At 35.9% G+C, this 278,786-nt stretch overlaps 37 protein-coding genes and 2 non-coding genes across 61 annotated transcripts in view; 24 read left to right on the top strand and 15 right to left on the bottom strand.

The window, feature by feature from the left end:
- The window catches only part of LOC109006328 (O-fucosyltransferase 9), an 8,662-nt gene extending 2,442 nt beyond the window's left edge, over positions 1–6,220 (top strand). For 2 of the 5 annotated variants that reach the window (XM_035695354.1, XM_018985572.2), the window contains exons 3-10: positions 296–363; positions 1,129–1,217; positions 2,195–2,392; positions 3,223–3,427; positions 3,532–3,699; positions 4,039–4,206; positions 4,334–4,524; positions 4,907–5,282. In XM_035695354.1, the coding sequence (XP_035551247.1) occupies positions 296–363; positions 1,129–1,217; positions 2,195–2,392; positions 3,223–3,427; positions 3,532–3,699; positions 4,039–4,206; positions 4,334–4,524; positions 4,907–5,084 (1,265 nt within the window). In that variant the 3' untranslated portion in view covers positions 5,085–5,282. Of the gene's footprint in view, positions 1–295; positions 364–1,128; positions 1,218–2,194; positions 2,393–3,222; positions 3,428–3,531; positions 3,700–4,038; positions 4,207–4,333; positions 4,525–4,906; positions 5,283–6,132 lie in introns of those variants that run through there. The other 3 variants (XR_004802744.1, XM_035695382.1, XM_035695427.1) reach the window with 3 other exon arrangements.
- Positions 6,221–6,600: 380 nt separating this feature from the next.
- LOC109006329 (transcription repressor MYB6-like) lies at positions 6,601–8,527 on the top strand. The gene is made up of 3 exons (XM_018985576.2): positions 6,601–7,196; positions 7,276–7,405; positions 7,710–8,527. Exons 1-3 carry the CDS (start codon positions 6,713–6,715, stop codon positions 8,353–8,355), a joined length of 1,260 nt encoding a protein of 419 aa, XP_018841121.2. The 5' UTR covers positions 6,601–6,712; the 3' UTR covers positions 8,356–8,527.
- A 10,081-nt stretch (positions 8,528–18,608) lies between these two features.
- LOC109006330 lies at positions 18,609–22,773 on the top strand. 2 transcript variants are annotated; one of them, XR_001998644.2, is made up of 6 exons: positions 18,611–19,448; positions 19,972–20,439; positions 20,844–21,221; positions 21,303–21,370; positions 22,040–22,298; positions 22,565–22,773. XR_001998644.2 is itself a non-coding variant. In XM_018985578.2 (5 exons), the coding sequence occupies exons 1-5, from the start codon at positions 18,804–18,806 to the stop codon at positions 22,242–22,244; spliced, it is 1,764 nt and encodes a 587-aa protein (XP_018841123.1). In that variant the 5' UTR covers positions 18,609–18,803; the 3' UTR covers positions 22,245–22,773. The 2 variants fall into 2 exon arrangements, 1 of the variants encoding a protein (XP_018841123.1); XM_018985578.2 differs by having other exon boundaries at positions 18,609–19,448; positions 22,040–22,773.
- A 785-nt stretch (positions 22,774–23,558) lies between these two features.
- Positions 23,559–35,622, bottom strand: LOC109006331 (DEAD-box ATP-dependent RNA helicase FANCM). 2 transcript variants are annotated; one of them, XM_018985579.2, is made up of 23 exons: positions 35,505–35,622; positions 35,129–35,426; positions 34,442–34,585; positions 33,444–33,526; positions 33,206–33,320; positions 32,948–33,039; positions 32,768–32,822; positions 32,568–32,689; positions 32,359–32,472; positions 30,852–31,045; positions 30,201–30,331; positions 29,217–29,277; positions 29,047–29,117; positions 28,589–28,638; positions 28,358–28,523; positions 28,037–28,164; positions 27,537–27,872; positions 27,377–27,443; positions 25,760–26,422; positions 25,169–25,657; positions 24,921–24,972; positions 24,606–24,752; positions 23,559–24,403 (listed from the first exon to the last, which is right to left on the bottom strand). In XM_018985579.2, the coding sequence occupies exons 1-23, from the start codon at positions 35,547–35,549 to the stop codon at positions 23,857–23,859; spliced, it is 4,170 nt and encodes a 1,389-aa protein (XP_018841124.2). In that variant the 5' UTR covers positions 35,550–35,622; the 3' UTR covers positions 23,559–23,856. The 2 variants fall into 2 exon arrangements, with proteins under 2 accessions (XP_018841124.2, XP_018841125.2); XM_018985580.2 differs by lacking the exons at positions 34,442–34,585; positions 35,129–35,426; positions 35,505–35,622 and having other exon boundaries at positions 33,206–33,345; positions 33,444–33,515.
- A 601-nt stretch (positions 35,623–36,223) lies between these two features.
- LOC109006333 (pentatricopeptide repeat-containing protein At4g13650-like) lies at positions 36,224–38,371 on the top strand. The gene has a single exon (XM_035684334.1). It carries the CDS (start codon positions 36,224–36,226, stop codon positions 38,369–38,371), a length of 2,148 nt encoding a protein of 715 aa, XP_035540227.1.
- A 4,043-nt stretch (positions 38,372–42,414) lies between these two features.
- LOC109006334 (putative methylesterase 14, chloroplastic) lies at positions 42,415–46,352 on the top strand. The gene is made up of 5 exons (XM_018985585.2): positions 42,415–42,936; positions 43,789–44,028; positions 44,127–44,270; positions 44,613–44,747; positions 45,823–46,352. Exons 1-5 carry the CDS (start codon positions 42,688–42,690, stop codon positions 46,093–46,095), a joined length of 1,041 nt encoding a protein of 346 aa, XP_018841130.1. The 5' UTR covers positions 42,415–42,687; the 3' UTR covers positions 46,096–46,352.
- A 729-nt stretch (positions 46,353–47,081) lies between these two features.
- LOC109006217 (regulator of nonsense transcripts UPF3-like) lies at positions 47,082–59,026 on the bottom strand. Of its 2 annotated transcripts, none has more exons than XM_035694595.1 (14): positions 58,825–59,026; positions 57,993–58,099; positions 57,542–57,637; positions 57,327–57,425; positions 56,879–56,958; positions 55,922–56,017; positions 49,477–49,600; positions 49,255–49,307; positions 48,616–49,099; positions 48,395–48,466; positions 48,134–48,255; positions 47,980–48,032; positions 47,585–47,720; positions 47,082–47,494 (listed from the first exon to the last, which is right to left on the bottom strand). In XM_035694595.1, the coding sequence occupies exons 1-12, from the start codon at positions 58,962–58,964 to the stop codon at positions 47,994–47,996; spliced, it is 1,512 nt and encodes a 503-aa protein (XP_035550488.1). In that variant the 5' UTR covers positions 58,965–59,026; the 3' UTR covers positions 47,082–47,494; positions 47,585–47,720; positions 47,980–47,993. The 2 variants fall into 2 exon arrangements, with proteins under 2 accessions (XP_035550488.1, XP_035550490.1); XM_035694597.1 differs by having other exon boundaries at positions 49,264–49,307.
- An 828-nt stretch (positions 59,027–59,854) lies between these two features.
- LOC109006335 (immune-associated nucleotide-binding protein 9-like) lies at positions 59,855–64,501 on the top strand. The gene is made up of 6 exons (XM_018985586.2): positions 59,855–60,110; positions 61,310–61,558; positions 61,675–61,952; positions 62,501–62,665; positions 62,746–62,880; positions 64,108–64,501. Exons 2-6 carry the CDS (start codon positions 61,327–61,329, stop codon positions 64,306–64,308), a joined length of 1,011 nt encoding a protein of 336 aa, XP_018841131.1. The 5' UTR covers positions 59,855–60,110; positions 61,310–61,326; the 3' UTR covers positions 64,309–64,501.
- Positions 64,502–65,013: 512 nt separating this feature from the next.
- On the bottom strand, positions 65,014–74,296 carry LOC109006336 (agamous-like MADS-box protein AGL11). Of its 5 annotated transcripts, XM_035692005.1 has the most exons (11): positions 74,088–74,171; positions 73,789–73,883; positions 73,292–73,347; positions 72,981–73,184; positions 68,335–68,416; positions 67,977–68,038; positions 66,904–67,003; positions 66,328–66,369; positions 66,129–66,170; positions 65,705–65,859; positions 65,014–65,312 (listed from the first exon to the last, which is right to left on the bottom strand). In XM_035692005.1, exons 2-11 carry the CDS (start codon positions 73,810–73,812, stop codon positions 65,309–65,311), a joined length of 771 nt encoding a protein of 256 aa, XP_035547898.1. In that variant the 5' UTR covers positions 73,813–73,883; positions 74,088–74,171; the 3' UTR covers positions 65,014–65,308. The 5 variants fall into 5 exon arrangements, with proteins under 5 accessions (XP_035547898.1, XP_018841134.1, XP_035547900.1 ...); XM_018985589.2 differs by lacking the exon at positions 73,789–73,883 and having other exon boundaries at positions 74,088–74,179; XM_035692007.1 differs by lacking the exon at positions 73,292–73,347 and having other exon boundaries at positions 74,088–74,172.
- Positions 74,297–82,217: 7,921 nt separating this feature from the next.
- LOC109006337 lies at positions 82,218–86,146 on the bottom strand. 2 transcript variants are annotated; one of them, XR_004800849.1, is made up of 3 exons: positions 85,983–86,146; positions 84,801–85,081; positions 82,218–82,527 (listed from the first exon to the last, which is right to left on the bottom strand). XR_004800849.1 is itself a non-coding variant. In XM_018985592.2 (2 exons), exons 1-2 carry the CDS (start codon positions 86,062–86,064, stop codon positions 84,840–84,842), a joined length of 324 nt encoding a protein of 107 aa, XP_018841137.1. In that variant the 5' UTR covers positions 86,065–86,145; the 3' UTR covers positions 84,633–84,839. The 2 variants fall into 2 exon arrangements, 1 of the variants encoding a protein (XP_018841137.1); XM_018985592.2 differs by lacking the exon at positions 82,218–82,527 and having other exon boundaries at positions 84,633–85,081; positions 85,983–86,145.
- Positions 86,147–96,393: 10,247 nt separating this feature from the next.
- On the top strand, positions 96,394–106,794 carry LOC109006338. Its single transcript, XM_035684317.1, has 10 exons — positions 96,394–96,884; positions 97,100–98,195; positions 98,296–98,574; positions 98,661–100,151; positions 100,265–100,770; positions 100,831–100,969; positions 102,856–103,391; positions 103,752–104,658; positions 104,787–105,278; positions 105,405–106,794. The coding sequence occupies exons 1-10, from the start codon at positions 96,394–96,396 to the stop codon at positions 106,623–106,625; spliced, it is 7,158 nt and encodes a 2,385-aa protein (XP_035540210.1). The 3' UTR covers positions 106,626–106,794.
- Positions 106,795–112,364: 5,570 nt separating this feature from the next.
- On the top strand, positions 112,365–116,861 carry LOC109006345 (12-oxophytodienoate reductase 2-like). Its single transcript, XM_018985603.2, has 5 exons — positions 112,365–112,514; positions 114,210–114,350; positions 114,461–114,591; positions 115,559–115,735; positions 116,127–116,861. Exons 1-5 carry the CDS (start codon positions 112,444–112,446, stop codon positions 116,717–116,719), a joined length of 1,113 nt encoding a protein of 370 aa, XP_018841148.2. The 5' UTR covers positions 112,365–112,443; the 3' UTR covers positions 116,720–116,861.
- Positions 116,862–120,140: 3,279 nt separating this feature from the next.
- Positions 120,141–124,313, top strand: LOC109006343 (putative 12-oxophytodienoate reductase 11). The gene is made up of 5 exons (XM_018985600.2): positions 120,141–120,334; positions 122,323–122,463; positions 122,594–122,724; positions 123,026–123,205; positions 123,394–124,313. Exons 1-5 carry the CDS (start codon positions 120,267–120,269, stop codon positions 123,987–123,989), a joined length of 1,116 nt encoding a protein of 371 aa, XP_018841145.2. The 5' UTR covers positions 120,141–120,266; the 3' UTR covers positions 123,990–124,313.
- A 670-nt stretch (positions 124,314–124,983) lies between these two features.
- On the top strand, positions 124,984–127,776 carry LOC109006344 (12-oxophytodienoate reductase 2-like). Its single transcript, XM_018985601.2, has 5 exons — positions 124,984–125,153; positions 125,508–125,648; positions 125,759–125,889; positions 126,122–126,298; positions 126,983–127,776. The coding sequence occupies exons 1-5, from the start codon at positions 125,083–125,085 to the stop codon at positions 127,573–127,575; spliced, it is 1,113 nt and encodes a 370-aa protein (XP_018841146.1). The 5' UTR covers positions 124,984–125,082; the 3' UTR covers positions 127,576–127,776.
- A 710-nt stretch (positions 127,777–128,486) lies between these two features.
- LOC109006342 lies at positions 128,487–132,273 on the bottom strand. Its single transcript, XM_035688967.1, has 4 exons — positions 131,811–132,273; positions 130,639–131,255; positions 129,721–130,236; positions 128,487–128,793 (listed from the first exon to the last, which is right to left on the bottom strand). Exons 1-4 carry the CDS (start codon positions 132,052–132,054, stop codon positions 128,629–128,631), a joined length of 1,542 nt encoding a protein of 513 aa, XP_035544860.1. The 5' UTR covers positions 132,055–132,273; the 3' UTR covers positions 128,487–128,628.
- Positions 132,274–145,044: 12,771 nt separating this feature from the next.
- On the top strand, positions 145,045–148,203 carry LOC109006228 (agamous-like MADS-box protein AGL12). Its single transcript, XM_018985437.2, has 7 exons — positions 145,045–145,352; positions 145,828–145,912; positions 146,917–146,978; positions 147,118–147,217; positions 147,388–147,429; positions 147,597–147,638; positions 147,814–148,203. Exons 1-7 carry the CDS (start codon positions 145,171–145,173, stop codon positions 147,925–147,927), a joined length of 627 nt encoding a protein of 208 aa, XP_018840982.1. The 5' UTR covers positions 145,045–145,170; the 3' UTR covers positions 147,928–148,203.
- Positions 148,204–150,103: 1,900 nt separating this feature from the next.
- Positions 150,104–166,318, top strand: LOC109012357 (suppressor of mec-8 and unc-52 protein homolog 1). Its single transcript, XM_035688961.1, has 16 exons — positions 150,104–150,227; positions 150,560–150,770; positions 152,990–153,142; positions 154,879–154,927; positions 155,258–155,341; positions 155,553–155,656; positions 155,802–155,888; positions 155,967–156,020; positions 162,159–162,254; positions 163,091–163,218; positions 164,129–164,255; positions 164,360–164,419; positions 164,494–164,601; positions 165,021–165,121; positions 165,361–165,412; positions 165,871–166,318. The coding sequence occupies exons 1-16, from the start codon at positions 150,199–150,201 to the stop codon at positions 165,967–165,969; spliced, it is 1,542 nt and encodes a 513-aa protein (XP_035544854.1). The 5' UTR covers positions 150,104–150,198; the 3' UTR covers positions 165,970–166,318.
- Positions 166,319–169,254: 2,936 nt separating this feature from the next.
- Positions 169,255–171,787, top strand: LOC109012356 (GDSL esterase/lipase At1g71691-like). The gene is made up of 5 exons (XM_035688954.1): positions 169,255–169,599; positions 170,174–170,295; positions 170,555–170,794; positions 171,039–171,288; positions 171,406–171,787. The coding sequence occupies exons 1-5, from the start codon at positions 169,353–169,355 to the stop codon at positions 171,639–171,641; spliced, it is 1,095 nt and encodes a 364-aa protein (XP_035544847.1). The 5' UTR covers positions 169,255–169,352; the 3' UTR covers positions 171,642–171,787.
- Positions 171,788–172,052: 265 nt separating this feature from the next.
- LOC109012351 (GDSL esterase/lipase At1g33811) lies at positions 172,053–174,352 on the bottom strand. The gene is made up of 5 exons (XM_018993936.2): positions 174,074–174,352; positions 173,676–173,800; positions 172,983–173,231; positions 172,603–172,861; positions 172,053–172,482 (listed from the first exon to the last, which is right to left on the bottom strand). The coding sequence occupies exons 1-5, from the start codon at positions 174,345–174,347 to the stop codon at positions 172,259–172,261; spliced, it is 1,131 nt and encodes a 376-aa protein (XP_018849481.2). The 5' UTR covers positions 174,348–174,352; the 3' UTR covers positions 172,053–172,258.
- A 1,211-nt stretch (positions 174,353–175,563) lies between these two features.
- TRNAI-UAU lies at positions 175,564–175,637 on the top strand. The gene has a single exon. It is a non-coding gene; the product is annotated as a tRNA-Ile (tRNA).
- An 86-nt stretch (positions 175,638–175,723) lies between these two features.
- LOC109012352 lies at positions 175,724–179,680 on the top strand. The gene is made up of 6 exons (XM_018993937.2): positions 175,724–175,889; positions 176,027–176,103; positions 176,712–176,856; positions 177,828–177,956; positions 178,106–178,330; positions 178,999–179,680. The coding sequence occupies exons 1-6, from the start codon at positions 175,764–175,766 to the stop codon at positions 179,137–179,139; spliced, it is 843 nt and encodes a 280-aa protein (XP_018849482.1). The 5' UTR covers positions 175,724–175,763; the 3' UTR covers positions 179,140–179,680.
- On the bottom strand, positions 179,372–181,737 carry LOC109012353. Its single transcript, XM_018993939.2, has 3 exons — positions 181,355–181,737; positions 180,331–180,445; positions 179,372–179,679 (listed from the first exon to the last, which is right to left on the bottom strand). The coding sequence occupies exons 1-3, from the start codon at positions 181,586–181,588 to the stop codon at positions 179,606–179,608; spliced, it is 423 nt and encodes a 140-aa protein (XP_018849484.1). The 5' UTR covers positions 181,589–181,737; the 3' UTR covers positions 179,372–179,605.
- A 617-nt stretch (positions 181,738–182,354) lies between these two features.
- On the bottom strand, positions 182,355–184,138 carry LOC109012350 (glucuronoxylan 4-O-methyltransferase 1-like). Its single transcript, XM_018993934.2, has one exon. The coding sequence runs from the start codon at positions 183,753–183,755 to the stop codon at positions 182,871–182,873; it is 885 nt and encodes a 294-aa protein (XP_018849479.1). The 5' UTR covers positions 183,756–184,138; the 3' UTR covers positions 182,355–182,870.
- A 705-nt stretch (positions 184,139–184,843) lies between these two features.
- On the top strand, positions 184,844–188,778 carry LOC109012349 (queuine tRNA-ribosyltransferase accessory subunit 2-like). The gene is made up of 10 exons (XM_018993933.2): positions 184,844–185,124; positions 185,516–185,690; positions 185,782–185,940; positions 186,367–186,460; positions 186,916–186,986; positions 187,308–187,359; positions 187,866–187,914; positions 188,005–188,142; positions 188,244–188,363; positions 188,449–188,778. The coding sequence occupies exons 1-10, from the start codon at positions 184,925–184,927 to the stop codon at positions 188,582–188,584; spliced, it is 1,194 nt and encodes a 397-aa protein (XP_018849478.1). The 5' UTR covers positions 184,844–184,924; the 3' UTR covers positions 188,585–188,778.
- A 784-nt stretch (positions 188,779–189,562) lies between these two features.
- On the top strand, positions 189,563–193,602 carry LOC109012348 (UPF0301 protein MAB_4928c-like). Its single transcript, XM_018993932.2, has 3 exons — positions 189,563–189,991; positions 192,050–192,195; positions 192,766–193,602. The coding sequence occupies exons 1-3, from the start codon at positions 189,766–189,768 to the stop codon at positions 193,441–193,443; spliced, it is 1,050 nt and encodes a 349-aa protein (XP_018849477.1). The 5' UTR covers positions 189,563–189,765; the 3' UTR covers positions 193,444–193,602.
- A 109-nt stretch (positions 193,603–193,711) lies between these two features.
- LOC109012347 (probable serine/threonine-protein kinase At1g09600) lies at positions 193,712–199,326 on the bottom strand. The gene is made up of 8 exons (XM_018993931.2): positions 198,217–199,326; positions 197,454–197,738; positions 196,785–197,102; positions 196,329–196,556; positions 196,104–196,204; positions 195,248–195,344; positions 194,871–195,152; positions 193,712–194,440 (listed from the first exon to the last, which is right to left on the bottom strand). The coding sequence occupies exons 1-8, from the start codon at positions 198,658–198,660 to the stop codon at positions 194,294–194,296; spliced, it is 1,902 nt and encodes a 633-aa protein (XP_018849476.1). The 5' UTR covers positions 198,661–199,326; the 3' UTR covers positions 193,712–194,293.
- A 3,167-nt stretch (positions 199,327–202,493) lies between these two features.
- On the top strand, positions 202,494–204,999 carry LOC109012346 (YLP motif-containing protein 1). Of its 4 annotated transcripts, XM_018993928.2 has the most exons (11): positions 202,494–202,693; positions 202,870–202,950; positions 203,512–203,584; positions 203,668–203,733; positions 203,812–203,904; positions 203,984–204,076; positions 204,157–204,246; positions 204,326–204,418; positions 204,501–204,590; positions 204,664–204,832; positions 204,943–204,999. In XM_018993928.2, coding segments are annotated over exons 3-11 (756 nt in total). In that variant the 5' UTR covers positions 202,494–202,693; positions 202,870–202,950; positions 203,512–203,524; the 3' UTR covers positions 204,945–204,999. The 4 variants fall into 4 exon arrangements, with proteins under 4 accessions (XP_018849473.2, XP_018849471.2, XP_018849470.2 ...); XM_018993926.2 differs by lacking the exon at positions 204,943–204,999 and having other exon boundaries at positions 202,494–202,628; positions 204,664–204,855; XM_018993925.2 differs by lacking the exon at positions 204,943–204,999 and having other exon boundaries at positions 204,664–204,855.
- A 19-nt stretch (positions 205,000–205,018) lies between these two features.
- On the top strand, positions 205,019–207,572 carry LOC109012345 (protein FAR-RED IMPAIRED RESPONSE 1-like). Its single transcript, XM_018993924.2, has 2 exons — positions 205,019–207,050; positions 207,142–207,572. The coding sequence occupies exons 1-2, from the start codon at positions 205,038–205,040 to the stop codon at positions 207,316–207,318; spliced, it is 2,190 nt and encodes a 729-aa protein (XP_018849469.2). The 5' UTR covers positions 205,019–205,037; the 3' UTR covers positions 207,319–207,572.
- Positions 207,573–207,788: 216 nt separating this feature from the next.
- Positions 207,789–211,553, bottom strand: LOC109012354 (ethylene-responsive transcription factor ERF020). Its single transcript, XM_018993940.2, has 3 exons — positions 211,011–211,553; positions 209,025–209,125; positions 207,789–208,092 (listed from the first exon to the last, which is right to left on the bottom strand). The coding sequence occupies exons 1-2, from the start codon at positions 211,471–211,473 to the stop codon at positions 209,088–209,090; spliced, it is 501 nt and encodes a 166-aa protein (XP_018849485.2). The 5' UTR covers positions 211,474–211,553; the 3' UTR covers positions 207,789–208,092; positions 209,025–209,087.
- A 2,983-nt stretch (positions 211,554–214,536) lies between these two features.
- LOC109012344 lies at positions 214,537–217,771 on the bottom strand. The gene is made up of 3 exons (XM_018993923.2): positions 217,200–217,771; positions 215,210–215,470; positions 214,537–215,078 (listed from the first exon to the last, which is right to left on the bottom strand). Exons 1-3 carry the CDS (start codon positions 217,632–217,634, stop codon positions 214,890–214,892), a joined length of 885 nt encoding a protein of 294 aa, XP_018849468.1. The 5' UTR covers positions 217,635–217,771; the 3' UTR covers positions 214,537–214,889.
- Positions 217,772–219,920: 2,149 nt separating this feature from the next.
- On the bottom strand, positions 219,921–228,276 carry LOC109012341 (protein ABHD11). The gene is made up of 13 exons (XM_035688911.1): positions 227,858–228,276; positions 227,320–227,454; positions 227,086–227,112; positions 226,788–226,878; positions 226,477–226,520; positions 226,039–226,137; positions 225,469–225,526; positions 225,303–225,355; positions 223,901–224,002; positions 222,928–222,993; positions 221,947–222,068; positions 221,413–221,584; positions 219,921–220,194 (listed from the first exon to the last, which is right to left on the bottom strand). The coding sequence occupies exons 1-13, from the start codon at positions 227,990–227,992 to the stop codon at positions 220,126–220,128; spliced, it is 1,173 nt and encodes a 390-aa protein (XP_035544804.1). The 5' UTR covers positions 227,993–228,276; the 3' UTR covers positions 219,921–220,125.
- Positions 228,277–229,989: 1,713 nt separating this feature from the next.
- On the top strand, positions 229,990–230,061 carry TRNAP-UGG. The gene has a single exon. It is a non-coding gene; the product is annotated as a tRNA-Pro (tRNA).
- Positions 230,062–230,160: 99 nt separating this feature from the next.
- LOC109012342 lies at positions 230,161–233,656 on the bottom strand. The gene is made up of 5 exons (XM_018993922.2): positions 233,194–233,656; positions 232,283–232,397; positions 231,719–231,800; positions 230,885–230,936; positions 230,161–230,443 (listed from the first exon to the last, which is right to left on the bottom strand). Exons 1-5 carry the CDS (start codon positions 233,569–233,571, stop codon positions 230,381–230,383), a joined length of 690 nt encoding a protein of 229 aa, XP_018849467.1. The 5' UTR covers positions 233,572–233,656; the 3' UTR covers positions 230,161–230,380.
- Positions 233,657–242,825: 9,169 nt separating this feature from the next.
- On the top strand, positions 242,826–243,413 carry LOC109012360 (ethylene-responsive transcription factor ERF021-like). Its single transcript, XM_018993947.2, has one exon. The coding sequence runs from the start codon at positions 242,865–242,867 to the stop codon at positions 243,411–243,413; it is 549 nt and encodes a 182-aa protein (XP_018849492.1). The 5' UTR covers positions 242,826–242,864.
- A 10,516-nt stretch (positions 243,414–253,929) lies between these two features.
- LOC109012359 (ethylene-responsive transcription factor ERF022-like) lies at positions 253,930–254,620 on the top strand. Its single transcript, XM_018993946.2, has one exon. It carries the CDS (start codon positions 254,030–254,032, stop codon positions 254,573–254,575), a length of 546 nt encoding a protein of 181 aa, XP_018849491.1. The 5' UTR covers positions 253,930–254,029; the 3' UTR covers positions 254,576–254,620.
- A 4,054-nt stretch (positions 254,621–258,674) lies between these two features.
- Positions 258,675–262,155, top strand: LOC109001414 (protein WVD2-like 7). 4 transcript variants are annotated; one of them, XM_035688900.1, is made up of 8 exons: positions 258,675–258,773; positions 259,239–259,862; positions 260,269–260,783; positions 260,894–260,989; positions 261,098–261,188; positions 261,422–261,523; positions 261,744–261,793; positions 262,035–262,155. In XM_035688900.1, the coding sequence occupies exons 1-8, from the start codon at positions 258,750–258,752 to the stop codon at positions 262,057–262,059; spliced, it is 1,527 nt and encodes a 508-aa protein (XP_035544793.1). In that variant the 5' UTR covers positions 258,675–258,749; the 3' UTR covers positions 262,060–262,155. The 4 variants fall into 4 exon arrangements, with proteins under 4 accessions (XP_035544793.1, XP_035544791.1, XP_035544795.1 ...); XM_035688898.1 differs by having other exon boundaries at positions 261,744–262,155; XM_035688902.1 differs by lacking the exon at positions 262,035–262,155 and having other exon boundaries at positions 260,269–260,628; positions 260,722–260,783; positions 261,422–261,831.
- Positions 260,475–264,336, bottom strand: LOC109001416 (pentatricopeptide repeat-containing protein At2g18940, chloroplastic-like). 2 transcript variants are annotated; one of them, XM_018978689.2, is made up of 3 exons: positions 262,574–264,336; positions 262,155–262,210; positions 260,475–260,490 (listed from the first exon to the last, which is right to left on the bottom strand). In XM_018978689.2, the coding sequence occupies exon 1, from the start codon at positions 264,230–264,232 to the stop codon at positions 262,640–262,642; it is 1,593 nt and encodes a 530-aa protein (XP_018834234.1). In that variant the 5' UTR covers positions 264,233–264,336; the 3' UTR covers positions 260,475–260,490; positions 262,155–262,210; positions 262,574–262,639. The 2 variants fall into 2 exon arrangements, with proteins under 2 accessions (XP_018834234.1, XP_018834233.1); XM_018978688.2 differs by lacking the exon at positions 260,475–260,490 and having other exon boundaries at positions 262,155–262,238.
- Positions 264,337–264,613: 277 nt separating this feature from the next.
- LOC109001418 (cytochrome c) lies at positions 264,614–267,299 on the top strand. The gene is made up of 3 exons (XM_018978693.2): positions 264,614–264,835; positions 265,933–266,066; positions 266,942–267,299. Exons 1-3 carry the CDS (start codon positions 264,724–264,726, stop codon positions 267,035–267,037), a joined length of 342 nt encoding a protein of 113 aa, XP_018834238.1. The 5' UTR covers positions 264,614–264,723; the 3' UTR covers positions 267,038–267,299.
- Positions 267,300–267,504: 205 nt separating this feature from the next.
- LOC109001417 (protein phosphatase methylesterase 1) lies at positions 267,505–274,421 on the bottom strand. 4 transcript variants are annotated; one of them, XM_018978691.2, is made up of 14 exons: positions 274,378–274,421; positions 273,760–273,947; positions 273,575–273,659; positions 273,391–273,461; positions 271,661–271,775; positions 271,412–271,491; positions 271,028–271,112; positions 270,846–270,926; positions 270,389–270,483; positions 270,153–270,203; positions 269,792–269,872; positions 268,697–268,769; positions 268,525–268,602; positions 267,505–267,922 (listed from the first exon to the last, which is right to left on the bottom strand). In XM_018978691.2, exons 2-14 carry the CDS (start codon positions 273,864–273,866, stop codon positions 267,884–267,886), a joined length of 1,041 nt encoding a protein of 346 aa, XP_018834236.1. In that variant the 5' UTR covers positions 273,867–273,947; positions 274,378–274,421; the 3' UTR covers positions 267,505–267,883. The 4 variants fall into 4 exon arrangements, 3 of the variants coding, with proteins under 3 accessions (XP_018834236.1, XP_035544776.1, XP_018834237.1); XM_035688883.1 differs by having other exon boundaries at positions 273,760–274,057; positions 274,378–274,415; XM_018978692.2 differs by having other exon boundaries at positions 273,760–273,901; positions 274,378–274,409.
- Positions 274,422–278,786: the final 4,365 nt, after the last annotated feature.

Raw genomic sequence — 278,786 nt, 5'->3', positions numbered from 1 at the left:
CAATAATTTGTATGACCACAAGCTTATACGTCCCAGAGACATGTTATAACCATAATGTTTTTTTTTTTTTTGAGATTAGGAATGCTATATGTGGTTATTTGGCTCTAGCTTAACTTATGAGTAAAACGTTGATAAAAATTTCTACTATTCCTACCTATAAAAAAAGGAAAATAAACTAATCCTAATTGTATTTCTCTTTGTATATTCAGGTATTTATGGTTTGTTTTATTTCTCTTTCATTTAGCTTTTTAAGGCGTCATATATGGCTGACTACCTTTTTTTTTTTTTTTCTCAGAATTGCCAAAGTCAAGCGGTTTTCTAATAATTGAAGCTAATGGTGGGTTGAATCAACAACGTTTATCGGTATGTTTTATTGAGTTGTGGTTTCTCATTTGTTATAAATTTGCATCCATAAGTTTATAATCTATGATGAATTAATAATGATATATAATTTGTTACCCAGGTATGTGTAAATTGACAGCCCAATTTCCGGTTCCTAGAATGTAGTAGGTGTTTTCTTTTGTATACTCCCTATACACATGGGCAATGCCTATTTCATTCCCATTGATAACGTTATTTTTATCTATAAAAAAAATTGACAGCCCAATGGACAAGAAACAACTAATTTGTCTCTGATGTCTGCATATTTGTTGAGAATTTCCCTTTGGTAAAATTGCAGCCATGAACATTAGTTAGATATAAAGATTGCTTAATGATGAAGGATTGATGCCGCCAACGTGAAGTAGTTTGGTGTTATGGCTTGGTGAATTGAGTAATCTGGAACAGGACAACAAAAAACTGAAGTCCACTGTTTCCATGTGCTTCAACTTTCTGTATTGTTCACTAGATTGTTGTATGGAATGCCATCTTTATTATTTTTCTTGGCAGATAAAATATTTTAGATGGAAATGAATTTTGTGGGTTAGTCCAGATGATTTGACAACTTTGGAGTCTTTAGTTGTTTAATTGATTGTAAGGATTTTCTGATTTTTTTGTTAAATGTGCTGACGTATTTCTGATCAGTGAGATATGTAATTCGAATTCAATGAATGCAATAGATGTGTCTACTAGGTCTTTATATTCCATATCAAAACTGATCTGATAATTTTTTTTATCCTTTCAATGCAGATATGTGATGCAGTTGCGGTTGCTGGATTGCTAAATGCAACACTCTTCATTCCAATTTTCCATTTAAACAGTGTCTGGAGAGATTCCAGGTATTTGTTATTGTCAGTATTTTCTATCATCATACATTTTGTGGGCTGGAGTGGCTTTTATGGGTAGAATTGTCCCCCAGCTTGTTATCCTGTTGTGGCTGGGTTTCCCAACCAACCATGGGCAATCCTTTGACTACTGCCAAATCCATTTTTAATGATCTTATTGTTGACTGCCACATCCTTCTTCTAAGCTTCTGCAACTATGGTGGAAAAGTCCTCTCGCCTGCCACCTTTACTATTAGGTGTAAATCAATCCAATGATCCCTTATGCCAATTGCGTACCTTGATACGCTGTTCATTTCACCAATCTACTTTATATAGGCCCACAAATTCGGTGGTTTTTTTTAAATTTTATTTTCGTGTAGAGTTCTCACTTTTCAAAACACCATCCCTATAGTTTAATGTCCAAACTATTTTTGGGGTTTTTACCAACTTTATCTAGTTGTGGATATCTATATTATAAGGTTCTTTGGGATGTGTTTGTATGCTTTTATGTCTGTCTAAGAATGTGAAGTAACATGAGCATATTGGGTTGGTGCTAGTGTGTAATGGGGATGATGGGAAGGATTTGCAGGACATACTTTTTTGGGAGTTTAACAGTAGCTCTCCCTTATTAAAACTTCCTCCTTGAGTTTTCAATTCTAAGGCAAGTCGGGTTGAGGGACTATCTATGTGTAGAAAATGATTTTTTGATCAAAGATCTAACCTTTATGAACATCTGACTGGTATCAGAGATGGAAACTGTTACCTATTTTAACATTAAAATCAATTGGCATGCTTCTGTAATGGGTACCAAACTTTGGAACTTGGCAGATTAAAATGCATTTGCTGATTAACGAAGGTTGCAAAGTAATACTTTTAATATATGTGTTTGCCTAATAAATTCTCTCAATCTCTTTTAGATTTGAATTAGCCACTCTCGAATTGACAATCGTATGATTTTCTAATGTTTTATATCTTTTTTGCTGAGATCACAGCAAGTTTGGTGATATATTTGATGAAGATTTCTTCATAAACGCACTCAAAAGTCGTGTTGATGTGGTGAAAGAGCTCCCAGAAGAAATACGTCAGCGGTTTGACAATAATATAAGTAACATTGTCAATTTGAGAGTAAAAGCTTGGTCAAGTCCAACTCACTATCTCCAGAAGGTCCTTCCTAAGCTGGTGCAGATGGGGTGTGTGCTTTTTGTCCTTTCTAAATTCTCTCAATTCTTCAAGTACATGGACAAATTCTAATTGTTTTCGTTCTAAATTGTTCTTAATATGTATTTTCCCCTAGTGACTTTTGCATGCTATCATGATATTCTACTTGTTTCTTTCACGTGAGGGACAGGGCAATGCTTTGTGGTTTCTTTTACAGAAATGGGGAGGAGAGATGACAAACTGTGTTTGAAATATGTATGTGGAAGAGATTTCTGTATTAACCGGAAAGATGATGTATCATAGCATTCGTAAAAATTTGCTGCTTGTTCTATTTACGAATGCAATATGCATGTATTTAGTTTATTGACAATTGTGGGGTCTGGCACTATCATTCAGCTATAATTGTCTAAGACACACCAGTCTGTAGAAGCTCGTTTTATGCAGTATTCTCTTGTCTTGTGATATTTACCACTTGTGAACCTTTTTTTCTTTTGCTTTTGTTCTTATATCATACTAGATTTGGCCCATGGTAGTTAATAGGACTTGGTTCATGCGAATTATGGGAAACCTTGGCCTGATTAGATTCAGTGATGATGCATACTTTGGTGTTACTTGGATGATGTAGGCACATACATGCCACGCACATGTATGGAAGCATGCCTGTAGGTTTGTATGTTGTTGTCATTCATGTATGCATGGATCATGTATTGCTAGAAAAGCAATCTCAATCATTACCATTTCTTTTGGTTGCTCTGTAGAGCTGTGTTATCTGCAGTTACATATCCTACCTTTTGAACTATTGTCTATCTGTCATGAGCTTATTTGATAAATTATATATGATCTTCTTCATTCCTTGGTCCAGGGTTGCACGCATTGCACCCTTCTCCAACAGATTGGCTCAGGCAGTTCCTGCAAACGTGCAAAGCCTTAGATGCTTAGCTAATTATGAAGCACTAAGGTTTTCCGAACCTATAAGAATGCTTGCAGAGAACATGGTTGATCGGATGGTTAAAAATAGCTCCCAGAGTGGGGGTAAATACGTTTCAGTGCATCTACGTTTTGAAGAGGTGTTATTCTTCTCTCTGCATCTTTTAGGATGTATGATTCCTGAACCCTCTTTCTGTAGCCATTTTTTATATAATTTCTAAGTGCAAATGTTCCTCTATCAAAGGATATGGTTGCATTTTCATGCTGTGAATATGATGGTGGGGAGGAGGAGAAACGAGAAATGGACATTGCACGAGAAAGAAGTTGGAGAGGAAAATTCAGAAGAAGGGGTCGAGTAATAAGGCCCGGTGCAAATCGGGTGGATGGAAAATGCCCTTTAACTCCATTGGAGGTATATAAATTCATTTACTCATTCACCCTTTGGTGAATTCAATTTTTTTATTGTCTACTATAATCTTTTATCATTTTTAATAAATATTACTGCAATATTTTTAAAATATCAGCTGCCTGGGTGCCTTCGAGTCTTTACAGTATATCAGAGTTCCCATTTCTATTATTAAAGGCTCTAATTCCTGAAAATAAACAAGTCTTAAAAATATAACTAATGCCAGTCTCTTGTCAATTATTACTTGTGGAAACCTAAAAGCGTTATTGTTTCTACTTTTACTCTTTCATATCCTTGGATTCTACTTCATGTCTGCCGATCTAATCACTCTTTTTGGTCCTTCAGGTCGGAATGATGCTCAGGGGCATGGGTTTTGATAATACCACCTCAGTCTTTGTTGCTGCAGGAAAAATTTATAGAGCAGAAAAATATATGGCTCCGCTTAAGCAGATGTTTCCACGTTTAGAAACGAAAGACACTTTAGCTACGCCTGAAGAACTTGCTCCATTTAAGGTATCGTACAAGTTATGGTGTATGCACTCTTCAACAAGGAACCAGACACTCGTCTGGCACAAAAGAATACGATAAAGCTGAGAAAAAAAAAAATTCAATCTTTGTAATACGGAAGTTTCTGATGTAGGGCCATTCATCTAGGTTGGCTGCTCTGGATTACACAGTGTGTCTTCACAGTGAAGTATTTGTCACAACTCAGGGTGGAAATTTTCCCCACTTCTTGATGGGTCACAGGCGATATTTATATGGAGGACATGCAAAAACAATCAAACCCGATAAGAGAAAATTAGCACTATTATTTGATAGTCCCAACATCAGGTAAGATGATGTTAAACTCTCTTTTACTTTTCATTTGTTTTCCATAATTACTCCTCTATAAGTGATACTTCTCAAAACCTGCAATCAAAGGTTTATGGTACTGAAGAAAAATATTGTATACATTGATGCATCCCATTATCATCTCACTGAATTATGTAGCAACTTTTTTATTTACCATTTGGCTAATAGAATTCCTTGTCAGCAATTACTGACAGTCCTTAGAGACATTTTTTTTCCGGCTTATTTCATCAATTCTGGGCTTCTTCATGCGAAAAAAACGAAAGCTAAAAGCACTGAAAAGCCAATTTGAAAACAGATTATAGCCATCATCAGCAAAGAATATTTTTTTTCCCTATCATCTTATTATTTTCTTTGTTGTAAGTTCTTTTAGATGGGAAGACTTCAGGATGCAGATGCAAGACATGCTTCGCCACAGTGATCATAAGGGAGTGGAAATGAAGAAGCCCAGCGGGTCACTCTACACCTTTCCCATGCCAGATTGCATGTGTAAACAAGCAGAACCAAGAAATGAAAACAGTAACACGACTGGACTTGTTTGAAACTCTGATTATACAAATACCTAGGCTTTACAAATGTAATTTTTTTTATACCTGTATTTTATATTTGTATAATTCAATTTAATTCTTCAATTATTCTTTCATTTAAGCTGACAGGAGAGTCTCCGAGGTTTTGATTCTTTGATCACCTCTGCAGAATTGGTAATTTGCCTCTCAAAATCAAATGTACATGGTACTGCAATAGTTTATACTGATCAGCTAATCTCTCCATTTGAAATACACTTGTAGTTCTTTTCCTTGGTTTTTATCATATATTTTCACACACATCATTTGTATTTATGTTTTTCATTAACTTCGTCGTCCTATTTTGGATGGATTCCTTGTTCCTGCGACTTGCTTTCTTAATCAAAGTCATGGGCATCTAAGGAAAGGAGGCGCCCACTCCCCCAATCCCCGGTATGAATTTGTGGTTATAATGAAGATCCCACCCCGAAATCTGTTGCTAGTGCGATTTGACAGTCTAACCAGAGGGGTCCAGATCCAGTGATCTCAGTTTGTTGTAGACAACTGAAATGTGAAAAATGAGTACGAGAGAGAACTTAACAAACAAGAATATACTTCAAAGTAACCATATATATATATATATATATATAAATGTATATGCATTTGGATTCACTCTGTTTGCTGGAAACAAAAGTCTCCCACTGATTACTTGGACGCACAAAAGTTGTCTCAAGTTGCTCCAGTTGTTTTCCCTCATATTAAACTAAACTATTGCTTGTTCAATATGAAGATCGAAACATCATAGTTAAAAGTAAGATGATGTTCCTTATCTGAACAAAACATGTCACTGTTGCTGTATTTAATTACGTACCTCTTGTGGGATTTGCATTTTGCTTACCTTATTTGATTAGAAAATATATATGTTCTTTATACGTTCACCATGAATGCCAAATTTTACGTTCCTCGAGTGTACAAGAAACTGTGAGATGCATTGTAATGTGAAAGGGATGATGAGAAATATATATACATAATACATATATATAATCACCAAGCTAGGGAGGTAATGTATGCAATACTCTTATTGCAGAGTTGAATCAACAAGAATGGGCAGCCGAGGGAACCCAAGGCCCACAACGAAGAAATGAGTCACTCACTCCTATTTGCCAGAGTCCAGGTTTGTTTTTCTTTGTTATATATAAATATATATATATATATATATATATATACACTGTTTACTTCCTATTTAAGGAAACTAGAAACTCTACAGAAGCATTGTGCACAGAGTTGAACCAACTCGTTCATATCGTCTCTGTTCCTAGCTATATTATTTCGTTCTTCAAAATCTGTTACTATTGCATGCTAAAAATTTGTTATATTTCAAAATAAAAATAATCTGTAAGATTAAAACCTGCCGCTTCATAGGTCCGCCCCTGGTTGCATTGTCTGGTTTTTGAATTTATGACGCTATTATATGAAAGAAAAAGAAATTCATCTTCAGTTTTTTTTTTTTTGCCCAAATAAGTAACAAAAACCATAATAATCATCAGAGAGAAAGAGAGCCCACAAAATGACGTAAAAGTAGAGCTACCTACCAAATCCAGCCCTATCTGTAACCACTAACCACTTGTCCCTCTCACCAACTTGGTCAAATCCCCTACCTCTCCCACATGCACTTCCCCATCCCACCTCCCAACCCCACGTCCACTTTAAAGAAACCCCCCGACTCTCATTTCTCTCCCCTCCTTCTTTTTCCTTTCCCTCCCCACTTCCCTACCTACATATATATCCTTTCTACTCTCTCCCGCACTCCTTCAAAACCAATCTCTCTCTCTCTCTCTCTCTCTCTCGGTTTTCTATTCTTATCCTTTTTTTTTTTTCCAACTGGTACAGACAAACGAGGTGGTAAGAAACTTGAAACACATAAAACATACAGTACTTATCCATTTATTATTGAGTTTTTGCCACTTTCCATATCTATCCAAACCCAACGCCTCTCCTCGCACAAACATCGGGCAAACATGGGGCGGTCACCTTGCTGTGAAAAAGCGCACACCAACAAAGGCGCCTGGACCAAAGAGGAAGACCAGCGCCTCATCGACTACATCCGTGTTCACGGCGAAGGCTGCTGGCGCTCCCTCCCCAAAGCCGCCGGTACTTATCAATTAATTCCTTCATCTAATTCCCTAAATTTTGTTTCTTGATTTGATAATTATTTTTGCTATATGTGTAGGGCTGCTTAGGTGCGGCAAGAGTTGCAGATTGAGGTGGATAAACTATCTCCGCCCGGACCTCAAGCGTGGTAATTTCACTGAAGAAGAAGATGAACTCATCATCAAGCTTCATAGTTTGCTCGGAAACAAGTAAACCCCCAATTCTTTTTTCCTTATCCAGTGTAAAACATGTAGTATGAATGATTAGAACTTTTTTCCTTTTAATTTCTTGGGTTTAGAGACCATGGTTCGTGGTAGGAGCTACTGTCTTCGACTCCTGTCTCATCTTTTAGTTTTCCAATGCCCAAAAAGGTTTAATCTTGGTAGTTTTGTTTCCGGCCTATAAATAGGCTTTTGTTTGATTGAATGGGTAAACGAAGAGAACGCACGAAAACCAAGCTGTATATCAAATTCCAATTTTGTTTGTATTAACGATTCATAGAAATTGTTGCAGATGGTCTTTGATTGCGGGAAGATTACCGGGAAGAACTGACAACGAGATCAAGAACTACTGGAACACTCACATCAAGCGCAAGCTCATCGGCCGGGGCATCGACCCTCAAACTCACCGCCCCATCAACGAAATCGCCGCCGCTACCTCCACAGCTTCCCACTTAGATTTCAGGAAATCTTCTCCGCCATCAATACCGGTAGCCGAAATCAGCCTTATAAATCAGAGAAACAACAACTACACCTGCAATGATTTCAGCACCGCCACGTTGAACCCGAAGACGGAGTCGGTTGAAGATGTGAACTGCACCAGCAGCGGCACAACAACCGAGGAAGGATCACCACGGCTACAACAACGACAAAAACCAATACATGAACAGCAAGATCAGCTGTTCGAGAGCGAGCTCAATTTGGAGCTTTCTGTAGGTCTTGGGCCGTTTCAGGCCGAGTCGACTAGGGTCTCATCTGCGAACACGGCCGAGTCGAAGCTACAGAAAGTTCCTTACGAGTTGTTTGGGACGGTGCAGTCTGCCATGGTTGCACAGGCGGTGTGTCTGTGTTGCCATTTAGGGTATGAGAGGAAAGAGCTGTGTAGGAATTGCCAGAACTCTAACGGGTTCTACAGATATTACACTACTTCTGATTCATAATATTTGTTTTGTTTTTTTTAATTTTTGGGTTTCACTTGCTGAATGCTTTTACATGCCAATGTAATCATATCCACTTTTTAGATATATGTTCAGCATATGACATGTAGAGGAACATGACACATATCATATTGTATATTGGTCCTTCCATTGCTGAAAAAATATGTTTCAATTACTTACAATTCATAGGTTACTTTTTTATTCTCTCTCTCATATATATATATCTTTGTTGCAATATTCATTCCTATCTCAGAAGGAGCGTATAATTTATTGCAAAAAGAGAAAAAAAAAATAAATTATATTTGTTTTTTTTAAGAGTATATCTAATATTATTCAATTCTATACAATATTAAATTTTCATGCATTTAAAAAAGAAAACTACTTTATTCCGAAAGTTCGAAAACTTCTAAAGCTAGCTAGCTAGCTTTGGCTTAATTATTTATCACATGGTCCCATGATTAATGATTCTCTTGTCATACCATGTGCACAAGACAAGTACTGCACCATGTGCATGCATTGAAGAAACTCGATCGTGGCCGTGGGACATGACACAGACCATTTCTTTTATTATTAAAATTAAAAAAATAAAGGAATTTCGTTTCTTAACCATGCGGCAATATTATCTACAAAATCAATACTGTATATATTACAATCAAATATTAAATGATATTGAGGCCAAACGCATCTTATTGGCATAATTTCTAAACTTTAAAATTCTCTCTCTGATAAAAAATATATATATATATATATATATAAAAATATCGACAACCCTCTAATTTTGGTGAAAATAATAATGATCAAGTATTTATATATATATATATATATGATGATTGATGTGAGTTTTTCTTTAACATAATATTATTCTTCAGCCTATCCGGCCGGCCAGTACAAAAGGTCGTCGGATAAATCATGATACCCTTAGACCAATATTATACCTAACTTAAATTCGCGTATCAATTTTAATCGTGGGCGACTGGCGTGAAAACCGAAATAGTGCATCTTTTGATAAGAGATTTATTCTACTGATCAGCAACTTAACTACACACTTATTAATTAAAGGAAAAAAATAAAAAATAAAGAGTAGTAGTACTACGTATATTTATAATTTTATTTATAATATTATTTCTGTTAATTTTATTTTAAAATTTAATATCATAATTTTTAATATATCAATAATTAATATATAGATAAGTAATTTTTTTAAAGTTATTCTTCAATATATTTAATATTTTTTAAAAATAAAAGCAGGTGTATGGTGCTCTATATATATAGGGCTCTGCATGAATAGATCAATTTTTATGTGATGAAAAAAAAATAGTGCATCTTAAGTACTACTTGCCCAACTGGTTAACCTGTTCCCAGCTGTACGTGTTTTTTTTTTATCTTCAACGAGCTGTGATTGCATGTAAAACGTACAGGGCAATTAATGGGGTTTGGCACATGCAGTAGTTAGGCCAGAGATCGATCATGCATGAGTCTACCAGCTTGTGCTTAGTGACTAATAATGCACTGGCCGGCCTGTAATTTTACATCAATTCATAAAATTAGGTGCCTGTTTTCTTCAGCTAGCTAGGTACGTACCAATATTTGCATGATGCACTCGTGGAAAGACAAATTGGGGGTAGTGGTAATTCCCAGCCCGAAACAAGTACTTCTCCTGTCTTCCAATGGATATGGACTCGCATGCATGCATTAATATATATATATATATATATATATATATATATGCTTAGCTAGATAGGCATATATGCCATTCAAGCAATTCAATCCCCCCGACCCTGCAGATTTAGATTTCAACCAAATCCATTCAAGATGTACGCGCGTACCCATTAGCCAGTTTTAATTTCTTTGTAGATTTGATTGAATTAAGTACAAGCCAATTGGTCAAGATGTAGCCATTAATATAGACAGCACTTGTAGAAGTAGTATTTGAACCTACTTCCATTCGGCCCCTTCATCAGATTATTATCGAGGATCGATCGAGAATGTTACATGCATGTCACATGCGCATATTGTTAAAGTAGTAGTTGATGCTATATATATTTCCTTTTTCGGCCTGTTGATCATTAAAGAGTAATATTTACATGATCTGGCTGGCAGGCATGCATACAGATAAGGTTGAACTTAATTTTAAGTGCATGTAGTCTTTTGTGCCTAAACTTTTCAAAAGGAAATTAGATGGTTGGGATTAATGGATCGAAAGGATTTGAATATTCTTGGTGTTGGTGCCTGATCAAAACTATGGTTTGGTTCATTTAATCTAATAAAATACCATGTCATGCATTATTATCTTCGTCTTGAACAACGTACACACACACACACAGATATATATATATATATATATATATTTGTTTTCCTTAACCTTAACCAAAGGAGATTATATAGGTTTTTTTAGCTCATTCATGGGAATGGGTTCACCTACCGAACATTATCAGGCGATCATTAATATATAGTAATCTAATATGACAAACCACGTACTTGCATGCAGTATATATATATATATATATATATATATATATATATGCAGGAATCTTATAGTACGAATATTAATAATTAATGGCCAAACTTGCTCTACCTAGAATACCAACTTATAATTAAAAATTAAAATATTTTACATGGTTCGATCGATTGTGTGAAACTGAAGCTGCGCGCACGTAGCTAGCTAGCTAGCTAGCTTGGGATGATTATCAAGTACTCATGCGTGCTGATCATTTGGGCATAAGCTATCTTATCGAAGAGGAATTCCCACTCAACCCTAAAAAATAATAATTTTGTGACAGTATTATATTATTATATATATATATAGCTTGTATATAATAATATAATATATATGCACGTCATGCAAAACAAAAATCCTCTATATCTTGGAAAAAACTAGAAATTGAGCAGTAAGCAGAGATCAGGTACTGCACAACAGATCATGCCAAAAACTGGGTATATTTATAAAACCATGCATTATAATAGGTTAGTTTTTTTTTCCTTAAAAAGTAGCAGCTAGCTAGCTAGCGTAGCTCTATTAATTAATGTATATATATATAGTTTAATTAATTACTTATAAAAAAATATATAGTTTAATTAATGAGACCAGTGGAAAAGGAATATATATATATATATATAGCATCTAGATGATCTCTAATTGATGGAGATGGAGCTAGCAGAGAGAGAGAGAGAGAGAAATGAAAAGAGTAGTGAACAGGAAGAGATGATGAGAGAGATCGAGCATGTGACATGTTTGGGAGGTAGGTAACCGAATCTTCAATTAGAATAATAGAAAAGCTGGAAACAGTTTGGTCAGTTAAAAGGTGCAAGCCCAAGCAGGGAGAGAGTCGGAGGTGGTGGGCCGTAGGAGGGAGGGAGGGAGGGTCGTTAAAACTCAAAAGGGAAAAAGGCGGATCATCATGTCATGTGCATATATAGTGAAGTATGGGATTCCCATGCAGCTTCCATCATTAATGGGAATGGGATCTCTATCTATCTATGATTCTATATAGCTTAAAGCCAACCAATTCCAGCCCTCCCATGCCCGCATCAAGAAATTTCCAACTGTCTATGTAATTACTACCATCACCCACATCTATTACTTGTTGCTGGCTAAGCTAATTAATTAATTAACCACCTCAAAGAAAATTACCCGTTTATAAAAAATAAATTTATAAATTGATATAATTTAATATAGTATATTAGATTATAAAATATTTTTATTATTATTCATTTTATAATTTTACTTTTATAATATTTTTGCATAAATCTAAAATCTCTTTTAATTAATATATAAATAAATAGATAGATAGATAGATATATAGATGCATGTAATTCAACGTTTCTTAAAATAGAAACACGTGTCAAGCTGTACAGAATAAGAATAGACTAGTGCATGTGCATGTGCATGTTACATGTACGTAGATCCCTTTATAATTTTACACGAAGTATATATAGATCGATGTTGTAGGCCAAACGATTCAGTGAAGAGACCCATATTTGCTACAACCTCTACCTAATCATATTCCACCTTGCATGCATGCATGGCCGACTGAATAATATATATTTTTGTTTTCATAATTTACTTTTTTAATGAATTTCGAATAATTTTCAATTTAGTAGCAGTGTTAAGATTTTAAAATGAATCTGAACTATTTAATTTCGTGGATCCTAGTCTTTATATATTAGACACATGCACCTGCTGCATGCATCACATGAGTACTCTGCATGCATGGGTTTCATGTGATCAGTACTTGACATCGAACTAATTTCCATGAGATATATTAATTCAGAAACTAGATATATATATATATAGCAATTAGTGTGGATTAATATTATATAATACCATGCAAGAAGAAAGAAACATTCATTAAGCTAGGATATATATATATATAGATCATATATAATCTCGACCTTGTTTTTATTTTTCCCACATTTTCTTCACTTATCGAATTAATTAGCTAGCTAGCTAGCTAGCTGCAAGAATCTCTCTCTCTCTCTCTCTCTGATCTCTTTTTCAATCAAGTTGAACTTAGTATCGATCTCCAAACATTTAATTGGCTATTATTTAGGGACGGTATCTTTGACAATAGCTAATTCCCAGGATGTTACCCTGATCATCTCCTTATTAATTATGGTCAGAAAGTCGAAATTATAGTTATAGATTGCAGGCTTTTTTGATTCCCACCTACGAATTAGAAATCCTAGCTCTACGTAAATAATTGATCATGACGAAGCCGGCCCGATCTTCAAACAGATAATATATATCGATCATTGAATCCAACTCGATCGATGATCGCGCGGTTAATAATTAAAAGTACTAGTACTGATACGCATTTAATAAATAAATAAACCTTTTTCGTTGAAATGTGCATCGATCGATCGATCTTGCATGCTGCTTTTTGGTAAACAGTAGTGGTAGAAACAGCTTGCTTGCTTGTGCTTGCTTGCTAGCTAATTAATAATTCGAGTACTTAAGATATATTTTCAGAATTTAGGTCCAGTTCCAGTACTACTACTGGACCTAAATTAATCTTCCCGTTCAAACTTGGGTCTGAACCTCTATTATTAATTCAATTAGTTTATAAATTAATTGGTTAATTTGTTAAGTGCACGAATCTAATACCAAAGCTAGCTATAACTTATAGAGATCATGAAAAAAATATAAATAATATTTATAACCAACGATATATATATATATATATATATATATATGTTTTTCAAATAGACAAATTAACAATTAGGCTTTGATCTATACGCCAAGTTCGAGTTACTCATATATATATATATATATATATTGGCATTTAAAAACGTAAAGTAGCTTTCAAGAGTACTCGATGATCAAGCGTAAATATTATACATTAAAAACATGATCATTTAAATATATGATTTCATCCACAAAACGTGTACGGTGCACCAATGAATAGAACAGAACATGGCATATATGCTGGAGAAAATTTTTTCCAACACATCATGTAACTGGTCAGTATGAATTTTAAAAGCAGGAGTCATATGTCATCTCGAGTTTTTAAATTATTATCACGATGTTCGATCGATCTGGGTGAATTCAATTCAACCCATTAATCCAATCAATCATGCATATATACATACGATAATTTTGTAATCCTACCCCGCGGTGAGATCATCAATATTCATGCCAGACATACATATATATATATATATATAATATGTATAGCGGTGAATTAACAAGGCAAACCAGCTCACTTCTGACCATGTACTGATGATGATCAACGATAGTATGAATTTTTCATCAAACGGGTTTAAATGTGCAACATGTCATGTACCGGGAGCCAATCACGAAGCTTGTTTCTTTTCCTTCTTGTCCATTATTAATTAATACCTTTCATCATGACCTAAGTACGCACATAAAATATTGATCTCTAAGTTTCGTGGTCACTGAAGCAATTCTCATCTCAGTCCCATCAGCTAGCAGACCAATAATAATCTCTCTCTCTCTCTCTCTCTCTCTCTCTCTCTCTATATATATATATATATATATATGTGGGGTCGGGGCAGATGATGAAGATCCAATGAGACCGGAACCTAAAAAACAAAAGTGGAGAAACACTACCAACTTGGAACTATGGAAGAGACACGGCATATGATCAGAAAACGGATCAATGGTTGGTGAAGGTTGGTAGATAGGGTGACCTTTAAAACTGCAACTACCTCTGTCCTTTCTAATCAATTTCTGCTGGGCTCTACTTGATCTCGATGATCTTTTTCGCTTTTTAGTTATTGCTTCTATCTACCTACCTACCTATTTTATTCATCTAACTTTTAAAAATTTAATTTAGAGTTGAAAATATAAATATAAATATTCATGGGCCAATAAGTAGTTATATATGCAGGTGGGATCGATATCTACTAACTTGTTCCTGACACCCAATCAAGACGATTCACGTTACCTCTACCTAATTAATTCGGCTAGCTAGCTAGCTCCATCGATCATGTTCACTTTGTTTTTGCAGATAGAAGAATGTGACACCCTTTAATTTGATTGTCAACCCTTGAAAATGCAGACGGCCGGCCACTAATATTTATATATTAACGAGCTGGGAAGTTCGATCATCGATATGTGACATTCAAAACGTGTCATGCATTGTTTTATAGGTCAAAACTAGAACAACATGCGCTAGCTAGCTAGCTAGCTGCAACTGATTGCAATATGGTAATTATTAAACACGTTTCGTCTTAGTCAGGCTATGATCATCATGTAGTTCTCATGACCCAATTAGGCAAGTTGCATGCAGGAGCGTGGAAATATATATGTTGTTTTCAGAGTTATATATAATATTTAATAGTAGAAATTAATTAAATTACATGGTCGAAAAATAGAAGCTGGTTAATTTCTTGAACTAACACGGGTCATGATCAGACCTTAGATCGATCTTTTTCATCATGAGGTACTACGTACTTAATTCTTTTGGATCGAGCTAGCTAGCATGCCACGGCACATTAATAATAAGCTGGGTCAACATGCAATAGTAGTACTACTGAAATAATATCGCACACGGACAGCCACGGCACATTAATTAAATACATCCATTGTCAATGTATCGTAATTAATTAGTTATTTTCAACAGTGATTATTAAACACCAGCTCATTCCCTCCTATTATTTTTAACGGACGGACTTTCATGCATGCTCACACGAGAACGTGGCTGACTCCGCAACATGCATGCTCGATCAATGTACGTGTCTGTGTGTCACCCTGACGATGAATATTATCTCTCCTTTTTAATCTTCTATATTGGCAAAGTAATTACAGACTCCCCCAAGATATATATAATAATAAGCTGATCTAAAGTCTAAACCCTATCCTAGCTAGCTAGGAACAGGCCAGCCAGCCGTCCAATACCCATTTTTATATATAATCGAAAGTACTGTTGACACTGAGTCTCCGATAGTACTCTACCTTAAAGGGGAAATAATTTATAAAGATATAATAAAATAACTGCAAAAAGAAAATACCATAAAATATATGATATTGCATATAATATATACGACATGCCCAAACTATATATATTCTCCCCACTGTATAAAATCAAAGATCAGGAGGGCTAGCTAGCTTCAAAAATAAATAAATTTTGGGGAATAACGATCTCTAAAAACTAAGTCCTTGCCTCAACTTGGTCTAGCTGATCAGTTTATCGTTTCAAAGCTACTTCTTAATCGTATATCATATAGAGCAATATTAGATACAGTCTCCATTTGAGGACTGTAATGCTAGCTTAAGTAATTTTATTTTTAATTATTTTTTTTAAATTATAAAAATATCCCTCTTAAAATGATACTTTTTCTCATTTAATAAAAGATTTGCACATATAATCTCCACTTAAAGAATGTAAATAAAATTTCTCTATCATGTATGATACACTAAAGGATACGTTTTTTTTTTAAATTTCCAACTCGACGAACGTAACTCCCGTCCAGCTCTTGGGCTTGTCATATATATTATGCTATGCATGGGTTGGTTGAGTACGATGCGGCCCATGCAATTAGCAGCTTCGAGTCCAAATGTTCAGCTCAACATTTTGGGATCTAAAATAGGACCTAATCCAACATTTTGAGACCAATATATCAATGCCCAAGTACAAGGTTATTCCCCAGGCCAGGCCCAGCTTAATTATGCTATCACAACTTAAGCCCAACCCAATAAGTTTTGTCAGTTATTCCATTCAACAGTCCTCACCGTACACTTGTTGAGAGAAAAAACATTTAAGAGGTACAAAATAAAAATAACTGTGTAGTGTAAGACTGTCGAGTAAAATTTGTATTTTCTCAAAGATAAGTAGATCAATCCTCCTTGGGGCCCATGCCATTAATAGTGCTGATCAGAATTTGACACAGGATGATCGGAGATTAAGGAGTCGTTTGGATTCGCAAGTCATCTCAGCTCATCTCAACTCATCTCAACTCATCTCACTACTATTCATTACTATTCAGCAACTTTAACTCACAAATCTCACTATTATTCACAACTCATCTCATTACTATTCACAATCCATCTCAACCCATCTCAACTCATCTCAAGTCATCTTCGAATCCAAACGTCTCCTAAGTTATGATTTCTGAGGAAAAAATGAAAATCCCAAGAAAGTCCATATATACATTACAGAAGCAGAAGAATGATGAACAAAAAGGCCGGAGAATAAAGCCCAAAGTTACCTATACGAATGGGCTTGAGTTGGTAACAACCGAAATCCATTCTGTGAGGTAAACCTTGAAAACGTTTTGGGCTTTACACTGAAGCAGTTCACCACGAACCCAATTAGACTCTGAAATCAGTAATTTGGCAAATGGGCTGTGAGATATACTTAGGGCATTTGGCAAATGGTTAACATATGAGGTACAGTAAATTAGGCTCCCTAATCATTTTTAATTAGACATTATTCACTTATTAAAATAATATTTTAATCATTTTCAACAAATATTATATTATTTGATTATTTTAAAGTCTATATTATTATTTTCAATTTTGATAAAATTGTCCGTTATTTTTTACTTTATTCTATTTCCTTAATAATAGTTAAATTATAAAATTAAAATTAAAATTAAAATATTAATTAATATATAAAATGTGTTTTTAAATATTAAAAAAAGAATTTTTTTGTAAAATATTATTAAAATAATACTATAATCAAAACTTAAAATTTTAACCAAAATTTAGACTTTACAATGAAATAGCCATTCCGAATGCTCTTACTTCTTAATGATGTCTGTCTCGAGGCTGCTGTCTGTCCTTCCGAAAGAAAAGTTGTACCGCATTGTCTCTCCCAAACACACCTCCCCAAATCCGTGACACACGCCTACACTCCACCCATTCAAAATATATTAAATAAAATTAATTAATAAACAAATAATAAAAGGTAAACATTAGAATAAGAACGCTTACATTGTAGCTATTTCATGGAGTCGCTCCCCTCCCTCATCTAAAATTGTATTCTAATTCTTTTTTATTATATTCTAAGTCTCTTGACATGTAATTATCTGAAATTGTCATATACTTAATATCGAATGGTCTTTTTTTCTTTTTAGAAAGGTTAATTTATAAACAACTAAACAAAAGAAATTATACCAACAATTATCTACTGTTTAAGTGGTAAAAATTTTGGGTTTGGGATACTTCCTCTAAACCTAGGGATCAAATCTCTAGAAATTTGTGCGATCTGAATAGTGAATTGATATGAGATGAAAGTTTAATAAAATATTATTTTTTAATATTATTACTATTTTAAGATTTGAAAAAATTAAATTATTTATTATATTTTATGTGAAAATTTAAAAAAATTATAATAATAAAATGAGATAAAACACTTGTGAGAAATTCCTTATCCAGTATCTTTGCACTCTCGAAATTATTCGAAAATATTGTTCCAGACACTTGTGCCCGAAAAGAATAAAGAAAAAAGAATATGTCAATTTTGGATTGCTTAAAATATGAAGTTTTGTTACTCATCATATTTATACATAATATAATATATAATTTTTTAATTTTTAAAGTTATTGAATTATTTTATTAATTATTCATATACTATATATTTAATAAGAGAAAAAAAATAGTACATAATGTGTAAGAATGATAAATATAATTTTTTAAAAATATGTCAGTATTTATCAGTGCGGGCAAAATGCCCAATTATAATATGAGCGCACGTAAACTATTATGATACCGCTCTCGCAATATCCTGCCCAGAACAACAGCATAATTTCAAACAAATAATAATCTAATCAAAACCCTAAAATCCACCAACTCTGTCTGTCTATCTTCCTCAGTGTCAAAAAGTAGAGTCAAGACTCAGTACACCCCTCTCCTCCCTCCCAAAAAACTCTCGCGTACTCGCGGCCATTTTCAAACCATTTCTTCTCTCTCTCTGTGTCTATATTTGTGCGTTCTGAAGAACTACTGCAGAGTTAAACAACAACGAAAAAGGTTGTGTGGGAAATGCATGGTAGAAGGTATGCAGAAGTTCTCATTGCCCTTCAAAAACCCTAGCAATAACTTGTTCTATCTCCCTTTCAAAAACCCCACCATCAAAACCCTGCGCTTCAGAACTACTACCCCAGTAAGAACCCCTCTTCTCCCAATGCCAACCCCACCAACCACGCACACTTTACCCAACCCCAACCCCACTTCTTTCACGGCCGTCGCTGCTTCTCTCTCTACCAAGTCTTTCGCCACCAGCAACCTCTCTTCTCGGTTCTTCGCCGCCGCCAAGCCCAGTAATTTCTGTCTTATATGTCGCTGTGCAATGGATAACAGGCCGCCCTTCCGGGCCTGGGTCGTGTTCAAGGACGGACGAAGCGGGTATCGGGGGGCGTGGACGCACGCGGGTTCTGATGGGTCGGGTTTGGTGGGTTCCGAGAAGGCTTCGGAGTGTACTGATGAAGGGGAGCCCGAGAAAGCGTTGGAGGAGAAGCCAATTAGGTTGGGTGGTGGTGGTGGTGGTCGGAGGCAGAGGGGTTCGGCGGCGTTGCTTGTAGGGAATCCCGACTTGTTGGCGATTCCCGGTGTGGGGCCAAGGAATTTGAGGAAGCTGGTGGATAAGGGGATTGGCGGAGTTGCCGAGCTTAAGCAACTGTACAGGGATAAGGTATTATTTGCTTGAAAAGTTCAGTTATTTGTAGAAAAATGTTCTCTTGGGCTGGAATGCTCTGGGCTTTTGGTGCTAGATGGTAGAGGTGGTATACCAGTGGTAGTTGGTACTTTGAGTTTCCTGAATTTAGAATGGAATGGGCGTATCCCAAATGCGTTTTGTTGGTTATATCTTCATTATGTATGATAGAGTTGAGTGCCTCGGTTGAAGTCCAATTCTCCTTATATTACCTTCTTACAGCTTAACTTTATCATACTTAAATTGCTCGATGTCTTGAGATTATAATTCGAAGATTTATGGTTCAAAGATTTTGCCGAGTGATTTTGTCATGATAGCCAACTATCTTCCCGGACGTTCACATTATTCAGCATTTTGATACTTATGGCGGCAATTGCCCAAGGCTATCATTTTCTAACAAATTGTAGAATTTATGTCAAAACCTGACTCTGTGCTATTTAGCTGTACTAGTTTTTTTTTTTGAACTTTTTTCATGATAAGGATTTTTGTGCTTCCATTGCAGTTCTTTGGCGAATCTAGTCAGAAGATGGTTGAGTTCTTACAGAGTTCCGTAGGAATCATACACAGAAACCATGCGGAGAGTATTACTACATACATCAAAGAGAGTGTTGATGAAGAGTTGAAGGAGGACAGTTCAAACTCAGATGTGAAGCCGGTGCAGAAGAAAAGACTTACTTTCTGTGTTGAGGGAAATATCAGTGTTGGAAAGACAACTTTCCTTCAGAGAATAGCTAACGAAACGCTAGAGCTACGCGATCTTGTTGAGATTGTTCCAGAACCCATTGACAAGTGGCAGGATGTTGGACCTGACCACTTCAATATATTGGATGCTTTCTATGCTGAGCCACAAAGATATGCCTATACCTTCCAGAATTATGTTTTTGTTACGAGGGTTATGCAAGAGAGAGAGTCATCGGGTGGTATCAAGCCCCTCAGATTGATGGAAAGGAGTGTTTTCAGTGACAGAATGGTAAGCATCTCTCTCTCTCTCTCTCTCTCTCAATCAACTCAATTTTTGTTTTCCTTTTCTTTTAAGTTTCTTTGATGTACCCACGTGGTAAGGGCACACTTGTGTGCATGTGCCCGGGGATTTAGGTTCCATGGGTGAGTCCTATAAGGGCTCTGTCTTCCCCGTCATATAAATAAATTAAAAAAAAAATCTTTAATGTAATCTAATAGAGAGAGCTTATTCTGCCGAACATATCGTGCAAAATGTAATTCCCACTACTCATCGATCTCAAGTCAATCTAAGGGGGATTTGAAAAAATATTCTTCTCGTCTTCTTCTGTTTGTAGATCCCATTCAAGAGGAAGAAAAAGCCTTATTTAAGTGTATCAACGCTGATTCATTTTATCTTGTTCATATTAAATAAAGGTCTTTGTACGAGCTGTTCATGAAGCAAATTGGATGAATGAGATGGAGATCAGTATTTATGACTCATGGTTTGATCCAGTGGTATCATGCTTGCCTGGGCTTATTCCCGATGGTTTCATATATCTTAGAGCGAGTCCTGATACATGCCACAAGCGCATGCAGCTTAGAAAAAGAACAGAGGAGGGTGGGGTCTCCCTAGAGTATCTCAGTGACTTACATGAAAAGCATGAGAGCTGGCTTTTCCCATTCCAAAGTGGAAATCATGGTGTGTTATCTGTGAGTAAGCTACCCTTACATATGGACAGCACTTTACATCCTGATATAAGGGACCGCGTGTTTTATTTGGAAGGTGATCACATGCATTCAAGTATCCAGAAGGTATATTTGCTACTTTTAAACGAACTCTCGTAACTTATATATTCACAAAATCTAACTAACATTTATTTTGGTCTCAAGCAGGTTCCTGCTTTGGTTCTTGACTGTGAACCAAACATTGATTTCAGCAAAGACATTGAGGCAAAGAGGCAGTAAGATAACAACCTCTTATTTTGATATTCAACAAGTATGCATAAAAACATTGTTGGGTCTGCCTCTTGCCCCGAGTGTTCGTTGGGGTTGCTGAGTCTTACATTTTTGCAAGTTATACTTGGTTTGATTCTAGTCTCTATCTCTCGTTTGACATTTTGGGCATGTCAAATCACATTATTTTTTGTTGTTAGTTGTGGTTTTGGATGGTTTAAAAACACTTCCTGTATTTGCTCTGTCAAAGATATGTTGGGTGCTTGCTTTCTGTTTGTTATTCCACGATGCTTTTGTATATTGAATTTTTGTGATAATGTCTGCTTCATCCACCTTTAAGGCTGCATTTGGATGTTGAGTTGTGAATAGTATTATTTTATGGGTCCTAATGAGATGGGTTTAACTTTTTTAGGGTGAAATGGATTTAATTTTTTAGGTTGAAATGTATGAAATAGGTTGAGATAAGTTTTAACTTTTTTTTATGTGAAATTTAAAAAGTAGTAAGTCCCATTAATGTTGGTTTGTGATGAGATGAGATGAATTGAGTTGGGTTTATCTTCCATGACAAAATTGATTGTGATCGTCTGCAAGATCTATGCTGGACTAATCTTGGGTATTAACTGCAGCCATATGCATTTTTCATTTATCTTCCTGCAATTTGTCTTTTTTGCTTGAAGGTATGCACGCCAGGTTGCGGAGTTTTTTGAGTTCGTGAAGAAGAAGAAAGAAGTTCCATCTATGGAAGCTGGTGAAGGTGCTAGCCAACCACAGGTGCTGCTGCCTCATAAGGGTGGGCTATGGGTACCTGATGGGAAGCATTTCCCTGAGTCAGCACTAAAATCTTTGGATTTCAGACGAGCCATGTCATTCATGTCGGGCTAGCAATACTCTGCACTGGTTTTTTTTTTCCGGGTTAAAACCAGAAGAATGTCAGAGGTATATGTTTTTATCTGATGATCTCTGGGTGATGTGTTTAGGTCCTTTGTCAATGTAAAAAATGGATTTAGCCCTTAACCCCTTAACTTAAGATGTAGAGAAAGTATTGTGGTTGTGGAATGCTTTAAGTAGTCTGCTGTTAGTTTGTTGAAGCTTTATTCGAAAGAAGAAAGCGTTGCTTTGTTATTTATATATGTAGTATTCGTCTTCCTGAGCAGATTGTGATTTGTTTGAATTTAGTTTTAACCTTTCTGTATCTTCCACAGCTTTACGAAAGAAGGAAAATTTAAGAGAGGTTTTGTGTATCAGTCAAAGTCGGATGGTTCACTTGGTATGCTTCACTGATGTAAGAATTTAAGGTTTACCCTTAAATGGATTGTTATATGATTGCTGGCTGAGAATTATCTTTGCTGACATGAATTGAATTAATAGATTTAATGTAAGGTGCTGCTAAGAATTGGGTCGCATCGCACAACTCGTATACACTCAATTGTCAATTAATTGGAGAAAAGGTTTTTGCGCTACTATTGTACAGCATGCGAGACAAGCAATTGAAGAAGTCCTTCACTTTGACCATGGTGGAACCATGTTTAAAATTGCCTCAAAACAATTTCTCAGCATTTCAGTCTCGTTTGGGGAGATGAATTGAGTAATAAAATTGTTTGTGAATAATGGTGAAATAGTTTAAGTTAAATAGTTTTATTGGGTTTTGAAAAATGAGAAAAAAAAAAAATTGAATAAAAATATTATAAAATTAAAATATTATTTTATTTTGAAATTTGAAAAAATTTAAATTATTTTGTGTTTTGTTTAAAAATTAAAAAAAAATTATAATGATTAGATAATTATTAAATATAAAAATTAAATATTTAAAATTAAAAAGTATTTATTTTTTAGTAATGTTTAGGATATTCCCTTGCGGGACCTAGTTAATCCCACCCATCGCGGGACCTAGTTAATCCCACCCATCCAGGTCCACTAGTTTCGATAGAAAGTTGAAACAAAAAAGTTGCCCGAGGTAAGATATCGGTAGACATTTATATTGACAACTTTCATGCGACTTAAAAAGCTTCTTCAAAAATCTTAAAGAGAAGTGCTTTTCAGAATTTTAGAAAAATAAATTTAAAAAAGGATGTAGTATCTCAAATTTCTTTTACAATAAAAAAAATTTTAAAATCCAATATACTAAATCAGATTACATTAATTTATAAATTTATTTCTTTGAAATCATTTTGTGAATAAAATATTTCTCTTTTTCGAAACATTCTGAACACTAGATGTATATCTTTTAAGTATACCTGATTATCCCCCTCCTTGCATGGGCTTTACACAACTTCATACAATAAATTACATTTGTATTAACTAGAACCTCCCCTTGCTCCCGGCTCCTCCCTAAACTCTGTACCTTCCCTTTTTCTAACATTGAGAAACGAAAAAAAGAAATCTCTGATCTCAAAAGTTAAGAGTTCCCCAACTAGTCATGGCTAACACACTCGATTCTATTGAGTGAATTTGAACAGGCTTTTTATACAATTTTTTTTTTCTTAACTCTTGATAATCATATCCCAAGATCAAATGATGGAGAACTGGGTATCGGGTTTTTTGGGTGAGGAAGCTCAGATTTCTGTTTGAGAAGCAAGGTAGCCTGTGCCTCCACCGCATCAAGGTCAAGATCTTCATAAAATTGATCATCATAAAAAGCATCCTTACTTGCATCTTCATTAGTGTCACAATGCTGTAATGATTCCCTGCCTGCAGCCTCTGATTGAAGCAAGAATTCTGTCTCTAAGTTAATTGTAGGAGTCGATTCTGATTGATATAAACTTAATTTTCTCTTTCTAGTTTCCATCTCCTGATTTCCCTTTATGGTAACACTGGTTGTACATGGCACTTGTGAAGAGCTCCTGCCCGTTTGAAAGGATTCTGAATTTCTTCCTGTTAACTGATTTCCAGAGTCAGTTTGTGGCATTCGGAGAGAGTATAGGGTCTTGCCCGAAGAACTTCCATTTTCACCTATCCTGCTCATCGGAGCCACAGAGATGGGACTAAAGGTGGCAAAGTGGTTATGCTGCCTCTCCATTGGTGATTGGCTGAGCAAAGAACGCCTGTTGAAGGAGATTGATGTGTTATGGAAAATTGTGGCCTCACACCACAAAAAAGTTGGCCAAACGACTAAAATTGCAGTATTCTCTGTCATACTAGAAAACTATCAAAAGGATTTATGTTCTAATGAGTTATATACCTTTATGCTCCTAAGGATAAACTAGATTTTCAACACACTGATGCAGAGAGAGATAGATCAAAAACCTGTAAATTGCCATCATGTCAATTCTACAACTTTCAGCTGGAGTACTTGAGGCAGTTGGACTCATCCTGTCATCTATGAAACTATCGTATGAATTGTAGTCCTGCTCATCTTCCTCGTCTTCAGATGCATCAACGTCAGAAGATACCCTGAGTAACCATAACAGAGATGTCACAAAGGAGATTCTTCCAAAACTAAACAGAAAGAATAGCAATCTGTCTACTCTTTGCATGTGGGTGGGTGGGGAATATGCTTTTAAATTGCACACTGGTAAAATGAAACAAGCGATATTAATTGACTATCTGCAACGAGCTTACTCGGCTTCCTCCTCAACAAAGGTCCTGACATCTTTGACTAGATTCTTTCTACCTGAATGCAACAAAAAGTTTACAGGATTTATGTTAAACACGCTGAGTCTGTAACCACTCCAATCAAGCTTAGTCAACCAAAAAGTAGGCTAAAACTACTCAGTTGAAGGGGGAAAAATCAGATTAGAAACTTCATAAGATTCCAACAATGGAAAGTAGAGAACAGTAGATGCATCGCACTCGGGATTCAAAGATACCTCTGGCATTCTTATTTTGGATTAGACTGGTGCTAGAAAATGATCTTGCAAGGTTTGCTATTGGAACAAGAAGATTTTCTTTCATGATCTTTAGATTTCTACTTTTCCCATAATCTCCAATTTTGCGCAATCTTTTAAGCTTACTTCTCTGTTCAACACTTTCTGACTTGTCTCCAGAACTCAAATGCCAATCTTTGTTAGAGCTATTGTTTGTCAAGTTTACAAAGGGAGTTTGGGCTTCCTCAACAACTGGAGAAGTGGAGGTGCATCCTCTTATACTGACATTATTGTTCAACTTAAAAACAGGAGTTTGAATTTCATCATTGACAGGAGAAACAGAACCATTTCTTCCATTGTTGATAACGTCCATAATGACCCGTTCATCTTTTCCTGAACTTGAAGACTTCACTCCCAATTCAGCATCCAATTGGACAGGTGAAACAAGGTCAGAAATCAGCAACTCATCTTTCTTTTCATCATTTGGTGGTCCTGCAACATAGAACTTTCAATCCTGTTGTACATTTAAAAAAAAACAAATTCACATCCGAACTTAAGATATGATGATATTAGTATCTGGAGAAGAACACAGACCTTTATCATGAATAGGAGACTCTGGAACAACACCACATTTAATCAAATTAGTCAGCCGTGGACTGAGCTCAATATCTCTGAAAGTGTTTCTGCATTCATCAGCAAGAAGAAGTGGTCCATTTATAATCTCAACATCAGGGGTCCCACCATCACTATCTCCTTCACCAAAAAAATTTCCATTTAAACTAGGTGTTTCGGGAATATTGTCAACTCCATCCAATGTCGTCTCTTGCTTGACATCAGAGTCAAATAATCCAGATGTTGGCAAAGTCTCATCCTTTATGCATCTATTCACAGGAGTTATTTCTCCAACATATGTAGCTTGCATAGTTAGTTCCTTCTTGTCTTCAGCTGAAGTCTGCAAATGGCAGAAATCTTGCTTTGAAGAATTCAAAGACACTGTACTGCTTGCAGTTGTATACTTAGAATGTGGCCCTTCTTTCAAAGGAAGTAAAGGGACATCTAAAATTAAGACTTTTCCAAAAGCATCAACAGATACGTAATCTGACCCAAAGAGGTACGAGTGTGCAGAAGGATTTTGGCCACAGAAATCAAGCACACTATGCTTCTCCTCAGTTCTTAAAACCTCCCTAGGCGATACTTCAGAGCCCAATACTTCTCTCTGTGATTTTATGCGTAGAGAATCATTGTGAACTAGCAAACCTGCGGACATTCAAAGACTCAAGTCAAATACTAATAACACTCGAAGATTTTTTTTTTTTTTTTTTATGTCGGGGAACCTCTCCAAGGCAGGGCCCTTCGGACCCACCCCTGCAGAGTAAACCCCGGTCCCATGCACAGCACCCTCGGAAGTTTCTCTACACAAAACTGGTTAAATTGCTAGCTTTTCACCAGGGGTTGTGGCCCCTAGAGATTGTTTGCACTCAAGGGGATTTAAACCTTGGACCTGGGGAGAGCATACCCCCAAGCCCAAGGCCTTTACCACTTGAGCCAACCACTAGGGGTTAACACTCAAGATTTTTAATAGCATACAACTCCTAGAATTAGATATTTCAACCAAAACAAAAAACAAAAAATGGCATAAACATGACAACATCTTATAACTCTGGCAGAGCTAAGCAAATATTTAGCATGATGTTTGTAAGTTACAACATTGAGAATGGAAAGGCAGGAGGGACAATGATAAAATCCTACGTTTGAACAACACATTCGACAACATGATGTATAAGCTAAAGGTTCAAGATTTAAAAACTACACTCAGAATTTATTTCTAATCACATAAATTGTGGAATAACTTGTGAGTTGGGGAATGAAGAAGGGGGGGAAGACCTACACACATATCCAATAATATATGCAGTTTACTTTTGGTCCTTTAGAACATTTGGAGAAATACATAATTATAAATGATAAATGCTCATTTCTAACTACAGAATAAGAAAATACACTTCGGCTTGAATGTTATTAGCAATGGGACCTGAAACAAAGAAGTAAACGTTCCTATATCTCTATCTGAATTCAAGCAATATGTCAGTACAAATATTTCTATCCTGTTAGTACTTCAATGCATATAATCTCAACTAACAAACAACAGGATGCTTACTGAATATCCAAAATTCTGCCATGCAAGCCTTTCAAAACTATTAAAGATGATATTACCTTCTGTTCCAGTGCCGTGCTGTTTAGCAACATTGACCACCAAACTCTTTCCTAGAAGGACTTCATCCTAAAAAATCAAACGATTGAATAAGAAAGAATAAGAAATAATAGCATAGCTCAACAAGAGAAAAATGGAAGAACAAGAAAAATTGAATAGAACCTCAACAGCAGTGGTTTTATTGTCTGCGGAAAAGGATAGTCCTTGCAAATGTTGCATCATATCAATCAGCATCCCGGTTCTACATCCATGCATTACCTTATGCACTCTAGATGGAAATGTCTGGAAGTGAGGAAAGGCAATAAGAGATGGTGTCCACGTGTTCTCATCTGTATGGTGGAAATACTTGGCAAGTAAACTAGTCTCGGCAACAGTCAGTTTGTCTTCAAACACAGATGTTTGAATAGCATGATTATCTTTCACTTTCTTTCCCCGTGGAACGAATTGTGCAATTGACAGTGCAACAAGTTGGGCTTCTGGTTTGTAAATATGGGGAATCTAACCAGAAAAGGAGGGGAAATTTTACAGGTTTAAAGGCAAACAGAAGTATAATGAAGAATATAATGAAAAAAAAAAATTTAATAGGATAAGAAAACAAAATAATAAAATTGAAATAACAAAAATAAAAAGAAAAAAAGTAACAATTTTCTAAAAGATCTAACCATCCTTGGACTAGAATGAAAGTTAAAACTATTCATTCCCCCATTTCGCATGTGTTTTCTAACAGCCTTGCTGCTTGCCTGTTTTCGCATGTAACCCTTCAGTTCTGAACCTTCACAAGCTAAAACTAGTAATATTTGTCAAGGAATTACTTGGCATTTTACAGGATTGAAACCCAGAATAAGTGAACCCAAAAATTAAAAAAAAAAAAGGAATGCACATAATAGTCTCACAGATAATCTACTGAATGAAATGAATATCCTTTCGTTTTACTTATATAAAAAAAAAGAATGAAATGAATATCCAAACTACAAAAAGGATATCAACTCGTCCATCATGCTTTCTTCCAGTTCTTCCCATGCGCTGAATCATCCTCAATGGCGACACATTAGCATCAAAACATATTACAAGATCAACTTCCATGATATCCAGGCCTTCTTCACCAATTGATGTGGCAACAATAACATTGTAACCACCAGCCCGAAATTTCTGTGGGGGAGCAGAGTAAGCCAATGTAAGGAGCTGACAACATCGATAAAGAATATTGTAATTACCTCCAAAACATCCTGTTGAACTTTTTGTGACTGGCCTTTCAATGCTTTTCCTGTAAGAAACCACAAATAATTAAAGTTGAGTAAGGAATAATATGCCAAGTATATTTCCTTCTTACTTTTAAAAAATAAAATAAAATAAACCCTTCATTAAACTATGAGGGCAGTTGCAACGTCAAAGTAAACCAATACATGGATGCCGGAGATCCCAGTGGCATGGTAGAAGGTTTCGCTAAATTCAATAACATAGGAGATCCCCAACTTTGCAATACAAATTATCATTTCCAAAAACTAAGAGCTCTTAAGATGTATGATGAAACAGACAGCAGGCGTTATTTTTCACATGAAGTAAATAGCATCTCATGTCACCCAAAATAACCAAAAAAAAAAAAAAATTCAAGTTTATCAAATAAAAATTATTCACAAAAGGGAAAAACAAAGTAGAGAAGAGAACAGCATACCTGTGCTTTGGCCAATAAACTGGGTAGCTCTAACTAAATCCCCGATATTCCCTAGTGCTTCCATTATATCCCTGAATGTTGGTATCATTATATCCAATAATAAATTTAAGGAATACATAATACACCGGACGCATCATTACTGAGTTGAACTATAAAAAAATCTTTTTCACCTGACACTTCCCCTAAAATTTGAGAAAATAATAACCCTTGAGTTTTGTGGATCCTTTGTTTCTGCAAGCACATTTATAGATTTCAAATTATACAACAGAGAGCAAAACCTTAAAACGCTCAAATTGGAATTCAGGTTTGCCAGTGAATATAACCCAAAATGAGAAACTTCTGTTTGTAGATTTTTCTCGATAATTAAGTGGTAATTTCTATTGATAATAACATTAGACATAGTCCAAGTACACACGTTGTATACAGGAGAAACACAGTTAGCATTTGAAACCGAAAAATTCTAGGTGTAACTTATTAGTGACATTCAATAGTTGCCATATAGAAAAGAGATCATCTCAACCAAGTGAAGTTACCTACTGCCAATAATGAAACCGTCTCCAAACCTAATAAATTAAATTTTAGAAAGTAGTGATTTGGATTACAACCAAAGAATCAATAGAATCGTTTAAATATAAAACAAGTGTGCAGAATCAGATGTAGCCCTAACTTACTGAAATTTCTCATGTTATATGGCAGGTTGGTTCGCAAGTTGGTTCGCAGAGCTATAAAGTTTAGACATGGCTATTACTGGTGCAAACCCCAATTTGGATACAATATCTCTGCCATATAGAACACAGCTGATTGTCTATTATTCAAAATTTCCTGAGGATAGTAAGTCTATGAGTAATCCTAATTATAAGGCATATTAAACTATGGTTCTACACTTCTTCAACAAAAGAAGACATATTACATAAAAAATTTAATGCAAAAAATGAAAAATACAATTAATTCTTGGCTTCAAAGGAAATTCATACTAACTACAAGGTCTTTATAAAACTTGAATCCCTTATTCAAGGAATGCTAGAACAAGAGGAGTCCAATCTGTTAGGACTCAACCCAATGTGATGCATAAATTAATAATAGTACAAAGAGGCAGAAAGAGGACAAAAAAGTTCAACATTTTGCGGATGTTAATAACATAACATGCCACCTACTGAAATGATCAAGCAGTACTTCTAACATTTTGGACAATTTCGGACTCGGTGCACCATGCGACAAGCTTTGCTGCATTAAGAGTTTTGCTTTCCATATATCTTCATTTTTACTCATAAATCTTGCAAAAAACCTGCAATGATTAAAGTTAAATTTAAACTGATGTAAAAAGCTTTGAACTCCATGACATCAACATGTAACAAAGTGTGCGGAATACTAGACATGTTTATACAAGAAACTTTTGTCATTAGAACTCCAATTAGCAAAATTCTTTTGATCAACTCAAACACAAAGATTTGTATCAATTGTCCATACAAACACTCTAATAAAAAAATTAAGGATATCTGTCCATACAAACACTAATAAAAAAATTGAGGATATCTGTCTCCACCTTGAACGAAAATTAAAAATCAAAATTTTGAAAGGAACTCATTTTTTTGCATAATGCTCCTATTAATCGGGACTCTAACCCTCAAACAGAAAGTTCTAGTACTTGAATGACGCGATTGAAACCATGCTTTTTAGCAATAAAAATATTTAACAAAAAATTCATTGTAAAGGATTGTGGAATAGATTGACAAGTACATAATATGCATGTAATAAGCAGGCATGATTTCTGATAATTGTGTTAGCTTATCAAAACGGTACCATACCCTTGTTGCAACTTCTCTTCAAGCATTTCATATGATGGCCTTATCCCATGGCTCGAGAGTAGCTTACGAATATGATAAAGAGTAATAAGAACTCCAAAATATCCTTCCACTTCATTATACTTAATGTGGGCAAGGTCTGGTGGGGGTGCTTGACGAAATTTATCCCTAAAGTTAAGTAACTCACATGGGCTCAACTGTCAACCAATAGAGAGAAGGGAGAGTTAAAGCAATCAGCAACCAGTGTGATGGTCTTGTAGAGAATTAACAAGAAAGAGATCAACTCGCAGTAGAATATAAAAATCTTACGGATAAAATTTCCATTGCTAAACTACAACTGGGAAATTTTTCAAACACCGTCTCTGAACCCAGTAAAGTTAATTTGAACAATAACACAACATATAGCACCAGAATTTGTTGACTTGCCTAAAATACAATAGTTGAAGGAATCGAACATTCATAAAACATAAATCTATATTGTCTTTTATAAAAGCATCTATAACAGAAATCCATGATCATATATGTGATTATTGATTATTTAAAAATAAAGGACCCGTCATGGTGTGGAGTTATTTCCAAGTTTCTTAAGCACCCTTCAAAAATTCCATCACCATTTCCGAGACATTTGCCACTTTTACCTATGACCAACTCTTGGTGAAGGACTCTTTATATAATGTTAATCATTATTGAATATCATTTCCATCAAAAGCTATGTAATTTAGCATGAGGCCCTTATATTCTAAGGGAACATCAAACAGCCTCATCAATTTGCCAGAGCAACTTCTTGACCAGCGAATATCTTCCATGAGTTAAACAAAATTAAAGATAGTTTTGTTTTCTTCCAAATCTGGAGAATTGCATCTGAACCCTCAATCAAATTTGTCAGCTTACCTACTTAACTTGCCTATGTCTTTACAGATCAATGAAAACATTGGCATCTTGGGTATGCAGGGATGAAGACCAGAAGCTTAGGATGCAATACAATGAATCAATGAACTCTGTTCAAAATCTTAGAAACCATTAGACTTTACCAACAGTTGATAAGAGCCTTCCCAAAAATGAAGATTAGTGTGGATTTAACAGTTAATTTCAACACAGGCTTTTTAAGCCCTTAAAGCATTTCTGACAGGGCTTCAATTGAGTTTTTCCCAAGGTACTGTATGTTAGTAAAATCGCCTCCTAAAATTTGTTCCTTCGATCCCAAGGTATAATTTTATAGCATTCAGAAAAAAGTTTCAAGGCTTCGATTATCAAGTGACAAATCATGACAGGTCTACTGGTGTGATTGAGCCAATGAATTTCCAAGAAGCTGCTACAATAAAAAATAAAGAAAAAGAAAAGAAAAGGTTTGATATCCAAATTCTGAAACTGCCACTACCTGAAAACTTCTTATCACGAGGTTTAATGGCAGACTAAATTGAAAAAGAAATGCAAAACAAACAAATTATTCTTGCAGAATGAAGTTTCTAAAAAGTCAATAACAAAATCTATAAAATATATGGAACCATACGGTTTGATAGTCTCTATTCTGGAGAACTCCAACAGCACAAAGCCTGGCTACAATTGGACGTATTACTTCTGAGAGCTTATTATTTATTTCTACCGCATCTTGCCCCATTGCAACCTAGTAAGATTGCAACCAAGAAGTTATATCTGTAGACAAACACAGACAGATAGTTATGGGAAGAAAAGGCTCCAAGAAGAACAAATTATACATACCTGGATCAACTCTATTTTCCTGTTGTGCACATACGGGCTAACATCATCATCACTTTCATTGCGATATTCAAGTGTTGATATATTCAAGTTATCAATAATATGCTGGATGGTCTGCTGCTTTGCTGAATAATTGAAATTAGCATAAAGATCAAAATATTTTTAGAAAATTTATAGAACCCAAGTAGAAGTCAGTAACTTACATCCTGGTGTTGCGGTCAAAGCTAGCATTCTCAGTTGCACTGGTATAGCCATTAGCTAAGAATTTGGAGTACTGTTAGTTCCTCAAACCAGGAACTATATCCAAAAACACATATAGAACCAAACCCTGTATGCTGGATGATTACAGAAACATGGAAAATTATAAAAATGGAGCAACAAACCTCACGGACTGCAACACAATAAGAATAATTTCCCAATGCTCGATGAGCTTCATCAATCACCAAACACACCAAGTATTTCACCAAGCATGTGCCTATGAAAAATTACTTCATATTAGCAAATTATGAATGGAAGATACAACAAAAAGATATCACATGAAAAATTTTCAGAGAGCTTAAAGTGTCATGCCCCACATAAAAAGGGTTGGAATAGGAAAAAAATTACTTTATATTAGCAAATTAAGAATGGAAGACATTCACCAGACTGAATATCTTTTTCCAGCACTTGTGGAGTGACAAAGAAAACTCGTTTAGTTTTCCAAAAGCATGCTCTCTTTGCAGGACTTATCTGACCCGTCATATCAATTGTCCATTCCTGTAATAATTTTGATTCATATATTCTAAAAACAAGTAAATGATTCTGGTAAATAAATTTGTTAAGAAAAAGAGCAAAAAATTGAACATATCACTACATTGATAAGTGATGAGAGCATCTTACTTGAGGAATTCCTACAATGTTATGACATGCTTCTATCTGTTGCATGACAAGTGGTCGAGAAGGAGCAGCAAAGACTATTTTTCCTGTCATTGAAGGATCAATCAGGAAAGCATTAATGTCAAACAAGGGGTTGGAGCATATGTGCAACACATAAACCAATTCAACTTTTTATTTCCATATGCTTCACGAAATAAATGAAAGAGTTAATTGAACAAAAAAAAAAAACGAAAACTTCTTAAATATATAATATTATTACTTATCAAAAAAAAAAATTGAACAAAAAGTATGAAGTTCGGATCAAATATGTGAACTTGAGATTTCACCATTGTACAACTGGAAGCTAGCCAGCCCAAGTTAGGAAGTTGATGGCTCATTGAACTTTCTATTATCCAACAAAGCTTTGCCAGCCCAATGGTTGTTAAGATATGGAACAAGGCTAAGAAACTAGTAGAAAATGGAGTAGGCGCATATCCTCAAAAAGAGATTCTAAATATAATTATATAAACCCTGCCAGCCTAGAGCTCCTACAAAAGCATACTTCAGAAAGGAGAAAAGATGACTGCCTTCCCACATTTACATTGAGACACTACAAACTTGCCAACCTAAAAGGTGGGGGTAGGGGAAATAAAAAGGTCAAAATGTTTTCATACGGGATAAACTTCTGAAAAGTAGTTCTAGGATTCAAAACTCCCACTCCAAGGCAATCTTCTAAACATTGAGGAGAAGAAAAAAACTAGTTCTAAGATATATTTGACCATCTGTGCAAACAGAGGTCTTAAAACACAAGTTATTTTTCTTCAAAGAAAAAAAAAACACAGAATAAATATGCTGTTGTAATATCTGAGGGGGAGGTAGAACAAACTAGAATATGGCCTTCAAAGTAATATTGACTATTAATTGTAGAAAATATGCTTACCTAGTGTAGGAACCAGACAAGTATCTAAAAATTAGTTTCACCAGAAAATACATTGATTAAATAGTGGTGAGGAACAGTTTACCATCAGGAAACCATCTGAAGTAGTTGTACATTACAACTGCAGCAATAAGTGTCTTCCCAAGCCCAGTCGGCAATGCCACCAGTGTATTAGAAAATAACGCCTTCTTGGTAATAGCAAATTGATAGTCACGAAGAGGAACATTAACTGCGTGATTAACAAAAGGAACATTGATTTAAAAGGGAGGATAAAGAAAAGGATACACTTATTCACAAAGTGGGATGAAAGTGAGATAGGAGTATAGTACATGACATTACTCCCCGTCGTTAGCTCATAAATTCAGGTTCGTAGTTTATTTGAGTTTAAAAGCGTAATAATCAATTTAATAAAAAATTCGTATAACCCATTCATACTGGAACCACAATTAACGCAATAATTACCAATATTTCATAATTTGCTTCGTCACTATTCTCGATTTTATATACAGGAGTGTAACCCACTACAGGAATGACAGAAAGATAAGGATTTTGAAGATGAATTGACAAAAAGGCAATCCTGCGGCAATATACTATAATGTAACTTCACTGAGAACCTTAAAGAAAAACCCAGAATCTCCACTACCAAAAGAATAGGAGCCACAATGTGAATCACTCTTCATGACCCGTTCCTTGATATCCCAAAAATAACAACTTACCCCTTTTTCCCAATCATAAAATAAACTTCAAACAAAGAAGAAAACAAGCATAGAACCTGGGTATATCCAAGTTTTGGCTGCGTCCGCATCAATGTCAATGTATCCGACCCCTTCATCACCCTTAGCACGATCTTGATCCGGTTCCTCCGAACGAGGCCTCGGTGGGCCCGCCTTGGCGACAAATTTATCTAGCGTAGATTGCCGAGAAGGCACTGCCCTTTTCTTATTCTTAGAACAAAGAAAATTTGAAATGGTAGGGGCAAAATGGGAAAATTGGTCCGGTCGTGGAGTGCAGGGCTTCGCGGTTTGGCAAGCCACATCGATTTCTCTAACGGCTGCTTCCCAATCAAAACCCTAAAGAGTAGAGAGAGAGAAAAAGAGTGAGAAACGAAACGGCTAGTTGAGAGAGAGAGAGAGGGAGAGAGAAGATACGTCGTCGTCTTCGTCGATTATTTGGTTAGTAATGGCTGAGGTCATCGGTCTCCGTCTGGACTCTGGAAGTGAGAGACAGAGCTAGCAGTAAAGCGAACCCGAGAGAGAGAGAGTGAGATGTGGCGGCAAAACGAGAAGCCTATTTTTCGTTTTTTTTTTCTCTTTTCTTTTCAAATTTTATTTTTCTTTTTTTTTTTTATAGCATTTCAAATTTTATTTTCCAACCTTTTCTTTTGACACAAGAAAGAGTGCCGGGGCAAGCAACTGAGTGGGCTGGACCCAACCCAATTGATCTGTCCAATTAAATCTTGGTAGGTTAATGGACCCGAAGAAGCCTTGAATTCGAACGTTTTCCAAGGTGCACGGAATGGCCTGTAAGAAACTTCGGGCCAGGCCTGGCCCGGCCCATGCAAGAGTATCGGCTCTGTTCCAATACAAGGAGTGTAGGAATGTTTCGACTTTCACGTACCCAAAAAAGTGAAGGTATGCTTCAAATGATTAGATTTAAAAGTCTCAAAATCCATTACGCGGATATTGAATTCAGATACAAAAGCATAAAAGATTTCCATCATAAAACTGTTCATGTCGAGAAAATATATACCAATCATTTAAAAGTATGCGCCGAATCAAAGGCAATTGCAGTAGGACAAGCTCTCCATTCCCGCATTATAAAACTCTTAGCGGAGCCTCAGACTACTCTCGTCAACAGTTTGGCTAACATGTACTTCAAATGTGGGTGCATCTCATTCGCTGAACAGGTGTTTGATGAAATGCCCCGGCGAGATGTTGTGTCATGGAACACCATGATAAATGGCTATCTTTCAGCTTGGTATGCTTGGGATGCCTTCGTATGCTTTAAAATGATGTTAGGTTTTGGTGTTGTGCCTGACCAGTTTAGTCTAAATGGTGTGCTCAAAGGTTGTGTTATGAATGGTGATCTTGGTGGAGGGGTACAAGTTCATGGACTCATTGTAAAGCTTGGTGTATGTGACAATGCCTTCGTTACTAATGGGCTTGTTGAACTATATGGAGAGTTTGATTGCTATGACGAGTCAGTGAATGTGTTTGATGCACTGGTCTGTAAGGACGTTGTAGTGGTTAACTCCATGATAAAGATATATGGGAAAATGGGGAAAATAAAGGAAGCTTTCTTGAATTTGCGGTTGCTACTGTCTGGTTTGAGTAGACCCACGAGAGCTACTTTTGTTAACCTGTTGAGTGCAATAAGTGGATATGAGAGTCTGAAAGAAGGATTGCTGGTTCATGGGTTGATAACTAAGCTTGGGTTGGAAGGTCATGGTGTCGTGGAGAACTCACTTGTTGGGATGTATTGTAGTTGTGGTGCCATGGATGAAGCTTTTGATATGCTTCTTTATAAGGGTTGCGAGAATGTAATGTCATGGACCACTTTAATATCCCAGTTCAGCATGCATGGATGCTTTCAAGAAGCCATGGACGTTTTTCAGTGGCTGCACCATGATAAAGTTGTAGCATTAGATGAAGTCACGCTAGTATGCGTTCTTAGTGCTTCGGCTGCATCTAAATGCTTATGCTTCGGTACTCAGATGCATTCCATAATTGTCAAAACTGGAATTCGGCTACATAAAGGTGTTGGGGTTGCTTTAATGGACATGTATGCAAAGTGTTTGTGCTTAGAAGATATGCAAAAGATCTTTCAACAGGTTGGTCAGAATTGTGATTTATTAGTCTGGACAACGTTTATTTCAGGTAATGTTCAGAATGGGTTACCCATGGAAGCTTTAAAGTATTTTTCCCAAATGCTAAATGAAGGCATGAGACCAGATGCAGTTGCCTGCATCAGCGTTCTTACAGGATGCATTGGCCTGCAGGCTACTGAACATGGTGAAATGATACATACTTATGTTATCAAGTCTGGAAATGGATCTAAAAGTTATGTTCAGACCGCTTTGACATCCTTCTATGCCAACTGTGGGTGCTTTGACAGTGTCAAAAAGCTTCTTGCTAGGAGAGTGGAATATGATGTTGTTTCATTAACTGCACTGATATCTGGATATGCAAAATTTGGATGCAGTACAGAAGCTTTCTTTTGGTTTAGAAAAATGCTAAGCGAAGGCATTTCACCTAACAACTTCACTCTTGCAAGTACACTGAATGCTTCTGCCAAATCAACAGCTATTTCAAGTGGAAAGTCACTACACAGCCTAATTATAAAATTAGGCCTGGAAGATGATAACTTTGTTGCTAGCAGTTTAATTGACATGTACTCTAAGTGTGGGGCCATAGAAGATGCTGTTTATTATTTCAGAAGCACACAAAATCAAGATATTGTGGTATGGAATAGTCTGCTTTCAGGTCATGCCCATCATGGGAATGTTGAAGAAGTTTTGAAGACCTTTGATGAGATGCAAATTTGTGGGATAAAGCCTGACAGGATCACATTCCTTTCAATCCTTTCAGGCTGTAGCCATGGAGCTCTTACAGACCAGGTGATGGAATTTTTCTACATGATGCGTAATGTTTATGGAATCAGTCCCATGGTGGAGCATTATGTCTGTGTTATAGATTCTCTTGGGCGTGCTGGATTGTTTAGGAAGGCAGTCAAGTTTATAGAGGCATTGAATTGTAATCCCTGCATGCTAATGTTAAGGTCATTGCTCAGTTCCTGCATCATTTACAGATGCAGTCGACTTGGCTTGGCTGTTGTAGCAAAAATGATAGTGCTGGGTGGAGATGAAGTTGCAACTTATGCATTGTTTTCAAAGCTATGTGCTACTGATGAGAGATGGGGTGATACAATAAAGGTGAGGGAGATAATGAAGAAGAAAGTAGGGCAACCAAAGAAGGTTGGCACCAGTTGGATTGAGAGCACAAGTTTGCCATCTTAACTCAATGGCCGCACTCCTGAAATGAAAAATGATATCTTCAAAAGGAGGCTTTGAGACATGATTTATTTCCCTGGCATCAGAGATTTTTTGATATATAGCATCTGCGTAATAGGAGATGGATTAATGGGGTAGCCTGCCTATTGCCTACTATTTGGCCTTGTAAGATTCTATTTCCAGTAATTTGCTGGATAACGTTCATAAAGGTGATCTATGAATGTCTGACCGTCTTGTTCTGCTAAAGTATAGGGTTGAGTGCTCGATTGACTTATTTTTCATACCTAATTTATGGCCCTTACATTCACTATTTGAAATTCAAGCATATAAATGTGAAGGATCTACACCTCTAACAATCATATGAAAGTGTGGGGCTTTATTTAGTGAGCCTCTTCCATGCCTTTTGCAACTGTATTTAGAGATGATCATTTGGTGGAAGCCATTAATTGTTTCTCGCAGTTCTTAATGATATTTGTGTGGGAATAGTTGTGATGCTCCTATCCTGACCAGAACTTTATCTTGGTTTTAATCAGTTATATGCAGAAATGATTACTATTTTTTTAGTTTATCCATCTCTGTTCCCGCAAGAGGTGTAATTTTGTGTTCTATTATTCTGTCACAGGTTACCATCTTTCTTATGAGATTCCAGAGAACCATGTTATGAGGGCTGTCACTGCCTCAACAACATGATCACTAGAGTTCCCTTGCTGATTGAAATATCCTGATTTTGACCCTCCCACTGGTCGATCTTGAGCCGGAGCCCTTTGCATCAAGACTTGGTTGGCATGCAACAAGGTAACTTTTCCCGCCCATGTCCCAAAAATTGCAAAATGTTTCCCATGTACACCACCCATCACATATAGGAGAGCTAGCTGGTTGTCAGTCTAGACGGCCAATTAAGGTCAGTTGCCCAAGATGACAACATTCATTACCTCTGGGAAGCACCCCGTGCACATGTCGCATGAGTGCAAGATTTATGAACCCCTCATGTATATTTCATCAAACCATTGGCAGCTGCCCATCAGTCACTCTGTGGATGATGGATGATATCACCCATTGAAATCTTTCCCCGTAAGTAGTTGCAGAGTATAGAAATTTACGAAGACTAGGAGATTTGAAAACACACTGTTTTTCCTTTTTATTTGAACGTATACATGGTTACGTATATATAAGCTGCTGGTATAACAGAAGTCCTAGACTATTGCTTCTGTTGTAGTTATCGTTGAGTATTTAAAATTCAAACTACTTGATTACAAACACTAACTTAAATTTATAATTCAAAAATAGGATCACCATATCCTACTCCTACGTTGTAGGAACTACTTCAGCAGCAGGTGTTGAGTCTGTTGAGAGTTGCTCGTCAATACAGAAAGATGTGTATTAGAACCATTCCTTCATAAGTCATCCATTTTAACCTTTCCTCAGCTTAAACCTCTTTTGAATATTGTCAGTCTATATCTGCTATTTCGGTGGGTGTGCTTAGCTATTGAATGGTGGCACGCTTGTGATGAACAAAGGTTCACCGTCATTAAGATAGTAAGACTTGAGAGGAACTTCCACACATATCTAAAAGTTGTTGAAACAATAATTTCTTGGTTTTGTGGTCAGTGGTCACATGGATAGGTGGGTGTCCTTGCATGGCAAATTGTGGAAAATTGGATGAAGAAAGAATGGTGATGTGGGTTTTTTGGGCACGATCTTGGACAAGGCTTGAATGCTGAAGATCTTCTCATATTATCCTTCGCCTGTTGGATAATGATATGCTGCAGCATTAATTCCGGAAAGAATCTTCTTATTCCCGGTTTCGCCATTTGTTATACAGATATTATACAGTCATTGATGACCCATAATTTCTTTCACTAACTAAGCAGTCTTAATTAATCTTTCCGTTGACTGAGACAATCCTGATAGCTTCATTGGCTTATTTTCCTGCAAATGTGCAAACATTTTCAAAAGATCTATAAATCTTCATATATTTCTCTGCATGCATAGTTTGAGGAAGAAAAAAAGAATAGAAAAATGGTTAAATGGTCGATTATAATTGGATGAACTGTCATATTTTGTCATATGATCTGGAATTACGTACGTACGTCAATCAATTAATTAGTTAGGTCGAGCACCCTTGAATTCAGGTTGGTTGCATTATTGAGACGTGGGCTTAATACGGACAACTTTCAACGTATGCATGATACAAAAACCTTGACCAGTATGGGTGCGTGGTATCGTTAAAGGCCAAACATTGACCACTTTTTGTACATAATTTAATTTGAATAGGCTCAGGAAAAAAAGGGTATTGAAGTCCCCGTTTGGAATTTGGACTAAACTAAGTTGAAGTTCAGTCTAATTTAAAGTTTAGTCTAATATCTAAACATCTAAATTTAAAATTATTAAATTCGTCTCAATTCAAAATTTTTTTACACGTAAGACTCACAGTTCTTTTTAATTTTCTATAAATATATCTAAATTCATCTTAACATACAAATACATCTAAATTCATCTTAGGTGGACTTCATAAAACTCACTTCATCATCTCAATTCACTAATATTTATAAAAAATTCAATTCATCTCAACTCAACTTAACATCCAAACAGACCTTGCATTGAATTCCTCCTTTAGTAGGTTGGAATTGAGTTCCTTTTCTTAAGATGGTGAACGGCCATCCTATATTTTGTATCCATCAATAAGATGGTGAGTCGGTGACCATGACATGCATCCTCGGTTGACAGTTGTGATGAAGTCTGGTAGTTGGAACTTTCTCCATGGAAAATCCTTCGCACGTTAGCAATGGAAAAGAAACAAGTGGCCGTGATTGGGATTTCATGAGCCTTCACAGTCACACATATCCAATATATTACTCAAATCGCATGGCAAAAGCAGCACCAAGAAACAACGAGGATATTTGCTAGAGCTGTAGCCATCGATATATTCTTGAGATTTTTCTTTTGAAGTTCTTTTTTTTTTTTTTGAAAAGATAGTGTCCATAAAAAGCTGATTTCAGGCCAATCGACTGAGTTATTACGTGTTTTTTTTCACAAGTAAAAGTACATGCATGGTTTTTTAAAAGACCACAATCTCAAAGGAAAACTTTATGGGAATTTTATTTGAATAAAGGGTCGATTTAACTCTCTTTATTTTATTTTCTTATCTTTTTCGTCGCAACGTACATAGAATTCCCTTGTGCAAGTCACCACCTTTCTTAAAGAAATCATGGGAAGTCGCACGAGGACAAAATACTAACTTGAATCTTTCTTCAAGAAATCATGTGTTGTCATATGAAGACAAAAGATCAAGAGTTTTAGCTGACCTGTTTGTGCTTGATTTCAACGAGGTAAAGATTTCTTAGTCAAGGTTTACAAACATAAACTTAAAGTGCGCTTGGCCTCTCAATCTACATTAAAAACACCATCATGTGAATATAAAGTGTCCAGAAAAAAAAAAAAAAATCCATGAAATAATGTCATTTAATTTATTTTTATTAAAGGCATATCCATTAAGACCATCTTATATATGGTTGGTTGAGTTATTTTTACTATGAAAACACTGTTGGGAATGTCTTCGATACGCCATTCTCAATTCGACTTTCTGTTATAGCTATTTTATTTTAATTCACTCACCGATTAGGAAAAAGAAAGTTACCTTCGTGTCTTTTAAATGCTATCTATCAGTCAATAGATTTTGCATGTCGATACTAGTCGCCTTAATATTCGACAAGCCTGTCTTAAGCAAAACTTTTATTTTTACGGCAAGTAAGGTCCCCTCGAGAACTTCAGAATATCGTCGCTACAAGGAATAAACGAACGACGGTAGTTCCCCTGTGAAGAAGTTCATTTATCCCCCAACAGTGCTCCAATTTCCCCCACCAAACTAGTATTCACGCCGTTTTAACTTCCAAGTCCACTGTAGTCATCCTCAACTCAGCAGTTAAAAACATCATAGTTATTAGTTACAGAGGTAAGATCGAGGGAGATCGAGCATTGGAAGTCTTCTACCGTAGAAGCTTGAAAGACGAGAAAAACATTAAATATGTCTCTCAAAATCAGTTGGCAATTTGTTGGCATATTCACAATTAGTTGGAATTTAGCATCACACTGTTATTTTTCTTTTGCATTTAAAACCAGCAACATATTTGTTTCTCACTCTCTCACCCAATTCCAGTCTTCTCTCTCTCTCTCTCTCTCTCTCTCTCAACAAATCTCATCGTGAGTATACAATGTTCAAAGATGCGTCTTTTTTCGCTGGAAATGTCATAGTTTCCTGATACTTTACCGATTAAAGTTGACCGAAAGATCTAAGGGTATTGTCTGGAACGAGTCTTGCTGTAATGGGTAATCGGTTTATTTGCATGACAAAGAAGGAGGTCAAAGAAAATGGCTCCAGGAGCAAGAGAATGGGACGGTCTCAAAGGAAACTGCTGGCTGAGGAGGAGTTCTTGCACAAGCAGGCTTTATCTATGGCTCTCCATCAGCACCAGTTGTCTCAGAGGTTCGAAGGATCCATGTCGCGGCGAATCGGGTCGACGAGCTCTAGGAGACGCAATCTCCCTGACGACCCAATCTCTAATGAAAAGCAGGTATGATTGAATTTGAACGAAACCCCGAAAAATGCTTTTGCTCTTCTGCCTTTTCTTCTTCTTCTTCTTCTTCTTTTTTGCATGTGTATTTTATTCGCAATCATTGTGTTAATTACAGTTTTTGGATTAGCGTATATATAAAGATAGAGAAACGGGTTTTCATGATTGAGATCTGTAAGCTACGGATTAAATTGAAAAAGGGCTTAATTATGTATTGGAACAGTAGTAGTCAATGGTCTAGTAGGAAATATAGGTATATATTTTAAAAAGTAAAGGAAAAAGTCTGAATCTCTAATTCTTTAGAAAACTTTAAAATGGATCTGGAAAAGTATGATTTGCAATTTTGTAGTACGTCTTCATCTTTAATTTACTTATTTTTAACCCATAAGAAGAAATGATGTTAGAAGAATGGCTTTTTCTTATGATCCATGCATGCTTTATTTAAGCTCGAGTTCTCGTACAGACTGAGTTGCAGTATTTTAATTGGATTATCGAATGCAGTTAGGATAGGGTTAGTGGTCCATGATACTTGGTAAAGTGCTTAGCCATTCACCTTTATGCAATTTAAAAATTATCAATGGCTGAAGGAATGAGAAGTGTGCCCAAGCCATGAAGTAAAGATAGTAATTGAGATTTTCTAAACCATAATGTTGGAAAAGTATGTAGAGATCTTCGAGGGACAAGTACTGCCCTTCCCAACCCCCCATTCACCTCTTAGAATGCTAATATGCTGCTATTTCTAGTTGACAGACTGAAATTGGCAAGCATGTTACAGTAACAATATATAGTCTATTCATCGTGATGCATTGAACAAAAAGATTATTAACTTATTGCATTTCATATATTTTACAGGCACCGGATTTTCTGGAAAGGATGATAACAAAAAAATTTATTCTAATACATGGGGAAGGCTTTGGAGCATGGTGTTGGTACAAAACCATTGCTCTGCTAGAGGAGTCGGGATTGCTTACCACTGCCCTTGATCTTACGGGATCCGGTATTGATCTGACGGATACAAATAGCATCGCTACACTGGCGGAGTATTCAAAGCCATTGATTGATTATCTACAGGGCCTTCCCGAGGATGAAAAGGTAAGAAGATAGATATTATTTGGCCCTAATTTTATAATCTCGAAACACTTGAATGGCTTGTATTTGCCAAATTCTTTATTGATGTAGTTATTTTGCAGGTCATTCTGGTTGGTCACAGCAATGGAGGTGCATGCATATCTTATGCATTGGAACATTTTCCACTGAAGATATCAAAAGCAATTTTCCTTTGTGCCACAATGGTATCTAATGGCCAGAGGCCTTTTGATGTGTTTGCTGAAGAGGTACGTAATCAATGTAATTAATGCAAGTTTTTGAAAAACAATTAAGTCTTAAGAGTTAGTGATCCAATAAGGAAACTACGAAGACTCAAACATTACGCCACCACTTTTAATCCCATATAATACTTATGTAACCTGGAGCTCTGTATCACAGTAGTGCTAGCATGGGATCGAGAATGAGTGGTTCAGTCAGGGAATGGGTCTATACTTTTAACCGCAGTAAATAGAAGACCTAAAATATTTATCTGGCTTCCTTTTTCTTCCCCAGCAAAGGCAGTTTATGTTTCTGGAAGATGTTCTTTCAGGCAGGTATCATTGTTCTAACATGATATATTTGTGCTACAGCTTGGTTCTGCAGAACGCTTTATGCAAGAATCAAAATTTTTGATTCATGGGAATGGAGAAGACAAACCTCCTACAGGATTCATGTTTGAGAAAGAGCAAATGAAAGGACTATATTTCAATCAGTCCCCGACGAAGGTATGGCGCGATTTAAACATTTAATTTCATCCTAGACATTCAGGGCTTCCATATGTTTAAAAAATAGTGTTTTCACTGCAGAAAGCGATTGCATCATTTTCTAAGGACTTCATAAAATACCATATGCCAAGGCATTCTATTGCTGTTATATGATTTGCAAGAAATTATGCATCCTTGTTCAATTAATTCAAAACACCTAAACAGAGATAAATAATATAGAATGTAGAGTGAGCTACGCTAAACGGTGCGGTACTTGTTTGTATACTATATATACTGTCTAGAATGCCTCCAAAGCTCCTTTCCCCTGGTTAGGCCTAAGTTTGTTAAGGGTGTATGGATATTTGTCTCTGCCCTACTCCTGACTCTGTGGAGGTGCAGGTTGGACAAAGAGAACCCCAAAGTCCTAATCCAACATCGGGAGCAGGTGCACCCACAGCAGGTGTATTTTGTACCAAATGGAAAAGGGTCATGTGTGTTGTAAAAAAACAATATCTAGTGCTTAACACAATATTCTTGTTAACTTACAGTGATGTGGTAATAGCTTTTCCCAATGGATTGGCTCGGCAACGATGAATTCTGGTCACTTCTAATTAGTTTTGGTTGGTTAGTTGGTGCCAAAGGTCGTAGAACATTAGAAGCACATTTCTATTTTTGCAACCTACTGAACTATCTAAATGAATCTTCCTCAATATGTTCCTCCTCAGGGAATTATTCTGAAATTTATATATTTAGCTTCTGTCACGTTCCATGTTTTGGTCCCATTTGTTATAACCTACGAAGCTTATAAAATCTAGCAATTGTCCATTCTTGTAGTTTTGCTCACAAGTATGTGTCATTGACTGCCTCATTTTAATCGAGTCGATTCTATGTCGTTCAAAGCCAATATTTAAGTTGTACACCCCACCCAAAAATAAATAATCTTCTCACAAGCTGTTCCTGTAGGCACTTGTTCTTTATTCTATGATGTTGAATGTTTTTTTTTTTTAACCAAGTAAAAAGTATTTCTTACTTGGTTTTGAAGAAAAATGTGATGCATTACATTATCTCCGTGTCTGGTTTGGTTTGTTCACTCCAGGATGTTGCTTTGGCCATGGTATCCATGAGACCCATCCCGCTAGGTCCAATCATGGAGAAAGTATCATTAACACCGGAAAAGTATGGAACTGGCCGGCGATTCTACATTCAGACATTGGATGATCGAGCACTTTCACCTGATGTCCAAGAGAAGCTAGTGAGGGATAACCCACCCGAAGGAGTTTTCAAGATCAAAGGCAGTGACCACTCACCCTTCTTCTCAAAGCCACAATCGCTGCACAAAATTTTGGTTGAAATCGCTCAAATTCCATAGCGCATCAGGAAATGCGCTCTTACTTCTTTTATTTTTTTCGTTCCTTTTCCTCAAGTTACTTTTCCTGTTCTTACAAATGCAAGTGGTAGTTGACCGATTACAAGGCTATACAGATGGTAAGCCATTGTTGTATGTAGAAGTACAATGAGGCCCTGTTGGCTGATATATTCTTTGCCATTTCAAAAAAAATCGTGAAGGAACAAAATGTATTTACTTATTTGGATTAGTCCAAGCACTCGCCCGACCGTTTCATCCAAGTTTGACTTGATTGATTTTATATAAATATTATAATATAAAACATATATATAAAAAATAAAAATAAAAACTAATCATAAGTCTAAAATTACAATTCAAACAATAAAAATATCGACATTAAAATCTCAACAGTACCAAATACGATAAACATACATTGTAAAATATTAATATTACAAATATTACTAGTTGAAAGGGGGGCAGCGTAAGACTCGGTCACTTGAATAAAAAAAAAATAGTTAAGAAGTTGAGATTTGAAAAAATCGAGGGACTCGAGGGCCATAGGGTTATTAGGTTAGGATTTTTTTAATTTTAGATTTAAGGTATAAATGTAAATTTAACTTTTTTAACGAATCATAACGGATTGGCCTTTTAGTGACCCGTTAAACAATCCTGTCTTAACAGCCCATTAAAGCCAAACCCAAACCCGCATTTATCATATTGTATTCGTATTAGGTGATCGTGTCGGATTAACGGATTATGTCATATGTTATCATCCCTACTCACAAGTCTGTGAGCCTCAAGATCTCCTGTTTCAGACCCTTTTTATTTCTATTTTTAATGGGCGCGTGTAGCTCTAAATCTTTTGATCACCGATGCCTACCCCAACCCAACGGTATGCGACATAACCCAAGACTCTGGCTCAGGGAGGCCATTTCACCCTTGGCATGATGTTGTTTGGAGCTACAATTAATCAAGCCGCGTGCATAACTTAATTCGAGCAATGCCTAACAGACGATAAATCATCCCATACATTACACGAGAACATACACGGTTTTTTCCGGACATAAAATGAGTCGATACAACACCATTTTGCACAATCACTCCAAATTCTTTGGGTACCAAATCATCATACGTTACATGAAGGTGAAACAGATCTGACAGGCCATCCGGGTCAAAATGACCATGCATTTTCTGCCTTCATCGAAACAAAACCACTTTCCTCTCAAGATATGATTCAGAACAATGAAAATTACAAATGGCCTAACCTGAAAAGTGACGTAATGAAGAAAGCAAATCCTCTCTCCAACTTGGGTATCTTGTCATCAGATATGTTAGGTCGCCATTCATCAGAATAAGCAAGCTGCATCTCCTTGTTGGGTGCAAATCAGATCACTGTACCACAACTTCCACAGGCATAGTTGGTCTACAATTAAAGAAATCCTAGCCGTCAAAATGCATGCCATGAAAAAACCTTTTCAACTCAATATCTCAACAAATGTACATACACACGTACCCTACAATTGGTACAATCATAAAATCATCATTCTGGGCTTGTCCTGACCGCACGATGTCTTCAATAGAGGCCTCAGCCTGTAGCAACATATAATCCTTGGACAATGATGAATTAGTGCACTTACTGAATGCCATAACTGTTTCACAAATTGCAAGACTATCAGATTCTAATCCAACCATACAACCATAACTGTTTACATGACATTAATAAACAGCTTTAAACATCTAAATTTGTCATGTTGTAACCATTCTTCTTCAGATCATGTTCATAATTTTTGTTTGAGATGCTCAGAAGAAGAAGAAGAAGAAGAAGAATCTTTGGTGTGGAAGAGTGTTTTTTATTTATTTATTTTTGTGTGGGGGGGGTATGGCATGCCAATAAAAAGAACGACTCACCAAAATTTGATAATCTAAGGACCTGAAGATGACTTCTGGACCCACACTTGCTTCTGTACACACGAGGGGAAAAACGAAAAAGATTGGCTACTTAAAAACAAAATGAACTAACAGGAAATAATGTTGTAGTTCATTTAGCACAAACTATACAGACCTCAAGAGCACCATGGCCACTAACACTTCCTCTCCTGGAAGATTTCCCCTCACTCGAATTTAGAGAGCCATCATCCTTCATTACATGGACAGCTCCACGGCGATCAACACGCCTATGAGAACCTGAGAAATTCCAAAAACTGAGTTGCAAAGTAGTACCATTGGAATAGTGTTGTTAAAAAAATGAAAAAGAAAACAAGGAAAGGGAGGGGCCTGCAAATGCTAGGCCTTAAAAACTAATCATCCACAACAGAAGTATTACGTCCACTTGTGGGGGCTGTAACCTCTGCAGTCTTGCTTCCATAGGGCACATCTTTCATTTCTCCATAAGAAGCTGAAAACCAAAGGTAATGGTGAGGTGAGTTTATCCTATTCCCCGCATGAGAAGTCTTAAACAAGGAGATTGATGAGTTGAAACTACAGATGGTTCCCCAATCTAGAATTTACATCTACTCATAGGTCCATGAAGAGTAATAGCAGTACCTTCAACTGAATCAGCCAGTGATTGAGTGGGCTGTGAAACAGGGGATGACAAGTGATCATCACTAGCATGTGATACATCAGATCGATGGAGAGGAGTCCAAACACCACGATCAGGTCTATCCCTGTTTCTTGTGCGTTTTTCTTGCTTCTCACTGACAGTACCCAAACCTTGCATGATCTTTTTTGTAAATTTATCTTCTCGAGTCCGTTTTGTATCCCCTTCAGAACCAAATGAGTTCGGTTCACCTTGAGAGACAAGACCATTAGATCCCAAGCGTGCACCGATGGCTCGTGGTGGTCGCTTGCCACTTCCTGAGCTCAAGATCTGAAATTTCTGCTGAGGCTGGACTGCTGTTGAAGATTGACTTTGACGAGATTCATTATTTAAAAGTATGCTTTTGATCATCCTCTCACCACCCTCACGATGCTGATTCTCTTTTGGAGCAGTTGAAGCAGAAGAATTTCCAGCAACTGATGTCACACCCTGTTGTTCACGAAGGAACCCGGGAAATGTTATAAAATGCAAACCAAGCTTCGTACAATGTAAAACGCGATTGGCAAATTGTGGAAGAAATTTACAATGGGGCAGATGATGGAGATGAATGGTGAAGAAGAAAAAACATATACAAAAAACCTTAATCGACTTACTCCTCGTTCTTTTCCTTTTAGAAGCAGAATCTTCTTTCCAGAATCTGCAATCACGATACCAGAAACATAATCTTCAATTCCATGGACAGATACCCAGGAAAGATGCAGAATACAGCAGAAACAAATAAAACACATGCTCCAGAAATATCCATGCTTACATTACACATGCTCCAATGCACACACAAACAAACACAAATGGAAGGAAAAAGCTACCTGTTACATTTTCAGACATTTTCTTCCCACTAGAAGTAAGCGGTTGATCCTCTCGCCTGGCTACTACAGTGAAAGTTGACTTGTCTTTTTTAGGAGTAATTTTTGCACCTTCCTTCAGTATATACTGTCAAAGAGAAAACATGAATGAGTAACCTCGTCTTTCACTACAAGAGCAAAAAATAGCAGAGTTACATGAATGTGTCGGCAAACATAACAACAGCAACCACAAAGAATCAAATCATTGGCACAACCACTAGGACTGTACAATATCCAAAAACACATTGCTAAACAAGCAATTCCAACCCCAATTTTTTCAAGCTAACTTGCTTAAACCAGCAAAGGTATAACCCACTCAAAAGTACGCAGAGAAAAGAAGCAAACTTTATCATTAAATAACAATACAAATTAGCACGAAGAAGAGGTAATGACCCAACCGGAGCATTTTCTTCTAATGAGATACAATGACTAAAAATTATCTTTCCTTTCTACCACATTCATACCAATCTCTTAACAACTCAATTCCTAACCAAAGCAAAGTGTTAGCTCTCCATAATTTTAAGTTAAAAGATCACAGTTACAATACTTTATTAAAAAAAAATCGTTTAAACAGCACAGTTCACTACTCTATGAAGCTTTCCAGCATTGTTTTCAGATCTGACCTGGATGAATTCCAGTACAAGAGATTAGGAAAATGAAACATTTTCTTTTTTTGATAAGTAATAAATTATTTCATTGATAAATAAAGTAGGCATAGCCCAGGTACACTAGAAGTATACATGTGAATACACCTATTTAAGAACTAGAAACAGTTATAAGGAAATCATGGAAGCTGAGGCCATTCAAATCTAGAGCAATGGCCCACAAAAATAAAGTCTTCCAAAAAAAATTCCAAAACTCTTCCATGGAGCGCTCATTATCCTCAAAAAGCCTCTCGTTTCTTTCACACCAAATACACCAAAACATACAAATGGGAGTCATCTTCCACACAGCCTTGATCTGTGGTGTTCCAGTGATCCCTCTCCAACTTGCTAACAGTTCCACCACCCTACCCGGCATTACCCAAGCTATTCCCATTTTGCTGAAGAAATAACTCCATATATCTCGAGTAAAATCACAATGTAAGAGTAGATGGTCCGTCGTTTCACCACTATTCCTGCACAAACAGCACCAGTCCGTGATGATAAGGCCACAACGTCTAAGATTATCTATGGTCATAATCTTTCCTAGAGCTGCTGTCCAAACAAAGAATACTGCCTTGGTTGGTGCATTACTCCTCCATATGGTCTTCCATGGAAAATTATGCCTTTGTTGCATAGTAATAGAATCATAGAAAGAGCGTACCGAAAACTTCCCTTTCCTAGAAGGTCTCTATTCCAACAAATCCTCAGCTGTGGCCGCAATAGGAGTGCTGTACAGCAAGTTCAGAAACTCCACCAAACAAGTCACTTCCCAATCATTAGCATCCCGAGTAAGGCTAATATTCCACTCTTGTGAACCTTGATTAATTACCCGCAAATCAGCCACCATAGCTTCCTTCTCCCTTGCAATACTGAAAATTATGGGATAAGCCTCCTTCAAGGCCGTATCTCCCACCCACACATCTTTCCAAAAGCTAATCCTACTCCCATCCCCCAAACACAACCGAGTATGACTAGTAAAGGAGCACCAACCTTTCCGTATATACTTCCATAGCCCCACTCCATAAGACCCCCTACCTTCTTTAGAAACCCAACCCCCTCGTTCACAACCATACTTCATGTCAATCACCCCTTTCCATAAGGCTCCCCTCTCATTGTTATAACGCCACAACCATTTACCTAACAAAGCCTTATTAAAATCTCTCACATTCCTAACCCCCAAGCCACCATCCCTCAAAGGGGAACATACCTTTTCCCACCCCACCAAGTGGAATTTAAATTCATCTCCTATTCCACTCCATAAAAAGTCCCTTTGAATTTTCTCCATTCTAGTTGCAATACTTACAGGTAGAGGAAATAAAGATAGGAAGTATGTGGGGAGGTTGGATAAAGTACTTTTGATAAGCGTGATACGCCCCCCTTTAGATAAATACAATCTTTTCCACCCAGCCAGCCTCCGCTCAAATTTTTCCAGCACCACCTCCCAAATTGTCTTAGCTTTGAAGGAAGCCCCTAACGGAAGTCCAAGGTACTTCATTGGCAACGAAGAAACCACACAACCCAATATGTCAGCCAACCCTCTGATATTGTTTACATCACCAACCGCAACCATCTCCGTCTTAGTAAGATTAATCTTCAACCCGGATACCGCTTCGAAACAAAGTAGGATGGCCTTCAAAGATTGAATATACCCTACATTTGCCTCACAAAATAGCAAGGTGTCATCTGCAAACAAAAGGTGAGAAATAATGGTAGAGCCGTGGATATCTCCTACTGAGAAGCCAGAGAAAAAACCTCCCTCTACTGCAGCCGACACCATTCTACTTAGCGCCTCCATAACTAGAACAAACAAGAGGGGTGACAATGGATCACCTTGACGTAGTCCTCGCGAACTATTGAAGAACCCCACGGGGTCCCCATTTACCAAGACTGAGAAGCGAGCCGTTGACACATAATACCTTATCCATTTCGTCCATCTTTCCCCAAAACCACATCTCCCCAACATATAAATCAGAAAATCCCAATTAACGTGATCATAGGCCTTTTCCATATCTAATTTGCATATAATACCTGGAACTCCCGACTTGATCTTGCTATCCAAACATTCATTAGCTATAAGGACCGGGTCCAAAATTTGTCTCCCTTTCACAAAGGCATTTTGTGACTTAGAAATGATCTTCGTCATGACCGAACTCATCCTATTAGCAAGGACTTTTGAAAGTATCTTATAGACACTACCCACAAGACTAATCGGCCTATAATCTTGTACCTCTATTGCACCAGCCTTTTTAGGAATTAGAGCAATAAAAGTAGCATTTAAGCTTTTCTCAAATTTGCCATAAGTGAAGAATTCCTGAAAAACCAACATTACATCCTCCCTCACCACTTCCCAATAAGATTGGAAAAAAGCCATATTGAAACCATCTGGACCTGGAGCTTTATCTTTATTCATTTTCCTGATTACTTGTTGTACCTCTTCCTCTTCAAATGGTCTTTCCAACCAGGCCGAACTATTTTGATCAATGGCCTCAAAGGCTAGACCATCTACAGTAGGCCTCCAGGTCTGAGATTCCGACAATAGATGTTTGAAATGGGCAGCCACATACTCCTTTATCACAACCTGATCTGAGGATGCACCATCATCTATATTCAAGGACTCAATGGAATTGAACCTCCTATGTGCATTAGCAACTCGGTGAAAAAACTTTGTGCATTTATCCCCCTCCCGAAGCCACAATGCCCTTGACTTTTGCCTCCATGAGATCTCCTCCATTAGAGTCAGACGTTCAAGTTCAGAAACTACTTGATCTTTTCGGTTGTTCACATCTTCTAAACCCTCTAAGCTTTGTAATTCTTGAAATAAGCTCTTCTTCTGTATAGTTACATCCCCAAATACATGTTCATTCCATTTCTTCAAATCCTTCTTCAAAGCTTTCAACTTTCCAGCCAATACATTGCTCGGATTACCCTCAAAGTCATATGAATTCCACCATTGTCTAATCAAGTCCACAAACCCCTCCGTTTTTAACCACATATTCTCAAACTTGAACGGCCTTCTACCCCCTTGAATGCCACCACAATCTAACAAGACAGGGAAATAATCTGAACATATCCTTGAGAGCCTTTTCTGGCTTAAGTCTGGATATTGTAGCTCCCACGAGGGAGAAATGAGGAATCTGTCTAGTCTTGACCAAGCTTGATAATTAGACCAAGTATAATCACCTCCCATTAGAGGTATATCCATCAAATCTAACTCAAAAATGAAATCCGAGAAATCCACCATAGCTTGATTTTGTCTTCCCCCCCTGATCTTTCACTGGTAAATCTTGTCACATTAAAATCCCCTCCAATACACCAAGGAGCCTCCCACCAAGAGCATAAGCCAGCTAGCTCATCCCAAAGCAACCTCCTCTCACTGTCTAAGTTAGGGCCATATACCCCAGCAAAAGCCCATACGAAGCCATCCTCAATATTTTTATACAAGCACCCCACCGAATATTCTCCCACAAACTCATCAATACTCTCCACTACCCTCTTATCCCACATCACCAACACTCCACCCGAGGCCCATTTCGAAGGTAAGTATGCCCAATCTACAAATTGACAACTCCAAATACTTCGAATAATTCTTCTATTAATAAGCTTCAACTTTGTTTCCTGCAAGCAAATGATGTCCAACTTCCATTGCCTTAATAATGCTCTTATTCGAAGGCGTTTATTAATTTCATTCAGTCCCCTAACATTCCAACTCAGAATTTTTGGCTTCATTTATCAACTGTTCCAGCCCTCCCCTTGTTTCTACTACGCCTTGCACTTCCCTCCTTTCCATCGTAATTAATGGACCATGTCAATCTCTTCAACTCCATCTCCCTTTTTGACCCTGCACCTTGATGTCCTGCCTCCATGGCTATAATCAATGCCTTAAACTGCTCTTCATAGCCCTCACACGAGATTCCCATACAACTTTTCAATTCTTCTACCTTTTTCAACACCCAATTAGAAGATACACTAGGAGGGATCATACGTATAGGGGTAGGATCCTCTCCTACTGACTCCTCCCCCTCTTTAGAGTTTACACAATGATCATAAAGCATCAACTGCTGCCCTTCATCTAACTTCCCCTTATCTGACGTACCCCCACACACCATAGTCTCACCGTGGATCGAAACTGCCCCCCCACACTCCTGGGCAGCAAAAAGATCTCCTCGGGCTCCCTCCAGAGGCTCACCGTGAACCATCTCTGACTCCCACCACCTTAGTTGTACTTGACCCAAGTGTGACAGGTCCAGAAGGCTCGCTGGAATAGTCTGAGACAACCCACTCAGCGACGGCCCTCCCTGAGCACCCCTCGAACTTTCCACTTCCACAATACGTAGATCCTCTGCGTCGATTTCCCCCTGCTCTTCTGGCGGCCGTAAGACCACCGACGGACCACCACCTGAGTCGCAGGAGGTGGTCGGCCCTTTCTGTGTCAGACCTGACTCATAACTCGGGCCCGAAACATGCGTATCGGGTACCACTGGTTCACCCGATACACTGCCCGAAATCGGGCCTCTCAGCTTCCAGACCTTACGTGGGCTTCTACTTGGGCCCAGCCCAGTAGCTATCTTCTTCCCCTTCCAGTCTTCTTCATGGCCCACGACAGTCTTCTTTCCAAACTGATCCCAACACAATTCTTCTTCCCGTATGCTACCTTCCTCCTCTGCTGGAACAACTTTCCTCTTATCATTACTTGAACCACAGCCCACAACCAGTCCCAAGCCCATTCGTCTTTTCTCCTCTACACACTGTAACAACCCATTGATATTCCGTTGCAACAAATCAATCTGACATTTCATCTCCTGTAGTGCACGCAACTCCTTTTTCTCAAACAAACCGACAGCCACTCTATCACCTTTCTCTCGAGTCTGCACCCCCTCATAAGTGGCGGCCCTCCTTTGCAAACCTGCTCCACCTCTTGAGCTTGTCAAGATGTCAGAACTATGGCCTCCCCTTGTACTGTCCTTGTATAGCAGTGCCTCCCGATATGACCGAAATGGTGGTTGTTGTGGTGGCTGAAACACAGGACCACCTGTCCATGCAACCTCCCTCATAGTCTCCCCCATCTTCCTCCACCCCCTTCCCTCCCTATCTTCTGGTATGAATAAGAAGTTTCGATACCCACCTCCACCATATTCCATCAATGCCATGAAGGAACCTCTTGAGTTGTGACGCCTTTGTGCAACATAGCCCCTATCTCCTTCCCTATGGGCAGAATAAAAGTCCTTCCTCACAGTCTTCAAGCAATCCTCCAACGCTTTGATGAACCACCATGCCGTGCCTATCCCCAGTCTAATCTCTTTCACCACCTTCCATCCTTTCTCAATCAAATAAACAAACCTCCCATCCCTTACTATCTCGAAAACTTTAGATTCAATGAGAATCTGCTTCACAGTACCCATAACTCACTACAATCAAACACTAACTACCACTACATACACCAGAAAATCACCAGAAGAAAAAACTAGGATTTTTCTCCATTAGTGGTTTTGGTAGTACGGAGAGAAAAAATAAAATAAAACCCATTTCATCTCTGACTCCGAAATTTATTTATGAGAGATGATGTGTGTACAGAAGGCTTCAATGGTTGATAGATTAGAGTTCTTTGGTCGATCCTCTAAATGAAATGTTAGCTTTATTAGAGCAGCTCATAAATGAAACATTTTCATGAACAAAACAAAAAATCTGAATATACAAAAGGATTTCAAGTTTTCTCACACAGATAAACTGTAATATGAGATAAATGGTTACACAATTGAAGGGCATACCTTCTTTTCAGAGCCTCGTTTGGTAGTAGATGAGACAGGTTTGCCTGAGGTTGCAACCCTAGATCTTCTCCTAATCTTCCCAACAACTGATGAACCCTACATTCAACCACAAGATTCAAAATAAGACATGCTTATATGTTCAAAATCAAAAAATATATAGGCAAACAAGGAGGCCTCCCATTCATACCCCCCCGAAAAAAGCAAAGTACAAACATATCTATATTTCACTCCCACATGCAATTTTTTTTTTTTTTTTTTGATAGGTAATAAGAGATTTTATTCCACATACAAGCCAACTACATGATGAGCCAAACAAACAGTACGCTCATGAAAAATCTATTATAATTAAAACTGAACAAACTACAACTTTTTGGTAAAAGTTTCAGAAGAATACATTCTAACAGTGTCAGCAACCTTTTGATAAGGAGAAGCATACTCAATGGATCCAAAAAAGCACATGCTTGGTTAATATACCAAAGTTTCAAGGTCTTCAATGGTAGTAATGTTCCTTTCTTTCCAGGGCACCACATTAAACGCAAGGACACATTAGTGGAATCTCTCAAGTTTATTTGTTCTTTCTATAACCACATTCCCAAGCCATATGCATCACAACAACGTTACTCCAAGGTTATTTTTTATAGGTAATCAATAAGTTTTATTCATAACGTTACTCCAAGGTTATTATTGTGCTGTAATTGTTCCATTCTTTCATTCTTTTCCCCCCTCCTTTTTTAATAAGCCAATGATTTATATGAACATTATATAGCATAAATTAAAAATGATTCAATCTAGTTCGACTTATTTTTTCTTGTTTCAGAAACAATTATGGCTAAGAAAATAAAGATAATAGTCTAATTACATCACAAACACAGCAATAAACCATTCTGTCAAACTATACAGCAAGTAAACAACATTTTCTTTGAAGATAGATGGTCAAAGATGACATAAAATCATTACCTGGGCTCCACTCTCGGCAGCTCGTTTCTGACGAACATATTCCATAAGTGGGGTAACAACGGGAGTTTCCTTTGCAGAGCCTGGAAAGAAGTAGGGAGAAACTAATACATCTAAAGGGAACAAACTTCAACAATATATCTCTTAAGCAAATAGTTACTTGTGCCTAAAGTCTGCTATGACAAAATTTATAGTCAGAAAGTTACTCCTCAAGATTTTGGACACAACCTTATTTGGCAACATGACAGCCTTTAAAAAAGAATAAGGGAGGGAACTCACATCATTACATGCCATAGGCACCATGGTGGCCTTTAGAAAAGAACCAAAAGTGGGGACTTGCATCATTATATGCAACCAGTTGTCGCCATTAAGGTTGGGGAGCAAAAATTATACAAGTCTATATATCTACGAGAACACAAGTGGGCATGTAAAGACATCAAAAACGACAAACCAGCTTGTTCTGCTTCTCTTCTTTCCAACTGTATTTCTGCACTAGGAAGATGCTCAGCTGGCTTTGCAATGGCTTTGAGGAACTCTAAGTAATCAGGATCTACTTTCATCAAAGAAAAGGTAGCTATTAATACAAGTAAACAAGCAACATAATTCGTTCAATTCTAGAACAGCAGTTTAATGTAATCAAATAGAAATTGAAAATTGAACTAATACCTTTATATATGGTTCCTTCACGACTGTCCTTCTTACTAGATGGTTTTGAAACACGCTGTGAAGGAGCATATTCAACTACAATCTTATACTGAGCACCTAGGATCAATGAAAAGATTTAAACTCGTAAAAACACCAAGTAAAATTAGTATTGCAGTTACTTATAAAAAAAAAAAAAATAGTATGGCAGTCTACAGAGAAGTCTCACACATTATAGTTTCTACAATTACTGATCTCTCCAAAATCAGAAAAACATGACCTCACTATGGAAAAATATGGTTGAGAACATCAATAGCCAGACAAACCAAAGCTTATTCAACATTTAATCAATTCATTTAACCATTCTTTTCACGTACGAACGAGATTTGTTAAAGCAATCCATTGGAATTACATAAAACTGCAGCTACTTGTAAACTTGGCAAAGTAGAGAAAAGGTTACGTCATGATTTGTTACCCTTCTCATTAACAAACACGTGTCCATCAAAATACTCGGCAAACTCGAAAACATCTCCAGGCTTCTTGAAATCTATGTAGGCTCGAGAATATCTCTGATGCTTTTGGCTGCAAATTAGTTTAAGAAAAATCTCAAGTTAAAAAAACTCATTAGTCAATGTTTTGTTGCATTGAAAACAGAAGAAAAAAAACTATGTCCTATTTGATGTTTAAGAAATTAAAAGCCTTGCCTCGATTAAGCTATTTAATTACACAGGTGAGAAAAGCGGTTAGTTTATTTTCCCAAGTCACGGATTTTTTTTTCTTTTAATATTCGACAATCAGGCTCCGTTTTTGTTCTTGATGTTCTATCGGCAAGCAGGCAGAGAGAGAACACAACTTTCCTAGTATGCATGCACACGTTCTTCAATGCAAAACAATTATATCTGCACTAGGAAGATACTCAGCGGGATTTTCAGTTGAACATATAAAAAGGTTAGTGGCAATAGGGGGTTAGTATGAGGATAAAGACATAAGTATGATTTACCCCCCAAAAGGACTTTAACTACGTATAATTTTGAGCTTGTCTGATTGGTCAACATTATAGAAGTGCCTTTCTTGCTCTGAAAGCGAGAAACTAATGCAATTTACGATTATAGAATTCAGAAAAAAACGTTTCAAAATCCCTATCCAGAAGATACCGAATACATACATTCACTAATTAAGATTCAACTCGAAAGTACATCAGAAAATTTTCCTTAAATCTACCAAAAGCTTCTCTGTAACACATAAATAGCAAGAATTATAGTAATTGAATAAAACGCAAGTAAAAAGGAAACGGGCCCAAACTTTACCTGTTTTTGCCGGGACGGAAAGAAAACCAGTTGTATCGGCCGGAGAATTTCTCGTCAATCGGAATGAAAAGATCGGGCTGAGTGAGAGACGGTGGCAGGTGCCGAATCACCACCTTGTTCCTTACGGAGGGGTCTTTCATCGATTTGGGTGCAAAATCTCTCTGTTTTTCTCGTTCTCTCTCTTCCACCTTGTTCTGCAAGTTTTGATCTCTTTCTCTAGAAAATTCAATGTTGGTAGAGAACTAATGGCGAAAGGCCCTTGCGTGAACCGGGCTTGGGCTCATTCACCTGCAAAAGCGTAACAGCTGCAAAGGCCCATCCGAATAATAATGTTCTCTCTCTTGTTTTCATCTTATTATCTTATATTGATATTGCTAACTAATTTTTTAATTTATTGTTAATATTGTTTATAAAATTAATTTAATAAATAGAAAAAATAGTATTTAATTAATTTTTATCAATATTTTTTATAAAATTAATAAATACACAAAATAATATTTAATTTTTCAAATATTTCTTTTATATAAATCATGAATATACGATCAATAAATATAATATTCTGATTAAATTATTCTATTTTCAATTAAGTGTGTAAAACATAACCTCAACATCATTTAAATAATAAAATTTTATTTGTAATATTTAAATTCTAAAACTTAACTTTCAAATCAAAACTATGCAATATAAATATATTATTACTAGATTTGTTCTATATACTGATTTGAGAATATAATTGTTCATTTTAATTATTTATAAATTAGGATCCTAAATTATACATTTTACCTTATTTTAATTAATTACTAAAAAATAGATATAATTTTCGGAGTACAAATTTCTTATAATTTACTTAAAAAAAAAAAGGGAAACCCACCGTTTAAAATGTAAATTTTTTCATACCAGTCATCAAGTGCAAAATATTTGCGTATTCTAAGAATATATAAATAGTTAGCCAGTGGTACATACAATTGCATAAGTATATAAAATTTAACAGCTGCTTACTATATATATATATATATATATATAATTTAACAGCTATGGATCCCATAAATATCGACGGTCCATATTGAGTCCAGAACGTCGAAGTCACCGCAGCGAACTCATCCAAATAAAAGTCCGTTTCCCTCTCTGCTGTGACTCTGTCCTATCCAAGAAGTTTCTTCTCCTTTGGATGTCTACTCCTCTACTTCGTACCCCACAACAATAGTTGTTCGTTCTATACGACCTCTTTTTAACTCCCTCTCTCTTTCTCTTGTTAGCTTCAGAGTCCTTTGGCTTTCCATTCTCAAGTAAGTAATTTTGTGCTCAAGATTTTATTTTTAATATTTTTTTTTATAGGTATAGTAGAATAAAAGTTATTTTATTTTTAATATTTATAATAAAGATCATAATTCTGGTTCTGGAGATCAAATCAGGAAGAACGAAGAATCGAAGTTTCGAATCTCAGATTTTTGGTTTATTCCCTTTTTTTATATTGTTATTTTCTTCTTTGTTTTCTCGGCAACCAAACATAGGGCTACGGACTTTTGCATGCAGGAGATTTTGGTTGTGTGGGTTGATCTGATTGAAGATTCCTATATTTTTGGTTTATTTAGCTGACCACTGAAAAATAATGTTCCTTATTCTAATTATGGTGTCTGTAAATGTTGAATGCTAACTATTAATACGAATCTAGCTATATTTGTTAGTCTTTTGAAGTTCAATTGGGTTTATGCTGTTGAAGGATTTATTCTCCTAATTCTTAATGTTGTGACTTTTGGAAATTGTTCCTGAGACCATTTATGTATTTGTTTGCTTATTTATATTTGATGTTGGTTCTTAAATTTTACTTTCATTATATTCACGTGTCTTCTCATTGAAATCTTGATGCGTTGCTTTCAAGGTTACATGCTGAACATGGGTCTGATTGATATTGCATCATTAAGATCTACTTGTTTACTTTAATACGTTGCCACTTTCTATGGTGGTATCTATCAACGGCAATCACAATTTATTTTGACTTTTTCAGAAATCAGTATGGTTGAAGATGCTAGAAAATTGAGACTTAAGCATAGAAGGCATTAACTCATTGGGTTTAAAAGTAAATAATTCGTTGTATTTCAATGAAGATATAATCTATGATTGAGTCAAATTATTGAGTGGCTTCTGCATTGCAAACCTCATTACTTGAACAAATAGATAATGCATTACAAAGGCAATGTCTATGGTATCCGTCAACAGTAATCAAAATTCATTGACTTCTTGTGGAAATCGATATGGGTTGAAGATGCTAGATAGCTTAAACAAACCTCAATAGTTGAACTAGTAGATAATGAATTACAGATTTTAGACTGCAAGTATATTTCTCATGTTGGACTTTATAGATGTTGATGCAACTACTTATATAAAAAATGATATTGATGCAACTGATTCCTTTTATGATATGCTTGTGTTTCTCATATTAGAGAAATTACTGACAGGAATTCTATAAATATTTGTTCAAATGCAGGTACTCTGATTTTTATAATGGGTGGAAGTATGATAGATGATGACTGGGAGCTTACTTCTCCATCCAATGGGGTCCGTACGGTGGTTTTAGTTGGACGTACTGGGAATGGAAAAAGTGCAACTGGGAACAGCATTGTTGGAAGAAAGGCCTTCAAGTCGAAGGCGAGCTCTGCTGGTGTTACAAGCACTTGTGAAATGCAGAGAACTGTACTGAGGGATGGGCAGATTATAAATGTCATTGACACTCCTGGTAGAGTCATACCAGTTTTATGGTCTAGCTGTATTTAAGAAATTACCCAAGCTATTGCTATCCATGCGTTTTGGTATATTTTGGGTACACAAGGACTAACTTATAGGTCATTGCAGGTTTATTTGATTTTTCTGCTGGATCTGAATTTGTTGGCAGAGAAATTGTGAAATGCATTGACTTGGCGAAGGATGGGATCCATGCAGTTCTTATAGTTTTTTCAGTTAGGACCCGCTTTTCACAAGAAGAGGAAGCTGCAATTCGTAGCTTGCAGACATTGTTTGGCAGCAGAATTGTTGACTACATGATTGTAGTCTTCACTGGGGGGGATGAGCTTGAAGATAATGAAGAGACTTTGGACGATTATTTGGGTCGCGAGTGCCCAGAGCCTTTGAAGGTTACTTTTCTTTTTCTTTTGTAAGGCCTTTAATGGTTACTTGTAAAGCTGCAGATAATATGCACCACTTCTTAAGCATTGGTTTCACTGCTTATGATCTGATGACATTGTTAATACTCTTGGCTTGTTTGCTTGGGGAATTTTGATTCTTGAGAATTGCAGGCTCTTGAGGGTCCAAGCTTATTAAAAGTGGATTTTTTTTATGAATTAAGAGTATTGGCATTTATTTCTGGGTTGAATGCAAAGAGTTTTAGAAATATATTTTCGTTTTGTAAAGAGCAGAGTAGACTCTAGACATGCATGTTTGTGCTTGACAGAGGCTCTCTCGAGAGGAAGAGAACATGCGGAGAGAAAAGTTAAAAATTAGTGAGGTTGGCATGGGTTTTTGAGAAAAAATGAAGTTTATACTATGTTAATAACAAACTTACATATTTTACATTAGTAAGTTCTTGTCATCAGAAGGTTGGCATGGTCTTTTCTGCTTGATCATTTACAACATTGAATGAGAAGGCCGGCAATTTTTCTAATTGATTTTAACTTTGATGTAGGAATTCATTGTCTTGTGTAAAAATCGGCTTGTGCTTTTTGACAACAAGACTAAGGATGAAAGCAAGAGGGTTGAACAGGTTCAGCAGCTTCTCTCCCATGTAAACCTGGTCATAGCACGGAATGGTGGTCAGCCATACACGGATGAGTTATTTGCTGAACTGAAGGTGATTTTTTTTCTTTTTTCTTGAACTTTCATCAATATTTCTATGAAAACGTGATAAGGAATTATTTTTTTATTTGACAGGAGGGTGCAATCAAACTCCGCAGTCAACAAGAGCATGTTGATTCCCTGAAAGGTTACACTAAACGAGAAATATCCGCGTTCAAAGATCAGATAGAGTTTTCATATGAGCAGCAGCTCAAGCGAATTACTGAGATGGTATCTTTAACAGTTCTTATACATCTTTTTGCCAACTGCTTCTATGTTTGCACCTCCCTGTATATATGACACAACAATCAATGTTTCATAACTGTGGAATGAATCTGGGAAGGTGTGCTGCTTCACTCTTTATCCATGATTGTTGAAGTAGACCACTCCCAGTTAAAGCAAGGTTTTATATCCCCCATCTTACCTTCGGCAAAACATATACTAGAACTCCTTGGCTCAGATATGCAGATATGCATGTCATTCTTTTATCTGCGCATCAGACACTAGTTTGAAGCCGCTCAAGTTAACATAATTTTCTCTCTTCCAATTTTTACTTGTGTAAAAAGAAAAAAATTTCTCCTTTTTTACCTTATTTACTCTGTAAATTAATATGAGGCCTCTCATAGAGGTAACAACGTATTTGTGACTTTTGGTTGGATTCTTCTTCATGATTTATATGCATGCATGAGGTGTACAACAAAGCAATAGGTAAACTCATCACTGACTTACCTTGGACTTATCTCGATCCTTTCACAAAAAACATGTGATTTTGTTCAGGCCCACCCCTTGCTTTATGTTTGTACCTTGCCTCTACTAGGTGACCTTTGTGCATATGTGCGTCTTGAGAAACTGGGCACCTCCTTATCAGTGACTGAAAGTTTTGTCGTCCTTTTACAGATTGTGGCGATACACCTTTTAGACTAGGGTTTATCTGCTGAAACAGGACATTGATTGAAACCATCTGTCTAACCCTATCCCTAGAATCTCTTAGGGGACAGTTTGTAAACCAATATAACAAGGTTACCCCAGTGTTGATGTCAAATAAGTGTACGACTTGGGCTTTTACCATCTCTATGATTTTTGGTGAGAGATGATAATCTTTAGGATGAATGCTTTGAACTTATGGCATTCTCTTTGCACTCAAGCAGCACTTTGGAACTGAAAGCTCTCGTTATTTGGTCATGACGTTATGACATTTATCTTTAAGAGATTACTAGTGCATCAGTTGAAAGGTTTGGAAGTGTTGTAGAGAAGCCTTATGTCCTTTTCTTTCTCCAATTTAGCAAATGCTGTGCACAGCTTATGCTGCGGGTCCTTGTTTTAGGAAGTATAAATTTAGGGTGGCGTGGTAGGTGTGTTGTTTTCAGGTCTGAATCTTTTTCTCTGCCAAAAACAAAACAAAACAAACCTTGGACTTCAAGTATGGTTATTTATGCTGTCATGTATTTTGTTCTGTAGGTTGAGTTGAAGCTGAGGGAGACAACTACTAGGCTCGAACAACAATTGGCAGAAGAGCAAGCTGCACGACTGAGAGCTGAAGAGCTAGCACATTTAGCTCAGATGAAATCTAATGATGAAATTCGTATGCTCAGAGAGCATTTAGAAAAAGCAGAGGAGGAGCTTCGTAAGCGCAGTGAAAATCGGTGTGCCATTCTATGAGGTAAAGGTTATGAAGCCAAATCTGCTGTGCAGTAACAGATTATTTATCCTTTTCCCTTTTGTGTGGAGTTTCTGCAGAAACTGCTTGCGAGATTGCTTGCCAAAACATTGAATACCTATGTAAAGGCTTATAATTCCTGCTTAGAGTACAACTACTATATAAATATATACACACGTTCTATTGACTTTTCAACCTAGCTAACTAGTTGAACGTCTGGCCTTAGTGTCCGGTATAAATAGCTAGCCTTCGCAAATAAATGTGAGGACAAATCAATATATTTTAAGCATATCCACCGATTAGACCTTGTTGGAGGCCTGCGCCATGAGAAACTCCTGATTTTCAATGAAAATTTTGCTGCTTGAGTATGAATACCTATACCATTCTTTAACTTTGAGCTGAAAATGCAACCATGGAAGGCTTCCTCGAACATTTTGAGCTTCAATAGCTCCATCCAGGATGATAATTCACTGGTTCTTCTGATATCCAAAACAGAAAAAGAAAATGACTGCATCCATCGTCGGTTGAATATGAGCAGCTTTATAAGTTTGGTAATCAGTCGTTTTCAGTTGAGTTGGGAGACTGGGTCTTTTTAGTGGCCCAGAAGTTTCTTGCTGTTTGAATCGAACCGTTATCTCCATCACCATTTATATTTGGGCGTCTACCCGATTCATATTAATTATAAATTATTAAATATTGCCTTTGCCTTAACATGTAATTGACAAGCATTACGCAAAAGTACTTAATACATAATCGATATGGTTTTCAAGTACAGTAGATGCGATATTGGCATTCTACCAACTCTTATGCAGGTACCCATTAACAATATTGCAAGCTAGAGAAAAGTGCCACTTCAAGATCATGGCCTTGCAGCCCAATATATATATAATTACGTAGTACAAATTAAAACAGTACCATTAATCGGATAGCTGACTATGATATCTTTATTTAGGCATTATATTAAGATCATCGATCCCAATTGCAGATTTGCCGTCCAGCAGTTTACCTGGATAAACACATGAACGTACGAGAACGTCAAACTAAAACCATAAGCGTGCGCGCGCACATATAATATATACATATATCCTTGCCTTTTCTATTATATAGAACTGATCATTTGGTTACCATGCAACAAGAATTTATGGTTAAAATTGGGTAGATAACTTAATTTGTTCCATACATGGATGCATGTTAAAGGGAATATGATCATTTATATTTCAAACGGGGAGCTAGGATTTATTTAGAAGCAGTAGTACTAATTTATAAGCTAGCTAGGGATAAACATATATATATATATATATATATATATAAAAGATGGCGGAAATAAAAGGAAGCAGATGAAGTAGTTATATATAATATTATATATATATATATATATATATATGCGTGCGTGCGTACCCAAGACGGAGTATCTTCTGGTCGGGCTGCGCGTAGGTGCTGCTACCCTCGACAATAATGGGGCTAAAGAAATTGCGAGATAATGCCTGGATTGCATTGAGTTCCGATCCAGAAATGTTCATGTTTGCTTGCTGAAGCCTTTCAACTTCTGCTATCTGCATGCAGTCATGTGGAAACAAAAGTACTTTATATGAGTCAATGTTTTTGCATGCATGAACGTGGATCTGAGACATATATAATTGAAATCCAATAATATTGTGTAGGTACTAAAAACTAGCATTTCATACAATAATGATAGGCCTGGAGGTGATCGTGATCATCAGGTGGGGTACGGGGCCGGCGATAATGGGTTACTAACAGAAGACAATGCATATTCATCTAGTCTATAATTTTTTATTTTTTTTAACGTACGTAATGTACGTACCTTTGTTCGAAGACAAATATTTTCATTTTCCAGCTCAATCTCCTGCAGGAAATTTTATAATGCCATCAATAAGTCCCAAAGGAAGTACTAATCAATTATAATTTACAGTTTGATAAAAATATATAAGTAGCATATATATATATATATATATAGAAATTGACGAAAAAGAGATCATCAGCTAGAGAGGAATTAGGCGCACCTTCTTCTGCAAATACTCGATATCAGTCAGCAACATTTCGTGCTATACATATATGAAAGTGAAGAAATAATAGAATTATCAGACAATTTAATATACCGCGTATATGATAACAAGCTGATCAGAGGTAAATCAATATGAGATTATATATATATAAGCCAAGTAAGTTGCTATATAGACAGCCCATCCACACAAATATGTTCAGAAAAATGCAAGCATTCTCATGTAAATTATAATAATTAAATAGAGAATATATATTTGCGATAAGGTCAAATATTATACATGAGTAATCTAATATATATAATGAACTTGCATTAATATACATGTAATCTTAATACATGCAAGCGTAGGAATGTTAAGATCAGAAAAATACATGCAGGTTAAAAGACTACTACTGCATGGACAGAGAGTTAAGCTTTGGTCAATACTATTTGAAGTTACGTATGAAAGTACGTAATATATCGTGATATGTGAATTAATGCGAGTGAACCTGCATCATGCATGGTCTTCCTGCTGTAGTACTGTGTTACCATGCATTTTTCTTTACTTTTGCTTTGGATGTCATGATCATTATCTTACCTTCTTGGACCTGATTCTGGTGATTCCTCGTTCAAGCCTGTTCTCCAATTGCTTTAGCTCCTTGACACTCAGAGAACTCAAGGCATCACCCATTAAGTGCCTACAACCAGAAAAAACTTGTAATTATAATCAGTTCCTAGTACTGAATCCTGACGTCTAAGGGGCCGGGCCTCCAAAAACTCCCTCAATCACTTAACAAATTATCAATATATGTATGATATTCTTGAGTATTTCTACTTACAAGAACGTTGATTAATATATGGTATCACTGCAAATAAGACTTTTCATATTGTACCTCAACCCTTTTGTGAAATTGTACAGAATTGTACAGAAAAGTAAAAGGAAAGCAGATCAATGAAGAGATGTATTCTAGATTGAAAAAATTCTCATTCATTTCAAATTATTATCTCTGTACAAAATGACTCTATTTATACACTTGAAATTGATCAATAATACTAATCAACTATTGACATCTGGCATAACTAATTTAACTGTCAAGCCTTCTGTTTGGCTACTTGAGATCGATTTTAACTCTAATTCATCTATTTGATTCTGGATATCCCAACACCTTTCATAGAAAGCAACGTGACTAATACACACGTACATGAGAATGCAGCATGCTTAATTATAAGGAGAAGATTTTCATTGATCTCAGCAATTTGAGCTGTAATATATATATATATTATATCGATGTGTTTATAGTGTTTAGATCGAGAGGGAGAGTGGAGATCTGAGAGGGTGGCCTGGAATGTGTGATTGGACTGCTTAACTCAACTCAATATTTTATCATCTCAACTCAACTCAACTCAACTCACTTCAACATCCAAACACAACCTAAATAATCACTTTCATAACAGAGATGCATCAGTTCTAAAGCAAAATAATGTAAAATGTTTTCATTAGTTTTGCACAAATTATATACCCTCCCCGCCCGGCCTGGGCCAGCTCCGCCTCGCCCAATAAATAAATAAATAAAATTGGAAATATATATATATATATATATTTTAATGATTCTTGTGTGCCATTTGAATATTTAGAAACAAGCTGCTGGGAACATGAGTACTGGAGATCACCTGTTAGAATTCTGTAGCATTTGTATTTGTTGCCGCAGCTTTGCTGATTCTTGCTGATAATACTTCATCCATTTAATAACTCAAATTAGATATATAGGATTCGTTTCAATGCATAATTGTGAGCTTCATGTCATGTACATGTGTGTGTGGATATTGCATGCATATATGCGTATGTTTGCCTTATGTCTCATTATATATATATTCTGAGATTGATGCGCGCGAGAGATCATATATATAAAGTAATATTTAACGAAGTAATTAATATAGAAATGCATGCATGGGTGGCTTCATATATAAGAATGACTGGAAATTCAAGAAAAAACAATTATAATTAAGAGAAATATTGTTAGCTAATTACCTGAGCATTTACTTCGGCCATAGAGCTCGTGCCTGAGCCGTCCGAGCATGCCTTCTTGTACTTCTCTATAGTAGATTTTATGCTGTACGTACATGTGCCAAAAGCAAATCAAGCCCCCTAGCTAATGTTAATTAATTAATTACTCAAACACGTACAGCAACTAATTAATTATTATCAGTTGCACCGGCTAATATTACACGTTGCATGTCATGAATTGAGATATAAATCTCAAGTTCATATATCTATAAAGTATAGAAGCCAACATTATGCATGCATGTCATTTACGTATGAAATTAGTCAATTAATCCATTTTACTGTCTCGCAAAGGCAAAAGTGTCAGACCCACATACTCAATTAATATTGTTGACATGATATAATTTTTCTTGGAGGATCGAATATTTACTTTTCATCCATAAACCACCACATATTTCTTCAATTTACATTCTAAACTATATATCAAAATTTTTAAGTACTTACACTTTTTCTCAAAATAAATAAATAACTTACACCATATATATATATATATATATATATATATACACACACACACACACCTATTTTAATTAGTTGGAACACTAACGAGGGATCAGGAATATCATGAGTCAATGGAGGTGAGTTAATGGAGGTGACAGCAGTACTATATATATGGAAGGTTATATATTCCCTACGATTTGATCTAAGAATATGAAGATCCACGCAATTAATGCCCTTAAAATCCAATTTATTATCAAAGAGTACTCTAACCGGCCGGCACCTTTGAAGATCAACTTATAAGTCATGCCTCAGTTACTTATAAGAAAGAGCCAGGAATGTTATCCCTACGCGTTCACCCAGTACGTACGTACCAAGTACCATATATATGAACTTGAAGGGCCCGGGATTCACCACTTTTTCTACTTCCTATCACTAAAACGGGCAAGCCCGTAAAGGAAGTAGTATTTACTTTTTTTGTTTCATTCATTACTTGCATAGATATATAGAAACTGAAAGGACGAAACAGCCAGTTTGAAAGTTCCAATCCTTGAGAAGAGTGAACGAAACCGGTAAGAAAGATAGGTTTCTAGATTGTCTTTAATAAATTAAAACGATCCAAAGAATAGGCAGCCTCCAAAGATATATAAATTAATAAGAAAAAAAAAAGGACCAGCAGCGCAGAATACGGAGATTCTACTTGCTAACATTGAAAAGGGGAGCTGGGCTCCATCTTTTACCGTCTTTTACAAACTTGACTCGTGTATGCTACGATGAAAATACTAAATTGGTGAATGCAGGAAGCCTTTAAGGCCGGCTGAACGCATAAGAGCTGGATTCCATCTTTTCCTAATATCTCAAAAGAAAAGACATTCAGAGGCTGAATCAAATTTGACTGGAAACAGAAGACACCAGAATGTACTTTCAGACCTGACACCCTGTAGATATGCACGCGAACACTGTTCGATCGATGAGTTAGAAATAAAGCACTCTTTATTTGATATTGAGCTTTCCATGGAATATAGCAGCTTGCATGGTAGTTCTCTCTGTAGAGACAACAGTTCAATTTTGAAAAGCGTCCAAATATTATATGGACTGGTGACCCTTGTGGATTTTACTATGGTCGGGTGCCCCAAAGATCTGGATTCCAAATGGTGCTAAGTTTTTAGTACGTAGGCTAGCTGTTTTGTGGACTTTCCTGTGTCAGTTATAAAGAGGTGAGACATCAAACCCAGGGAAACAAACATCAAACGAGGAATCAAGAAATGGGTGCTATATACTGTGATACAGGCATCCATGTGTAACTTCAGTGATGTGACCTGAAGATTGATAAAATGAAAAGAAGAGCTTAGTGGGTCTCAAGTTGATTTACGTTCTGATGAAATCCAGTTAAGGAGTGATAGATCATGCACTTCAATAATGTCTAGTACGTACTTCAATAAATTTAATTCTTTTTTCAAGTTTTTTTTATTGTAAACTATAAAAGTGTAGAGACTGAAATGAAGAAAAATAATCCACCCCTCTTAATTTGGAGTCGTATTAATAAAAATAATAATGTTAGATACAATTCCCTGCATACAAGTTTATTTTTGTTAATAAGTGGGTTTAATTAATAAATAATAATTTTTTTAAAATGAAGTCTACTTTTTTATATAGACTTACATAAAATATGTACAAATAATTTTTCTAATAAAAATAAAATTAAAAAAAAAAACAAAGATAAAAATCATTCCTCTTTCTTTTTCTCTTTTTCTGCTGTAAAAAAAAAATGAAAGTCAACATGGACGTCGGTGGTACTACAAATCCAACCAACAATAATTACCCAAGGAAAGTCCGCCGGGCAAAAGTTCCAGGCCGACAATAGCATACACTAGCATCAGAGAGCTAGGGTTTTTAAAAACTTTGTCGTCTTATTATTTTTAATTATTTTTGTTTTTCTTTTCTCGATTCAATACAGATCAGTTGAGAGTACCAAATACTCTTTCGAAGTCTCGAGCCATTCATGGATAAAGCAAAGCAAATGAAAGATATGCGTTGCATTCTTGAACCTTTCATGGACAAAGCAAAACAAATAAAGATGTGTTGGCATTCTTTTCACCCAAAGAATCATACAAAAACGGGGGAGCTAGGCTCTTAGAACTAGAGTAAGCAGCAGATTTACCAGAGAAACTCGACTCCTGAAAGGATCAGAATGAGCTTTTTCAGTATTCTGTGCTGATAGACTAAAGATTTTAATTATAGATACTAACACCAAAAGGGAAGGTAAAAGACGGAGAAGGACCGCAGGCAGCAAGGACTGGTTCACAGGCGCGCAACTACTACAGTGTGCATGCCACATATGGTGTAAGAGATCTTTATTTATCTGACTCTCTTTGATTTGTTTCTTTTCTTCCAACTTGCTCAGTCATAGCTATCAACGCACTGGGAGTGGGAGTCATTTTTCACATTCTTTATTATATATATAGTCGTAGAGTATAAATTATATTTAAATAATCATCAGTTCTTTAAAAATAAAGACAGTACAAGAGATTATCATGAACTGCCAAATTAATCTGATCATGTTGTTTTTATTGCTGTCCTTATTTGTCGGGACTTGCCAAAAAAAAAGTCGTGGTTCATTGGGAAATGAAAAATTCTTCTTATTTATCATTTTTTACCGCTCCACACCTTATACTATATATGAAAACGTTATCATATCTTATAAAAAATATTTCATCTTTTAAAAAAATTATTTATATGAAATATGAGAATAAATAGTAACTGATCTATAATAAATTTTATTAAAAAATAAGTTGAGACCTATTATTATATGTAATATATATCTTGGTTGTAAGGGATTGTATATATCAAACATGACACTTTTATAGCTTAGCCTTAATTTGTTTTATGGCAAAATATGGGAGAGCTAGCCCTCATGTAATAGCTTTTTGTCGAGTGAGAATGAATGAGAGCCATGCCAGATACATGAATATATGATCGATCATTATATAGTTGAAGCAAAAAGAATGATCAAGTAATTTGATGGGTAAGGCATGCCCAGAAAGAATTAAGTGATTTGAATATCGATGTCCAAAAACAAGTCATGATTTGACGTGCAGAAATGGGGATCGAACTAACTGGACTTGTGTGATGTGCAAAACATCAGAAGGTCAAACTAATTAAAGAGAAGAGAAAAAACTTCAAAAGCCATTATGGCGGGAGGCAAAACTGCGTTAGCTTATTTGTTATAGTCAAAGAGAAAGTGAGAGGCATATATACCATGGCACGCTCGTGCTTTAGGCGCCAACCAGCCATAGTAGATGTTGTACGTTTGAGTTGTGTATATATATATATATATATATATATATATATATATGCATGTGCTGGGCATGGTCCTAAATGATGTGGACTAGTAGTGCTAATTTCTTGCTTCTACATGATATTATTACATTTAACCTAGAAAAAAAGAAAAAGAAAAAAACATCTAGACCTTGCATAGTGAAAAATACCAAACCAAAATTAGATGCATTCACGGTAATGGCTGTCATTCAAAATACAGAGAAAAGAAAGGAAGATTTGAAAGCTTTTAGTGGAAGTACTAGAAAATCCCATAAAAAATGAGATCCAACAGACAAAATTATCACTATTGCGGCAATTTTTTTTCATAAAAAGTCTAACTTCACCCCCTACGAAACTGCATGCCATTTACGACGATTTGATTTAGCAGCGAAAAAAGGAAGACATTTGAGAGGAGAAATAGCGACCAACTTTATCTGCAGATAACTCAATTAAATTATGTATGGGAATATGATCTACTTATAACACTGTAATGTACTAGAATTCATAGATCATAACACTGATCATTGATCAATAAATTAGTTAAGATCAAGTGTGCGTTAAAACACCATTTCCCGATATGAAATCATGAATCATCAGAGAAGACAATAATGAGTAAACGCATACAGGTATATTTCAAAGATATATGAGCATAAAATACACACATATTTCCACATACATATTATATATATATATATATCTAGCTAGATACGTACGACATCCTACGGCACAAAAAGTACTAAGCATTTATGTTTTAATATTTTGTTTGGTTATTTTATAATCTTCATCCGATCGACGAGCATATCATCAGTAATATGTTGAGCAATCAAAAATGAAAAATAAAGAGGAAATTAATTTACTTGTTGTTTGAGTACTCATAGAGGCGTCCACGACTGGAAAAGACGATGAGTGCTACTTCTGCATCACATAAGACTGATAATTCATAAGCTTTCTTCAAGAGTCCATTTCTCCGCTTGCAGAAGGTGACTTGACGATTGGTGGTGTTCTCGATCCTCTTGATCTCAATCTTTCCTCTACCCATCTTGCAGCACTTCTTAACACAACTGCACAATCCGATCAAAGTGACTTCATTTTCTTTGGCAAAATAAATTATTTTAGATCACGTCAAACGTATTACTTATGGCATAATATTATATTAGAAGATCTAAACCTCTCTAGGGTGCAGCAAGGAGTTTTCCGAATCCCACGGACCCTCAAAGCCAGAGTCTGTGAGTAATAAGATGGGAAAGATGTTTTATCCATGCATATAGCTAGCAAACTATGTCAGCTCCATAATAAAAACAGAGCCTAAAAATTAAACGACCAAGATTTTATTCTTGTTTAAATGTTTTAGTACTTTAAGATGCGCATGACCGACTCTAGTCTCCTCTCTCTGATCTGTTCGTGTTTGTGCGTGTTGGGAGGGGAAGAGGGAAGGTGTCACGAATCAAACCCATGACATATCCATGAGCAGCTCAAGACTAGATCAATATGTAAAATCAACTCAGATTAGCTAAGGAAAACTTAATCAGACCCAAGAGATCATATATATGTAGTTTCTAATAAAGCTTTTTGAAAGAAAAAAAAATACATTTCCATATCAAAACACAATATTGGAAAAGCTATAAAATAAGCTTGAAAAACAGTACTGAAACATGAAGTACGTACCGGAATGAACTCACACAAAACCATGACTTCTGGAAACCAAAGATATGCGTATTAAAGAAAAAATCGGTGACTTCAAGCAAATTTGGAAATGGGTACTGAAAAAGAACATAGTGTAAATGGGAAGGCAATCTTCAAGCAAGGAAAAAAATTATAAGATTCTATGGTCTGGCAACAGATCTAACAGATGGATGAACCATGCTTAAAGCTGAAAACTCATGCACCCAGTTTGTACTCTTATAAAACACCATTTTAGAAGAGATCTATGAACAAATATTTTCTTTAAGAAATGAACCGCAGACCTGGCTTTGGCACAGTACTCCGGCTACTTCAGCTTTCGGAAAGTTTTCTAATCCCAAAGAAACCAAAGTTCACACCCTACTTCCACTTCTCTTCCCTATTTATAGCTCTTTCTTTCTTTGTCTAGAGGGAGAGAGAGGCCGGGTCATAGAGGAAAAGGACTTGGAATGGTTTTTTCCCGAGTGCCCATACAAGACGTACAGCCTCGCCTAAATGAAAGCAGCTTTGCAGGAGCAAATTCGCACCAAATATGGCAATCTTTTTTCATGTCATGTTATTGATAATTTTATGTCCAAAGTGACTAATATGCCCTTCAATTAGTCTGATCTCTTTCATCCTAAATTTCCTGGCATCTGATCATGGCGTGTCATGTGAGAGACTCATGATCTGACAACGTGAATGAAACAGAAATATTTTGGGATAACAGTTGGACAGATTAGGGTTTTGTGCTGTCCACGTATGTGTGCACTAGGAAGTCAAAGAGAAAAATAAAAATAAAAAAGATAAAGAAACATACGGCAAGAGAATTTAATGACTTAATTTGATGCCCCTATACGTGACCTAGCTAGGGCATGCACTGTTCTTTGGTTTGTGTTACAAAATAAAGATCTAATATGGCATGATTTTCAGGGCGATCGAAACATTAAAAACATAATAAACTTGGCCGCCGTAGATGTTACATGATGCATGCCAAATTGAATGTTACATGAAGCTTATAATAGGAAAAGCTGAAGAATGTTACTAATTTTAAATTAAGGCTCTAACCCTATATATGTTATATATATAATAAATTGAGTATTTTTTTTCCTTTTTGCAAAAAAAGAAAGTACTATATATGTATTATAGGATACACATAATGATGCAAGGGATCAGTTCAAATGGTATGGTTTCGTTTAGAGCCTCGAACCTGATCGATCCACTATTACATGCTTTGTCTAAATGAAAGAAAACGTATGATTTACGGCTTCAAGCTTGATTACATTACATGCTTTTTCTAAACGAAAGAAAACGTATGATTTACGGCTTTAAACTTGATTACATTACATGCTAAAGTAGATGCATGCATGAAATTTGCTTAGCTATGATGGAAAAAGGCTCATGTTAAAGAAACAAGGGATCGAAGCTAACTTTTGTACCACGTGCATCAATTACTTGACCAGGCCATGCAAGTATTAATTCCTAGTCTATTGCAAATATATTGTGGGGTTTGATTAACATAGCAATTGGCAACATGATGTATATATATATGAGCGGGCATGCAAGATCATGTCATCTTAACTGATCTTTGTCATGCGTCATGCATGTATATGCAAGTACGTACGACGTACGTACACATTCTAGCACTCTTTTTTTTTTGTTATTGAAGTGCATTCTCCAAACTTAAAAGCTAAAGAGGCTGCCTAGCTAATTATATGTGACCGGAAACCGATTCTATAGAATTAAAGAACCCTTGTTAATTCTCTAATTTTGTTTTCAGTACTGCCGCTCTAAGGATCCAACAAACAGTACATGCATGCAACTAGAAGGCTGCTAGTCTTAATTATTAGAGAAATTCACTTTACAGAGCGCAGCATGATCGTTAATTTGTCGCTTTATATAATAAATATATCTTTGTAAATTTAGTTAGCTGGATATATATTTTTTAAGTGTGCAGAGTTTATCAAAATCAGCCAGCTCGAGGCCTTATACTTAATTAACACGAAGATATATGTACGTGCATGCATGCATCAGTACTAAGCAATTAATTTGTTCTTTAGTACTTTGCATTAAGGAGATCACACCAGACGAGGAGCAAGAACAAAAAGCGACAAATTATGTCCAATTTTCCGTTTGATTGATCAATACATTCCGGCCTCCTGGTCTGCTCATTAATCCAAAGAGCAAGAACAAAAAGGGAAAAGCAAATTAATTAAAGGACTTGGGTTCGTGTCTAGATAACAGAACGATCGAGCTAGCTAGCTAGGGAAGATATATCGATCTTTAGTGAATATATGGAACATACGTACGTACGTACACTATGCATGTACTCAAGTCACATTAATATATATGCAATCTAATTTCAATATCTCTTGATCTGGCGGTGTACGCGGTGTCAGCGCGCATTCATCAGCCCATGATATTGACGATCAACATGATCATAACGCTTGTTATGCTACCAATATCCTCATCGCCATTCAATTACGGGGATTTGGGGCTTGGAATATTGAAATTGGTCATAAAGGAGTATTAAAGTGATTCGCGCGCGCGCAGTACCATAGGCCTGGCTTCACCTTAGGTCAGGCTGGGTAGGACTTCATAGCTGCAGCCTCGGTATCATCAGGATTCGGGACAACGACAGTATGTACTGGCCGAGAATGTACGTACGTATATACTCAAATACATAGCATTTTTTTGTACATATTATGATATATATATATATATATATCACCCTAATACTTAAAAGCGTGTATAAAACATGAACAGTAGTGAATAGTAGCAGCCTTTTTCTCAGTTGCTTTTTCTCAGTTCCGATTTTAATCTTGTTTTTCTTCTTCGTTCGGTTCCGATTTCCAGCTCCGATTTCCACACTCAAAATATCTGATCGTTACATACAGATAAACGTAAAATAAATATCTAATCTTTACATATAAGAGATGAGATATCTGATCTACACACTTTCATCTCAAATTTACAGAACACTTCAAATTTACAGAACAATTCTCGCATATTTTTTTCTTCTTTCTCCGTGTGGGTTTCGGTGAGGGACACGGAGGCTGCGCGTGGGGGATTCCGAAGGTGGGTGCCATGGTCGGCGCCTTGAAGGGGACTCGTCGGTGGTGGTCGTGAGGTTCGGTGGCCACGTACGGCGGCGTAATGTGAAACAAATGGGTGAAACCCATTTCCGTTCGGTCTCCGTGGGGAAGACGGAGGGCTGCGCGTGGCCCACTTCGAAGGCGGCTGGGATGGTCGCCGCCTTGAGGGAGACTCCTCCGTCGTGGTCGTGACCGTCGGTGTCGACGTACGGCGGCGGAAACTCAAAAAAATCAAAGAGACCCATTTCGGTTCTCCTTCCACAGAGGAGACCATGGCTGCGCGTGGGGAAGATTGAAACTGTCAGGGATGCTCGCCGGCGTGAGGAGAACACGCCGACGTTGGCCGTGACGATAGCCGGGACTCGGCGGCGTCGGGCAGCGCTGGAGGAGAACCACCGTGCTGCGGAATCGCCTACGAGAGAGAGAGAGTTTAAGAAAAAATAATTGTGTTAAATACATTTATTAAGTATTTATATGTCCTACAATTTAATGTTCAATAATAATATTTTTTTTTTCTTTCCTTTACAAATATACTTTTGTTTTTACTGTAATATTATATTGTTGAATTTTCTACATAGGTTGAACTCCGTGAAGTTGAAAGTGCAAACAAGATATCCCAACAACAAGCTGCTCATAAAAGTATCAAAAGTATGGATTCTTTAACTTCTTAATTTCATACTGTAAATTAATAACTGAAATAATTTATTTTGCTTCATTGATTTTAGAATTTTTTAAGTCAATTATTTAATGTCATTTATTCAATATTTATTCTGCATGAACTTTGAACTGTTTCAAATTATAATTTCGAATTAGTTTAAAAATTATTTGAAGGTTTTTACATTATATATTATTTATATGACATAATTTAATTTAAAAATAAATTTTTAAAATTTAAATCTTATGTATTCAAGAAAATATAACTAGCAGCAAAAATAATATTAAAAATTGTAACACAGTCAATTACATTAATAAAATGTACAAATAAAACATAAAAGTGGCTACATATAGAATTTTTATATAGGAAAACTTTATCAACAAATCTATTTCTATATGTAAATACTTATATCAATATTTATAGTTTTACTTATATAATTATACAGAATCAATTATTGAAATATTAAAAATTTTAAAAATTGAAATTTAAATTAAAGATTTTGATAAAATAAAGTACGTACTTATTAAAAATAATATTGTATATAAACTTATACTCTAAAAGATGCTTGAAAAATAAAATAAAATAATAATTTTGTAAATATTCAATGATAAATTATCTCGGCTATATACAACAATAATCAACAGTACCACAATAATAAATGAATTTTACTACACAACTTCTATCAAATTTTACATTTTATATTTTTTTGAATTTTTTAAATTTTTAATATTTTTTTTAAAATTTTTTTGTGAGTTTATTCTTTTTTACATTATATATTATTTATATGACATAATTTAATTTAAAAAATAAATTTTTAAAATTTAAATCTTATGTGTTCAAGATAATATAACTAACAGCAAAAATTATATTAAAAATTGTAACACAGTCAATTACATTAATAAAATGTACAAATAAAACATAAAAGTGGCTACATATAGAATTTTTATATAGGAAAACTTTATCAACAAATCTATTTCTATATTTAAATACTTATATCAATATTTATAGTTTTACCTATATAATTATATAGAATCAATTATTGAAATTTTAAAAATTTCAAAAATTGAAATTTAAATTAAAGATTTTGATAAAATAGAGTACGTACTTATTAAAAATAATATTGTATATAAACTTATACTCTAAAAGATGCTTGAAAAATAAAATAAAATAATAATTTTGTGAATATTCAATGATAAATTATCTCGGCTATATACAACAATAATAAACAGTACCACAATAATAAATGAATTTTACTACACAACTTCTATCACATTTTACATTTTATATTTTTTTGAATTTCTTAAATTTTTAATATTTTTTTTAAAATTTTTTTGTGAGTTTATTCTTTTTAAATTATTTCAAATTTTCTATTTATTATACATATAATAAATATTTGATAAAAAAATAATAAAAATTAAAAATAATATGGAGTGTAGAGTGTTAGAAGGCAGTGAAGATTTTTTTATAATAAATACTACTAACCAGTATAAATAGTAATTAACAGTGCTATAGTATGTGATACAATAATAAACAGTACTGAACATTACTCGTGAACAATAATAAACAATTACAGTAATAAACAGTTCTAAACAGTAAAATAAATGAAAGAATTTTATTAAATATTTTAAAAAATTAAAATCATGTAAATAATTAGAGTTTTTAATATAATTTAAATCTCATAATATTTTTAATTAACTAAAATCATTTCAGTAGCAAAAGAAACAATTATGTAATATTTAGTCGTTTTAGACTCTACTTTCAGTAACCAAAAAAATAATTATGTAATATTCACTTTCCTGACTTGCTTAAACATATAGTCTGTCTAAATCTATTATCAGAGACTTTAAACAATTATAGTTTACTTAAACAATTAATTATATTATCTTCATAGACCTTATCATTAAATTCTCTTATTCTATACTAGATGTTTATATTTTAGAATAACCTAATACAGGGTAAACGTGCATCGCACGTACATACACTGCTAGTATATATATATATATATAGCCAGATCTGATCTAGCACAATGATCATCATCTAATTTTAATCTAAGGGATTGCAATTTGCAAAAGTTTAAAAAAGCTTTTTCTTTAGCCATCCTAGCTAGCTAGCTAGTTGTACTACGTACGATATTAAATTACAACATTAAAGAGTAATAAATTAAATAACTTTGGGAATGTTGAAGTTGCGACTTAATTGCAAGCCACGTGAATATCTGATTACAGACCAGCTTCTTTTAACGAATATAATGGAGGTAGCAATCGTCTTTCCCATTTTGTCTTGCACTTTGCTTAGGCTGTCGAATTTTGTGCCTCTCCATTCTTGTTACTCTTTCTCTTTCTCCGAGTGAAAGGGACAGACATTGATCAATGGCCTGACAACTCCCATGCACCTCAAATATTATTAGCTGGATTTTCTTCATACTTTAATTATTATTCTAAGGCTTTTAATTAGGAACTAATATTTAAGCGCAAATTAATGATATATAAATATTGGATAGGCTAACCATCAGATAGTGCATGAGATAACATGTACTTTATCCAGCTTCCTTTGCAGATAACTGTTCATGACTCGCGCTATGTTCATGTATCCGCGCTATTATTCAACGGCGACTTCGAATCTGACAGAAAAAATAACTTATTGCATCGTTTTTTTTTTTTAACAAATGTAAAAACGCTAAGAAATGTCTCTTTTGTTGTAGTTTGGTAAGGTAATTTACATATGTTGCATTATTTTTTAGATTAAAAATTAAGAATGCTACATATAATATAATAAATATCATGTACGTACGTAGCAAAGTCATGGGCTGCTTTATATATATAGAAGATCCATCAATAACTTAGATTCTGATCACAACGTAGATCGATAAAGAGACCAACCGACCAATTAGCATGTTTGATTTGTCTCAAATCGCTCGGCAATAGTTTAACAACGCAAATTATAAGCCAAAAAGATATTGATTCAATGGATATATACATTCTTGCTATATATATATATATATATATATATTATAGTCAAGTAATGTTAAATACAGTCATAAATTATACAAGTGTCACGCATGCATTTTTTTGAGTGTAAAGTCTACTATTAAAAAATTAATTTTTTTTATCATGTATGTCTCATATTTATTTATATTTTTAAAAAATTACATATTATATAAATGCAAATATTATTTTTTGAGTCACCCTTTTTTGTTTGCGTGTAAGTTAACCAGTGCTTGGCTCCTGCACTTTTTCTTAGTTGTGGTTTCCCCGTCATTGTGATGCTAACAACTAATTAACTAATTAATTATTACAACGTCGACACGCACTTTTTTGACATCCTCGTGAAGACCGGGCCGTTCATATTTTTCTACAACAATCCAAGTTAGTTTCAGGTGTTTGTAGTTTTGCTGGAAATGGTGTAAATTCCCATATCAAGACGATGTTGTTAACGTACGCGTTAACTTCTATAAACAGAGAGCAGTACTGGTCTCAGGGTGGTCCTGAAGCAGCGATTCTCATTAGGACCCAGTTTAGTAATTCGCACTGTAAGCTAGTGCTGGCTTGATCGTTGTGGAGATCAAATATGTTTGGCTAAGAACTAGATCATCAGATCCATCTGATCTCATGCTTACACGATACTTAATTGCAATCATGTTTTGGGAGTCAGCTAGCCCAAGAGCAAGCTTTGTAAATCTGTAACAGAAAATTAAGTTTCTGATCAAGCCCCTGATTAATTAATTAATAGGGAGCCAAACTAATTACCAACCCATATTCACATTGGCTTTATATATAACCAGCCATTAATTCACTAATCTGACCCACAAATATATATAAGGTGAAATTTATGTGTACGTGATCTCTGTGTTTCTTCATAAAATGACCAGCATTAATATGAAGATCCACATCTATTTAATTAAGATAACTGCTACATACACAAAGAGATTATACAAAAGTAAACCCACAAATTGATGTGGTTTCATAGGATTCGTTAAATCTATTTTACAATAAAAATAACTTTACAATCTGACGTACTACATCAAATTACATTAGTTTGTAAATTTACCTTTGCGCAATCCCTTTATGTCAAAAGTATTTCCCAGTAGTAGCGATACAGAGTCAAATATTCTCTTCGGTTTCAGACAAAACATGCATGCATGGCTCATAGATTAGGACGTGCACAAGAGCGGGGAACTCATTTGATGGCTTATTTGACACCACTTTGTGTCTTGTTGTTTTACGAATTAATTAATTAACACAAGGAAAATTCATGTTTCCCTTCGAACCTAATAAAATGTTTGCATCCTTTAACGTTGTCACCTCATGAATACCGAAGGATCATTCATGTCTCTGTTGAATAGGCCAATCAATCTGATCTGATCCTCAAATGTTGGGTAGTTTTGATATATGAAATGAGTGAAGGATTTTATATATCATGTGTCCGACATGGCTTAATTTTAGAGTGGAATTTATCATGCATGTTATTGCTTCTGAATCATCATGAGTACTACAAATTCCTTTGTGAGGCGTAGGGCCGGGGTAGAAAAAACGGAGAGAGAGAGAGAGAGAGAGAGACTGAACAGCTGAGGTTATGATGAAATCGATCGACAATATGCTAATTCACAACTAACATACCACGTTTTATGCAAACAACAGGATGTCCATGTCCAACGTGGCGTCCCACAAAGATTAATGCCCTTTTCCTTTCCAAAAGACATGCGCTGCTTGTCTGCCGTTCATACAACATTCAGAGTCCATGTCCAACGTCGACTCGAGGTCTTTCTCAGAAATGACATGCGATTCTGAGAAAATTATAACAAAATTATAATTATATAAGTCTTCTCAACAAAATTATAATCAGGAGCATTGTATTGTATGGTACAGAATTTTAGTAAGTCTAGGATGGAAACTGGCTGGAAGCTGGAACAAGTCATGTATAAAGTCATTCCAATTCCCAGAACGTGCAAGAACTATAGAATGCACTTCATGAGGCACATTGCCCACTTAAGAGAACCTGAAAAGTGAAATCCAACAACAATAAAATTAATGGCCAGCTCATACGAACTAATATCTTGATAAGCAGTGCTGCTGCTGGAAACAAATCCACGCGCGAGATCAATAGCAAGGACATGCAGAGAATCTAGCATTCAAGAAAGAAAGCATGATGATAGAAAGAAAGCATGATGATATTATAAATTGCCTCAGAAATCACAGAAACAACATTAATCTAGCATATATAGCCCATGCAACATCAATTCAACTACCGGGATCGAATGGCTTACCTAGCTCTCAAGCACTAATCACTGGTTACTCAGCCTTAAATTTCAATATTGTTGATTTTTACACAATCTGTGCATGGGAGGAGCCAGTACTTCCGTGGCTTAAATTTATGCAGTATCGAGCTAGATAGAGATCTCGATAGAAGGATTCAGTCCTATTTACATTCAACGACAGCATTCTTATTTATTAGTCAGTCAATTAATTGCACAAGCTGTAACATTGCAGATCTGAATTAATAATAATGCAGACTTCTAATAATACGGGTCGAGGCTGTTTACATCTTGATCGAGTGTTCATGTAAGTGATATTGCTAGCAATCATTTAAAAGGCCTTCCAACTAGATCACGTACGTGTGCTCAATTCTCCAAAAAGATGTATGCTATTGAATTAATAACCTTATACGTACGGGGTAAATTATACATGAGTTGCCTTTCCTGCAGAATCATCCAAATAAATGAAAACAAAAGGACGAACCATATTGCTCTTAATTGTAGTCCAAACTTCCAAAATGAAAAAAAGGCAAACTGTCCATATCAACCCACTCATTAAACCAACACAAGAAATTTAACCTACAAAATTATATGCTTTTCATTTTATACTAACTTCCCCATCAAAATTCTTTACTGTGATACTACACCTCAGAATTAACTACTACCATCATTTAATCATAGACTATCATGTTTCTTGCCACCACTTTGGTCCACATTCTATTTGGCCTTGCTTTTGTTTCAAGTTGAAGCACATCATCCAATTTCTTCAAAACTCCAGCCAAACTATCTTAGACAACTTCCGATCATCTTGTGCTCAAATATGTTACCTCCAGATCATATGACAAATGCACTAATTTCATATCCTCGCTAATCTCCAATGGCAACTCATCCACCTAAAATCTCTTTTCAACTATGGTCAGTACACAAAAGACTGTTTCTATCTGTAACATCAAGCAAGTTGGAAAATTTCCCCAACCTTGATGGTTTAACACAATCACACACAGAGGTGCCTATTTACGTCATCCACCATACCCCGATTCTGCAGTAAGAACCTCTTTAATCTCCCATTTCCTTAAACAAACACTATGAGATAGCAAAAAAAAAAGATTTTGACTTTTCTGTGCCATTAGGTGTTGATATGATAGGTTTCAGATGACTGCCAAGGGAAAAGCAATAACAATTTCCTTGTGCCATTCCTTCAGTTTTACTCTGTCCAGTAGATGCTTTCATAGACAGTCAGACTTATGCATGCTTCAAAAGGCAATGTTCATAGACATGATTGAAAGAATCATCCAGCTTTCCGAAAAGCAAGATCAATATAAACTCAAGGCCGTCCAAGATAATTATCAAAACCTTAGCGATCTTAAATACACTCATTAACAGACGGAATATACTGTTTCCTTCTCACGTGCAAGTTGACAATTAAATTTCTCGCAAATCGTCACTATGCAAATTACTCCAAAAACGTGCCTACCTTAGAATAACTGAAAATTTCATTTTTTATCTTGAAGTGGATTATATGTTGAAGAAAGGGATATGATCATGACCTACTTTGGGAAGGACAATTGGAAGGGATTCGTATTTCTCTAATATTTTGAAAACTGATTTTTCCCTGCTTGTCTATGGTACATGGTTTATTCTCTTACAAGCACAATAGAGATGGTGCTTTTTTTCCTAACATTGTAGGCTAATTGGTAGAAGTGGAAAATGCTCTAGCGGAAGCTGCCAGCAGGAAATGTTGAGAGAGAGAGAGAGAGAGAGAGTTTGTGAACACATTAACTCGCTGGGGAGGAGCGAGGAGAACCATAAAGGCAAAGCCATAAGATAGTCTAAGTGTGAGACATACTCATTTTTTGGGAAACAAACAATCCCTTGAATTAGATCACCTATAAGCACAATCAACTGGAAGATCTACGAGCCATAGTATAATAAAGATTCATAGCAGAAAAACTGTAACTATAAAATGACCTATACTAACAGAGCAGTGAAACTATATTATAGAAGCCATGAGGCGCACCTCATTTAATTACAGTCAATACACGAATGAGAATGGAACTCAATCCCGAATACCAAGTTCAACGTCAAGTTCATCATCATCTTCAAAAAGCTTTAGCAGACGGGCATGCTGCTCTTCTCTCTTCTTCTTTTTCCATATCTTGAATACAAGCACGGCAAAACCAACAAACACCACCAAACCAAGGCAAACAATGACTACCTTGAGTCCTACAGAGCCACTCGAAGCACCATGACTTGCAGCTTTATTTTCATTTTTGGTACTTGATGGGTCATTCGCCAATCCTTAGGATACAAACAAAACCAAAAACAAAGAAAACAACCTTGAGTTTCAATTTGATTTTTTTTCATGTAATTTTCGTTTCCAGAGTAGAACATCACCTGAACCAGGCCCAACTAATTGCAGAGAAGCAGAATAAAACAATGAAAGTGGCATTGTTATATGGATTCTATCCGAAATAGCAGTTATATATTTGGTTGCAATGATAGCAGAGAAGAAAAAACCAAAGAAGCTAAAATTTTGAATCTTTACCCATTATTTGGTTCAAACATTGGAAATACTTTTATTGCTTTTCAAAGCAGAATTCACCTGTACCTTTCCCAGAAAAGCAAAGGATATAAATTCAACAAGCTAATTGCATCGTTTTTTTTTTTTTAACGTATTTGTGCATAGAATTGAGAACATATAAAACTAAAAATCCGTATTTTGCTTAATTATTTCAGCATTATAACAAAATTTCCAAATCTAACCCAACTTTTCTATTGATGGCTAACAAGAGAACCAATGATATTTTCAACAATTCCATATACTAATTAAATTTAATCCCAAAAACTATGAAGAAAATTATGGAATTATGTTAAATCCAGCACTTTACTGGAAACTCACCATCTTATTTTCGATTATATTTAGTAATTCAACTGAAGCTACCAAGTACTCTTCGGCAAAGTTTGATCCGAGAGATCGCACTCGGAATACCCAAAAACACCGGGCCCTTGAGTTTCTTACTTTCTAATCCTTTTTCATTGTTCTAATTACAAAAAAAAAAAAATTAAAAAATCGGGTACATTGTTTTACCAGAAAAGACAGAAGAATATTATGTACAATTCGAGAATTTGGAAATTGACAAACAATGCAATAATAATCATACACATCCAAACAAGGACACCGATATGAATAGAGAGAGACCTGGAATGAAATGCAGATGGATCAAGCTCAAGAATAAGAGCAAAGGGAATTGCAGAGATCTAGGGATCGAGGTTCTACTCATGTCTTGTTCTTCTCTCCCGGCCTGTGTCTCAGACTCTCAGCCTCGCCTCCTTCCCCTGGAAAATTAAAATAAGATAGAAAAACAAATAGCGGGGAATTTACGCGTCCTCAGCTAATGACCATCTCCCACGTCAAACTATGCGATTTCCACGTCACCATGTTGGCTGACGGGTCAGCTTTTCCTTCTACAGTTGGCCGCCTCGTGGCTATTCGTTTAAGAGAAGTTTTACGTAATTTTATAAAATTATAGTAATATTAAGTACAAATTTTAAATAGATAACGTATATGTAAATTCTTTGTAAAAAAATAATTTTTATTAATAAAAAATAATTTTTAATATATTTTTTTTAATGTAGAATTCACTTTTTTTATAAGGATTTATATAAAGTTTATCTATTTAAAATTTGTATAAATTATTTCTCATAAATTAATATGCTATCCTATATATGTTATATTTATTTTATAATTAAAATCATTTTGTCATCTAATATAACACATAAAACTATGGTAATTTATGAATTTCTCTTTTCTTATACTTTATTGGATGAATAAGCTCATAAATATATATATATATATATATATATATATATATACAACTTAATAACATACCCACATTACCATTGAAATTTTTTCCAGAAAAAATTATTAGACGGTTTATTGGAATGTTTGAGTTTTAAGTTCAGAAAAATTATTTTTGTCTAATGTTTTTTTAAAATTTAAAAGAGTAATGTTAGATATAATTATGGATTATATAATTGTTGTGCATTTTTTTTTTTTAAATAGAGTTTATCAATAAAAGATTAATTTTTTTTATATAAATTCTATATTTATTTATTTTTAAAAAAAATGTGTGGTACGACTTATCATTTCTTAAAAAATATCATCCTACACTTGAATTAGACACAGTCAAGGAGAAAGCAAAAACAGGCATTAATTGTAAAAACAACTTTGTTATTTGATTGTCCCACAAAAAATTGAGCTGGATTCATTCAGGTAATCCTCTTTGATACCAAACCATCACAATTCACAAATTACACAAATAAATATGCTATGTCTGGTCTCAAGTGACGTAATTAAAACTCAAGAGAATCATAAACCACTGCGATGTCAGGAGAGGATATAAATAATTTAATAATAAGCAATTGTCTACGAAGAAAAGCTCCAGTAGTTTATAATAATTCCATAGTACATCAACAGTAGCCTTAACTAGTTATTTGAAATATAAGCTCATACGTATCTTAATCTTTTATCCCATAGTTACAAATGACATCTAATTCAATTACAAATCCTAAATTAAAAATAGAAAGATTGCGTTTGGATATTGAACTGAGTTGAGTTCTCTAAGAATAGTAATGAGTTAAGATGGTAGAGTGAATTTTATGATATCCATCTAAAATGAGTTTAGATGTGTTTATATGTTAAGATGAATTTATATATACTTATAATAAGTTGAAAAAGATTGTAGGTTCCACGTATAAAAATATTTTGAATTGATATGAGTTAAGTGTTTTGAGAGTGGGGTATTTGAATATTAAAATAAGTTTAAATCTGAACCAAATTCAACTGAGCTGACGATTGTCAAAAAACCAAATGAATCCTAAGAGAGTGAATAAAATCTAACATTACCTAATGAGAAATTCTTATAGTTTATAATAATTCCAAACCCAAACTATAACCTTAACTAGTCATTTGAGCTCAGCCCATATGCGATTGACATTTATTCAATTGTTGCAAATGACATTAGGGATGTAAGGTAGAGAGATTTTAGGATTCCACTTGAAAGAGAGAAGTTTTTTATTTTATATTTTTTTAAAGATGTCGTGCACATGCTTTACCACTTTGGTCTGGTTCAGGTTCCCTACAACTTTCACTTCTATTGGTGCACCTGATGCCGAACTGCAAGCAGAAACTCACGTAACAGACATATGCACCTGATGCCGAACTGCATGCTGCACCTGACGCCGAAGTACAAGAGAAAATCACATGCTGAACTGCAAGCAGAAACTCACGTAACAGACATATGCACCTGATGCCGAACTGCATGCTGCACCTGACACCGAAGTACAAGAGAAAATCACGCACAAGAGAATCAGATGCTGATGCCGAACTGCATGCTGCACCTGACGCCGAAGTACAAGAGAAAATCACGCACAAGAATCGGATGCTGAAAATCTGGGATTTAGTTTTTTTGTATTTCAAAATTTGAATGTTTACGATGACCCTCCAATTGTATTATATATAGCAACATTTGTGTGCATATCTGATATATGAAAAACAGAGCATTTTCTCATCCATTGTTCTTCAAGTTTTACATGGTATAAGAGCCATTAGACCAACGTCTTCTCTCTGAAATTCCCACCCTCCCGTCTCTTCATCATGCCTCCTACTCAACTTCCCCTCTTCAATCCCACCTCCTCTCTCAATATTACCAAACTCAGCCGTGCCAACTACCCCACCTGGAAGGCCACCATGCTTCCATATCTGAAAGGCCAAAAAGTTTTTTGCTATCTCGATGGGTCTCTCCAGCCACCATCAAAGGAAATTGTTGCCGACAATGGCAACACGACTCCAAATCCGCTTTTTGACATTTGGGACACTCAAGACAATTTAATTCTTAGTTGTCTCAATGCTTCTCTCACTGATGAAGTTCTTGCGCAGGTTGCTCACTGCACAACTTCTCGTGACGTCTGGCTTGCTCTCACGTCCTCTTTTGCTTCTCAGTCCAGGGCTCAACTCATTCAACTACGAACTCAACTCTCAACAGCTCGCAAAAACAATCAGACGGCAACTGAATATTTCATGCATATTAAACGTCTTACGGACAACCTTGCAATTGCTGGACAACCATTGAATACTGATGGCACCATTACTTATCTGCTTGCTGGTTTGGGACCAGAATATGACTCCCTTGTCACTACTATCTCTGCTCGCACTGAGCCATTGACAATGGAGGAGCTATACTCTATGCTGCTTGTTTGTGAAGCCCGCATTTCACACCATTCCCAGTCCACTCCAATTATGAATATGACAGCCAATGTCGCTGCACGCCAGCAGAATTTTTCTGGCTATCGTGGCCGTGGCAGCTCCAATAGAGGGCGTGGCTTTGGAAGCTCTAATCGTGGCACTGGTAGAGGTACTTTCTCACCCCGTAATTCTGATTTGTGGTGTCAATTATGTGAAAAATCAGGTCATACTGCCTCTCGGTGCTATAAGCGCTATGATCCTCACTTTCTACCCCCACCACCACGTCGAACTGGACAAGCCAACCTCTCCACCAACCAAACTCAGCAGCCGTCTGACCAAGAGTGGCATGTTGACTCTGGAGCAACGCACCATCTGACCAACAATTTCAATAATCTCAATGTACGTGGAGAAAACTATGTTGGCACTGATCAAATCCAAGTCGGTGATGGTTCAGGTTTGTCTATAACACACACTGGCACCACGTCCTTATCCACACCTTCGAGATCTTTTGTTCTTGATACCATTCTTGTTGTTCCCCAAATCACAAAAAATCTAATTTCTGTCCAAAAATTTACTCGTGATAACAATGTTTATTTTGAGTTTCACCATGATTTTTTTCTCTCCACCACTTCAACGCGTTGCCTCTTCTGCCTTTGTCGGTGTTCGTATTTCCATCTCTAATTGGCATCGTCGACTAGGACATGCTAATTTTCGCACTATCAATCATGTGTTAAATTCCAATAATATTTCTGTTGAAGTTAATAAGAGGCTATCTATTTGCCCTGATTGTGAGATGGCCAAGAGTCACAATTTACCTTTTTCAAACTCAGTCAATCATGCAAGTCAACCTTTAGAATTAATTTTTTCTGATGTATGGGGACCAAGTGCTGTTACCTCGAGCTATAACTCTCGTTATTATGTTTGTTTCTTGGATGATTGTACAAAATTCATTTGGTTTTTCCCTCTCAAAAATAAATCTGAAGTTGAAAATATTTTCTTTCAATTTCAAACATATGTTGAACGTCACTTTGATACAAAAATTAAAGCGGTTCAAACCGATTGGGGTGGTGAATTTCGCCGCCTCAATACTTATTTCAAAAATTGTGGCATTGAACATCGTATTGCTTGTCCTTATACTCATGAACAAATGGGTTCCGTTGAAAGACGCCATCGTCAAATTGTTGAAATGAGACTTGCTTTATTAGCTCATTCAAAACTTCCTCAATCCTATTGGGAAGATGCTTTTCAAACGGCTACTTATATTATTAATCGTTTGCCAACTAAAATTTTGAATAACCTCTCTCCGTTTGAAAAAGCTTATCACAAAAAGCCAAATTACGATTTTATGCGTGTCTTTGGTTGTGCGTGTTGGCCCAACCTACGACCCTATAATCGTCACAAAATTGATTTTCGCTCCAAAACTTGTATTTTTGTAGGCTATAGTCTCTCACATCAGGGGTACAAATGCCTAGACTTATCAACAGGAAAAATTTATGTATCTCGACACGTGGTCTTTGATGAATCTTTATTTCCATATCAAAAATCAGATTCTCCCTCTCTCGGTCAATCTCAGTCAGACACGGCATCCCTTCCTTTTGATTTACATTCCACACGTCCGCACATGCTAACTCCACATACAGGTTCTCAATTATCTCCACCTAATCCCATGCCACTTGAATTTGATCTAATGCCACATACCACTCCAACGGTATTGCACCAGTCAGATGATGCCAACGCTTTGGACCCGCATGCTGCTACTAGCTCGACAACTGCTGCACTTCCACATCCCAATACCTTGCCACGCCAAGTGTCCACAACTGCTACCACCCAGCGCATGGTCACCCGGTCCCAAACTAATCACCTCAAGCCAAAATTGCCGTACGTAGGATATATCAAATATCCTCTTCCAAGAGCTCTTCTTGCTGAGGTAAATACTTCTTACGTTGAGCCAAGTTGTTTCACCGAAGCAAAATCTACCTCTTTCCATCAGCTTAAGCTTTTGGGACAAGTGGTGATTTCACATGGTATCAGAGCCAGGTTCTGAGTTCGAACCCTGACTCTACACTCTATCCCATTTAATTAAATATTCCACTTGTTGGGCTTACTCATTGAGAGAAAGTCTGGCCCACAAGTGAGGGGGAGTGTTAAGATATAAAAATAATAAAATCTACCTCTTTCCATCAGCTTAAGCTTTTGGGACAAGTGGTGATTTCACAACTTCCAATTCCAATAAATACAAATAGAAAATCTGCATTGAATAGTGCATTCTATGATTGAAGATGACTCATTTCATTAACCAGCATTTTTAGCAATAGAAGGACAGGATGGGATGGTACAGCGGACAACCAGAGAAGTCCTTGCAAACCTAATCTTCCAGGAAATAAAGATTGACATTGAACTGAACCTGAAATTCTACTTTATGCAACCATTTTGTATTTCGACATATGTAGATGGGCAGTAGGGGTGGGGCTGGGGCACCCCTTCCCCGCAACCCACCCCGCATGGGGCGGGAGATGGGGTTTTCACCCTTGTTCCCTACCCCCGGGATGCGGGGGCGGGGTACCCCGCCCCGATGGGCTGTGTCCTTCTACTTAAAAAAATATTTTATTTTATTTGATTTAAAAATTATTTCGAAGTGTAAAAGTAATTAAAAATATATTTTTAGACCCAAATTATAAATTTAAATTTTGTAAATATGACTATAATTTAAAAACTATATAATTTTTAAATTTGTTAATGCATATTTTATGTAAATTATAGTGTATTAGTTTTTAAACTATGTAGTTTTTAAATTTGTCAATACATATTTTATGAACAAGTCTAACAAATTGTAATTATATTTATATATATATAATTTGTAAAATATAAATATATATTTATGTTTATATATATGTATATAATATATATATATATAAATGTAAGCAGGGACTGGGTGGGGCGGGGCAACGGCGCCCGCTACCCTGGCCCTGCTACCCACCCCTAGTACTGATCAGAACAACTTCAGCACCATTCGGCTTTACAACAACAGTACTACGAACGAAGTCAAAGTTAACATAGGGCCACTTGGTAATTAAGAAGAACAAAAACTAGAGTAATCCCGAGACTTGAATTATGGGCCTGAATCGAACATCACCCAAGATAGTCTCTTACCAAAGCCATGGCTCAACGGATGAGACTCTAGAGAGATGTTTAGGACAGTCCTTTAACAATAATGCATACATGATACATGTCCAAGCAGTAATGCATACCTGTCCAAGATAAGTAATATAGTAAATATTTTTTTTATTGAATAATCGCTTATCCTATGTTCTGATTGTCATATTATATATATTTTTCCAGTCCGGTTTGGGACACCAACCGCGTACCAAATGCTGAGGTGGATTGAGTGTCAGATGTTATTTTTACATTATATTTAAAAAAGATGAAGAGAAAAGAAAGAAGAAGAAAGAGTTTAATCAGACTTTTCCCTCACCTAAAGGCCCCTCAAGCGTTGGAATGTGCCCGTGATTTCGAGACGAGGTAGAAGAAAAAAGACAAAGAAGGACTGTGAGATCTCAATTTTTATTAGTTATAGTGTTATTTTATTTGTGTTATTATGTTGTTTATACTCTTGGTATTTTATTATTTAGGTGTGTTATTATTTATTTTGGTATGTTAGGTTTTTATTATTATTATTTTTATATGTGTTATTTTAAATTATTGTATTTTAATTATTTATTGTTTTGGTCTGTTTTAAATTGAGTTTTTATTTCCTTGCTATTTTTATTTATTTTATTGATGTTATTTTTGTAGTATTTTATTTGTAGTGGATTTTATTTATTTGTGGGCTTTTTATTTTAATTAGTAGTGTTTTAGATTGTTGGGCCGTGTGTGTTGTGTGTGTTTGCTGAAGCCCAGCCGAAGACCGGCCCAGCCCGCGAGAACCCAGCCCCCACTAACTCAAACGGCGCCGTTTTGGATGGAGCTAGGGCTCCATCTTTTTCTCCTCTGCGCCGCATGCTGCTGCTGCTTCTTCTTTCTCCTTCTTCTTCATTTCTTCTTTATTTCTTCTTCTTCCATCCGAGTTCCACGCAGCTGCTGTCGAAGTGGATCCCAGCCGTGAGCCACCTCCACCTTCTCTCTCTCTCTCTCTCTCTCTCTCTCTCTCTCTCTCTCTCTCTCTCTCTCTCTCTCTCTCTCTCTCTCTCTCTCGTGTCGTTCGGCATGCACACCAGGGCTCGCTGTCAACCCGTGGCTTCGCACGGTCACCACTTCCTTCCGCAAGCTTCTCGGTGGCGTTGGGCATGTCTTCCGTGTGTGCCGCCGTGCCACGCGTCCGCGCGAGACCTTCTCCACTACCACGCACGGCTTGAGCTTTCATTACTCTTCTGCGCCCGATCGACACGGGTGCCTTGCAAACCGCCACTTTGGTCTATTTATAGGCCTCGGCATCTCCATTGTTGGGGGATCCGAGAACAACTTCCTCTTTAGCTCTATCATTTTTGGGTTGATTATTTCTTTGTGATTTTGTTAGGAATCCAAAAGCTTGAGGCTGCTTTTGGCCGTGCTTGGTGTTTGTTCTAAATTGAGGAATTTTGTTGGTTGTTTCCGTGAATCAAAACTGTGAGTGTGAGGGCTGTCGGGCACTGTGTTGCCTTGTACCATTGTTGCGCTGCCGCTTGTACAATTGTCCATTTCGTCATGTATGTAATTTTTCATCTAAGTGATATTAATTAGCTTTATAACTGTTGTTTAATTATAAATTGTTGGTTTATTGGAAATATATTGTATTTGTTGAAGTGTTGGGCTTTAAACGATGTTGTGGAAAATTGGGCCTTGGGCCGGATTGGAGGATGAGATTATGCTTGTGGTTGTGAAACTGTATTTCGACATTTATTGAGAATTTGTAAATGAAGTATTTAGATGCGTATTCTAATAAACTGTTGAAAAGCATATTTATCGTTTTATTAAATTGTGCGGTGATGTTACGAAGTCTGTTGGATATTGATACTGTTGCGTGGATGCGTGTGTTTCACGATCCCAAGCCGAGATGGGGTATTATCTCGGTGGAGCTCCTCTGGTCACTCGGGAACGTAACATACTGATGTGACATTCCCTGAGTTGTTGCAGGGCGACGACGGGAACGGACGAGACGGTAACGCTCTCGTACCGATTTCGTGACCTTTGGCTGGCAAGGTTAGAGGATGCTTGGCCATGTACGCGCTGAGCGCGGAACTGAGCATCGCTCGTTACGAAGTCTCATGCACGGACGTTACCCATGATGTGACGAAGAGAGCCAGGTTGTGTGAACGGTCCATAGGGGAGACTGTGGCACATGCTTAATAAAATAGTGGTTATGATTGGACCAAAATGAGATTTTGGCGTGAGTGGTTAAAAAGGGTATTTTGGGAAAAATAACATGTACTGTTATTTTATGTGGATTATGTCCGTATAGGGACGCGCGATTTTATATATCTCTTGGATGTTATTTCGGTTAATTACTTGCTGAGATGTCATAATCTCATTGTGACGTTTTACCCTATGGTTCCGTTTTATGGTGTCGTAGAGTCTGACGCAGAGCCCGAGTTTGAACCTGAAGGGCCGACTTTGCCAGATGTATAAGTTGCTGATTTGTTGTTCAGCGTTTTGAGATTTGTTTTCCTTCTGATACTTCATGTCTTTAATTTATCTGTCGGATGACTGTATAATTCTTGTAAAGTTATTTTTACTGTTTTTGAACAAATTCTGGTACTGAATAAAGAAAGACTTTTTATTTCTCCACTGTGTATATTTTTGTACACTTATTGCATGTTGTACACACTCGAAGCACTGGTCGATGGAGTGCGTGATCCGTGTGATCATCATCTCGGTGTCACGAACTCCACTTAAATAACACGTGGGAGTCGAGGGCGCCACAAGGACGAAGTCGAGGAGTATTGCCGCAAAGCATTTTCCTTTGTGATCTAGATCAGATCCTCAGTCGCCATGGATGTTCAATTAATGTAACTGATTTGGTTTCCTGGCTTTGAATGGAGTTGCATGAATTGGGTTTTGGTGTGTATGTAATTTTTACCGTGACTCCGTGAGTATTCACCGTTTATGGGTCGGAAATGATTACTTGAATTAATGAATTTGGTTTGATGTTTGAAATTTATTTTCTTGGAATAGCAGTAGTGACCAATCAATCCTAAAAATAAATAATTTCCAAAATAAATGCAGAAACGGTGGTTTGAAGCGAATTTAAGCTGTGAAAAAATATAGATAAAAAAATACATATAAGAGGGGCAAATTGCAGCGCATTGTGAATTTGTATCGCAACCGAGGAACAATGGTTCAAGAGAGAGATGTCGGTGTTCAGGTTCTCACCCTTCTACGTAAATATTCAAATTCATAGGATTTCTGAATCAGTGGTACAGAAGGGTTTGGGAGAGAGAAACAAAAATCAATCGATACACTCTTTGAATAATTTGGGAGAGAGGAATACAAATATTTTAAACCGTTTTAATTCGGGGCACCCTCATTCGCCCGCCCCCGCATCTAGTCCCCTATTGGGGCGGGGGCCCAATCCTGCCCCGGCCCCGCTTATATGTTTATATGTATATATATTATATATAAATATAAATATATATTTATATTTTATAAATTTTTTATATATAAATATATATTACAATTTGTTAGACTTGTTCATAATGTATGCACTAATAAATTTAAAAATTATATAGTTTAAAAATTAATACACTACAATTTATATAAAATATGTATTAATAAATTTAAAAATTATATAATTTTTAAATTATAGTCATATTTATAAAATTTAAATTTATAATTTGAATCTAAAAATATATTTTTAATCACTTTTAAACTTATAAATAATTTTTAAATTTAATAAAAAAATATAATCTATTTTTTAAAGATTTCCAATCCACCGCCACATCCCGCCCATGCGGGGTGGGGGCTATCTCGCACCGTAAATTGCGGGTAGCAATCCTAATTTTACTCCAGGTGGAGGTCGGTGCACGATTGGTCCCTCAAATTAGCTGCATTAAGACTTTTCCATATTTTTCAAATTAAAAATCCAAGCAATTATCTTACATAATCTTTGGGTTAACCAAAATTGTTGACTTTCGGTTCGATTATTCATTTTTTATTTTTCTCTTTTGCATTTTTAAAGAGCGGCGAAGCCGCGAAAGTGAGATAAAGTGAGACATATGTTATCTTCTTTTGATTATCCAAGGGAATCTGTCGGATGCCATGGATAATCATTTATTTGAATACATCGAACATAATCGTGGCGAACGAGATTAATTAATTAATTAAAGTCTAATTAAGTCTATCGTTTACCTATTATTTCGGGTGTGCAACACAGCAACCAGTAATTTTTCAGTTAATGGCTTCCACAAGCACCGAGACAGACTCTTCATCACGTCACTGGAAATATGATGTTTTCCTTAGTTTCCATGGCAAGGACACCCGTCGGGGTTTTACAAGCCATCTATACGATGCTTTGAAACAGGAAGGCATTATAGCCTTTAGGGACGACGAAAAACTGAAGAGAGGAGAGTTCATAAATTCAGGGCTCTTGAAAGCAATAGAAGAATCCAAGTATGCGGTCGTTGTTCTCTCACAAAACTACGCTTCTTCGAGGTGGTGCTTGATTGAACTTGCCAAGATCGTTCAATGCAGTAATGATATGGATCTGGTAATTTTGCCCGTTTTCTATCATGTGGATCCTTCTCAGGTGAGGAAACAGGCTGGTACTTTTGCAATACCCTTTTTCAAACATACAATAGATCCCAGGATTGCCATCAAAGACGTGCGAAGTTGGAAAGCTGCTTTCCGACAAGTGGGTGAGATCGCCGGATGGCATTTACATGATGGGTGAGCCTTACCAGCAGTTTCTTTCTTGCTTTTTTGTTTTATATTCTTACGTTCTGGGGGGCTCGCGTTGTTTTCGCAAGCAGTAACCCGAAATGATTGAATTGGTATATATTCCTTTACTATAGTGAAGCTAATCATTCTACATCATAAAACATTTTGGCTTTTTCTGATTAATTTCCACAATCTCATCAATTATTTTCCTACCCTCTTTATAGGCATGAATCAACGGTTGTCAAAAATATTATTGAAAGGATACATGGGGAACGGAATATTCAACTCCAAAGTGATCCCTATGGCCTTGTTGGAATAGAGTCCCGAGTGATGGACATGGTGAACTTACTTGACATAGGATTGGATGATGTTCGTTTCATAGGGATTTCTGGGATGGGCGGAATTGGTAAGACGACTTTGGCACAAATTATCTACAATAGATTTTCTTATCAATTTGAAGCTAGCAGCTTTATTTCGTGTGTCAGGGAAGAAACTGAACGTCATGGTCTAGTTTATTTACAAAGAAAACTTCTATCTGACATCCTCATGGAGAGAGAGATTATAAACACCTGGGATGATGGTAGGGTAATCAAAGAGATGGAGAGTAGACTGTGTAAACGAAGGGTGTTTCTTATTCTTGATGATGTAAATGAAAACAAGCAACTAGAAGCATTGGCAGGGAGGTGTGAATGGTTTGGAAGAGGGAGTAGAGTTGTTGTAACAAGTAGAGAGAAACAAGTGTTGAATAGTCATGGAGTTTGTAATATATATCCAGTAAGACAACTATACCATGATGAAGCACTGCAACTCTTTAGTTGGAAAGCCTTCAAGAAACCCCATCCTGAAGAGAATTTTTTGGGTCTATCTGAAGATTTTGTAAATTATGCTAATGGTCTTCCTTTAGCTCTCAAGGTTTTGGGTTCCTCGTTGTTTAATAAAAAAAAAGGCATATGGAAAAGTGCGAGGGATCAACTAAAAGAAAATCTTAATGGTGATATTTTGAAAACACTTAAAACAGGTTTTGATGCACTCAAGCCTGCAGAGAGGAACTTATTTTTGGATGTAGCATGTTTTTTCAGGGGATGGGACAAAGATCGTGTTAAGACTATTCTAAAAAGTTGTGGTTATTGCTCAGATATCAATATAGATGTACTTGTGGACAAATCTCTGATGAGTTTCTCAGGGAATGACTTATGGATGCATGATTTGTTACAAGAAATGGGTCAAGAAATTGTTTGTGATGAATCTCGGGAAGAGCCTGGCCGACGTAGTAGGTTGTGGGTTTGGAAGGATGTGCTTCATGTATTGAACAACAATACTGTAAGTAGATTATTTACTATATACATGCAAATGAAAAATGTAAATAAATATTTTTTTCCCAACTATATCTCCTTATGGATTTCATTGCTGTTGGTACTAGGGAACAGAACAAGTTAAAGGCATAGTCCTTGACTTTCCTCCACAGAGAGATCAGGAACACTTGAACGCTGATGCCTTCTCAAAGATGAAAAATTTGAGATTTCTTAAGATCAGTAATGTGCACTTTCCTCAAGGCATAGATTATCTTTCGAATGAGTTACGTCTTATCATATGGGATGGTTACCCTCTAAAATCCTTACCAACTAGTTTCCAATCAGAAGATCTCATTCAACTCAGTATGCATTGCAGCCATATTGAACAATTATGGAAGGGAATTAGGGTAAGTTTTACATTAATTATGGGAGTGTGTATTTTCTCGTTTAATTTAAAATTAATTTTGTTTTTTGCTGAGTCTTTTATGATCAGGTTTTCATTTTGTCACAGAATTTTGAAAATTTAAGGGTTATTGACCTGCGTGACTCCCCAAATTTGATCGAAACACCAGACTTCCATGGAGTCCCCAATCTCGAGACTCTGTTTCTTCGAGGTTGTGCAAGCTTGTTAAAGGTGCACCCATCCCTTGGAGCTCTCAAACTACTTGTTACGTTAAATCTAGAAGGTTGTAAATGTCTTGAAAGCCTTCCAGAGAAGATTTCAATGGTATCTCTTAAATTTTGTATTCTTTCTGGCTGTTCCAAACTTGAGAAGTTTCCTGAAATAGTGGGAAGTATGACATCTTTGTTGAAGCTTAATTTGAGCGGTACTGCCATAGAAGAACTACCACCTTCATTTGAGAGTTTATCTGGCCTTCAGATTTTGATTTTAGAAGGTTGTAAAAGCATTTCAATTCTTCCGAGGGTTATCTTTAGTTTGTCATCCCTTGGATCTCTCATCTTATCTGGTTGTTCAGAACTTGACAAAATGCCAGAGGATTTGAGGAGCATGGAATGCTTGGAGGAGCTTGATACAAATGTAACTGGTTTTAGACAAGGCCCATCCTCCATTTTACATGTGAAGAGCCTTAAAAGACTGTACTTAAACGGATGCAAGGGTCTGGGACCTAAATCATTGGATTTGCTCTTCTGTTGTTGCATCTGTCATCTAAGCTCTTTATTATTGCTGGATCTAGGAGACTGCAATCTATCTGATGGAGCAATGCCCCGTGACCTTAGAGGCCTATCCTCACTAGAGACTCTAAATCTCAGAGGGAACAAGTTTAGGAGCATACCATATAGCATCTGTCACCTAAGTTCTTTGCTATTTCTGGATCTAAGTGAGTGCGATCTATCGGATGGAGCAATCCCCAGTGACCTCAGAGCTTTATCCTCACTACGAACTCTAAAACTCAGAGGGAACAAGTTTACGTGCATACCAAATAGCATCTGTCACCTAAGTTCTTTGCAATTTCTGGATCTAAGCAACTGCAATCTATCGGATGGAGCAATCCCCAGTGACCTTAGAGGTCTATCCTCAATAGGGCGTCTAGATCTCAGTGGTAACAAGTTTAGGAGCATACCAGATAGCATCAGTCGCCTCAGCTCTTTAACAATGCTTGATCTAAGCAACTGCAATCTATCGAATGAAGCAATCCCCAGTGATCTTAGTGGCCTATCCTCACTACTGTCTCTCGATCTCAGTGGCAACAATTTTTCGAGCATAGCAGATCGTATCTGGCAACTTTCGCACCTCGAAGAACTTTTATTAAGAAATTGTAGTATGCTTCAATCGTTGCCAACACTTCCATCAAGTCTATCGTATGTATGGACTCACGGCTGTACTTCGTTGGAGAGGTGTTTTGATGAAACTTCAGATGCAGCAGGCGCTATTGTTGATTACTCTGCACCAGCTGAGCATGAAGCTAAAAGATATTGCTCTTTTCAAAAGTTGACAGAAGCACAATTTGGAAGAGCCCTTGAGGTCTTCTCTCTCTCTCTCTCTCTCTCTCTCTCTCTCATACATAGACATGCGTAACCCGCATACATTTTATCATATTCTTGTTTTCTTTTTTTTCATTTCTCAATTCTTTACAGGCAGAAATGTACAAAGGGATGGGCAGTGTATTTGTCTCTGAATATTCTTTGCTTATTCCTGAAATACCAGAGTGGTTCGCCGTTCAGCGTGCTGAATCCTCAGCAAGAATCCTGCTGCATCTCGAATCAGATGATAATAGTAAGTGGTCAGTGTATGCCATGTTTATTGTATATGAAGTCCGCGAGCACGAAAATTCAAATTCTAGGACTTCCGAGGGTCACCAGCTTTTTTGTCATTTCGTGACTGATGAAGGTCGTCTGCAAAGCTTGGAACTTCCGGAACGACTGCACCTCTATAATGTAGTTGTTGTTAAGCTAATTGGAATTTTAGTATATGTACCACGTGCGTGGTTTTCAAAAGTTGCAAATAACGTTGATAAATGGAGCTTCATTGAAGCTTCAGTTACAACCGGATGCCCGGGCGGGAACGTGAAAAAGTTTGGGGTGCGTCTACTAAATGAGCAAGAAGCTTTGAAGCTCGTTGAAGAAGCACGAGCAAAGTCTGGGTAATGTACTTTGGCAGCCATTTAAGCTATTAGGTACGAACTTGTTGAGCTTGCTACAAGTGTTGCCGAGGCAAATCATACTCATCGAAGGATTCTAATTCCAATGGCATCCTTTGTTAATGCGGAAAAAGTTTCTAGAGTTGACTTGATCATTCTGCTCAAATCAGACCTTCAGGAATTGCTTTCAAAACGCTTTGCGGTTAAGAACGCTATGTAACTATGTCCAAAACAAAATTTACAAATTTAGTTTTCCTCAAAGCGCATCAGGAATATTGCCATGGTCCAGACTCCATTACTCATAGTTTTGAGGATGATGCAAGCATCTATATGCATGCCTCCGTTATCTGTATGATGAGAAGTCTTTGATTAATGAATTCTCTTTATATGCTTCTTGTGCTTTCTGGAGCATCCGACTCTTTCTGGTACGAATCCTCACTAAAAAAAAAAAAAAATTCGCAACTTCTAGCGTCTACTGTCTTGAACACTACACAGGAATTATAAAAACCCTCGTTAATAAATAAATTTATAAATTGATGAATTTAATTTCAGTAAAGTAACTTTATGGTCGGAGACTTCTCGTCTAAAAATCACGAGACATTTCAAAAAGGTCCCGTGTCGTGTTCTTTGTGTTGGGATTGAACAGAGGCTCATCACTCATTTTTCCCAGCGTTGATCGGTTGACTAAAGGGAAGCCTATCATTCACCTATCGTGTAAAATAATTACGAATCCCATTTCATATTACATTATTTCTTCTCTCTTCAACGCAGACATCTTTGAATGCAATAGAGATTCATGTCTTCAATGTATTGTTTGAATTAAATAATCCAATTTGGAGGAAGAATAATTGAAAAATTATACACTATCCAGGAAATTTCGAAGGATGAGGTCTATCTTTATTTTGATTGAACCGTCCAATATGATTAAAGAATGAATAATGTTAGATTCCAACTATTTATTTATTTATTTTTTAATCAATTTATAGCGAGTTTTGAAATTTTCTTTTTAAAATTTTTTAAAATAATAATAATATATTTTTTAAAATAATATATTTTTTTCTATTTAATGAATAATTTGGACATGTAATCTTCAAATAAAATTTCTCTTAATTAATACTGTTAATAGAGTTGGACTTTGATGCCATAGCCTTCCAACTTGTTGACAACCAGTTTATAACTTATGGTGTAGCTGTAAGTGGACCAAAGGGAACCACGTTTGTACCCACCCCCAGCTTGCAACTACACATTTTGTTTTTTCGGTTTTTTATTTTTAAAGGATTTTTATTTTTTATTTTTTATTTTTAAACATAAGATGTTTCAGTGACTTCACAGAGCAGACTGCCAGAGTTTCTTTATATGTATTTTTTTTTTAAGGAGTGCTACCGTAATAAAAAAATTATATAAAATAATTTTACACATTATAATTTTATGTGATCTGTTAAATTTATTTTATAATAAAAATAATTTTATAATTTGACGAATCATATTTAGTTATATCAATTTTTATAATTACTTTTATATAATTTTTTTGGAGCTGAAGGCATTTTCTATTTTTTTTTTATGAGTTATTCTATGTAGTAGTTAAATACTTTACACTGCTTTTATTTATTTATTTATTTTTCGATAAATGTATGGTGTAGAGTTTTCTTTCTTGTATAAATACGTGATATTGATTTTTTTTTTATACTTAAATCTTATAAAATAAATTATTATGCTAGTAATTAAATTAAATGACACGCTTTTCCATTGTCAAAGGGATGCAGCCAGCTGTGTGCTCATAATTGGAACAGAGGACTAGGAAGACTGGTCGCTACTGGTTAAAAAAATGTGTTCAAAAAAATACATATAAAAAACAATAAATAAATAAATAAAAACTCAGAATCACTAGCAGAGCCCAGCGGCCAGCGGTGGGAGTAGCACCGCTCTTATGTTCTCTGGTTTTGTACAGTTGTTAGAAAGAAGTGCCTGTGAAAGTATGGAAAGAAGGGGACAAGAATTAGAACTAACTTAGGCCATGCTGCCTATGGATCTGATACGGAAATCTCTTCTTAGAGGGTGTGCAGAAATGCTCTGTTCCTATTAAGCTAGATAGGAAACTTCCCACCGGCTCCCATGAACACGCAACGAGTTTCTTCATCTTCATCTTCCTCTTCTCCTCCAGAACGTCGACGGAAATACGAAGTTTTCCTCAGTTTCCATGGCAAGGACACCCGCCTGGGTTTTACGGGGCATCTATATGATGCTTTGAAACAGAAAGGCATTATCGTCTTTAGGGACGACGAAAAACTCGAGCGAGGAGAGTTTATAAGTTCAGGGCTTTTGAAAGCAATAGAAGAATCCGAGTATGCAGTTGTCGTTCTCTCACCAAATTTCGCTTCTTCGAGGTGGTGCTTGATTGAACTTGCCAAGATCGTTCGATGTCGTAAAGATATGGGGCTGGTAGTTATGCCCGTTTTCTATCATGTGGATCCCTCTCACGTACGGCACCAGTCTGATACATTCGCAGAAGCCCTTGCTAAACATGAACAAAATTCCAAGATCATCAAAGAGGATGTGCAAACGTGGAGAGCTGCTTTGCGAGAAGTGGGTGAAACTAGCGGATGGCATATACAATTACAGGAAGGGTAAATCCTTTTTTTTTTTCTTTTCCAATTCGAACGAAGAGAATTCACAGATCTGTAAAAAGTATTCAAACTAAACTATACTCTCGACCTTTTGGCTTACACGGTATATTATTATTGTTGCATTGAAATTAAACATTGCCAAACGAATTTATTCCCAAAAAAAAAACATTCGCATTATTGATTTTACTTTCATTTTGAGTACTGTCCTTGAAATTAGATGTTTTTATTGTTTAATTTTATTTGAGATCGAACTTAAATTTTTTTAAATATGTATATATATATATATTTAGATTCATGTTTAGTTTAGCTCTCAATGGTTACCATTATCTCATCAAACCTATTTTCCTACCTTCTTTACAGGCATGAATCAATGTTTGTCAAAAAAATTGTTGCAAGTATATATAGCAAACGGAATATTCAACGCCAAAGTATTGTTTCCCATGACATTGTTGGAATAGAGTTCCGAGAAATGGAAATGATGAACTTACTAGACATTAAATTGGATGATGTTCGCTTTATAGGGTTTTATGGAATAGATGGAGTGGGTAAGACCACTTTGGCTGGGTTTATTTATGATAAAATTGCTCATCAATTTGAAGCTAGCAGTTTTATTTACGGTGTCAGTGAAGAAACTCAAAGTCATGGTGTAGTTCATTTACAAAGAAAAATCCTTTCTGAAATTCTCATGGAAAGAGAAATTATAAATGGGTGGGATGATCGTACGGTATACAATGAGATAAGGGATAGATTGCGTAGGCTAAGGGTGCTTATTATTCTTGATGATGTGAATGAAAACAAGCAACTGGAAGCCTTAGCAGGTAGTCATGAATGGTTTGGAAGAGGGAGTAGAGTTATTGTAACGAGTAAAGAGAAACAAGTGTTGAATAGCCATGGAGTGCGTATTATATATACAGTTAAGGAGCTTGGTGATGATGAAGCTCTGCAACTCTTTTGTCAGAACGCCTTCAAGAAACCCCATCCTGAAGATAATTATGCGGATCTATCCAAAGATTTTGTGAATTATGCTAAAGGTCTTCCTAGAACTCTTAAAGTTTTGGGTACCTTCTTGTTTGGTAAAACAATAGATGAATGGAAACGTGTCTGGGATCAACTAAAAGAAAATCCTGATAGAGGTGTTTTGGAGATGCATGACTTGCTACGAAAATTGGATCAAGAAAGGGTTCTTCGTGAATCTAATGAAGAGCTTGACCAATATAGCAGGTTGTGGGTTTTTAAGGATGTGCTTCTTGTACTGAAGAATAATACTGTAAGGAGGTTATTTATTACAGATATAGAATTATTGGATCACATATATATATATATATGCATATATCATTATTGTAATTGTTTTTTTCCAACTTCCACTATGCTGATTTCATTATTCTTGGGTACCAGGGAGCAGAAGAAGTTAGACACATAGTCCTTGACATACCTCCACAACAAGAGGAGCACTTGCGTTTTGTTTGGATAGGCATTATTAAGGAGAATGTTTTCTTTGCCCCTGTTTTAGAAACACCAGACTTGAGGGTCATTGTACAAAAAATATCTAATCACAAGGGTGATCTTGATCAGGTGCCTGAGTTTCAGAGTGACGAATATGCAATCAAACAGCTGAAGCAATTGCTGCGTCAAAGGGGAGGTCCTATATCGTTGATACTGGATGACGATGTCTTCTTGTCTGGATCAGAATCCCTTCTTCTTGAGAAGTTTGAGCTCCGTATGCCAAATTGCAATATTCTGGTTACTTCAGGAAGTAAATCTCCAAGATATAGCTTTACCTATAATTTAAAATCATTAAATGATGAAGGTGCCATGACTCTTTGTTGTCACTCAGCAACTCCACAAGATGGGAGCTCTTCATCTCCGGATGAGATGATTGTCAAAAAGGTACCTTGTCAATCTTTGGTATATAGTAGGAAATACAAAAATTGTTTATGTTAATCATAATTTTACCTTTTGGTAAATTCAAGAATCATACTATCGAATTTAAGAAATTATTGCAATGATATGTAGGTATGGCCTGCTTGGCAGTGCGAGAGTATACACCTAAAGAAACTGAGCATCAACAATTGTCATAAGCTGTCTGCACTGCCTAAAGAGATTGGAAATCTGAATAATTTGGAAGAGCTTAGGCTAATGTCCTGTACCGTTTTGTCCAAATTACCAGATACAATAGGAATGCTCCATCGGTTACATATTCTTGACATATCTCACTGCCCTGCTTTGTTGAATTTACCGAACACAATCGGAAGGCTTCATGGGCTACACACTCTTCGTATATCTCATTGCGCCATTTTTTCGGGTTTACCAGATACAGTAGGAATGCTTTCTGGGTTACGTTTTCTTGAAATATCACACTGTACCAGTTTGTCTAATTTGCCAGTGACGATCGGAGAGCTTCGTGAGTTGCAAATCCTTCATATATCTCATTGCTCCGCTTTGACAACTTTGCCGGACACAATAGGAATGCTCCTTGGGTTAAGGATTCTTTGCATATCTTGCTGCTCCGTTCTCTCAAATTTGCCAGAGACAATCGGAAGGCTTCATAGGTTACAGATTCTAGGCATATCGGGCTGCACCGCTTTGTCAGATTTGCCAGAGACAATCGGAGGGCTTCGGGGGTTACGGATCCTTGGCATATCGGGCTGCCCCTCTATGTCGGATTTACCAGATACAATTGGAATGCTTCAGGGGTTATCGATTCTTGGCGTATCTCACTGCTCCACTTTGTTGAATTTGCCAAATACAATCGGATTGCTCGAAGGATTACGGATACTTGGCATATCTCACTGTCGTGCTTTGTCGGATTTGCCAGAGACAATCGGAAGGCTCCATGGTTTATCTATTATCGGCGTATCTCACTGCTCCGCCTTGTTGAATTTACCAAAGACAATCGGAAATCTCCACGGGTTACGGATCCTTGGCATATCTCACTGCCCCGTTTTTTCAAACTTGCCAGATGAAATCGGACATCTCAGTGGGTTGCGGATCCTTGGCATATCTCACTGTCCTGCTTTGTCGGATTTACCAGAGACAATCGGAATGCTCATTGGGTTGCGGATTCTTGGCATATCTCACTGCCCTGCGTTTTCAAATTTTCCAGGGACAATTCGAAGGCTCCAGGGTTTACAGATTCTTGACATATCTAATTGCCCAGTTTTGTCAAATTTGCCAGAAACAATAGGAATGCTCCACGAGTTTCGAATTTCGGACATCCCACTGATGGAGCATTAGCAACTAGCAAGTTGCCATTACACATTGGTAAGCCGTGAAGTGTTTTCCTTTTTCTTTTTTTTTTAAAATTTACACTAAAAGTTGGCACAGAGAGTGTGACCGGTTGCGGCCCTCAATTATTGAACTTTCAACATTTGTTCTAATTTATCTGATTCGTTCATTTGGATTTCGGGAGGCGAATGTTACGTACGTAATTGTACTAAATAATTAAGTAAAGAAAATATAGCTAGGGCATGAACTCCAAACACTTGACAATATTTTGATGAAATATAATGATTTTAATTTATAGTCGTTACAGTTAGGGGTGAAACCACTGTTTTAATTTTACGGTCGAAATTTTTTGTTTCGGCTGTCCGGCCGGTACAGGTACTATATCTGTTCCGTACCGGCTAAAATACCGGCCGTACCGGACTAAATTTAGGCCTATATCGGTCCCGGCCTATATTTCGGCGATCCGAGCGTTTTTTTTTTTTTTTTTTTCGTTTTTTCAAACTACAAACTTATTTTTTAACCCCTAATTCAGACTAAACTATTTATAATTTTTATATATAATTTATTTATATATCGATTATCCCGAAACGATATCCCGAAACGTTATCCCGAAACAGTACCGGTACCGAAATATTTCGTTCCAGTGCCTTGACCGGTACGATGTCCGGTACGGTATTCAAAACATTGGGTGAAACTGGTTCGGTTCGGTCTGATTTTGGAGAAATTTTAGAACATTTTAAAAATTTAAGAACCGATATGAACTCATTCATTATCGAAATCGGAACTTTCGATTTTTTCAGTTTCGGTTCGATCAGGTTCGATCCAGTATTTCAGTTTACCATTTACACGTGTAATATTATATATGTTTAATATTATAAGTTTTTTAATACTAAACTTAATTTTGAGAATTTAATATTTATTATTAACAATTACTAATTTTTAATGTTCAATTATAATAGAATAATATAAGTAATGCCTGACTTATTAGTGATATTAATAAACTTGAATAATAGGATTAAAATAGTATAATTAGTGTCTAAGTATACTAGTATATTAATTTTATGTTATAGGATTAGTAGACTTAAATAATAAGATTAGAATTTCATGTTATATTAATTAGAAATGTAGTATATAATATATAATAAAAATATAAAAATGATATATAATATAAAAAATTAAAAATATATATGTACTGATCTGGTTCGGTTTAAATCGGTTTTCAAAATATGAAAAATGGTACCGGATCGGTTTAGGATTGGTTTTCATTTTTAAGAACATTTATCGCACCGGACCAGAGGTTCAATCGATTTTTCAATTTTTTCCTACACCCCTAGTTACAATACTTATAGACATTGAAAATAGATTGAGAGCCCATTTGGAATACAGAGACGATCTCATCATTACAATTTTATCAAATTTTCACATAAAATATAATAAACAATTCAACATTTTCAAATTTCAAAATAAAAATAATATTCTAATAATATTTTATTAAACTCATCTAATCTAATCTAATCTCATCTCATTTTATCTCACTATCCAAATGCTGGGCTTAACAAATTAACCAACTTTAATAAAATAACTAACCCATAGCACATAAGCCGACATTTCTAATCCTAACCCATCACCAAGTCCTACTTGATAAACACTTAAAATAAAAAATTATATGCATAGCCCTTAACTAAATACTATTGCCCCTTTCTATGTATCCCTTAGACATAAGCTCGATTCCTAATATATCTAAAATCATAACACACTCTCTCTCTTCAAAAGACATTGCCCACAAGGTTAAAAAATTTTCCGCCAAAGCTCATTCAAAATCTTCCCAAGTTGCATTACAATCAATGTCCTCATGAGATGCATCATCTTTAATTCCTTTCAGTAAATAATTTATTGGCATATTGTATCGATGTCTAAGTTGAAATTTTTCATCATAATAATAGCGAAAGCCTTGATCACTTCTCTCCTGCATTTTGAGCTGGGAAAATGCATTTAACAGGTAAGGTGGACCCTTTGTTTTGGTCGTTGGTGGTAAGATTTGGTTGATTTTTTGGTTTTGGGCGTGGTGGATGGGCATGAAGGTTGGGCAAGTTGGGTTGTGGTGGTGGTCTAGGTAGGGAGCAGTGTGGAGTTCTCTATAGGACTTAATCTTCTTGCAAACCAGCTCACCCAAAGGCTGTCGAAAGAATTGTAGGCTTGAACATGGTGATGACAATTCTCAAATCATCATCGTAAGTCACTAAGAAAGGTGTTGATACAGAACTCTTCGGTGAGTCTACTAATTCGATTAAATAACAGCTCAAATCGGGTTTGATATTCTTCTACACTAAAAATTGACAGAGCTTAGTAAAAGCTCTTACTGGATCTTCGTAAGCCAATGGACCAAAGCAAATTTTGAGGGCTGAAACAAACTCCTCCCAAGTGTAGATTGGACTCGAGTCCATGAGTAAGCAATACCAAGAAAGAGCTTTTCCTTCCATATGGAATGATGCAATTTTGAGCCAGTAATCATCAGAGATATTACAATAGGTAAAAAATTGTTGGGCCTTGAGGACCCACTAGTTGGGCTCAGTTTTATCAAATCTGGAAAAATCCAACAGTATGGTACATGTCTAAATTCCTCTATGTCTTTTAAATAGAGGGTTGCCATTTACCTTCACATTACTAACTCTATCACAAGAAGAACCTTTTCTGGAGTTAGCATTTCTCACCGTAAGAGCTAATTGATCATAACTAGCCGCGAGGTTGTTGAGTTGCTGCAATACATTTTCCAGCCATTGTCGTTGTCGAATTTGTTCATCCTTTAGATGGTTAGTCTCCCATTTTATGATTGTTAATCTGAGTTTCAACCGAAGAACCTGGATATACCCGGACCGGAATTCAGGTTTCAAATCCGGGCTAGAACCCTGACTAGGTTAGCCCGAGTCAGACACAGGCCAGAACCCGAATTTACAACCCGGTACCATTTTTTTGAGATTGAGTGTTTATTATAGGACACATATAGAGTGCATGATTTGTTGGATGTGAGTGATGAAAGCGATGAAGAATTTGAGGATGCTGGGGTTTCCAAGCGGACATTTATCAAAGCAGTGCTATTGTTGTTTTTGGGAATTCTCATTGTTATTGCATTTGCTAACCCCTTGGTAGATGCTATTGATAACTTTGCTGATGCCACCAGTATTCCTTCTTTCTTCGTCTATTTCATCGCGCTACTTATGTTATCCAAAATGAAATATTTTGCCAAACCTCACAATTATAATAATAATAATAATAATAATAATAATAATAATAATAATAATAATAAAATCAACATTCAAACGAAAAATAAAAAATAAAAAAATAAATTTGCCTGATCGGGCTAAAAAAAAAACTCGATCCAGATGAACAGTCCTATACCCTTTAAGATTAGCCACATTTTCTAGAGTTATGCATTGCGAGTCCCTTTAGCCATGTCGCAGGAGCATGGCTTTGAGACAATTTGTTATGTGTGTAATTGTAATATGTAATTAAGTAAATATAGTTAGGCACTTCGAGGGACCTAACCTCCAAACACTTAACAATATTTTGGATGAAACCTGATGATTTTCCTTTATAACCATAACAATACTTATATACATTGAAAATAGACTAATTAAACCCATGACTATTGGACTTAACAAATTAATCGACCTTAATCAAATAACTCACCTACTCTCAAATAACTAACCCACTAACACAATAATCGTAGCCCACCACAAAGTCCTATTTGATAAGGTCCCGTTTAGGTTGAGAATTTCAATCCATCTCATCTCATTATTATAATTTTTTTAAATTTTTATATAAAATATAATAAGTAATTTCACTTTTTAAAATTCTAAAATAATAATAATATTAAAAAATAATATTCTAATAATATTTTATTCAACTCATTTAAAACTATCTCATCTCATCTCTCAATCCAAACGAGATCAATTACATGCATAACTCTAAATTTAATACAATTGCCCCTTTCTACGTATCCCTCATACATAAGTTCCATTACTAATGCTTCTAAAATCACAACACTGTAGGTTTCGACTAATTGAAACACAGAATCTATCGTTTTTGTTTCAAAAGATAAAAAATATCAAATATCATATTTAAACACTTACTACTATTTGAAATATTTTAATCATAAAAAATTAGATACAATTAAATTTATATATACATTTAAATTTATAAATTTATGTGTATTAAATGGTAAATTCAAGTCATATCAACTCATTTCAAACTAATAATTAATAAGACTTATTTTTTTAAAATTTTTTATAAAAAAATTAAATTCATCTCAATCTATTTTATATTTTTAATATAAAAATTTAAATTTAACTTAATTTAAAAAATAAAATTCTATCTCAATTTAATTTATAAAATATTATTATTTATACTTTAATGTAACTCATCTGATGGCATTATATTCGCACGTTGGAGGCGGCCCTTCTTTATTTTGGCTGTCTGGGTTTGTTGGTCAAAAAGCTTTCGAAATTATTATCAGTCTCCATCTGAATAATGCATGCTTACGTCAAAACTTCGTAAGCAGCAACTGTTTGTGATTATTAATTTAGATTTTCACTAGAGAAAGTCTTCTTCACACTCTACTGTGTAAAGAAGCCGGCACACTTAACGTGCTGGGTTGAAAAAAAAAAAAATATTATGTGAGGTGTGTGGAAAGTATAGAGTGTGATATAGCATTCCTCTTTTCATTATAAGTGGATTCCTTTATTTATTAAATTAATTTGTGTCTCCCAAAATAATAAATAATAACCATCTCTTACGCCACATATCTTTTCCATTTTTTTTAAATAATTTTAATAAAACGTGTAAATATCACATAATCAATTTAAAAAAAGTAAAATTTATAATTAAAAAATTAATTTTTTTTTATATAAATCTATATTTTTTTTATTTTTCAAAACGATTATATAAAAATTACATAATTCACGATAATAAATATATATATTTTATTCAAAATAATAGCAGACATGCTGAGTTGGTCCAAGACAGCTGACGAATACGATTTGAGAAATCAGTTAGTATGAAAACAAAATAAATAAATAATTAATTGAGTTGTATTAATTATTTTATTTCCACCCTCTGAAAAAAATTGTTTGATCGTGAAATTACGAGATATATGTAAGTTGATAAATAAACTAACTACTCTCAATTCTCTAAATTCTTATAGAAATTCAATAATTTCTTTTGTCTCAAAGATTAATGAAAACTTTTTTTTTTTTTGAGAAAAAAGATTATTGAAAACTTGAAAATGCCTTTTTAGAGTTATCTTTTTTAGAATTTTTTTTTATAAATTTAAACTCTTTTAAATATCCAAACGATCAAATATGAAACAGAAGTAACGAATGAAACAAGTAGAAGCCAGAATATCTCCGTTAGGCATGGCATATATTACAACAGGTCAACGATCAATTCTGGTGCCCAGAAAAACAATGATCAATTATGGCGGGAGTTGCTGGGGGTGGGGGGTCCATAAAATGGCCCATTTGCACCCACATACTCTGAAATTTGAATCGTCAAGGCTGTCTTCGTCACAGACATCATCGGTGGCTAAAAAAAGGTGATCACGAATATGATTTTGTTTTAGAGCACAACTTTATTGTCGAGCTGGATGCATCCTGCCTGCTTATTGCAGGAGCGAGAGTGACCCGTCACCCTTCTTGATACCTTTTTCTTTCTTCCCATTTCTTTTTGTTTGTATAAATACCCTTTCTTTTCTCTCTGAAAGTAGAAACAGGATTGGAAAGCAACGTAGAAGCGCACGAGCCGAGGAAGATTACGAATATAATCATTAAAAATGGCCGCTGAAACTCCCACCATTCCTCTTCTTACTCCTTACAAACTGGGCAAGTTTGATCTGTCTCATAGGTACACACACCTTGCAAAGTCTTCTTTTTTATTTTTTTTTCTTTTATTTTTTCCGGTTACTATGATGTGAATTATCTATATATGTGATGGGTTTTGAGTTTTCTTAGTTGAAATCATGTTGGTGGAGTTGCTTTGTTCACACTGAGTTTGCAAGACACATTGGTCCGCTTATACTCTTGTTCAGTTATTATATTGATTCTATTCTTGGCAAGTGCATGTATGGTTTTGTTATAACATGAAGATTAATAAAATCTGGTGTAATTTCAATATTTCGTTGCGTGAGAAAAGTTGTTTATGAAAATTTTCCTCTTTTTTCGTTTTTGGTAATTTGGTTCTTTGTTAGAAAGATCTCGTGCACACGACGGGTTTGGTGCGAAGGTTACAAAAGAACTACTTGTGATGTATTACTATTGAAAGGAGAAGGAGAAGAGTTGTTTGGCTTTTTGTGTGTAGCCTGGTTTTGTTCGTGTTAGGTCCGATTTGATGACCCAACCCAACCAACATTCGTTGCGGGTTTTTGGTGGATTTTCAATGAGATTTGGGTCATGGAGCATATAGGCCCAAGCTGGAGCAAATTAGGGTTTATTATATATTGTAGTAAATTCCTGTACGGCCGAACCACGTAAATCTTGTGTGTAATTGATTCCACTTTTTGTTTACTTTTCTCTTATCATTCCTAACAAGAGTTATATTCCTGCATTCAATTTGGTCTGCCTGTACATGGATGGAGCTTGGAATAGAAATGAATTGCCCATTTTAACTTTTTGTCCATTAAGCCTGGGTTGGTATTAGGTGCTACAAGAATTAGAAAGTCATGACTGAACAAAAAAATACTTGCCTTAAAAAATGCTCTCATTAGAATGATTTATTCCTAGCTTTGAAAGCATTTCACAAACTAAGTGCTCTTTTCTGTAGCTTTGTAGGTGATGAAAAATCGTAATTTCCTTATATAGAGTTCAAAAGAGAAGGACAGTACATAAAACGAACATGGGCCCTGAACCTGAGTCCAGATATTCGCAAAATTGTGCATAGTAATGATATAAGCTGTGATTTGTGCATTCACAAAACGTGAAGCATTTGCTATGTCTAAGTGATGGAGAAATCATCATAGTTGAAGGACCTAGAGGATCTTTTAGCTTACTTTCCCCTACTCCAATACAGCATTTTCTTGAAATTTATCTACTTTCAATGGCAATCTGTTAAATTGACAAGCAGATGAGTTTTCTAGTTGGATATGTTGATATAGCTTAGATAGGGAAAAGAAGTACTATAGGGTAGGGCTGAACTTTCAAATCTGTGATTCATGAACGAACTCAATGAAAAAGTAGTTATTGTTTACTAGCAAGGAAAACTTTTGGTCCTTATTCTATTAGTACTGGTTTTGTTTCTATTCAGTTTCTTAAACCTTATTAGATTTCTTACATCCAACAAAATCCACATAAGAAACCGTAAAGCTGTCCTTACTTCTGCTGTAATCATTTCATATGTAGATCGTTCTTTTAGTTTACTTTGTTGCTTGTATTTTGTACTATTGAGCATGCTATATTGTATGAAATCTACCGAGGTAATCATATTATTCTGTCCTAGATTGAAGCGAGCAATGGCTTTGTGATGCTGATAGTGCTCTACATTCTTCGGTTTATAAAGACTTCTTGCTTGATTTAAGTTAATGTACTGTTTACTTTACATTTTCAGAGTAGTTCTGGCACCATTGACCAGACAGAGATCATACGGCAATGTTCCTCAGCCACATGCTATCTTATATTATTCTCAGAGAACTTCCAAAGGCGGTCTTCTAATAGCTGAAGCCACTGGAGTTTCTGACACTGCTCAGGGGTAACCTTTTCTTTTTTTTTTTAATTCAAACTTATTGACTGTAATTTTTGGATTTTTTTTCTTGCCTTGTAAAATTTATGACCTTGTAGGTTTTCTTTGATATTGTAAAGGTATCCAGAAACACCCGGCATATGGACCAAGGAGCAAGTTGAAGCATGGAAACCTATCGTAGATGCTGTTCATGCCAAAGGTGGAATCTTCTTTTGTCAAATTTGGCATGTGGGGAGGGTTTCAAATCAAGGTTTGTCTTTTAAAGTGACTTCCCCATCTCTTATCTTTTAACACCGACTGATTGGGGCTGTGCTTTTTTCTTATGAATGGAGAGAGTTTTAGTGTTAACGTGCTTTCAATGCCGACAAAAACATTATACTAAAGAAGGCATGAAGAACAAAGGAGTGGTTCTTTCTTACAAAATGTTGGTTCCAAAATCCAAACTGTTTATTTGTAATGTTGACTGAAGCATTGAATGTAAACCGATTTAGCACGAATAGGATCAGATGGAAGTTTTGATTGACAAGGGAGTGTTGGTGCTGACAGCCAACTACCACTTTTTGGTGTTAAGTGCCAGATACATAGTGGGGCTTTTATGTCTTCGTGATCCAAAGAATAATTTTGTTTTTGTTTTTTTTTTTTTTTTTGGTTTTTGAATTGACAAGTGTCTTTGCTATTTACTTTTTCGATAAGTTGATTTTTTGCATGGAACATCCTGTTTTAAATACTTTTATTGGATCATTACTGTACTTTTTCCAAGTCCTTAATGTTGAAGAATAATCCTACGTTGTCTGTGGATAAGGTCTTGGGCATGTTTATAAGGAATGAACAATCATCTCTTATAGAACCGATTTTATGAGATGAGTTAGGTTATAAATTTTTTCAAAGTATCAGAGCCTGTCATAAGACGAATGGAGGCCTATAGTACCTATCCGTGACAAAGATCAGGAAAAATATTGGTCTGCACGTGAAGGAGGGTGTGGAGGAATAATTACACATTGCTTGTGGACAAAGTCTTGGGCATGTTTATAAGGAATGAACAATCTTCTCTTATTGAACCGGTTTTATGAGATGAGTTAGGCCCATAAATTTCTTTACTTAAGAGTTGGTTACTGCATGGTTTCTTTTCAAACTTATGTTATGTACACTCTAATCTTGAAATCTAAGACTAATGGTTATTTTGGATATTTGTTTTTCTTTCATATTGTTGTCTACAGGTTTTCAGCCAAATGGGCAAGCTCCAGTATCTTCTACTGACAAACCTTTGATCCCGCAAGTTAGAGCTAATGGAATTGATGTTGCACAGTTCAGTCCTCCAAGGCGGCTAAGGACAGACGAAATTCCTCAAATTGTCAATGATTTTAGGCTTGCGGCAAGGAATGCTATTGAAGCTGGTAATTTATTTTCCAAGTGAAATGAATTTCATTAGAAGTCAAAAATGCACGCGGGTATAGTCAAGATAAATGATATTTCGTCGGTGAAATCTACAACAGAATGTGAAAAAGATCTTGAGAAAGAAAAATATTATATCATGCTGAATTTTGTTGTATGTAGGTAAGACTTTCACAAGAACGTAGGCAAGTCATGTCTACAGCAAGAGTATAAGGGCTTTCTTTGATCTTCTATAGAAATGAATCAACTTCATTTTGTTTTCCAAAGCATTTGAATGATATTTCATGGGCACATTCAAAATAATGATCCAAAATAGAAATGTAGAAATTTAGAATTACTAGCCTTTGACGTCCATTCTCTTTTGTGAAATGATAGTATTTGTCTTATGAACAGGTTTTGATGGGGTTGAGATCCATGGGGCTCATGGTTACCTAATTGACCAGTTTATGAAAGATGGAGTGAATGATAGAACAGACCAATATGGTGGATCGCTTGAGAATCGTTGTCGATTTGCGCTAGAAGTAGTTGAAGCTGTTGCTAATGAGATAGGAGCAGACAGGGTTGGGATAAGGCTATCTCCTTTTGCAGACTATATGGAATCTGGAGACTCCAATCCAAAAGCATTGGGCCTTTACATGGCCGAGTCTTTAAACAAGTATGGGATCCTTTATTGCCACATGGTTGAGCCAAGAATGAAAACGGTTTGGGAAAAATCTAAATGCCCCAACAGTCTTATGCCAATGAGAAAGGCTTTCAAGGGCAATTTTCTTGTTGCTGGGGGTTATGACAGAGAAGATGGAATTAATGCCATTGCTGAAAACCGTGCAGATCTTGTTGTTTATGGTAGACTGTTTTTAGCCAATCCAGATTTGCCTAAGAGATTTAAGCTCAATGCTCCTCTCAACAAATACGACAGAGAAACATTCTACGTCCTTGATCCTGTTGTTGGTTACACAGATTATCCATTTCTTGAAGACATGGCTTAGGTTTTCTAAAGGAGGAAAGGGGAATTTTGAATTATCTAAAATAAATTCTCTTTAGACAACCCAAGTTGCTTTTGTTTTCTTGAACTGATTTCCTTCTGTGTTGCACGAGTGTAATGAAAATATGTTCTTCAAATTCCAAACTGCAAGCAATGATTTTTCAGCATGAGAACACTTGTGTCATTGGATTTTTTTGCCTATAATCACAAAGAAGTGGGGAATCTTCTTTACTTTTTAGAGTGCACATATGACATAAAAGCCCGATTACAAGCGCTGTACCCAGGGGGAACAATTGCTAGTGGGCTACTCGATTCAGGCTTTTCTCTCTCTTTTCACGATTCATTCATCGCGTGCACTGCCTATAGTTTAATCCCCTACCATCGGTGGACTCTTTTTTTATCATAAAAGAGCATCCAATGGAGCTGTATGTCACAAGACTCACAACTACAACGTATATTTTGACTGACATGGCCGACCGTCTTATAATTGAAGTTAGAAAAACAAAAGAGCACTGCTATTCCTACAGAAGTTTTCCACCGAAAACTTCTACCGAAAGGCAAAAGTTATTATTATTTTTTTTTTGCTTTTTTTTCAATCATTTTTTTAAACACTTTAAATATTTTTAAAAAATATAAAAAAATCATAAATTCATTTAAAAACATTCCTTAATCACTAAGTAAAAATAAAAAAATAAAAAAAAAATAAAATACAATTTCGGTAGAAGTTTTCGGTGGAAAACTTTTGTAAGAATAGCATTTTCCAAAACAAAAAAAGGGTGTCGGGGACTTTTTAGTTTGTTCTAATCAATTTATAGAAAAGAGTTATTTTATTATCAAGGTATAAAATCCACCATGATAATATTTTATTTATAAGATTTAAATTTTATTTTTTATTTTTTAAAATAAATTATATTATATAAATATTTTATTAGTTGTGTTATTTTTTAAGATTATATAAAAAGAAAAAAATTATTCTCATCAGTTATTATTTACTATTCCATACTTAATAAAAAATATTTTTATATTTTATGAAAAAAATTATAAATATAAAATGTGAAAATAAATAGTAACTGATGGATAGAATTACTCATAAAAAGAATAGAAGTTAATAATTAAAGAAACCCACTTCAACTTTTTTGGCTCCGTGATGCATGCAATATACGATGCCATTATTTTTAAAACAAAAACATGTTCAACTTGGTGGGTGGGAGGATTCTAGCAATTTCTGCCACATACACATATATATTTTCTTAATTTTAAATTCCCGTAGATCATAAAAAAATCAAAACAGTTTTTTAATTTTATTCGTTGTCTGCAAGGTACAAACAAATAGACCCACATCGTATATATAAGTCTAAAATGAAGTCTCCAGCGAATACGCTTATAAAAAAAACAAGCAAGGAGAAAAGTGTGGACGAAGATAAGGTTGGGGGGCCCACGCGGCATTATCTAGTTGCAGGTAAACACTGTCGGTTATTTGTTGTGGTGTAACCGGCAACGTGTAGCGGGACCCTTCCATCTTCATGTATGCATGTATCTTTGATTGGCTGGAGTCACGGGTCAGACTCGTCGTGGTGGCAAGTGGCAACCAATAATGGCATGTTTGGGCCTTGGCAAATGGGAAATTTTATACATTATGCTATTGCCTCGTTTTCATCACACGTATAAGACGTATCACGTTTATTATAATTAAATTATCTAATGATATGACACATTTTATATTAAAAGATGAAAATATAGTAAATAATATTACTTCTTTTAATTTCAGAATTTTAATTATTTTATCTAATTATTAATCAAACACATAAAATTCGATTAAAAATTTATTTAAATTATTTTACTATTATTCATAATTTTATGAAATAATCTAACCATCGAAACATCTCCTAAGTTAACACACCCTCATCTCTGGACTTTTCTCGGTCTTTTGTTTTTGGTTGACATACATCCAATTAAAACGGTCCAAGTTCATGCGATGACGAATGACGGGCTCCATTGCCAGTTTCTTTCCGTGATTATTTCCAACTGTAATTTCTAATGATAGACAATTTTTAATTATAAAAATATTTTTTTATTAAATTTAAATCCATCACATCAAAAATAAAAGTCAAAATAACATTTAAAAAATAATATTTTATGGAAAATAATTTATCTACAACACATTGTACAACAATGTGTTAAATGAGGGGCATTATTGTAAAATCATTTTATAAATAAGATGATTTTACAATAATGCCCCTCATTTAACACATTATTGTACAATGTGTTGTAAAATGTGTTGTAGGTGTATCACTACTCATATTTTATTATATAATTGTAAACAAGTCTGTCATTCCTCTATTTTTTTAATTCCTCCCACACTTATAATATCTCCTCCTCGGATTCAATGCAATAACGTGGTAGGAATGGTTTTATAATAAGATAAAAGATGATTTTAAATTAGTTAAATAAAATATGATTTTTTAATATTATTATTATTTTAAAAAAATTGATTATTTATTATATTTTATATAAAAATTTAAAATAATAAGGTGATATAATTTAAAATATATTTTTTATTTAAACTAGTATTATGCGTACGACAAATTTTTTTAATAAAAGATAATTATTGGACATTGATCCTCGAGCTCGATCAGATCTCAGATCCATTAGATTACCAAATCGTATCTCCTTCTTTTTTTTATTTCTTCCACTGACAACTAGGTCTAGTTTTTTAATGAGAAACCTGATATATTTTATTTTATAGATATTTTTACACGTAAAGAAATTAGAGAAAAAGCAAATCAAAAAAAATAAATAAATAAATAAATACACGGGGCGGCGTGCCCAGGTGGTGGGGTCCACACACGTGATCATTCTTCTCCCATCAAATCAATTATCAGCACAAAAAGAAGAGGCAAAAGATAAGGCGTGCACAGCTGGCGAGGTCCACACGTGGTTGATAAATCAACGACGAGAGAGTCGTTGATGAGAGAGAGCGCTCATGAGAGAGAGTTGAGATGAGAAAGAGTTATCGGAGAGAGATGATGAGAGAGAGTGAATGAGAGAGACGATGGTGCGTTTGAAATAATAAAAAAAGAAAAGAAAAAGATAGGCGGTTACCATTTAGGATGTAAATTGCACACCATTTAGGGTGTAAAAAAATAATTACAAGTTCGTAATTATTTTTAAAAAAATAAATACAGAATAAATATTAATTAAATCTTATTATTTTTTAAAATTCACAATTATATGTATGATTTCCTTTTTAAATAAATAGTACTGCTTAAATATTTAAAAAAAAAATTCCACTATAAAGAAACTTTTTTTTAACCAGTCATACTTTAAAAAAAAAAAAAAAAAAACCCAAATAACCGGTTACTCGGTTACTCGAAATGGCATAATGGGTTGGGTCCATTTAATATAGAGAAAATGATAGAATCACCGTTAGTTGTATTTAATACCGGGCAGGGTCTGCCATTTCTTTTTATCTCGCTTCTCTTTGTATTCAGTAAGAGACAAGAAGGAGCACACCCAATTCGAAGAAGAATACCAATCTCAGTGCTTGAGAAATGGCTGAAGCTGCCACCATACCTCTTCTCACTCCTTACAAAATGGGGAAGTTCGATCTATCCCATAGGTATACTACTACACCTTGTAAAGTCTCTTTCTTTCTAATTTTGATCTGGTTATAATATATGATCATCTCTATTGTCAATACGTATATACAAATATATATATACATTGTTGATGGGCTTTGATCTTCGTGGTTGAAATCTTGTATTTAGGGAGTATCTTTTTCTCCCTAGCTCGCACTTTTGCAAGAAACTTCGTTGTGGAAATCCCAGCTGGTTGTAATGACTTTACGTTTGCCGTAACATATCACACAGTAACAGCATACTTGTTCAGTTATATTAATTGGTTCTACTTTCATGGCGGCCTAGGCTTTTATATTATATAATGAACCAGGATCAATTTGAACTAGAGTGAGTATTTTCCTTTCCTTTTTGGTTAGAAAGAAGAGAAAGCCTACGTACTGTACTCGTTTTGTGCATATATGTCATGACCACAGAGAAAGAAATCAAAGACTATTTGTGATTGAGCTGTTTTGGTTAACTTAACCAAAACATCAGAGTATATTGATATTTATAGAGCACACTATATGTGTATTACAAGATATATAAGAACAACTAGAATCACATATGAAGATAAGAACAAACAAAGAGTTCAAAACGTGAACTATAGATCTGACAAGTTGTGGGAGAACTGCATGGTTTGGTTATCATAAGTTTATCATAAGTTTGGCACGATACTCAACCTCGGTACTAGATCGAGACACCACAGGCTTCTTCTTTGAAGACCAAGAAATAAGGGAATTACCGAAGTAGATAGCATAACCTGTTATAGACTTTTTGTAATTAGGATCTCCAACCCAATCAGAGTCATAGAAAGCATTAAGAGAGTGTGAACCTGATGTAAACTAGAGACCATGGTCTGGTGTCCCTTTAAGGTAGCTCAAGATACGCTTTGCCGCTGTCCAATGCACTATAGTAGGATAGTGCAAGGCTTGACAAAGTTGGTTGACTGGATAAGCTATTTCAGGCATAGTTAAGGTGAAATATTGTAGAGCACCAATAACTTGGCTGTGAACATTAGGTTCAGGGAGTGGATCACCATCTTAAGAGAGAGAATTTGGAGCCCAAGACACATGGGGCTGAGTATGGCTTAGCACCAAGCATACTTATCTTTATAAGCAGGTATGTAATGCACTTAAGTCTGTCGTAGATGTAGCCCAGAAGCAGAGCGAGATGCCTCAGCGCCAAGGAAGTAGTTTCACCAAGGTCCTTTAAGGGAAATTGAGTTTGTAGTTTATTGATTAGAGAGGGCATTGCATTATTGTTGTTACCAGTAACTAAGATATCGTCAACATATACCAAAACATACAAAGTGATGTCTTGATGCTTGAAGGTAAAGAGTCGAGTCAACAAGTGTCTAGAAAATCAAGATCTTATAGTGACTGAGAGAGGCAGTTGAACCAAGCTCGTAGGGCTTGTTTAAGACCATAGAGGGCCTTGTTTAGTTTGCCCACAAGATCAGGTTGGGGAGGATCCACAAAGTCTCTAGATTGCTCCGCATACACTGCGTCTTCTAATATATAATGTAAAAATACATTAGAGACATCTAATACTGCGGCTCTTCCATGCAGCCCATTGCGGCAAAACCCATCCTATTAAGCGGCTCTATCTTAGGCTTTTGGCCTAGAGACAACTGGATCGGATATTTTGGTCAGTTTCTGTTTTCTTTTTTTTTTTCGGTTCTGTTTACTTTATTAGCATTGCAAAATGTAATTGGAGGATTATTGAAATCCTGGACAGTGTTCGAATATGTTACTCACAAGGAAATGGCGTTATATTAATTATTACGTACTTCTGTTTTTTCCTAAAATTTTATTAGCGAGTTCCAATTTTGGGATCCGCAGGTGAAGTCGTGGGAGTTGTCCTTAATTCATAATGGTCGCTCGATTGTTTAGAACAGTTTTCTGCTTGGATTTTGTGCTGCAGAGCGTGCTATACATATAACAAATGGAGGGAATATTTAGTTAACGTATAGATTTCTTCCTATTTTCAGAGTAGTGTTGTCACCATTGACCAGACAGAGATCTTTTGGCAATATTCCTCAGCCGCATGCTATCTTATACTATACTCAGAGAACCTCCAAGGGCGGTCTTCTGATAGCTGAAGGCACTGTAATCTCCAGAACTGCTCTGGGGTAATTCTAATTATTACATTTGCAAAACTCTCTTGGATCCACACTTGAAGGACATTTTCCATTTTGAGGATTTCCTTAATTTCTTGCCTTGAAAGTTTCTGACTCCGTAGGCTTGTTTGGTGTTGTAAAGGTATCCGGACACACCTGGCATATGGACGGAAGAGCAAGTTGAAGCATGGAAACCCATTGTAGATGCCGTTCATGCCAAAGGTGGAGTCTTCTTTTGTCAACTTTGGCATGTGGGGAGGGTCTCAAATGAAGGTTTGTCTTTGGAAATGACCTCCTTTATTTCTTCTCTTCTAATCCTGAATAATTGGTCTCTGCATTTTTTCTTCCCAGTGGAGATCAGAGTTTTTAATTTAACGTTAACTCCTATGCTTTAGACGACAAAAAACTTGTACTAAAGAATTCATGATGAGTAAAGCATTGCATGCCAATCTATATAAGCTTGAGTGGTTACCATTTTCTTTTTATACTCTTGTTATGGACACTCTGGTGTTGAACATTAAGGCTAATTGTTATTATTATTATATTGTTTTTAATTTCATGCCGTGGCCTGCAGAAATACAGCCAAATGGACAACCTCCAGTTTCTTCTACTGACAAAGGTATCAACGCCAAACCAACTCCAGCTGCTGGATTTGGTCTCTCACACTACTCTCCTCCAAGGAGGCTAAGGACAGATGAAATTCCTCAAATTGTCGAGGAGTTTAGGGTTGCCGCAAGGAATGCTATCAAAGCTGGTATGCTAATTATTTTGTGAGAAATCAAAATCATTCCTGGGTTTATGCAAGATAAATGATATTTGACTGGTCAAACTACTCGTGCGTGGGTTCTGATGGAAATGAGATTATTATCCCTTTCTAGATTCTCTGTTTTCTAATGTAGAAAATGGCCTTTTTAACATTGGTGCATATTCTCTTGTATATAGGATTTGATGGAGTTGAAATCCATGGGGGCTATGGTTACATTCTTGAACAGTTTATGAAAGACCAAGTGAATGATAGAACAGATGAATATGGTGGATCTCTTGAAAATCGATGTCGATTAGCTCTGGAAGTAGTTGAAGCTGTTGTCAATGAGGTAGGAGCAGATAAGGTTGGAATAAGGCTTAGTCCTTTTGCAGACAATATGGAATGTGGAGACTCAAATCCACAAGCATTGGGCCTTTACATGGCTAAATCCCTGAATACATATGGAATTCTTTATTTGCACATGGTTGAGCCAAGAAGGGCTAGCGATGAAGTAGAAACTGAATCATCTCCCAGTCTTCTGCCAATGAGAGAGGCTTTCAAGGGTACTTTTCTTGTTAATGGCGGTTTTGACAGGGAATCAGGAAACCAGGCCATTGCTGAAAATCGTGCAGATCTTGTTGCCTATGGTCGTTTGTTTTTGGCCAATCCAGATTTGCCTCGAAGATTTGAACTCAATGCCCCTCTCAACAAGTATAATCGAGAAACATTCTACATTCCTGAGCCTGTCATTGGTTATACTGATTATCCTTTCCTTGAAGACCCTCATGCATAGGTTGATAATGAAGAGAGGAGGGAGATTTAGAGTATATCCGGAATAACCCCTCCTTAGAAATCCTTATGTTTTTTTTTATCTTTGGTGTGGTTTCGTATTGTATTGCACAAGAGCGTTTGATGGCATGACTATTCATAAATCTTGGGACTTTGCAATTAAGGCGGCAATGGGTCATGCACTTCTTGGTGTTTGATCTCACATGCATGCCTGACTACAAATAAATTGAGTTGTAATGCTGCACTTAGTATATATTTCAAGCCATGATTGTTTAGCATTAGCATCAGTTCACTTCTGCAGATTTCAATGGCAAAACGTTATTTGATATGTTATAGTTTTGAATTAAATAATCCAATTTGGAGGAATATATGTTTGTAAAGTCATGTTGAATAATTATAAATTTATACACCATCCAGAAATTTTCGTGGGATGAGGTCTATCTTTATTTTGATTGAACCGTCCAATATGATTAAAGAAAGAATAATGTTAGATTCCAACCATTTATTTATTTCTTAATCAATTGATAGCGTGTTTTGACCATATTCCATCTAAGTTTTGTATTTGAGTCGGGCTACGCCACTTGACCGATAGTACATTTTACAAGTTTTTTTTTTTTTATTCACATCTTTTTAATATATTTAAAAAATAAAAAAAAAATATATCAATATACTTCAAATCACTTCTTTAATCATTAAATGAAAAAAAAAATTATTTTTTTCCGATCAAGTTGAGCGATCACATTTGATGGACATGTATCTATTTTTATATGTCTTTTTTTATTTTTTTGTAATCTATCATTTTTGGGGTTTAGTTAATAGAGTTGGACTTTGATGCCATAGCCTTCCAACTGGTTGACGACCAGAGTTTATAACTTGTGGTGGAGCTGTACGTGGACCAAAGGGAACCACCTATATATGTACGCTTGCAACTACCACATTTTGTTTTTTCGGTTTTTTTTTATTTTAATTTTTAAAAGGTTTTTTATCTTTTATTTTTAAACATAAAGACTTCACAGAGCAGACTGCCAGAAATCAGGAACAGAGTTAAAAAGCACGCGAGTGGTAGAAGTCGAAGAATACGAATACAATCATTGAAAATGGCTGATGAAACCCCCGCCATTCCTCTTCTTACTCCTTACAAGATGGGGAAGTTCAGTCTATCCCATAGGTATGCACCTTGCAATTTAAAATACTCTATGAGTTTACTTTTATGTTGCGAGTAAGACATTACATCACACAAACCTTATTTAATTTTTATATTTGAGAAATCCACAGGCGAAATCTTGAAGCTGCCGTCATCAATTTAAGAACGGATTTTTTTTATTTTTATTTTTAGTTATCATGTGTTGCTCGCCTTTATTCTATTGATCAAGTGTGCTATAATAACGAATTTTAAAGAGGGTTAATCATATTATTCTTCCATAGCTTGCTATGTGCGGTAGGTGTGTGATCCTCGAAGCGGTTTAGAAAGATGTTGCTTGATTTAGTTAGTTAATCGTAATCGTTAGCTTTCTATTTTCAGAGTAGTTTTGGCACCATTGACCAGAAGCAGATCTTTTGGCAATGTTCCTCAGCCACATGCTATCTTGTACTATTCTCAGAGAACCTCCAAAGGGGGCCTTCTAATTGCTGAAGCTACTGGAGTTTCCAACACTGCTCAGGGGTAATTAATCTTGACTACAGTAGACAGTTTCCCTTTGGAGAATTCCCTTTCTTGCTTGGAAAATCTTATTATGACTTCTTAGGTTTCTTTGGTATTATAATTTTGTAAAGGTACCCAGAAACACCTGGTATATGGACGAAAGAGCAAGTTGAAGCATGGAAACCCATCGTTGATGCTGTTCATGCCAAAGGTGGAATCTTCTTTTGTCAAATTTGGCACGTGGGGAGGCTTTCAAATCGAGGTTTGTCTTCTTGGCTAGTAGACCTTGTTTATTTGCTTCTTCAAATAGTGGACATATACCCTTCTCTTTTGAGCTTTTAAGTACTTATAACAGATCATTACTGTTGTTTTTCTAGTTCCTTTTAAGTGGTTTGTTATTGATTTCTTTTCAGAGTCGTAATGGACAGTCCGGTATTAAACTTGAAGACTCATTGCTGATTTGGATATTCATTTTTCTTTCCTCTTGTCTAAAGATTTTCAGCCAAATGGACAAGCTCCAATTTCTTCTACTGACAAGCCTTTTAATCCACAACTTCAATCGAGTGCAATTGATGTTGCACATTTGACTCCCTCAAGGCGGCTAGGGACTGATGAGATTCCTCAAATTGTTGATGATTTTAGGCTTGCCGCAAAGAATGCTATTGAAGCTGGTAAGTTCAATTCTCCTGGGTTTAGTTGAGATAGATGATATTCGATTGGTCAAATCTAAGAGAGTTAAAGAAACACACTGGAGAAAGAAAAGCCGATATCATGCTGAATTAATTTTGCAGATCATACTGCTATTATTACCGGTAGAAGGGTAAAACTTAAAAAAAAAAAAAAAAAAATCTATTACTAATTATCTGGTCCTCTTCAAAATGACTTTTTTTTTTTTTTTTTTTTTTATAACCAAGCTTTTTTTTAGGTGAAGTAAAGAAAATTATAAATCAAATAAGCTATGCTGGCTTCTACCTGAAAAAGATAAGTACTGTTGTTGTGGAACTACTAGAAAAAGAACAGACTCTTGAGGCAAATTCATTAAACAAGTTAAAAAATTTATCAATCATGCCTTAGTGTTCTAAAATAAAGGCCTATGTGAGCAAAGCGTTTGTTTAATTAAACCCATCACCCATCATATCTTTTTTCAATTTATAGTGGAAGGAAATGTGAAAGACAGCTGCATTTTGGAGACACAAGTTAATATACAAATCGTAATCTTCCTTATATGACTGAAATGAGTTTATTGCTCACTCCATTCTTTTTTATTCCTTATTTTTTCAATATAGAATATAGTCTTTAACTTCCCTACTTAATTGTTCCCTTTGTGCAAATGATATTGTTTGTCTTATACATAGGTTTTGACGGAGTCGAGATCCATGGGGCTCATGGTTACCTAATTGACCAGTTCACGAAAGATCATGTGAATGATCGAACCGACCAATATGGCGGATCCCTTGAAAATCGTTTTCGATTTGCTTTGGAAATAGTGGAAGCTGTTGCCAATGAGATAGGAGCAGATAAGGTTGGAATAAAGTTAGATCCTTTTGGAGACTATATGGAATCTGGAGACTCAAATCCAGAAGCATTGGGTCTTTACATGGCTGAATCCCTAAACAAATATGGAATTCTTTATTGTCACATGGTTGAGCCAAGAATTAACCCGGCTTTAGAAAAACGTGAAACTCCCCATAGTCTTCTTCCAATGAGAAAGGCTTTTAGGGGCACTTTTCTTGTCGTTGGGGGTTATGACAGGGAAGAAGGGAATAATGCGATTGCTGAAAACCGTGCAGATCTTGTTGTCTATGGTCGTCTGTTTTTGGCCAATCCAGATTTGCCTCGGAGATTTAAGCTTAATGCTCCTCTCAACAAGTACAACAGAGATACATTCTATACCCCAGATCCGGTTGTTGGTTATACTGATTATCCATTTCTTGAAGACACTTCCTAGATTTGTTAAATCCATTGTGTTTCTGTTTTTGGTCTTTAAGTTTAATTTTCTACTGGACGTGTGATGAAAACATATACATAGATTTTAATAATCCAGAAGGCATAAGGGTCACACGCTCATCGGTGCTGATCTGCAAACATGCTTGACCAGCAAGTTGTTTGAAATGTAATTTGGCAATGACAAGGAATGATTGTTTTAGCATGAGAGCACCAAATTATCCGATTGCAAATCCTTTGTAAAATTAACAAGCACACATTGCTCAATGGGTTAGTTACAAGGAACTCAATCAACTTTTAGGGTGGGTACAAAAGCCCAAACTCGTAGTGTACCTATTCCTTTACTGCGTAGGATACAGGCTTATCTTTTCACTTTCATTCTTGTTCCTCAAGCCTCGTTTCTAAGGATTTAGATTTCAATGGCAAAGTATCCAAGTTGACATGCATCTCTGCATGACAATCTGGGCACAACAAAGCACCACATCCATGGTCTGGATGATGTTCCTGTTCAAGCAGTGAACAATGGAGGGGAAGGGAACTGGAATTTCTCGGATTAATTACCAAAGCAGCATGTCCTTCAAACTGGCATGACCCAGTAGCTCTCTGATTAAATAAAAAGGGAGTGGAATCCATTCAAACGATGACTTGCAGAGAAGTAAAGATAAATGTCATCTTCATAAAAAGCTCAAATCCTTTATATTTGGAGATAAATACACTTTCAAACTACTAGGGATTTTATACTCCTTGAGCAATAAAAACCGATACACAGTATCTTCAAATTAAAAAAAAATTGAAGATTCAGCCAGTGTTGCATCACCTATTTCTCACCCATCCTAACAGTTCGAATTAAATGAGTAAAAAATGTTAATTTTTCCTAGTTTGAGGATGCAATGTGTTAGTTTTGATACTTATAGATGCAAAACCCCAAATAGTTGGAAGGCAAATGTACTGTTCTTAACTTCTTATGTCTGCAGAAAGTAAGAGAGAACATTTACATTTAAAGAAAATTTTTTGTTTATTCTTTGCAAGATTGAAAAGTGTACATGCTGTGAAACGATCAATAAAAGCTAACAGAAGTGCTAGTAACATCTTCCGGAACCAACACATCAAAATCACTGACGGTCCATTCTGCAGTCACCCCTGGTCCTGAGCGGCTAACATATATTTCTGTGCCCACATTAATTGAAGACCATACACGCCTTGCCGGTTTTGTTCCTGGATCCTGTGCAAAATATAATAACATGGCTCCCGTCAGTGCCTTATAATTATAAGGCCCGTCTTGAAGCACAGTAATAAAACTCGAGAACATCAGTCAAGTCCAAAGAAAAGTAGATGAAACTGCAAAAGGTTTCTGCAGTGAACTAGGGAAACAATTGTTTCGAGTTACAATGGGATGTGATGTCCAATGGAAAAGGCTGAAAAATCAGAACCAGTAATGTTGTTTTACCCTCTTCGCTAGCTAATACCATTTTAGCATCATTCAACTAGGTTCGTGCTTACTACATGATTTTGGGAGAGAAATCAACAGAAAAGGAGGAAGCATACCAAAAATTTGCTCGATGACTCAATGCCATTGCATCAGAATCAACATACCATCCAGCAGCAATAAAACACAAGATCCATTGAAGTTAAAGTTATGGTAACGATGACCATCCATGAAATGTTTCAGAATAGTTTAAATTAGAAAAAAATCCATCATTCCTATGGTTTTCGAAGTTCCAGGCAAGTTTTTGGGGGCCCTATCCAATAGATCACCTCAAAGACCACCTAAGGTCCTAAACGAAGCAGTCACCCTCTATAAATTTGGTTGATGCAGGATACTTATTGCTAATTAAGTAACTTTGAACATATGTAAACAATTTGTTTCTGCAGAGACAACAATTAATATTGCCAATAAGCACAAAAGACTATCAGGAGATTGCATATCACTAATAGTTTATAAGGTTTGGAGTCTTGAAATCCTTAGCAAGATTTGAGCATTTTACTAATAAATAGCATTTGTTTCAGTAGCCGCTCGAGAACCATCACCCGTGTAAAAACCATAAAGATTTGAGTTCTCCTAACTCCTGGTCAGAGTGGATAAGACCCATCCAACCTTGCTAAAAGGGAGCGCACATTATGTAAAAGTTAATAAAAACAACATAATTACCTGGTAGAAGTATAACCGACTAGAGAGAGCACCCACATCAAGCACCCAAGTCCTTGAGTCTCCAACCCATCCATCTCCTTTCTTTAAGGGATAACCATGCACAGCCCATTCAGGATGTGGAAGAATTTGCACCAGTTCCTGTGCCTGTGGGTTGCTATATGGGTCACAGATATCATATGGTTCCTCCAGATAGTTGGCATTTCCTGGGCTGCAGTAGAGATGATAAGCAGAATACGGAAACCGAGATGTCTCATTTCTATGTATCCTCTCACCAGTAGGATTAACATGGTAAGGTGGGCAGGAGACGAGGTTATCTGGGCGGCACCAGCTTGTAGTTGCTGGATTTATTATCATTTCGCTGTATCTAGTCACATCTGTCAGAACATCACCATCACAAGGGTCTCCATTGTTCTTCCAGCAGCTTCCTATATCAAGGAGATAAAATTGACTGTTGGGCCCTCCACCACGTTTAACATCTAGTGTCAGCTTTACCTTAAAGTTTGGAGATTCTAGCCGCTGGTAAAACACAGCTCAAACACAGTTAATGAACCATGAAAATATAAAGAACTAGCAAAAAAAACTATACCAGACTCCGAAAATTTTTAATTATAAAAACACCGGGCATCTAGCCAACCCTAATGTCTGATTAAGGCTTGGTTGAGCATATAAGAGAGAGCATCTAAGTTTCAGGAGTTACTCTCTGGTTTCTATAGGCTTTGTTTTTTTTTTTTATCAGTGGTTTCTATAGACTTTGTATAACATTGATATAATGAATATAATCTACTCCAAAATTTGTCAACTCAAATGCCATTCTAATTTCTCTCAAGGGGTGATCAGCAAGCATTCATGTGTGGAGACAATGTGTTCAGCGACAAATTTTTATTGCTTGCGAGGAAGAAGTAAAGCAAAGGAAGAAACCTTTCTAATGATTCCACGACTACCATAGTGATAACCGCCATTAAATCCTTCAGTTGCATCTGCACGTAGATACAACATAAGCCAAGGATACTTTGAAGATGTTGTTAATATCTGCGAGAAAATCCAACTTCCGGAGCTCAAATTCTTCTGCCATGTGATGGAGAAGTAGGAGTTCTTCCCTATACCTTCACCCAGATCAGCATCAAGGTCATACGTTCCATAAAATCCTCCTAGTAAAGACTCTATTTGGTCCCCAGAAGAAACCAATCTTGAGTAGTTATGGTATACAAGTGGCTGATTCATACATCCTTCACCAAAACATGGAAAATTTCTGCCAGTTATGATTTTACTGACATTCTTGCCATTCTCAGGACAAAGGGTGGTGTTCTTATCAAAGTTTCCATTCTTGAGCATAATCATCCAGAAGTGCCACGGATCTGAGGAATCCTGCACCTCGCAAAGAGAGCCGAGATACAGTTCCTTTTCCATAGCAAACAGGTTAGGGTCCATGTATGGCTCAAATCCTTTTATAGGAAACTTATCACCAGTCCCCAAGCTGTTGTCTGATTCATTCACTTTGTGATGTACTTCGCATTTTGTGGTGCGGCCCAAGGAATCTGATTATTGAAACATAAAAGTAACACGGACCATTTAAAAAGGACAGAAATAAAGCAGATGATTACATCCAATTACATATTACATAATCTGATCTAGCTAAATTAGGATAGATTCTTTGCAATGTTCATCTATAATGAAGGTGATTGAGATGTAAAGCTAAGATGGCTTATGTCATTGCAATACTCGGGCTAATTACATAAATTTGGTACAATTGGGGTACGGCCAGCATTTCTTTATGGTTACTATGGAACAATCCTAACAACTTTTTGTTGTTGTTGTTGTTGTTATTGGGGGAGGTGGTTCGCTTTAAATGATTCCAAAAATACAAGCAAAAACTGCAGCAGCCTATTTTACTTGGAGAGCGCCATAAGACAATAGAAACTAACCATCGTTCCACTGATCATGATACTCCACCAGCTACAAGGGTTTCCATACACATGAAAACCCTGTTCGAAGTGAGAATCTAAATTTAAACATGAAAATTAAGTAGCCATTATTGTATCGAAGTATCCATGTAATTATTAAAAAAAAAAATGGAACGAGTAGTGGCATACCCATGATCAACGGGCAGTACAAGTCGGCACAATCCGCCAACCTGGGGCTTCCCATGTGTGGGGCTTCCATCCCAACCTCATTGCAAAAGTTCCATGCTTCCAGTGCAACTCTCACATTTGGGTTCTTCATTCCTGGGTCTCCAATTGCTGATATATACTTATCTGAGGCGTTGGCCACATGATAAGCCAAATTCAAAAGATATACTATTCGAGAAAGAAGTGGCCAGTAGGAAGTAGAAGCCATGGCAGAACTTCTGCAAAGACGATGAATTAGAGAATCACAGCATGAGGTTGTTGGGGGAGGAAAACGGTGGAGTCGTATAACACACGCGCCGTGGATGTGTGTGTGAGGATAAGGGATGGCGGAGGTGGGTTTCGTTTAGTTTCGCGAAATCCATGGTTAATTTGGGGGGGAGAGAGTTTGCTTCGAAGCAAAGTCGACGTGTTGGGGAAGGACTGAAAGCAAAGTTGATGTGGGGACACCCCAAGAATATGATCGATTACTGTAACAATAATGCAAACCCCCGGGCTTCAAATAAAATATGGGCTGCAGCTCAATCGGAATCAGTAGCCCAAACAAACACAGACTTAGGGCTGACCCGAAAGGCATTGCTTAGAGGCCCAATAATAATACGAAATCACTGTAAAGGAAAAAATCATGATATTCATAACTTTTTTTAATTATTATTATTTGAGTTTTACTTTACATATATAAGTCGGTGGGTTAATACATTACTTATAACAAGGTTTATTATAATTTAAAAAAAAATTAAAATACTAATATTTTTTAGTATAGTTGACGTGAAAAACTTCCACCCAACGATGTTATTATTTCATATCTCTTACTGTGTTATTTATTGCGAATAAAATCTATTTTACATGAGAGCTTTTATTAGCTAATAATAATATCGGTTTGCTTATATTTTATTCCGTACTCATTCGGAAAAATTATATATATTATATGTTAAGTCGGTATTTTAGTTTAGATGCAGTACTTTGATCTGCTCTCTGATTTTGGGGGCTAGCTGATCAATGAAAAAACAGCGTTTGTTGTTAATAAATAAATAAAAAAGGTCAGTATTTTAGTTTTTAATTGGCATAACAAATAATATATATATATATATATGTATGTATGTATGTATGGATCGAGATGATCAGACAAAAGCAAAAAATCATATAATTGAGGGGCCATAACTTTATTGTTTGGAGTTTTGGGGTGGAAGCCATGGTATTAATTTGGGAAAAATATAAAGAAACTTCATATATATATATATATTATATATATATATATCATGATCAGAGCACTAGTTTTAGTTTAGTTTAGTTTAGTGGGCCCTTTGGTAATAACCAGAAAAATGAAGAAATAGGTTTCTTTGTTTTTTGACAATATATATCCCATGATGCACGTACGAATATGTTTGGAATGTGATGCTGATTGGTTAAACATATCGCATTAATCTAAAAGTATAAATTAATTAGAGAATCTCTCAGATTTGATTGGCTATAATTGTTCTTAATTAATTAATTAATGTATTATCTGATGATTATATATAATTAATATATAATATTATATATATGAATGTTTAGCCAGATCGATGGTCTGGGAATCTGAATGGTTTGAAAAATGGCGTGCTAGCTTTAGCTAAATTGATTCCGATTACACTCTAATTTATTAAGTACCCGCGCATATATATATATTTATATATATATATATATTTATATAAGAACAGGAAAAAAAAAAAGATAATCATAATCCGATTTGGTTTATGTAGTACTGATATTGTGTGTGGTTCATATGGATTCCACACCACTCGTACATGGATTTATATAATGTATATATTCTTACTGATCAGATCATGCATCAATGTCATTTCATCTATATGCATGCATCAAACGATCTATTATTCCATTTTAGCACCAAATTGGAAAGCCTATTTCATGATTTTGAGGCTAGCTAGGGTTTCTCTCTCTCTCTCTGTTCAATTTTTTCATGCCATGTACACATGAGTATATATATATATATATATATATATATATATATATATATATGAGAATTTTAAGCTAATTTATAGGAGTACGTACTGGCATTTAAGACAATTTATAAGCTGGTCATGCAGTACGTATACTGATCAGACGTACGTAGGATCGATCACGTACGTAAAAGCAGCTTAAATCGTCTCTTAATGCCCTTTTCGCAGTGTGCAGTACTAATTTTCGTCCATCAACCTGATCATCTGATTAACATGATGATTAATCTGATCATTGAAAAGAATCAAACCTGGCATGCAATTGCAAACTTCTTTTAAGCATACGGTATACATGACTCGCCACGTTTGTGCCCTCATTCCCCGTTAATCTTTCGATGATCAAATATTGGTACGTACGTACTGGATCGATCCATGGAGAAAAAGTTAAAACGACTAATTAATTAAAGCAGTATCCGTTTTAATCTTCTTGGTCAAATATTATTAATTAGGTCATGATAATTATTTAAAGGTTGCTTTATTTATTTATTTATTTATTTGTGGGTGCATGCATATATTCTACTAAACTACAACTTATAATTAATTGACACGTTGTGGGCGGGGGCTGCATCCACGTTCAACAAAGTAAGTAGTACTAGTGTTTCTCCTTCATTCCTCAACTGATCTTTCGATCACGCGACGACATGTGCAATGTTTTTGTGCTGTAGTACTAAGTGGGTTCGATGCCAGATCATTAATTAGTCAGAGTCATTAGCTAGCCAGGTATTATATATTTATGGTCAAATCCTGAAAGGAATCGATCAATTAATTCTCTGGTCATTGAGATTTATATATATAGTGTAGTACTAACTAGCAGTACTACTACTCTAGAAATAATGCTGCATGCTGGCTTAAACTGATCTATCGTCGACGTACGGTCAATAAACTGGGATCGATCGATTGGCTATATTTTGTATAGTAAATTATTTATTTATAATTAATTATCACCTAATTTTTGTTAAAATGAGTCTATTATTATTATAAATAATCATTTTTATCATAAATAATTTCTCACAAATACTTATTTTTCTTGTACCCAATATATATTACTCAAATATCTGGACATGCAAGTTGTGGTACTTGTGGTGTGTCCTGGACACTACTCGTGCGATCCTTCCATATAAAAGATCGAACATCTAATTATATATATATATATATATATATATATGTGTTCATTTTTATATCTGTCCATCAATTTGAATTTTAGATCAAGTACGTACGTAGTAACGCCTATATGTTTATATATATATATATATATATATATTTATATATATCAAGTCTAAAGCTAGCTAGCCATCATGAATTAATGTAGCCAACATGAATAATAATATTGCATGATCGAGAATTAAGTGGAAACCAATAAATTAATTTTCACCAGCATCGACTAGAATAATTACATTAAAGCCGTCAAAGGAATTATATATAGTCAATCGATCAGAATGATCAGGTCATCCAACATCGAGAGCTAGACAGACCACTAAAACTAGCAAAACCAAGGAAGACTATCTTAAAATTGCCTTATTCGAACAGCTCAGAAGTTTGAAGAGATCCGGTCTCAGGTGAAAATTAATAAGAATCCCATGGACCATGCATGCAGTTCCCTAGCTAGCTTAAACATTAGCTGGCTCATTAATTAGTACCAGTGATCTCAAATCAAATTCGTCCAACGCCATCCATCAATATTATTCATGGGCATATATATTCTATTGACTTTCTAATTAAAAACATGAATATATATTGACTCGATGATCATGATCTATAGCATATATATTAAGTGCATGGACATAATTATTATTTAACTAATTAAATGAAACCTAACATGAATTAATACATTATCCTAGTAGTAGTACTGTGCATATATACATTATATCATGGCCTGTGATCATCACCATAATATATACACACACTATGATTGTGTGTGTGTGTATATATAATATATACATGGTGCTTTGCATATCATCATGTGATGCTCTCTAGTTTTTGCAGCAGCTAATTAATCTTAACAAAAAGTACTACTACACCATGAAACATCAAATTTTAGTCGTAAATTCTACAAAAAGACATGCATGTATATGAGTATATATATATATATATATATATATATATGATATGATAAAATTAAAATATTATATATATTGTTGAACTTGTTGAAATGAAATCTCAACTGTATATGATTTCCAGATCAGACTATGCCTCCAAGATTGCCAAGAACATTCACAGAAGATTGAAAACAAATAACAAAGCAATAAAGAACACCAGTGATTTACGTGGTTCGATCCTATTGATTTACATCCACAACAGGAACATCTAGGAGCTTTCTGTTTTATTGATCAAGATGAAAATATTCAGTATCAAGATTACAAGATATCAACCTCTCATCACTTTCTCTCAAGTGACTCTCGTGAGGTCGCTCTCTGTTTCTCCCTGATATTTCACCAAGTTACAATGCAAGTTTTATCACAATCTCACACTTACAAATGAACTACATAAGGTCTTATATAGTTTCTAAAATGCATAACAGAATGCCTTCAATTCTCCACCTCAGCAGATAGAGGATCGTATGGCTATTGCCTTTCCTTCATTTAACATGTGTAAGGATCTCAATGGTTGACATTTCTTATAACAAATATCCACCTTGACAAGCATTTAATCCTTGTAAGATGTCTTCTTGCTCCTAAATGTTCATGCATGTTCCCCTAGTGGGTACTTAACAACTTTCCATATTGATCAAGTTTAGGCAGTGTCTAAATTTGGTTATTGCTAAAGATTTAGTCATTATATCAGAGAGGTTGTCTTCAGTGGGAATTTTTTCAACCCCAAACTCTCCAGCAGATATGATGTCTCTCACGAAATAAAGCATGACATCTATATGTTTAGATCTCTCATGATAGACATTATTTTTGGCAAGATGTATAATACTTTGATTGTCACAGTGAGCTGTCACATTGCTTTTATAAATGTCCAATTCATGTGAAACCCCTTTTAGCCATATAGCCTCCTTTATTGTCTCAGCCATTGCTATATATTCTGCCTGAGTTGTTGATAGGGCTACAACTGACTGTAGGTTAGACTTCCAACTGACAGCCCCTCCATAAGAAGTAAACACAAAGCCAGTTAATGATTTCCTTGTGTCTAAATTTTCAGTATAATCTGAATCAACAAAGCCTTGGAGATCATAACCTATTTGCACATTTTCACCAAATTTTAGTCCTAAGCACTTTGTACCAGATAAGTATTGAAATACATTTTTTAAGAGCATGCCAATGTGATTTTCTTGGATTGCTCATAAATTTGCTTACAATGCTGGTTAAATCTTGCATAAAGCAGACCATTGCATACATGATGCTACCAACCATGCTGACATATGGAATTTTATTCATAAATTCGTTTTCTTTATCAGTTTCTAGTGCTTGAGTGACTGACAGTTTAGAATGCTGCCCAATAGGAGTGCTAACAGGTTTTACTTGGTCTATCCCAAATATGTTGAGAACTTTGAAAATATATGACTTTTGAGATAAGTAGAAAAGCTTTTTATTCCTCTCTCTTTTTATCTCCTTTCCCATAATTCTCTTAACTGAATCCAATTCCTTCATTTCGAATTATGACTTAAGCATGCACTTGACTTGGTCAATTTGAATTCTGTCCTTACATGCCATAAACATGTCATCCACATATAACAATAGGTATATTAGATTTTCATCTACTTGCTTGTAGTATACACAGCTATCATAATTGCTTCTACTGAAACCATTGTGAATCATGTGGTTGTCAAATCTTTTATACCACTGTTTTAGGGACTGTTAAAGTCCATACAGTGATTTCTTTAATAAACACACTTGATTCCTTGTGGATTCAGTATAGAAGCCTTCAGGTGGTTGCATGTATAGAACTTCTTCAAGTTCACCATGCAATAAAGCTGTCTTGACATCCAATTGTTCCAAATGCATGTCTTGGCAAGCTACATAAGAGAGTATAAGTCTTATGAAGCTGTGTTTAACCACAGGAGAGAAGATTTCATTATAATACACTTCTTCCTTTTGTGTAAACACCTTAGCAACTAACCTAGTTTTGTACCTAGGTAGTTCAACCCCTGAGATACCATCATTTATTTTATAGATCCACTTAGACCCAATTAGTTTGTAATTTTCTGGTTTGGAAACCATTTTCCATGTTTTATTTTTGTTTAAAGATTTCATTTCTTCTTACATTGATAGCATCCATTTGTTTACTTCTTTGCTAGCCATGGCTTCCTTAAAGGTTCTAGGTTCCATTTCAATTACTTCCTCAGCAACAGTAAGAGCAAAAGCAGTAAGCTCAGCCTGCCCATACCTCTATGGTGGTTTTATTACTCTTTTTTCTCTGTCTCGAATTAATTGGTAAGTGTTTTGTCCACCTTGCCTTCTAACCTCTGAACTTGAGTCCTCAGTTTTACTAAATTGAGTTTCATGATCACAAGGTGAGTCTATTGATTGCTCCACTTCAAGTTCAGTTGTGATAGGTAATTGTTCATGACTCTTTCCTGCCATTTGCCTTTCATTAAAGGTTACATCCCTACTAATAATAATACATTTATGTTTTCCTGGTTCATTTATCCACAATTTGTATCATTTTACCCCTTCTGGATATCCCACGAAAATGCACTTAAGTGCACGTGGTTCCAACTTATCAATTTTTAAGTGTGCATAGGCTACACATCCAAAAATTCTTAAGTGATCATATCCTGAAGGTTTTCTTGACCAGATTTCTTGTGGAGTTTTGAAGTTTAAGGCTGAGGAATGACACTTGTTAATTAGGTGCACAGCAGTAGCAGCAGCTTCAGCCCAAAAGGTTTTTGATAAACTTGATGTGGCCAACATGCATCTCACCCTTGCTAGAATGGTTCTATTCATTCTCTCAGCTAGACCATTTTGTTGGGGTGTTTCCCTAACAGTTTTATACCTAGCCAACCCTTCACTCTTACAGAATTCATTAAACTCATTGGACAGATACTTTAGGCCATTATCTGTCCTTAATCTCTTAATTTTTCTGCCAACCTGATTTTCTACTAAGTTTTTCCATTATTTGAATTTAGCAAAGGTATCACTTTTATTTTTCAGAATGTATAACCATACCTTCCTTGAGTAGTCATTAATAAAAGTAAGAAATTACCTTGCACCCCCATGTGACAATTACCTTTGCAGGTCCCTGTAGGTCTGAGTGGATGTAATCTAAAGTCTGTTTGGTTTGATGAGTAGCAGTTTTGAAGCTAACTCTTGTTGATTTCCCAAGTATGCAGTCATCACAGAAAGGTAACTCTCTAAGATTCTCATCTTTTAGTAAGCCTTGTTTCTTGTGCTCTTGAAGACCTTGTTGACTAACATGTCTCAGCCTTCTATGCTATAAAAGGACCTTGTCTTTCATCTTCTTTTGGACTGACGATGCCTCACCAAGGATTATCATGCCAACCAATGTGTAGAGACAATTTTTTATTACTCCCTTCATGATAGTAAGTGATCCCTTTGCAACCTTTAAGATTCCAGATTCTGATTTAATGTACAACCACATTGATCTAGCATTCCTAGAGAAATTAAGTTTCTCTTCAACTCAGGTATATATATACCTCACTTCTCTGAGTAACCTTTCCATACAATCATGCATCTTCAACCTTACTGACCCTATTCCCAGAATCTTGCAGGATTTGTTATTGTCAAGAATCACATGTCCTCCATCGAGACCAGTGAAGGTTTCAAACCATGATCTTGAGGGACACATGTGGAATGAACAACCTGAGTCCTAGATTCATTCATTTTTAGAGTCAACTTTTGAAACATTAAGAACTTTTGCACTTTCATACCCATCTAGAGCAACAGCTACATTTCCTTCCTCCTTAGATTTGTTTCTAATGCTTTGCTTCTTTTTTGGACAGTCTCTTTTGAAATGTCCATTTTTGTGGCAGGCAAAAGATTTAAATTATTTTCCTCTCGATTTTGATCTTGTTTTGTTGTTCTTCTCTTTGTGATTTCTCTTATCTGGCTTGCCCCTTACATTTAACCCTTCTCCAGTTTCTGTTTTGTCATCACTTTTATTTTGTAACTCTCTTGAATGCAAGACAGACTGAACTTCTTCCAGTGACAGACTTTCTCTCACATACATCACAATTTCTTTAAGGTTTGCATAAGAGGAATCTAAGGAACTTAGTAACAAAATTGCCTCATCCTCTATTGAGCCATACCTGTAGTCATCTTGAAGGTGTAGGGCCTTGTCTTTTTATGGAGTCTGTTTGCCAGAGATTTTGTCATATACAAGTTCTCTAGTTTTAGCCAAACTCCAGCTACAATATCTTCTTGAGCAACTTCCCTCAATACTGTCTCCAAGAGAAAGGATGATGGTACTGTGAGCCTTCTGCCGAACTTGTGCCTTCTCATTTTCTAATAAAGAACCCAGTTTCTTTTCTCCAAGAAGTGCATCTTGAAGTCTCTATTGAACCAGTAATGCCTTCATCTTGATTCTTCATAGACCAAAGTCATTATTTCCCGTGAACTTCTCGACATCAAACTTGGCTGTCCCTATTGAACCTAGCTGTTGATGCCACTTGTTGAAATGAAATCTCAATTGTATATGATTTCAAGATCAGACTATGCCTCCAAGATTGCCAAGAACATTCAGAGAAGATTAAAAACAAATAACAGAGCAATAAAGAACACCAGTGATTTACGTGGTTCGATCCTATTGATTTACATCCACGACAGAAACATCTAGGAGCTTTCTGTTTTATTGATCAAGATGAAAATATTCAGTATAAAGATTACAAGATATCACTCTCTCCTCACTTTCTCTCAAGTGACTCTCTCAAGATTTCTCGGTGTTCCTCCTTGATATTTCACCAAGTTACAATGCAAGTTTTATCACAATCTCACACTTACAAATGAACTACATAAGGTCTTATATAGTTTCTTAAATGCATAACAGAATGGCTTCAGTTCTCCACCTCAGCAGAAAGAGGATCGTTTGGCTGTAGCCTTTCGTTCATTTGACATGTGTGAGATCTCAATGATTGGCATTTCTTATAACATGTATTATACCTTTCCTTCATAAGACCTCTTATGTCTAAGAATAGATTTTGAGTCCCATCATAAATGACATCAGACATCATCTTAATTCATTCAATGAATGGACATTGAAGAAAATTTATCGATCCAAAAATCGATACGCGCACAACCTAGTACACTAGACAGCGTCAATGCAAGCTTTTGAAAACATCCCTCTAATCAAAATTCCAGCATCCTTATTACAATTTTATAGTAGCAAAGATACACCCTAGTAATTGTTAACATAGTGATCCCAACTTTGATGTACTGAACTTTATTTTCTATGTTTCTAATATATTTCTAGTAACTTTGCGAAAAAAAATCCATACGCGTAGATCACGACAAGAGGCTGTCTTGTCAAGTTTATTTTATCTAGAAATCAAATTGTATCTGAAATATTCAGGGGTTTCTAGCTAAATATTATATTAATATGAGGACGTCTAATCTATCAACATCGACTACTAAAGTTTTTCAAGATTCAACTAGCTAGCCATGCATGCATGAGTAGTACTAGTACTACTGCTGATGATCATGGTAGCCCCTGTTGATTAGAATATTGCTTTCTGTTTTCCTCCAAAATATTCTGATCAAGGGGCACGAAAGAAGATTGCATGGGTGCATTCCTTGCAGTTTTTTCCATTAGACCCAACATATACGTACGTACATGCGTTCATGCAAGTTGTGATAAGCTCTTTGCGTCTTATATTAGAAACACACATGATGATGTTCTTCAGCCTTATGAACGACACGACCAGTACTATATATTAAGAGTAGCATCCACCACTTTCTAGGCATACCGCAACATGAATAAAAAAATGGAGCAAGAGAAACGCTATTATTCCAAGAATCAACTCAAAGGATCGATTTCAATTATATTTCAGCAAAAGATTAAAGGAATCAGCTTAATTATATGCTTTATACTCTTCGAGGGGCCGGAGGTGCATGGAGGAAGGCATCCACGTGGCATCCATACTAAGGAGAATATCCACGTGGCAACTGTTTAAGCCTCTCCATGCAGCCTATGATTTTTTACCATGTTAGAGAAAAGAAAAGATCTATACATTTTTTAAGTTCTCCATTGAATGTATTTGATTTGACAAGATTCTAATTGCCTCCGAATCTAACATGCATGGGAGAAGTAGGAGATCTATGATCTATCACAAGTGGTGTGTAAATAATAAAGAGAGAGAGAAAAAAGCCGTAATTAAAATGAGTGGTATTGGGTTGGCTGTCATGATCTTTCAGGGCTTATTTATATATACAGCTGTTTATGAAAAGCAATTAATATATGTTAATATAAAAGCTTGTAAAGTCTTTTTGCCCTTTCTTTGGGGCTATCGCCTGAAAGGCCCAAAATGTATATACGAGGTTTGTCACCAAAAAAAAAAAAGAAAAAAAAGAAAAAGAAAAAACAGAAATGGGAACGCGTGGCCAAGAAATTAGGAAAAGGTACTGCGAAAATCCAAGCAAAGCATCGTGGGCAGCTCATTGGCTCATTGAGACTAATCGATCATGGGCTGCACATGAAAACGCAATATATCTATATAAATATATATATATATATATATATATTATGCTGACTAGACGTTTCCTTTTTTTAATTCTGTTTTTCTCAGTGAACTACTGATCATAAAAATTACTTAATTTCTTTTTTTTTTTTGTCTACATTAATAGAAGTAATTTTTTTTTAAGAAAAAGAGAAAATATAACTAATTTAAACATATTATTAAATTCATTAAATAAAAAAGATTCCAGTGTGCTAGACCCGCCAAATTAAAGTACTGCTTTAATTTAATATTCTGAAAAGGAAACTACTCAAGTAGTGCCTTCTAATTACTTTCATTGCAAGTATCAATGTCTGTACTGATTTAATGGCTTTTTTAAACCAATCAATGGCTAGCTAGAGGGCAAATTAATAATATCAATGCCTTGGACTAGCTAGACAAGATTAGCATAGTCCACCCTCCAAAGAAGTGCACCGGCCCCCTAGCTATATACAACTGGCCTGGAATTAATTAAAGAAGTGTCTTCATTTTTTAAAAATAAAATACTTAAGTTTAATTATCACCTAGTTTAGCATAAAAAGAATAATAATATTTGTAACAATTTTATTTTCTTTTAATTTTTTTAAAGCATATCCAAATTAAGTACTTCTTAATTGAACCCTAACAATTACAGAAGCCGCATTAATCAAAATTCAAACTAATTTGATTTGTGTGTGCATCCGGCGGTGTTTTTGTTTTCGTCGATAAAAAATAAAATTGCGCTGTAAATACGTACTCACATCTAATCAAGAGCGTAGATAGATGATCGGTAATAATCTGTCTCAAAAAGTCTTTTACGGCGAAATGGTTATGCATCGCTAAAGTCATGGTCATTTGCAGTGTTTTCCATCACTACAAATGAGGTAGAACATTGTCGGTAAAGTAATGACCAATTGGTATATAATTACCTTTTGCATCCAATAAATATACAACGACAAAAATTATTGTGATGTTGCAAATAATTAGTTGAGCTTTTGCGTCGCAAATGATGTGCCGCAAAGAACACATTTTCCCATTGGCAATAGTTTTTTGCTTGCTTTACTTGTCGTCGCAATTAACTTTTTTCGAAGGAAAACATATTTTACGGTGAACATGTTGATGATGCAAAATGTTACTTGTGTCAATGTGTGATGGACGCAAAAATATACTACGGATGCTAAAGGGTTTTCCTTGCTTTAAATCTATTGCTGTTTACTTTATTTTATCATCGATAAAGCCTAGAAAAACTTTTCGCATCGCAAATAGTTGTATGTCTAATTCATCATTTATAGTTTTTGCCGCTAAAAATCAAGTTTATTGGGACGATTTTTGTGTGAAACGAAATGAAAATTGTTCCAAGAAATGAGATGTAGGGACGAATTTCATATATCGTTCCTAAAAATGATGGGAGTTGTTTACCATTTGAACTCGTTCGAACGGAATATTTTGGGACAAAAAACTTTGTTACTAATAAGATAACTGTTCGAGCATCCATAAAAAACGTTTAAACAAAATTTCTCAACAAGTGATAATTTTTACACAAGTTTTGGGTCAACGTTCAGGATATTTGAGGGGTTTGAGTCATTGTATAAAGCCTTATAACTCTTCCTCAACAACAAGTACTTCTATAGTGTTAGAGAATGTGAATTCCAGAATCGAAAAATTGATTGCAAGACAACATGAGTTAGATGATCAATTAGTGAAACAAATAGGTATTGAGCTGCACATCAAACAACAAGAAGAATAACAATAAGAGTTTAGAAGAGAAATACAACTCCAAATACAGACGCTTATGCAACAATTCATGCCTCTAAGCAATTGATTTTTGTGTTTTGCATACATAATTTCGGGATTTAATTATAAAATTTTGTATGGATGACATTATTACTATTTTATTTATTTAGTTTGGATCTATAACTACTTTTATTTGTATTAAACAATTTGTAATGTATTTTTTTTAAATATTATTTAATTATGCCTATTTGTTTTAAATTTTTGGTTAAAATAAAATATTAACCGTTTGAATGTCCATGAGACGAAATTCAACCGTCCCAGAAAAAAAAAATGATCGCATGAATGTGTTTAAACAGTCTAACAAATTTTTGTCCCAACATATATTTTTTGGGACGTCTCAAAATACATTTTGGGACGACCTTAAAATGCTTTATTTTACAAAAAAACTCAATTTTTTGGGATGAAAATTTTCATCCCAAAAAATATGATCTGTTGTAGTGTTAATTGAACCCTAACAATTACAGAAGCCGCATTAATCAAAATTCAAACTAATTTGATTTGTGTGTGCATGACAGCTTGCGAGCGTGTCATGTGTGCGCGCGCGCGCGTGTGAGAGGAGCAAGAGAACATCATGATCAGTACAGTCCTCAAGAGTCAAGAGTCAAGTGTGTTAGTGCTGTGATATGTAAAGGAGTACTGAGTGACATGCATGAGAGATTAAACAAATCTTAGTGATATTGAAAAAAGTATATAGCTGCCGACCAATTATTATTCTTTCCGCCATGAAGAGATGGGTCGAACCATGGAAAAGAGAATCCATGGTGCATGCATGGTATATAAAAGCCTAGCTTTACCCCCTCATTCTTAGAGGCAATAGTCGGAAAGTTTTGAGAGAATTAGGAGAAGCAACAACCTCGAAGCTAGTTCAAACTAGTGGGAGGTTGTCTGCAGAAAAGAAGACAGAAAAAAAAAAAGGAGGAGCTGCTACCATATTCAAAAGATCAAGAAATCAATGGCTCGTGGAAAGGTTCAGCTGAAGCGGATCGAGAATCCAGTGCACAGGCAGGTTACCTTCTGCAAGCGCCGAGCAGGACTTCTTAAGAAGGCCAAGGAGCTTTCTGTGCTGTGTGATGCTGAAATTGGAGTTATCATTTTCTCCTCCCATGGAAAGCTCTATGAGCTGGCCACCAAAGGGTCTGTGATCGATCTTTCTATATCTTGTTTTTCAGATTTCATTCATAATCAGATCATTAAGGTTTTAATTTTCCTCCTTTTTCTCATTGGTTGCTGATCAATAATATTATGTATTTTGATATTTTTTTTCTTAGAATTTAATATAAAAATAAGCGATAGAAAGACGCACAAATTGATCAACTTTACTCTACTTCTTGTTGTTCGTAATGAATTTTCAAATATCATTAAATGCTCAATAAATCAATTATATTATAAGACTAATTGATTCATATATTTTATTATTATTATTATTATTATTTTTTACTTGAGAGCATCAATTTGAATAAGAATTTGAAGAACTCTTGATCTATAATTCCATCGTACATACTGCTATATATATATATATATATATATATATATATATAGCTAGTAATCACAAAAAAAAAAAAAGGAAGCTAAATTTGTGGTTGAAACTTTGATATTTTTATCATACAAGAACCATGCAAGGGATTACTGAGAGGTACATGAAGTCTACAGGAGAGGTTCAGCCTGAACCAGCCATTGAAGCACAACCCTGCCTGGTATGTTCTGATGATCTCTCACACGTAGTACTTAATTTTCTACTAGAATTTAATTCAAAAGTACTGTTGTATATCCTTATATATATATATATATATATTATGTGTGTGTGTGCGTGTCATGTGTTGTGGTACCAAACGAATATTATCATATTTAATTATAATATATAGTCTGAACAGCATCTAATTAAATCTAGTTGCTCCTATATATATATATACACACACATATATATATATAATCGTTTCTCCACGGAATAATCAACAATAACTTATGCAACCATCATCATAACGTACAGTAATTGCAGTCATAATTTTCCTTTCTGGAAGCCAAACGTACGTCATCATGCATGACCAGCACAGTTGCATACGATGGCTGTCTCTATATATATGGCTACACTACTAGCTACTCCATCGATCGGGGTTGTTGAGTATATACTAAATTGTCGTAAAAAAGCTAGCCATGTTAAAGAAAGAATAAAGTGTGATTTTCTCACGTCACGATCGAGTAGTTGTAGGCCGGTATTTCCGCGTAATACAATATTATGTTACAATTTCTCCTGTAAAACATGATATATATATTATACCATGAGTGATGTAATTAATAATTATTAGTTGCATGAATATTAAAATCTCGATATGCCATGATCTCCATTTATAATATTCTGTTTTCGTCCCATATATATTATTATATATGCTGATGATCAAATAGATCATTACTATATAGAATAACCCCTTCATGTGGGGATCATTAATCATGCATGATTGCACATGTATAAGCAATTGATCATGCATGATCATGATCTTGTCTAGCTAGGCAGTTAATTAATTACTTTAATTGACATGGTAAAGGTGGAATTTAGTTTTTTCTACATACGATCGATCGATGTTGATGATATCATGATCATGTGTATGCGTGACTATATATTTGATATTTTATTTATTATTCCAAGCTAGCTCGCTCCTATTAATGATCCTTGGCCTGAGATTAAATATTTGACATGAATTAGGATGCAAAAGAGGAAATTAACATGCTGAAACAAGAGATCGACATACTCCAAAAAGGTCTCAGGTATAAACATATATATATTAGAACTTACCTTAATCTTTAATTAGTACTACTGCACAGTATGAAATTAAGAAGTTAAATTAATTACCATATAACATATATAATATAATATGGCATGCTAGCTGATCACGTACTACTACAGGTATATGTTTGGAGGTGGAGGTGCGACAATGACGTTGGATGAGTTAGATGTGCTTGAAAAGCACCTTGAGGTTTGGATTTGTAACATACGTTCAACAAAGGTACTACTCATGTCGATATTAATGTTCGGTCTCTAGCTACCACCTAATTTGGTTGAGTATTAATGTTACACTAGTAGTACTGCATGCAGCTAATTCATTATATTTTTCACAAGCTAGCTCATGTACTTATAACTAATACGTATATATGTTCATAAATTAACTGCGCGCAGATGAACATTATGTTTCAAGAGATTCAACTTTTGAGGAATAAGGTATATATATAATTTATAATTAATTATTAGCTCGATCCAAGTAGTACTTGATCATCTTGATCAACTCATGATCACTTTATTAATTTATGGCTTAGTATATATATACTTTTTCTTTAATTATAAATTAACTAAAAGATTCATATGGAAAATTACCAATATTAATACAGGAAGGAATGCTGAAAGCTGCAAATAAGTATCTCCAAGATAAGGTAATTATATATTAAGGAGCTGATTGATCATGCCAAGGGCGCGAACTATTAATTATTTCAATTTGTGAAAGATCAATTATATATAAGTTGTATTTTTATATATATGCTATTAATTATATATATAATATATAACTAATTACTAATATGGAGATTGTTTAATATTTAATTTGTGCAGATAGAAGATCATCAGAACAGTAGTACTACTGCAATCACTGACTTCGCACCAATTAATACCACTAATTTCCCATACCCACTAACCATAATGCAGAATGAGATATTGAAATTCTAGCTAGGATTGTCATGATCTAGAATAAGCTGATCTACTGTTTTATGTACTACTGTTTTTAATTAAGGTCACGCGCGTGTTCTGTTCTCATGTAAGCCAATGTACGTAGCTGTATAGTATAAATTAAGTTCTTTCCGATGGACAGACGTACGTACGTTGTAATTGTCTGATCATGATGATCAGGATGGGTACTTGCCATCCTAGCTAGTACTCTTACTACTTTAGCAGCTTGATTTGTAAGTATATTAATGTTGACGTATTGTGGTCTTGTTTGCTATCAATAATGCTTGCATATATGCGTGTCATGTAATTCACTCATCATCTCTCTCTCTCTCTCTTTCTCTCATCCACACAATTTATATTTATAAATGCTTTATATATAATAATTTAGATTATAATTAAGAAATATCACCGAAAAATTAGAAACAAAAAAAAAAAAAAAAGGATCTCTGATCTCATATATACATGATTATATAATAATTAAAGATCTGATCTCTCTCTTATATAATGTACATGATATTATATATACGCGCGTACCAAGTGCACATAGTACTACTGATCATCAAGCCTGGAAGAATTTATATATACTAATTAACCTCTCTCAATGCAAGATCACATGACTAATTAGCTAAGCTTGGTGAAGATTCGGACATGTAATTAGTTTTACGTATTAATCTCTAGCTCGTTTGTAGGGATAAATGATGAGGTACGTACGTACTAGTGTTAGTGGAATAATTAATTAAGCTGTAAAGATAAAACGTTACTTATTTTATTATTCAAGATGCATGCATGGGATAATGGGATTAGGTTACGAGGATTTGATTAATCATTTTTGGACATCCGAGCATAAATTCCTTTACCCACCCTTTAGGCCGAAAAGACATTCACACTGCTTGGTGAAACATATAAACAAAAGGGAAAGTTTACTTTGTCCCCCTTAGTTAACTGCTGGTCAATTTTTTCTTTTTATTTAATACTTAAAGAAGTGATTTTAAATATATTAATATATATTTTTTATTTTTTAAAAATATTTAAATATATTAAAAAAAATACTAGACGGTATGCGATAAGAGTGAAGCAACATAAACTATAGTAGACCCACTCAAAACAAAAATGTCTTTGTTGGCAAGGGACATGCATGGGCCCGGAATAAATTACTTATTATTTTTTTCTAAGAGGGAAAAAGAAATGACCTCATTTTTAGATAATATATTTATTTTCTTAGCATTTTTTTAAGATCAATTAAATATTGCTTAAGTTAACAACATTTAGATTTGGAGTCCTTCACCTTGATTATTGTCCAAAGGCTAGCTATTGACAGGGCTAATCTAGACTTTCCATACAAAGTTAGAAACGGAACGTCCGTGACCAGTTCTTAACACATCAAGGGGACGACCTTGTTAAATTAGTAAAACTGTTTATTAATCGGGTTAAGTTTGGGTTACCAGGTCCATTTGAGCTTTAGAGAAAACCTTAGTGATCTACTTCGACTCTCCGCAGTCCGAACTGTTACTCTGATAGAACACAAACCCTAATCACTTACTCTCTCAATGCTCCATTTTTTCAAGGAGAAAATGTTGTTACACTACAGATCTATGAGTAGTGAAAATAGATGGGAAAGTGAGAAATATAATGGATAACTGTATGATTGTATTGGAATTGATAGTGAACAATACTCTTCTTTGAGGGAGAGCTCCTCCAAACAGTTTGACAATAAGAGAAAATTCTAGATAAAAAATCATAACCGTCTATTTATAAGAATTATAAAGCAAAGAAAAAATCTACCATGTTACCACCTAATTATACCGCTTGAGAAAATTTTTTCAAGTGTACCGTTTGGAAAAATTTTCTTTTAAATTTTTTTTTATTTAGTAATTAAGAAAATGATTTTAGATATATTTGTGTATTTTTTTTTATTTTTTAAAAATATTAAAAAAATATAAAAAGAAAAACTCAAAAAATACTGTAAAGTCAAACCGAGCGGATTATTCTGGACTGCAGACTTTAAAGCAAATATAAGAAATTTCTTAACTATCATTATACTAAGGCCTACGGCCCGTAAAGAAAATACTGAAAAGAAACATAAGCAGCTGGCCCATCTTATTCGTTAATTAGCCCAGCTCCGTAGTTATCTCCTAGCCCATCTGGCCCGTTCTTTACCTTAGCTTCATGGGTCTTCTTCACACGAGTTCCTCATTCCCGAATACCACTTTCTGAAGTCTGAACCAGTGCCGTCGCCCCTCACTTCCATCGTACTCCATAGGCGTGTAACAAATGTCCACCCTAGAAATTGAAGCCAGAGAGTAAGTTTCTCCCTTCTCAATTTATGTTGTGTGCTTTTTTTTTTTTAAGATTAAATTGGGATTATTTGTTTCGTCTACTCTGAATAGCCGTAGCCAAGCTTTTTGCCCTCATTCCTCGATTTTTTTTTTCTGGGTTCTAGTTTCTCTTTACATTGGAGATTTACACTGTATGATGTAGCCTCTAAAGTGTTTGAGATGATCATAGAACCCAATAAGCTTATTGCCCAATATATCTTTGTCTGTCTGGATTTAGATAAGGGGGTGTCCGATGTTGTTACTGTTTTAGCTACAAGAGATGCTAATATAGTGTTTAATTTTTATCTTACTTCCAGTGTTATCAAGATTGTGCTCCAATTTTGCAAAGAAAATTCTTTGCACCAAACTTTTCAGACGTTACAGAACGAGTGCCAGGTTTCTTTGAATACTGTGGACAGCGTGGAGACGTTTGTTGCCGATATCAATAGTGGGAGGTGGGATGCGATACTGCCTCAAGTGGCTCAGCTTAAGCTGCCCAGGAATAAATTGGAGGATTTGTATGAGCAGGTATATCAAAGTTGATTGATTGTGGCGATATTTTCATTTCAGATAATTTAACGTTGTAGTTCTTTGGTTATATATAAATTTTTTTGCCTTTACTGTCATTTGAATAAGAATATTATGGCCGCAATATATAATGCTTTAGGAGAATGATTATTTCGGTATCCTTTCTATGGTGTAATGTTCTGGTGGGCGTATGTTTCTTTGTTTGTGTATGTGCCTTTGATGAAGATGGATAATGAAATGCTAGAGACAGAACAAAGGAGTTTCTTTTGTGTTTCGTATGCTGTTGGAGTCATATCAAGTGTGGTGATGATGTGAAATGGAGCATTCGATGAAAAGTTATTGTGGATCTGAACTAAGGAAAATAACAGTAATTTGAAGGGATTGATGTTATCAAAATATTTGCATGCATTTTATTAGTAAATTCCCTACTGCAACAATCGGGGCAAGGTTTGAGAGATGATAGGTTAAACATGATGTATAGTCATAAGAAATTAGTCAAGGTGCCTTGCCATTCACATTAGCAATTTTCTTGCGAGATTTTCTTTGCTTTAAATAATTGATGTTGTTAGGACTCATGTATACACCCTGTGTACTTTGGCTTAACCTACTTCTATGAATAAAATTTCTTGATAACCTATAAAAAAAATTGATGTTGTTTGGATTAAGGGACCATAGGTTGGCTTTTTTAGTAGCCATATCTTGACTCGATGTTCCAATTTGCATAGAGCACATAGCCTCCCTCATACTCTTGCATCATAGATTATGATACCCCATATAATGTGTAAGGGTAGATGGTGTATGAGATCCCACATTGCTTGAGAATGAGAAGTTCTTACTCTGTATAATGTTCCAATGGGGCTCTAATTATATCATTGATTAATCCTTTTGGAGTATAGACCAAGTGGTTTGAGTCTTCTATTATGGCGTTACAAATGGTGTTCCTATCCTAACCAGAAATGTGGGACTTGAGCCTTGCCATCTATGAAAGACGGGCCTGACAAGAACGTCGGGAATTTAAGGGAGGGTGGGGGGAGATTGTGATACCCCATATGATGTGTAAGGATAGGTGGTGTATGAGATCCCACGTTGCTTGGGAAGGAGAAGTTATTGCTCTTTATAATGTTCCAATGGGGCTCCAATTGTATCATGAACTTGTCCTTTTGGAGTATAAGGCAAGTGGTTTGGGTCTTCCATTGAGGCATTACATAGATTTTTTTTCAGAAGTAAATACTTATTGGCTGAGGATATGGCTTTTTAATACCAGGCACAAGCCATACGTTTTCGATTTTATTATCGTTTCCAAGGGAACAACTGGTTTTCATTTCTATTGGAAAGTGTTTTTCCTGTTGGTGTTTACTTAAATTGGAAGTTTTGGTAAATTATGTCCTTTGGAGAATTCTTTTTATTTATTTTTGGTAAACAAGATTTTATTGATCATAAGAGTAAGCAAGAGCGCAAGTATATGGGACATATACATGAACAATGCCTAAGCGTGCTAATTTAGTGATACAGGGAATTCATGAAACATCATGCCATGAAAATCAATTACAATCAACCAATTACTAGAACATCAGTCCTAGGCATTGCTATTGTATATGACCTGTGTACTTGTGCTTTTGCCTATTCCTACGATCAATAGAATCTTATTTACTGATAAAAAAAATAATCGACCAATGGAGTAAAGTACTGAAAAATAAGTTTCTAGGGGGTCATTTCATTGGTTGCTTAAGTTATGGCTTTGTTATTCTTTAGGAGGAGCTTCAATGATGCCATAATTAGTTTTTGAGTTAGTAAGTTGTTGTTAAAGAGGTTGGAAGAATCAGGGTAATGTAACTTGTAAGGTAGATCCACTGATGTGATATACAGGAAGAGAGAGAAAAAGGTAGTGTTTTAGGGGCTGGAACTTCTTTGCGTGAGCTCAAGTTGATTTTTCCATGATTTTTGTTTCAATCTCAGTTGTGGCTCTTCTCTGTCCTTGTAGGAGAGTCCTGGATGCTCTTAATTTTGATTTTTCAAGTTGGGTCAGCTTTGGGTCAAGGAGTTTTGTCTCTCTTTGGACCTGTATGTTAGAATGAACACACAATTATCTCTTACAGGTTAAGTTCATGCCTTTGTTGCATATTAGAATGAAATAAATAGCCCATATTCTCTATGAGGTAATGTGATATGGTATTTCTACTTGACACATTATGATTTTCCCATTCTTGTGAATTTTGCAGATTGTATTAGAAATGATTGAACTTCGAGAGTTGGATACCGCACGAGCTATTTTGAGGCAAACTCAAGTGATGGGTGTCATGAAGCAAGAGCAACCGGAAAGATATTTGAGACTTGAACATCTCCTAGTCAGAACTTACTTTGATCCAAATGAGGTTAGAAATTAGTTCTAATTTGATTATTTTACTTTTTTTTTCCCTCTATTTTTCATGTGGAGAAAAGCTTGTTATTTTTTCATTTTTCTTTTCCTTTTTGCACTTCTCTCAACCATATGGATTATCTAGACTTGGGTTTGCGTCAAATTTTGTTTGCCAATAGTTATTCAAAATCCTTGTGGTGAACTGTTGTGTGTGTAGGGCTGGAAATTATCAATTTCATGGGGAACTTGACACATGTCTGAACCCTAGGAGATTTCAACTTTTCTTCTATGTTACTGAAACTGCAATGTCCTGGATTCAATTATTTGACACGGTTGGCAATTTTCAACCTGACTTGCTTACCTGATACGAAATTCGTTGATTTGGGTTAGTTAAGGGGTCTGACCAGTTTAATTAAAGCAAAATGATGGGAACATGAGAGAAAACAGGGAATCCAAGGGATGCAGAAAAAAATGTGTACTGTTCATGAAAAACCTGGCATAAACTCAGCCCGAAATTAGTAGATTACAGTTGAGAGGTTTGACCCGTTTAATTTATATGAGTCAACCTTAATACAACCTGAACCTTACATGGCAACACAAGTTGTCTGCCCTAATTTGATGGGTTAGGGAGAATAACTAGTAATTGTGTGGTTGTTTAGTGAAAAGAGGGGTGTTGGAGATAAGCACTCAACATTTTGCAGATATTGGTAGGTTGGGATTTACATACGACTTTGATCTGAACTCACTGGTGAGATTTATTTCTTGCCTCAGAGTGTAATACACATTGCAAGCAGGAGAGAACTTTTGAGATCATTCATCCTTGTCGATTATCCTCATCGGTTTGTTCAGTGAGGTTGACTTGGTAGTTATGATTTTTTGGTTTTGGATTTTTTTCCCATGGGTAACTTATAAAAAAAAAAAAAATCTCTTGGGTAACCCCTCTCATATTGATTTGCATTTCTATCTTTTGTACCAAAAAACAAATATGTGTGAAATGACCAGGTGTCTATTTGTGACCTAGAATGCTACAGGTCAACAGAATCCCAGAGGAATATTGATATTTTTGCTAAGAACGTGATGGATTTTAGAACTGTGTTGGTTGGGACCTTTAATGGAGAATCCCTTGTGTGGTTATGTGCAAGCCAGAAGTGATTCAATTAAGAATCTGGCTAAATTAGCCGGAATCTTGTATTCAGAATATGTGGTTGGATTACCATTAGATTGAACTCTATCAGGCCAGAAAAGGTCAAACTGTGTTCCTAACTTTATACTCTGGATGGGAAAACCTTACAGGCTATATGTTTACATAAGCTTCTCCTAACTAAGATAGTACAATGTCATAAAAGTGTGATGTTCATTCTGTAGCATATGATTTACATGGCTGTTTGTTGCAGAGAAAGTATTTCTTGCAGTTCTACAATTAATGAATTAGCAAATGTAGTCAATTTCTTATAAAAACGTAGCTAATCATCTGTTTTAGCTCCCTAGTATTATTGGTAGTAGTTAATTAACTGAAAACGCATCCGCTATTTATTGGATAATTTGGACTTATTGGCTTTATATTGGTTTGCATCTATTTTAATCATCTTCATTTTGTGTTTCCTATAATTCTTTATGTTTCTTCATGGTGCTGTTAAACTAATTAGAAGTGAACGAGATTATGCACCTGACTCATATAGTGTAGTTAAATTAAATTGGAACTATATTATATTAATTTATTGAAAGACTTATAAGTTTTCTGTTATATTACAGGCTTACCAAGATTCAACTAAGGAAAAACGCCGTGCACAAATTGCCCAAGGTCCTCCTCTATTCTTTTGGTCATTAGATATGATTGTCAAGACTGCCAATATCTTGAAACCTGTAAACATTAGTTTAGTTTGAATGTCCCTTAATAACCTTGGTAGTGTCTACCTATCAAAAAAAAAAAAACATTGGTAGTGTCTTTATCTCTCAATGGTTAAATTTGTATTACTTATCAAACAATATAGGTACCAATGATACATATCAGAGTTCATGAACTTTAATCATTGCAAGCATATGAACTTCTACTCCCTGATTCTCTGTTTAAATTTGTTTGCATATTTGTTTCTTGAATGTTGAAGAATTATGTTCTTTTTTGCATTTTCAGCTCTTGCTGCCGAAGTTACTGTGGTGCCACCTTCACGATTAATGGCTCTGATTGGTCAGGCTCTGAAGTGGCAGCAGCACCAAGGTTATAGTTTAAATGCCATCTTTTCTTTTCTAGTGAAAACAATTGGACGAGGCTATCATCAGTGGGGATATGATGCTTAGTTTTTGAAGTAAAACTTGTTACTACTTTATTCTTGACTTATTTGAATGTCAGGATCTGACATTTGCTTTTGTTCCTTTTAAACGCACGTGCCCTGAAGCTATATTTTGACAATGATCTCATGCTCTTTCAGGTTTACTTCCACAAGGAACACAGTTTGACTTATTTCGAGGAACCGCTGCTATGAAACAAGATGTGGATGACATATATCCAACTACTCTTCAACACACAATAAAGGTGAGGTGTATAGATATTTGTTTTCAGATTTGCAAGTACTCTTTTTTTTTTTTATAAGTACATTTGTGAGTACTCTTATGTAAATCTATTGCTTTTGTTTACATAGTTTCCTAATATAATCTGTGATGTTATTTTTCTGGTGCAGTTTGGGACAAAAAGTCATGCCGAATGTGCCCGGTTCTCACCAGATGGACAGTTTCTTGTCTCATGCTCTGTCGATGGATTTATTGAGGTGTATTGTAGTGATATCTTTTATTTTTTGTGTAAAGTTTACAAAACTTGAATGCTCAGACATCTACATCACTACTAGGTCTGGGATTACATCAGTGGGAAGCTCAAGAAGGATCTTCAGTACCAGGCTGATGTGAGTTGATTATATATACATGTATTTTCCGCTGTATTTTTGTTTTTTTATTACCTGGGCAGGCATTGCCTGAGCCTTGCCAAGTGAAACTTGAGTTCCTAGGCTTCACCACATTTTCCTAGGCAGTGTCTAGGTGTTGGGTTTAGACCCTGTGCTTGCTCAGGAACTTCTCTTGACACATGCATGCTTCTTATTGGGAGGAGTAATTAATTTTTATCTGTAATTGGTAGTATGTATACATTTTTATACTTATAAAGAAAATCTATGTACACATTTTTAATTTTTCCCTAATACTTTGCTAACTGGCTTGCAAGTCTGTTAGCAAATTGCCAAGGCGAATTAGATGAATGCTTTTGTGAGAAACTGTTGCTTTGTTACGTTGATTGGTTCTGTAGTTTAGTTGTTTAAGATGGGTGAGGGTATGAATAGGAAGAAGATAGCTTCGAATGTTGTTTTCAGTGAATTTAAGTCTTTTGTGGTTGAGAGAGATGGTCCTGGGGTGCTAATCACTGAACGTGGTTGGAAGTTTGTAAAAAAACTGCACTTGGGTTCAGCTGCAACTAGTTGGTTTATCAAGGCACTGAACGACTGCTTGAAGTTAAGGAGAAGAGAGTTCTACACAGCTCATCGGGAAGGAGATAGGGGTTTCATAGCCCAACGTTGTTCTAATCCTCAAGGAACATTCATGGCATTGCTGGAATACAAACAAGGGGGCCGTCGGAACTGTATTTTCATTCCTGAGGATCATGAGGGAGCGGGATGGAGGAGGTTGATGGAGGTGTTGAGGGAGGTGCTGCCTCAACAACTCCAGTCGACGGCAGTGCTGCCTCATTTCTCCAGCGGTACCATGGATGTTTTACAGAAGCAGAGTTATCTGGACATTACTAGAGGTACTGTTAGACTGGGCTCTAGTCCTGACATGCATGGGAGGGATGGTGGTTTGGTTGGGGTGCAGTGTAGTGGAGAGGATGGCAGGAGACGTGATGGCTTTGACAAGGAAGGTATGGTTGGTCTCTTGTCAGATATGCAGGCTCAAATTAATTCTCTGCAAAGTAATTTGGAGAAAGTGAAACGCAGTGTTGTGGAGGGGGGTTGGAGGGAGTTGGGCGTGGGGCTAGAAGATGGGTTTTGCTCCAAAGGGAAAGGCCTCTCATATGGGCCAGGTTTCGCCCAGCAGGCCCAACAGGTCCCCTGCTTGGCTCAACAGGCCCAGCCTGTGTCGCGACAGGCCGTGGAGTCTGCGTGGAGACGTCGGCCTCCAAGGGCCGAAACTCCTTCGTCGTCGGGTGGGCCTCAACACCCGCCGCCGACAATGGACCAGGGGCCGCCGTTAGAGGGGGTGGGTCTCCCGTCGTCACCTGGGGTGCTGGAAACAGTGGCAGAGCACCGAGAAACAGGGGAGAAAGGTGCGATGGAGGTTGTCGGAGGTTGCCGAGGTGCTCATTCATCGGAGCTACCACAGAAAGTTGCGACGGAGGGTTCTGAGGTCTCTTCGACGTTACTGCAGCACTTCTGTCCACTGGGGAGTGAAGTTTCCGGGGCGATGGTCATGTATCTACCTTCGGGACCTGCAACGTTGGGTGCGACAGAGGTAGCCGATGTTGGCTCAGATCAGATCACGTCGGGGTACGCTCAGATCACGTCGCCGACCACCGTCGAGGGCTTAGGAGTAGCTCAGGCACTGCCCATGTTGGCGGAAGTGGAAGAAGAGGCTTTGAAGGCAGTGGAGGTCGAAAATGATGAGCCTGTTGAGAAAACTTTGGTGGATGGGGAGGTGGATGAGGTGTGTAACACTCGGAACTTGTAGGTGGAGGATATGGAAGGGGGGATCAATGGGGGCACTGGGTCTTATTCAGTAGTGTTGAAGAAGGCTGTTTCTATGGTCCAACCAATGGATCAGCTCATGGGCAGCGGCTTTGAGGGTGATAAGGATGAGTTGGAAAGTCCTATCCCGTTACGTATTATTTCCCCAAAGCCAGTGTACAATATAACAGACGGTTGGATGTTAAAAAAAGTAGAGGAAGTTCAAGAGTGTGTGGGAATCTCGTTTGCTGGGTATGAAGAACAGTTTAAGGCCCTGTTGATTGCAATGGAGGCCGGGAGACCAACGGTTCTGAAATCAGCAGTGAAACGGGACCGGGAGTTGAAACGTCTCAAATGCTCCATTAATTACGACAACAAGGAGGGAAGTGTGGGGAGGGAGAGGTTGAAGGGTAAGGGCATTTTGTTTTTTAATGAAACCTAAAATCCTCTCATGGAATGTAAGGGGGATCAATGACGTGAACAAACGGCTTCGAATTAGATCCCTCATTCGGAGTTGGAAGGCTGACATTGTATGCCTTCAAGAGACTAAGTTGTGTGGCGTTGATAGATACATAATTCGAAGCTTGTGGGGCTGTTCCTTTGTGGGGTGGTGTTCTCTACCCTCATCGGGGGCTTCGGGAGGGGTGTTGGTAATGTGGGATAAGCGTGTGGTGGAGATGGTCGAGGATTGCATGGGGAATTTCACAATGGCTGTATCTTTTAGGAACACTGAGGATGGGTGGTTGTGGGCTTTAGCGGGTGTGTATGGGCCCAATGTAGAAAGAGATAGATGCTTTTTATGGGAGGAATTGGCAGGTCTTCACTCCTTATGGGATTTACCCTGGGTTTTTTGCGGAGATTTTAATATTGTTCGGTTCCCAAGTGAGAGGACAGGGGCCTCTACGTCGTCAGGGGCAATGGAAGCCTTTTCAGAGTTGATCTTTGATCTGAATCTTGTGGATCTTCCGCTGATTGGGGGGGCCTACACTTGGTCTAATAGTCGAGGGGGGTCCCGGCTGGACAGATTTCTAGTCTCCTCTTCTTGGGAGACGCATTTTCCGGACCTATGTCAGAAAAGGCTACCACGTGTTTGTTCCGATCATTTCCCAATTTTGCTTGATTGTGGTGGTATTCGTGGGGGTAGACGCTCCTTCAAATTTGAGAATATGTGGTTGGAAGTTGAAGGATTTGCGGATAAGGTAAAGGTTTGGTGGGACAGTTATTCTTTTGAGGGCACCCCTAGTTTCAAAGTGGCGGGTAAACTTAAAGCTCTCAAGTTTGACTTGATGAAGTGGAATGAAGAAGAATTTAGACATACGGAAGTGCAGAAAAATATCCTTTGGGATGAGCTGCAGGCTTTGGAGGAAGGGGTAGTTAATGCGGACTCTTTATTACGGAAGAAAGTGGTGGTGACAGAAATTGAGAAAGTATTGTTGCTAGAAGAAATATCTTGGAGGCAAAAATCAAGGGCACTTTGGTTGAAGGAGGGGGATAAATGTACTAAGTTTTTCCACAAGGTGGCTAATTCACATAGGCGCAACAATGCCATTGAAGTACTCCATACCGGTCCTAGTGTGTTACATTCTTCCGAAGAAATCCAAGACCACATAGTGCAGTATTATGAGGATCTCCTTGCTGAAAAAGAAGAATGGCGCCCCAAACTAGATGGTTTACCCTTTGCTCAACTGGATTTGGATGCAGCTGGATGGTTGGAGAGGCCTTTTGATGAAGAGGAGGTGCATCTAGTGGTGAAGAGTATGTGCAGAGACAAAGCACCCGGTCCGGATGGTTTCTCTTTGGCGTTCTTTCAAGAGAGTTGGGACATTGTGAAGGAGGAAGTGATGCAGATTTTCCACACTTTTCATTCTAGTCAAAAGTTTGAGAAGTCACTAAACGCTACTTTCATTGCTCTCATTCCGAAAATAGCCGGTGCATATGAATTGAAAGATTTCCGGCCTATTAGTTTGGTAGGGGGGATTTATAAAATCATATCAAAGGTGTTAGCTAATCGAATGAGTTTGGTCATGGACAAACTCATTTCCAAACCTCAAAATGCATTTGTAAAGGGGCGGCAAATTCTGGACTCAGTATTGATAGCAAATGAGTGCTTGGATAGTCGGTTGCGAGAGGGCACCCCGGGGGTTCTTTGCAAGCTCGATATGGAGAAAGCTTATGACCATGTATGTTGGGATTTTCTCCTTTATATGCTTAGAAGATGTGGTTTTGGGGATAGATGGTGTGCTTGGATTAAACATTGTGTCTCAACCGCTCGATTTTCGGTCCTAGTCAATGGAAGACCTTGTGGTTTTTTTCAATCTTCCAGGGGTTTGAGACAAGGGGATCCACTATCCCCTTTCCTTTTTGTCATTGTAATGGAGGCATTGAGTCGCATGGTGGAGGCCGCTGTAAGGGGGGGAATTCTTGCTGGTTTTTCAGTGGACAACAATAGTAATACCAGCTCCATTTCGCATTTACTCTTTGCTGATGATACGCTCATTTTTTGTGATGCTGTAAGTGGCCAGATTCAAGCTTTAAGGGCAGTTTTGTTGTGTTTTGAAGCTGTTTCGGGACTCAAGGTGAACTTGGGGAAGTCGGAGCTGGTTCCGGTGGGGGAGGTGAACAATATAGCCTCTTTAGCGGAGCTACTAGGTTGCAAAATTGCCTCTCTCCCTATGACATATCTTGGACTCCCCTTAGGGGCGTCTTTCAAAGCAAAGAGCATTTGGGATGGGGTGGTAGAGAAGGTTGAGCAACGACTTTCAGGATGGAAACGGCTATATTTATCGAGAGGGGGGAGATTAACCCTTATTAGAAGCACTCTTTCCAACCTTCCCACTTACTATCTTTCTCTATTTCCCTTACCGGTGGGCGTAGCAAACCGGTTAGAAAAGTTGTTTAGAGCTTTTTTGTGGGGTGGTATGGGGGAGGAATCCAAATTTCACCTTGTGAGTTGGCAAAGGGTGTGCTGTCCATTGGCGAATGGGGGGTTAGGGGTACGAAACTTGTGTGTTTTCAATAAGGCACTCCTAGGGAAGTGGCTGTGGAGGTATCATAGGGAAGGGAATTCGCTGTGGAGAGAGGTTATTGATCATAAGTATGGTTGTGAGTGGGGGGAATGGTGCTCTAAGGAGGGTAGGGGGTCTTACGGAGTAAGCCTGTGGAAATTCATAAGGAAGGGGTGGAATACCTTTGAAAAACATCTTAAGTTTGAGGTGGGTGATGGAACACGTACCCGCTTTTGGTTCGATGTATGGAGTGGGGAGAGCCCTCTTTGCATTGCTTTCCCAGGTGCTTTTAATTTGGCTGGAAATCAGCAAGCCCCAGTTTCAGAAGTTCTATGTCGTGCCAATGGGATGGTCACTTGGAATGTCACTTTTACAAGAAATGCTCAGGACTGGGAATTAGAAGAGCTGGCAGAGTTTTACAGTCACTTATATTCAGCAAAGTTAGGGGCCAATGGGGGAGACCGTATGTTGTGGACTCACACGAGGAAAGAGAAGTTTACTGTTAAATCTTTCTATAAGGCTTTGACAGTCCTACAGCCCACTTTCTTTCCATGGAAGAGTATATGGAAGGTGTTAGTGCCTTCTAAAGTTGCTTTTTTCACTTGGACAGCTGCTCATGGGAAGATATTGACGGTTGACAATTTAAGAAAACGAGGTATGGTGATCATGGAGTGGTGCTACATGTGTAAAAAAAGTGGAGAATCGGTAGATCACTTGCTCTTACATTGTGAGGTGGCTGGGGAGCTTTGGGCTGGTATTCTTAGTAGAGCTGGGCTAAGTTGGGTTATGCCCAAGAGTGTGGTGGACCTATTAGCATGTTGGAATAGGTCTCATAGTAGTGCCCAATTAGCAGCCGTGTGGCGGATGATTCCTTCGTGCCTAATGTGGTGTCTATGGTTGGAAAGGAATGACAGATGTTTTAATAACAAGGAGCGTGCAATGGGGGAAATCTGGAACTTCTTTGTATTCTCTATTTTCCAGTGGTTTTCTGCTATAGTATTGAGGGGAGGGAATGTTCATGAGTTCTTATCTTCTTTCTAGTCTATTAGAATGTAATTAGGTGCCTCTCTTAGTATATTTCCTGTGTACTTGGGCATTGCCTAATTTCATTCACATCAATAAAAATTATTACTTATCAAAAAAAAAAACTTTGCTAACATGTAAAAATCACAGATTAGACTTTTGGCTGTAAATAGGCCATGCAGTATTGAAATGAGGGCATCTAGATGATAGAAGTTTCTCTTGTCTTTGGTTTCACTGAGGGAAGTTTTGGCGTTTCTGGGAAGTTTCAATCTTATCTTGTGCTACTGACACCTATAATATTCTGCAGGAAACATTCATGATGCATGATGATCCGGTGCTTTGTGTCGACTTTAGCAGAGATTCTGAGATGCTTGCATCTGGGTCACAGGATGGAAAGATTAAAGTAGGTTTTAGTCGTGTATGCTTAAGTTCAGGATGCATCTTTTATACTAAGCAACTTCTTAAATGCAAGCATGCTACATATGTTAATCTCAGACTGCAGGTTGCGTGTCATTAATACGTCTATGTTGGGCTCTTCCAAGTGAATATGAGTGTTAGCTCTTATGATACTTTTGGTTTGTCAATTGTGAAACTGTCCTAAAGGCTATTTAGCATAACACTGCAAATAGGGATCTACTAGTGCCAATAGTTAAATTGTGAACTCATGATGTCAGCTTTTGAACCTCAGATACGACTAACCGTAATTTTAAGCATCCAATTTATTTTCTTTCTATTCCATAAATCTGGAGAGCTATCAAGTTACCATTTAGAGGAAAAAAAATATCACGACAAAGCTGTTAACCATTCATATTGTCAACTACATGATCCCACCTGGTCTAATGTCTTCTCTTTAGTAACCGATGTTTTAGATACTGCATTCGGTACAAATCAGCAATGTTGGTTCTCAATATTACCGAAGAAGTTTGAAGGATATTAAATGTGGAGAGTTATCAAGTTACCATTTAGAGAAAAAAAATTTACGACGAAGTAGCTGTTCACTATTAAGATTGTCAACTTCACAGTCCCACCTGGTCTAATGTCTTCTCTTTAGTAACCAATGTTTCAGATACTGCACTCAATACAATCTGCAATGTTGGTTCTCAATATTTCTGAAGAAGTTTGAAGGATACATAACTAGCAAGTTTAAAATCTTTGATGTACTTTTCCTTACATGCTTAATAATATTAGAACTTTTATTAATGAGCTTTATGATTTCATTCATTATTTATATTATTTTAGGTTTGGCGTATAAGGACTGGTCAATGCTTGCGCCGTCTTGAACGTGCACATTCTCAGGGTGTCACCAGTCTTGTCTTCTCTCGAGATGGAACCCAGTTACTAAGTGCATCATTTGACAGCACAGCTAGGTTTGTGGGCATTTTTTGTTGATCATTGTTTCTAGTGTGGCAGGGTACTATAGTAAATATCTTATACTATTTATTTGTTATCCTGGTTTATTTTAGGTTTCTGTTTAAATTGATTCTTTGTTTGTAACAGTTATTGCATCCCTGAGTGACTGTGCTGGTCATAAAAGTTTGATTGTCTGCGTTAACATTAGAGGTTATGAAGTGTAACATGGCTTTAGGATGAACTGGAATAAAGTAAACCTTTTCTTGTAGGGAGTACGGGGGGCTGACAGAGGTGGTAGCCTTGTAGGTTTCTTGGGAGGCAAGGGGGTTCCTATATATACTTGTATCTTTGTTGAAAACTTATAGTTGTACAAAATGCAATTTATTTGAGAGGACTGGAAGGATATTGGCTGGGTAGGAAAAAAATTATTTGTCGGAAGAGCAGCAACTCTTCTTCTCTGTCTCTTATTTGAATTCAAGTTGAGTTCAATTATCCTCTGTTTTATTTGATGATGGCTTGTTCTGCCATTGGATCAGAAGTTTTATTTGTGGTCATGGTTTGCGTTAAAATGATTCTTGGGGTGATGATGTGTACGATTTGCATTTATGTATTTACGGGGTTATGTGTATATATGTAATATACACGTTCACTTTTGTATATGTTAAGAATATAATTGTTTTATAAGTAATAATGAGAATATATGTACTGAACATGTAGAATTAGTAAGATAAAGTCTTTATACACAGTTATTTTTTACACATGCACACACATAAATCATTCAAGGTTTTTGGGCTATTATCCCTTTATTCAATAGTGACAAACAAACACAGTACATTTGGATTGTTGATTGTGAAGAGTCAGAATATTTTTCTTTCTTATAATTATTTTTATGTAAAAACTAATTGAAGTTGTCATTTTTTCCTATAGAATTCATGGCTTGAAATCTGGGAAGTTGTTGAAAGAATTTCGTGGCCATTCGTCTTATGTGAATGATGCTATCTTTACAACGGATGGGAGTCGTGTTATTACTGCTTCTAGTGATTGCACTGTGAAGGTAAATTATTTTAGTTATGGAGTTATAGCTGAACAAATCCTTCTTTAAGTATGACGTTCTGTTCTCCTGAGTTCATAAATAGAAAAATGGTATATTATGTATAGGTCTGGGATGCGAAGACAACAGACTGTCTACAAACATTTAAGCCGCCGCCTCCTTTACGGGTACTAAAATATTCCGTTGGCATTTTGCTTTACCTTTATTGTACCTGACTGCTGCTTTGTTCTTTCTCTATTAGGGTGGAGATGCTTCTGTGAATTCTGTTCATCTTTTCCCCAAAAATACTGATCACATTATTGTATGTAATAAGACATCATCGATCTACATTATGACACTTCAAGGACAGGTACTTGTTCTTAAATGTTAAATGTAGCTTGGATTTTTTTTTTCAATGTATTCTGTGCTTCAAAAAACAACGTTTTGTGTGGACAGCATAATGGAGATCTGAGACATATACGATGGAAGGCTAACTCAATTTTTCTATTGATCGATACTTATAGAGTATTATTTTGTGCAATTTGAAAATTTACAGTCCACAATTTTTTTAATTCAAATTATGGAAAAAATCCATGAAACCCATTTTCCCACCACATTCTCTACAAAGTGGGAAGTACCTGTTCCTGCCAAACTGAGTGGAGTGGGAAAGCAACCATTCGCAGGAAAAAAATTAGTAATAGTAACACCACTGGGTGAGGCTTGAAGTGTACCTGTAGCATGTGCCACTGCATCTAATTGATGATATATTTTCTCCATGATTTGGTGCAGGTCGTTAAGAGTTTCTCATCTGGTAAAAGAGAAGGTGGAGACTTTGCTGCTGCCTGCGTGTCACCAAAAGGGGAATGGATTTACTGTGTTGGTGAAGACAGGTATTTTAATGACTTTTTAAGCATAAAATATAATACTTTGCTCTTATCAGTTAGTTTACAAGTTCTGAATTTTTCAGTTATATATAAAATGAGCATTTGCAGAAGCACAAGTAAAATAAATTGTTGTATAGTACATCCATCTATGATGCTAACCGGGCTGAATTCATGTTTCGGTTTCTTCAGTGTAACTATTGCTTGTGATTTTATTATCATCTATTTAATACCTGAATCATTTGCAGGAATATGTACTGCTTCAGCTACCAGTCTGGTAAACTCGAGCATCTACTGAAGGTATGATGTCAGTCAGTTGAAAGCTAAGTTTGTATAAAACTAGGGCATTAATTAGATTGCTCTTACTTAGGCACATAAATTCTAGAGAATGTTTGGGAACTTGTTTACAATACTGTAAAAGAAGCTACGGTATTGCTCTAGATAAAGCAAAATGGTGCAAAACCTTTCATATACCATGAAGTTCAGAATCAGGCTTAGTTATTTTAATTAAAAATTGAGTTTTGAACTAGAACCCAAACCTGGAGCGTTTTCCCCAAGTGATTTGAATTTTGTGCCATTAATTATTTTTAGTTGTACATGCAGGCTTGCTTGTGTTTGTTTGTATCACCGTATCATACGCTTTGATAATGACCGCATTCACCTTTTTGGGTTGTATATTGGTGTATTTTTGTATATGTAAACGAGCATATGGATGGTGCACTGTATAATGTGTACTATTTTTTTGGGAGCAATTGCAGGTCCATGAAAAAGATGTAATTGGCGTCACCCATCATCCACACAGGAACCTTGTTGCTACCTTTGGTGAAGACTGCACCATGAAATTGTGGAAGCCTTGAATCTCTTATATCTTGGTTGTACTAATGTGCTCTATTGTAAATTAAGTGAGTTGTTTCCTGTTATATATATATATATATATATGTTAGTTTTTTGCTATTTTCATGTTATGCTGACTGCTGAAGACCAAGAGTTACTAATCTATAATTGGCAACGGTAACTGCGGGAGAGTTTTATATTGTTGAACAGCTAGAGCACTTTTTCCGTTGAATTTGGGTTAAAATTTTGTTGTTTTCTTAGCATATATAGATGCTAAGCACCTTATTGTAATCTTATGCTGCAAGCTCTTGTGATTTGAATCAGTTTTCTTATTTGATGTCTGAAAATAACTATATATCGACATTCCTCCCATCTTCGATTACAACTCCTTTTTCAGCTTTTTATTTTTTCTTGATTTTCCAGTTTAGTGAAGATGAAACTCGCTTTGTTGCTCTAGGAAGTGGTACCACCTACGGATTGCACTTGGGTCGTCAAAAAATGATAAAAAAAAAAAAAAAAAACGCTGGTTTTCAAGTTAGGAAGGGCAGTGTCAATAACGGGTCGATGCATGAATTTTACGTGCCATTCAGGTCACTTCCGAATCTCAAATGTTATTGTCTTAAGTCTCATTTTGATAGTGAGATTATATCAGATGATTTTAGATAAAAGTCGAATAAAATATTATTATAATATTATTTTTTAATATCATTATTATTTTAAAATTTGAAAAAGTTGAATTGTTTATTATATTTTATTTGAAAATTTAAAAAAATTATAATGATGAGAATAAACGGAAATTTTTAGGACGATAGGCATTACACTATTACCATTCCTCGACCACACTTGTCGGTGCAAAACTTTATCTCAACGTCGAATCGATCGAATTCTTCTTTGAGTTTTGGATCCAGATATCACTCTATCGGATCCTTGGAGTTCGTTTACAAAAGTTTATTTATTTATTAACTTGATGGAACTTATTTTGGGTCAATATCCGCTACTTTAATTTTTTTTATTTTTTATTTAAAAAAAAAAAAAGAAGAAGAAGGAGGAGGAAAGAAAGAAAAAAGAAAAGTGGCTTCTTTCTCTAGCATCTTTAATTTCGACTTGGGCTAAAAATTCCTATCTGATTATTAAGGCACGGGTATGGCCGCTGTCTGCTGATGACTACTATCTATCTGTCTGTCCAACTATTCTTCATTAATTTTACGAGTGTTGACTTTCTTGCACAATCTGTATCATGTATTGATCATCATCTATTGATGAAGATCTAGAATTCCAAGAATTTTTACTCTTCATGATTCTTAACTGTTTTACGCTACGCCAAATTCCACAAATGGCTTGTACGTAGCACCGATCAAAGCTGTGCATTTTCTATCATTTACTTTATTTATTCCCATGTACCAGCTTAGCTTCTAATTATTAATAAAGTCTTAATTTACATCTTATTCTATTTAAATTTCTCAATTAATTTACACCAGTACCATCTCTTAAGATATATATATATATATATATATGTCGATCAACGAATTAAAGATTAATCATGTGGCATGATTTTAGTAGTTATATTTGAGCTATATACATCATGTGTAAATTAAAAATCTTATCGGCACGATGCAAGTGTACGTGTAAATTAAAAATCTTACCAATGTGATCATTTAAAGAAATCACCGTAAAACTTCATATGACTGACCAGATTGAGATGATGACAAAACAAAGGCAGGCGGCGGCGGCACGTTACGTATAGAAAAATGATAATTACAGTTTGTAAATATTATATAATCACTTTAAAAAAAATAAATAAATACGAGATTCATATAAAAATAATAATTTTTTAATAATAAATTTTACTATTTTTTAAAATAATTACATAATATATATTTATTAATTCACCATTATATATAACGTTACTTAGAAAAAAAGTTGGACATATACTAAACAAATAATTATATCCTTTCTGACTAGATAGGCTTAATTAATTAATTTGTCATCGAATCCTGATCTACCTGCACCAGAAACTTTGACTACGTCGACGTATGCCTTTAATTTACATGAGCAATAATATTTCTAGCTAGCTAGTACGTACTGATCATGAAATTAAGACGCCATTTCTCGCCCCCACCAAAAACAAAGAGATCAAAAGGAAAATTCAATACATGAGTTGATCAGGTACTTTAGGGCCGGTTTTGTCCATGGTATATGCATGGCGAGAAAGTATGTACGTACTAAAAGATGCAAATTAGTAGGAAGATAAATCATTTCATGAGAATATATATATATATATATATAGCCTAAAAATGTACGTACTGAAAACTCCATATATTGATCACATGACAAAGATATATTAATGCATGCGCTAGCTCTACTAGCAAAAGGTGACCAGGACATTATAAATGTCCTTAATTATATTGGCATCTTACGTCGACGTAGAAGTGGCAGAAGTCCCTATATTGATAAAAGCTGAGGCGGTTTGACGGATAAGAACAAAAAAGGTATGTATGGCTGATTGAATATGGCTAATTAAATACACACACGTATATCTTTATAAATATATATTGTTATAACACCGAGGGTTAATGTTTAACCAAATTAGTATATAATAGTTTTAAGACTTTTTGATAAATGATACTTGGTCTTTAACAATTGCTATCAGAATAAAGACTACGTCACAGGTTCAAGTTACGAAGGGGACGACCTATAGACTAGATTACAATCATGTATTGGTACTATATATATATGTATGGGCATGCATAGTACTATTAATTCATTGAATGCTGATAGATGAATGAAGTCGCCAAAAAGAAAAAGGGTTATCACAGAGTTAGTGTCGATAGAGTAGGCCGCTGTGGACGTGGAATTCAGAAGCGTGGTGAAATCATATTATAATTTTGAGGGTTAAATGTTTAACCAAATTAATATTCAACAATCTTAAAGTTTTTGAATCAATGGTACTTGAGTTCTTAACACACAAATATATGTTATATATGTGTTTGTAATTGATGTGCATAATTATAATCTTCGTGAATTGCGCGTTCCTAAAACAGTTAATAAATTACTACTTTAATCTAAGGGTACCAAATCCAGCTCCCTCTTCTTCAAGGTTCAAACCCCGGCCAAATTAATCCTAAAAAAAGATTACTGATAATTCAGGAGCTAGAAGTGAGTATTCATGAACAGAGTGCCCTGCACGCATGTTGGTTGCTTTAGAGCGTGTAATTACTGCTATGGAGAGAACAGGTGAATGCATTTATTACTTTTCAACCACCGTCTTACTATGGCTATAAATAACCTTCCATTCATAGTCACAAACTCCTCACCTTTCACAGAGGGTACAAGAAAACTACTCTCTCCCTCTCTGAAACACACATAGAAGAGACATATATACATACACGGACAGTACCCAATATTCATGGCTAAATTTAGATTATTAATGCTGGTGTTTTTCATGGTGCTGAGTGTATCTTCGGGTCAAGGTAGTGGAAGGGGGAGAGAGATGGTGCCCGCCATGTTCATATTCGGAGACTCTCTCATTGACAATGGCAACAACAACAACCTACCTTCCTTTGCCAAGGCCAACTATTTCCCTTACGGTATTGATTTCAAGGGTGGCCCTACCGGCCGTTTCTCCAATGGCTACACTATGGTTGATGAAATAGGTCAACTCTCTTTCTCTCTCTCTCTCTCTCTAATGACATGGCCGCGTTTTCTTTGCACTTGGGTCTCAGCGCTCTAATTGAAAATGACCAATTGCCAACGCATTATTAGACACTAATATTTAATGTTTTCATTTAGTCCGTGTGGTCATGTTTAACTTAGGGTGAACCTTCGCCATTCTTGCAGCCTAGGTATATAATATACATATAGCTAGGTATTCCTGGTATATATGTTCGTTGTGTGAGGTATAATGCATTCACGTCATGAAGTCGATCTCATCATGGGAAATAAAAATAAAACACAATCTATTGGTAGCGTTGAATAACTTCGAGAGCACAGTACTGATCGACGAAAACGGGAAGTTTGTTCTGAACGTCTTGGGCTTTGATCTCTTTCACTGAACCATATATATATAGAAGTCATATATAAATAGCTAGTGATCATAGTTGACAGTGAAAGAAAAGATTCCACTCGAGAACTTTTACCTTTTTATATATGAAATAGGATGTGCTAGAAAAGTTTTCCAGGTACTCCAATGGTTTTTGTCAATATCTCATTATATATATACTCTTGCAGCTGAGCTGCTTGGACTTCCATTGATTCCCGCATACTCAGAAGCTTCAGGTGAACAAATGCTTTACGGAGTCAACTATGCCTCCGCGGCTGCCGGAATCCTCGACATCACTGGCAGAAACTTTGTATGCACCATGCATGCATGTTTTTCCGTTTTCATTTCAATCGTTTTAATTTGTACTCTTTTGGACATAGATTACATACTGAATTTTCGTAAACAATACTTACAATATGATTAATTCCTAAACGATAATACACAGCCAAGTCCTACGTACCCTACATGTGATTTTGATTCAGTAGTAGTACTGCTGTGTTGGCTTAATTTGGCGAACAAATCAAATAAAAATGGCTATTTTATTTTTGTTGGCAATGTTTGATGATCAGGTGGGTCGCATACCGTTCAATCAACAGATAAGAAATTTCGAGAACACGCTAGATCAGATAACAGACCGTGTCGGGGCGGATGAGGTGGCCCGGGAGATCGGTCGGTGCATATTTTTTGTTGGGATGGGCAGCAATGACTACCTAAACAATTACCTCATGCCCAATTACCCAACCAAGAATCAGTATAATGCACAACAATATGCTAATCTCTTGGCCGGACAGTACTCCCAGCAACTCACTGTAAGCTTGCCTTTCTCCTTAGAAAAATTCTAAAAACAGAACTTAAAAATATGTAATTTCATTATTTTACTCTCATATTTTATTTGAAGATAAAAAAATAAAATTATATATTTTTAAATAATATATAAAATGATTTTGTATAGCACGACTCTTTCTTATTAATATCACGTCATAGCCCATGATGGACCCAATAGAATCTTAGTTTTCAAAGTTTAAGTCCATTTTGATACATTTAATTGGACAGAGACTTTACAATCTTGGAGCCCGGAAATTTGTTGTAGCTGGGCTTGGGTTAATGGGCTGCATTCCAAGCATCTTGGCTCAAAGCCCAACAGGCACTTGCTCAAAAGAAGTCAACAATCTTGTTCAACCTTTTAATGCAAATGTGAAGACAATAATCAACAACCTCAGTGCCAATCTACCTGGAGTCAGATTCTCTTACATCGACGTTGCCCGCATGTTCGAAGACATCGCCGCCAATGCTAGAACTTATGGTACTTTCTCACTTAATTTCTGCCACTAAGGATCTTAACATGGCATGCAACAGAATAATGCATCCTTGGGTTCATAATTATCTTGTACTAACTCAAATTTCCCCGTTCGTTATATAGGATTTATTGTCCTAAATCGTGGGTGCTGTGGCATCGGGCGAAACAGAGGACAGATTACATGTCTTCCGTTCCAAACACCATGTCGAAACCGCAACCAGTATGTATTCTGGGACGCATTCCACCCAACAGCAAAAGTTAATATAATCATGGCGAGGAAGGCTTTCAGTGGAGACCAAAGGTTCATTTATCCGAGGAACATAGAGCAGCTTGCAAATCTTGATAATGAGGCTAAGTAATAAGAGTTTAGAAAGTGAAGTAACTAAAACAAGTCAAAAGAACTGTTGTGGGTGCACTGCTAGCTACATGAAATTGCATCTGCTTTGAGTTGGTTTTGATGTTATATCATTTGCTGTTCAGGCACCTGAGTATTACTTTTGTTTAACTTTCTGGTAATTAATCAGACGAATCTGATAAGCTTTCCACAAGACACAAGTAATCACAAAACCGAGCTAGAAATTGATTAAAACAAGACAATTCTCTTATTTTTGTTTCATTTGAACTAGTATATACACCAAGAAGTTCGAAAAAATCGCAGATCAAAGGAAAGAAAATGCAAGTACAATCATATAGAGCAGAGTTATAACTATCTATCATGAATAGTTATTATATCCAAATAAAGCTCTTATGTGTTTTGGGGCACATTTAAGTCCAAATGGAGATATTGTCTCACTTTTATTTCGTCAAAGGAACGAGGTAACCTTCATCTGATGATTCAACCAACAAGGGATTTACTGATTCATGGAATTACAAAGGCAAGCAGGAAATGTACTAGGACAGCAATCAACGAAAGGAGAAGTACTACCAATAATTTATGGGTTACACGCTCAAACAACCATAAGAAGTTCCAAATCCATCACAGCATTGCCAATTGTTGTATATTAATTGGATATGTATATGACTGTGTTTGTGAACTGTATGAACTCTTGGCAAAATAGATGTTTGCCACCTCTGTGGGATGAAAGGCATCCCAGAACAGGTACTTTCTACGATCCTCACATGCTGCTTGAAGTGGAAGACAAGTAACTTGCCCATTGTTCCTCCCCACTCCACAGCATCCCTTGTCTATCACTTCAAAACCTGCATCATTTCCAAATTTCAAAGCATGCATAATTAGCCCAATAATATGGGTTTACGATTAGGTATGTTAGTGACAAACAGTTTCATGTTTATGGTTGGATATATGCGTGTGAAAATTACCATAACTGGTTCCATTGAGGTATAGATCGCTGGTGCTCTGATACGAGTCTAGGAACACAAACTTTGCTCCACGCAACTCGCCTCCATTGAAACGGTCGACAAGTTTCCGCAGCCCTGAATTGAAAAGAGAGATTGCAGAATTGATTTTTTCATTGCAGCGGCTGCCATTACCATGATATCGCGCTAGCTGATAAGGAATGCACCCGATCTGGCCAACTGCAGAAACAATCACCTTACGTGCTCCCAATGTATATAATTGCTGATCAAAAACAATGAAAGAACAGTTACAAAAATCATTTGAAAATAAGCCGGAGAGGAAATTCTAGAAACTTTTTTTTGCACGAGAAAATGGGCGGTTAAAGTTGAGTCACAAAACTTACAGTCAGCATGCGCGAGTAGTCCTGAAGAAGTACAGCAGCATAAGCTTTTGGAGTGTAATCCGAACTAGTTGTGTAGAAATCAGGCATGTAATAGTTGTTAAGATAATCGTTACTTCCCATTCCAGAATAAAAGATGCACTTGCTTAAATAGCTATTGAGAGCATTGGTATCTCCTCTGAAGAGCCTTCTCATCTGTAGCACTGTATCTGCAAAGTTGGCTACCTGTTGTTTCATGGATGCGTGATCGCCCTGTCAAACATACATTAATGTCATCAAAATACTCCTTTTTCACTCATTACTGATTGTTAGTACAGGCATATCATAAAATTCCTATGGCAATATTAGGGTCTGTCACAGCAGCTGGATCAGCTAGCTGTGGAGCATTGTCAATTGAGCACTGGATCTCTCTGTTCTGTTTGGTTTCATGCTTCATTCTTTTTATATATACTAGCTCATGTCAAACCGAACCAAAACCTACCGAGTAAATCCAGAACTTAGAAATTAAAATTCTTAAGCGTGGAGTGGTTACTTATCACACATGATAATGGTCAAGACCATATCTCTGTTTCTGCTCATTATTATTATCATCTGCTTTTGCAAGAGCAGTACTACGTAATGGGTAACATTTGGAGCTAGTGATTATCCGTCCGTCATAATTATTAATCAGGAAGTGATTGTGATCCGATTAAATACCAGATTATTTCCTGTTTCATCTCGGATCCCAGATGCTCCTGATGCATAATTCACTCCCCTTAGCAGTGCACGGCCGCGAGTCCTTGCATAAGGTGGAATATAATTTGGAAAACCAAGAAGTTGAGCTGCAAATATTTTGAAAAGGATCAAAGGAGAATAAATTCCAGTTGATTTATTCACAAACTGAATTATAGAAACTAAAGGTAAAAATCAATACATAAACTCTCAATGCACTGAAAATTGCTTGTTTAGGCATATATAGTTTTTACACATCTATACATGCTCAACATGTTAATCGTTTCTATACCCAACTTGTAACATGGAATAATAATAATAATAATTTCTATTTTTTTTTTAAAAAAAATGAAAATTAAGGATATTAATTGATAATTACGTACCTAGTGCATCGACGTAAGTCCGACCATTAGTGAAGCGGCCAGTGGCACCCTGTGGAAAGTCAATGCCATAGGGCCTATAATTGGCTCTTGCTAGCGTAAGGATCCCATTGTTGTTTCCATTATCGACCAAAGAGTCACCAAATATGAAAAAACCAGGCACTTGGGGTTGCTGTGGCTGTGGCTGTGAGCAAGCTTTCCCAATATTCCACCACAGAAACACGAAACTAATTGACATAGTTATTTTCCAGAAACCCTTCATGTTGAAAGCATGCATGCACCTTGCATGGATGCACGCTAATATATATATATATATATATACTCCTCAATTTGTGGCGTTTGTTTTTGCTTTCGTTCTGATCACAAATGGATAGTAATTAAGGGCCCGTGAGGTATAGTGGGAAACTACTTTTAGCTTTGGATCATGTGTCACTTATTTTACAATGAATTAGCTAGCTAGCTAGCAGCGGTGATGAGAAGGATTTCTCGTGATCATCTACAACGCCTCATGAGCATCCTAATTTCTAGCATAGACTGGACATGATCTTTACACCCAAGCAAAGCTAGCGAAGATCATGATAAGAAAGGATGATGCATGTGTTTATTTTCCATCAACTTTTCCTTTGGAATCAGGTGATTGCTAAGCAGTTGCATTTGCAATTTGCCGAGTTTATCTTTTGCGCGCACGAGATGCAGCAATCTACAGGTGGAAGCGAAGAAGTGTTATCATTAATATACTGTAGTACTGATGATCAACACAATTTCTTTCAACTTGTCAACTAGCCTCATGTACTTGTATTTCTGGGCTTTCTCTCGATCGGTGATTTTTAACCCTTAAGTTCCTATTTTTTAACCCTTAAATTCCTTAATCATCAAATGTATTATGAAAACTTCAACGTCGTCGTCCCATGATGCAGCAAGTAAAAGGATACAGCTAGGAGTCAATAGAGTTCCTTTAATTCCTTCTTGTCCTATTTATCTTCCGTCACGCTCTATCAAGTATTGAGAGCTTTAATTAATTAGAGGGAGATAAATACACTTTAACCTTACATTTATTAAGCATTTAGGTCTCGTTTGTATTCACAGTCCATCTCAACTCATCTCACTATTATTTATTATTATTCAGCAACTTTAACTCACAAATCTTATTATTATTCATAACTCATCTCATTACTATTCACAACATATTTTAACTCATTTCAACTCATCTTCAAATCCAAACGACACTTAATGGATCCTCCAATAAAAAATATATAGATCACAATGTGTTGGCAAGCTTAGTGGATCGCACAATAATTCTTTTGAATAATGGAAGTCATTATGATACAATATTAGAGTAAGAAAAATTGTATCAATCAACCATACACCATATAGTATATGAAGGAAAAAATAAATAAATAAATATTTTTCGTAAAAGTGAATTATCCGGGAAAATAAATGATAAGAGTGAAAATAAGGTCTATTATGTTACGATTCTAGTGTATAACAAAGAGGGTCCCGTAGCTCAGTTGGTTAGAGCGTTGGTCTTATGAGCCGAAGGTCGCGGGTTCGAGCCCCGCCGGGACCAATAACGGCAGTCGCTCGTGTCGTGAAATCAATCGTCGTTACTTAAAGTTGTTAAACGCACCATACAATAGTAGAGAATGACTTTTAACAACAATAATCATTATCTTTCGCGATATGGTTTTGTGTGATGGAAGTGAAGCTAAGCGAAAGACGAGACCTTCTTCCTTTCATCAAACTCCTTCCAAAACCAACCTTCCCATCTCAGAGTTCTTCTGTCCTTTCCTTTCACAATAATTTTAGAGGCTTTGCTCAGGTACAATCTATGTTGGTTTCTTTTCTTCTTTTTTCCCATTTTTTTTCCTTGCTGACGAATTGTAGTGGCAACTTGGTTCATACTTCAGTCTTTATTGAATACTTGTTTAAAACAAGCTACGTATTTTGTGATGTCAGAAATGGAGGTTTCGGATTCAGGAGATCTCAAAGGCTGAACAGCCCACCAAGCACTACTTGGTTCATGTTATCAAAGAGTAATGCTTAAGATTAAAAATTTCATTTTGTTTACTTGTCGCAAAACCATTTTGGCATTTGAAATATGGCCTTCACGGAGTCTCATTTGGGTTTCTGGCCGTGCGTTTGATACTTGCCCAGTTTGTGATCTGATCAGAATGAATACTTTCTGTTTGGGGGTTTTACAGTTATGGATCTTGCTGACTATTAACGAAATAGGTAGATCATTTCAGAATTTAGAATGCATGCCACACTTGTCTTGTGAATTTATTTGGAAGGACCAGCTGCAATTTCGAAACTTTATCAGATAACTCTTAATTTTGAAGTGGTCATTGTTTTGTTGGTTATATGCATATATCTCGAATGTAAATAACATGTGCTTATACGATTTGAGATACTTTTTAATAAATGAATTGAAAATTTTAGAAAGTTTGGGATTTGTTTTTTTTTTATGGAGAAAGAATGTTGAAATTTTGGGGCAAACTATCTAATATGTTGGAAGTTGGACGGTTTAATGAAGTCTGCAATTTTGATAAAGTCAAGAAATGAAAAGCAATTGCAAACGTTTGAACTAATATAGCTCCGGTTGGGATGATAACAGTTTCACTTTCCTAAATGTGATTGGCAGGGGTGAAACTTTGACTTCGATTTCAAAGCAGTACGGGGTTTCAATACATGCAATTGCCGCTGCTAATAAGAGTATAAAGGATGTTGATATTCTTTTCGGAGGCCAGCACCTTAACATTCCTTCTGCCACACGAGACACACCAGTGGTGAGAAAGACTACATGATCATTATAAAGCTCTCATGACTGACTGTTTATTATTGTGATTGCAATATAACTTTATTCTATGAAATAGATGCTCTGAGTGAGTTAGGCACATTCTGTCCTTGATTTGCCTGATACCTAAGTCCGATACAAAAGAATCTTTACCTGACTGAAGCACCTACCTAACCCTTCCTCTCCTTCCCATCTCCCTCCGAAAAAGGAATCGTGCAAACTTCTGGGACATTGAGCTACTAACTCACGATAGGTTTCTTCTAAATACAAATTTTCTTATGAATTTCCAAGATAGCAATTATTATGCGCTTTAGGTATAGGCGATTATAAACTTTAATATGAATTTGATCTACTTTTGAGTAATCTAATTAAAGATGTGATTTGAGGACAACAGTTTCAGTTCCAAATATATATAACTTTGAGTTGTTCCATTCTGAACCTGTTTAGAGCGCACGCCTCAAGAAGATGCTTGATCTTCATGAGCTCTTCATGAGCTATTATCTTTTCTAATAAAATCAGCATGAAGTTCTACCAAAATGGGTAATGTGTATTTGTACAAATATAGAACCAAAATATGTACAATGTTTGGTATATAATTTTCGATCACAATTGATATTCAGCAGTGAATCTCAGCTGCGGTGTTGTTAATGACAGATGCCTATGAAGTTGGACCTGAGAATGAGGAATACAAAATGGAAAAATTTAGCTCTTAAAGACTGAATATTGAGGCAGTTTTCTTTACACACTCCCCAAAGGGGAGCCTTAACACAACTCTTGACATAGCTATTTAATGATGGTCAGTATACATGGATTGGAAAGCTCCTGAGAAGCTGAGGAGATAATACACTAGATGTCAATTGTTGATTCATAAAACCTTCTTTACCTTGGTAGTAGAGATTCCAAATAGTTTTGATTTTTGACTTTGTTGGCTTCTGAAGCTGGAGTCCTCTTTGTTCTGATCAGGTTCGGACTGTGATAATTTGGTTACGGGGCCTCAAACTACGAGAAAATCATTTAGGATCTTTGAATATCTTGGATGGACTTCTAGAGCAGAGGAGTTTCAATGTGCTATCCTCTCATTATTTACCACATGTAAGTATGTCTTCTAAAATTTTGCAGCCTCAATTCGATAGTTCAATCTTTCTATGTTCAATAGGTTTATACTGTTATCATCCATAAGTTAATGACGTTTGTCTAAACATTACTGGTGACCTCAACATGCTTGTGCATTTCATTCTCAGGCTAAAACCACTGGTTATTTTCTAGTTCTGGTTCCTCTTGTAGCATTTTGCATTAGACTCATACTGGATGCCTTTCACACTAGAGTTGCTGGAGAGTTGAAAGATGAAGTTGCAAGTGAATCAGAGTGCCAGCATCATAGGTGCAGAAGCATGCGGTGGAAATCTGTGCTCAGTGACATAGAAGAAATAGATTCAGTGGATGCCGAGTTAAGTCCACATTCCAACGTAAGCAGTTAATTTAAGTTCTGAATGATACTTTGGCTTCATTGACTAAATTATGGTCTGAGTGTAATGGTGCTCATATAGAGCCCTCCAAAACTTTTTGCTGAGTTAGTACCACTATTTTGTTGGGTTATATAGATTTCATCTTTTGATTATAATTTGTTCACCAGATTAATGAGATTTGAAAAAAAGAAAAAGAAAAGAAGGTTCCTGCTGGATTTTGTAGACTATTATTTGCCTGTCAGGCGTAGACCAGCCAAGATTAACTTGTTAGTCAAATATATTGAACATGATGTTTCTAACACATCTATGATCAATAGTTCGGTTGATATGCTATATTGAGCGTGAAGCTTTTATTGCCTTTCTAGGTGCAGAGCTTGAGAATCTTATAAGCATTTTTGCAGTTTCACTGGTTGTGGCGTTCACAATCTTCAATTCTTTTACACCTTTTCAGTACCAAAATGAAATTTAGGTGTTTTGTTAGACCGTACAAGTCAAATGAGACTCTCACATTGAAGCACCAAATATTGCATCGGTAGACAGAAATATATTAGTTTCTTTTTTTTATAAGTAAGAAATTCCGTTGATCAAAACTAGGCAAAGCTCATGTACACAGGAAGTATATTATATTAGTTTCTTATAGTGCTGGTTTGTTTGGAAACATTTTGCAGAACCATTCAGAGGCTCAATCTCAAGTTTCTTTCGAAGAGATGTCACATGCTTACAACAAGCTCGAACAGGATTACCAGAAATTTCTATCAGATTGTGGAATGAAGGAATCAGGTCACTGGCGTGGAGGTTCTCCTGAATAAAACCATTCAGCCGCATCAATTATCAGTCATTACAAATAAGGCAATTGCGTAACTTTTAGATGTGATATAGAATATTTTTTTGGATAAGTAGATGTGGTATAGAATATAGGATTAGATTTCAAATGCATTTTACTTTTTAGTCTCAAAGTAGTTTTACTTGCAACTTTCTGTATGTATATCAGTATATGTGCCACTAAGTGGTGTGAATAAGGTACCGAAAAATCAATCAATATACTATAATTTTCGATGCGTTAAGCCTTGGCTCAAATGAAATCACATAATCGACTATTCCACTACACCATTACCACATAACAAATCAAAATTTTCCAGTCTATGATTATCAAATTACAATTCGTCCTGTAAAATCACATCATCCATTTTTATTTGTAAAACAATTATTGACACTGTCAGAAACCATGAGTTAAACTACATGCCCTCAACTGCCTTGCTTGACTCCCCCCCCTCTTCATCGAACACGGCGAGCTTTTTCTTCCTGTCCTATCCCAAGTGATTTCTGGGCTTTTTCAATGCCTTCTGGATCTGCAATGCAATGATTTTCATAAACTGTTGCAGCATACTTAAAATTAATAATATGGAATAAGAAAATGTCAAGGGCTTGATCACAAGACCTAATCCTTCAGACTTTCAATGAACTTGTGTGCAATCATGAGACCGAGATTAGCTCCCTTTTTAAAGGATAATAACCAAAATTTTGGTTTGGGTGTAACCTCAACAAATACTGAGCTTAAAAGTTTGATGAGATAAGGTACCTTGAGTGGACATTGAAGATCTCTGTACCAGTTCTTTTTACGTCTTGTTAGCTAATTCTTTTATTATATATTTATGTGTGTGTGTGTGAGAGAGAGAGAGAGAGAGAACCATCTACCTGAATTTATACTTCAGTCCTTCGAACAGATAAAGGAGTAGATGCCATTAAAAATAATTATATTACTTCCACAAGCATACTTGTTATGATGCAGAAATACCAAAAGTCCATAACTCTAGGTGCAGTGAAAGATAAAAGATTTGGCCAGAGGGTGGGGGAAACATAAATGGTAAATATTTGTAACTGAAAAGGAAAAATAATAATAAGAATCCTTCGAACTAAAAGGTTGAAAATGTTGTATTGTACAAGATAAATTAAACTATTTCCATCTTACTACTGAGAAATGCACATGGAAATCCACTTACCAAAGAACTGCGTGAAAATGCGCGTGAAGAAGCTCAAGTTGCGGGAGATATTATAGGCCATGGCAGGTGGAAGAGGTTTCACAACGGTGTCAATGCTGAATACCCGTTGAAGAAACTGTATAAACAAGAGTATTCATGTCAAACTGAAGTAAGACCATATTCAGGCACAAAACTATTTAAAGAAAGCAGATGCAAATGATGAGTAGAATATTTTCCATCACCAAGCAAAAAGAAATGTGTAAAGCTGCATACTTCAAGCAGCTAGCCCCTGAAAAGCTATAAAAGTATCAATTGATAGAAAAACATAACATAAAATGTTTAGACTACATAAGAAGTAATTGATATATATCCTATTGACATGCCTTTACTCATTAACTTGAATTAACCATCTAGAGTATCAAAAAAATATTCTGCCTGAAGAAACACAAAAGCGCATAATTTCTAAAATCAAATTGAACGCAGGAAAAACAACACATTTTATGCCTTCAGAACATGATAAGATCATGGCTTGACGGTGAACCTGGTCTAAATCTTTGCAGATGATAGACCCTTACAGTAATATACACTAACAAGCATTCTACCCTGTAAGTTTAAGATTTGTGCTGCCCTCTGGAAAGCACAAAATGGCCAGTTCCTAAAAGAAAAACCAGCAAAGCTCTAGGGATTAGCATTCGCATGAAAGGAGAAAGAAAAATAAAAACCAATCGGGATGAGTATCGGGAATTCAGAGTTATCCCCAATATTGATTGTTCATATTTAGCTGATATTTAAAAATAATGAACTATGAACTACATAGTCTGCAGAAGGGTCTCCTCATATGATAAAAAGATATCTACTTTCAGCAGCGGCAAGCAAGTAATCAATAGTCTATGAATTCGGTAACCAAAGATACCCATTTTCAAGCAAGTAATCAAGAACTCTCCCGATAGCGTAAGCAAAAAGATATAACATCCTTTGACGACCGCACGAAAGTACCCGAATTTATTAATAAATTCCAACAGAAAAGCAACTATCAAAGAGATACCTGATAATTACGCTGAAAGCTGTAGCGGAGCTGGGGGTCAATCTCGACAAGGGAATCATCATCTTCAAGGTCGTGGCGTTTGGACTTGTCGTTCTTTCTTCGAGGGACGTGCATCACCGGTTCGGCTCCAGGCTGCTTCGTGACTTTGAGCTTTGCGTCCCGAAACTCCTCGGCAGCCTCCTCTTCGCCCCTCCACGGTGCCGACGACATCAACTCCCTCTTCGCCCTCCCCATTATTGTATTGAAATTTACTATCACAGACTATCGATCACACGATTACTGTCTCCGATACAGAGAAAGTGAGAAGCCGCTCAAATTCTCACTTGTCTGCGGGTGAGAGAACCGATAAGGTTTCCAGTAGATACGTGGGCTTACATGCTCTGTTTGTGGGTCAGAGTTTTCGTGTAACTGTTTATGTTACAATACCCGATTGGCAGGTTAATCCTATTCCAGTCGGGCATAAACTCTTATTCCGCTTCTTGTTTTATTACCGCGATGTGAAACTGTATAGCGGCCACAACTTTGGTCGTAATATATCGCAAAACAAAATTTTACAACTTGGAAACAAATATTACGGCGCGAAGTGAAATTGTATAAATGCCATAACTTTGTCTTTCAATCTTTCCCGGAAAAAACATATGGTGATTGGCACTTGATCCTATCAAAATTTATAAAGAAAAATATTGATTTTTATGTAAATAATCGTTTAAAATATATTACATCGATTAAATAACTATAAATAAAGAATTATATTACTCAATAAAAATCATCGTCATGGAATAGCTTTGGTAAAACCCCGGTGAAAAAGGGACATGATCAAGACCTACACCTAGCCTTTTTGTTTCAATCTATCATTGTCGTTTGCGATTTTTTCGACTAAAATGATGATGATTTGGTAAATACCTTTCCACGACAGTCACAGACTAGTGGTTGTTTGTCGTAATCGATATACAATGGCAAACATAAAGACTTTAATAATTGTTCACATGAACGTCAAATATACTTTTCTCACAGTCACCGGGCAGTACTGGGCATGCATTTCATTTCTGTTCATAAAAACGACACCTTTTACAACATGCAACACTTTCTAAGGTGGACTTATTATCGGCAAAAGAACCGATTTTACAGGAATGACTGTACCATCTACCAAACTGCATGGGGGTGCTAAGGTGGACTTATTATCGGCAACATTTCCACAGAGAGAGATGAGCGATGCCCAGTAAAAAGCATTTTCACCCAAATTCGCTGTGTTTATGAAGATCTAGGATCACCCGCATTGGCAATGCTTATGGCCCAGTCGTAATTGGTCGAGGAAAGCAATAGACAATTTCTGTAAATCTCAATAATGCAGAACAACTCATCCAGTTGAGAAAATTAGTAACAACCGATAATACATACATACACATATTAAAGCGAAACTCCCAGATCCAACTCCCTCGAGTGATGTATCTATGAGCAAACAAGTATTATAGGAAAAAACAAAAGAGTTAAAATGGACAAATGATGAATGAAACCTCTACGGGCAAAAGGGTCTATCCAGGCGAGCCCTGTAACTTGGAATGTTGAAGTGCCTAATCCTTCCTTCTTGTTCCCTCAAGTACCCTTCACAAAGAAAAGCTTTAGAGAACTTGTCCTCCACCACTCTATCTACATCATGAACAAACACATCGGTCTCGCCCTCCTCTTTGTTCCTAGCCATCAACCCAGCCGTGTATATGGCACTCATCCTCCCCGGCGCATCATCATGATACCCGGTTGGCGCATCCACCATGATCAAGTCCCACTCTATGTCATAAATATCATTTGGGAATCCTTTGAGGGAAAGTTGGCACTTGGAGAATCTCGGATCACTCACAGCTTTGCATTCTTCGTGCATTCCAAGCTTCATGAGCTCGTCAGCCTGGTGAACCTTGGTGTCGTATACTACATGGTACGATTCTAATGTTGGTAAACGTTGTTGGATTTGCCCGATCCAGGACTCATCTTCTTCAAGGAAAACCGTGCGACCTCCGTGGTTGAGTCCGGTCCACATGAGGCTGTCATGGCCGAGGCCAAAGACTAAGAAGTTGCATGGTGATTTCTTTGCAAGGACTCGTGCCGATACCGAGATTTCCTTCAAGGTTTGCTGCGGGGTGATGTTGGTTGTTGCATAGTGGATGAGAGCGTTGGCTAGGGAAGTTGGGATCTTGCTGCAAGATGGTGTGAGGTGAGATGAGCATGCTGATGATGCTGTTGATTGTGGTTCTTGGGTGGGCTTTGTTGAGTTTGAGAGGCGGGTTTCTGCAATGGGTGGCTGGGAAGGTGAAAAGCTTGATGTTACTATCAAGAGGAGGAGGATGAGAAAGAAAAAACAGAGGAGGATGAGCTTGAGATTAACGGACAAATGAGTTTTGGACTTCATGGTTTTTTGATGGTCTCGAATTTCCTTCTGAGAGTGGGAAGAAAGAGGGAGAGAAGAGAGATGATATAATGGTGTTCTTGAAGTTATAGGTAGGTGGCACTATATGCCGAAAATTTAGTCTTAATTGGAGGTGGGGAAAGGAGAGCTTGAGGGAGAGGAGGAGACAGTGAATTGATTGTTTATCGGTTTGTTACTGGAGATCAGGAAATAGAAAGGTGGTTGAAAATACTGACTTAAAATCTAGCTTGGTGAAGAGGGCTACTGGATCCAATGCAAATGCTGCTATATACGAGTTTGTGATTGAAGACCAAAGATAGAGACACGAGGTCATGTGTGTGGGTGACTTGAAAGAGTAGCGAGGAGAGATGAAGGCAACCATGGTTTCTGGTTTTGTATTTTTCAGATTTAGTAAAAATGAAGCAAAGAAGTTAGCCTGATGTAGACATGAAAGCCAGACTAAGTAAGCATCGATACAAATAATTTGGTTGGTAGATCTGCATGTGAAGCCTTCAAAACAGTAGGATAATTTTTAAGGCCAGCTTTAGGGATAGGTTAGGTGAAACTTCATGTCTTGAAAGTGTTGGAAAGTTTTGGCATCCTTTAATTTTATTGGGGGTAATCCTACAGAGAACTGCTTGTTGATGCAAACGGGTCATCTGACTGCTGGATACCATTATATCTCCTTACTTACACATTGCAAAACCCATTCCCAATCACTCCATTCAAGCTTCTCACTAACACCGTTAGTGTCTGTAATCCCGTTAAGGTTGACAAGAAAATATCTGACAGTTGCAAGTTATCTATGGGATAAACCTAATTGAATTATTCTATTATCAAGTCAGGTAAATCACACTATCCACATTACATAAGATTTAATTTATAAAATTTAAATCTTAAAAATAATATTTTAAATTAAATTATATAATGTAAGCCGTGTGTGGTGTTTAGCAAGAACTTGTTAAATATTTTGATTCGTCCTGGCCGAAGATTGGTTCTGTTCAGCCCAGAGTGGGGAGATTGGGCTGGGTCGAGCGGACCCAATAGCACAATGCTGCACAACTTTTGGATTACCATATAGGAGCAAAATCCAATGTTGTTTGTACTGAGTTTCCACATAAAAGACTTTCTTGCCTTCCTCGCCTCCAGAGTCAGCGAGCGAGAGAGAGAGCATGAAGTTCGCAGTAAAGGCATGGAGCAACGGAAGGGCACGAGCAGGGGTGCTCCATCTGGGAAGCTGCCCGAGCCCAATAGAGACACCTTCTCTTCTGCTTTCTACACGTAAAGGGCTGCCCGTTTTCATTTCCCCTGACCTCCTTCCCTCTCTTCCTTCCCCTGACTCCCATCTACTCCAAGTTTGTCCCCTTCACTTGTAAGTATTTGCGAATCCTCCCCATTTTTATTCTTATTATTAGTTATATATTTATTTTTGTTGTTGTATGGTTTCGTTTCTAAATAGACAATACGTGTTTCCCTGCTTGGTTTGTGTTAGTGGACATATCAGATATAGGAAGTGCATTAAAGGTGTTTGTGAAATGGGTTGTTTAAGTTCTTGTCATTTGTTTGTCATTGTGCCTGCTTAGATATTGTGTTGAGTTATGGGGTCACGGCCTTTGTAGTCACGCGGTACTTCTTTTCCTTGCAAACAGATTTAAATTGAGCGAAGACTTCGTAAAAAAAATCTCAAGATAGAATAAATTTATTACCAAGGATAGTTTAGTTAGTCGTTGAGCAATCTGTATGACATTAATTTAATTCTGCAGCTTGGAAGGCCTTTCACCTAAAACCATTTCAAGTGTTGGAGGACTTCATAACATGCTTGGTCTGCATGACTATGGACTTGCGGCTGTAGCAAGGGACTCTATTAACTGCCTTCCTCACTGTGATAGCACTAACAAGTTAGGAGCATCCTTTGAGACTCCTTGTGGTCGTCTTTTGGTAATTGGCCCGTATAGTAACAGATTAACTTCAACCTGAAACATTTTTAGTCCATTTGTAAATACTTATATATATTTCTGCATGCCTTCAGATTAAACCTGTTGAATACATGGAAATGATCTCTTCCTTGGGGCCAAACCTATGGGCTACCTTGGCTGATGAAGTGCCTGCATGGGTATCTGACAAGAGAAACAAGACCTCAGTGGATCGAACTGTGAGATGGATGGATGAATGCATTGCATTAGGCCCAGTAATGCCCATTCGTTTTTGCCTTTCTGGTCTCCTTTTACATCGTAATTTGATACCCATATTTGAACATTATGAGTTACCGTAAAAAGATATTTCTGTGTTATTAATTCTTAGTCAAAAGACACTGTTTGAAATTTTAAATGAAACCTGATTAAGCGATATCATGTTGTTTTGAAATCTAGCAATTTGAGCAGGAGCTATGATGTGTGGGATAACCCATATCCCTCCCCATTTGGATAACTAACTTGGTTTATGATAAGTAAATCTGAATATAATTTGGGATCAACAAAATGTTATCAGCTGATTAAAACTTACGAGAGCAACTGGTAAATTGTGAGCTCAGCGGTGGCATGCTTTAGATCGATGCGATAGTTCCGTGTTATATACATTTGTTGATGATGAACATGTATTTATCCATAAAATGTAGGCAGGCGGAGCTGTTTTTGGAGCTGTTGTTGGAGGGTCTAGTATAGAAGAACGCAGACGATGTGCACAAGAGGTAGCTAGGAGAAATGTATCAGGTTTCTACATTTTCCAGTTTCTTAACTTATATGTGGAGATTCAAGCATTGCTTAGAATTACAGTTGATGATGTAAATTTATTTTCTCCAGTTCCTCAAAACATGTATTTTCATGTTAGCAGCTATATTCTTTTGTAGGCTGCAAATATGCTCATCCAAACATTTAGCATATATATTTTTTTATGTTGTTTTGTTGCACTTGAAATTGTTGTTTCTGAATCAAACAGAGCATATATCTTTATGTCAAGAGTAGGAAATAGAGATCATCTACTTTTCTTTGGATTATTTGATGGTAAAATTTTTTATTTTTCTATGCTCATTTTTAGAGGTGTTATGTGATTATTATAGGATATTGATCTTTGATTGGATTGTTACAGGAGATTGGCGTCACTTTTGAAATTATCTCTGGGGTTATCTTTTCTGTCTCAACTTGACCACTAGATACATCTTATGCAGGTTACTGGATTGGAGGCTTTGGGCTAGGAGAAAGCATGGATGAGCGCCCTGCTCTGCTGAATGCTGTTACTGTAAGACAGACAACTCTTTTTTTTTTTCAATTAGTAAACTGTAACACAATCAATTCTAGAAAGTCCCGCATACAAAATCGCTCAGCACTAATTTAAATCTTGTACATGTGTTTAAGTTAAGAGATTCGTTGTGGTTGTGACTAGTTACGTTTGTGCCAGGTTTAAAGTGATGGCCCATTTGGGTCATTTCATCTTTTATAGTTTGTCAAACTCAAGCCATGTTCCAGTCACCATTTAAATTCATTTAAAGTTCTTTTTGTATGTTGAAACTGATTATTTCCTCAAATGTTTCTGAAACTGAATGCTGCTGCCAATGCTCAGGATATTTTACCAGAGGAAAAGCCGCGTCTGATATGTGGCCTTGGACTTCCAGGTACCATGTTTAACATTATTGCTTCCTTTTTTTAATCGGGTTTTTCCATTTCTGAGGAGACACTTTAAACTTACTTCTATCATTATCACCCCAAAAAAAAAAAAAAAGTGAATCTCACATTAGCATGCATGTGAACTGAGGCTTCAGTGCTTGATCATTATGTTGGATGTTGACTCGGGTCCAGATTTGCCTAGTTGGTTCATGACTAATAATTAGGATAACTCTTCCAACACACATGTTTTCAATACCGAAATGTATCCTTGTTTATTTATGGAGAAATGATTGGTTCACAAAGAGATCTCACAAAATAAAACTCACAAACTAATGTGGTTCATTGTGGTGCATTAGATTGTAAAACTATTCTTATCATAATATAGATCTAACATACCACATTAGTTTGTAAACTTACTTTCATGAAATCTCTTTGTGAACCTAGTAGGGCTCTTACATATGTCATTGTGGATTCATAAATTTTCAGCAAATAAACTCTTTTATTAATCTCACAGAGGAGGTCTTGCAGGGTGTTGCTTCAGGCATTGATCTTTTTGACTCAGTGTATGTTTCTTCTCTATTTATCATCTTCTGAGCATCTCTATCTCGTGTTTATTTCAACAATATTTGAATTATTTACATTACTTTTTGCAGGTATATATATCACCTTACCCTTGGAGGCTTTGCACTTACCTTTCCGCTGGATGGAATTGATAAAAAGAAATCTGATTTTCAGCTGAGTGATATCGGAGTTGACCATACAAAGATTAATTTAAGGGCTACAGTATACAGGTAAGTGATAAGATCCCCTTTTCAACATAACAACTTAAATATTTCAAGTTTTGTTGTGGGCTAAAGTTGTGATCGATCTTTATTGTTTTGTTCTTGTTCAGGAAAGATGCTTCACCACTAGTCAAAAGCTGTAGCTGCTATACATGCCAGAACCATACAAAAGCATACATAAATCACCTGCTCAATGTTCATGAAATGCTGGCTCAGATTCTGCTTGAAATGTACAATATCTTATTGTTCTTAATCACCATGATAAACGTTAGTATTGTTATGATAACATTGATAATTCTATTCTTGACGTTGCAGACATAATACTCACCATTATCTGGGCTTCTTCCGCACAATACGAGAAGCAGTTAAAGCAGGAAAATTTGAGCAGTTTCGGCGACAGTTCCTCGAGAGTAGGCGTGACTGTCTTTCCGTGGCTGCTGCCAATGCATAATTTACACGAGCACTAGCTCAATTAAGTTATTTATGGCCTGTTTGGCTGTCGAAATTTTAAAAACCTTTGGAATGATTGATTATCGAGAATTTAATCTAAAAAAAAAAAATTAAAACTCCTGAAAGTCGTCATTATTATTGCTCGAATAAACAAGATGCAAGTCCAAATGCAAGGGAGACGAACAGATTGTAGCCTGAAATATCTAGACCATTGAAGATATATATTTATATATATATATATATATATAGGGCCGTGTGAGATTTATTTAATGTTTTCATAACTCTCTTCAATTTATTTTATCTTATTTTATCTAATCATTACAAATTTTTTAAATTTTTATACAAAATAAAATAAATAATTTAATTTTTTTAAATCTTAAAATAAAAATAATATTAAAAAATATATATTTTAATAATATTTTATTCAATTTTCAATTTAATTCCTTTCATTTGCGAAAAACCAACGAATTGGATGAGATTTAATATTTTAATTGTTGACAAGCCATGCATTCTCATCTCTTCATTAAATTATATGATTTGTTTTTAAGAAAATAATATATATATATAGTTTGTAAAGCATCTCTATAAATGAAAGAAAAAAAAAAAACCATTTTCTAAATGGTAAAAAAAATCTTGCATTTAGTTCTATTTAACTATGAACTACTTGTCGTTTATGCACATCAAATGAAAAACAGCACAAAGGAGTAAATAGGAATATAAATAACAAAACCGGAAAGAAGAAAACAACAAAAAAAAAGACTTGAGGTCTTCGGAGAATCGGAAGTGTGGGGTCAGCTAAGTTTTACGCGCCGGCGTACATTTATAGGACACAATGCCAAGTGTTTCTAACGTGCGCGTACACTGCGCACAGAAAAATCCTCCACACCACACTGACGCACACACCCGTCACTATCCCCAACACAGTCACAGAAACAATTCGGTTAAATGAAGCATATTTATCTCCCTATCTTTCTTTTTCCCATCTCTCTCTCACTCTCTGTATTTGCGTTTTGTTTTTATATATATATCCTTCACTGATTTTCTCACCCTTCTTTTTCTTTCTCATCGTTTCCAACGTCAGAGAGAAAGGGAGAAAGTCTCAGAGAGAGAGAGAGAGAGAGAGAGGGACTGAGAAAGCCCAGAAAATTCGAGTTCATTTGCCGGTAAAGTCTTTGTGGAGGAATGGATCTGTGGGCCGTGCATGTCAAGAACTCCACTCGAACCCCTCTCTTGCTCAGAAACTCGTTTCGTGAGAAACCCATGTCTTGGAACCTCGGGAGAAAAGCCACTTCTTCTGCCAGAGTAGAGGATTGGGGGTTGTGTGAGATCAGAGTTTTGAGGAGACCCAGGCTTTGCACTTCTTCTTCTTTGGTTGTCAGAGCTATGGCGAAGAATAATCACGAAAATGGTATGTGGCCTTTTTTCCCTCTTAATTTTTTTTATATTTTATTTCTATGCTCCAGAGTTCGCGTGCAATCATCGTGGATTTCGGTTCCTGGGACTTTCGGATTTGTTTTCAATTATGGGTTTGTTTCGGTTTGATTGATGTGTTGTGTGAATTTCGTTTTGAGGTTTCCGAGGTTGACTTTTAGTTCTGCTTGGTAGCTGACATAACCGGGGAGATAGAACTATAATTACATTAAAGACCTATATTTTAAAGTACTTAGTATTTGTCGAAGTTCTGTTTTGAAAAGAGCCGGGCAACAAAAAGTAGAAACTTAAATCAATCCTATTTAGGCTTTGTGTTAACCAGAATACATCGCATAAATTGAATATCAGGTATATTTTTAGTTTAGCATTGAGGACTTCTTTGAAAGTTGGTTAAAAAAAAGTCCTTTTTGTTGGAGAAGTAATTTATTATCTCAGAAAAAATCTGATCCAGATCATCCAAACATTTTGAATTGTCTAGAATAAATATGTGCAGGTTGAATGGTTAGCTGAGTGGACTACTTTACTTTAAGCTGAAAGTTGAATGCTTCGTTACATGTTCAAGCTCTTCTTGTAATTTCTTCTCTCTTTTTATTTTTGTTTATCTGCTATTTATTTTAGAAGTTTTAATAATTTAATTTGGAGAGGTGATCTCTTATATTGACCAATGATGGGGAGCTGGTCAGGCCCAGTATTCCTGAAGCAGAATGGATTGTTCTGGAATTTTTCTTTTCAGTCTCCCGAAAGAACTTGACCTTGGGACAGCAACAATTTTTAGTTCTTGGGACAGCAACAATTTTTAGTTCTTCCATATGGTAGACTTCATCTTTTTTATACCTAGGAGATTGATTAGATTAGGAGAGCTGGTTTCTAAAGGTATTCTTGATTACAAATTAATGAATGAACAACTAAAATCAACCTATTAAGAAGATTGGGCAAGCCAGCTAATTTGACTGGTTGTTTGGAACAAGGGACCGGCACTTTATCTCTTGTTTGATAAGAAGCCAACCATTGCATAATGCGGGCATCTACCCGTTGAACTGCCTCTTAATTGTTCCATGCAGTTTCTAAAGCTTCAGACTTGTGGTGTGGTTCAACTGTTTTCCTACAAAAGTTATCTGCAGTTATTTATACATTCTTCACATTTAGCAATAGTCAATGATACTCTATAAAATACAACTGCTGGAATATTGAAACAGGGACAATATGGGATGAATCTTTCATAATAGTAATAACACTTTGGTTCAATCATGTCTAGTTAGTTTTGCTTTAATATTGTTTCTGTGTGGAAACATTTGGATGGGGATGATTCTAACATGAAAGAAACATCGAAGCTTGTAATCAACTACATGTTGAGTCGTTGATGGTTTCCCTTCCAAACCCCTAATGCAAGATGATGACATGCTGTGTGTCTTTCTTAAGATAATGCAAAAATCAAGTATACATGTCGCTTTTGGATTCCTCTATGTAATTTTATTTTATTTTTATTGTACAACTTTGCGTACTACTTCAGCCTTCTTTTTCAAGGTCTTCTTCTTGCCTCTGGGGAACCTTGTGCATGTAAGACATAACTCACATCACATATAGTTGGTGGTGATTCTTGCATATGACTAATCAATCTTAGGATTCTTTCTTAGATATCGTCCTTAACCAATACTACTTTGCTTCTCGTCAATGTGTTAAAGTGTTATATTCTATTTTTATGTAGTCTGACTTATGCTGTTTAAATCTTTGCATTAGCTAATTGGCCTTTCTTCCATTATTAGAGCGGTGTGTTTTCGGTTTGTGGATGCTTTATTGTTTTATATTCCTTTTAAATTTCTAATAGGTATAACTCTATCATGTGTTTAGAAACAATTTGATTGAGGATTATGAGAGTTTGGACTATTTCTTGTTGTTCTTAAGAATTGATTCCAGGTTCTCAATTTTGGAATCGGAATGTGTTCTTCTTCAATGCTATATGGAACATTATTGCAAGATAGTGTTAAATGTTAAATTTCATTAGGTGATAATACTCCATTCTCATGAATAAATACAGGAGATGGTGATCGATCTATTCCAGAAGGAGATGGTGTGAAAAGAAACAACTCCTCTGATGGAAACAGATCCAATGACACTGCTTCAAATAAATCCCAGCAATCGGACTGGAGGGAATTCAGAGCAAGTTTATTTGCTTGGGAGCAGGTAATGTATTTTTTTTCTTGAATGAGTCGTATGGCTGTTGCCTTTCTGAAATTAAAGGTGTTAATTGTTGAGTCCTAAAGGTGTTTTGTGTTTTATTCCATGTGGTATACACTATTAAGGTGGTGAGATAAGAGCTTCCAACTGCCAATCTGTGTATTAGATGGGTTACCATATGTTTTGTCCTTGTTGGGTTGTTGTTAGTGATTTTGGGCTTCCGCATGTAGGAAGATAATTTGAAAAGTTCTCAAAAGGATTTTCTGGCATGCCCTATGAGCCAGCACTTCACTGGATTGTTGGGTCACTCACCCACTTGTAATCAGATTTTTCTTGGGTTTGTTCACTTCTGCTGCCTGGCACAAATCAACCTGTTTGTAATCGTGATTTATATTGGATTAGACAGTCCAATTAAATAAGGGTGGCCTCTATGCATATGAGGTGCTTGGGAATCCACTTTCAGCTCCGCCCTTTGTCTACATGTGTAATGGATAATTGTAAATCATGCTCCATAAAATGTAAATTTATTCTTTTGTTTTTCCTAGGAGTTCAAATTTTTACTTTGATTATTTTCAGGTGGAGAAGGCAGAGCCTGACGCTCACGGTGAGGGTGTGAAACGCCACGAGTCCAAATCTCTCGGCCTGAAATGGGCCCATCCTATTCCAGTACCTGAAACTGGCTGTGTCCTTGTCGCCACAGAAAAACTTGATGGAGTGCGGACCTTTGAAAGAACTGTTGTTCTCCTTCTCAGATCTGGAACCAGACACCCACAAGAAGGCCCGTTTGGGGTTGTCATCAACCGCCCTCTTCACAAAAGGATCAAACACATGAAGCCCACTAACCTTGATCTAGCAACCACCTTTTCTGATTGCTCCTTGCATTTTGGTGGGCCTCTTGAGGCAAGCATGTTTTTGTTAAAATCTGGGGAAAAACCGAAGCTTCCTGGGTTTGAAGAGGTGATCCCTGGCTTGTGCTTTGGTGCTAGAAACAGTTTGGATGAGGCTGCAGGGCTGGTAAAGAAGGGTGTTCTTAAGCCTCAGGATTTCAGATTCTTTGTTGGTTATGCTGGTTGGCAGCTGGACCAATTGAGAGAGGAGATTGAATCTGATTACTGGTATGTGGCTGCTTGCAGCTCGAACTTGATTGGTGGGTGTCTATCTGATTCTTCATCGGAAGGTTTGTGGGAGGAGATTTTGCAGCTAATGGGCGGTCACTACTCAGAACTGAGCCGGAAACCTAAGCAAGATATGTAGTTATTTGGATGAGCCTATGGATGCCTACTAAATAAATAAAAAAACGATCCCAAATTTGAAGCGAGACATGTAACCAAATTATGAGTAAAGCCAATTGTACAGGAAGTTCTCTGGCTTTTCAAATGGAAAGATTTCCTCTCAGCTTTTTGACAACACTTACTTCTTTTGTCTTTCCCCGATCTATTTTCTTTTAATTAGAAAACCTAGAAATATATGGTTTTGTACGTAATGACGCTCTAGGTTACGTTAAACGTATAAAACCTTTTGTATAGTGATCCCTCGAGCAGGACTTTAGCGATCCCTTTTGTTTAAAAATCCTCGTCGAAATGCAATTGTGTTTGGTGCACTTTTTTATATGACATTGATAGCAAAGGCGTGCATTAGGAACAGAAATCAGAGCCTTCTTTGAGGCGGCCACTGCAATCCCCACAAGTTTGCAAGAGAGCAAGTCAATAGGGATCAGAATGGGATTCAGGAAAATATGCATCTTTTACTTGAATAAACAAACTTCGAACAATTCCAACACATCTTTGTAGGAGCATGCGAAGGAATGCAAGCATGGTTAATGATGCAGGAGCTGCAGGCAGGCCAAGAATTTGATATAACATGAATCAAACGGTAGTGATTATGTCCGCTGAGACCAACACCCTCTTATGATATTGACATTCACTAATATCTGCAGCCATTGGTGATCCATCCATCAACAAGCCCAATGCGGGCTTACATCCTAATAGCAGCAACTATTTTGTCGCAAAAATTGACGAAGGCTAGAAGAAGAGTATCCAGCTTCCCTTCCCCAAAAGACTTTGGCGGGCTTTTTAATGGTAATTATCCTAGTTTATTATTGTTATTATTGGTCCTTTGTCTTGTCAAGGCGTGCTTTACGTACTGCCTGTTGGATTTGTCTCTCGTGCTCTTTGAGCATGTCATCAATGTTTCCCCCAGCCGGCATCAATAGTCCAGAGTAGTGGATTCTGTTCTTCTTTGGTACATATCCCTGCAATCAAAGGAGGGAGTCAGTAGTTCTTCACGATGGAAAATTTTCAGCTAATGGACGTGTGCAAAAGATAAATTTTTGTATGGATATAGATTAATATGAAATCTTGGTTTCACTAACTTAGAGGAGAGTGCAAACAGAAGAAATACAATGTGAATAGAGAAAGTATAACTTCTAGACTTTATATCACGTTTTCTAAGTATTAGTTTTTCATTCACGAGTTTCCTGAGCTTCATGAAGGAGATATAAACATAGTGATTATAGAACATGTTCAACACACGTATTTAGCCCTTCACATTTTATTTAACCGTCTGAAGAATTTGTGCATTATTTTCAAATTGTCTATCTACCCTTGTGCATGTTCTTTCAAATTTTAAACAAGTAAACTTAAAGTAGGGGATGTGAGCTGAAGAGTTAGCTGATTATTTACCATTTCTTTTCCAGACATCCTTTCATCCTTCTTTAGAGGAGAGTTGGATGGGACTGGAGCTGCAGGGAGCATGTGAGATTTCTGCATCTTTGAGTCACCATTGTTTCTTGCAGGTGTTGCCGTCTTATTCCATGATGATCCTACTGCTTTAGGATGTACCATTGAATTAGAATGAGAGTAGCCACTCTGGCTTGCTCCTCTAGGTGGTTCCATCCGGAAACCAGACCCACCATCCTCCAGGGGATCATACTTGTGACTCGAGGTTTTGGAATTTGACTGTCCCTGCCATGTTTATGTTTGCCATATGAGTGAAGGCATAAATGAAAAGTAAAAGGATAATAAATAGTAGTCCTTCAAGCCTTAAAATAAATAACTACCTGGGCAGTGAATTCTGGTGTTGGCACTACCTTGGTATCTCCCAAGCCCCTTCTAACATATTCAGAACCGCGTCCTTTTACTGTTTCAGCTTTTCGCCTGAAATTAAAAGAGAGTGCACTTATTCTGAAGTCCAAATAAATGTTGAACACATAACCTTCTGAAATTCTCAAAAAGATACTATGAAAAATGACTTCATCGATCAAGCTTTGCAAAATGTTGGAATTAAGTCTTCCATGTAAATAATATCTCCAAGCCAAAGCCATCTGCCAAGCAGCTTTAATAATAAGTTCCTGTACAAGTTTTAAAATACTTCTTTTTCCTTTGGCATTTTTATTTGCAAGAGGCAACACAGTTTGAAATGCACTACACAAGAATGTTTAAAGTTTCAGATATATCTATTTGATACACTGACAAATGCACCCCAAGAGACAGTTCATTGCTGTTCTTGTAATTCAGATGCACATGAGATAGCAAATTTGACCTTAATCTCACATTTCTAAAAATGTGTATGGTCCATCAACCACAAAATCATGACACATGGAGAGAACCTACTAAAGAACAGGTGGCCAAATAAAAAAACAATTCAGTAAAAACAAATTAGGGAAACATAATGCTAGAAAGTATAAGAATTAAATCATCACCAGCATTGCTTGGAAGTTCAATCTATGATAGCATCTTATGTGTCAGCAATTATGACATATCACAGAAGCAAAAACATTTTGGAGAGTATATTCGTCTTTTTTGATGAAGTAAAAACATTAAACAGGGCTTGAGCTATTCATGGATCAACGAATCAAACAATTTAGTTTCTGCTTCTGTATGTGAGAGAGAGAGAGAATAGCCACAATAGTATACCGTTTTTCTTCCTGGTCTCGAAGCTTGGCATCGAACTCCTTGCTTGGAGGATATTTTGGTAAACTTGATGGGTCACAAGGTAGGGGCTCTGTTGTGAAGAACTGAAATGGAAAAGTCGACATTATACACAAATGCCCAATAATTGCAATAAAATCATAAATAAGGTTAGCAAAGTATCCCAAGTTCGGGATAAGGTCTATGAATTAATGGGAACTCAAAAGTTACTTCGCTTTCTAGTGCAGATGCAGCTGATCCTCTATTCTCTGGTTCTACTGAAAGAAGTTTATCAACAAGAGACAAAGCTGAAGAAGGAAAGTCTTTGAATGTCTCAGCAACACAGCGCTTGTATCGGCGTTGAGGTTTGAAACTAGATGCATGAGCCCATCTTGATCTCTGCCAGTAGACCTCAGAGGGCGACCCACAAAGCTTAAAAATCTTGTGCACTTGTTCCACCTGATAAAAAGTTGGATGGTTTTAGTTAAAAATAATTGAAGTTAAGAGATGACAATTGCTATATTACAAGCATGAGTTCTATATACCTAGAGCATGCTCTTAGTTATCAATGTTGATTGTCAGGCATGTGTATTTAAAGTACGGTATTACATCTGAAAGGGAAATGTTCCTTAAACCCTCAGAAGTATGTCTAATATGACCCAAATAATTCAACGTAAAGGAGATTACCTCCGTTCTCCCTGGCATAATATGCTTCCCAGCAAACAGTTCTGCAAGAATACAACCAGTGCTCCACAAATCAACAGCAGCTCCATATTCTGTAGCACCAAGTAAAAGCTCAGGTGCTCTATACCACAGAGTTACAACACGACTAGTCAATGGCTGCTTTTGATCAGGCTCATAAAAGGTGGCCAAACCAAAGTCTCCAATCTTAAGAACTCCATTGTTGTCTATCAGAAGATTTGAACCCTTGATGTCTCGGTGGAGGACACCACGACTATGGCAGTGCTCAAGACCACTAAGCAATTGCTGTATATAACATTTAATCTGAGAGGGCAACAGATAAATATCCATTTTAGACTAGCATCAATGCAAGCAAACGAGTGTGTGACTTTAATCGAATAAACAAAAAGAAAATTTCATGTCAGTTTTTTTCCAACTACGAAAATACACCAAAATCACCATATATCGCTGTAGATTCTTACACGTTTGATTGTTTAAGAAGAGATTGGGAAACCTTTTAACGGACAGTGAAAACTATACAATTAAATGGCTTACAATATTAGAGGCCAAAGATAAATCTGGAAGGTCATCAGTACTTTTCCTTTTTGGCTCTAAACACAAGGTGTGGACAAATCACAGAGTGTTTTTAAAAGCAAAAGCAAGAATCAAAGGTACCTGTGGTTCCGTAAACTTGATGCTATGTGTTGCTGCAAGCCCAGCAAGGTCATGTTCCATGTATTCAAAGACAAGGTACAAGCTGCTTGACATCCTTGAGGTAACTAATCCCTCGAGCTTCATAACATTCGGATGGTCAAGTTTACGCAGAATATGGATTTCCCTAGCCATGAAACGGACACTTTCTGGATCCATGTTGACAAATCGAACTTTCTTCAATGCGACAATTTTTCCAGTTTCAAGGTCACGAGCCTTATAAACACTGCTGTAAGTTCCTTGTCCAATCTGCATTAATAGCGTCCCGATTGAAGATTAATCTATAAGAGACTGAACGAGCATGTAACTATAAATCAATTTTTTTTTTATATAATTTTAACATAAATCTTAAAGATTCGTTTCGTTAACCCCTGAGCATGTACAAATTGTGAATGTGACATTTTAATACGTGATGCCAATCATTTTATTATCTTGTACGTATATAAGCTTGTCCTGTTCTACTAATATCTTTTACTTTCATGAGTATTACACTTAAACAGATATTATGAACTTCAAAGAAAATGATATCAATATATGATAACTGTATAGGATTTTATGAGACAAATAAAGAGGAAAGCTGTCTCAAAAAACCAGCCACAGAGGACCACTAACAAACTAGAGGTCTTATCTCTACAAAAGAAACAATCATATATCAGCAACATATCAAAGAAGACATATGTTGCACTAAATAGGAGAAATAAAAAGAAAACATAAAATTAAAACTAACTTTGTCTAACTTCTCAAACGACTCTGCTCGTCGGGGCACCAACCCTTTGATGGCATCTCCTGCCACGGATGTTAACCAAGACGGCCATCCTGCTGTAACTTTCTCCCCTCTAACACCATGGGACATGCTAACAATCCTAGACATCTCCAGATGACCTCCACTCGATCCCATATCCGTCGTTGCCCTTCTCTGATGATGGTCATTGCTCGGTCTATCCACAACCATCGTTTTCTTCACTTCATTGTTTGATGCAATAAGAGACCCCAAACTCGCTTGTGAGGTTGTTCCAGATACTGGACGCAATGAGCCATCAAGCCCTCCACCCTCTCTCTTTGAGGAAGCGGTAGGCACCAATTGTGCAGAAGACTTGTTAAGCTCTTTCCCTCTCTCATATTCATCAACTTTTTCCTTAGCTGAGGCTCCTTTAGAGCAAATGCAGCCCATATTCTCACCTCCAAATGTTCTAGATATGTACAATAACCCCTTTGCAAAGTTGTAAGCATCAACCAGATGGCAAAACCAGTAACTTTCCTGGGAAAGACAGACCTTCCCGTTTCAGCTGATCATATATCCTCAAGTTCTCAATCTGGGTACTCCAAAACTCCGCCAAGAAATCAATCATACTAGTAAAAGAATCAGAATTCTGATTCTTTTTGCATAATCAAAATTCGACCTACTTCTGATTGCTCTGCATTCTGATTAGCCTTGCCAGAAACTTCAGAGAAGAGGAAATTACGGCCCAAGTCCCATAAGTCTCTTCGGACTGAAAATGCTCCGAGCTTAGTAACCCGAATTGCAAAGTTTCTGTCTTTAATGAAAGTAGAGGTGGAGAGGAAATCAATGAACCAAAGAATTGTAAAACACGAAAACCTGAAAAAGAAAAAGAAATGTTCTTGATGCGCAGGAGTTTCTGGTTGGCAGGCCTTTTCTGCTTTGTTTCAGTTGAAGAATCAATCAAAAGAGTCAAAATTAATTTCTTTTTCCTTTTGTTTAGGTTGAGATTAGAGATGGAACGAAGCAGAGGACATTAATGGAAAATCCAAAAAACAGAAAAAGAGAAAAGTATTGGAGATTGTCTGATTTGCAATGTGGCGAGAGAGAGAGAGAGAGAGAGAGAGAGGCTTGCGGGAGGTATTAAGCCTAGAAATGCGAAAGACCGAACGTTTTTGGGACTTGACAGCTTGGAGTTTGTTTGGCTGACCCAGCTCTCTCTCTCTCTCTCTCTCTCTCTCTGTGTGCCAGAATATGCATATATCTATTTACAGGGAAAGGGAAAGAAATCGTTTCTTGTAGAGGCAGAGACAGTGAGAGAGACGAGTCTCGGAGTCTCACAGGCATTTCTCTTATTATTTTAATTTTCTGGTTTCAATCCCAATAAGATTTTAACATAAGATGTGCCTAATCTTCCAGCTTTTACTCTAAAAGCCTTTTTTACTAGTGATTGGATCGATTAAGCACTTGTAATTTAATAGTCTGTTTTTCAATTTTTTTATATATAGTCGTTAGATATAATCAATATATAGTTATTCATATCACGTTAGATGTATATTATTTTTTTTTCTTCTAAACGCATGTGTTCTCTTTCATCAGCTCTCTCTCATTAGTGCTCTTTCTCTCTCATCAACTCTCTCTATCTTCGCTCCTCAAGCCGTTCGGGTTTTCTTTCTCTCACCAGCTCTCTCTCATCAGCTCAATCTTTCTCTCTTATCAACTCAATCGCTCTCTCATCAACTCTCTCTCACAATCCGATAATATTTCGAATTTGGGACTTTGGGTGAGTAGTTTTCACGTCAGCTCTATTTGCACCAAACGCTTGCAACAAGATTTTTTTTTTTTTTTCGTTTTGTTATAAAAACATTTTAAAATTTAAGAAAATTTATGGAATAAAAAAGATAATTCTAACTCCAAGCGTATTCACATTCCGAATGTACAAACTTAAATAATTTGATAGTTGACGGATATAATAAATACACCAAATTTGTTTGAATTAAAAGCTAAACAAATAAGTAAAAAGCAATTAGCAATTAAGCAAACCGTTCTTAGCCAATATGGGATTTTTGTCATGATATCGAATCGGATTATTCAAATACATTTGGAATATTTTTCGTTTCCCTCCTCGATCAAGTCTGTCTTTTATTTTCTTGCATTCTTTTTCTTTGGCCGGAATTCGAGACCTTGAATTGAACTTCAGTAAGCAGGCAAGTTTCTTTTAATTTCTTTTCCGGGTGAATGGAATAAGAAAACGAGTCACTCGGAGGGACAGGTGCTCATAATTTGGGGTTACATTCGACAAAACAGCTTCAGAGTTCAGCAGTGCACAACTCATGCACGATGCAGGAAAATCCAAGAAAATTCTTCCACTCGTCGCAACATAAGCTTGCTACCAACACATGTGATCGCAGCCCTCATGCATGTATTCATGGTGTTGATCAGCCAGCACCCTACATGTTAACTCCAAAGCCCTTCTTCCTCATCTCTCTCTCTCTCTCTCTCTCTCTCTCTCTCTCTCTCTCGTTTCACCTTCCAACAGAGCAAATCTGTCTCTGCTTTTTTTTTTTTTTGGCTCGAAGGTTTTTGCGGGGATGGATTTCTTTAACAATATCTTGAATTGGGTGGTGCCTCCGGCAAGCTTGGTGATGCTAGCCTTCGCATGGCCGACCCTGTGTTTCATCAATACTTGTGAGTGGCTTTACAGCTCATTCTACTGTGAAAATATGGAAGATAAAGTCGTTATAATCACTGGAGCTTCTTCTGGAATAGGGGAGGTTAGTCAGTCAGTCTCCCTTTTTTCATTCTTTTGCATATTCCTCGATTATTTGAAATATTTAATCATTAGACCATAGTTGAATGGCCAAGTTGGTTAAAATTTGTATTGGGAGATGGCATAAACAAATTCATTGAAATAGGTGAGCATTTACTGGATAAGCCTACTTGACTGACTAAGATGGGTCATTGGATATAGAAAGAGGACCGGACTATGTTCCTCTTTACGTTTTGCACCGAAGTGTTCATGTTCCTAGTTTTGTTGTAATATTTAGTACAATTCTTGAAAGGATTCAAACTTAAGACCCTCCATTACTACCTATCCATGCAAAGTGCATTCTGTTTTCTGATCTTGGACTTTTTTGTTCACAGGACATAAATTTTTGGGGAAATGTATATCCAACATATGTTGCTTTACCTTACCTACATCAGAGCAATGGTCGAATCGTTGTTAATGCAGAGGTGGAGACCTGGTTACCTCTGCCGAGAATGAGTTTACATGCAGTGAGTAGAAATGACTGAACCAAGCATGGCTAGTTTTATTTTTTCTAGAAGAATTATTGTTCTTTGAGTACAATTAATTGGATAGTTTTAGTTTGTATAGCATTTAAAGTGAGCTTCCATATTAGAGTCCTGGCAACAAAAAACTAATATTACCACACTAAATCGTGGACCAACTAAACAATCTATGCATGTCAAAATTGTACCAGATTCTGCAGAGGGTAAAATTTGAATAAAATCTCCTTGCCATTGCATGATCCTATCCTAGGATAGACACCATTGTATGTGAAATATTCAGCAGACGAGTAAGACGAATGTGATTTTTTTTAATTTTTTATCACAATCAATCAAAATCTCATACATATATACACACGAACACACACAAAGATTGTCCTTAATTAATCCGGAGTAGATTTATTGGTTTTGATCCTTTCGTTTTATTGAATCACTAGGCGGCTAAGGCTGCACTTGTAAACTTCTACGAGACACTGAGATTCGAAGTGAAAGATGATGTTGGAATAACAATTGCAACACATGGTCGGATTGGAAGTGAAATGACTGGAGGCAAGTTCATGCTAGAGGATGGTGCAGATATGCAATGGAAGGAAGAAAGAGAAGTAAACCCTTATATTTACAGGGGAAAAAAGATAGTCCATTAAAATTTAATGATATCCAGCTGCTTGATAAAATCACCTCTGAAGTTAGTTATTACATGCAGAACTGCATTCCTATGAGACATGATCTGATAAGAGAGATACCTCGCATCTTTGTAATTTGTTTTAGGTACATATGAATGGGGGATGCATGGAGGAATATGCAAGACTGATCGTATCTGGGGCTTGCCGAGGAGATGCATATGTAAAGTGTCCAAGCTGGTATGATATATTCCTAGTTTTCAGGTTTTTTGCACCAAATGTTCTAAAATATTGGACACTCCGCCTACTTCTTGAAACGCATGGAGCGAGAACAACAGTACTCGTGCCTCTATTAGAGGGCCCCTGATCTCCTAGGAAACTTGTTGCTACTCCAACGTCTCACTATTCCCAATTATTCAGTCCCCAACAGCACCAGCAGCAGCCAAAATGGAAATAAAAATTAAAATGCTCTCTCCATGTAGCCATGGCAGCATCTATTAGATCAAACATCTGGTGAGTTTAATTTGGGGTGTAGCTGTCATGCTGCATAACTTGTGGCAGAGACATATATTTCTAGAGTAAGTCTATACAACGGCCTTGACTTTTCCAACACCACACACCGGCCTATGTGGCATTTCTTTTTTTTTTTCTTTTTTTTTTTTTCAAATGAAACGAAAGTTTTATTGTTTTACTGGTGTCTTCCTCCGCACGTTTCATTTGAAAATTTCTCCTCCCCCGCGTCTCTCCTCTCCAGTGTTGCTCCTTTGGCCAACTGTGCTTCGTTCTTCCGGTCACCGTGTTGTGCTGCCGTAGACGCCGACCGGCCAAACATCTGGTAATTTCTCTCTCTCACTATATATGGTGTTGGGTTATTTTTAGAGATATTTTACAAATCCTCTCTTTCTTTCAAGTGTTTGTGTTTATTTACATAGAAGTCGTTTGACTGACTGATTTCTTATTGTATTTATCTATCCTCTTTGTTTGGGCTTTCTTATACAAAGTAATGTAATTTTTTTTTGGTAGCTCTTAATATATAGAAGGATTGGGTGGAGATTTTGTTACTAGATTTTTTCTCCTTTTGCATGTTTCTGAACTGATTATTGAGATGGTTTTGGTTCAAGTTTGACCTTTTTTGATGTACCCAAAGCTCTACATGTTTTTGAATTTTTTTTTTTTTTTTTTTGTTTAATTTGAAGAATTAGTCTAACGATATTTAGTATTTTATTAATTGTTGGGTACATGAAAGATGTATAGAAGAACTTTTTCTTTTCATGTAAGAATAAATTTCTGGTTAGTTAATAAATTTGTGGGTTTTTGGTTTAAATTTACTAGTGGTGAGATAATTAGCTTTAATATTTCTTATTATTTGGGTTTCTAAAACTTCATTATGACTCAGTTGAAATAGCGTGATGGATAAAGAGAAAGATGAAATGCCACCTAGGCCTTCTACATCGATCCCACCGACACAGGTATGATACATATTAGTTATTTAGAAATGTCGATGTGTTTGATATTTTTAATTAGTTAATGTATTTTTATTTGTTTATTATAGGAATCTTGCGGTCCAGGAAAATCGTATTATCCGCCATTTATTTATACGTATGCATGGGGTAGTCAGGTAGATTTCCTTATAAGCTTTTTTTAAAAAAAATGGTGACGTACATTTGATTCATTCTAACATCGAGCCTAATTACAGCCCCCATCTGGAATGCCACCTTTTGGACCAACGATGCTCTACCCTCCGTCGAGTAATGCGGAGGAGTCGCGGCAACTTCAAAATATTATGCTGGTAAATTCTTTTCGAATTTTCAAAATATTTTTTTTTCTTGCATGCTTTTGGCCCGTTCTAACATCGAATCAAATTACAGCCCCCATCTGGAATGCCACATTTTGGACCAATGATGCTCTACCCTCCGTCAAGTAATGTGGAAGAGTCGAGACAACTTCAAAATATTATGCTGGTAAATTCCTTTTGAACTTTCAAAATATATTTTTTTTCTTGCATGCTTTTGGCCCGTTCTAATATCGAATCAAATTACAGCGCCCATCAATACCACCTTTTGGACCAACGATGATTTACCCTCCGTCAAGTAATGCGGATGAGTCTGGGCGAGTTCAAAATATTATCTTGGTAAATTCCTCTCGAACTTTCAAAATTTTTTTTCATTTTGCATGTTTTTCGCCCGTTCTAACATCGAGCCTAATTACAGCCCCCATCTGGAATGCCACCTTTTGGACCAACAATACTCTATCCTCCGTCGAGTAATGTGGAGGAGTTGGGACAAGATCAAAATATTATGCTGGTAATTCCTTTCGAACTTTCAAAATATTTTTTTTTCTTGCATGCTTTTTTTTGGCCCGTTATAACATTGAATCAAATTACAGCTCCCATCAATGCCACCTTTTGGTCCAACGATGCGTTACCCTCCGTCGAGTAATGTGGAGGGGTCTGGGCAAGTTCAAAATATTATCCAGGTAGATTCTTTTCTAACAGCTGTCATATTTTTTATTTACGTGTATTTGAGCCGTTCTAACACCCTAATTACAGCCTCCATCAATGTCATACCCTCCGTCGAGTAGTTCGAAGGAATTGAGAAGATCTGGAATGACCCCCCAACTAGCAAGTGAATCATCAACTATGCCATTTACATCTGAAAGTGAAAAAATTTTGGGAAGTGCATCACACATGACTGATCAAAGCTGTCAAAAGAGTAAATGTATTACACTTTTAACCCGATGAGTAAACATTAAGTGCATGTATATAATATAAATGCTAATCCAAATCATGCATTTTTATTTTCATAATGTTCATCGGACGTATGTAAAGAGGGAGAGGCCGAGGGGATTGAGGCCGAGGGGATTGAGGCCAAGGGGACTAATGAAGTATCAGATGATGAAGGAGTTTATCAACCAAAACCTGGTATGGAGTTTGCCACTGATAAAGATCTTATGACCTATTACAAGCGATATGCCAAGCAACAAGGTTTTGGTGTTATAACACAAAGGACGAAGAGAGAGACAGATGGGAGTGCCAAGTATCTGACAATTGGGTGTGCACGGGGCGGCAAGTATCATCCTAGCCACAATAATATCTCGAGGCCAAGGCCAACAACTAAAACCGATTGTAAGGCGAGGATAAATGCTCATTTGGTGAAGGGTGTATGGGTGGTGACCACTGTTGAGATTGCCCATAATCATAGTACCGTCAGCCCACAGAAGTCTAGGTTTTTCAGATCGCACAAATGTTTGGATGAATACAGTCAAAGGATGTTGGATTTGAATGATAGAGCAGGTATTAGAATGAATAAGAATTTTGGAGCACTTGTTGTTGATGCGGGGGGGTTTGAGAATCTTGATTTCCAAGAGAAAGACTGTCGGAATTTTATTGACAAAGCCAGACAGTTAAGGTTGGGTAAATGGGGTGGTGATGCACTTACTGACTATTTTAAGAGGATGAGGTTGATCAATGATGGCTTTGTTTCTGTTGTGGATGTGGATGAAGACTTGAGAATCAGAAATGTATTCTGGGCTGACGCACGAAGTCGAGCAGCATACGAGTATTTCGGAGATGTTATCACATTTGATACGACATACCTAACAAATAGATACGGTATGCCTTTTGCTCCTTTTGTTGGGGTTAACCATCATGGGCAGTCTATATTGTTAGGGGCTGGTTTGCTTTCAAACGAGGACACAGCTACTTTTGTATGGTTGTTTCGCGCATGGTTGCAGTGCATGGATAATCGAGCTCCAAAAGCAATCATAACAGACCAAGATCGAGCAATGAAGTCTGTTATTGCATTGGTATTCCCAGACACTCGCCATAGATATTGTCTATGGCATATACTGCGGAAACTTCCCGAGAAATTAGGATCCCACTCCCAATTCAATAACGGGTTGAAGACTTCCATTCTTAGTTCCCTATATGATTCACAGACATGTGCAGAATTTGAGGAGAAGTGGGGGCAACTAATTCAAAAGTATGACCTTGGTGATAATGCATGGTTGCAAGGGTTGTACAATGAGAGGTCGTTCTGGGTACCAACTTACTTGAAGGGTGTATTTTGGGCTGGCATGAGCACTACACAACGGTCTGAAAGCATGAATGCTTTCTTCGATGGATTTGTACATTCTGGTATTACATTGAAAGAATTCGTAGATCAATTTGACAATGCTCTGAGAAAGAAGGTGGAGGTTGAGACTACAGTTGATTTCATGTCCTGCAACCAAACCATCCCATGTGTATCCCCATTCCACATTGAAAAGCAATTTCAAGCGTTATATACAAACACGAAATATAAAGAAGTTCAGAAAGAGTTATTGGGGATGATGGGTTGTAATTGTCTATTTGTCAGCAATGAAGGTTGCATTTCCACATTCAATGTTTTGGATGAAATTACCATTGAGGATGACCATGTCAAAACCGTCAACTACTCAGTTTATTATAACGAGGAGGAGTGTGAACTGAAATGCACGTGTGCATTATTTGAGATGAGGGGAATCCTTTGTAGGCATGCATTGAAAGTTTGTCAGATGAAGAAGATGCATGTGGTACCAGAGAAATACGTCTTGGATCGATGGCGGAAGGACTTGAAGAGGAGATACACACTGGTCAAAAGTAGCTACGATGACATGCGGCAAAATGCAGACGCACGAAGGTATGAGCTTGTGGTGAAAAGATGTCTAAAATTAGCAACCCGTGTATCCCAGCGTGATGACCATGTCAATGCATTCATGTGTCATTTGGATGAGTTTGAGAATAACTTTAAAGGATTACCTCTTGAGTCTGGTTCAAGCAAGGTCAAAGAAAACGTGGTCGAGGACAAGGGTAAAAAAATATTAAGCACACACGTTGTCCGAGGAAAAGGGAGGCCTCCATCGAAAAGGAAGGTTCCGCCTGTGGAGAAAGCTGCGACCAAAAGAAGAAACAAACAGGTAGTAAATTTTTTTCATATTAATTATATATTTATTGGACTGCATGCATATTTGATTCTAATAAAAGTATAATTTTTTGTTTGAAATTTAGACTTGCAGAAAAATATTTGATGATGATTCACAACATGGTGAGGTTTCGGAAGCTCAACCTGGTGCTAAAGTGGATCAACTTGGTTCTAATGTTGATGATTTTATTGTTGAAACACAATGTAGTACTGTCACACAACCAACACCGTTGGGCAATGAGGAGGTCGCGGTTGTGCCTTAGTAATTTGTTGTATCTTTGTTGTTGTGATGAAATATTGTGGAGAGAATGAGTTTGCGAAGTTGTAGTGATGAAATATGTAGTGAGATAGTCATGTGTATTTTGGGTGTAGTGATGAAATATGCTGGGTATGGGTGATGATTTGTAAAGAATGTTTTGTAAAAAAATATCCAGGTAAAGAATGGCTTGTAAAGAATGTCAATGGGTTTGTAAAGAATGTTTTTCGTACATATTTGTTCTACTTTATGAAAATCTGGATAAATTTGTGATGTCTATTAACACTGAAGTGCATTTTTTTCACCTGCTTAGGTTCTGAAACTGAAAAGATTTTTTTTTTTTTCAGTTTCTCACTGTATCAGATTTTTTTCACTGTGCAGAATTTTTTTCCCAGTAAAATGTACAGTACCATTTTTTTCATTGTGCAGAATTTTTTTCCTAATAAAATGTACAGTAACATTCTCACAAATACAACACAGTTATTGACATTACCATATGTAAACCGTTCCACAGTTACAAAATATTCATATAGAATTTTGTAATTACAATAACGATCGATACATCTATCATCCAAACAAACCAAAAACTATTACAATAAAACAAACCCAATACATATACAATAATATATGACCACATCTATTCTCTACGACCAGCCTTCGAACTTCCTTCTCTTGCTTGTTTAGATGATTCTCTCTTTGAATTAGTTAATCTTCTTTTCTCGACACCTCATACTCGTACAACAATAATCCATCCTCTCTCTTTCTTGACACCTCATACTCCCTGCATACAATGCAAGAATTTCAAACATTAAAATATGAAAAACTGTTATAAATGATGGTCATAGGTCAAATAGGTTCATGACAGTTTGAATCTTGACAGGGTTAAAGGAGCTGGAAGAAAGAAGCATAGCAACTTGTTGTAGAGTTTAGGAAGAGCTAGGGTTAGTTTATGGTGGTACAGAGAGGTAAAAAGTTAGGCAATATGTGGTTTGTAGTAAAGCATATATATGAAAAAAATGTCAAATATATGCTAGCCTTTGCTCACATTTTTGTTTTAACTTTTAACAAGTTATTTGCACGAAGTTGATATAAATGACAACCTTTGCTGAAGCAAATAGAAACAGCTACTGAAAAAAGACAAAAAAAAAAAAAAAATAGCAGCAAAGGTATCGAGACATGGAAGGCCACATGATTGTACTAACATATTATCTAGTTTACAACTTCAACATGATTTCTATCCTGAATTCAGATTCTATCAATTTCACATAGCTTGGCATATAATATAAGACAAAACACCATTCAATGTCAATTAAAAAAAAACATGGATCCCTCTTTAATATATGCATGTTATTGCAGGGTCCATCAAGATGTGAAAGTATCCGAGCCTAACATGCCAATGAACTCAATACTTTTGAATGGGAAACAACGACACTATTAAGGCACCTAATTATCATACAGCAGCTACTGCAATAGAGTGCAACCATGAGCACGAGAGCACTCGTAAAATAGCACTGGAATATCCTAACAGAATTCAGAAAGAATCTTCCAAGCGCATGACACATGTCCTACCTCTAGAAGACTCTTCTATAACCGAGTGATTGTACACTGTCTGATCAAAATGTAATCAGATTCTTATCCTCGGTATACTTGTATAAATATTGGTTGGAAATGCAATGTGGAGACACAAAATATATGAATGAAAAGAGGCTCTACCTCCATTGAGGTTTTCCTTCGAATGCTTGGTATGCTTGTTTCCCAGCTTCTGCCATAAGTTCATTAGACACGAAGACAGACAACCTTGGCCTCGCATCCATCTGCATCAAATGGTCGAGACATAATATATAATTTTCCATCAATTTTGTTAGAAAAATACGCACAACCCCCATTATCCCAAACATATCTTTGTTCAAATGCAATTTACAGTTTGGGCTCAAAGGGAACTATCCACACAATTCCTTAACAAGTCATGCAGATAATTGAACTTCTGATCAATAAAAGGAAACGACATCATCAAGTTTTACTATTAAGCTCCTATCCAATCCTATCTCAAATATAACAAATTCGAGATGAGATCATTATAATTATAAGAGAATGAAGGAAATGGATATGGAGTAACCTGCAAAATGTTGAGAAACTGGGAACGAGAGGGCCAGAGAGTGAAGGAAACACACGGGTGGAACCTGCAAAATGCTGAGAAATTGCTTAGGGAAACAGACGCTTGGTGGGTGTGGAGCCTTTGCTCGCACCGCGATGCAGCGGATCTCAGCTAGGGAAAAGAGAGGCTTGGTGGGTGCGGGTCGAGAAATCGCCTAGGGAAAACAGAGGCTTGATCCGTGCGACGCCTTAGAGAGGCTTTGTGGGTGCGGCGCCTTAGAGCGGCTTGGTGGGTGCGATGCGGTGCGGGTCCTTTTCTCGCACACCGATGAAACAAACTCGCTTGGTGGGTGCGACGCCTTAGAGAGGGTTGGTGGGTGCGGCGCCTCAGAGACGCTTGGTGGGTGCGGGTCGAGAAATCGAAATCGCCTAGGGAAAACAGAGGCTTGGTCCGTGCGACGCCTTAGAGAAGCTTTGTGGGTGCGGCGCCTTAGAGAGGCTTGGTGGGTGTGGTGCGGTGCGGGTACTTTTCTCGCACGCCGATGAAACGAACTCTGCGATTTTGGAGCCATTTTGGTTACGGACAGAGGGAAGTGAGGGAGACGGGGAGGAAACTCTGTGAAGGGACGAAGTGAGGGAGATGAACTCGGGGAGGAATGAATCTGCGAAGGACGAACCCCATCTGCGTGGGAAGCGTAAAACCGTGACGTGGTGACCAGACCGGGTTCGCCACGTCACAGTGTGTGGTGTTGGTAAATTCAACCGGCTTAGGAATAGATTTTTCCATATTTCTATACCTGTGAATCATGAGCCAGCAAGTTGCAAGGTGGGGGAAAAAATATCCCGAGGTTGACATGTTGTTGCGGGCTGTAGTCCAATATTAGCTTCGTCAAAGGGGCTAAAGTCAAACAATTTTTGGATCCAAACCACAGCTTGATTTTGAAAGATTAGTACTGGATGAGGACCAGGGTGAACCAATCAACCGGCCTTGAGCGTCACTTCAAAGTTCAAAAGTCCAGTCACTGTTCTCCACACGGCTTCTATTTCACCGGGAAATAATCAAGCTGTTGTGAAATCTTTCTGAGATGAAAAAATTGGTTTAAGAATATAACAGTTATATGGAATCATGCAGACGTACGAGCTAGAGAACAGTCGAATTAATATTGCTGAGCCTCAACGGAATTGAACTCAATGAAAGCCTCACAAAAATAATATACGTGCCCAATAAAATTAGCCAGCGTTGCTTTTGAGTGCAAGCCCAGAACTTGTTATAATTCGTGCCCATTATTACATAGAGATTTATGTACACGTGCGTCGGACATTTAACGCCACATGACTAGGAAGATGTTTGGATTCGAAGATGACTTGAGATGAGTTGAGATGAGTTAAGATGAATTGTAAATAGTAATGAAATAAGTTGTGAATAGTAATGAGATAAGTTGTGAATAGTAGTGAGATTTGTAAGTTAAAGTTGCTGAATAGTAATGAATAATAATGAGATAAGTTGAGATGAGTTGAGATGAACTGAGATGACTTGCGAATCCAAACAAGCCCGTACTGCTTAAAGATAATCTTCAACGGAAATGCTGAAAGCCTGATCCCCACCTTCTTTCCACTGATCATGACTTCCTTCCCACGTCCCACGTGAGTTGTCTCCCACACTTTCCCAAGTACAATCTGTCTCCTGGCCAGGAGCTACACCACTTTTTTCTTCCCTCGTCAATTCTTTGTCCGGCAACTTGTGTGCGATCAACTGGGCATCGATAGCCATGCCAGCGTCCGAGGCCGCCTTTTGGACCGATCTTGGCGACATGCCATTCCGGACACCATGAGGCAACATTAGCGGGAAGTTGAGGTAGTCCAACGCCGATGGTCCGCGCAGACAATAAAAAGCAACGTCGCGAGCCACGGCGGCAGCCTCGGGTGTAGCATAGGAGCCGAGCCAAAGGCGTTCTTGGGAGCCGGGGACTCGGATTTCGGACACCCACTTGCCCCATTTCCTTTGACGCACTCCCTTGTACTTCTTCTGAGATGAGCTATCTCCACTCTCTTCCGAGCTGCATCTCATCTTGGTAAACAACGCGAGCTAAGCAAACTGGGCAAAAGTTGTGAAAAGTACTCTGCTGCAACTATCGTGCAAGTTTCCAATTAAACTTTAGCATTTAATCAAGAAACGTGAGGAGGTGCTATATATATATTAGAGAAAGTCAGAGGACAAGCAGAGGGGACCAGAAATGAGAGAGTCAAAATTTTCAAAGGTTCATGAATGAGAGTATTTCATTATCTGAAATGGAAAGCAAAGACGGTGGATTTTAAGGCTTCGTTCCAAGTTGGACGGTCGTTAGGGATGAATGAGAGCAGTCAGAGCATTACCATTCGCTTTATTAAAGTTATTTCTAACTAAAATTATATATTTTTCAAAAATTTAAAATCATTCAAATCATAATCTAAGATTATTTATATTATTTTTTAATAATAATATTTATATTTTTTTTATATATTTTACAACTATACTAATCATATATTAATTAATAATTTAATTTTTACTTAAATTATTATTTCTCAACTAATTTTTTTTTTCAACCTAATTTACAAAATCAATTTATTCTTAAAGACTGATATGTGAATCTAATATACAATACCAAGTATAATATACAAGATCAAGTATAATATAAAATCAGATCTTAATATATCAAAGTAGTTATGAACAGTTGAATCTGATATTTTAAAATAAAATATCACTTTTGATGATAAAATGTATATTTTCAAATATAAAAAAAGTACTTAAAAATATTATAACTCATAATTAAATCTATTGATATTTGACTACTTCAATACATGTGATTTTATTTTTATTTCTTCAAATTTTAAAAATAACTGGCCTTGGCTAATACCAGTGCTCTCAGAAACATGGGCCACAAGATTTGGCTTGACTCGTCTAGAAACGTGCAAAATTTTTTTTATTAAATATAAATATAAAGTAAGTAAACATCTCAAATATAAATACCTTTTCTCCTTTTTCTTAACCTTCTAGTACAAAGGAATGAAGTCGTATCTTATGCTGACTCGTGGAGACATCCTTATCCTTGCCTACGTCCCGAATGATGTCATGTGCAAAATAGAAAGGTCGGTGATAATATATCGGTTTGACCAAATTAATATCGGGTATTATACACGAGAATATTTTAAAATAAATAAATAAAATTACACGACGTATAAATTTATAATTATCAATAGAGACTGATATTATAATTATAATGTCTGTTGGTAATAATATTATTTCAGTTGTAATATTCGCATAACATAATTGAAGTCATTAAAAAAGAAAGATTAGATTTTTTTTTTTTTTTTTGGTATGAATGATATTATCAAACATATTTATCTCACTTAAGAATTATTGTCTGGATTTTCAAATTTTGAATATATATATATATATATATATATATGTATGTATGAGAAACAAATATATGAGAATGCTATATTAAAAAGAGAAACAAATTATATATATATATATAATGAGTTTTATAATATACATTAATGGAGTATTTGATATTATTAATAAAAAAAAGTATAATATTGGAAGAGTAATGAATATTTGCCTATGATTAATAATTTATTAATATAGCATTCTTGAAACAGAGTTGAATTCCGATGGATTCTCTTTCTTTATCAACTCGTTTATCACGTCCTGTCCGACTCATTCCCGTACCAATTAAGGGAACAGTACTTTTCAATTATAAATAATATATATATTGACTTTGGATATTAAGGACGAGTTCACGTTGCCTTTCCTGAATACAAGAGACGAGTTGATCACTAATAATTTAATAAATCAGTTCGTTCTTGGACGACCTTTGTGCAACCCAAAGGTCAACTAATTAAAAATTGAAACTGCCCTCAAAATAATATATTATATATATATATATATATGGATGGTAGCAAATTTTTCATTCTCTTTTATTTTCCTTTTTTAAATAATCAATCAGATGGATTGTACGTGCATGCATGCTGACAGATACATTAGTATATTAAAGGATAAAAATGGTCAATGTCTAAATAACATGCAGCTTGCTGAACCACGTGTTTAACTAAGCATCATATATAGTCTATCAACTAATTAATGTTGATCAGATCATCATGCATATATGCATTGCATTCACTTTGTAAGGGATAAAATATTCAAAAATTTTGGCCACCATTTGTCAATGTATTCTGGCATAGACTTTCGTCGCAGAGACAATTTTGTCAAGCGTTTGCAGTCAGTCACAAAAAGATGATAAAAAAAAAAAAAACCGATTGGAGTTTTAAATAAGGATTTTCCTTTACATCAGTTATTATTCACCACTATATCCCATACTTGATAATTTTTTTTTTATTTTTTTTTATAGTCTGAGGTATTTTTTATAGAATATGTTGTGTGAGATAGTAAATAGTAATTGACGAGAATAATTATTGTTCAAAGAACAAAAGAAATAATTTTTAATCTATGGAGAATAAGCACGTGGATTTGGTAACTGTTTATCCATATATATATATATATATATATATATATGTATTGCCCAACCCAATGAACACGTTGCATTCAATTATTTTATAACTCATGCCTACCTTTTCGGTTTGGTATGTGTAAACAAATTATTTATTATTATAATTATAAATAAAAAAACAAAATATGAATTATTTTTTTGTGCTAGTTAATATGAAATGCGTTACACGATTAGTGATGTATTCATCATGTCAATAAACAGGCTTGCAAGTAAAAAAATTTCTTCCTAACGAGTGGTTTCTTCCTTTGTGTTTCCCCCAAATAACTACTTTGCAGTATATATTTGTACGAACGACATGTTACAAAATCTTCCTTGGGCAATGCTCTTCAGCGCCAAGCCCGTGCTCAATCCCGCCCAAACAAGGGGAGCCACCAGGCCCATCATTGTTATAGCTATATACTTAAAAATTCAAGCATTTGCGTTGTATTTAAAAAAAGAGTACCATTACGTACAATCGTAAAGTGTGTAAACGTCGTATAATTACATTAAAAAAAAATGATGTCTACTATTAATAAATTAATTTTTTTCATATGAATAATATATTTATTTATTTTTTTCAAAATAATTACACAATACTTGCACACTTACCGCTCCAACTATCATTTTTCTTGAAAAAAACATTATTTGGTGTACAGACAGACTACAGAGTCATAAAAATTATCAAACGCATGACATAAACAAGGATCAACGTGGTCTGATTCCTAGAGAATATACAATCACAGAAATACATATCAAAATTATCAAAGGAACTCAACATCCAAATGTGATGTCTAAACAGGTAATCTTCCTATGAATCGGACTTCTTTTTTCATTTATGTTATATTTATTTTTTTCTCCTTTTTTTTTTTTTTTTGGGTCACTTCTTCGTGGTAGTTTCTGGGAAAGACTTATTAACTCCTTTGATTTCTGAAAGAACAGGAACAACAACAGCATACATCTACTTGAAAGCTTTTGAAGCAGCATACAGAAAGTCCAAGAAGCCTGTTCCCTTTAGAATACCTTTACCAGTCAAGAGTTCAAAATCTAACAATACCAGGAAGCCAATTACAGCTGCCTTCCCATTTATGATTTCGTTCTTTGTAGTGAAACCAAAACCCTCTTGATCTTCATCAACCACCATTCTAACCTAAAACATCATGTAACAGAGCAAACAAATCAGGAAAATAAAACCCAAAGTATTTACTGCTGGCTTAATATCTTGCTTCCAAGGAATCCAAAAGAGTTTTTAGTCAGATGAAGTGGCGGAAATTTAGTTACCTCGTCCACATTAACATCAGTTGAAGTTACACCAGGTTGAGCCTTCCCACTAAAGATGATCTCAGCAGATGCATCTGATTTCACACCTCCAATCATGTTGATGTAAATGTTTTCTTCATCTGTTCTCACAGGGTAAATGTAAAGCTTCCTTAAAGCAGGAGTGAGAGCTCTCAGCACTGGATTTTTTGGATACCATTCCTTAATTTCTCCTGTTTGGAGATCAAACGTGCTATCAGTTGTTGGACAAACTATACAGCCATCCTGCAGGGGAAAAAAATAATATCAGTTTTTTTTTTTTTTTTTTTTGCTTTCAATCGTTTTAGAACAATAGCTAAAGACAATAAAACTGCACGTATTGACACAAGTTTATACGTTTATCCTATGTCAGTTTCCAATAGTCTTGATAGAGTTCATACTGCTGAATACACACGTACTCCAGGGTACATCCCAGAAACGACAGTTTTCTTGAAAAAAACAGAACCCTACTGAGAAAAAAAATTCTAGTAGCCATGAGGTTTAGGTAAGATTTTCAGGTGGAAAGTAACGATTCAAACACTCATCGATACCATGAACATGACAACTATAATACATCTTAATATTAAATGGCTGTTCACATTTGTTAGTGAAAGATATCACACTCTCAACCCTCCTGAAAACAAGGTTGAGCAAATCAAGGTTTTAATATTTCTCTCCGCTGGTGCGATTTTCACGTTGTAATGAACATGCAACTTCTCCTTCAAAAGTAAAACATAATTTACGTATATCTCCATGTCGAGGAGAGGAGACAAGGGAAACGAGGCATTTACAAAACTATTTACTTTCGAAATGAATGCCGTTTACTTTTCATGGGATTTACAATGTTCACTATTCAAGAATTCTCATCTAGGCAGTCACCATCAAGGATAACATTATTTTGAGTCAAGATTTTGCATCTTCTGTGTTTTAGCACAATGTATATTGTACCCGGGAGACAAGACCCAAAATCTGGAAGAAATCAAATAGGCGTTTCCATCACCATACATCAATTAGGTTTATTAATGCCTACTTCATACTCACATACATTTATATCTCCTTTTTTTTTTTTTTTTTTTGATAAAACGGATCATAACCCTTTATTAATAGAGGACTTACAAAGTTGACTTGAAAAACAAGCCAATTACAATCGTTAGTATCTTCCCAGTACACTTTCATGACTGACATAGTCTAGTCCAAACGGTAAATCTCTAAAGACCTAGGTCTTAGAGAAATACCACATCTATCCACGACAGAGGTCACAAAGTCCCCTACCCCAACTAAGCAGGGTAGGGTTCATCAAACCCCGTCAACGCGGAGGGGGGACCACTACTCCATTCAGACCAAAGTCCGAAGGCACTACTTTTTTTGGATTTTTATTTTCCTAGAAACAACATTACACAAAAGAAATTACAAAGAAAAAACACTGCACAAAACGAGTGACATTTCGACCATTGCACAAAGCAGTGCACAGAGGCTGCTGTGGGGCGTGCAATACACGCGCCATTTATATCTCCTATTGTTCCAATTACATGTGCTATTCATTTTCGTGGTGTCAACATCCTATCACTAGAAATTCTGAAGAAGCAATTAGGCCAAATTCTCTGTAGTCGCCACGAGTGACATTTCGACCATTGGCATCAAAGTTCAAGCTCCAGCTACAGGGGAGAAGCTCTCCTACCAGAAACTTAAAAGACCATCTAAGACACCCCGGAGTAGCTCAGCGGGACGCTTTCGTCCAATAAAACAAGCAATTGTCTTATCTGAATTTGGGAACTATGGTTTCACATCAGAATTTAGATAATATTCACATATAACTGGCATTGTACCATACTTCAATTCTCACGGTTTTCACCTAACTACAATTAGAATACGTGTGTGAAGTGAACAGTTGCTATAACGACAGTGGCCCCCCAAAAAAAAAGTAAGATCAAAGAGGATTTCAAGGCTTCAAGCAGTAGTGGATGAAAAAAAAAACCTTGGTGAGCTTGGCATTAAGCAGGCCTTCGGTGTAGGCTCCTTCAGCAGGGGACCTGTTTTCAATAGCAAAAACCTCATCTTTATACCATAGCAGCAGTATGGTCTCGCCGTCCTGCAATATCACGCGTCGTTCTCCCCTAGGCAGCGCCCCAAGAGGCACCACCGGCACCCAGTTCTCTCCTCTGCCGTCGCCGGAGGCCGACGATTCTTCCGCCACCGATACCTCCGTGGCCTTACAAGTAGTAATTCTCCGGGCGGTTGGAGCGGAAAAGTGGTGATTCCCGGATAGTTTGGAAGTAGAAGAGTGGCCGTAATTTGTAATCATGCGGTGGAGGAGGGCCAGCGGGAAAGGGCGGGCAGGGGGAAGAGAATAATTTCTTGGGAAAGCGGGGGATAATGGTGAAGTGAGGTTGAAGGGTAGTGTGGCGGCCATGGAGTATTTTTTGGGTCAAGAGGAAAAGTGGTGAGAGGAGAAAGGAAAGAGTGTGATGAGGAGGGAGAGAGAGAGAGAGAAGGAAGTGCATTGTCACAGTCCACAGGAAATGGATAATGTGGGAGACACGGAGCCACGAAGACGAGAGCATGGCAGGTGGACCTCTTATGAACCATATTTAGATTATTAAAAAATTCAATTTGTAAATAAATTTTCCGTCTTATTATCTATAAAATAGATGTTTCTCCCATCAATAATTACAACAAAAAAATTTAATCGGATCAAAATTTAATATATTTATAATGAGTCACCAATTATATAAAGTTTGTAAGATTTTTAAAGTAAAATTTGTAATAAGTTTAGAATTTACCTCAATCTTTATTTATTTATTTTATCTTATTTTAAACAACATGTTTAATATAAAAGTTTTTTTTTTTTTATTTATAACTCGTTGATTTGCATGCACTTGCAATTAGGCCAATTTTGAAACTCTAATTTGAATTGACATAACCCTAAATTAATTTAGGAATTTCAACATTGAAACTTCTAAATTAATTCAGAATTTCAAAATTCTGATTTTTCAAACATTGAAACTCTAAATTTATGATTTTGTAATGTAGATCTATTAATGTTTTGAAATGTAGTATGTTGCCCTTGATATTTGGAAAATAACTTTTCATGATGTCTGCCTTTTAATAACTGAATTCAGCATAGTCTATTTACTCTGTTGAAGTTAAACGTAGAATTTTTGACAACCATTCTCTCCCATTCAACTTGGATGAATGGCCCAACCTTGAGGGTTACATGTGTTCCATGCACCCCAACCAGCTTGATGATTTCACCGAATCATATATTTCCATGAATATCATACTTCCAAAATTGGGAACAATGAACATCATTGAACAGTTAAGACTAAGATATAGAAATTTTTTAACATGTCTAAAATGGGATGCAAGTTTCCAAGTCCTTGACATGTCTCCAAAATTAAAAGGGAAGTTGGTTTAGTTTGCAATACATTTATTTTTGAAAGATGACATGCTAGAATTTGTGCCTTGAAGGTTTTTTTTTTTAAACTACTGAAATCTTTGAGAAGATTTTTAGAGAAATATTTTTATTGTATTTTGTTAAAGTGGGGGGGCTCATAGAAAATATGTTTGGATTGAGAGTATTTTTAAATATTTTTTATTGTAGTTTGAAAAATTGGTGGGTACATTGAAATGAAATTTCGAGAGAAATTATTAAAATGGAGTTTTGTGACAATGGTGTTGGGTTTTGTGTTTTTTCAATCACAAAAAGCAATGCAAATGATTGTGAGTAATTCAATTCATCATCATCCTTTCATTATCTCGTCATGTTTTGATTGTTGAATCCTATGCGTTGATTGTTGATGTTAGTGCATGTTTTTTGTTTTAATTTCAGATTTGTTTGATTGTTTTAGATAATTTCTTCCTCTACTCTCTCAAATTTTAGTGCTCGTTGTCCTATCTCTACCGGGCCTACCTCAACACCTAACCCTACACCTAGCACTAACCGTAGTGATGGCTGTCCTGCCCCCAAGCCCACACAAAACAAAAAATCAGTTTCTATTATTTGGTCTCACTTTACCAAATTAGAGGATGGTGACCCCGATAACCCCCAAATAAAGTATAACCACTGTGGTACACCTCGGCCATGCATGCATATCATGTATATGAGGCTATTTAACTATATTACTTAGGGATTAGAGAAGTTACATTTCATCCAGCTGAGATCTCATGTCTTGTTAACATATAGTAAATTGTACCATCAAATCATACACGTGCAAAAACCCAATGCTTTGAGAAAAAAACGACGCCGTCATGCAGGTCATCCAGTTTTCATGTTCTTTTGCCAAAAACGAGACAGAAACAAGGGGAATAACGTTTATATTGGGTAGTGATAGGGTTACTTCCCACCTATTACCCAAGCACATTTCAAAATTTTTTATTTTTTTATTATTTTATTTTAAATATTTTTTTACCATCCTTAATTATTAAGAAAAAATTAAAAAAATATATAATTTTATTAATATTTACTTCCTTAATCATTAAGTAAAATAAAAAATTAAAAAAAAAATCAAATACAATTTGAGTAGTAAATGGGTAATAATAGGGTAATAACCCTATCATTATTCAAGTTTATATACTGCACGCTACACAGTTGTAATGATATACTGCACGCTACACAGTTGTAATGATAATAAGTACAGGAGGAGGCTAGACTGAAGGCTGAGAAAAAAGAGAAGAGAAGAGAAGAGATACAGCACTGTTATGATACACAAGGCTCGCCCTTATACATGGGCTATGCCTATTTTTCATTCATATCAATAAAACTTACTTATAAAAAAGAAATGATACACAAGGCCCACTATAATCTTGTGGTTTAAAAGAACAAAGAATACATACAGTACGTATTCGTGTTTGAGAGTTTGATATCTATAAAATGAAAGTGAGGCTTATAACCTTAAGATCCCTCAGCTTTTGACTACCTCAAAAGAAGATGAAAGAATTCTAAAGAGCCCATCTGGGTTATCCGTATGTACCTGTTAACATACAAGTAGTGTGATCAGTACCAAGAATATATTGCAAATCAAGCACTTAAAAATGTAATCCATTACTCCTGAAATTGTTACACTCGCCCAACCCTGCCAAGATAGTATGATTGGTAAGGCAGCAATCACGAGCTGACTAGAATATGCATTTATTCTCTTGATGGCCATTGATCTGTATCTACTTATTTTGCTTTTGCAAAAACTGGTGGATGATTAACAGCTCGCAAAATCTCATGCTTGTGATCCTCAGCACAAATTTCTACTTTCCCAATCAAGTGTAATAAAATTAACTGATGTATTACATCAAGGTTTCCCAAGGTAATATGTTTCCCAAGAGATTAAATCGATTAAGAGATGAAGATCAACATGAACATTATGTTCCAGTCGACACTACTTTCAATTCAATGGAATGGGGTATGTTTTGAGAGTCTGCCACAAGAGGGCGTCCAGGTGAGTTGTCAGATTCATCTGATTCTTCAAGTCTTATAATTTTGCCTTGTTTTATGGTGTATTTTGACATGATTGTCACCCCGTATCAATCTCTCTCCTGGTTCTTTTGTCTGTCAAAACATTGACCAGCAGAAATGACAAGATGCTTAGACAAATCACGTGCCACATTGAAAGAAAATTAAAGATATAATTTTTTTTATAAGTAAAATTAAAGATATAAATTTACAGATTTAAAATAAGTAAAAGAAAAAAAACCCTACTCTTTGCTGAACACCTTATCCTCTTATATGTTTTGTTATCTACTCATTTTGATTGGTAAGTCACTCACAAGTCACACCTGGTGGTTTCTCAAACTATGACTACATATATCTATTCTTAAAAGGGGAAGAAGGTGCTTACAGTCCTGTCATCTAATAGTTTGATCTTTGTTCTAAAGTCTGATTTTCATTTTCTTTCTTTTACATCAATGGATGTTAGATTGATGCACACCAAAAAGAGCTCTGTGACCACTACAAACAGACAGGAATAGAAACGAGACCAACCTGAGGATTCATGACATGCAAGTAACTTCTTCATGAAAGTTTACACAAGATATATGAGCTATAGAACACGTGTTGGGTGCAGCTTTTTCAATGGCCATCTTAAACTTTGAGATGGAAGTATCCCTTAAATTCTCAATGGGGGAGTAAGACTAATATTGTTCATGAGTTTAAAGGGATAGAAGAGGGAATAGAACTATGTGCACAAAAGCAAACATACCCAATGGCCAGCATCTTCAAGGACATGCATTTCAACTCCACCTCCCTCATCAGCAGCAAGTTCCTCAGCAGCATGAATTCTCTGGAGATCTTCAAGAGCCCACCTGTGTAAGCTTCTTTCAGCTTTCAAAAAATTAATGTGCACACCTCGAGGCACCTCTTCAACAATTTTCCTACAATCAATCAAAGATTAAAAAAGAAAGGCTCATTGCAGGCTCAAAATTTAAATATTTTCCAAAGGGTGAAATAACGTTGTCTTCTGCCTTTACCGCTTTAAATTTAAAGATCTTAGAAATAAAATAATTCAGAGGTCCAAAGTGGTGTGTATATTGACTCATCAAATTGGAACCAATTGTTATATTTGTGGAAAAGTACCTTGAAGCTGATGGTATGGACAGAGATTAAACATATGGGAAGCAGCAACAGTTAATGTTTGTATCTAAGGGGCAAATTCAAAGTTCATATGGTCCATGATATTAGGAAAGTAACAAGGAATTTTTTTTTTATAAGTAGGAAAGTAACAAGGAATTGATACCATAAATTTGTTTCTTCATAGGACTGATACATTTCAGCTATTCCCTTGAGGTCAAACACCCACGAGAAAGTTGATGACGATGGACCAAGAGAGTTTGTTGGTCGAAGGTTGGTTACCACCCACTGCATATGAAAAAAGAAGCAAGATATTATTTATTCAGGCATTAAAAGTACACCCAAAAGCAACCAAAAAAAAAAAAAAAGAGACACATCAGGAACTAAATAATAGATGCAAATGTAATTAGTTTTCTTTTAAATACTCCTACAAATATTGGCATGTTGTAACAATTTAAATATCATCTGAAAATGAAGACTTGCATTTTGGAAAAACGTGATTGACCTGAAAATGAATAAATAAATACAAAACATCTCCATCAACATGAGCTGTACCCTATATGATACTTTGATGCATTCGAATATGAGTCTAAACCCTTTAAATTTATAAAAAATTAAGAAAGAAAAATAAGTAAAAATGTATCTGTAACATAGGTGTTACTCCTGGACACATCGAATACACCTCAAAGGCTCAAACATTGGAATTACAACTTTTTCTTGATTATTAGTAGAATAGGAAACAACTGAAAGAAATATCGTAAGGGTTTATGAGTATGAAATACATTAAGACCATTTTGATGTGAATGATGCCTTCTTTCTAGATAAGTTTGTCTGCAATTTGGATGCTTGCACAACAAAATCAGTTAAAGTTACAACTAAAAAAATGAAGAAGAAAAGTCTCAATATTCATTATGGGATTGACCATTGTCACTCAATATCCAGCATCTCTACAGTAGATTGGAAATGAAGAAGCAAATAATATCGGCTAGCACCAAAGGTCAACTTAGCATACAACAAAGCTGTCCAAGTAATTGATTTGAAATAAAGGATGTTTAATCGATGAATCACAGGCTTCTAATGCCCAACCTTTAAGTTGACATACTTCAGATGTGAATTCATAACATCAGAAATGATGTTTCATGTATACCTGTGCCACATCTTTGGAAAACCCTTCTTGAATGAGAGCGTTCAAAATATTCCGCTTTGAGGAGACCTTCATTTAAGAAATACAACAACAAAATTAGAATCACCCTTACACATAAGGAAAAGAAGAATATTATAGGTGGGTTGGAGCCACTGTGCGGTGAAGTGACAACAGTTTCTTGATGAAAGAATACCGAGATTTTCGATGACCAGGTTAGATATTTAAAGAGATGAAAAGGCTAGCTAAGCCTCTTACTGCCACCCTGCTCATTCCTATAAGCACGAGCCAATGTAACTGCACTACATCTTTTAATTGAAGCCAAGATGACTCAACTCAATTAAGTTTTAATCCCGATTAAATTGAGAGCAGCTATAGATTCTTATTAATAACACATGGTCGGCCGCAAGTATCATTTTCAGCTATTCTATCCGAAAACATATTATCTATGACATCTCATCTTGAGAGATCCTTATTCACTACTACAAATGCTACTATATGACTCCTAATTTTTGTTTTCACTTCATCAATTTGATAGAAATTGATTTATCTTAACCATACACTAGCCAGTTCTCTGTTGAATCACTCAGTCTTATATTTATACTCCTAGCCATTATATGTACCATCTCCATCAATTCCTTGTTGCCACATTCCAAGTTGCTGTGCAAAACCTATTCAAATGGATGAGGAGACCAGCTTCTTTGCCCACACCTGATTGAAGTGTGGAAACCCTAGACACTTCTCACTACATCCAGGTGCACACAAAAACCAGCAAGCATGGATCTGAAACCCCCAACTCAATCAACAAGCAGGCAAGGTGCAGATATAATATCAAGAAACACAATGTAACCCATACCCAACTGTATGCAAGTCTTGATCGTGAAATTCAAGCAAAGACAGCGAAAGCAACAATACAATAGATGTATCAGAAGGATGCATGACATCCAAAAGAGAAATCAATAATTGGTTAAATTCGCACCTCCTTCGGCAAGGTACTCAAGAAAGATATCAGTTCTGCTGGATGGTCCTCTCCATCTCCACCAGGTCTAACCTTTCCAGGAGTAGCATCTAGAACCCAAACCTATTGAAGTGGAAAAGGAAGATAATGTAAACCAGAAATAGAAGGAAAAAATAATAGACATGAATTAAAATGTCAAAAATAAAGCCATGAGTGATTAGCACGAACAGTCAGTTTCCTAAAAGTAAAGCCAAGAGTCATGGATCAAATGTACAAAATAATTTCAAGTTTAAAATTATTTTGTTCGAACATTATTTTTGTGGGCCATAGTTGTAGATTTTAATGGCCTTGGTCTTCAAGACTTTCTTGTTCCTTTTCTTCTTCCTAGATAGGTGTTACCTTGTGTATACCATCTTGTGCACTTAGGCTAAGCCTATTCTTATTAATGCAATCGCTTACTTATCATTTTTTTTTTTTATAAGTAAAAATATTATATATCAAAAAGGAATAACCAAGTACACTAATGTATACAAGAAAACACTTTGCCCATTGACCCCAATGACCCAAAAAACCCGTGAAAAACAACCCAAAATACACTAAGCCCAACCCTAACCTCTTGTTTCCCATAGAACTAAAATGCTACCCGAAAAACCAACCCCAACCTCTTATTTCCTCCTTTAGAACTAAAACTTCACAATGCCCTCCCTTTGGCCTTCCCTCTATTTGAGCTACCACCCTTAGCGTTGTAGTTGATTGTGCAATGAAGATGCTGTAACTCCCTGCTTTTCTTGAAACTTGATTTGGTTTCAAGCACGTGGCTTGCCTCAATCGCAGCGATCAGTTATTTAAATTGGTCTTCATATCCTCCATGTGAAATTCACACAAATTGCTGAATCTCGCTAACTTTAGGCAGAATCCAATCTGCCATTGGGGGAAGAGGGACCAAGGGAGCAACATTATCCCCAGACACAGTATCCAACTGTACTCCCGCCACTGGACATTCCTCTATACAAGGCACCAACACCAAGCTCATTGGTTCTCCAGCAACTCCATCGGTTCTCTCCAATGGTTTCAGGCCCATTGGAGATTCTGGGGTGACAACAAGTTCCTTCACCTCTGGGGTGGTATCGGATTCTACATCTCTTTCAGACCTCAACAGTACACCATTTTTGTTCAACTCCGACGAGGGAGCCATAGTTTCGTTCAACTCCGACAGTACACATTATCAAAAAAATAATAATTTCAAGTTTAAAATAACCTTTGCACCTTCGAATCAATGTTTCAATAAAATGTGAATTAAAATATAAGCCAAAATTTTCTTGACTTAATGACTTTCTAAGTTCCATAAAATTCCACAAATTTTTGTTTTCAAAATAAATAATGGTTCAACTCCCTTATCACATCTAGTAAACAGAGAGCTTACTCTAACTGGTCGTGCAAGAGGTTTTGCAGCTTGTTCCACCATGCTCAATGCCACTGCATAGAAAATTAAAGCACAATTATAAAGAGGAAGAACATATTTGATTAAATGATCATGTATTATTCTTCTCAGGCTAAGCTATATTATGTGTTAATACTAATGAAGGTACCTTTTCCTCCAAAGCTGTGCCCAACTAGAACTCGGGGGGTTATTTTTAGCTGTCCAACCTAGCCAAAAAGATGAAGAAAAAAAATCAATACAAACATCTATTAGTGATGAGTGCTCATAACTATCATGAGAATATAAGGAGCTTATGTATATTATCATTAAGATAGTACATTTAATCACCATGCCCCATCAAACCACCAGCCATTTTACTAAAAGAAGAAGATAACCCCTAAGATAAAGAGGATGGAACCAGATTCTTGTCCTCATAGATCATTTCAAAATATGAGATGACAATCAAAAACAAAGAAAAACATGCATGTCTCCACACATATGTTGCTCATGGAACCTTTGAACAATTACATTTAGTATTGCTGCAAACAATAGAAAATTAAGGTGTCGAAAATTCTAATATGCCCAAGCAACTTGATAGTAGTCACTAGTGCCACACCATGAGTAGCAATGCCAATATTGAGAATTTGAGGGCGTATCAGATTTCTGATCTAGCTAATGCACAAAATTGAAGATATTGTCTTTCAAAGAAATGATATCCAATAGTGAAATAAGTACTCACTAGCTTTAAGACATCAAGAGCAGTGGAGGCAACAGTATGTGGACCCCTCTTCTTAATTGATGTAGAATCACCATGACACCGTAGGTCAACTAAAAGAAACTGTCCTCAAAAACATGAGGAAAAAAATAAGATTCCCACCGATGTCCATTTTTCATAAATAAGTCAAGATTTTATTGATAATCAAAGAGTGTTATCCATGTACACAGGAAGTATATTAAATAAAAAAAACTAGTAAAAACACAAGTTATTCTAGTAGAAATTATGAAAAATGGATCGTGAACAGAGAAAAATGACTAAATAAATCTTCCTAGAGATTACAGTAAAAACATTGTATTTCACGTGACAAACTTGAACACCCTACAAGCTTGACAAGGTATTTACATGTTCCAACCATAATCCATGTTTTATGCGAACCAGTACAAATTCACAGAAAAGTACCTGCCATGTTGGAAATTCTTGGGCCAACCTCCGTGCAAAGGTACCTGTAATATTGGCCATTAACAAATTCATACCAAAACTCTTTATGTACAAGAAGAAACTAACAGAATGCGTAAGAAAGATGCAGAGGAAAAAAGAGACCCTTTCCTCCACCAACGAAAAAACAAAGCAAACATGACACCCAAACCAAGTTGTTGACACTGATAAAATATTATAAGCAAACATGTTCGTTTTATTTCTTCCAGTTTTGGAATAAATTTAAGTGGAGACTTTAAATCAGCTATAGCTGATATGAAGTACAAAGTACTGACCCCAGTTCTTCCTGCTACCTAAAATGCCATGCAGAAAAACGGCTGTTGGTGGATCCGGTAATGAGCTATCCACAACAGAACTCCATCTTACCTGCAAAGCAAGACATTTTAGACACAAAATTACACCTATTGGAAAAAGAACTAAGTATACACGCGCGCGTGCACACACACACCCATCTCCCTAAACAAAGATCTATAGCAATAGTATAAGAACTAGCACACATATTTTGGGTAGATTAAAGAATATGTGATATTGTAACAATATCATATAAAGCATTACAGAATAAGCAAGACTTACAAGTGCTCCTTGAACGAGATCATAAGCCTGCAAAGAAGAAACATTATAAATGTCAGCCAGATAAGTTAAGCCATTGGAAAAATATATGTTAGAAACTTGAGTACTTCTAAAGCTATTGGCCACATATTACAAAATAACATTAGCAAGCATCAAGCTTTGCCATGGCCTGCACCTGAGAACGCCATATTTAAACTAATTTTGCAAGTCCAAAAGGCAATTCAGTTAGACAGTTACCAAGATTTCAGAATGCTTGGCGACATTTCCTCTACGAGCAAGCCTCTCGTCTACTAATGTCATACGTATACTTGGATCTTTAATTGCCCCGCGGGAGTGATGGAGAGCTAACCGAGAGATGCGAAATGTATCATTCTACAATATGCAGTAAAAATCATAAATTTAAATAACAGTTATCAAATAACTTACAATAGCGTATCATCCTTTCATATAATATAGCCAAAGCCAATAGTTATCGAACTACTTATAAATTACAAGGCATATGTTAGCAAAGGCCATACTGGAACTTTTATAGCACAGCAGTATCGATTTAAATCGTTGTTAAATTTAACACAAAAGCCCATAGATCACATGCAGTAAAAAGGTGCTTGATTATAACATAGCTGTCCAAAAACAATATACGCTCCTCCAAGCCATAGCAAGAACGTGCTTCACAAGAATATTTTCTTCAAACGGAAAATAACATCATTCGTGACCTGTATTCTATCAGAAATTGGGAAATCCTTCAAGAAAAGCTTATAATGCTGAAAAAACACACCTCAAAACGCCTCGAAGCCCAAGCCGTGGCCCTCCAATGGATCCCGGCAGTCGAACGGAGCATCGAATTACTCCCTACAAAACTGACCGATCTCCCGCCGTAACAGCACGGCGAGAAATTCGAAACCGCCGACATTTCAAGCGCCGACGTTTTGCGGGAACCGTAGGATCTTCGAAAAGAAAAAAAGAATTAGATCCAAAGGAGAACTCGCGTTTTGAGAAAAAGAAAGAGAAAGGTAGGAGATTTTGGAAGAGAAAGAATGCGCAGGATGTTGAAAGAATAGGAAGGCGGAGACACCAAAGGGAAGGGAGAGAGTGTTGCTTCAGTGGTCTCAGACTCTCAGGGCCTCTCTTCCCTTTGCCCCTCGAGGACGGTTGGAAAAAGGAACGTCTCGTCCTACTTTGTGGTCGGTGGAACTCACCGTGGAAGCCTCCGTCCACACTGAAATGACAAAACTACCCCGCACGTAAACTGTCTGGCACGTGACCCGTACGTGTCTGCACTAGCTTTCCTACTTAGTAATTCTTAGGAAAAATATTTATATCAGCCTACTATTTATATCAGTCTCAACATACTTAGTGTATTGAGTGAAAAAAAAAAATTTGAAATCATGGTGTGTGGAGAGTGTAGACCGATGTATAGTATATCTCGAATTCTTATTGCAGTCCACGAGTATGGACTGCTTTGGAGGCCTAAATAAAACACATTTATTGATGAAACGGAGCGTTTCTCGTAGCAGAACCAAGGAAGTGAAGTTCCTTCATTCCTCAATAAAATCCAGAGTAGAGCAACGTCGCCCTCGCAGCTCCCTCGGCCCATTGATGTCGCCTTCCCCTTCCTCAAGAGAGGACCCAGTCTGCCCATGCGTGTCTTTCTCTCTTTCTCTCTCTCTATGTAGGCTGTAAGGTGTACATATAAGCTTCTATTTTTTCTTCTTTTCTATTGTAATTGATGCCTGGTCATTATGAGAAGATGTAAGATTTGTCGGGGGCGATCAATTTGATATTCTGAAGGGGCGATTACAATCAAAAGAAAGTTTACACGATATTGTTGATATAATCTTACATCTGCACAATTTGTCGATCAATTTGTTGGGTTATTACAAATCTGTGAATGGGTTCCATGGTGTTGTTTTAAATTTGTTGGGTTATTACTCTTCTATTTTTGTTCGTTGTTTTAAAGGACAGTGTGCACTCTACTTGTTTGTAAAAATCTATGAACGGGTTCTATGGTGATTTTCTAACTTTCCTGCTCATGTCTTGAGAGTGCTTGCTGAAGGGCCCGCCCAATGGAGAAGGAAGAGACCATGGCTTCTCATTAATTGTTCAACAATTTATATATTTTTTCTAAGACAATAATCCAAATTTAAAAGTAAGTTTTCTCAACAATTTATTTATAACTTTTCTCAATCTAAAACACTGCAAATATGTATAATGATACCTGGATTAAGAAATAAAAAGCTACACAAATCTTCAGGAATAGATGACCAATATGTTAAGATGTCAAATACCAGTCCAAGTAGACAGAATAACCATGAATGAATGCATGTCAAGAAAAGATTACTCATAAATACTTATAAAAAAAAAAAAGAAAGAACAGATAATCTTTATAAAATATAGCAGAAACAACATGTCCATATTAGTAGAATGGGTGATTGTTGATGTAAATGAGTCATTTACAATTAAAAAAAGGATAGATAATTCATTGGCTTACAGTAGAGGAGATTGGTCATTAAATACACTTAAAAATAACAAAGCCCCCTTTTTCATTGGCTTACAGTGGAGGAGATTGATGCTTAGCAAAAAATGCACTCATCCCGTGTTTTGGAGACGACGAAAATTTGTTAGAAAATAAAGAAAAACAACTTAAGCTTTGTATATAGCAGTGGAGGACCCAGAGGCCAGATGCACGGCAGTTTGTAGATGCCCAGACGCACAGCACAGAGAGGGAGAGGGAAAGTTTAATGAAATGGGTGTGCATATCTGAGCTACCACGGCCCTTTTTATTGGTGAAGAATACTGACAATACCCTCAGCCAACATGTGATGAAGATAGTATATTCATAAGTCCATCAACCAAGATATGCTTGGCTGATGATATGGCAAAATAACAAATTATTAACTCAATGAAATAGGGCATTTGGTCTAGTGGTATGATTCTCGCTTTGGGTGCGAGAGGTCCCGAGTTCGATTCTCGGAATGCCCCCCAACTGTAGGATATTTTTTATATTCACTTCTTAGCTTAATGGATGCAACCTTCGCAAAAAAATTATAATATTTATCTAGGTCGGTGGAAAATTCAATCTGCAAGTACAACATTCATCTCAACCACGTAAAGAGGAAAATTGAATAAACGTACCAAAATTTAAGGGAGGCCATGCCCACAATTGATCGTTTACTTGAGACTTTTTTCTTCAGAAGGGGCAGAACTATACAATTGAACCTACATTTTGATATGCACGTTAAATAATAAATCACGTCTTATACTAAAGATGAAGCAAGAAATAATAGATTGATGGCTTCTATCATAGCCGGTCCGCCAGCTGAGGAAATTTCTGCAGAAGCCAAGTTACACCTCTGATTGCAACCTGTAATCGCAGAAGAATTTGTTTAGAAGGATAAAATTTATGCACAAGCATAATAACTAAATCAATAAATCACCCATATTACATTTCGACCTCTTAATTTTAAAGTTTATTTTATATATCGATTGGTTGCCAAAGAAGGCCTTAGAAATTTGAAATATAACAAATCGACACCTTGCATTAAAAATGGGCTTATCAGCAGATATATGCGAATATATCAAGGGTGGCATACAGATACTGGAAGGAAGTATTTGTCAGTAGAGTCAATCTTGAAATTCATGCAATCTCAACACCTGCTCAGTGGAGTCGAGCAAAAGAGCTGAAAAATACCAAAGCATACTCAAGTTTTTTCTTTCTTGTTTTTGAGTCTCTATCTGACAACAATGGTACAACTTGGCATCTAAAGGACAAAATATGTGTTTATGTGTGGGGTAATTTACTTACCAAAGCCGTCTCCCCAGGTTTGATTGCAGGTTCTACACTATCCCGCCCATATCTGCTTTTCCCAAAAGAAAAAACATTAGTGTTCCAATAAAATATAAACATTCTTTGTAGATTGCTTGCATGGTACAAAGAAGTTATTAGCACCTTTCAACTAATGCAACTTGTATATTCAAGAAAGAAATTGGTAGATTATGGTGCCAGTTTCTTATTGAAACATATTGTGTGGATTAGCGATGTCATTGCTTGATGGAGTGTTCAAATTCCCAACAAAATGTCAGCATATAAGCTTCATAACAGAACTAAACGTTGGTTATTTTTCTTTTCGTTTTCGTATTTCATTTTCTTAGGAGGCACCAAAAGTCAAAAGTAATGAGGGACAAAGTGGAGGGGAATATTGTTCAGTAAGCTTGTAGTGCCACCCTGACCATAGTTTCAATTTTTCACTCAAAGAAGATATTTCCACCCTTGAAACTGAAATGTAAGACCATAATATAAGAAGTGTGCCCTGAACAGGGAAAAAAACATGGCTGCAAATGGCCAACAGAGATCATAATCCACTTTGATTTCTGATTACAAACCAGTTCAATTAAAAACTGTTTAACTAGAGAAGTTTTCTTGATCGACTGAATTTTCAATCACATTTATTCTTGAAGAAAAGAGCTATTATGCTATACTGTAACGGCACCACAGCATCCAAACAAGATAAGTGGTGGAATGGCAATTTACTCAAACATGCTTAAGTTGCAAAGGAAAGCAGAGATTACATGACAAAATGAGCTTGAGACTATACATACATGTCAACTTCTAATTTCAACGTAAAAAAACCGCACTTACACTATTCGTCTCTTTTTATCCACGACCTCCAACCGATAAAAACTGCATCCTTTGCTAAAAGGAAAGGGCCTCTTCTTCCAATCTGAAGTTCTCTCATACATTAGTCACGCTGAAAAAGTCTAAAACATTCAAATAATACTTTATATATGGAATTGAAGAGGGTATACTTAGGCTTGTTTGGAAATAGATCCATCCCAAAATTCTTATCTCATCCTATCTCCTTCCCTAACATAATTCAAATACAAACATTTTCAAATTAATTATTACAACTTTTTCAAATTAATCATTACAACTTTCCCAAACTTTCAAAAAAAAAAAAAAAAATTCAATTTTTTCAAATCTCCAAACAAAAATAATATTATAAAACTATATACCCAAACAATATTTTGATTTTATAATACTTTTTTATTCAAATTTTTCTTACATTTCTCAAAATCCAAAAAAATATTCAAACCAAACTATTTCACTAATATTCACAAATTATCTTATTACTATTTACAAAATTATCGTGTCATTTCACTCCGGAGCCCTTAAAAGCATATATGGAATAGTTTGAAAACATACCTAAATGCCATGTGACCCCAACTGCTGAGGAGTCCTCAATAGACAAATCATCAATAACGAATTGGAGGTCTATGCTGATAGAATCAATGAACTTTTTGAAGAACTGCAGAACTTCCTAAAAAGATAAACTCATAATCATTATTTCTAGATCCTAGTAATTATTTTTAATATTTTCCATAAGAGTGGTAGAAGATTCTCAGAAGTTGTACTAGTTTGTAACTTTGTGTATAATCTGACAAGTTAATATTAAGAGTCAGTTACTCTGTCGGCCAACCTGCTCTACTTTACAACTTATTGTTTTTTAATTTTTTTATTCACATTTATTTAATAGATTTAAATATTTATAAAAAATAAAAAATATATAAAAATATATTTAAAATTACTTTTTTAATAACTAAGTAAAAAAAAATAATTTCACCGAGCGGTACATTTAAACGGTATGTTACGGGCGGCAAAGTAACATTTTTGGTATTGCATCCAAACTAGACAGAATAAGGGTGAGTTTGGATCCCAAACTCATCTCAACTCGTCTTAATTCATTATTATAATTTTTTCAAATTCTAATACAAAATATTATAAACAATTTAATTTTTTCAAATTTTAAAATAATAATAAATTAAAAAATAATATTCTAACAATATTTTATCATCTCAACTCACTTTAACATCCAAACACATCTTAATAGTTTGGATTCCGAAATGAATTGAAATAGTTTGTAAATAATAAAATAAAAATTAAATTATTTATTATATTTTATATAGTAATTTAAAAAAATTATTTTAATATTTAAAAAGATTGAATTATTTATTATATTTTATATAAAAATTTAATAAAATTATAATAAAATGAGATGATTGATGTCCGTTTTGAATTCAAATGAGGCAAGTTGGGGGCAGAACAAGGTACCGTACCTTGCGACTGACGAAAGGACGAGGAAAGATAAGGTCCTCGTAGACGCAATTGTCGGCAATGAGGTCCTCCACAGAGGCCAAATCGCGGGCGTTAATCGCCGCGTAGAAGTTCCTCACAACGTCCGCAGCAGAATCTATAACATCCTCGTCATCGGCATCGGTTGATGTTTTCGTCGGAGCTGAAGCAACAGCAACCGTGGGATCGTCGGAAGATGAGACCCTAAGGAAGGTGAGAGGGACCCATCTTCTTGTTTTTCCAGTACCTCTGGTGCTAGAAGAAGTTGAAGAAATGAAATTAGGGCTGGATTTGTCGGGGTAGTAATGCAAAGGAGGTGAAGGAAAAATGCGAGAGAGAGCAGAGCTCATGAGCACGGGCATGGTGGCGGGATTGTTGGTTGCTATTCAAGCACGTCATCCATATTATATGCACACATATCGTAAACCAATTATTATGGGTCGCTGTGTTGAACAAATATAAAATAAGATAATTTCTAAGAGAAAAAATGAGGCGGACTCAAATGTGGGTCGGATAACAATATCAGGCCTATCATTACGGGCCGACTTTTGGGTGCATTCATTTATTATTGGAACTTAGATGGCCCATTAAGTTTTTATTTTGACATTTATACAGATTAATCGTTTTGAAGATGCTCTTTACGAGCGCTGATCACCAGCTTGGACTCCGAGCACCAATAATGCATGATCTGTTAACCCCACCACCTACACTTTCCTCTCTTATCGGCACATTTGTTCGTACCGTACATCCTAAGCCACATGCACCCCATATACGTATAAACTGGCTTGAAAGAAAACGACTTGATACGCACAAAACTCGTAAACTAGTACACATCTTGCGGCTCAGTCGGACATATACTAAACCCGTTTGATGAATGTTCTAGCTAGACTCCAAGAGTTTTTTTTTCCTGTAACGATTGCTTAATTAGAGGCAATGTGATGTCGGGTAAGCGGCGGTATGGTGATTTGCTTTCGACTCGTACACATGATGCCGGAATTGGGTTCCGATTGAATGTTTAGGTTTTCTCTAATGTCATCAAGAGTGCCTAGCTTGCGGCGCCACTAGTTCAGTTTGGCGGTGTTTAAAGACTGATCTTGCCCTTTTGATAAGAATGGTTTTGTTGATAGTTCAGTACTTCTGCACTTTTGATTGATATGTACTTTGAAAAAAATTATCAGAGAGATCATATTGTGGTGTGACGAGTGGTGAAAGCTGGTTTTGCTCACAATATGAGAAGAATGGTAGATAAATGGGTCATGAGGCTAAATATGATCAGATGTAAATGCAAGAGTTTGACTAGGATTAAGTCACTAAGTTGATAAATTTGGATACGATTATGTGATTAAAATGATAATTAAACTTCATTTTATGTTGGGATTTATATTTTGGATGAATGTAAAATAATTTGAATTTATCTAAAGTTGTTTTGATCTTATCTAGAGGTTGTTAGGAATTGTTTTAGATAAGTCAAAAATGTAAAAGTCGAGTTCCAAGATATATATCTTATTTAGAAAAGAGTTTGAATGTGAAACTGCCAATGCTGAGAAGAAAAGTATCAGGCGCTAGCAAGCGATCAACAAAGTTTTACTGTGACTTGAAAACTGCTACCATAAATCTATTTAAATTGTCCTAATAGCTATGAACTGTAGAGATTCAGGTTTAGATATTTTTTTTAGAGCAATTTTCAGTGCATATTTTGATGAAAAAATTCTTTGACAATTTTTCAAGAATTTTCATATTATTTCTCTCAAAGAATGTAATCGTTGATCCAATATTGATATTGAGTGATCGTGATTCAACTATTGAAGTTTCAGGAGAAAAGCCATTTTTTTGGTTGCGTGAGTGACCCTATGCTTAGACATGTGATGCATTTAGACAAGTACCTTGATTCAATTAATTTTAAAATTTTTGAAATTTGTTTTTGGGCTAAATTTTAATTTTTTTTTATTAACTCTGAGTTTTTTTTTCCTCTTATCGTTGATTTATTATTTTTGGCATTTTTTTTTTTTGATATACAAGTGTTTTTCTGCATAAAGACATGTTTCATATGAGGTCTAGGAGTTGTGTTTTTGAATGTCTGTTTTATTGGGTTTGAGAGTTTAAGTCCTAGTGAGACTCTGAGCCGTGGGCTTGTGCATGGCATGTTAAGTCACTAAGTGATTTAGGTTACTTAGTGCCTACTTAGACACTCACCCCCCCCCCCTCCCTCGATATTTCCTACATCACTCACTCACGACACTATCACATCTTCGTGCCCTAGCCGGCCACCTCTTCCTACACCTCTAGTGTTCTAGAGTATTTAGGTACTTACAACTCGTATAGATTTTTTCGTCACTACAAATATAAGTCACCGTATGTGTTCTCCTCATCCATTTTCTCTTCTTTTCACTTTTAGGGATTGAAGCACACCCATATTTAGGAAATTTTGACATTTGCTTTGATTTATGATTTGAGACTTGGCCGCTTGGGTTGTGATTTGTGCCGATTGTGATTGGGGTTGTGTTGTCGATGTATTTAGGAGGAATTTTTGGTGTGTTCATAGATATTACACTTCGGTTTTAATGCTATACCCACCAAGTATTTGTTTTTTTATTTTTATTTTTTGTCTCAACTCTCAACTAAGTTGTCTCATTCATATGTTCATTGATTGACATGCATTCATCTTTATACATCAGGCTTATCTAAATAAATGGTTGAGTTGAGATTAGAGGGTATTTTAACTATGTCAAATCAAAGTTTTTCTTTGTATCCTCATCTTGGCACAAATAAGCTTGATATTTATTTTGCTAATTCTGATGATGATGAGGTTTGAGCCTTGTCAGATAAGTGACTAAGTTAATAAATTTGGATAGGATTAGGTGATTAAGATGATAGACTTCATCTTATGTTGGGATTTATATTTTGGATGAATGTAAAATAAATTGAGTTTATCTAAAGTTGTTTTGATCTTATCTAGAGGTTGTCAGGAAGTGTTTTAGATAAGTCAAAAGTGTACAAGTGGAGTTCCAAGAGATAAATCTTATCCAGATAAGAATTTGAATGTGAAGCTGTCAATGCTGAGAAGATAAGTATCAGGCGCCAACAAGCTGTCAGCAGAATCCGTCAACAGAGTTTCATTGTGACTTGGAAACTGCTACTAGAAATCTATTAAAATTGTCCTACTAGCTATGAACTGTAGAGATTCAGTTCTGAATATTTTTTGGAGTACTTTCCAATACACATTTTGGTGAGAAAACTCTTTGAGAATTTTCAAGAATTTTTATATTGTTTCTGATATCAAAGTGTGTGATTATTGATCTAAGATTGATATTGAGTGATCTAAAATGTATTTTTAATTACTTTTATACTTATAAATAATTTTTAAATCAAATAAATGTAGTTTTTTTTTTAAGTGAAAAGAGGCTGGGCGGATTGGGAATCCGCCCTGCCAACCGGGGCAGGATACCCCGCCCCAACATCCAAAAGGCGGGGGACGGGGGTGAAAACTAATATTTTGAATACCGTACTGGACGTCGTATCGGTCAAGGCACTGGAACGAAATATTTCCGTACCGGTACCGTTTCGAGATAGCGTTTTGAGATAACGTTTCGGAATAGTCGATATATAAATAAATTATATATATAAATATATATAAAAATTATATTCCAAAATAATAGTCTATATAAAAATAAATTATATATAAATACATATATATAAAAATTATAAATAGTCTAATCTGAATTAGGGGTTAAAAAATAAGTTTGTATTTTGAAAAAAAAAAAAAAAAACATAGGCCGAAATATCGGCCGGTATCGACCGAAATATTGGCCTGTACTGGCCGAAATATAGGCCGGTACAGGCTGAAATTTAGTCCTGGCCGGTATTTTAGCCGGTACGGAACATATATAGTATCTGTACCAGCCGGACGACCGAAACGAAAAATTTCGATCATACCTACCGGTACGGTACAAAATTTAAAACACTGATGAAAACCCCACCCCTACCCCATGCGGGGCGAGCTGCGGGGAAGGGGTGCCCCGCCCCGTAAGAGGCGGTAGCACCCCTACTAATGAATTGGTAGGACATTATACCTATTACAATACTGAGATACTTGAGTAGGTAATTTCATGAGGTGCAGAGACATGTATGAATCTACAATTAGGACAAGAATCATGAGTGTCTCCCCACACATATCATCATGTGGATCGTGGAACCTTCAAATTAACAATTGAAAGTGATCAATGTAAATCTGACACTCCATCTCCGCAACAATGCATCTATCTAATCTGAAGATCAACATTATTCTGAAATCATTGGACTTCTCATATACGTACCCGTTTTGGCCACATTGATCGAGGAGTCTCATGAAATGTTTGTACATATATATGAAGAGTTCTTGATCCTCATTGCAACAAAGAGCAAGGCATTAATGTACGTAAGTGCAGATGTATTAATCTGTTAACGTGATGTATCTCATTCTTTTGATCGTTATAATTTGTCTGTTGATCTGGTGATGAGTAAGAAAATTGGAATTGATCAAATACTAATTAACGTCCATGCTGATGATGCACTATCGTTTTTGTTTTATTCATCAATGACCATATTAACATACATGCATTTGTCTTATAGACGATACTTACCTTTGGAGATTCTAATTAAAAAGATTTAACCAAACAGTTCTAGACCGAAACATCACGCGCGAGTAGTATCGGTCAAAATAACTTAAAGAAGTCGAACCGGCCACGCAAAACAAAGTAAACTAAACATTTTTTTTATAATAAAAAAAAGTGTGTTAGGTATATCGGTTAACTTTTCCGGTTAAAAAAAAAAAAAAATCAAGATAGCCTAATAATTAAAAAGTAATGATAAATACATAACACTTTACATAATATTTTTTACAATATATGTTATAAATTAATAAGAATATTTTTATAAAATGATGTTAATTTTATAAAAATATTTATTTTTTAAAAATATTATTGTGTAAAGTATTATATAAAGTGTTGTGTATTGATATTTTTTATAATTAAAATAGTGAAATGACCATAATCGGGCTTGACCCTACACTTGTTACTCAATCGACAAGGTCGGTGGATGGTCGGGTGGGGAAAAAAGTTGGCGTTATTGACCCAGCCAAGGTCAAGTATTGTCGGGCCACAGTCAAATAGTAGAATCTGCCAACCGCACCGGCATTCGTACTCTCAAGCTAGCACAACAACATCCTGAGTATAGCGCAGATCATTGATGGCCGGACAGTTGCCAATGGCCCATTGGCGAATTGATCCAAGTCAAAAGTAATTAAATGAAGGTCGTTTCTCGGCATATTATATCCAAGTACTGTTAGATCTTTGTTTAATTGGTCAAATGAGAAAATGTACGTACATGACCTGATCTAATTTATATATATGATCAGTCGCAGCTGTTTCCGGTCTTTTTCTCCTTTCTTTTTTTTTTTTTTTTTAATGTTTATGTTGTTGGTTTTATTACATATTCTAATGAATTAAGGTTTGAATAGGACATATATGACACGAAATTAGACCTCTTTTCCCATTCACATTAAGGTTGCATTCGGTTCTCAAATTCAATTGAGCTCAACTGAATTTAGTCTAATTTTAAACTGAATCTAACATCTAAACATCTAATTTTCAAATATTAAACTCATTCCACTCAAAACTTTCTTACACGTGGGATCTATAACATTTTTCTATTTAAAATATTTTTATACATGAGACTCACAACCTTTTCTAATTTTTCATAAAAAGTACTAAATTCATCTTAACATCCAAATACATTTTAAATTCAGTTTAGATAAACTTCACATAACTCTCTCTACTATTCAACTCATTACTATTCATAAAAAAACTCAATTTAGTTAAACTCAATATCCAAACGCAACCTAAGTGGATCCGAACAATGTCGTTCCTTATAAAGTCCTAAACCTATTAGGTAGGTTATAAGAATTAGATTAATAAATAATTTTATGCAAAACATTGGGCGGCATGATCAAGTAGTACGTACCGCGTCTTAGCATCTTTTTTATATATGCTTATTGATTAAAGAAGATATTGTCGGTGGACAAAAAGGTTTTGCTCTTCATTCAGTGAATGATGACTGTATAATTGACTTGTAATTAGATCGTGTGATTAGGAACACAATTTATAAGTCAGATTTCACTGAAAATCAAACCACTTGATTGGGATCTTGGGTCTCCTTTTTTCTTTCTTTCTTTCCTGAGGATTCAATCAAGTGTCGGTAGACAGTAGTATATAAGTCCACCTTCTAATTAGCTTTAAGACAAAATCTAATCAAATATGCTTGCTTTTTACTTGTTCAACTGATTCGGTAATAAGAAGGCATATGCTATATAATTGGATCGTTAGAATTATTACAAAAAAAATATTTATTTGTAACTAGTTAATTCTAACGAAATGACTATTTATAACTAAAATTTATTGTAAATAATCTTTTAATTACAATAAATTAATCACAAAATCTCGTTTTTCTTACAGTGAATCTAGTTAGAATATTCCTAGAAAAACCACATGTAATTTATACAAGTACTAGCTAGCTAGTATATGAAAACTGATATATATTCAGATCCATCTCACAAGTATATATAGTACATGAGAATTTGTGTCGTCAAAATTACTCGATTTTTCTATGAAAAAAGGAAAACAGCTTGATCAAGACAATATATGGATGGATATAAAGGCCAGCTTTATGATGCGCATGCATGTGGGTCAAACAGAGGCGTGAGTCCCTGGTGATCAACGCGGAGATCGATCGTTATCTATATATGGATACAGAGATCAGAAAGAGCTAGCACGCACTCAAATCAAAAGAAGTTCAAGCGAAATATCGATGGCTATGTTGATTATAAACATTTACTTTAAGGTGGTTGAACCTTAGCTTACCCTTTTTCTATTGTAGATCGGATAGTTGAAGCTTAACATGATCCAGCTGTTCCCAAACTTTGAGCTACAAAGCTTCTTTATTAGCATTAAAATTTAAAAATTAAAAAAAAAAAATCGTCTTGATCTCCTAACCAAAAATAGCATGGGCGCGGAGGGAGGCTAGGCTCCTTGCAGGCCGATATATATGCTACGTACCGATCGGCTACGTACACGAGCCATGCATATATAATCAACAGTACTACATGTAGATATCTTCATATCTTAAAGTGGCGTAATTATACTAGATAAAAGCTAAAATAAACTATAAAACTTAATAAATAAATAAATAAAAGGAGGTTAATCCAGTGTATTTCACATTATTATCACGTATTTAATAATATATTTATACCTAATTGAGGAAAATATTAATATTTTGTATATATACAAACTATAATTTTTTTAGGTTTCGAAGTCATGTACGTATATATGTAATTAAACTATATATAGATTTCAATATATATATATATATATATATATATTTATCCAGCTCAGTTAAGATGTATATATGTAATTAATTTACTTGCATATAAGTAAATTAATTACCGTGCATAGCCGAGGCCAGTAATATTATATATGTCTGATCGATCGAGTGGACCAAAAAATCATAGATTTTGATTTCATCATGCATGCATCATTGATCGATCACTCGCCAATAGATTACGTGTCTATATAAATATATTATATTATTGTCCTACAGCACAATATTTCTAATTAAATGGCCAATTTAATTGAGATCATCATGATGATCATTAGAAACGTCTTTAGTCTTTGTGAATCAGAAGTACTGGAAACTTTTGGTTTCCTATCTAGCTACATGTTTTTTTAGAGTACGTAACAATTAATATGTCGTTTCTATCTAGGTAGGGAAACTAAAAGAAAAAGATGTGCGGTGTACGTTCAATTAGCTATATAGGTTTGCGGCTAAGATCAATTAAACCTTCTAATTTGTTTCATTCGGCCTTGAGGGTACGAACTAGTAATTTGTCCGCTACCTTTATGATTGAGCTTCGTTTTGATCTCATGATCCTTTACCAAACGCAACAAACTAATTAAGGAATTCTCTCTTTCAATCAACGTCAAATTACGAATTTGGCCGGGTCCTAAAAATATAGGATAATATTATAAATATGGTAAGTCTAGTACTTAAGCATTTGATGATCAGAAGCCTTATTTTGGGAAGGTTCGATCTTAATTAAAATGTAGGTGCATGGGAGAATAATCCATATATATTAATGCATGATCAGTTGATATGATCAAATACTGCATGATGTGTTTTTATTTGCGCTACTTTATGACTTTGACTTTTTGAGCGATTGAAATTTGATCGGCTGGGAAGGGAAGATTATTTTTTTAGTTCTTTTCTTTTGTTTTATGGTTTTTCTGGCAATGAAAATACGTAAATTTTTGTGTCTTTAAAAAAAAATAACTTTTATAATTTGACCTTTTGCACGGTTTTCATGGCCGGGGAGGCTAGCAATAGTTAGCTAGGGTGCTGATCTCGATCTATATATCAATAAGCAAGAGAAAATATATATATATATATAATATATACATATATATATATACGTATTAATACTGTATATATAAGATCATTGTTCTATGTCAGTTTTGGATATTCTCATGTTCATTAAAAAAAATACATGACATGATGATCAATCGTCCACAACAAAAGTAGAGTAATTAATAGCTTGCATGGAGCTAGTATGCTATATTATATATATACTATCTGAATTCGTGTACTACTTCACAAATGTCTCTATTAATTCACACCTTCAAAGAATCTGCGGGAAAGCATGATTGAAACTCAGAATCCGTAATTCAAGCGGATGATCACTCTATATTAATTGTTTGGTCGGCTGTCATGACTCGCACTCAGCTCACTTTTTTTCCAACTTCCTGAATCCTGATGCCATTGAAATATTGTCGACTACGTACCCCTCTTTAATTAATGTCTATTTGGTAATTGCCATTGGGTCGTCACAGTACTACTACTGTATGGATACATGGACACACACACACACAAATAAAATGACCAGAATTTTCGATATTCTATATATATTAAATGGATATTATCAATTTGAAATGAGATATAGATGATTACATTCTATTTATGACAATAAGCTAGTGGGTGGTCCAGTGGACCACTAGTTCTGAAAGAAAACAACGCAAATGAACCAGCTTGACTCCAAAACGTACATTACAATGGTATAATGATCTCTAGGATGATCTAAGATTCATCCACAAAGGTGGGATTCGTGGGTCCAAATAATTCCATGCCACCTGCAGTGAAACCGCGTTCTAAACAGGAAACACAATGCTCTTGATCTATTTATGATCTATTTGGGAGGCCCATTAACTTTGGCCCCCACAAAATTTTTCCAATTTCCAAATGAGCATTCAAATTGAATGCTAGCTCTTAGCATGTCATCAAGGGCCCCTCCAAGAAATTTTTAAAACTAAAATATCTTTCCTTTGAATTTTCTCTTGGGTTCAAGCAAGAGCTTGAAAAAGGATTATATTATTAATGTAAACATGCACATCTTTTTCGGTTGTGCAGCTACGTGGAAGTTCACTTGAACCCATATTTACTCTCCACGTTTCGATCAAATCACATGATATTTCCACATCTATAAAAACGTATCACTGGATCGCACTGTCACCATTGCATCCGCTTGAAACACCAACACATATTGCCACAGTTACATTAACTCGATCCGTGCATTATGGGAGAACCAAACATAAGCAGCAGCACTATTAGTTCTGCCTCTTCTAGCTACAGAGGAGTCCGCAAGAGAAAATGGGGGAAGTGGGTGTCTGAAATTCGCGAGCCTGGCAAGAAAACCAGAATTTGGTTAGGGAGCTTTGAGACACCTGAAATGGCTGCTGCAGCATATGATGTGGCTGCGTTTCACTTCAGAGGACGTGAGGCACGGCTCAATTTTCCTGAATTGGTCAATAGTCTTCCACGCCCAGCAAGCTCAGATGCGGAAGACATTCGCATGACAGCACACGAAGCGGCCCTGAGGCTAAAGGGCCCAGCTTCGGGAAGAGCTCACCATCATCATGAGCTGGTCGGAGGGCCAAGCTTGAATGTAGCACCGGTCACGGTGAGGCTCTCGCCAAGCCAAATTCAGACCATTAACGAGTTCCCGTTGGACTCGCCCAAGATGTGGATGCAAATGGCGGTGGAAGACTCCATCCCTGCATTCTCCAATGAAATTGAGGATAATGAATGGGAAGATACGCAAAACGATTCTCTTTGGGACCCTTAATTAGGTAACATTTACCAGTATTAATTTTTTAGTAGTTACGTACATAGAATGAATTAGCACTCTATAATATATTATATATCTTAATATTTGTAATATTATATATATATATATATATATTATATCTTGGCTTATTTTAAACCTCTATGACCAGGAGCTAGCTAGGGACACTGTTTCACTCACCAAACAGTGTTTACTTAGTAATAGAAGATTGACCAAGAATAAAATAAAACAAAAACAAAAAGGACAACCGTTCATGAGCTTGCTTATTAATATAGGTGTATGTATATACGTATGTATATATATATATTTGAATTTGGCAAATTAGAGAGCTAGGGCTTTCAAGGGCATTCATGTACTTGTACGTAGCGGATTTTCACAAGGATTAAATTACTGTTTTATGGAATAGCACTAGTACCAGAAGGCCGCCATTCTGTATTCTTTTAGAGATCAGATCTAGTCGATAGGGCAATATTGGGTCCCTTTTGACATCAGAGGATCGATCGAGCTGGCTTTCTTTATTGCTTGAGAAGTGTTTTAATTTTAGTGGATGAACATAAATTACTGTACGTGTTGTATCATGAGAGGGCCACAATCGTCTCATCACGTATTAATTTGCTGCTTTTTTTTTTTTCAATTTATTCGATGTATTGTAAGGGTCATGTGGCAGTACTGTAACATGAGCTTAATTATTTTATTAATATTTTGATATAATAGATTGATCAGTACTTGGATTGTCATTCAAATGAAGTTCCTTAATATATATCTGATTCTTATCCACTTTTCCTGATCATTAATTATTCTGGATTTATATGTCATTTTTGGTGGGACTAATCTTTCTGCTAGCTTAAGAATGTAGCTTTCTAGCTTGTACCATGCACAAAGTGCACATGCATGTCTATATAAACGGCTGTCGTTTCATGAGGAAGATGTTGAAGGGCCCGCGGGGTAGGTAATTAATGGGTTATGATCTTAACGTACCACATGCATATTCGAAGATGCTATTATATGTATATTAAAATCATGATGAGTCTTTCATACCAAACGATGTGATTTCACGTCGACGGATGACATGCATGACGTTGAGACTAAACATAAAAGACATATAGATCATGTACATGACTTGAGGATAAACAGCAAAATTACGAGACTAGACGTACATTAAAACGACAAAATTCCTTTGAGGATAAACAACATAAAGGCGTACGTGTCCCTCAGAACTGGTAAAGAGTACAAATTAAGAAGCCTTATATACAAAACGATCTACTTGGAAATGTGGTTATGAATGATCGGTCGCTTTCTGTCAAAGACATGACGTTTACGTTAATTAAACTAGAGAAACAGAAGGTTACTAGCAGTTATGGCTCAATGCACGATCGATGAAGGCTATATCATCATGTCCTCGATCGTTTTCGTCGTCCTTAATCTGGCTGAAGTTCAATCTTTTGTAGTTCTTAGAAAAGGGTACTGAATCTGAAAACCATTTCAATTTCAACGTTAAGGTCAGTCGATGCTTAATTTTCAAATTCATTCTTCTTAATTAATCCAAATCCGAGAAAATAAGTGTTAACGTTGATAAACGACTTTAGATGTTGTACAACATATACCAGTCAGAGCCGGCTCAATGGTAAGGCCATTGTTAAGGCCCCCATCCCATATAAGACCCTAAAAAATAAAAGTGATGTGTTTTTTTTTTTTAATTGTTTTTTAAATATAGACCATTTCATTAAATTAAATTTTAAATATTTTTTATATTTTTCAATGTGTGCAATGCCCCATAATACTAACCTTAATATTTAATACAATAAATTATTTATATTTTTAAATAACTTTTTTAAGATTTTACTAAATTGAGGTACAAAATTTACATTGAGGCGGAGACCTCGTTTTAAGTTGTTGTATTAAATATAAATTCAAAAGATATTTTAATATTTTAATTAAAATCTTTTTATTGAAAATTTTGAAAATATTCCATATAGTAATTTATATTTTATCGTATTATAATTACGAATAATTAACTTAAATTTCGTCTTAAATCTCAATTCAATATCTATTAGTGATCATTTGACCAATTGGTACCAATTAATAGACTCACACTTACACACACACCCATATATATATATATATATATATATATATATCGATCCTCTCAATAAAGAAAATACTTGAAGGAGTAGAGAAAGAGCATAGAGAATCAACAACGCCCAACACGTCATAGTTTGTAGTTATGTTTTTATGATTTTCAATCTATTAATTTAATAGATCAGTTTATCCAGGCTGGTTCCAACCTCCAAGGCAAGCAAATGTCATAGTGATCTTTGGTGTCGTAGTTATACATACATGGACCATCGAATCTAACCTTCTAAAGGCAATTACTGCATAGAGGATGGTCTCCTCAAATTATATGTAGATATCGAACCAGATCGGAGCCACTTAAAACCAAAAAAGTATTCATGTGTACTCCCCCAAAAATCTGGTCTAAAGTAAAGAAGCCATGTGGGTACTTGATTACATATGCATGCATGCACACCCAGATCATCCTCCGCTGATTTGCAATGAACTGATCTAAGATATTCCAATCCCTGACCTAAACCGTTGTAGATTTCGATACGTACTCGTTTACGCTCGAAGATACTAGATCGGTCTTGCATCAAGATTATGCCTCATCGATCGATCATTGTCTGTCCTGCAACATTAATACCAAATAGAGTCACAAGCAGCACAAGGAACCTTAGTAACAATACGTTTTTAGTACTGAATAATGAACTCATCATGTTTTCTGTTTGTAATCTATAATTGGTGGGTAAAGATTGCGGTTCTGTGTGCATTTCATCTTATAAGGGCAGTAGTACTTATAATACATACATCTCACAATATCCATTGTGCATTAATTTGGCAGTCTGATCATTCTTATCTGCCCATTTGGTTGGTTTTGATTCAGAAGGGGAAAAATACTTATAACTCGTTATATATATACCATATGCATATATAGTGTTATTATAAGATTATATAGGAATATATATATATATGATCCCTATGCAAATATGAAAAATTTTATTCTCAAATTGGTGCATAGAGTACAGTTAGTAAAGTGCTTACATAATATAGTTTAATTTAAAAAATAAATTTAAAATTTGAATCTTAGAAATCAAATCTCACCATTAATTAAATAATTTGAATGCATGGTGTGCACTACATTTTACATATTGTGTTACTGACTTAAGAATAAAATAACTCATCAGCAAAAATAGCCAATTCTCGCAAATCGCTTTTATATATTGCTAGCCAATATTACTTGCTCACGATCATTGTACATTTTAATTTTTTGAAATTGGGAAAAGAAAACAATTAATGGCTTACACAATTGGCATAACCGTCGCTTATAATAAGAAGGTATTAGAATGCGTGTTAGTAACCGTCGAAACGGCTGAATGGACAGTAATGATCGAAAGTCTAGAATTTTTACGAGAAGGAGCGGTGTTTAATTATTGGGCTTATTTTTAATTTTTTGATTAAATTTTTTGGGCTTTTTTACAATTCTTGAAACATAGTTTGGAGAGTCAAGCCCAATCCGAACGGTTAAAGGTCCACTCAACGTGGTTCCAAACAGATGATATTGTTAAAGATGAATTGTTAATAAATAAATATCATCCAAGGAAGAAGGATCATTGACCATTGAACAAGGAGCTCTCAAATTGTAAAATTATCTCCTATCTTAAAAATTTAAGTTGATAAAAAAAAAAAAAAAAATTAATAACACTTTTCACACGTTTGAATCAGACTTTTCTTCAATATATAAATAATCTCATATATAAAATATTTAATTAAATAAAATAAAAATTGAGTAAAAATTTAAATTTAGGATTTATACTTTGATAATATATAAAATCGTCATGTGTCTTAAAAATTTAAATTAATAAAAAGAATTATTATTTATTTTATATATTAACATAAACGTGCGCCGATTTACTACGTGTCGGTGTACTCATTCGGAAAAAAAGGTGACTTTTTGACTGAGATAGGGATATGGGAAAAGCATTTCCCGTAGATATGAGAGCGAGGTCGTACGGGTGCGAGGGGTTCTCTTGCCTTCGGGAACGACCGACTAGTTGGTAGTAGGGGCGGTGCTAGTGAGATCAAAATAGAAAGAAAGTTCTTCGATTATTATCAAGGTTGTTGGTGACAAGAACTGACGCTAGCTACTGGCCATGCATTAATTGAAGCCCACGTACTTAGCTAGCTAGCTTGATCCAGCTGTACTACGTACGTACATTGTACTTTCCATCCTCCTACTTGACTGCAACAGTGAAACGCTAGCTAGCTTCTTGACTCGTGAAAAAAGTAAGCAATCTTGTATTATAAATACATGTTAATTAATTTATTAGACGTGGTGTAAACGTTTGAGACGCGTAATTTTATATCCATTCTATTACAATAAGCTGTTATTTAATTTTTATAATAATAAATAGTAGATTTTATCCATCTGTTTATTTTATCCATTTATTTTTTTCCACGCTAATTTTAGTCTTTTATATTCACGTTTTGTATCCGTTTATATGAGGATATATATTTTAATCTTTACATTTTGTAATGTGACATTGTATGTCTCAGTGATATTTTCTTCAAAAAAATTTTAGATTATGTAAATTCATCTCTCATTCTCGACTTTCTCTCTCTCGTTTTTCTTTCAAGTTCATGACTCTCGATTTATGTGTAGTCATTTTTATATATTTTTTTTATATATAATAATATTGATTGAATTACTTTTTTTAACATATATAAAATAATTATTTTAAGTAATTACAACAATAGAATATATAAAAATAACTGTAGGTAATAATACTCACGCAAATTCATTAGGCGTGCATGCAAAGTGTGAACTAACGTGTGGAAATCATGGAAAATGAGATCGTGTTGTCAAATTATTAATTTGTGGTGCATGATTATAGAAACTAGGCTAGCTTCATTTATTCAACCATTAGCTAGCTAGCACGTAATTAATTAATGGATCGGAGGAGGCCTGTTTTTCTAGTCCTCTGTTTGGGTTTCTGTTTTCATTTTCATGCACTATTAAGTATCGTAACACATATATAACATCTAGACTTTCAATGCACACGTAATCTGAATTAATTAACCCCTTGATGAGTGTAAAATTACCTTATCCTAAAAGTTTAAACGTATAAGAAGATGTAAATTTTATTATTTATTTTATATCTTAACACTTTTCTTCACGTGTGGACTAAACTCCCTCTTAATGAGTAGTTCAACACGTAAAATATTTAATTAAATGAGATAGAGTATAGAGTCAAGGTTCGAACTCAGAGCCTCTATTTTGATAATATATAAAATTATCATTTATCTCAAAAATTTAAATTTATAAAAAATAATTAATTTTATTATTTATTTTATAATAAGCTGTACGTGATCTCCATTTCTACAATAAATCAAATCTGAACTGATCTAGCTAGTTGCCCTTCATGAGTGGCAGAGTCATGTCAATAGCTTTTCCTCAATATTAATATTATTTAGAAAGTGGCATCTTTCGATTCAGTTTAGAAAGTCTAAAGAGTAAAAATTTAAGCCTCCTCGAGTCATTATGCTTTTGACCAAATGTCCACTCCTAAACATTAAGGGCGGCCAACAGGGACGACAGTATACGCTTTAGTCGTGACAATAGGGGAGGACTAACATATAATATTATATATTTAATATATATATATATATTCATCGTCGTCTTTATCTGTCCTAGCAAGAGGGTAAAAAATAATTGGAGATCAGATTAATGCCACCTTGTTCTCTACTAAGAACACTGGTAAAAGAGATCAAGATAGAACCAATGCTACTTGATTAGAGCTGGGTGGCGGCGGTTTTGAAGTAACGTGAAAAATACGTTATCTAAAAGGTTAAAAGTTTAACTAAATCAGTATTTAATAACTTTAAAACTTATAAATCAATTGAAAAACTCGTAATAATTGATATTAAAGCAACGTGATATCGCTAATTTGATTAGAGTAGAATTGCCAAAAGAAAAAAAGAAAAAAACTATAGAAGATCAATATTGATAGATAAACAATCACGAACGTGGTAGAATGACAAACCAGCCGTATGAATCCTGCAACAAAATATATATGTATGGATATCTTCTCAAATTGGAAAATTCTGGAAAACAAGATTTGATTTCATGGAAATTGAGGAAAGGGTATTAAGAAAAGCTTCAAGGGTGAACGGAGAGGTTATTATCATATGCAGGCAAATGTTTTGGTAAAAGTTGTCACCCAAACAATCCCTATCAATGTTATAAGCTATCTCGAACTTCTGTGTAAGTAATTAGCAGCCATGACAGCTTGATTTTGATGGGGATAATGGCTAAAATTAATGAGAGGAAGATTTACTGGATCTACTAGCTAGCTAGGATGCATGTCTGAGCATGTTGTAGGTATAGGGTTTCGATGTGCTTGGAGGCTTTCAATCTATCTTTTCATGTAAACCTAGCTAGGGATCGATTATGCCTTGTGGAGAAAATTATTTTGCTTTTTTTAAGGTTTTTAAGGCGAGATACTTCCTACATGTGATCTTCTTTCTTGAATCATTAGCTGTTACAAAGTCGTCCTATCACTACAACAAACTTAATCTTTAGGAAGGAAAAATTTTGTCCCAAAAAAATTCAATTTTGTCCTTAAAAGTATTTTGGGATGAAATTTCTGTCACTAGCTAGTTCATCGTCCAAATAAACATGTTTCACAAAATTTTTTAGGATGAAATTTATCATTTCCATTCGAAAGTGTTTGAACGGATTTTTTTTGGGATAAAAAAAATTTCATTCCTAATTATTGTTCAAACGCAAAAAAAAATACCATTCGAATGGATTTAATTTGGAATGAAAAAAAAAAAATCATCCCTAATAGTTGTTTGAATGCCATAATTTATCGTTTGAACGACATTTTGATTTGGAGAAGTAGTATTTGCGGTGTTATGATCTCGCAGCAAATACATTTATTTAAAATTAAAAAATATATATCATCCTTTGTTGCCTTCACTTGGTACCTAATGGTCATAAAAAATCAAGAAAATTAATATAAAAGCTGCAAAAAGAAAAATCTTCCTTACAAAATCCCATCAAATTCTTAACCATAACAAATCAATTGATAGTGTGTACATAAAAAATCTTAAGTGACAAGTCAAGAACAACAAACATGAGTTTTACAAATAAAATGAATAATTACTTCAAGCATAACACAACCCATTACATAGACTTGATAGACTTGACACATGCGAAAAATAAAAAATAATGAAAGGGGCCAAGCTCGATACTTAATTTAGTACTTTGGTTCTTCCCAGATCTATTCAACTCGAGGATATATATTCAAGTCTTGAACTTTTCATCTTCTCTTGTAGTCAAGAACAATTCCTAAAAATTTGCATAAACATGAGGTAATTAGTAAAATAATTACGTGAACAACTTTGTATATATGTATATACATCATCATCGAGTTTTAAAAAGGAAGAGAATTATCCTTACCATCTCTTTGTAGGTTCCAGATGCATGTTTTTTCTTCAAAACATCAATAAATTAAAGCCATGGCATAAAGCAAGGGCATATTTGGCATCCCTAAAACCAAATGAAAAATCAGCTATGGTCTATTACATAGCACAAAAATTACATAAAACACCCACACACAGTGAAGGTGGACAATAAGAATATAAGATTAAATCATTAAAATGAAACTCAACATAATCATGCCATGGAAGCCTGTATGCATGATTGTTTAAGGAGAAATAATACTTGCAGTCGTGAGTATGTAAGCACCGTACAGTCGTTTTAAAAAAAAATGAATAAATATAGGACCCACATGAAAAGAAATTAATTTTTTAATAATGGACCCCACTCATGGTGTTTATCTCTCCAAAGATGGCTACCCATTAAGATTCGCTAAACATAAGAGTAGGATGGAGGAACAAGTAAAATCTCAAATTCTCAATATTATAATTATTTATGTGACCACGCCTTTTATTTATTTTAATTCGCCCAACCCCGCCCCACCCCCCGCTTACATGTTTATATATATATATTATATTTATATTTTATAAATTGTGTATATATAAATATATATTACAATGTGTTAGACTTGTTCACATAGTTTTTAAATTATAGTCATATTTACAAAAGTTAAATTTATAATTTGGGTCTAAAAATGTATTTTTAATCATTTTTGGACCTATGAATAGTTTTTAAACATAGTAGAATGTAGTCTATTTTTTAAGTAGACATGAGGTGGGACGGATTCCTAATCCATCCCGCCCCCAGGATGGGGCTGGGGGCAGGGGTGGGGGCTACCCCGCACCGTATGGTGCGGGTAGCACCCCTAGGGGGTGAGGGGGCACGCTAGTGGAGAAGAGAAAAAATTATTTTAGAGTTTGGGGGTATGGATGGAATTTGGGCAGGCATATGAAAATATGGCGCGTTCTACTTTTTAGATAATATTTTATTGAAATTTGTGTTGGAACGGATATATACATTTCGAATGGATTTAAGATGGTTCAAACGTATTTGTAATTGTTCGAACACTTGTCATTGTTTGAACATATTTGTTACCATTCAAACGAGTTTGGTACCACTTGAACGGAATTGACACTATTCGAACAAATATAATAAACCGTTCAAAGAGACGATCAATTTTAAGGATGATTGATTTCGTTCCTAAACATTATCATTCGAACGATAAATTATGATTCAAACGGTTTTTACAACTTGGTCTGTTTTTTAGATGAAATTTGAATTTCGTCTCTAAAAATCATTTTTAGAGACAAAAAAATTTTGGTCCCAAAAAAATTTCATCCCTTAAAATAAAACTTGTTATAGTGTATACATGAAAATGTATATAGGAGGCAGAGAAGATCTTACAAGAGGGTTATTATAAGTAGTAGTTGGAAATGGTCAAAATATTGAATGGTTGAGTATGTCAATGTTCTTAATTGGATACAAAGAAAGTGAACGTTGATGGAATCCTCAGAGACGAGGTAGAAAATGTAGTGATGGCTATCATGAGTACATTGAGCACAGGTTGATGAGGCGCCCGAAGATATATATTGAAGTCATTGTATGAGGAATCTTGATCATGATTTGTCCCATTGGAGCCTAGCTAGCTTGCAAAATCAATATCGATAGTACTAGTACTGATTCGGCCTTGGCCCTTGAGGATGCTAAATGCACTAAAATGATCTACCCGTCCAAATTCCTCGAGAGTAAGTCTTCATTAGAAGTGATCCACGTCATGTGTTTTTTGTTAAGGCAACATGTTAATGCAGTTCATCTGTTCATGTGTTGGTTATACATGCTCGAACAGTCGATGATACCAAATTAATTCAGTGACATTCTCGTACCTCAGAGTACGTACTCGATTAAACCACGTGTAATAATAGTACTACTTGATTCTTTGGTTTACATACAGTTATTTTTTTATATATAAAAATAATAAAATATATAGGGCGGCGATTAATTAGCTAGAAATATATATATTGGTGCATCATGCATATGGGTCGCGAGTATCAACTTGCATATATGCTCTTGTCCATTTTGCCGAGTTCAGAGTACTTCAGAGTTCTAAATTATTCTTAAAATTATATTATATATAATATTGCTGCTTCTGTTTTTTCGGTAGAAAAACTTGCCAAACTTTACCTTTTTTTCCATGGTAATGCACGTTTTTACGACAACGCTAAGGTAATTAAACTTTGTTAAGAGCTCTTACTAAACTTGGTTTGAAATATGGCTCTATAATCATTACTCTCTTCCGATACTTGAAGACTTTTCAACGAATTAGGACCATATTTTCCAAGTGGATCGATCGATAATTTTCAAATAGATATAATTTTTAAATAGATAAATTTTATATAAATTTTTTATAAAATAATAAATCTCATTAATAAAAAATAATTTTTTTATATTTTTTTAAGATAAAATTTACTTTTTTACAAAAACTTATATAAAATTTATTTATTTAAAATTTATACAAATCATTTATTTATCATAATACTGTTAATGTCGCGCAGAAAACATGCAAATAGATCAAATAAAAAAAAAAAAAAAAACTCCGCCTCAATTAAGTACGGTGCATGGCTACCGGCTACATATTTTAAAAATCGGAGATGGCGGAAACTGCAGATCAGTGGGACCAAGAGACTCACGGTCACCAATAAACCGCGTCATGAAATAGGAAAACCATCTCATCAGTGGACATCAAACTACATAAATAACCGCAAAAAAAAAGACATGCATGCTTTGATTGATTTCGTTCCACGTATGATACAAGAACAACAACAAATGGAAACGTGCACAAGTGCCCATTAATTGACAGCAGCTTCCCACTTACGTATCTACTTGGAAGCTCACTTCCCCATCCATCACCAAAATATTAGCAACACGTGTCACTTCGTTCACACCTTCCTACAATAATCACGATATTACCTCCTCCAATATCCCTATATATATACTGGTTTTCATCATTTGTTCAACACTGATCTTCATCTCTTTATATTAAAAAGTACTCTGATCTAGTCCTTCAGACTCTCACTGGAAATATTCAACACTCCGAGATTTAGCTAAAGAACAGCTGACAAAAATGGAAGAGCCAAGCAGCCAAAACGAAATGGTTGCTCCGACGTCGTACAGAGGTGTTCGAAAACGAAAGTGGGGCAAATGGGTGTCTGAAATCCGTGAGCCGGGGAAGAAAACCCGAATATGGTTAGGAAGCTACGAGGCACCAGAAATGGCGGCCGCGGCCTATGATGTGGCAGCATTGCACCTCAGAGGACGTGGGACTCCCCTCAACTTTCCTGAATTAGTCGATAGTTTTCCTCGGCCGGCGAGCTCTTGTCCCGAGGACGTGCAATCTGCGGCTCAAGAGGCGGCCTTGCGTATTCGAAGGCAGGCAAAGGTGCCGGTGGAAGTGGGAAGCTCGGGGGGTAATGCGGTGCCGGCTAGGGTGGGGCTCTCGGCGAGCCAAATTCAGGCCATAAACGAGTCGCCTTTGGATTCACCGAAGATGTGGACGGAGTTGGCGGGAGCTCTTTTGTTGGAGGAGAATAAGATGGTATTGTATGATAATGATATTGTTGAGTTGAGTGAGTGGGAAGAGATACAATACGAGTCTCTTTGGGATTCCTAGCCCTATCATGTACACAGTGAATATAGAGACAAACAAATTATCTCATCTGTGATTTGCAAAGATATATAGAATTAAATTAATATATATCCACGAAAAATGAAAAGATAACTAGGTAACAAATATTAGACGGCCGCCCTGTAATCATTTAGACCGACTAATTGTTTTCGATTCAGTAATTAGCTGGCCGGTACTTATATATATTTCGAAGATTTCAGGTTACTGCCATGTAATTTATTTACTGATGCATGAGTATTTATAATACTGGAGAATGGTTTGAGTTTGAGCTCGCTCGATCTTTGTGTTGAGTTTTCACTTTTCAAATGGAATTGTACGGAGACTACTCTTTGTAGCTCTGAGAGAGAGAGAGAGAGAGAGAGACTGTATTTATGAATTAAGTGTCTGTTTTTCATCAAAGTGATCAGCTTGTTTTAAGAATTTGGAGTCTCTTCTTAGGCATTAAATTAGGGAATGTTTTTTTGTCGCTCATGTGGTAAGTATATACTAGTAGTACTCCATGTTTATCTGGGGACACTAGCTTTTCCTCTTGTCCTTAGTTCAGTGCAACGTAGTACTCCTGTGGTATTCGTGGCAACTAGTACTGCTCTACAGAAGTCTGCATGTACGTACGTACGTACGTAATCATTTGCTTAGCTTATATAGAGAGAGAGAGAGAGAGAGAGAGAGAGAGAGAGAGAGAGAGAGAGATGTATGCGGCTTGTTCATTGAAATGAAGCTTATTGCACTCTTCTCCTCAATTTTATTCTCGAACCGATCTACAACGTAAGTTCTAACGACAGACGGCGGCCAATATCTCGCATTCCTGTTATTTTGCAGCATTTTGGCTTATTTGCTAGCTAATTGTCAATTATAATGATCTATATATATATATTAATTAACAGATCAGGATCATAATTAGCAAACATTTTTTTTTAAGCCGTGATAAAAAACTAGACAAATCTCTTAATAAAGATATAAATAAAATACCCTCCTTAAAAATTTTGGGTACAACAGTATATATATATATATATATATATATATATATAATAAGTTGCATTTTTCTGAAAATATATAGGATCTGATCAAAGTCAACTTATTTATTTATCTACGCACGATCGAAATGGTACCAGCCGTGTACGTACAAAGATGATGACTCATGAAAAAGCTCTTAATTGAATTGATAAAATATATTGGTATTAGGAAAAAGAAAAAAAAAAAAGCCTAACTGATTAGACGGCCGGCATATACAGGAAAATTGTTGTATATTTTCTATTTAATTATTAAGAAGATTAATTGGTCATGCATCATGTAGTTTCAAGGCAGCTTCCTAAAACGCAAATAAAGCAATATTGCCAATGAATGCCTAGCAGCTCAAAAGGTGAATTACTAGCTACGTACTACGTACTGCGAATTTATATTATTCCCTGATTGAAACATTAGGAAATGAAGTCATGATCAGACTTTTAACAAGGAAATTAACTGACCAATATATATATAATTAATTATCTCGATCGATCGTCACCAAATACTAATATTTTTTTAATCCAAATAATTGACCGTCTTTTATTTATTAATTTATTTAATTTTTCTGAGCAATCCAACTTATTATATAATTAATGAAAAATGCTAGTTTGCCAGTTTGCTTGGGTTTGACCGTTAGTGTATTTTTAAAAAAATATATTATTAGTGAATTTGTATATATATTTTTTTAAAAAAATACTTAAAAATATTTAAAAAATACTTTAAAAAAATGAAATTACACTAAGAGCTAGCTAGCTAGGCGGCAGAGGAGAATAATCCTGGATTATTCTATATTTAATCCACATTTAATTATATAATATGTTGATGATCGTTTGGAGTGCTTATTAGTTGGCCGCCCCGATCGAATATCGGGCCTACAGGGTGTGCCTTTTAATTAGGTGAAATTGGAAGTCATTAATTGGTCTCGTATCACCTAATCTGCATGCATCTTCCTATAATTAGCCCAAGCCTGGACATCTTTAATTTCCACCAATTTGTGTATTAATCGACAATACATTCAAGAGCCAATAATAATTTATTATAAGATCAGCTGTCAACCACAAATATTAATTAAAGCCTAACGAATTACCAACCTCTTCTTATAATTAATTATGGATCTCGATCGAAGAAAATTAACTAAACTTGGGTAAGAAAGATGGATGAGTTAATTAACTAAACTAATTACTAATTAGGACCAAGCCTATATATATATATATATATATATATTTATAGGTATATATATATTAATTAACCTCTTATAAATGCATACTCTTAATTAGTCTCAATATTAATTGGATAAAAAGAAATTAAATTTTACATCTGAATTTTTTGCCATGATCGCAATTTGAAATAGTACTCTAAACCAAGTTTGAGTTTAGTACAAGTTCAAAATTCAAATTTTAATATATGATCTAAATATATAAAATATATATATGAATTTTAAAGACTTATCATGACATGCAAACGCACCATTAAGAATCAAATTACTAAGAATGGTAAATTAAGATCCCTTATATTCTTGTATGAACATTATCATGATCTTTTGATAGGATTTATATTTTTCAAATTTTTGTTCGAACTTGACAGCCTCAAATGAGAGAGAGATAAACACATAGAGATTGACACACATGTATAAGCAATATCAAATTATACTAACTTTAATAAATGACATAAGACTCACTTTATATATTATTTATTTTGAGAATATTAGGGATCTGTTTTAACCAAAGAAACCTATCTATTGAATACTCTATAAATATACTTGTACATTCTCATCCAACTATTGTCTCCTAGTACTTGCAGTGATGAGATTGGAAAAAAAAATTATTCTTATCAATCACTATTTACAACTGAGTAATGATATACACATAATACATTGTACAACATATTGCACAATAATATTATAAAATATTGATCTTTTTATAAAATGATATTATTTTTATAAGATATTTTATAAAAATACCTCTCATTTAAAATATAATTATATAAAATATTGTGCATAAATTATTTTTCAAAAAAAATAAGAATGTCTACTTTTTCATTTTTAGTGGAAACAAAATCTCTACTGGTCCAAAGAGATTGGGCCAAGCCAAGAGCCCAACCCGATTTCTAAGCCTTAGAATTAGGTGTATATTTAATTCTGTAGAAAATGGGTCCCCCAAGAAAATATATCTGAGATCGAGGGTATAAAATACATGAGCAATATTAGATACAGTCCCCATTTAGAGATTGTAATGTAAGTTTAAATAATTTTATCTTTAATTTTTTTTTAAAATTATAAAAATATTTCTCTTAAAATGATATTTTTTTTCATTTAATAAAAGGCCTGTATATGCAGTCTCCAAGTGAAGACTGGAAATAAAATTTCTCAAAATACATAAAAGCCGTGAATAAGAATAAAAGAAAACTAAGATTTACATAGATTGGCTGATAATGATATTGCTATTCTAGTACTAACTTTTGATGTCTCCATGCCCGGACCACGTGGCCCTTAATGGAGGTCCATCTTGTTAACATACTTTCTCCACGTGGGCCTCTTACCCACCATTAGACAACAAAATGATATAATAATTAACTATGATTCTCGTCCAAATACAACCCTTAACCCCAAAAAAAAAAAAGCAAGTGGGGCAACGTGGCGGCTGTAGGACCCAGATGCACAGAAATGTGGTCGTGTCGCATCGCACGGTGAAGCCACGTCGGTAACCGTAGGGCTTGTTTGGTTGCGCCATTTTCTCTACCTCCACTTTTTTTCTTCTCACGGAATCACAGTTACAAGCGAAGAGTCATATTAATTATTGAAAAATTCTTTATTATTTACTTATCCCATACTTCATATTTTATAAAAAAAACCTTATACCTTAAAAAAAATACTCCTATACCTTATAAAAAAATTATAAATATAAAATATAAGAATGAATAGTACATTATGTATACTATTACTGTTAATTATTACCAAAAAGAATAGTGGGTGACCGAGAGAAAATAAGAAAAACGGGAGAGGGAAATCACCCATACAAACACCTCCTTAAAAAGGGTGAGTCGTATGATTTTCAAGTAGTAACTGTTGCAAAGCTTTCAGTTGGACTGGATGTAATTTGGACCCGGGAAGCTTCTGGGATCAAACGCCCGTCTGAGTCTATAGAGTAACCGGAAAATGGCGACTGATTCCGACGCTCGGGTACACTCCAAAGCTCCTCTTCTCACTTGCTTTTTTCATGTTAATCATGTCCCATCTTTCTTTTCTAATACTATCAAAGTCTAGTCAATCGCTTGTTTTTTGCTTGAAATATCTCCTGAATATGTGGTAAAACAGTTAAAGCACGAAAACTCTACAACTTGAACTTATGTTCTGATGGGAGGGAGTCAATCGCCCAGGGACTTCTTGGTTTCCCATATAATTGAGGAAAGGGGAAAGAAAAATTGACTGAAGCTTTTTAATCCTCGTGGTTTAGATCAAGTTCAGTAGTCGTTTGTATGTAGGACTCCAACGAGCTTTAAGTTATTGTTGCAATTTTGGTATGGTCCAAAATAAGCTTATAAATGAATGCGCGAAATAGGTTTTTCTTGTGCTTTTCTGGGTTCTGTGTTTGACATTATTGGTGTCTGATGTTGGTATTTGGTCTGTATTTCCACTGACGAGCAGACTGTATCTATCTCTGACATTCTGGACCATGGGTCGATATCTTTTGGGAGATTCGCTGTGGAGTCACTTGCATGGGAAAAGAGGTCGGTTTTCTCCCACAACAGATGTCAGGAGGAGCTCGAGAAGTTCAAGGCCCCTGGATTTGTTGCTCAAAAGAAGGCATACTTTGAGGAATATTACGGAAGAGTTAGAGCTATGGCGGCATTACAAGTGAAACAGCAACAGACCACCCATCCCGACTCAACGAGCAGCACGACACAAGAGGAAAATGCTGTTGATGCTGACTTAATGAAAGGGGAAAAGATGCGCACCAATGTAACTAAAATGCAGAAATTAGGGAACGAAACCGCTGCTAACCTGAACTCATCAGAGGGCGGCATTGTGGAGGGATTGAAAGAAATTAACCAAGAAGAATTAAGTTGCCATGTTGAAGACAGTGACAAAGCTAACATGACAGGTGGAACTAGTAAATCCTTATCCACCATTGAACCCGAGGATTCTGTAAAAGGGGCTTACTCTTCATCAGTCAATAAGAGCTCTGGAACTGCCAAGCATGACTTTCCTGTTCACGACACAGCCAAGCATGATGCCAACAAGCAAAATAAACAAGCAACCATTCAAAAGGTTATGGTAGATATTGGTTTCTGATTTATAGTTGTCATTTTCTCTAACCCAAGACAAAGTAGAGTCTATGAACTTCTTGTATGTATTGCAAAGTTGCAAGATGTTTGTCGCAATTGCTGATCCTCAAATTGAAGGTCTCTTCCTCATCAATTGCTTTGGAGTTTATAGGAGATTCGAGAGCAAGAACACATGAAAACTATACAGATAAAACTACTTTAAGATTGGAGTTGAACAAGCTCAGTCATGAGAACTTCTGCCAAAAAAATGAAACCTTCCTAATATTTTTAGACTCACAGTGATGATTGTCTTTGTTGCATTTGTGGTTAGATCACTAAAGTTTGCATTATCAATATGCATTAGATGGGTGTTTTTCTGTCACTCAGTTTTTAGTTGTTATTTCTTCCAGGCAACAGATTCTTCTAGAGAAAATGAAATGCATTTGGACTGCAAAATTACAAAAGGAGCTGTTAAACCATCTGAGAAGCTGAAGCCATCCCTTCATCACGATATTACCAGCAAGAGAGATGATGGTCTTGTTTCAGCTAAGGGTACACCTCAGCCTGCAAAAGTCAACAACTATGTTTCTTCCCATAAACAAAGGGCTGAAGTACGCTCCATTGCCACTGCTCTGCACAATTCATTAGCAAGGGAGATGTCAGTGAAATCTCCTGTTTGTAATGCTGGTCAGGTGAAGGCAAATTCAACTTCCAAAGTATTGTTAGAGAAGTTACCAACAAAGTTGCCACTGCACGCACGATCCACTAAGGTACACTATCTTAGTTATATTCATATTGGATTCTCAACTCGCTCTTCCACTGATGGTTTGCCTTGTTGGTCATGGGCACCTATATATATGCAGGGCATTACAGAGGAGAGTGCTATTACTGACCACTTGACAAAGCGGGCTCTACACGGCAGGAGGTCCGACTTCACCAATAAGAACACTTCTCTCTCTCTCTCTCTCTCTCTCTCTCTCCCATAACTTATTCACAAATTGTGAATGTCAACTTGGAAGTCTGGATTATGTTCAGGAGATGTGATGGAGATGGTAGAAAGACTTTAGAGCCTAGTGTCAGCCAAATGAGACCCAAGCGTGGAGCATCTAAGAACCAGAGATCAAACGTCATGTAACTATTACATCCGGCACACTTGTTTTCCTCAGATATCTCCATCAGTTTTTATTTTTCTGATTTTGTTACTTGTGTGGATATACTAATAGTTTGAAAATATGAAAGGTTTACAAACCATCCCATTCAGAGCAACTTGAATCAAGATTGTGGAGTTGAATTTGGGCACAAGACTTATGTCCAAGGACCGCAGAAAAAGGTAATCCCCTAGCCATGGGCGTTCATTTGTGTTTTTTTATTTGAAAGGTTCACGGTAACTATCATATTATCTCTAATAAACTCGAGTCTTTATTATGTCTAAGATAAATGCCTAAACCGTGAATATTCTGTGAAACCAACCATGTTTGGTTTTGCTTTTTGATAATTAATGGCCTTTCTGTTCGTTATAGATATCGAGTACCTAGATTATGCATTTATTTTGTGTTTGTGCAGGGAGAAGACAAAAGGAATACTGGGCTTGGAAAAGTATTCAAATCTGCCTCAACTAATTTGTCCAGTACTAACAATGCTCCGAATCCAAAACTGGTTCCTAAGGTCATATATCTCTCCCAATTTCTATTTTGTCTGCTTAGCCTAAGGAAATTACTGCAGAGTATTAGGACCACGATTTTATTTCTCAATGAGCATGATTAAATGCTGAATTGCATAATCACTTGTCCATGTTGTGTCAAAATTCTGCAATTTTCTTTTGTTTTTGCCTTTCTCCTCATGAATAAATCCAGCATCACAAAAACAATGTAATCAATAATTTCAGGTAGGATTATCGAGGCCTGTAGAGCTGAGACATACTCGAAGAGAACCAAGGTATATTGTTCCCTTTCCAATTACAATTCCCCTTCTAATTTCTTAACTGGAACTATATACTGTTTAAGGTTAAGACTTGAGCATCTTAAGAGTATTTGGTGACTGATATTTTACTCCGGAGAAACATGCCCCCGTATGCACAAGATTTTATGGCATGTCATGTTCTGGTTATTGTCAGCACAGATGAGTGAGCGCATGCACTGTGATTCTGAGTCCTGACTTTTGAATGTTTGTAATGCAGACCCAAGATGCCAAGTTGGCGATAAAAGTGAAACTTGGGCAATCTGTGATGGCCTATGCAACCGAATGTATTTGCACGGAATTTAGGAATTCATGGAAAAGGTTGCGAAAAGGAACTAACCTCGGATTTGGAAATTGCGATAAATCGGAATGAGAGCCTGAAGAGAACTCCAGCATCTGAGATAGAGATCTTTTTTAGCAGCGTCTACAAAAATGCAATCCTTAGGGATCAAAATGTGTCAAAAAGTAGCTGTGGGATTAATAATAATAATAATAACAATAATAACAATAATTCATGCTTGTATGGATGCCTATTCCAAGGGCTGCCATAGCTTCAGAGCTCTTCTGAGAAAAGATTCTGCAAATTGCAACTCAACGTGGGGCATTTGGTTCATTTCTATTTTATTTTTTTTTTCCTTTACATTCTAGCTGTTGAATGAAAATCCTACAACTCAATTATGCTCGTGAGTGTAATGGTATAAGCCTGCCTAAATGGAACCCAAACGCAACAGAACCGAGTTGAAGGAAAAAATAATGAACCTTGCATGAAAAAGCCTCTTGAGCTTCACAGCTTGTTCATTCAATTACTAGAATCACTGAACAAAATCATTGAGTTTCTGTACTTGACGGCAAACTCAAACTAGAAAACCTGCTCTTTAAGTCTCTGGCCAAGTCATTCCTGCCCGACTTCTGTAGGTGCTTCAAAACTCTCATATACACTGCAAAGTTTGGTCTAAGACCCTTTGTAATCATTTCGAGTATGATATTCTGGGCAACAACAACGTTTCCTTTCTTCCGATGAAGGCTCGCAAGCAAACTGTAAAGTGAATTGCTAGAGCACCTATGCTTAACACTTGAGTCAACCGCATACCTGTGTGCTTCCTCATATCTCAATGAATTGAAGTAACCTTTAATGAAGGCAGCGTGTGTGGTAAGACGAGGTTCAAGACCATTTGAAATCATCCTATCAAGAAACTCGGGTGCAAGATCGATCTTCCCAATTCTACATGAGTGATAAATGAAAATCTCAAAGGTTAATGGATTTGGAAGACAATTCCTTTCTTGCATTTCTTCAAGTAGTTGGCAAGCTTCATCTGTTTTGTCACTCCTACATAAACTACTAAGTAGGTAATTGTAAGTGTTGACAATTGGATCACAACCCATTTGCCTCATCTCATCAAGTATTTCCTTGGCTCCTTTGAAATCACATCTCCGACACTTCTCCTTAATCAAAATGTTGTAATAACCTGTTTTCCTCTCAGTAATTTCCATCACAAACTTAGCCATTTCAAAGGAACCCAAACTGCTGAGCATTTCAATCAACGAGTGAACCCCGGAGGTTCGACATGACCCGCCAACTTCATTCAGCACCTCTACAACTCTTCTTACAGAACGCATAATGGAATCCTTGTTTGAAACGAAAACGGGTAAGAATCCATATGCCATTTTGGTCAGACAAATTCGTTTCAGCTTATAATCATTCAGAATGCAAAGCATGGCCTTGTAATCATCTAACCACCCGCAATTATCAATAACCAAACTACAAACAACCGAATTACAATGAAGATCGGGCCGCGAACTTCTAATCCAAGCAAAGAAACGCAAGGCGGACACTCTTTCCCAATTCAAAACCCGAAAAATCTCGGTAACTAAAGAAATAGATAAACTCACATTCATTGAATCCAACTTGAACTCCAAATCATTCTCATCCCTCATAATCACGGCAATCATTTCCAAAACTTCCTTTCGAATCGCATTCGGCCTAATCCCATTAATACCCATTTTTCCAAATTTTACATTTTCACTCGAATTCATTGTTTCTAACTCAGATGAAACCGAAAACGAACGAAAGCACCTATTACAATAATTTCTAAGCAAACCTAGATTCGAAATTTGGAACCTATGTCTGGTAATGCTGTATCCATAGAAATCTAAAGCCCGTGAAGATTGAGGAAATGGGTGTGTTATAGCAGAAAAAGAGGATGACCTAGTCGAAGAAATAAATGGATATGGATAACTAGAAGTGGATTTTGTGTTAAAATGATCGGAACTGAAACAAAAAATTGGTGAGGGTTTAGGAGAGACGAAGATTTTAGGAGAAAGAAACGGGTATGGGGAATGAGACAAGAGTGAGCATAGGGAGTGGGAGTGAGAGTTCAAGAAGTACCTGAACTTGTTGAATAGGATTGAGACTTCCATGGTTGATCGAGGTCACATGAGAGAGAGAGAGAGAGGCTTTGCGAGAACAGGGAAGTGAAGTAAACGAACTATGCGGGACTGTGCAACGCGCGTGTGTTTTGTCTTTTTTCCACTAGCTTTGGATCTTGACATCAGCAATTGATTACATAAAGTTACGCGCTACAATTACGGGACTCTCACGGGTCCGGACCCCTCTAATATGAACAGTGCAAGTTAAGGGTGTCGAGTAAAAAACAAAAACTCAAATAAATCTCGTCCGTCTATCACTCATCTGCCCCAAAGGAGTGGCCTGTGGCAGGCCAAGCGTTCAACTTCAAGCTGCTCTCGAATATTCTTTGGTTTCCGTGTACGTAGCTTCCTTTTAACCTAGGAACTTCAATATAAACGCACGCTTTGAACCAAACTCCTCTCTTTCGCTCTAAATTCTCTATTCAACTTTCTCGGCCTCTTTGGAAGGAAAAAGAAAAGGAAAAGGCATAAACGGTAGAGAAATGGCGTCGTTCGATCAAGCTCCGCCAGGCGATCCAAAGGTAGGAGAGAAGATCTTCAGAACCAAGTGCGCTCAGTGCCACACCGTGGATAAAGGTGCCGGTCACAAGCAAGGTAAATCTTTCATCTCTGTGCGCCACGAGCGTTTTTATTTCATTTTTTTGGTGATTCGGTTGTTATGTATATAATTTTTCTCGATTTGATTGTGACTTGCTTGGATCTGATGAATTGAGACTCGATTATTTCCTGTTAGCTTTTATTACATACATTTTCCCATTTTTTAAGGCGGTATTTGTCCCGTGCTCGGACCTGATTTATTTTAGGTTTATTTTAATAGTATCTGTAGTTTTCAAGATTTAGGTGAAAGATTGTGCTCAGATCTGACTGATTTTTAAGGTCAATCAATATATTTGAGAACTTTAAAAAAAAAAAAAATTGAAGTTTTAGCTTTGAACTTCACAAAATTAAAAAAAAAAAAAAAAAAAAAAAAAAATTCTTGGAATAAGTTGAATTGCTGAATTAGGCTTATTACATTCTAAATATAAATTTTTCTTTTCTATTTTATTCATTTATGATCTCATAAAAAGATCATACTATTAGAAATCTGTACCATGTCATGTTTTCCTTGTTTTTTTTTTTGAAGATATGAGAGATAATTAGCATCCAGTTGTGCTTTACTGACTTGATGTTTAACTCTACAGAGGGCTACTTTTGCAATTTTGATTCTAAACTTGCTATCGCAGTTCTTCTCTGCTTTTGTGTTCAATATATATATATATATATGTGTGTGTGTGTGTGTGTGTGTGTGGGTCTTTACTGTTATGTGGCGTAAGCTTGGTGTCCTTTTCTATATTATTTCATATTAGCGTTTTCTAATTGAAGAAGATGCTAGAAATTTTTCTCTGATTCTGGACTGATCCAGATTTGAAATAGGGATGCTCGGAAAACCCATTACAATGGTGTATAAAGATTTCAAGTATAAAGTAATATAGTGGCTTTTCATTTTTAACTGGCCATTGTTATTTGTTGATTTTTTATTTTTTGATCGGTCATTGTCTTATGATTGTTTGCAGATGGACTCTTCATTTTATCAAATTGGGATTTTTTTTTGGGCTCTCAATCTTTCAAAATCAGTTTCTTTTTACTCCTTTCTATTTTTTTTTCTTTTAATATTTTTGGTGTCTTCCACATAAACCTTCTGGAATTTTCAGGACCCAATCTGAATGGCCTGTTTGGACGACAGTCTGGTACAACTGCTGGGTACTCATACTCTACTGCTAACAAGAACATGGCTGTGACATGGGAAGAAAAGACGTTATATGATTACTTGCTGAACCCTAAGAAGGTATGAAATGATGAAATATAAGTTACTCCCATTATGGACTAGTATGCAGTGATCTAGTAAGCATTTGATGTTATTGTGATGTTTTGCTGTTTATGTGATGTGGCTTCCTTAATTATTCCCTCAGCTCCATATTAGTGTGTCTCTCTATTATATCACGAGACTCTTCTTAAATTGTCGCTCTCTGTGAAAGGTCCACAAAGGAGGTTTCAATAACTTTCCGAAACTCTCTATTTCATTACTTGAAAGTCTAATACTGCTCTTAATGTTTTTTTATTTGAAACTCGTACCTTTTTATTGGAAAGACAATGCATCAAATAATGTCCTAAAAAGTTGCACTTTTCAAACATGACCAAAAATGTGGGTTGGGGTGAGTGTTAAATTTTTCCATGTAGAATGGTCTATGTTAGCACTTAACAAAAAGAAATTATTTCTCTTACATGGTTTTTAGAACACAGATCCAATGGGTTGTTTTTTCTTTTTCTTTTTTTTTAGAGAGATCAATGGGTTAGTTTTAATGGAATATGATGATGATGGAAAATTAACTTAATTGTGTGGATAAAAGATCACCAAATCTGGTTAACTAATGACAAGTAATTTACGGCTAGGACCCTCTTCCTTGATACTTTTAAGCATATGTAGTAAAGACTTGTTCCCTATCAATTTAATCGGAACAATAGACAAGTGCACAGACACACAGAATAAAGTTGAATAGAATTTGTTTAAAGTTCTGTATTCCTTTTAATGTTTTAAAATTAGTGTGGACAATTTACAAGATAAGACAAGAATGTGAATAGATCTGTTTGTAAGAAATATTTTAGGTTGCATGTTTCTTGGTTTTTATTACTGATTCTTGTGGCCCCTTTTTTTTTGTGCAGTACATTCCTGGAACTAAGATGGTATTCCCGGGACTGAAGAAGCCACAGGATCGTGCAGACCTTATTTCATATTTGAAGGAATCTACTGCATCCTAAATACTTCTCCATAACCTTAGTTTCCCAGTTCCATTTTGCAGTTGTTGGAGTTTGTTTCACACAGTGCGGATGAAGTGCTATTTTTTACCAATAAAATAGACCAACTAGGTCTGCAATATGATATTTTTTGTAATTTATCATTGCATCTCAAGAGGTTGCCGTAATTGGCAAATGCAACATTAGTAAGGTTCTTATGAATACCTGGATGAAAGAAACATTTTGCAGTTAGTTAGCTTCTTGGTCCCAGTATCTGTTGTCATTATTGGTTTCTATGTTGTCCTTTGTGTTGCAGCTGAAAACGGTGAAACCTAATCTTGGAAAGAAAGAACGTCGTAGGGGTGCTGTATGGAATAGGAACGTACCCCCGTTTGCGTTAGCCTTGTTTCCCATTTCTAGTTGGCATACGTGCTTGATAAAATAGAAATTATTACTTGTGGAGGAAATCTTGTGGCTGTGGCGTTGACTGGTCGTAGAAAATATCACTAACTTCTCACAATTCCGTGAAAATACAGCTTACACAGAATACACAACATGTTATATAGTTCTTTAATAGTTAGTTGTAGCCATGAAGGCAAATCAAGATAGAGCCTCTGGAAAAGTAAATCTGCAGCAAATATTTACAAAAAATTTGGCACATCTCAGAAAATTCATGTCCTATCCTCCATGGACCATAGTTATTTGATCATCATCCCCAAACCGACTATCCACCACACCATGGCAACATGGATAAAATAAAATAAAACTCCAAAGAACGAAAAGTGCTGCAACTATTGAAGAAAATGCCGGTGCTATGCCGTCAGTCTGCCATCTTGGAGGGTGTTGTCATCCTATGATAATCCATCTTATTCATGGTTGTGATTGGGATGGCCGGCGGAGACCTGGAATCTGTAACACAAATTGGGTTATATGAATACAGCCGTAAAAAGCACTGATGGGGCCAATTATAAAGGAAAAGACGATCGAATTCATGAGCAGTGCTACAACCTAGCACATTTTTAAAGCATGTGCTGTTGCAGTAAAAGTATGCACTGGAAAAAAAAAAAGAATTACGTGTACTATGGGACCATTAAAAACCTTCCTAAATCAACCACGAAATCAGATTGCATTTGTTGCTAACAAAAAGTAAATGGTGCATGTCTTAGTTGAGGCAAGCCACTAACTAGCCCTAGTTTAAGTATCTATAACACTTTCTCCAACTTGGAACCCTTGCTTGAGAGGGATTGAAGAGTTATCATCTCAGAATTGTAATAGACCTAAAGCATGCCCTCGACATTAAAGGCAGTGTCTCAGTGAACCTCAAGCTTTGGAATTGGAGCCCTTGAAGTGGCATGCCATGCCTCGCAACATTGCACAAAGCCCCCTTCATCATCATCAATCACTATTATTATTATATTTAACCTTGAAGGTCTCTTGGATTTTGAATAAATCAAATGAAATCCTTTTCCCGCATACCACACTATTTATTTGGTAACAGAAGATATACCAACCTCAACTCCATGGGGGCCTATTCGGTTACGAGAGATAAAATTCAGGATCAGATTAGAAAACTCTTCAGGTACATCTTCCTACAAAAATTTGCAACACATAAGTTACAACTTTGCAAAACATAAAAGAAGTTGAGAAAAAAGAGAGACCTGGCATGAAAATAACTTTAGCAACCTGTATAGCATGTCCAGTGTGTCTGACAACCACCATTTGAAACTTGCCTTGCATCTGACCAATTGTGAGAGCTCTGTTACAAAACAGTCCAGAGAACTTCTCAGAAAACCAACTGACCAATTTCAAGTCGAGACAAGCCTCCCTGGTATTAATAAAAATGACCCATTTTCCCATTTTAAATCATAAAGGAAAGCAGCGTGGCTAAAAAAGTGTAAACAAGTAACCTTTATGACTATATGCAATTCAGCAGCTACTTTCAAGAACTCTATGTCCCTATCCCTGTATAATGATTTTGGGCAAACAGTACAAAACCAAAGCTACAAGTCCCAAATTTATGTTTGGTGAAACTCTTATCTTATTTTCTTTCTTTGCTTGTTGAGCGTTGAACCTAAGACCAACTCAAACCTCACCTTTTATCACTTGAGGGAAAAACCCAAGTGCAGTTTTTATCTGAGAATCATGCTTGTTTAAATTGCCAGATTTATGGCTGAATCAGACAGCCTTTTTTTCCTATACTTCTCCTAGTTTTCCGCTAATTTCTTTTTTCTTGATTAGCTTTAAAAAGTTAAACTTCTACCTTTTTCACTCGATTTTTTGGTAGATTCCTTGCAACAGCTGAGTATTTCAACGCCAAGCTAACCCAATTCAACTTGGAATCTTGTTTAAATCTGATTTTGCTGACTTTGAACATATATTGCAATTATTAATAACCACATTGCTATTCTAGCATTACCACCGTTTCTTCCAGTATAGTTTTGTTTCCCTACATATGAAAAAAGGTAGGCTTACCATGTGAACAGTTATCATCTAGATAATGTTTTAAGGTATTATTGAAAGCATTAAAACCTGTGTTTTGTGCTAATTGCAGTGTACTCAGCACATAAGATATTCAACGTCATGCTAGTCATTGTACCGTGCATCAGTTAAATTTGTGAAGGTGTCATGTACAATCAAAGAGAAAAATGCCCCACCCCTCCTCCCCCTTTTGTTCTTTCCTTCTTTTGATTGCAAAAAAGTGTCATAACTATGCATAACAATGTATGATGGCCTTGTTAAAACTCAGTAAATTCATAAAGCAAGTTAAAAGTACAGAACCTGTCCAGTCTGTCTGTTCCTGCTAACAGCAGTAGCTTTGGAACAGGACATGAAAGATACTTATCTGAAAGACCTTCATACCTGTATTAACTGGTTTCAGTAATCGAATTAATAAAAATGAATTGTGTCACAATATGTAGCACGAAAGTGCTATGGTACTTCACTAGTCAGTCTAATGAGTAAAATATTAACACACAACCAGTGTAAAACAGTTCAACCACAATATCCAAGCTGAGATAATATCCCCATATGTGCATAGAAGAGATAGGTTTAAAGTACAATACCCACAAGTGGACAAAATAAGCATAATCCCAAGGAAATTTAGTGAACTTTCATCCTAATAACAAATATTTATTCATACCAGCCTCTCCAATATTGTTCGGTCTCTACTAGACATGCCCGGTAAGTATAACTGCATAACAATATTAGAACTGTGAGTGTGAGGTGCAGGACAATAATCCATCCTGAATCAACAATACTAGGCAACTACTGATCATGTAAATGGATAAAATTGTGGAACCTAGAATCTCTACATATATTCAGGTCATAATGATGTATGCTTGCGTTGCCTATAAAAGAAATTATAGAATCACTAACCATTTCTTTGCATCATCATATTTTAATGTAGAAGGGATGGACACACGAGCTGAATCCACGTTTCTCAGAGAACCTCCTTTTACACTCCATTCAATCTACACAGAAAAACTCACATTCTTAAGACAGCCAAATGTCACTGGTGAAAATAGCCATCCCAAACAAACAGTACACACACACACATTGTGAGGGACAGTATACTGGTCCATGAAGTGAATTTGAGATTTCTTCTTATAATGCCACTCGAAAATTTTTAGAAGTCCTTCATAACTTAATTTGTTCACTCTCTAGATAAAATCTTCTCATTTTTATCCACTGCTTATGCAAAATCAAATCTTATTGCTAATCGTGCAAGGGATAAGTCCATAAAAAGAACAAAATCGCTTATATGAAGAAGTTCCAAAGCCACAATGGTCTCAACAGATATATCAAGTAATATATAACACTAGACGAGTGGTACCGCTTTTTCAAAGCTTGAAAAATGTTGCATCCTGCTTGATAAGATTTTCTGCATATGAATTAATGAAGCCATTGCCGTTCCCTGAAATTTTTTAAGGACAGTCACCATGGCTTCAATATACTACTACTGATAAGCAAATAATCACAAGGCAATGCTGACAAGGGTATACTATAGAAAGCAACCTCTACAACATCCACAACAACCAGCCCAGCCAAGTTAGGTAACAATCTCTTCGCGGCAACATGCACAGCGACTGAACCACCCATGCTGTATGAGTTCAACATTAGTCCAATTTACAATAGTAAAGACAATCGTAGTAGAAATTAACCAAATAAAAAATAATTGATAAGACTTTGCAGTTTTGTAAATGAAACCAAGATAGATAAATTCCAATGCATGCATACACTAAACCCCCAACGCATCCTCCTTTTTCTCCAATAAGAATTATTCTTTTTTTGGGTAAGTCCACCAAAAAATTATTTCTCATGCTTGAAATTGATTCCCACTCAGCATGAGAATTATACAACCCAAGAGAATTAGATGGAAAAAAAAAAAAAAAACATTACCTGTGGCCAACAAGCACAGTTGCAGGGGGTGAATCTCCATACATTGCTTTCAAAACAGCCAAAACATCATTGCACATCGTCTGCACTTAAAAAATTACAATTTCAGGAATAGCTTATAAAACCTAAAATTACAATTTCAGGAATAGCTTATAAAAACTATACTGACAAATATTATACTTCAAGAATTGAAAATTAAAGCCTAAATTACATGACTTGTGGACTACAATTTCTTCTGTTTATATTTTTTACCTCAATAGATAGGTCGATGTCATTTTCTGTCACAGACTTTCCATGTCCTCTCAAGTCCATCGCCACTACTCGAGCTTTCTCCTTGATTTTACTTGCAGCTAACGCAAATGAAAGCCTGACCAGAGCAAACCACGTGGTATAACCTCGTCAGATAACCAAAGTTTGGCTTACAACAAATGAACTCATACATACATATATACATACATACATACATACATACATACATACAAACAAACAAACATACAAGTGTGTGCACATGTTTGTGAGTGCCGAACAGTTGGTGTGCACACTCTTCACACTCTTCACTAACTTGTAAACAAAGACCCACAAATTCAAACATTCATTTTATAATCGGTATAATGCAAAAAAAATTTATTATCAAAATCATGCTTCATGTTCACCAAAGCACAATGGTATTTACAAATGAGCAATAATAATAGTAGTGTTGTTGAAGAATACCAAACAAAGAAACATACCCAGGATTGAGAAATTTTTTTATCATTGTTCCCTTTGCCTGCAAGGGTGGCGAACAGAATTGAGAAATTATTTCGGGCCTTCTTATGGGGGGTAGTGGGGGAGGAACAAAAATTTCATCTTGTTCATTAGAATAAAGTTTGTTCCTCAATTTCAAATGGGAGACTGGGAGTGTGCAACTTGAGGACCTTTAATAAAGTCTTATTAGGGAAATGGTTGTGGAGGTATCACCTGGAGGGGAAGTCGTTGTGGAAGGAAATTATTGATTGTAGACAAATGATTTTAGGGGGGGGGGTATGGTGTGGGCTTATAGAAATTTATTAGGAAGGGGTGGCCGAGTTTTGTAAGCCATACTCGTTTTGTGGCTGGAGAGGGTACCAAAATTAGGTTCTGGCATAATGTTTGGTGTGGAGATCGTGCTCTTAACACTATTTTTCCAGCTCTCTATCGTATTGGAGCTAACGGGGATACTACTGTGGCGGGTTTGCGGGTATCTTCTCATGGCCCTCCCCAGTGGAATGTCCACTTCAATCGGGATATTCATGATTGAGAATTATCCACTGTTTCAAATTTTTTTAGATTGATATACTGCACGGGAAACACCCCGGCACAAGGGGACAAGATGAAGTGGAGGTTGAATGGCAGCAAGAAATGTACAGTCAATGCGTATTACAAAATATTGATATCACAAGCTACCAATCATTTCCCCATAAGAATATTTGGAGGTCTCGTGTGCCTTCAAAAGTGGTATTCTTTGTATGGACTGCTACTCTTGAGAAGATATTAACCACGAACAACTTGAGGAAGAGGAGCTGCGTCGTGATGAATTGGTATTATTTGGAGGTGACAAAGGTGCTGTGGAATGAGATTTTTAGAAGAGTTGAGGTTGCATAGGTTATGCCTTTGAGGGTGGTGGATTTATTGGCCTGTTGAAAGGAAATTCAAGGCTGGCCTCAAGTAGCAGCAGTATGGAAGATGATTCAGTTGTGCATCATGTGGTGTATTTGGTCAAAAAGAAATGAGCGGTGTTTTGAAGATACAATGGCGGAACTTCAGAATTTTTTTTATACACACTTTAAAGCTTTGGTTTTCAACCATTGTTCTTAATGGAAACAATGCACATGACTTCTTCTCTTTAATCTCTTGATCTTAGAATGTATTTAGGTGTTGTTTTGTATATTTCTTGTGTACACGGGCTATGCCTATCTCATTGGTATCAATAAATTCACTTTTACTTATTAAAAAATAGAACATACCCAGAATAACCACCTCCATGTAGACAAATAACAACCGGCCCTTCTGTTCCTGCTATATATACATGAAACACCTAAAATCATTAACACCAAAAAAAAAAAAAAAAATGTTAGAAAGACGATAAAACCAAACCAATTTGTTCTCTATTAAATGTCGCCTGGACGAACAGAATTATCCACAACTAACATTATCTGTTTCCGGGATATTAATGTCATCCTCTCGATCAAAATAGCCCGACCAATCCAACGGTGAGTATTTCTGTAACGAACTCCTACAAAAAGAATGCGAAAAAAGACCACAAATTAAAAACAAAATGGTGAAAGAGTAAGATCTGATTGATCTGAAGGCTAAGAGCAGGTAGGGGAGCTCACTGAGTAGGAGGGCGATCAGGCTTGGAGGCGAAGGCAGAGGCAGGTCGCTGGGTTTGCTGCTCTGGGGTCTCGTCTTCGAGAAGCGTAGTGAGGTTTGCGGAATCCATTTTCTTTCTGTTCTTGATCTGTTTCTCCAATTCCGCTACACAGAAGCCTTTAAGTGAAATACACCGCACGAAAAATGCTGACTGGGATTAAAAAGGAAAAAATAATCAACTCCAAATTCTCCCTCCTTTCTCTCGTACAGGAAATCCCCCCAAATCGTTTCTTCTCTTCTTCTCCTAGGGTAGCCAACCTCCTGATCAGCATCCCTCACTCAACATTCCTCCGTTGATAAGCATCAAATAAACTCAAAAAAGTAGTTCAATGTGATATAACTTTAACATTCACATAAACCAAATTGAAAAGCCAGGAGAAACTCGAGCTTCTAGATTCCGAATCACATCCAACAACCACCCTTAAAAATTACCGTTTCTTCACAATCCCAAAAGAAAACAAAAACCATATTCCGAAGAGCCAGAAGAAAGCAAAAGTACCAGAACATAAGAGCGAAAGTCGTAGAAACTGTAAACGAAATCGGAGGACAACACGGAGAGGGGGAGATGTGAAACTTCGTACCTTGCGTTACGTTGTAGTGGGATCTGAAGGGAGCTGATGATTCTTTAGTGGGCGAATGTATTGCATATATGTACGTAATATGTGTGGGCTTAAGCTTGGGCTTCTTTTTGGGCTTGAGCTTGGTGTAGCTTACTTTGTACTAACATAAAGCCCATAGCTCTTGCTCAATGGGATCATTTTCCGTCAGTCTAACCATAAGTCGGACTAGAGACAGGCCTACTTCACAGCCCATAATCATCAAAAGTTGAATTACAAGTTTTATATCACTCAAGTGGGTTGCTTTTAAAATAAGAAAAATTCTTCTAAGTCACTATTCACTATTTCACACTATATATGTTATAAAAAATACTCATATCTTATGAAAAATATTTCTACATCTTATGAAAAAAATTATAAATATAGAATGTAAAAATAAACAGTGACTGATGCATTTTTGGAGAATTAAATTATCTAGCAAATTGATTTAAATTGACGGAGTGCAATAATTATAGAGAAATGATACTTTCAATCGTGAGTGTGCAAGTACAGTGCAATTACTTTGAAAAAAGTGAATAAATATGAGATCCACATGAAAAGAAATTAATTTTTTAATAGTAGACCACACTCTTTTTCAAAACGATTGCACGATATTTACGTATTCCATAATTATACGTAGTATTACTCATAATTAAATGCTAAGCAGTATATATTAGTCATAACAAATAAAAATAAAAATTGGAATCCAAAATATAAACCACAAGCTCCATTAAATGCACGCCACGTACATCTGTGATAATTCATTTAGGATTGCAAATAATATTGCCCTGAAAGATGTTAATCGATATTTTTATAAAATAAATAATATATAGTTTTCTAATTTTGTTAGATGAATGACATGTTTTTATGCAAATTACATTGAAAAGACTTTTTGAGGATGAAAGATATTGGTCGGTCACGTACTTAATTATAGTGACAACACTAATTATCAATTAATTATTGCTCCAAGTTGCGTAATTAATTAAGTGCCGTCGATCTGTAGTAAACCAGCTTGTGGTCCATTGATAATAACGATGATGCATACAATGCACGGTGCAGTACTGCACACGGCCTGCACTTGAGATCGATCGAATTGAAAGGTTTTCAAGTTTATCCACTCGTTCTTATAATCCGACGTGTCGAAAAAGGATGCCAGACTACCAGTTTATATAACTTTGTAAGTTTAATTTGGTGGTTGTTGGTGGGTTTTGGCAGTATCTATCTATTTGACGTGTTTTCTTTTTGGACTTGTCTAATTAATTAAGGTCTGGTTTATTTTTAAAATTAAAATTTTAAATTTTAAAATTTTTGAATATTTTTTATTTTATTATTATAATTTTCTTAAATTTTTATATAAAATAAAATAATAATTTAATTTTTTAAATGTTAAAATAAAAAATAATATTAACAAATATTTTATAATAATATTTTTTTAATTTTTTAATTTTAATTTTAACTCATTCTATTTTATCTATAAAAAATAATATTAAATATTGCGCATGAAGTCAACCGGAGTTAGGTATATAATCCGATAGTCGTGACTTTATTTCCTACTCGACGTACTCGTTAGGTAATGCATTCTTATCAGAGGTGACATTCTCGGTAGGGTACGCATTGTGCATTAAATGTTATTCAAAGTTCGTCATTATTATTAATTTTTTTTTCCTACAAAAACTCGATATATTGTAATTAAAGAATATAAAAATACATGAAGAGGTAGAGGATCCCGATAAACATATTTTCTTTCGAGTTTTGCTACACAACATCCACCACACTCCACACTCCACACTTTTTTAAATATTTTAAATTTTTAATATTTTTTTAAAATTTTTTTTTGAGTTTATTCTTTTTAAATTATTTTAAATTTTTTATTCATTATTTATATAATAAATATTTAATAAAAGAAAAAAAGAATAAAAATTAAAAATAATATGGAGTGTGGAGGTTGTATGAATAGTAGGAAGTTGAGTAGATTTTTTGTTTTCTTAATGGGTAATGATATCTTTGCAACTGGTTCATTACTCATTTATTATTTATATTATATTCGAAATTTTTCTTTTTTTATCATTTTTTTAACATCCTAATCATTAAGAAAAAATTAAAATAATATATAATTTTATTAATAGTCACTTCTTAACTATTAAATAAAATAAAAAATCAAATAAAAAAATAGTAGTAAATAGATAGTAAGAGGATAGTAATCATATCATTTTCATTTCTTAATTAATGCAGCACTATATCAAAAGAAAAAAAAAATAGACACTAGAAATAAATAAATATTTCTTGGTAAGAGCGAGCCGCATAGAGTGGCGGGTTTTATATAATTCGAGAGTGGAATTGTAGTTCCATGACCATCGGCCATGGTAATTGTAGTAATTGCATTTTGTCTTGAATTGGTTGTTTGGGAAGTCCAATACCTAGTCTTCACAATCCTGTGGCTAAATAGGGCAACTCTTATAGTAAAAAGTCAGATAAAAAATTCAAACTCTATTGCGTTGTACGTCATCATAAAAATCCACATTCTCCCAAATGAGTATATGTGGATTATACGTCAGAAGCAAAAGTAAAAAAAAAATGGGGCTCATGGGTTGTGCCGGAGAGAGACCATCAAGGGATCAAAGAGGAGGTGGTAATCGTCGTGCACCAACGGTTCGAATGTTTTATTAAACTCTTTAGATATAAGAGTATTATAACAAAATCTAGGAAAAATGGTAAGGAAAATAATAAGGGAAGCAATAAGATAGACGTGAAGATGAACGGATTGCAGTTTATACCAATTTCGATAGATTTCAAAATATGTGACAGTCATGGACCTATCACCTTGCAACCACAACAATCAGATTTAAAGGATCTGATGATAGTGAATTCGTTAGTCCAACGCGTATGGTGAGAAGGGATGGTACATGAGGCTCACGCGTAGCAATTATCACGAAACTGCCACTTCTCTCTGAGCAATTGGCGACCTGAGAGTGTCTCCGAAGGAAGGAAAGAAAAAAATAAAATAAAATAAAACTAATTGGATTTAGAGGTAAAAAATACTTTTTTAAGAGAGAGAAGCCGTCTCCAGTCACTTTCAAAGTTCTTACATTAATTTGTATGCTCCGTACAACAGAATATATCATTGGTTTGTATCTAAAAAAAAATTATTACGTTTGTTAGATCTTTAATCAAATGAATAAATAAGATTACTCGATATTCTTAAAGGCAAATTCCCCCCCGGGGCCGTTAATTTTATGTAAAGAGAAAATATTACATAATATTAGAATGACTGATCCCAATTACAAGTAACAAAAAATATATATCGTATTGCTTGATTTCTCCAAATAAAGGGCTTTTGCTGATTGTCGACACAGATTGAAAACAACAGCGAAGAAAAAATAAAGAAAGAATATATATAGAGAGAGAGATGTTGCTTTTCCAAATGGAGGATCCCAACAATTTTTTTATTTATTTTTATTTAATAATTAAGAAAATATTTTTTAATGATATTGTGAATTTATTTAAAAAAATATTAAAAAGTATTAAAAAAGCATGAAAACAAAAAAACAAAAAAAAAAGGCATTGTCGAGATCCCCTTTTGTGTGGCTGTAGAGCCACTCATATATATATATATACGTAGGGGGAAAACCGGTGGAAAACGGTGAGGAAGAGAGTTGATGCATGGAAGGTGGGGGGAAGCACATCGGCTATGAGTGAGATGTGTTTGGTAATTGAAGTAATCTCACAGTCTGATACTCCCCTCCCCCACTCTCCTACCAATAATGAAATAACAAAGCAAGAGAAATTAAAAAAAAAAAAAAAAAAAAAATTGTTTAAAGCCATGGAAGGGTGGCAAAAGGTATTAGGTGGAAGGAGTTTTTTTTTCCTAAAGTAGGTGGGAGAGAAGTTATAAGAGGAAGAGTGATACTATTGAGGCCTTAAACGACAGCATTAGGTAAGAGTACGGACAAACGAAAAAATATGGAGTGAATGAAGGGCACCATTACCCTGATTGATGATGGAGGTGGAGATGCATTGGTATTTATGAAAGGAGCTGTGCTACGGATTAGCTACTATTTACGGCTGATTGGTAGCACACCTTAGTTGGCATTTTTTTTTTTAATTTCTTCTTCTTTTAAATGCATACCAGTTCTCTCTCTCATAAGTACTTCTCTCTCATCAGCTCTTTATCTCATCTACGAGTCTCTCACTCCTCGGGTCTTTCTTTCTCATCAACTTTCTCTCTCCTTCCTTGGGTCTCTCTCTTATCAAGCTCTCTCTCTCTAGTGGGATGGCATTAAGGGGGTTTTTTTTGCTAGCTTTTAATTTTGGTCTTCGTTGAGAAAGAGGGAACAAGAGGGACCGATTTACTAAACTTAGCTGCCACATAACGTGTGGGAAGTGTGTGTTGGTAG

The sequence above is a fragment of the Juglans regia genome, chromosome 1, assembly GCF_001411555.2.
Source record: "Juglans regia cultivar Chandler chromosome 1, Walnut 2.0, whole genome shotgun sequence".
Lineage (NCBI taxonomy): Eukaryota > Viridiplantae > Streptophyta > Magnoliopsida > Fagales > Juglandaceae > Juglans > Juglans regia.
Note: the sequence above shows the minus strand (reverse complement) of the source record. Positions and strands in the feature narration are given on the sequence as shown.

Excerpts from the sequence above, each read along its gene's own strand:
- LOC109012345 (XM_018993924.2), top strand. The coding sequence starts at position 205,038 with ATGGAGTTTGCCACTGATAAAGATCTTATGACCTATTACAAGCGATAT. Across the intron at positions 207,051-207,141 it reads CCAAAAGAAGAAACAAACAG|ACTTGCAGAAAAATATTTGA; the intron begins GTAGTAAATTTT and ends TTTGAAATTTAG.
- LOC109012341 (XM_035688911.1), bottom strand. The coding sequence starts at position 227,992 with ATGTCGGCGGTTTCGAATTTCTCGCCGTGCTGTTACGGCGGGAGATCG. Across the intron at positions 226,879-227,085 it reads ATCTCGTTCAAGGAGCACTT|GTAAGATGGAGTTCTGTTGT; the intron begins GTAAGTCTTGCT and ends CTTGCTTTGCAG. Across the intron at positions 224,003-225,302 it reads CTCTTGCACGACCAGTTAGA|GTTTGGGTTCTAGATGCTAC; the intron begins GTAAGCTCTCTG and ends CCACTTCAATAG.
- LOC109012356 (XM_035688954.1), top strand. The coding sequence starts at position 169,353 with ATGGCTAAATTTAGATTATTAATGCTGGTGTTTTTCATGGTGCTGAGT. Across the intron at positions 170,296-170,554 it reads ACATCACTGGCAGAAACTTT|GTGGGTCGCATACCGTTCAA; the intron begins GTATGCACCATG and ends TTTGATGATCAG. Across the intron at positions 170,795-171,038 it reads AGTACTCCCAGCAACTCACT|AGACTTTACAATCTTGGAGC; the intron begins GTAAGCTTGCCT and ends TTAATTGGACAG.
- LOC109012359 (XM_018993946.2), top strand. The coding sequence starts at position 254,030 with ATGGAAGAGCCAAGCAGCCAAAACGAAATGGTTGCTCCGACGTCGTAC.
- LOC109006331 (XM_018985579.2), bottom strand. The coding sequence starts at position 35,549 with ATGACCTCAGCCATTACTAACCAAATAATCGACGAAGACGACGAC. Across the intron at positions 34,586-35,128 it reads CAAAACTTGGATATACCCAG|TTAATGTTCCTCTTCGTGAC; the intron begins GTTCTATGCTTG and ends TTAATCACGCAG. Across the intron at positions 25,658-25,759 it reads GTCTCCTATTCATGATAAAG|GACCACCAAATGATGAAAAG; the intron begins GTCTGTGTTCTT and ends TCTATGTTGCAG.
- LOC109012342 (XM_018993922.2), bottom strand. The coding sequence starts at position 233,571 with ATGCCCGTGCTCATGAGCTCTGCTCTCTCTCGCATTTTTCCTTCACCT. Across the intron at positions 231,801-232,282 it reads TGGGGTCACATGGCATTTAG|ATTGGAAGAAGAGGCCCTTT; the intron begins GTATGTTTTCAA and ends AGAGAACTTCAG. Across the intron at positions 230,444-230,884 it reads AACCTGGGGAGACGGCTTTG|GTTGCAATCAGAGGTGTAAC; the intron begins GTAAGTAAATTA and ends CTGCGATTACAG.
- LOC109012351 (XM_018993936.2), bottom strand. The coding sequence starts at position 174,347 with ATGCATGCTTTCAACATGAAGGGTTTCTGGAAAATAACTATGTCAATT. Across the intron at positions 173,232-173,675 it reads ATGAAACAGGAAATAATCTG|GGCGATCACGCATCCATGAA; the intron begins GTATTTAATCGG and ends TATGTTTGACAG. Across the intron at positions 172,862-172,982 it reads ACTACTCGCGCATGCTGACT|CAATTATATACATTGGGAGC; the intron begins GTAAGTTTTGTG and ends GTTTTTGATCAG.
- LOC109006336 (XM_035692005.1), bottom strand. The coding sequence starts at position 73,812 with ATGGTTTTGTGTGAGTTCATTCCG. Across the intron at positions 73,185-73,291 it reads CCTTGCTGCACCCTAGAGAG|TTGTGTTAAGAAGTGCTGCA; the intron begins GTTTAGATCTTC and ends CGGATTGTGCAG. Across the intron at positions 65,860-66,128 it reads ATATTTGTCTTCGAACAAAG|ATAGCAGAAGTTGAAAGGCT; the intron begins GTACGTACATTA and ends GACTGCATGCAG.
- LOC109012348 (XM_018993932.2), top strand. The coding sequence starts at position 189,766 with ATGGATCTGTGGGCCGTGCATGTCAAGAACTCCACTCGAACCCCTCTC. Across the intron at positions 189,992-192,049 it reads GAAGAATAATCACGAAAATG|GAGATGGTGATCGATCTATT; the intron begins GTATGTGGCCTT and ends GAATAAATACAG. Across the intron at positions 192,196-192,765 it reads GTTTATTTGCTTGGGAGCAG|GTGGAGAAGGCAGAGCCTGA; the intron begins GTAATGTATTTT and ends GATTATTTTCAG.
- LOC109012357 (XM_035688961.1), top strand. The coding sequence starts at position 150,199 with ATGTCCACCCTAGAAATTGAAGCCAGAGA. Across the intron at positions 155,342-155,552 it reads GAAGTGGCAGCAGCACCAAG|GTTTACTTCCACAAGGAACA; the intron begins GTTATAGTTTAA and ends ATGCTCTTTCAG. Across the intron at positions 155,657-155,801 it reads CTCTTCAACACACAATAAAG|TTTGGGACAAAAAGTCATGC; the intron begins GTGAGGTGTATA and ends TTTCTGGTGCAG.
- LOC109001418 (XM_018978693.2), top strand. The coding sequence starts at position 264,724 with ATGGCGTCGTTCGATCAAGCTCCGCCAGGCGATCCAAAGGTAGGAGAG. Across the intron at positions 264,836-265,932 it reads AGGTGCCGGTCACAAGCAAG|GACCCAATCTGAATGGCCTG; the intron begins GTAAATCTTTCA and ends TGGAATTTTCAG. Across the intron at positions 266,067-266,941 it reads ACTTGCTGAACCCTAAGAAG|TACATTCCTGGAACTAAGAT; the intron begins GTATGAAATGAT and ends TTTTTTGTGCAG.
- LOC109006334 (XM_018985585.2), top strand. The coding sequence starts at position 42,688 with ATGGGTAATCGGTTTATTTGCATGACAAAGAAGGAGGTCAAAGAAAAT. Across the intron at positions 44,029-44,126 it reads GCCTTCCCGAGGATGAAAAG|GTCATTCTGGTTGGTCACAG; the intron begins GTAAGAAGATAG and ends GTTATTTTGCAG. Across the intron at positions 44,271-44,612 it reads TTGATGTGTTTGCTGAAGAG|CTTGGTTCTGCAGAACGCTT; the intron begins GTACGTAATCAA and ends TTTGTGCTACAG.
- LOC109006335 (XM_018985586.2), top strand. The coding sequence starts at position 61,327 with ATGGGTGGAAGTATGATAGATGATGACTGGGAGCTTACTTCTCCATCC. Across the intron at positions 61,953-62,500 it reads AGTGCCCAGAGCCTTTGAAG|GAATTCATTGTCTTGTGTAA; the intron begins GTTACTTTTCTT and ends ACTTTGATGTAG. Across the intron at positions 62,666-62,745 it reads AGTTATTTGCTGAACTGAAG|GAGGGTGCAATCAAACTCCG; the intron begins GTGATTTTTTTT and ends TTTATTTGACAG.
- LOC109006342 (XM_035688967.1), bottom strand. The coding sequence starts at position 132,054 with ATGGCTTCTACTTCCTACTGGCCACTTCTTTCTCGAATAGTATATCTT. Across the intron at positions 130,237-130,638 it reads GTCGTGGAATCATTAGAAAG|CGGCTAGAATCTCCAAACTT; the intron begins GTTTCTTCCTTT and ends GTGTTTTACCAG. Across the intron at positions 128,794-129,720 it reads GTCGGTTATACTTCTACCAG|GATCCAGGAACAAAACCGGC; the intron begins GTAATTATGTTG and ends TATTTTGCACAG.
- LOC109001414 (XM_035688896.1), top strand. The coding sequence starts at position 258,750 with ATGGCGACTGATTCCGACGCTCGG. Across the intron at positions 258,774-259,238 it reads CGACTGATTCCGACGCTCGG|ACTGTATCTATCTCTGACAT; the intron begins GTACACTCCAAA and ends ACTGACGAGCAG. Across the intron at positions 259,863-260,268 it reads AACAAGCAACCATTCAAAAG|GCAACAGATTCTTCTAGAGA; the intron begins GTTATGGTAGAT and ends TATTTCTTCCAG.
- LOC109012354 (XM_018993940.2), bottom strand. The coding sequence starts at position 211,473 with ATGAGATGCAGCTCGGAAGAGAGTGGAGATAGCTCATCTCAGAAGAAG. Across the intron at positions 209,126-211,010 it reads TCATGATCAGTGGAAAGAAG|ATGGATGCGAGGCCAAGGTT; the intron begins GTGGGGATCAGG and ends CATTTGATGCAG.
- LOC109012346 (XM_018993926.2), top strand. The coding sequence starts at position 203,525 with ATGGATAAAGAGAAAGATGAAATGCCACCTAGGCCTTCTACATCGATC. Across the intron at positions 203,585-203,667 it reads CATCGATCCCACCGACACAG|GAATCTTGCGGTCCAGGAAA; the intron begins GTATGATACATA and ends TGTTTATTATAG. Across the intron at positions 203,734-203,811 it reads CGTATGCATGGGGTAGTCAG|CCCCCATCTGGAATGCCACC; the intron begins GTAGATTTCCTT and ends GCCTAATTACAG.
- LOC109006217 (XM_035694595.1), bottom strand. The coding sequence starts at position 58,964 with ATGAAAGACCCCTCCGTAAGGAACAAGGTGGTGATTCGGCACCTGCCA. Across the intron at positions 58,100-58,824 it reads TTCCGTCCCGGCAAAAACAG|CCAAAAGCATCAGAGATATT; the intron begins GTAAAGTTTGGG and ends ACTAATTTGCAG. Across the intron at positions 49,601-55,921 it reads AACGAGGCTCTGAAAAGAAG|TATATACTGAAGGAAGGTGC; the intron begins GTATGCCCTTCA and ends TCTCTTTGACAG.
- LOC109012360 (XM_018993947.2), top strand. The coding sequence starts at position 242,865 with ATGGGAGAACCAAACATAAGCAGCAGCACTATTAGTTCTGCCTCTTCT.
- LOC109006333 (XM_035684334.1), top strand. The coding sequence starts at position 36,224 with ATGTACTTCAAATGTGGGTGCATCTCATTCGCTGAACAGGTGTTTGAT.
- LOC109012349 (XM_018993933.2), top strand. The coding sequence starts at position 184,925 with ATGAAGTTCGCAGTAAAGGCATGGAGCAACGGAAGGGCACGAGCAGGG. Across the intron at positions 185,941-186,366 it reads AATGCATTGCATTAGGCCCA|GCAGGCGGAGCTGTTTTTGG; the intron begins GTAATGCCCATT and ends CATAAAATGTAG. Across the intron at positions 186,461-186,915 it reads AGCTAGGAGAAATGTATCAG|GTTACTGGATTGGAGGCTTT; the intron begins GTTTCTACATTT and ends CATCTTATGCAG.
- LOC109012352 (XM_018993937.2), top strand. The coding sequence starts at position 175,764 with ATGGAAGTGAAGCTAAGCGAAAGACGAGACCTTCTTCCTTTCATCAAA. Across the intron at positions 175,890-176,026 it reads ATTTTAGAGGCTTTGCTCAG|AAATGGAGGTTTCGGATTCA; the intron begins GTACAATCTATG and ends TTGTGATGTCAG. Across the intron at positions 177,957-178,105 it reads CCTCTCATTATTTACCACAT|GCTAAAACCACTGGTTATTT; the intron begins GTAAGTATGTCT and ends TTTCATTCTCAG.
- LOC109006330 (XM_018985578.2), top strand. The coding sequence starts at position 18,804 with ATGGTAGAAGGTATGCAGAAGTTCTCATTGCCCTTCAAAAACCCTAGC. Across the intron at positions 19,449-19,971 it reads AGCAACTGTACAGGGATAAG|TTCTTTGGCGAATCTAGTCA; the intron begins GTATTATTTGCT and ends CTTCCATTGCAG. Across the intron at positions 20,440-20,843 it reads GTGTTTTCAGTGACAGAATG|GTCTTTGTACGAGCTGTTCA; the intron begins GTAAGCATCTCT and ends TATTAAATAAAG.
- LOC109012350 (XM_018993934.2), bottom strand. The coding sequence starts at position 183,755 with ATGAAGTCCAAAACTCATTTGTCCGTTAATCTCAAGCTCATCCTCCTC.
- LOC109001417 (XM_018978691.2), bottom strand. The coding sequence starts at position 273,866 with ATGGATTCCGCAAACCTCACTACGCTTCTCGAAGACGAGACCCCAGAG. Across the intron at positions 269,873-270,152 it reads GAACAATATTGGAGAGGCTG|GTATGAAGGTCTTTCAGATA; the intron begins GTATGAATAAAT and ends CAGTTAATACAG. Across the intron at positions 268,770-269,791 it reads GGAACAGACAGACTGGACAG|AGCTCTCACAATTGGTCAGA; the intron begins GTTCTGTACTTT and ends GTTTTGTAACAG.
- LOC109006338 (XM_035684317.1), top strand. The coding sequence starts at position 96,394 with ATGGCTTCCACAAGCACCGAGACAGACTCTTCATCACGTCACTGGAAA. Across the intron at positions 100,152-100,264 it reads AATTTGGAAGAGCCCTTGAG|GCAGAAATGTACAAAGGGAT; the intron begins GTCTTCTCTCTC and ends AATTCTTTACAG. Across the intron at positions 105,279-105,404 it reads ATGAGATGATTGTCAAAAAG|GTATGGCCTGCTTGGCAGTG; the intron begins GTACCTTGTCAA and ends AATGATATGTAG.
- LOC109006343 (XM_018985600.2), top strand. The coding sequence starts at position 120,267 with ATGGCTGAAGCTGCCACCATACCTCTTCTCACTCCTTACAAAATGGGG. Across the intron at positions 122,464-122,593 it reads ATCTCCAGAACTGCTCTGGG|GTATCCGGACACACCTGGCA; the intron begins GTAATTCTAATT and ends GGTGTTGTAAAG. Across the intron at positions 122,725-123,025 it reads GGGGAGGGTCTCAAATGAAG|AAATACAGCCAAATGGACAA; the intron begins GTTTGTCTTTGG and ends CGTGGCCTGCAG.
- LOC109001416 (XM_018978689.2), bottom strand. The coding sequence starts at position 264,232 with ATGGAAGTCTCAATCCTATTCAACAAGTTCAGGTACTTCTTGAACTCT.
- LOC109012353 (XM_018993939.2), bottom strand. The coding sequence starts at position 181,588 with ATGGGGAGGGCGAAGAGGGAGTTGATGTCGTCGGCACCGTGGAGGGGC. Across the intron at positions 180,446-181,354 it reads GCTTTCAGCGTAATTATCAG|TTTCTTCAACGGGTATTCAG; the intron begins GTATCTCTTTGA and ends TTGTTTATACAG. Across the intron at positions 179,680-180,330 it reads CATTTTCACGCAGTTCTTTG|ATCCAGAAGGCATTGAAAAA; the intron begins GTAAGTGGATTT and ends ATTGCATTGCAG.
- LOC109012347 (XM_018993931.2), bottom strand. The coding sequence starts at position 198,660 with ATGGGCTGCATTTGCTCTAAAGGAGCCTCAGCTAAGGAAAAAGTTGAT. Across the intron at positions 196,557-196,784 it reads TTATGCCAGGGAGAACGGAG|GTGGAACAAGTGCACAAGAT; the intron begins GTAATCTCCTTT and ends ACTTTTTATCAG. Across the intron at positions 194,441-194,870 it reads GGATGTCTGGAAAAGAAATG|GGATATGTACCAAAGAAGAA; the intron begins GTAAATAATCAG and ends CTTTGATTGCAG.
- LOC109012344 (XM_018993923.2), bottom strand. The coding sequence starts at position 217,634 with ATGGCCGCCACACTACCCTTCAACCTCACTTCACCATTATCCCCCGCT. Across the intron at positions 215,471-217,199 it reads TTAATGCCAAGCTCACCAAG|GATGGCTGTATAGTTTGTCC; the intron begins GTTTTTTTTTTC and ends TTTCCCCTGCAG. Across the intron at positions 215,079-215,209 it reads CTGATGTTAATGTGGACGAG|GTTAGAATGGTGGTTGATGA; the intron begins GTAACTAAATTT and ends ATGATGTTTTAG.
- LOC109006228 (XM_018985437.2), top strand. The coding sequence starts at position 145,171 with ATGGCTCGTGGAAAGGTTCAGCTGAAGCGGATCGAGAATCCAGTGCAC. Across the intron at positions 146,979-147,117 it reads ATACTCCAAAAAGGTCTCAG|GTATATGTTTGGAGGTGGAG; the intron begins GTATAAACATAT and ends GTACTACTACAG. Across the intron at positions 147,430-147,596 it reads TTCAACTTTTGAGGAATAAG|GAAGGAATGCTGAAAGCTGC; the intron begins GTATATATATAA and ends ATATTAATACAG.
- LOC109006344 (XM_018985601.2), top strand. The coding sequence starts at position 125,083 with ATGGCTGATGAAACCCCCGCCATTCCTCTTCTTACTCCTTACAAGATG. Across the intron at positions 125,649-125,758 it reads GTTTCCAACACTGCTCAGGG|GTACCCAGAAACACCTGGTA; the intron begins GTAATTAATCTT and ends AATTTTGTAAAG. Across the intron at positions 125,890-126,121 it reads GGGGAGGCTTTCAAATCGAG|ATTTTCAGCCAAATGGACAA; the intron begins GTTTGTCTTCTT and ends TCTTGTCTAAAG.
- LOC109006345 (XM_018985603.2), top strand. The coding sequence starts at position 112,444 with ATGGCCGCTGAAACTCCCACCATTCCTCTTCTTACTCCTTACAAACTG. Across the intron at positions 112,515-114,209 it reads AAGTTTGATCTGTCTCATAG|AGTAGTTCTGGCACCATTGA; the intron begins GTACACACACCT and ends TTACATTTTCAG. Across the intron at positions 114,351-114,460 it reads GTTTCTGACACTGCTCAGGG|GTATCCAGAAACACCCGGCA; the intron begins GTAACCTTTTCT and ends GATATTGTAAAG.
- LOC109006337 (XM_018985592.2), bottom strand. The coding sequence starts at position 86,064 with ATGAGTAGAACCTCGATCCCTAGATCTCTGCAATTCCCTTTGCTCTTA. Across the intron at positions 85,082-85,982 it reads CCATCTGCATTTCATTCCAG|GATTGGCGAATGACCCATCA; the intron begins GTCTCTCTCTAT and ends TTGTATCCTAAG.
- LOC109006329 (XM_018985576.2), top strand. The coding sequence starts at position 6,713 with ATGCACTTCCCCATCCCACCTCCCAACCCCACGTCCACTTTAAAGAAA. Across the intron at positions 7,197-7,275 it reads CTCCCTCCCCAAAGCCGCCG|GGCTGCTTAGGTGCGGCAAG; the intron begins GTACTTATCAAT and ends CTATATGTGTAG. Across the intron at positions 7,406-7,709 it reads CATAGTTTGCTCGGAAACAA|ATGGTCTTTGATTGCGGGAA; the intron begins GTAAACCCCCAA and ends AAATTGTTGCAG.